The 277,671-nt window shown below is 35.2% G+C and overlaps 6 protein-coding genes across 13 annotated transcripts; 4 read left to right on the top strand and 2 right to left on the bottom strand.

Annotated features, from left to right (window-relative positions):
• Positions 1-16,531: 16,531 nt before the first annotated feature.
• On the bottom strand, positions 16,532-17,962 carry LOC136025982 (small ribosomal subunit protein mS27-like). The gene has a single exon (XM_065702115.1). It carries the CDS (start codon positions 17,919-17,921, stop codon positions 16,584-16,586), a length of 1,338 nt encoding a protein of 445 aa, XP_065558187.1. The 5' UTR covers positions 17,922-17,962; the 3' UTR covers positions 16,532-16,583.
• A 6,239-nt stretch (positions 17,963-24,201) lies between these two features.
• On the top strand, positions 24,202-48,508 carry LOC136025984 (E3 ubiquitin-protein ligase RNF185-like). Of its 4 annotated transcripts, none has more exons than XM_065702119.1 (6): positions 24,202-24,343; positions 32,378-32,523; positions 34,207-34,332; positions 37,370-37,427; positions 43,215-43,320; positions 48,257-48,508. In XM_065702119.1, the coding sequence occupies exons 2-6, from the start codon at positions 32,384-32,386 to the stop codon at positions 48,340-48,342; spliced, it is 516 nt and encodes a 171-aa protein (XP_065558191.1). In that variant the 5' UTR covers positions 24,202-24,343; positions 32,378-32,383; the 3' UTR covers positions 48,343-48,508. The 4 variants fall into 4 exon arrangements, with proteins under 4 accessions (XP_065558191.1, XP_065558188.1, XP_065558190.1 ...); XM_065702116.1 differs by having other exon boundaries at positions 24,307-24,360; XM_065702118.1 differs by having other exon boundaries at positions 24,337-24,389.
• A 14,425-nt stretch (positions 48,509-62,933) lies between these two features.
• LOC136025985 (septin-1-like) lies at positions 62,934-119,911 on the bottom strand. Its single transcript, XM_065702121.1, has 8 exons — positions 119,790-119,911; positions 95,428-95,533; positions 81,743-81,829; positions 77,519-77,777; positions 72,122-72,326; positions 68,840-69,000; positions 66,254-66,367; positions 62,934-63,915 (listed from the first exon to the last, which is right to left on the bottom strand). The coding sequence occupies exons 1-8, from the start codon at positions 119,817-119,819 to the stop codon at positions 63,786-63,788; spliced, it is 1,092 nt and encodes a 363-aa protein (XP_065558193.1). The 5' UTR covers positions 119,820-119,911; the 3' UTR covers positions 62,934-63,785.
• A 3,354-nt stretch (positions 119,912-123,265) lies between these two features.
• On the top strand, positions 123,266-170,710 carry LOC136025986 (mediator of RNA polymerase II transcription subunit 14-like). 2 transcript variants are annotated; one of them, XM_065702123.1, is made up of 11 exons: positions 123,266-123,314; positions 133,820-134,145; positions 139,058-139,277; positions 141,577-142,786; positions 145,720-145,955; positions 147,566-147,788; positions 151,785-152,386; positions 153,145-153,265; positions 158,020-158,313; positions 167,288-167,522; positions 169,422-170,710. In XM_065702123.1, the coding sequence occupies exons 2-11, from the start codon at positions 133,826-133,828 to the stop codon at positions 170,323-170,325; spliced, it is 4,365 nt and encodes a 1,454-aa protein (XP_065558195.1). In that variant the 5' UTR covers positions 123,266-123,314; positions 133,820-133,825; the 3' UTR covers positions 170,326-170,710. The 2 variants fall into 2 exon arrangements, with proteins under 2 accessions (XP_065558195.1, XP_065558194.1); XM_065702122.1 differs by having other exon boundaries at positions 123,292-123,384.
• Positions 170,711-177,927: 7,217 nt separating this feature from the next.
• On the top strand, positions 177,928-230,295 carry LOC136025987 (lissencephaly-1 homolog). Of its 2 annotated transcripts, XM_065702125.1 has the most exons (10): positions 177,928-178,032; positions 189,679-189,751; positions 198,732-198,885; positions 201,916-202,062; positions 209,569-209,725; positions 211,778-211,952; positions 215,750-215,885; positions 219,784-219,960; positions 222,572-222,767; positions 228,920-230,295. In XM_065702125.1, exons 2-10 carry the CDS (start codon positions 189,720-189,722, stop codon positions 228,991-228,993), a joined length of 1,248 nt encoding a protein of 415 aa, XP_065558197.1. In that variant the 5' UTR covers positions 177,928-178,032; positions 189,679-189,719; the 3' UTR covers positions 228,994-230,295. The 2 variants fall into 2 exon arrangements, with proteins under 2 accessions (XP_065558197.1, XP_065558196.1); XM_065702124.1 differs by lacking the exons at positions 177,928-178,032; positions 189,679-189,751 and adding an exon at positions 194,237-194,370 and having other exon boundaries at positions 228,920-229,119.
• Positions 230,296-247,886: 17,591 nt separating this feature from the next.
• LOC136025988 (sex-lethal homolog) lies at positions 247,887-273,965 on the top strand. Of its 3 annotated transcripts, none has more exons than XM_065702126.1 (6): positions 247,887-247,989; positions 254,395-254,588; positions 264,949-265,124; positions 268,327-268,440; positions 270,731-270,930; positions 273,609-273,965. In XM_065702126.1, the coding sequence occupies exons 2-6, from the start codon at positions 254,412-254,414 to the stop codon at positions 273,869-273,871; spliced, it is 930 nt and encodes a 309-aa protein (XP_065558198.1). In that variant the 5' UTR covers positions 247,887-247,989; positions 254,395-254,411; the 3' UTR covers positions 273,872-273,965. The 3 variants fall into 3 exon arrangements, with proteins under 3 accessions (XP_065558198.1, XP_065558200.1, XP_065558199.1); XM_065702128.1 differs by lacking the exon at positions 273,609-273,965 and adding an exon at positions 272,676-272,860; XM_065702127.1 differs by having other exon boundaries at positions 247,927-247,989; positions 254,367-254,588.
• Positions 273,966-277,671: the final 3,706 nt, after the last annotated feature.

The raw sequence follows: 277,671 nt of genomic DNA on the forward strand, positions 1-277,671 counted from the left end.
TCCCCACACAAAGTCACAATATCATGCCGATGCATGCCGATTTCTGTGAAGGGAAATTTCTCTCTTCTGATGGCTGTTCAAAAACTGTTGTCTTTTGATAGGTAGAAAACAAAAATAACTGAACCTATAGACTTTGTATGCATTCCTTTCATCTCAAATACTTGATACTCTTCAAAACACTCATTATTATTGAAACAGATATCTTACAAAATCCTAAAATATCAAATAACTTCAAAAATTCAATAGATTATCTCAGCTAGAAACAATTTTAGATTTTACAATTTTACAGCTTTTTTCAAATCTTCATACAATGAACTCTGCCAGTGGTACATCAGAAATGATACAACATTATTTAGTTCTACAGTTGCTTATTGATGAAATAATGGATACTGATGTAGGATCAGATAAAAATGAAGAAAAATGGTGGTAAGTTGTAATATAATATTCAATTTAATCTTGCAAGTTATTATTTTTCTAGACACAATCTTGTATATTCAGGTATGGACAAGTTCCAAAGCTGCCAATAGCACAATTAAATAGAATTCCAAAAGCTGCTGACACTTTAGCAGCAACTGCCAAATAGCATTACTACTTAGCTACCCCATTTTCTCTATTGTGGGGTATATGTATAAATGAATGTTGGAGTGGAGACAAGTATTATGTTGACTAATAATTTGTAATTTTTTTTATTACATAGAAACAGTTTTTTAGGACCAAGAAAAAAGGATTCTGATTTTATTTAAAAATACATTATTTTGTTTTGCTACAAAGTCATTTATTGTTGTAACCTGCGATTATGATGTTATTCATCATCTTGTATACAAAGATGTCATCTTGTATACAATAATTGTGAGTCTTTATTTTGATGTGCATATTTGAAGAAAAAGTTTACCATATGTATAGACCAACTAACCCAATAGGAACATTTTGACTAAATACCTGACAGCCTGTACAACCAACAAGTCTCTTTTTGCTTCCTGGCTTTTGGCTATGGTCTGTTTTATGCTTTCTAATTAGCTAATTTTGTTTTGCTGGTTAAATAGCAGAAATATTCTTTATTTGACTATGTTTTTGAGTTTAGGCTATTTTATGGTTTTCATTTAGTTATTTTCTTTTTTCCCAAGAAAGAATGTTGGTTAAATAGCAGAAATAATCATATAGGCTACATCACCTATCACTGTCTTTGTACAATAAACTTCTAATTTCTTGGAATTAATTTTTTCAGGTTTAGCATTAATAAATTTACTCATAGATAACATTGGCCTCCAAAATTACAGTTTTGAAAATTCCGTAAAGTATTTTGCCAAGTTTCATGCTATTTGATATGTTAATTCCAAAAATGGTTCCCACCATTCCCATAATGTCAGGATTTTCTTGAAAAATGCATATTATTTTAAACAAAACCAAATTTGGAAAAGAATGATGTTGCCCAATTTCTTGTGTACTATCTGGTAACATTAGTTTCACCCAAAGCCAATAATTTTTTATTTCTTTATATTACATAGAAACAGTTTTTTAGGACTTAAAAGTTTCTGATTTTATTTAAATGGCCCTTGTGTTTCAAGAGTTAAAGAATTAAAACAAAAGGTCTAACTGTAGCATAAAGAGCAGAGTATTGTGGAGGGGAAATCAAGAAACAAATTTCTGATGGAATGTAAACATTAACTTGCTTTTCTGAATTTACAACAAATTAGTGCAAACATAAATGCTTAGTTTGGTGGTGTCCATTGTAATTCTGAGTAACTTGCAATGTCAAGGATAATAACATCTTTGTTTTATTATACTTGACATCTAAAGTTTGTGTTTCCAAGATTTGTCAGGGGCTAGTAGCTACAGTAAATTCTTAAATGATTCATAAATGAGGGTAGCTTCCCCCTCCTTAATAACTCATTTTTCACCCTGATGTTTTTAATATCTTGTAAAAGTTTCTTAGGGGCCATTTTCACAAGAATTCAAGTTCAACTAAAATCCTTGTGAAACCAACAAAAGATGGATAAAATTCATCTTTTGTTCAACTTAGAGATGGGCTTCATAATCCAGTTAAAAATGTGGCAAAAAACATAATCCATCTCAGTGATACCTTAACTCATATAGCAAATTTCAAGCAGAACTAGCTTAGCCTACCAGCAGTTGTCTTTCATTTTTGAAAAGGCCAGGTCACCCAAGCAAAGGGTGTATTGTCATTACAAATGATTTTGCTGAAATGAGGTGGTGGAAAACTATTAGGAAATGTAAGGAATCTAGTTTACTGTTTAGAGATTAGGATATCACAAAATTAAGCATTCAATATGCTTGTTTGTAAATCTTAAGTAAATACAAACCCTGTTGGAATTTTGTTGATATCCATCTCACAATTAGTGTGTCTAAAGAAAGTTTCCAAAGAGCATTCAGTTTTCAGCATGCATTTTATCTTTATTGATGGTTAAAGAAAGCAATAGATATACCTGCTGTAGTTGATTAGTAATAAATAACTTGCTGCCTTTCTGCATAAGAATGTGCATTTTTATGTATAATGTATAGCTTTTAAAGTCATTAATTCCTGAGAAGCCCCTTCTCCAGTTATGCCAGCTTTATGGGTAGTAAAGCCTTTTTAAAATAATCTGAAATAATTCTTTGGGGGTCCTTACCAGTGACTTTCCTTTCTACTGCAATTAGCAATGGGTGAAATATATTGCAGTCACTAAAAATTTACAATCTTACCTATTTTACCACTATTAAGTTGCAAAAAGGGTGAACTAAATATTTACCATTGAATTTGCCACAAAAGAAATTTCTAGCTTCAAGAAGTTCAATCATGCCTTTAGAACAAGGGATCCTAAGTTAGGTCAAAGTCTTGAAAATGTGCTTCTAGTATAAGTAATTTGTAAATAAAAATTTGTATCTTACTAAAAATGAGACAAAAAAAAATCCTGCAGAAAAGAAACAAGACAGATTAATAAAGCAAGAAATACCATGGATGCCCATGAAATGTAAGATAGAAATGAACAAAACTTCAATTATGCATCTGTTTTCTTTAAACAGACAGGAGGAATAAACCTCCAAGCTTTGACAAATTCAATCTCACTTTTGGAACCAGGTATAAGATTAATTTCCAGGGAATGAAAACAGTAAATCCCTGGCTTTTCTATTGACACAGGCAGTGAAGGGAATAAAAACACATTTATTGTTCTGCCTATTTGTTCAACTTCTCTGTCTGTTCTACAAATTCTGTATTATATTTATTTGAAAAAAAAGGCAAAATGTCATAGATTAGATTTATTTGCAAAAAAGCCTGCAGGCCATACCAAACACATGCAACTTTATACAAGCACCTAATTCCAAACAACTTAAAAAGCAAACAAACTTGCAAACAGCTTAAACAAGCAAACACACTTTCAAACACTTTATGAATTCAGAAACACCCATAAATAAACTCTTACCAAGCTAACTCCTCAAACATGATTCCCAATGCTTAATCCCTAAACAAAGATTAAATAAAAGAAAACTAGCTTTTTAAACTGAAAGTAAGGAGCAATATTAAAACTTAAAATGAACAGAAATTACTCCATATATGAAATGGGTTGTCCCCTCTGCAATCCCTCACTCTTTATGCTAAAGTTTTTAATTGTTTTAAAAAGTAGAATTGTGGCAAAGAATCAAACTTTAGCATAAAGAGCAAAGAATTGCAGAGGGGACAACCCATTTCATATACAGAGTGATTTCTGTTTGTTTTAAGTTTTAATATTGCTCCTTGTTTTCAGTTTAAAAAACTAGTTTTTTTTATTTAATTTCTGAACATTTTTGAATTAATGCATTTTTGATTTTGGCTCTCCGCACATAAATTATTAAAATGAAATTTGCATATTAATTTTTTTTTGGCTAAATGGCTTTCTCTTAGTTTTGATCAGACGATTTTGAGAAATAAGGGGTGGGGAAGGAGGCCTAGTTGCCCTCCAATTTTTCGGCTACTTAAAAAGGCAACTAGAACTTTTAATTTTTAACAAACATTTTTATTGGTAAAAAATATACATAACTTAAGAATTAACTTACATAACAAAATTTTATACTCTTATATTTTTTTATTATGTATATGAGGGGGTTTGTCCCCTTGTTAATACCTCACCTTTTATACTAAATCTTAAGTTTTGTCCCAATTCTTTAAGAATGACCCCTGAATCAGAAAGGCTGTGGAATAAATAGTTGAAATTACCACCACTACTACTATATCATCTACAAATAATATACATGATACCCTAAACCAATCCAAAGATACAAATGGGGCTCCATTTTTTTTTCATAAAACTGTCTAAATCATTAACAAACAAGGAGAAAAGCTTTGGGGATAAAGTACATCCTTGTTTCACACCCAAATGAGACATAACTAGTCTAGAAAATTTCCCCATCACCTTTACAACAAACTTCACCCTCCTATACATAGCTGCTATTATTGCTACAAAACAAGACAGCAAGCCAATTTCTAACAGGCTTTCAATTAACAACCTCCTATTTACTGAATCAAAAGCACTTCTCAGGTCTAAAAAGATACAAATAGCCAACCATTTTTCCATCTCAATATTTCCAAAGTAAAAATATGGTCAATAGTGCTGAACCTCTCTTTAACCATTTTACTTTAACTCTCATTAACCACCTCAATATATAAATATTAATTTAAATGTAATTGCATCATAGTTTGTTTCACAAAAGAACCTAACTTTACTTATTGAGTGTGTTCTGAATAACACACAAGTACCTAACAACCATATTGATGCATAGCTTAGATTTCTTGTTATGCATTGATGTATAGAATTCTTCTCAATTCCTATTTTGATAGCAATACATGAGGGTTTGAGTTTCACATTATTTTGCATAATTGCATAGCCTACTAGTTTTGACCCTATTTTCTAATGTAGCAAGAAGTTAGGCCTACTTAAAAAAGAGAAAAATTGTATGCTGACCAATGGTCAGCATTGCACAGCCAGTGATATCCTGATTCAATGTCTGTAGCAGGGAGTGTTAAAAAACATTGATTCTTCATTTGAGTGCAAAAAACATTTGATTCTTCTTAAGTTTTTCCTCTAAATTTCTCCAGGTAGGCTAATCATTATAGCTAGGTGTACTGTGGCTAAACTTACAGAGTCACACCATTGACCCTTATCCCAACCAAAATAACAGCAACACCAGGACTTAAACTCCTAAGCTTAGGTTTTTAAGCCTGGAGTAGCCTACAAGAAACTTTGCTAGGAGGGCTCAAATGTATCTATAAATTAATATTAAAAAGTTGTTACAGGCTACCAATAAACTGCAAAGTTTTTTGAAGCACTTCAATGAATTACAGGATTCAATCTAGCCAAGGCTAGCTTAAGTAATTATCATTGAATGTTTTAAATCAGCTTCCAGAGTAACTCAGTGTTTTTTTCTGTCAAGTGGGATTGAACTAAGCTTTCTTTGAACTATATACATTTTTTCTGGACAATTAGACCTATTACTCACTCTAGGCTATGCCATCTCTACAAAACAAGTTACCACTGACTTTGTATAGGCTAGCAACTGTCCAAGGATTACAGGAATTTAATTAGAAGCTTCCTAAAGCAGGATCTGAAGACTTCATCCCCAACAAACTATTCAACCAAGCTTCTCTAGATATGCCCAGCAGATCACATTAATGCTTGAACTTTACCAATGAATTTTTTATTAAAAATCATTTTAAGGTAAAAATAAGATTGTTTACCATCACTGGTTCTTTGAACAATTGCAGTTCCATTGTCTTCCCTGCATAAAGGCTCATAGTCTTCAAATTTTTGTGTGTTAGCCATCATAAAAGTTTTATATTATTGTAGTGATGATAATGATGTTAAGTTACTTAACTAAAGATGCTCGTTAACTATCTTTAGCAAAAGTTACTGAAAAAGTTACTTTGAAGTAACTTTTCTGTCGTTCCAGCTGCTAAATAGCCTCAGCTGGAACGGAAAAAGTTACTTTTAGTAACTTTTCCGTAACTTTTAGTTACTTTTTGTCTCAGCTGGAACACGCTCTCTGTCTGTTTGTCTGTGTGTATGTCTGTCTATGTGCCTCTGTTACTGTTTCTTTGTGTCTGTAAGCCCATAAGTATGTATGCCTGTGAGAAAAATGAATTGCATGTATTAGATTTGAACCAAATATAAAAACTATTTAAGATATTATGTGAGTCGAAAGAATCAAGTGTAAACACACTTCTTTTTGAAGGCGAAATGGGTAAAACCCTTTGGAAATACTGACAAATTAATGTTTTTGATATCAAAACCGTGCTAGCCTTGTCCAAAAGACCTAAGTCAAATTTTTCTGTTCAAAATCCGCCGATCATCATACACCCAAATAGCTAGTAAAAATTCCTCACTTAGGTTTTTCGTTCTCCCGTAAAATTTATGCATTTTAACATATAGCGTTTTCAATACCTTTACCAACATACACATTGGTCCCAGTTGTACAAAATTATTGAACTTAAAATAAACCTCTTTTCGGTATTTTCATTTAGCATAATCGAAAAAGAACAAATTACCCCCCACCCTCGCCCTTGATTTTGAACCATACATATTGTTGCTCCCCCCCCCCTTTCACATTTGTGTATTAATGGTCCTATGAAAAAAATTAAGATAATGAAGAATATGTCAAAGAAGATACATTTACTTATTCTTATACGCTTGCCTTCGTAAGAAAAGGTTGCGGCCGTATATAGATTAATATAAGAATGAATTTATAATTTCTAAAAAAGGCTCACACATTTCAGTGCTTCTTCTCAACTGTCTTATCAACTATTTTTGTTAGCATAAGGCTTCGAAGGAGAATTTTCCAGCTTTGGCATCTTATAGCTTGTTATCTAACTCCTAATTTTAAACCTACTGACTAGTGGATAAATCATTTTTACCAAGAACCAAGTAAAAAGTTCTCTGCTTTTGTTTATTCGACTCTTTGTCAGTTTTTTTCCGATTCGGCGATTCAGTTTTTACATTTGTGGTCCCACAGATGATGCAACTAGTTCTCCTATGTTTCCCAGAATTTCCCTTTTGCGCCCTTGGCCTTACTTTCAACATAATATCATAAGGTCTAGTCTGATCACTGTCAGAAAAAAGCAATTCCATAAAGCTTCTCCTTTCATCTAAGGCTAATACTACCCCCCTCTTAAACCGATTTACCCACATTGACGGTGACTGTTATCCCAAAACTAGTGAATTTTGTCTTTCAGTCCCCCACATTTTCATTACTATAATCTGGCCTGTGCTGTCAATCTTATTAGACTAACTCTCTCCAATTGCAATCCACAAGAGTAAAATGTAAAAAGGTGGTTTCACGCGGAATCGGCACCTCTTCACCACAAATTGCTACGGGACCTAAAACCAACTCTGAATCACCGAAGGGAACTAAGCCGTCTGCGGTAAGTGTAGACATTTCTAACTATGAATCCGAAACAATCCGTCTAAGTTAGAAAAATAAGACCATGGAAGCAAGTTTATCAGTTTGTCAAGCAGAAAATCTAGAAATCTGGACAAGGCACTCAACGTTTCTGTCAGAAAAGGAAGAAAAGAACAATCAAACTAAAGTGTTGACTGGTTAATTGGAGGTTAAAGACTTTCTTATAGCTCAGCTGAAACAAGAACTCTCGATGGCTATCGAAACCCGCCCTTGTGACCCATCGCAAACCCCCCGTGACCAAGCTACCTTGTCAACGCAAACAGAAAAAGATGCCACTGTTGCTAATTGAAATGCAACCCCTGATAATGAAGAGCAAAACGTAATATCTAGCCCAAGCATAGCCCACGACTGTGCGATCTTTTCAGACGAAATGAATCCTGGTGATACGTCATCAGCTAGTGCAATGCACTCCCTCAGACGCTCGTAGAGAAAAGTGACGTAAGAACGTACGCCGGTAAAACGGACAGTACCACTCGTAAATACAACACGCTTTGCCGGTTCTTTGAACAAGGGTTTTGCAGACGGAAAAAAAGCGACGGTTTTTGCATATATGCTTGAATTTCAGATCAAAATGTTGCAACAAAAATGATTGCAGTTTTGACCATGTAGATTTGTGTAGCGTTTTAACTTTTACCGACAGAGAATGCGTTTTCACTCATGTCACTCCTGACTTTTGGAACACAAGTGGGCGTGTGTCAACAAGCAAGCCATTATTGCTCCCTAATGGACACGCTTACCGGCATCAGTAACAACCTTAATAATAACAGGCAAAAAATAATTTCGAATCTCTGCCAAGCTTTCAATCACTAGAATTCGATCCCAAGAGCCCCTCTCCCTAAATAACCTACTTTAGTATCCCCTTTCATTTCCCCTCCCCCTCCCGTACGCACTTTACCCCCACCTTTTCCCACAATGCCCTGGCATAACCGTTTTCGAAATTTTCAGATGTAAGAAGAAAGATCCACGCGTATTAGCTCCATGCAGAGTTTCTAAAACTTCAAATTGTGACACAAACGCTAATATATTTTCTGCTCCTTTGTCACCGTTTCCGTCTCGTAACCGTTTTGAAGCCCTTCATGATGAATCTGCGGAAATATGGAAAGTCTCAACGGTGATAAAATGGGTGAACTTGAGGGTTATGTTCAAGCAGCCGGAGATGGTATTATTAGAGTTACAGAAGTACATAATCATAGTCCTGAATATCTTATAATACAAGGTTGCAAACAGTTTATTAAACTAAGACATCAGAATTATTCGTTAGGTAAGAAAGGTGGCGGCGTAGCGTGTTTCATACGTGAGCAGTTGGCACCGTGGCCTCTACAGATTCTCCATGTTGATGAAGATGAAATGATTTGGATTATGATTCGACCAAAAAAACTTCCGAGATCTGTAACTGGTATTGTTATTGGAGTGTTTTATTGCTCATCCAGTATGACATCTTTTCGAAAAAAGGTCTTTGCTGAAAAGTTAGATTTGTGATGTTGATTTTATTACTTCTAAGTACCCGAATGTTGGAATTTGCGTTACTGACGATAAGAACGATCTAAGAATTGAAAGCTTCCTCAGAAGTCAAGGACTCAAGCAGATAGTAAAGTTTCCGATTACTAAAGGTAATACTAAACTCGACGTAATTTATACAAATTTGTCAGAATATTATAATGAACCTCCAGACCTACCTCCCCTTAGTGGTAGCTACCACTAAATGATAATGTGGGCTCTTCTACCTTCTTATAAAGTAAAATATGTAGTTGAGAAAGTTTCCTATCTACCTCTTTCGGACAGGGATCTATTAGAGTTTGGGAAACTGGATTACATCCGAGTCTTGGGATAAGGTTGGAATTTTAGAGTCCTCCAACGAAAAAGCTAAATTTCTGCAAGACGAATTAAGAAACAAATATGAAGAATGCTTCCCTGAGAAAACTTCCAAGCGGTGCAATACAGATAGTTCTTACATAACCCAAACAATTAAAGATTTGATTCAGTATAAAATTCATCTAAGAAAAGAAGGGAAAATAGGAAATGCTAATATGCTCCGCAAAAAAGTACGTAAAATGACAAGAAAAGCTGCAGCTGAGTATTACCAAAAAAATTGATAGCCTTTTTGAATCAAAGCCTAGCATGTGGTACAAGGAACGATCTTGTGGGAAATCTCCTAGTGTTGTTGACTTTTGTTCAGATTCTAACGATGAAACAGTTAATAACCAGTTAAATGGTCATTTGGCCAGAATAATCCAGTCTTTGCCGCCTCTTGATGTAAAATAAAACGAACCAAGAATATCAGAAAATTCCACATGACGACATACTTTACCTACTATTTCTGAGGATCAAGTTTTTAGCAAAATAAAGATGCTCAAACGAACTAGTATAAATCCCATAGATATTCCAGGTGAACTTATAAAAGTATTTCCTGATAAATTGACTAAGGCACTAACACAAATTTTAAATGCTTTTCAACTTCTTCATTTTACCCACAGATATGGAAAACAGGATATGTATCAAACAGGGTATTGTAAATTTTAATTTTTAAGCTTTTAATTGATTTTAGAGTGAACACTGCTATTGTGAAAATCATTCAGATTTTTTAATAAATAGGTTCCAAATTTTAAGATATAAGAAGTCTTTCTCTGAACCTGAGCCAGTTTTTTGCGGTGTACCTCAAGGTACCATCCTGGGTCCCATTCTTTTTCTTGTTATGATTAGTGATATTGCTAATGATTGTGAAGACCGTTGGAAATATATTGATAACCTTATCCTTGGAGAAAGTTGTGAAGCAAACTAATGTAGCAAAGCACAAATTTTAATAGATAACGCGAAAACTGAAGCTTCCGTTTCAAATATGACAGTAAATGACAGTAAATCTTCTAATTTAACTATTTCATTTTTAAATTCTTCCGAACCAAATTCCCTACCAACTATCTCTGATTCTCTTAAAGTCAGTAAGATTAAACTCTTGGGAGTTATTATTACCAGTGATTTAAAATGGGAAGCAAACACAACTAGTCTAGTAAAAAGGGGTAATAATGGGCTGCAGATGCTCAAGCTTACTTCGAAACATAGCGCCCCTCTAGCTCACCTCCACCGAAAATTTACATCTTTTATTCAACCAATTCTGGAATATGCAGCTCCTGTATGGCATTTTGGACTGACGAATGAGCAAAGCGCCAGGCTTGAAAGAATTCAGGAAAGAGCTCTAATGATGGTTTCGAAGCAGGCAGAAATGTCGTATAAAGAGCTGCTGACAAAGTTTAAAATGCAAGCTCTGGAAAAAAGAAGAGAGAAACTCTGCATGGATTTCGAACAAAAATCTCTGATCCAACCAATCCACAAAACCCTTTTCCCCCTCAATCCACAATAAACCAACTCCCACGCAGAGTTACAGTGCCTGTTGAGAAACTTCAGCCGGTACGGTGTGCCCAGAAGCGGTTAGTGAAGAGTTTTATACCCAGTTTTGTAAAAATGTATCACGAAAATCAAGAGGATTAATTAGTGTTTTGTTTTCTTTGTTTCTTTTTTTTTGCGTCGCTTATTAATGTGACTATACCAAAGAAATTTGGCAGTGCCATGAAAATTTGGTGAAAATAAAAGTTTATCTATCTATCTATCTATTTAAAAATATGCAAAAGTGTCTTTTTTTTTATCTCTGCTTAATATCCCTTACATTCTTCAAGAGGCAGCAATTCATCAGAATATAAGGGCGTGTACATACTTTAGGTGTATATAAGGCAAAATATACTTTTATTAGTCCTAAGGGGATAGTTTTGTTGTAATTCAGGGGCTGCAGACATAAATTTAATTAGTGTGTACCAATAACCATGTTGGCTGAGTACAGTGAATACCGTGTGTTAAAATTAATTAATTTTATGCGAATAAGAAGAAGTTGAATAATAGCTTCAGTCTTGTACTCAAATAAAAAAAATAGTTTCTTCAACTGAAAGTAAAAAGCAACATTAAAAGTGAAAACGAACAGATGTTATTGCATGTACGGTGGGGGGGGGGGGGGGGTAATCCACTTCTTCAAGACCTCACTCGTTGTGGTGAAGTTTTTCAGTACTTTTAAAAAAGTTTATTATTGTTGTAATGAAACGACCCTTGAGTTTAAGGAGTCGTTTTTTAAAGAATTGGGACAAAATTTAAAACTTTGACCTAAAGAGCGAGGTGTTGAGATGGGGGCATCCCCCTCCTCAACATCCATTCAACATTCCCAACCCCCTCTTCAGCATCGAATCTCGGCTGTTTGTTGGAATGAGTTAAATAAATTTTTTAAATGAGGCTAGTTGTCGACGGGCATTAAAAGTATATTATTTACGAATGTTCATTTTATTTATTTGTTTTCAAGTTTTCACATTATTTTATTGTCAACTAATTGTTGGTAAAGATAGTTTTTGTACTGTTGCTATTTCTACAATATATACTAAGAAATTATAATCACTTGTATAGCATGTTTTCACCCGTCAAGGGACGTTTCTTAGCAGGGCTTTTTTCGTGGGGAGTCTCAATATTAACAACAGAAATCTTATTTCATAATTTAGATAAATTTAGGACTTCTCTTCTGCATACGTGCATGTGTCTGTAATACAGCATTTTCAAAGCCATAAACAAAAATGTTTACTCGGGCCTTGTCTTTCTTGCTAGTTGATGCCCTTCTTAGGGGTCTGTCGTATGCCCCCCCCCCCAAAAAAAACCTCCTGTTGTATCAAAAAAGTTACTCCCTACAGCAAAATATTCTCCTTACAGAACCCTAACCCTAAAAAATTCACCCCGAAAATTCCCCCGAGGAAAATTATCTCCAAATTTAAAAATGAGCAGCCAAAGGGAAATTAAGACAAATCAAACAAATTAAGGAAGAAAGATACCAGCAATTGTACCTATATTCCAATGTAGAATATAAACGTAGAACATAGGGTGCAAAATAACAGTTTGTTGTAACGAGCTCAAGGAGCAACTCGTGCCAATAGTTACACAACTAAAGCTCATTAAAAGCTCATTAACAACTAAAAGCTCATTAAGTTTAAAATTACACAGCAAACGCCACAAGCCTAAAAAATACTTGATTTTTCACGAAATGAGGCAAACACCTCCAAAATAGCAAGTAATCATAATGATAATGAAAACATCCGATTCAACCAGCTACTACTCACGGCAAAATGTTCTCCCCAGATATCCCTCCCCCTAAAAAACTCATTCCGACAATTTCCCCATGAAAATTAACTCCGAATTAAAAAATGAGCAGCCAAAGGGAAATTAATGCAAATCAAACGAATTATGGAAAGAAGATATCAGAAATTGTGTCTATATTCCAATATAGAATGTAAATGTAAAATATAGGGTGCAAAATAACAGTTTGTGGTAACGAGCTAAAGCATCAACTCGTGCCAACAGTCACCAAAACTAAAAATATATATAACAAATAATATATGGTTTGTTTTTATAACTCATATACAGTTGCCACTGATTTCCTTTTCAAATATGAAATCTTACCCTGCAATCATAATTCAACCCCAAAAGAGGAAAATAGAACTGAAATAAAATAAATTTAAAAATAAATGCTATCAGATCTTCTTTCTAATTTTAATAGTCAAAAGGAAAAACTGGCAGTTAAGAAATAGGTAGTCAATTTCCGCGGGGGAAATCTCTCATGGGAGGATGGAAAATTCCATGAGAGAGTATTCTCTAGAGGGAGTATTTTATAGGGGGAGGGGTAATGCATCTAGCATCTCTTTTTAGAATAGTTACTGTAAACAGAAAGAACAATATCCTTTGTAGAGATCAGTGCCATACATTTATTCAACTTAATTCGTTTTGAATACATTTTCTCAAGATTCTTATGCACTCTAAACTTCAAACTAAATTTTTAGTCAACTATAGCTCAAAGTATGCTTCGATTATTCATTAGCTCCGCTTTAACATAAGGAACACCTGAAAAGCCAAGACATGAAGCTTATCAGATATACATGTCAGAATTTCATAATCCTTTGACTTTGAGAGCTTTTGCTGATATAATCAAGTCTGAAAATTAATATTTTTTATTCCAATTCTGTAACCTCTTAAAGAATTGTTGCCAAGCGCCAATCCCACTAGTATTCAGACAGATCTTGAAAAAATGCTATAAGTGCTTTTCGAGTTGAGTTTCCAAATTCTACGTTATCGATATGTTTATTTTACTTTTAGGAGTCTATCATAAGAAAATTTCAATCACTAAGCCACAAGCAAGAGTTCAAAAATGACCCCAATTTTAACTTCCTGGTCACATGTATCTCAGCCTTAGCTTTTGTTCCATTAAAAAATATTAAAAGTTTGATGAACTCTGTGGCCATTTCCCCAAAGGTGATAATTACGATTCTCTCTTTAGTTAGTTCAAAGATACCTACGTGCATGCCTTTCAGTCACCCAACCGGGGGGGAGTGGGGGTTAGGGGTTACATCACCATGATTTTTACCAGTCTTTTGGAACCACACTGAAAGTGCATTGAATTGAAAACTACAAATGACATGAAGGATTTCCACAATGTCCTCAGTGGTATGTTCACCTGTGCTCATCCAAGTCTTTATAAGCTCTTTGATGGGCCAAAGCGTGACATCCTGTGCAATGCCTGGTGGCTTCACAGACTGCTCAACAGAAGGGTCAGAAAACTCAAAAATAAAAACAAATACTTGCTTAACGACTTTCAAGCCACATTCAAACATACCCTCAGGAAGAAAACAAAATACCAGAAAGCAATTGCTCACATACAAGGTTATAAAGATGCTTTGAATGTAAAAATACCCACAAAGACGTGTTTTTTTAACCTTTTGCAGATTTACCCCCACAAAGAATATTGTACTTTGGGAATACATTACCCTTTTCTTCATGTTTTGTGTGTCCCCTAATGCTTGTGGTTAGATTAGAGCTTGAATAAATTTAGAGGATAAAAACACTTACATTTACTAAGAATTTTATGAAAAAATAGCAGAAAAATAAATACAAATTGCTCAAACATGTTTTACTCTTTGGATTCGAGTTTTTCTCTCTTTGAGTTGCGTTCTGCTCTTCAGAAAAATAAAAAATTGCAGTGTTTCATATCTTTCTCCTTTAAAATAAAATATATATTATAATATCCTCATGAGACAAAAAATTTAAACAGATATGAGCTATTTGATGGTGAGCTATTTGATTGTGGTTGAGCTGATGGTGGTTGAGCTATGGGGTGGTTGAGTTGATGGTGGATGAGTTGTTTGGGAGTTCAATTTTAGGTGGTTGAGTTAAGAGGTAGTTTGAGTTCAGGGTGGTTGAATTCTTTGGTGGTCCAGTTATCTGGGAACCATGAATGATAGTCTGGATTGGGAAACTGATATTTCAGTTTGGTCAAGGATGTCCAAAGGGTAGAGTAGTAGGGCCTTGGCCTTTATAAGGCTGAAAAAATTGTTCTTCAGGTGGCAAGAGACTGTGGAAATTCACCTACATCCCCCACCCTACCTTGGGCATCCCTGCCCCCTCACCCATAAAGGACAATATATTCAACACGAAAAAAGCTTCATAAAATTTTTATAAATATATTTTCTTGACAAAAACAGCTGTTCTAAAACACATCATATTACTCATACTTATCAGATCAATATCAAATAAAAAATCAAAAAGGTATTGTTGTCTTAAACTCTAGTTTTTGGCCAAAATTAAGCTAACAGCAGAAATTTCATTAATTGCATTTTATGAATCATTGATCTATCTTAAATAATTCATTTAAAACAAAGAAAAAACAGTTGAAATTTCATGAACACACTAGAACTTTAAAAGTGAACCTGTCATACATCTTTACATCCATTCATTCCATGGAAATGTCTGTAAAAACCAAAACAAAATTTTATGGAAGAAACATTGCTTTCTACTAAGCTAATGCTAGCACATATACTATGATAGAAGTGGAAGAATATAAGAGTAAAATACTTATTTTAGTTTTCCCATCAGCTCCCATATTTCTCTTATGAATCTTTTGTGCATCAATCTTTCTGTGGAGATTCAATTGCCTTAATAATTGTTAGTGGGGAAAAAATGAGTAAGGGCGTGACAGGCCTCTCTACCATATGGTAACTTCTGGATTATATTTCACAATCATTTTAAAACTTATTCTACTATTACTTGTTCAGTGACCATTTTGAGTTTTAGCAGGAACTATTCCTGGGATTGAAATTGTTAAAAGTTGTATTTAAAACAGCCAACCTGCTATTTTCTATGAATGGCATCAATAGTAGTTTCTATAGATAGTATGTATTGAATCAAATGTTTGAATTTAAAAAATCAAGCAGCATCTGCCAGCCTGCTTGTAAAATGGATTGTGAACTAAGAAAAAAAATCTTTCATTCTTCAAATTCAGAGTATACAACAGTATTACTGCCACCTGAGACCAGCCTGAGACTTCAGAGTATACAACAGTATTACTAATAGCTTAAATAATTATAGCCACCTGAGACCAACATTGTGTGAAGCTGTTTCAGTTTTTTGATTCTGTTTACCTTTCTGAGGTAGAAGGCCTCAGAAGTATTTTTTAGACCATGGTCTCAAAAGCTTCAAATATGTAGCTTCCAATAATATAGAAATTATGGATAATGTTTTTTTTTAATTAGAATGATTCTGAAGACAAATATGCTATTAAATATTGTGTTCTCATAATAAGGAAAATGTAATATTTGCTTGCAATAGAAAAAAAAATCCTATTATTCATTTTTAGAAAGTAGCCTATTTGGTATTTATAAGATAAATTGGAAGTTGCATTGCCTATCATTATTCACCTTGAAAAACTACTTCATTCCAAAGTTTACATATAACAAAAATACAAGCAAATATGGCTTAGCTATTAAAAGTGATAAATTAAAATAATTAATTTGTTTTAACTTTAGAGTTTTTAAATTAAACAACAGACAGGTTGTAACACAAGTTATTTCTTTTCATTAAAAGGCAGTATAAACATAAACAGAGACTTATTAAATGCTTGCAATATCAATATGGACTAAAACAAAACATCCCAATTTCTTAAGGTGATGAAAAGCCTTGCAAATTGAAAAATGTTTTGTTTTTTCCAAAGACAGCTACTCAAATCTAGCTGATACAATTTGCAAAGATAAGACAGAAGAAATACATTACAAATACAGTTTATTACCATTTTCTATCAGAGTTACAAATAATGGTTATCTATTAGTTGGCATTTCAGGAGGTAAATAACTATCATCCTTCTTTTCCATCTGTTTTTTCTCATATTTTGGAATTTTATCCATAAGTTCTTTCAATAGTTGTTCATTCTTTTCAGCTTGTAATAGCCACTTTTCTTCTTTTTCAAAAAAGAATAGATGATTTTCTTTTTCTTGCAGTTGTTTCTTCTTTTCCTCTATTTCTTTTAGCTTTTTAAGTTTCTCTAATGATTTCACTTGTTCTTTAACTAATGTTTCTCTTTCAGATTGCCATTCCTTATATAGCTTGGTCTGGGTGTCAATGTATTTTTTCTCAAAGTTCTTAACAGCATTTTCAATGTCTTCTTTCATTTTTTGCTCTATGCTATTTTCTAGCAATTTTCCACTATGCTTAACCTTGCTTAGACAATCTAAAATGTTGTCTTTATTTTCACTGTTTGAAGAGCTAACCATCTCAAATACTTTTTCAAATATTTCATCATAGATGGGAGTCTTGGTATCTAAAATCACTTTAAGAACTTCCTTTAGATTGTTGAATTTTTCATACAATGTCCATCCTAATAATTGTAAAGATAATTCATAGCTACCAGATCCATCCAAGTTAGCATAGGCAAATGTCTTACCAATCAAGTGTTGTGGGTTCTCAAGATCAAAATGGTCATCAAAATATGGTTCACGGATATAATCCACCCTTACTTTAACTTCCTCTTCTGGTTCTTCAATGACTGGTTTTGGGAAAGGATTCCATGGTTCTGTAGAAGGATTAAAAAGATATAAAAAACAGGAATACATAGCCAAAGATTTTGATAAATCAGAGCCAAAGTCTTCCTGAAGCATTAGCTGGATTGCACACTTTGCAGCATCTTGGTAGTTGTTTCCTTTCAGAAACATGTCCATTAATAGGCATGATGTATATGAATCAAGAAATATGCCATAATTTAGTCTATCATTTAACATTTTCATTAAAAGATCTGATTTGTTGAGTTTTACTAGGGCTCTTATAACTGCATGCTGTGATGAAGGAAGTACAAATGCAGTGCTAGGTGACCTCCTAAATCTATTTATAATTTCTTCAAAGTCAATGAGATGGTTTTCATCTGTCATTTTGTTGACATATATATCAAAGTCAACTGGTGTGACCTTAGCAGATGCACTAAAAGCTTTTAATAGCTCATTATTCAATTCATCAAAATTAACCTGGGACAAAAGTGCAGAAGATAATCTTTCATTCCACTGTTCTTCGCAATGGTAAGCTTGGCTTAAAAAGTTTCTAAAGAATCTTGGAGAGCAAGCTGAGTATATTTTACGTAAATGATTCATGAGTAAAATTACTGGCATTGATGTTGATTTGAAAATCTTGCGTATGTATGCTAGTTACAGAGTTGTCGCAGAAACAAATAGTGAGCGTTTGGCTCAGTTCTTTTTTTCTATCCTTTCTGCGGTGTTTTTTTAACAAAAGGAATAGTGGCCCGACTTGCCCGGACAATCCGACTTGTCTGGACATCTACCCTCATCGCTCTAATAATAAGGATTAAGTTTGATCCTTCCTAAAAGTAATCTAATTAAAGTTTGAGACTACTATTTTTTCGATCCTTGCTTTAATATGATTTATTGTCTCCGATCCTCTGCTTAACTGTTCATTTAGATGGGCAAAGAAGCATAGGATAAAAAGCGCTGATAAATAAAGTAATAATGCATTTATGATAATTGCTATTGGTAAAATAGCAGTTTGACAGATTTTTAATACATAAACTGTTACACATCAAATTTCATCCTCATATGACTGATCATAAAATCGAGCAGGATGACCGTTTCTTTAAGCATTGACCTCAATCAATGTTACCAATTTTGCTTATCCTCATAAGTATGGAGATATGATCGGAAAGAATATTTTTTTCCTTTCTATTAGCTTTTTTATTATTATCCTGAAGGATACAAAAAAAAATAGTTTTTTTTAGAGCAAATAGGATTTTCTGCGGCTACATAGAAGGTCATGGATCATTACGTTAAAAAGAATATATTACCTTTCTCCTCCTTTGGAAGGCCAGAAATTGTTTAATGAGGGAAATCCAACACCTTTTATCCCAAAAGAAGATGCATTCTAACTAGACCGGTCGTCCTACTGAAAATATTTCAGTATGCAGACACGCGGTAAATTCAAATTGAAAAATCAGAAGTTTTCCATGCTCTATTTGTCCTGTAGTGGCGCAGTAGGTTTGACCTTAGCTTGGTAATACGGGACCCAGAGATCGAATCATGCTGCAGCAATGCACTGCAGGGCCGACGCAGGGACCTTAGTAGTCAAGAAGCGTGGTTAATCTGATACATGCTCTATTTATTTTTCTTTTAAACCTGTTAGTTTTTGTAGACGTCCATAGCACATATACCACATGGTCTATCTTTGATTAAATTCATATTATCTTAACAGCTAGTCTTTGGACTAAGCCGGAAAACGGATTCTTTGAATGCGGAAATTGGACAGAAAAATTCTTTGCCTTAAAGTAGTGTTAATTGAATCAATTAGGACTGACAGGATTTTTCATCTTTCTAAATTCTTCCGTAACATCAGCTGGAAGGGGCTGAGAATAAATTTCTGCTTTCAACAAGTGCTGGCTTCGAGAAACTTATTTCCCTTCGACTTCTAGTGCCTAATTTTTAAGGTTAATTTTAACTGCATTGTCTGCCAAAAAAGAGTTCTTAAAAAAAACGAAGACCCATATTAAGACACAAAATGAGTAGAATTATCTTCTTGCAATAAATCAAACCTAAAAGGAACACTAATTACTGTCAATGCATAATTAAAACCCAAACAAAAAGAAATTAAAAGCAACCTAAAGACGAAAATACATCTGAAGATTAAAATTGAGTCTTGAAACTAACAATCAAATCATAATTATAGCAAAGACCAATCAGCAAAATAAAAGTAGGGTTGTTGCCACCATAAATTGTTGAGAGCTAAAGGGTTGCACTTCACTAATAACGATTTGTGTTTGTCACAAAATCAGCAAAAAACATAAAAAAATAACACTACAAGGCAGATCAGGGCTTGGAAATAATGTTAATGCCTTTCAAGCCGTCTAAAGAGTCTGAATAAAATTTAATACTAACAACTCACCGCAGCACCAAGCCACCTGAGGCTAATACATCTACGCACGCTCCTCCTCCATTCCAATCTTTTCAAAGGCTTCCTCTTCATACCCTCCCAGGAAGTTCCCATTTCCTTTAAATCTTTCTTTGCGACATCTTCCCACCCCAGACGAGGACGGTCTGCTTTCCATTTAGCCCTAGACGGTGTGCCAAATAGGACAAGTTTCGGCAATAAGTCATCCTTCGTCTGCAGAACGTGCCCTAGCCATCTCAACATTTCTTTCATTTTAGCCCTAGAAAGCGGGATTGAACCACATTTTTCTTTTACAGTCTACTGTTTGAAATACAGTCAGTTATCCGGATACCCAGAACAATCTGTAAGCATTTTCTCTGGAAAACATCTAGTAATTCTTCATTTGCTTTTCAAGTTGCCCACGCTTCTGAGCCTTATTTGACCACTTTTTATCACATTCCTTTCCAAACTTTTTTTAACTGTGAAAAAACACAATGAGCTTTGGCAATTTTACTTTTAACATCTCTAATGCTCCCACCGTCTTTACTAATAATACTACCAAGGTAAGCGAATATGCCCACCTGATCAATCTTTTTGTTACCCAATGTCACCTTTATATCTTCACTTAATTTTCAAACCTAATCTAGCACCCCGAACTCACAAAATCTCCAAAAGTTGATTCATTTTGCTCACACTTTCATCTCGGATGCTTAAATCCGATTTCGGGGTCTTGATTTTCTATCAAATCCAAGTGATTGGAAGAATGTTTTAAATTCTAGTAAAATTATTATTGATGGTCCTGGTAATTATATTTCTAAGTCAGGTTAGGAATCGCATTATGCTGCTATTTTTTCCCGGATTAATTATGCAGTTCATTCACGTTTTTCCGCTGTTTTCAAACGTATGCTACCGTCTGCTCTATCTCAGCAGGATATATTACCCATATCCGCTGATTCAATTTGCCTGGCTAATAAAAGGCTTAAGTCTAAGTCAGTTGACACCGATGGAATATCAGTGAATCATTTAAAACCTGATTGCCCCCCTTTAATATCGCATTTACAACTACTTTTTCAATTGTGTTTGTGTTGTTCTGTCGTGCCGGACAGTTTCTTGTGTGGCCCAGTTACTTTTATTTTGAAAAGGGGGAAAGATCCATTTTCATGTTCATCTTATCGTCCTATCACTGTTTCTTGTACCTTAAGCAAAGTCCTTGAGTATTTACTTCTCCCTTCTATAACAGATAATATAAATTTTGGAGTTAACCAGTTTGGTTTTCAGCGTGGTCTGGGATGTCAGCATGGCCATAAAGCTCTTTCTACTCTGCTTTCCAATACTTCCGGGAAGGGCTATGATCATTATTTTTGTTCTTTAGATCTATCAAAGGCTTTTGATTCTGTAGTTCACTCCCAAGCCCTGTTTATTTTTGCTTAAATGTGGAGTGAATGTTTCTATTGTTTCTTTATTCAAATTTTGGTATGGTCATGCTTTCCTTCATGTTAAATCTTCTCCTTCTGATCCTTCTACGATAAAGATCTCCGTAAGGCAAGGTGTAAGACAAGGTGGAGTTTTATCTCAATCAATTTTCAAAATTTGTATTGCTGATATTTTAAATAATCTTCCAACAACTTACCTTGAAGGTAGTTGAAATGTCTCATATCTTGCTTATGCAGACGATATTCTTCTCATTAGTAGAACTAAATCTGGGCTTTCGGCTTCTGTTCGTTCTATCTCAACTGCTTTCTCGAATGTAGGTCTAACCCTTAACCCTGATAAATGTGAATTCCTTCATTTTGGTCCTTCTCCTAGCCAAATTTCTAGACTTAATTGTTCTGAATTTAGCATTCCGTGCGTGACTTCTTTAAGGTGGTTGGGCATTACCCTTACTAACAATTTAGTCTCTTTTCGTAATAAAATTGTTTCTGATGTTAAGGTTAAACTTCAAGTGGGTTATTCTAAAATTGTTGCAAACAGGGGGAAATACAACCGCAAAGCCCTTTCACAAATTTATTCTTGCTTTTGTGATCACTCGGTTTTATATCTTTCTGGATTGTATCCTGTTTTAAAAAGGAAAGATTTAAAGGCTCTCAAGTCATCTTATTTTCTTTTCCTCCTTTTTTTTGTATCTTCCTCCCTGGTACAAGAACAGTGATATGGTAACAAATTTCGGGGCTCCAGATTTATTAAATAAACTTAAAGTGCTACACCAGAAACTATCCGACTCGATACATTTTACTATTAACCCTTTTCATGATCTTCTATATTGTTTTCTACAGTAGTTTAATGTGTTATCAGAAGTTTTTTTGTTTTCTTTTGTTTTTTTTCTGTGTGTTTGTTTTTATACTCCGCTGTTTCAAGTGGGTCACAAATAAATTATTATTATTATTATTATATAGTGATTTTCTTTCAAAATTAGTGATTTTTTCCTAGATCTAGTAATTTTTCTAAAGCACGTAGATTCATCATTCTGTCGAATAATTCATATAAGAAGCTAAATTAAAAAACGAAATAGTGATTCACTATAGTCCTTAATATGTTTCAGATTAGCATTTATGTAAATATACTGCCTTTGAAACTTCCGATTTAACGCCATATGTCCATACCAGATATAGACCTCAGAGCGTTATCATCAAGATAATATATGAACCTAGTTAATCACAAAATTGCAAAATTGTTCTATACTTACCATTTCACAAAATTTGCTAAGGTTGAATTTTTTTCTTCATATATATGGTTTTTTTCTCTATAATCTATCGGTTCTAAATTAGATTTTCTTTTTTTAAAACCTTTGAAAGTGGAATGAATGGTGAATATGAACGCACCTTGTATATTTGCTAATAGTTCAGAAATGGAGTCATTGAAAAACAAGACGGTAGGTATAGGTTAAATATAATTTTCTAAAGGAAAAAGCTATCATTGAAAGAGAAAATAGGAGCTATTGCTTTTTATAATAGGATTTGTAACATATCTAGATAAATTAAATCGATTGTAGATGATTATTCAAAGTTGGTTGGGAGTAAGGGAGGGGGTATCTACTCTGGGAACTGTCTAATGATTTCAATTTTTATTTCTAATATTTAGTCGAAACTCCAATTATTCTCCAAATTCTCTTATTTGTAGTTGAAACACATAATAAGCACAGTTAACGTCCTATTCTTTAAGCTTATGGATTTATGTTCTAATATATCAAACAGTTTGTGGCAACGAACTGTAAAAACAAAGCGAAAATAGTAACAGAAACTCTACAAATGGAATTTTGATATCAATCGATATATCATCGGCTTATTATGTTGGTTTCAAATATGTATGATTTATTAAGCTCAGTTTTACCCACTAAAGGGTAAGAAACTAAGAAAATTCGGATTAAAGAGCAAAGAAACACCCGCTAAAATTCAAAGAGTCTTAATTAAAATCAAACTTTTAGTTTCGGTGTTTCAGAGAACCCTACTGTAGAAGTTTCAATCCTTTAGATGCAAAAGTGGTGAATTCTGAATTGTTTGCCAGAAGAAAAATAACGAATGCGTGTTAATTTGTTGTTCTTTTTTTATTCGAAGGACAGCGTATCAAACCAACGGTCCTAAAACATCGGGAGAGGACTCATTTGAATGGAAATAAAAATTTCTGATGTCCGTTTCATTTGAACAAAAAGTTCAGACAACTACTATCTCCGCTTCCACGTCTCTTTTTCCTCAAAAATTATTCGATCAAAAGTTCGAGATAGCAATTTTGTTTAACACAGTTGAAAAGTTCCAAAACTATACCTTTAAATTTAGCATGACCCACGAGGGTCTTGAAGATAGATCATGGGATGAAAGTATGCTAAGGATAATCTGCTAAGCATAGATAATGCACGATCTTTGAAAACCACTTTCAAAACCCAAATAACGGGTGACAGAAGGCATTAAACTTGGATAACTTGCGCTATAGATTTGTACATTAGGGGAGTGGGATTAAGGTTACGTTTTCCTGGGTTACTTAGCCTCCAAACTTCCTTAATGTGCACACATATAGCTCAAATTATATTACCATAATTTAATATAATTATATTATCAAATATAAATTGAAGTATTATGTTTTCACCATATTTTGGCATATCATTAGGATTAATATATGTTTACTTCTTGGGTGTGTTCAGTATAACTAACAAGTATTTCTTTTTTGTCAAGGAAGCATAATTTTTTCCATGAAAATATAAAAAGACCCTTTTTAAAATTGTTGCTGATGTTCCAGTAATTATACCAGATCAACTGAAAAAAAAAATAAAAAGAAAAAGCATATGTTTCGATCAGATCACCGATAACCAATATCAGTGATCAGGGCACAAACCAGTGGTACCAATTCCAGAAAATAAAGGGAGGAAGTAAGGATTTTGCAAAATTCTCTGCATAAAGACGCAAAAAAAGCATTTTTCATTGAGAAAAGTCAATCTAAAGGTAATTTTTGCATCTTGGGGGGTAATTATTCCCCTTCCTGTAAGTGCAACTTTATAGATCATGGTGCAGAAAAAAAAACAGTTATCAATCACAATGACAAAGAGTATTATAATTCTAGTGATTCCTTTTCAATAATCTAGTGATTTATGTGCTAATTTAATATTTTTTTAAGAATCTTGCGATTTTTCATTTGTTGATAACCCTGGGCATGCTTAATCGAAGAAGAAAAGGTAAGAAATTTGGAAGGGTAAAAATTTCACTGATTCACAAGCTAATGTGATTGCCATTCCGCTGTGCTTTAGCCACTGCCCCTTAATGTGCAAATATATAGCCCAAATTATACATTTCCTATGTATTGGTTGCTCTTGTTTCAACCTATGGGCCTTTAAATTGAATCAACTCTGACAAAATCAAGAATTAGAAAAGCACATAAGAAAGATATGATCTGGCTATATGCTATATTTGTGGGGTTAATGGTAAAGTATAGTGGAATTAAAGTCAAAAATTTCACTACAATTTTCCTGCATAGGCCTAGGCTATTATGAATTCACAACATTTGTTTATAGAGCATTCCTACCAGATATAAATTATAGCTGGCCTAGGCTATGTTCTTTTCTAGCCAGAAATTGAGTTTCCTGAATCTTTTGTAAGTATAAATGAAAAGAAATGTGTTTTTGGTCAAAAAATTAATATGCCACAGTAATGCACCCAATTATATGGGCTTGTTTTGACTCTAAAATATGTTAGACTAAATTATGTGCATTTTTTATTAAGTCTGTATATGATTTAGATACTTTGAACTAACTTTCAGATCTAATATCTAGTGTTAGTCTAAGTTTAGGCTCAAGCTTTAAGTGTGTACCTGAGTTTGAGCCCCACTGTTGACATTTAAAATTGATAATAGCCTACTGTACATGGCAAAAACTCAAACTAATCACATAGTTTTTAAGAAAATTTATACAAATATAATGGTGAAACAATTCACTTGCTAGCTGATATAATTGACTTTTTATAGTGATTTAGCCTAATATGACTACTAGGTATCTTATCCTTGGATATACATAGAACTACTAAAAAATAATGAAACTATTACTTTTATTAGACTAGGCAACATGTTTCTTTTATTCTGATTGTCATGTTTCCTTTCATAATAATATTTTATGAAGACATTTTTGTTTAAGTCATGTTATTAGGTACTTGTTGTTTATGCAGAATACACTTGATAGGGGAAGTTAGGTAATCCTAATGAAATAACCAAAACATAAAGATAATATGATACTTTAGAAACAAAATGATAGAAAATATGACAAATAATTATGGAAAGTAGACCATCCAGAATGCATTGTGTTAAATACCTAACCTAAACTAGCCCCTAACCACCTCTATATATTAAATATCTAATAATATCCATACATCATAGGTTTCTTGCTCAAAATAAGCAAATCATAACTGATCCAGGAAGAGAAACCAGTTTCTGTTATATTTTACACAGCATAGTTCTTGTTGTTCAACAGACAAGTACCCATTTTAATCTTATTGAAAATACAGTAAGTATATATAATTTTGACCAAAGATTTGTCCATTAAGGGTGTGGGTATTTTTCTAGGAAGTAATTAGCAGTCTATAATAGGAAAGAGCATAAAAAGACACACTAAATTATTAAGCAAGATGATGTACCCTTCTTTCAAATCTTATTACCCTTTATGCTGATGACTCAAAACTAGTTGGAAAAGCAGCTACTCCCTCTGACCAGCAATCAATTCAAACAGATCTTGACAGTCTAGGAAGATGGGCTAACATATGTGGCTTCTGACTTTCAATGTTGACAAATGCCATGTAATCCATTTTGGCAAACACAACAAGCATCATAAGTATTTCCTTCAAGACAACTTCCTTTCTGCTGTTTCCAATGAAAGAGATCTTGGGGTTATTGTGGATCACCAATTAAAGTTTAGCAGCCATGCTAAGTCTGTTTCATCTTCTGCAAATAAAACCCTTGGTATCATAAAAAGAACCATCTCCAGCCAACACCCTAGAGTTCTTATGAAGTTATATAAGGCACTTATACATCCATGCCTAGAGGTTGGAATGTCATTGGCAGCCCCTTTCTTCAAAAAAGATAAGAAGTTGCTTGAGGATGTCCAGCGTCATGCCACTAAGATGGTTGGCAACATGAATAAATTTCCATATGAAGAAAGGCTACATCATTTGAAGCTGCCAAGGCTGACATGCCGACGGAAAAGGGGTGACATTATTTTAACCAAAAAAAATCCTCTTTAAAGATACCCTTCCCGGTCTCTTTGCACAGCCCTTGTATTATGGTACTAGAGGACATTCATTGAAGCTCTCCATGCAGTGTTCCATGAGTAGACATAGAAGCCACTTCTTCACCCATAGAATCATCAGTATGTGGAACCAGCTATCTGAAGAAACAGTTTCTGCTACTTCAACTGACATGTTCAAGTCCCACCTTGATAGGGAATGGCTCTGCCAGGAGTTCCTTTACAATTGGGAAGCTGCAGAGTCCTCCACAAGAGTCTTATCTAACAGCCACAATCTACACCAAATGAATCCTTTTTTTTCATGGAGCATCACAAGGATAGGTAATCCTTATATTGCTCCAATCTGTGATTTAAGGTAATGTAATCACTTACTTATTCCTGGTCATGTCCAGCCTATAAAGTTAACCCACCCTCTCCTCTCTTTAGTGAGCAGGTTATCATAGCAAAGCCAGCTTCTGTTATGTATAACTCCCTGAAATCTTTCAGGGAAGATCCCAAGTTGGAGTTTGCCACCACTAGTCAGTTGACCCAAACACTTTCCCAACTGAGAACTGGCATAAGTGTTACATTTCTGCTCAGATTAGTGATATTGCCAATAGGGTGTAACACATTAAAAATTCACTACAATCATTGTGCTCTGTTTCAACTGTACTGGACCTAGTGGTTTCCACAGTGTCTTCTCAATTGTCTCAACTCACTGTAGCCCAATTAACTAGAAAACTGATGAAAAAAACTCATACACTGCTGTTTATGAGATAGTACATTCAGAATGCCAGCATTTCAAAAGTCATTTGAATATTGATGCATTTAGAATCCCAACTCAGACTAATGATGCAGTTTTCTTGTATAATTATCTGTTACATACTTATCTTAAATCCTTAAATACCTTACCTTAAATCACATGTGCTAGCAAGATAAGGTGGTAGATCCTCCTGTAGGTTCTTGCTGGTGGTGAGTGGTGAGTTGATGAGATGGTTCCAACCATAGTCACAAGCATGTCATGCTCAGCTGCAGTGGCTTTACCCACTATTTTTATACCCTTCTCAGCAAAAATCTTTGGAGGAACATGAACAGTGGTGAATTAGGTTTCACCAGAATTGAATATGTTGCTTGCTGTAAATACAGTTTTCTTCAAAACTGACTGTAAGTTCAAACCTGTACATTGTGCTTGCTAATGCTTGTGACACACCCCAAACTTGTTGCCTCTGGCTTTCTCACTGAAAGCTCTGGGTTTCAAGCCTGAAATCCAGCTAACCATTCTATACTGGCTTCTTTCAACCAGCTGTATTGGACAGTCTTGTTGTTTGCAATGGCATAGTTGTAAGCAAGGGTTCTAGTGTCTTGACTGGTCAAACCACACATTCTGCTTGCTTGCAGCAGGTATTCAGAGAGTGATGCTTCTTCTTCAAGCGTAAAAATAGTCACAACTAGAACTTTTGGGCACCACTTTAATTCACTTTTTTTTGTCATCACTGAGTTTTGAATACTTTTGGTAGTGTCTGTGAAAACTGAACATGACACTCCATGTTTCTTCAACACTGCCCTAATTGGTAAGCCAGCCTCTAGGTCTACAATAGCTGCTTCAATCATGAAATGCTGGTCAACTTTCTTTTCAGAAAACGATTTAGAAGATTCCTCCCACTTAGCTCTTGGAAATTGTGGCATTTTCTTCTATTCTGACACCAAATCTGAAAAAAAGATACATAAGTTATTTTTATTATTATGGTACAAGTAAAAACAGATAAGAAAAGATACAATGTATGGACTGAACTGTAAGAATGCATATGGTGTATCCTGGGACATGTCCCACTACATACCACTTGTCCTAGTATATACCCATATGACCTCTACTTGTAAATTATGTCCATTTTCTTTTACTCTTGCATATTTTTCCACAAGATAGCCACATGACATGGCCTGATGTTTTAGTTTTTGTTTGCTATCTTACACACATACAATCTCTGGAAGCCATTACAAAATAATGCACAAAAAAACTATTGCCCAAATATTTTTTTGGGTGGAATAGCCAAAACTTCGAATTCTATTTTCTTGGAAACAAAAATAGCAACTTACCAAAACTTTAGAACTATCATGTCCACCATTGAATGAACTATACTAGGTGGCTTTATTATATTTTTTAAAGAATGCTAGGTGGCAGAAAGTACCATGTCCCACCTTATACCCTGTCCCTGCATATACCACTTACCCCTATTTGTGATCTTAATGTGTTCAGTTATTTGATGACTCTGGTAATTGCATTTTTTTTCTTCCTCAATGCATGTCCTGAGTGGAGTTCCTCAAGGAAGTGTTTTGGGTCCTACACTATTTAATATCTTCATCAATGAGGCTCCTTGCATTATCAACAGTAACTTACTCTTTATGCAGACAACCTAGACCTTCTTAGACCAGCTTTGTCCCATGAAGATAATCCCCTGCTACAAAATAATCTTCAACTGCTGGGTCAATTAGCTGAGGCCTGGCTTCTTGAATTCAAGATTGCTAAGTGTCCTATCATTCACTTTGGCAAGCTGAATCATTGCTGCTCTAATTTTTTTCTTACAGTACCCACTCTCTTCTGTAAATAATGAGCAGGATCTTGGTGTCACTATTGACAACAAACCAAATGTTTATTGAAATATTCATTGAACTAAATGTTAGCACTCATGCTAACAGGTTGCTGCTGGGGCTAGTTCAGCCTTGGTACTGATTAAATGTACTATTTCCACTCATTCCCCTAATTTCACCAGTCTTATATATTAGGGACTTGTGTGTCCTAAGTTTGAAGATGGAATTTCTCTTGCCTCCCCATATTAAAAAAACAAACAAACATAAAAGTTCTTGAAGAGACATGCCACTAAAGTGATATCTGGCATGCAAGGGCTTTTCTACCTGGTAAGTCTATCAAAGCTGAATATCTCTACACTTGTTTACAGGGGAAACAGAGGGGATGCCATTTTAGCCTACAAGTTATTTAGAGCTAATACCCTCCCAGCATTATTCCCTAATGTTGGTACCAACTCAAGAAATAGAGATCATCACCTGAAACTTATCAAGAAGTCTACAATATCTATAGTTCGCACTCGATTCTCTTCTACACGAATTGTCAACAGTTGGAACAAACTATATAATGAAACAGTTACTGTTGAATCTGTAGTTGTTTTCATACAGAGGCTAGATGCTGAGTGGTCCTCCAGAGAGTGTAAAGTGAATTGGGGTACTACTGAACTTGGAACAGCATCTGGTCACTAGTGAACTTTACATACAACCAAAAGTCATCATTCTAGAGCACTGCAAGGAGAAATCCTTAGATTGCCCCTAGCTGCAATTTTAGGTAAGGTAATCAAGCGGTCTGCTCATAGTAATTTTAAATAGGTAATATAAAACATTTTAAATTCTTGAAGTGTCTTTTGGCCATTTTTGTAAATTTTCTTTATGCTCAATTAATCTGCTAGTTAAAAGATGAACATTCAACCCAGTGCATCTATCAATAGTGATTGCAAATGGGTACCCTTGCAATACTACCCCAGGTCTCCCTCCCCTCTCTTGGGGCTGAATATAGCTGCAGGCTGTTCTTGAGACTGTACTGCTCTTCTATGTGTCCATTATATTTGTGCATATTTCCGTTGGTTGGTAATGCCAAATAAAGCAATTCTAAAAACAAAAGACAAATCAGTAGTAACAAAAAGGACAAAAAGCAATATTCCATTACAAATTCTGATTAAAAGAAACAATTATCCTCCAAATTCTTCTTTCCTTGTTCAAAGAGTAATAGGTTGAATTCCATTAATTAGCCTAAATTCACTGTTTGTTTTGCTAGTGCTTAAAAGACTCATCCCTTTGAGAAACAAGAAATATTATTTATTTTACAGAAAAGAAACAACATGGCTCTAAGAAATGATTGGCTTTGAAAGTGGAAAACTGTGGTTTTGTATTGTAAGGAGGAAGCTTGAGGGATTTTTTGGATTAAGTCACATGGATTTCTTGGAAGGGCATTGTCCCCCTTAGAATTGTTTATGCCTAGTAAGCTGGAAATAGTTTACTATTTCTTGTATTAACCCCCCCCCCTCCCTTTTTGGTCATAGAATATGTATGTTTTCTCTTTCCTGGTTCTCCAACCAGCCACATCACTGCTCTTCAAATCAAAAATTACACAGTTTGTGCAGTAACTTTAATGCTAAATACATGCAGGCAACCTAGTATACTTTTTTTGTAGTCTATATTTTGTTGTTTTAGAAATAAATGAGTTACCCTGCCCCTCCTGTCAGAGATTTGTCAAGAATTGTTCCAGACAGTGAAAAGACTTAGAGATAAACTTGTCACTGTAAAGTTTGATCAGATTTTGATGACATTCCAAATTTGAATGACATTAAAATAAGTTTGTCCTTAAAACAATTTTCTGTTGTATTTATAAGTAAAGCACATGGTGTGAATCTCCTTAAATCTGGCAAAGATGAACACCAATTACTTGTCAAAGAGAGGTATACCAAATTCTGTGCAATTTTGAAATTTATTCTATTAACAGAATATACCTTATATTATATTATATTATATCTTATATTTTATATATTTAGATAAGGAAATGTCTACAGCAACACAAAACAAAGCTCAACTAAAGCATTAAATTCTGATAGGAGTGAAACATCTTATGATTCAGCTTTAAGCAATAAGATTTTGTTAAAATCCCATTTATTCCTTACTCTTTGAAGAAATAATTCGAATTAGCAGTGACCTGGAAATTAAACAGGCAATTTATCCAGTGCATATGTTTCTCATATTTTTCCAGGTACCAATTTAGAGCTGGGTTGACTCTGGCTGAGCTTATAGAGTTATGCCACTGACCCCCATCCAAACCAAATAATCAACAACACCAGGACTTGGGGTCCTGTCCTCACAGGCAAAGGATTCCAAGTCTAGCATGCTAATTACTTGGATACATCCTTGAACTAAACTATAGCCTATGGCATAGATTACTAACTTTTTTTGTCAATCTTAATTGAATCTTAATGTGGTCATACAGCTAAGGTTCTGTCCAAAATGTCATGTCTTTTTTGTTTATAGTACATCATAATTCTGTTAAAAAGTGTTCGATTGAGTTAGATTCTTATTGATTTTTTTTGTTATTAGACATTTAGCCAAAATACTTGATTAGTTTGTATTTTAAGTGGTTTTTAGAAAACTCCTCAATTATTTTTTATATTTTAGCTCACTTAAGTAAGTTCTGAAGCCACAATCTTTTAACTGGCCCATTTTCTTGTGGGCCAGTACAACCAACCTAAAGTCATTTTGGGTGATAGGGTCCCATTGGCCTAGGCTGCTGGATGTTAGTTTCAAGTTGCTGAAAAAAGTTTATGGGTCCCATTTTTGGGCAAACTATTTTTTTTCAATTTCGTCATGCATTTTCCCCATAGGATATAATAACCACATAAGAAAATATATCTCACCTTTGAATGTTAACCTTTAACCTTTTTTTCTGGCTCCCCAACATCAACCCATCTTGCAACAAAAAATATAAGATTTCCTCGCCTCAAGGAACAACCCCTAAAAGGTTAAAGCTGGATTGGCCACCAGAATCAAACATGCTGGTCTTTTTATAATTTTTTTTTCACAGTGTGCAATTTGGATAATTTAGGACCCTTGCCTAATGCTGCATAGGTCTTTTTATCCTCAGAGGTATATTTATTGAACCGTCTTGCTATCCTAAGGTCTATGGCTGTGCTTTGGAGTCTAAAACTTCAAACCTTTATCAAAGAGGAAGCTCATAGGAACAATTCAGAGGAAGTACATATGAGGAATTCCTCTATGACTTATGAAAAGTTCCTATTATTAGATTTGAAAATTTGGCCATAGAAATGCTCCTTGTACTAACCTTGCCTCATTCAGGAAGGGAACACCCGGAACCCAATCCCTCCCTAAATAGATTCTGTGCATCCATCATTTGTATTAAACATAACCATGATTATTGCTAAATTTGTTTCCTTTCAGGTCGTCATGTCAACTAGTAATGATGATGGACAATCAGCAAATGAGCCAGGAAAAAGTGAAGAAGGTGACACAAATGTTTTTGAGTGCAACATATGCCTTGAGTTGCCAAAAGATCCTGTTGTTAGCAAGTGTGGTCATCTCTTCTGGTTAGTGCTATATCCATATATATTTATCCAGAAAGAGCATTGGCCCTTTGTACAGAATTTTTGAAATAACATTTTACTGTTGAGACTAATTTAGATAATAGCTACCATTTGTGAATCAGCTAGAAATGGCGAATTTTTTTTCACTTGCCAGTTTTTTAAAAATGTGTTTTTTAAATTTTTGGTTACTAGGGGCCATGGTTTGTCCTTTGCTAGGCTGCAGCTATTTCTGCAACCATAATGTGTTTATGCGAGCATGTTCATACACACCTTCTCAACCTGGCATGATGTTTCTTAGTTTTGGTATTGGTATAAAATCAAACAAAAGCCATCGTATATGTACCTGCAAGAGTGACCAGTGGATAAAGACCCATTAAAGGAATCTCCTTCACCCTTTGACTTTACTTGAGCAAAATCTTTAAATGGAAACTTATTGAGTTTATGTCCACAAATATTTGGTTGTATTTATTAACTTTTTTTGATGTTTGCTATTTCTTCAGGAATGGCAGTGGAATAAGATTTTAAAAGTCCAGTTTTCAGACTCGTTTGAAGTAGAGGTAAATTTAATAAACATGGATGGTTTTTAAAATGATCAGCCATACAATCACATAGGTCAAACAGTATAGACATACACAATCAACCATAAAGAATAATCCATGGACAGGCAGTCATGTCTTCATTAAGTATAAGTCGTCATTTACCAAACAATAAAAACAGTAAAGACAAATAATTCAGAGACAACAACCCAACACAAGGGCTCATCAGGAGAATACACTTGCCTATAGGGTTTCGGCACTTTAAATTCTCTACCCAGTCATGTCGTGGCAGTCATGTCGCCAGGCAGTCATGTCGTCAATAAGTATAAGTCGTCATTTACCAAACAATAAAAACAGTAAAGACAAATAATTCAGAGGCAACAACCCAACACAAGGGCTCATCAGGAGAATACACTGGCAAAATAGCCACATGGCACGGATGAAATCTGTTGTAAGCTTGTTTTGGTGTTACTTGGTTGTTCTACATTTGTTAGTTGTTTTTTTTTTGTTTTGTTTTTTCATAGGCATCTATTTCGGGGGTGATACCTGACACTGGGATAGCATAGGTATTCTGTGGTAGGTACAACACTTGACTGGGTAGAGAATTTAAAGTGCCAAAACCCTATAGGCAAGTGTATTCTCCTGATGAGCCCTTGTGTTGGGTTGTTACATCTGAATTATTTGTCTTTACTGTTTCTATTGTTTGGTAAATGACGACTTATACTTATTGACGACATGACTGCTTGTCCATGGATTATTCTTTATGGTTGATTGTGTATCGCTATGCTGTTTGACCTATGTGATTGTATGGATGAGTAGGGTTAAGGCCTCATTCAAGTGCTGGTTTATATTAATAACTAATTTAGGAAAACAGTCTTCTTTTTCTCTTTCTGTTTTTTTTTTTTTTTTTTTTAATTAATGTGTTTGTGATGTTGCATTGGTGAATTCTCTTTTCGTATATATATATATATATATATATATATATATATATATATATATATATATATATATATATATATATATATAGCTTTATAAATGAGCAATAAGTGCATATGTATTTATGTATTATATATTATTATGTAATATGTATTATTATATATTATGTATACTTTTAATTCGATCAATGTAATGTAGTTGTATTTTTCAATAGCTGGCCATGTCTTCACCGTTGGTTAGAAACAAATCGAAACCGCCAAACTTGTCCTGTTTGCCAATCCGGCATTAGTGAAGAGCATGTTGTTCCTATTTACGGAAGGCATTCAGATCCTCATTCACAGTATGTATGTTTTCTTGGTTATTCAAGGTTTTACTTGAATTTATTACTTCTTTATTTTCTTGGCTGAAGCAGTTATACTACGATGATTAGACTATGATGTACTACCTAGGGGTCCCATATAATCAATAAAGTATCAATCAGTAAAGTATCAATAAAGCTAATCAATCAATCATTTTATTCGTATTAAAGCACAATTACAATTGTGAAACGGGTTATTCGACCCAAGAAGCTTAGCTTATTGTAGGCCACACAGTACAATAATAACAAGAGCCAAGAGCTCATATGGCATGAGCTCTAGCAAAATTCTGAGAATCAATAGATTGATTTAAAAGTAAAATCAGAGGCTTAATGCCGGTCGGGATTTGAAATCAGAACTCTGAGACATGATGTCCTTCTAAATATCAAAATTCATTTAGATCCGATCACCCACTCGTAAGTTAAAAATACCCCATTTTTTCTAATTTTTCCTCTCCCTGCAGCCCCCCCCCCCAGATGGTCGAATCGGAGAAAATAACTTTATCAATTCAATTTTCTCAGGTCTCTGAAACACCTACCAATTTTCATCATCCTAGCACGTCCAGAAGCACTGAGTTCGGCAAAGCACGGGACCCCCCCCCCTAAGTCCCTAAAAAAAGGGGATTCAGTATGGTTACGTCAGTCATTTATCTACGATGTTTGCTTATTCTACCCGTCAAGTTTCATCCTGATCTCTCCACTCCAAGCGTTTTCCAAGATTACCCGTAAATATCAAATTTCATTAAGATCCGGTAACCCGTTCTCAAGTTAAAAATACCTCAGTTTTGTCAAATTTTTTCGAATTAATACCCCCCCCCCCCAAAAAAAAAAAAACTCTGAAAGAACTGTGAACAATAAGCTAAATCATATAATACATACTAAATAAAGATAAAGGGGAATATACACTATAATACAAAAAAAGAAGAAGAAAGCAAGGCAAAAACTTTAACCTAAGATTTTACCATATTGTAGGCTTTACAGTACAATAAAAAAAAAAACTCTGAAAGAACCGTGAACAATAAGCTAAATCATGTAATACAAACAAAATAAAGATAAACGAGAATATACACTAGAATACAAAAAAAAAGAAGAAGAAAGCAAGGCAAGACTTTAACTCAAGATTCTTAGCTTATTGTAGGCCATACAGTACAATAAAAAAAAAAAACTCTGAAAGAACCGTGAACAATATGATAACTCAGATAATATATTCAAAATAAAGATAAAGGGGAATATACCCTAGAATACAAAAAAAAGAGGAAAGCAAGGCAAAAACTCTAATCCAAGATGCATAGCTTATTGTAGGCCACACAGTGCGATAAAAAATACTTTGAAAGAACCGTGAACAATCAGCTAAATCATATAATGTATACAAAATAAAGGCAAAGGAGAATGTACACTAGAATACAAAAAAAAGAAGAAGAAAGCAAGGCAAAAACTTCAACCCAAGAATCTTAGCTTATTGTAGGCCACACAGCACAATAAAAAAAAAAACCTGAAAGAACTGTGAACAATAAGCTAAGTCATGTAATACAAACAATTAAAGATAAAGGAGAATGTACACTGTACTGAAAAAGTAAGTGCATTTTTATATCATTTAACTCCAAAAGATCATCCTGTGTCTTTCTCTTACATGCAATCTTGAACAGAAACGCTTTCGTATGTATACCATTGATCGGATCTCTCGGAAATATATATTGTTTTCTAAGAACAAATTTAATGATTAAAACGAGTAGAAATCAGGTTTACATAAGACTTTGGGCATATTACTAGAGGAAATTACTATGAATAAAGAAATGAAACCAAGAAAATAAAATAAACAAGAAAGTGGAACTTAAAAGATCCCAAATTATCAAAAGCAAGAGAAATGTTGCCGCCCAAAAACGGTTGTTAAGCCCCAATTCCTCACCCTTGCAGGTATTCTATTTGTCAGCATGTGGGAAATTAATTAACTTTTGCCAGACTAATGTACAATGAATATATATATTTATAATTTGTTCCTTCAGGTCTGTTCCTTTCAGATGTGTAGGAAATCATTTGCTATGTTGCACTTTCAGTTTAAACAATTTGTTCAATTTTTAGCAAGTAGCCAGAATGTTTTCGAGGGGACAAATACTGCAGTCAAATCTGTTTTCTTACTTGTATTTGAATAAACTCTTCAGTATTTACATTTATCATGTGTTTTATTTCGGTGTTTCAGCTTTAATTAGTTAATGAGTGGGTCGTTCTATATAAAAAAAAACCCTCCCTGACCACGACCTTAGGCCTGTAATGAGGTTATCAACGATTTTTAGCCGGGTACCAAAAAGCCAAAGACAAGGTCAGGCCTATTTCAACTGGAATGGTTTTGTATTTAACAGCTGCTTCAGTCTGCACCATTAGGGAATTTCCAAAGAAAAAGGGGTTGGAATAGGGGAGTGTGGGTAGCCTCTCTTAAAGGACTTTTTATGCTCTATAATTTTTTCCGGTATACTACTAGATAACATGCTATTTTGTAATTTAATTTAAAGCTGTTTTGATTAAATAAAGGTTGAAAATGCACAATTTCGCTACTTTAACATTTAATTTCTCTATATGGTTTGATTGTTATTACCTTGTGCTACATAGTGAATTCCTATGAGTAGAAGTGAGTACGCAACTTAGGAATAAAAACCGAAATAAGGCTCACCAGAAAAATTAATTTCTTGGTCATGGTTCTCTTCCCTCCACCAAGCCAAATTTCTGGGTGCATTCATACTGGTAACTATATCAAAGTACAATAACAAGAAGACCTTTTCAATCTGTCTTCTAATTACACTTTATGTAATGTGACTTGTGTAAATACTTTGCATATTAAATGCAGCATGTATTATGCAAAATATGTTAATTTATACTTATTGATTACGATATAAGTTCGTTTACCTTTATAAGGGAGGAAGAAACAGAAAAAATTCGTTGTTTTCTTTTTTTAAACAACAGATTATCTCCAATTGTTCTTTATAGTGATTTTTTATATATGTATCTTATACAGTTATTTTTTTTGTAGTGCCAAGAATGTGCCTCCGCGCCCCCGAGCCCAGAGATATGAACCGGAGACAAGGAACGTAAGTTTTTCTATAATTATGTTTTTTCATTATTATTATTGCTATAGAAAAAGGATTAAAATGAAACTTGGTCATAAAATTCACAAAAAATCATTAGTTAGTAGCGCCAAAAGATTATAAAACATGCATAAAATGAATAAAAAAACGAATGTGCATGTGACACAGATCCGAAGGCTTTGACTCAAACATAAGAAGGAATTATCGATTAAAACGGTCGAGATTGCAAGAGATAAGACAACCTTTGGGGATGGATTGTTAGTTGCTTCTGGTGCAGTTTTCCAGTTTACCTCAATATCTTGAGGTAAACTGGTGTATAAATAAAAAAAGAAGAATAACTGTCCTCTAGCGTCAAGAAAGACGAACTGCCACCTAGCCATCTAGTCTTTAACATTGCTTTAGCATAAAAGCTAAAGAAAATTTAGACATTAAATCTCAAAAGAAGAAAACTACCATATAGTATCTGTAGAGAAGAACTGCTATCTGACCATATAGTCTTTACCATTACTGTTGGCATAAAACTAAAACAATTTTTTTTTAATTTTAGATAATTAAATTAATTAGATTAATTAATTAGATGATTAATTTGATTTTAGATTTTTAATTCTAAAAAAGAAAAGGCTGCAATCTAGTATCTAGAAAGAACTGCCAAGCCATCTGGTCTTCATAATTAATTTGGTGAAGAAGAAATGCTATCTAGTATTGCTCTTTACTATTAATTTGGCATACAAGCAAACTAGGTTTGATTGCAGAGAAAAGGGAAACGAGCAAAGTGAAAGTACTCGTAATCATGGTTTACTAACATTTATTTTTAGTCATTCAAAAAGTTTTGCGAATATTTGAACCCAAATTTTTAACCGACTCGATGTTTGATTTCAACGTAGCCTTGTGCCATCTCTAGTTGTATCGAGTTGTGGTAGCTCAAACAAATAGTAAGGAATTCTCTTTGCTAAGTAACATTCAGTTTCGATTATCTTTTTCTCATAAAAGCTATTTGTTTATATAAATTCGTTCCCTTTATATTTAAAGTCACTCGAAAGCAATGGACTGGATTGTACCAAAATCGGACGTAAAATTATGCCCTGTTTGTGTCTTTTCATACACGATTCAGTTTGGTTTAATATTGTTTATTTTTTGTTGTGTGTGTTCCAAACTTCCTTTTCTCGCTCTATTCGTACTATACTATTCGAACTTGCCCTGTTCGTTTAGTAAAATGTGATTATTATTATTATACTAAAGTTGATCTAATCTTCGTAAATAAGGTCGAGCTTTTGTTACGATGGTTTCACTCCACCCTCCCCCTCCCCCAGTTATGTTCTATTCTCTGGGGAAAGGCTATACAAGTCTGTAACACTGACCATTAGAAGGGTTATAACCAGGGTTGCTCTATTTATAAGAAAAAATATAAAATTATATAAAAAACTAATTTTTGTTTTTATGTATATTTTTATATATATAAAGATATATATAAAAACAAAATAATTTTGTTTTATAACTTCTTAGTTTTTAGAAACGTTACTGCTGGGAAGTGTCATTTTTTTGCTTGGCAACGATTTCAAATGCGCGTTCTTTTTTCTTTTGAACCCAAAAAGTAAATGTAAACATTAGAATTTTTCTCTAAAAGCCAAACTAAATGTAAAAAAAAATTATTCTTCGGGTGTTGTTGAAATCATATTAGCAAATTATTTCTTAAACACGCTGCCTTGCCGTTTCCAAGTAAAATTAAAATTTGTAAGCATATAAGTAACCTTTAGAAGGGTTTCAGGCTCTTTTTAAAACTACAAATTTCTTTTCATAGTAACATTTTACTGTTAAGACTAATGAAAATAATAACTAGAATTCCTGAAAACAAATGCCAATGTTTTCTCACCAGCCAGTTTTTTTTTGTTTTAGAAACATATTTTTAAACTTTTAGTTACTATGGGCTGTTTTGAGCCTTTTTAGTCCCTTTTTTCCCCAAAAAACGAATATTGAATTATGAAAGACAATAAAAAAGGCATCAAGGGGTGTATTCACTTTCAAAATAGTTAAATTATGTTGAAAACTACAAATTTACTAATAGATTCAGCCGTGATTCATTGCTCAATAAGTTAAGACTATAGTGCTCGTTATCGCCTACTCTGAAAAATGATAATTTCAACCTGCAGTCAGAGGTGAAGTATTTTAAGGAATAAACCCTGTGTATGTCTGATAGGCTTATGGCTACAGAGCATCAGCCTAAGGAGAATAATGTGGTTGCATGGAATGCAGTCTGTGAGGATGAAGATCAAGCCTAACATGTTTACCGAGATATGTGCGGATGGACTGCAGTCATACCTCATTTTTCAGTTGTTACAATAAAAAAGCATAAGAAATATTTTAAGGTTAATCTAAAAAACCATGGAAACAAGGTTGAAACACTTAAAAATGGGAAGAAGCTTAAAGAAAGAAAGATAGCAAACCAGGTAAACATTTATGTGAGTGATTAAACCCCATTTTCTGTGAGAGAGGCAAGAAAAAAAAATTATGTGAAAAAAAGAATTGTGTCTTAAAGTGATGGGTATCAAACACAATTCCGCCATATCTTCAGTTTGAACATCCGGGTAGTATGAAAGTGAAGTTTACGTGTGACTAAGAAATGAGTGTTTTATTGAATGTGTTTAGTTTACTTGAATATTAATTATCTTGTCTTTTTCCCTTAGTTTAATCAAATAGATAGGCTACAGAAAAGTTGATAAAGATGAATTTGAAATGTGTGGGTTAATGTTTCTTTTATTTGTGATTAAACAATTTTAAATTTTTGTTGACGAGAAAATTCTTTGAGTGGGGTGTAGCTTTCATTAATGTATTTTTTTTTTAATTGTATGTCCGCTTTGACGGATATATATATATATATATATATATATATATATATATATATATATATATATATATATATATTTGTATTTATATAGGTCTAGATCTATTTTTGGTCTAGGTCTTATATAGGTCTAGATTTTTTTCGTCGCCGCCACCCTATACCATCACCTGCATTAACTTATATTGATAATGGCTAGAGACATTGTTTTACCTCGGGGGAACTGTAATGTCATGCAACTTGAAATTCGAAGGGTTGATTTTTAGAGCCGGTTTAATGAAATGATAAATGGAAATTTAGATTTAATAGTACTGAGATTTCCACTAATGAACCACCAATGTATATTTTTAAGGAGGATACATTACCCTTGTATTGTGATAAGGGCCGCTTTAGTCTTAACATTTTTCATTTGAATTGTCAGGGACTGAATTATTTGCATATTTTTTATTGAAACTAAGTAATACTAATGTATTTCCAGTGATCGCTTTAACTGAAACATGGCTAAAAGATAATAATTGCAATTATTAGATATCTCTGGTTACACTTTATGTGTAAGAAAACGAGAGTATCATCAACTCGGACGCCTAGCAGCCTGTATTCAGGCTGAGTATAAGGCTTCAATAGGAGAAGATCTTACAGGATACAGCGAGAAAGTCGGCGATTGTTTTGTTCTGCATGTTACTAGAGAGAATTTGAACTTGTTTGCTGTTGTAGTATATAGACCTGCACAGAGCCTGCTCCATGACTTTATGGACCTATTTGAAAAACAATTGATGAAACCCCCGATTAACTCTATGCCATGTTTTATTATGGGGGATTTCAATATTGACGTTACAGATCAGTCATCTGCTAGAACAGAATTTATTAATAGAAGTCTATCTAATGGGTTTCATCCTTGTATAAATATCCCTACAAGAACTATGGGAGCATCAGCTAAGCTTCTGTGCCATTCATTTCAATGGCAATAGATTGATTTCAATGTGTCCTCGAGTCTTCCCAGGGTCCTTATCAACGATGTATCCGACCAATTTGGAGCATCAGCTAGTTTAGAACTTCAACGAAGGAGGTTAAAGGCAAAATATCAAGGATTCCAGTGATCAACCAAACTGCGATGGTAAAACTTAAAAATGATATAGAAAAGGTAGATTGGTTTGAGGTTCTAGGTGAAGTTCAGGACGCAAATTCGAGGTTTGTTTTATTTATAAAAAGTTGTAGTTTGAAAAGTCATGTAGTCACATTGAAACCATTCAGTAGAAAACATTCAAGTAAATACCTTGGATAAGCCCTGTGATTTTGAAGCAAATAGATGTAAGAGATAAATTGTTTACCGCTGAAATAATTAACCCGACTCGAGAAAATAAGCAATTATATAAAATTAACCGAAATAGGTTGAATGCAATTTTAAGAGTTGAAAAAAACAAATATTTTGAGAAAAAGTATAAGGAGGTCGAAATATGCCCTAAGAAACCTGGGGACTAATAAAAGAAGTGATTGGATTACAAATGAATAGTTTACCTGATGAATTAATTAATGGAATAGGAGAGACTTCGAAGTTTGAAAATGATGCATGTAATGAATTTCAGAATTACTTTTCGAATATTGGTCTCAATCTAGATATGTCAGTTGTACCTGATAGTGGTGGTCCGACGTTCGAGTCCTTACCGAGGGACCAGATCGATGTATTTCTTCATCTTAGACTTGTGACAGTTGATGAAATTAAACAAATTATTTATGGGTTGCGTAGTAATTCATCTGGTAGCGATCACATTCCTTTAAAAACACTTCAATATATTTAATATGGATTAATTAATGAATGTTTTCGTGAAGTAGAATTCACAGATTGTTTAAGGTTGCCCGTGTAACCCCAATTCGTATGTATAGTATTAAAAATGACCCAGGAAACTCTAGACCGATATCTGCTATACTTATGATTTCCTGCGTTTTAGAGAAGTGTTTTAGTATTAGAATGACGAGTTTTTTGGATCATAAGCTACTAGTACAGACACAATTTGAGTTCCGTAGAAAACGGAAAACGGAACAGGCGATGATTTATTTGACAACTATGATAAAGATTTTAAAGTAGGTGCTGTATTTTTGGATCTAATGAAAGCTTTTGACACTGTAGATTAACTTCTACCTAAGAATTGTGATGTGTATGGTTTGAGGGTAAAATCTTTAAATTTTCTAAGAAGTGTTTTAAGTAATCGTTATCAGTATGGCTAACTAAATGATTCTTCTCCAGGGAAAAGCGTAGTGACTATGGTGTTCCTCAAGGATCAGTTCTTGGTCCTGTATTATTCCTGATATTTTTAATGATCTACCAAATTGTCTAAAAAAAATTTTGCTACAGAATAAATGAACTAGGGGTAGACCTGTCTAATGAAATAGTTTCACTTTTTGCTGATGACACAACAGTAGCACAACTATGACAGCGGAACTACTGTAGATTTTCATAAAGCAATCAATTAATAGAACTAAAATCAGAACCAAAAACAAATTTTTGTGGTCGACAATTTATAAGAACGGTGAACATCAGTCCTTAAAATACAATAGACACCAAATAATGCAACTTCCATGCGTCTATTTTGTTGTTGGAATTCTCTACTTTGATTGGGAAGTTGATCAGCGCAGACCATGAGAACTCTGATTAGTTCGGGTTTTACAGTGTCAAATAATGTCATTTAGAGTGTAAAGATAAAAAGTCCTCCACAAAAGCCGACACAAAATATAGAAATAATTTCATTATTGAAACAATTTTTGGTTGATCTGTGAAAAATTCTCCGTTGAAAATATATCTTGGAAACCACACGATTTTTAAGAGGGGGACAAGCCCCTTACCAGTTCGCTTCCTATTTTAAAACATGCCAAAATATTAAGATGTATAAACACTCCTTAAAAGTATTGATTCTTGGGTTCTTTGCATCTCTGCTAATTTGTTTCAGTTTTCTTTTTAGACTGGCTTTCCAAATATGGTAGATGGATCTTTTAGCGTTTCATTTGGTCTTGGAACATTCCCTTTTGGATTTTTGACAGCCGCCTCGTACGGCGCAAACCGTCAAGGTATGTGCGCACTTTAAGCGAAAACTTGATAGTTCCGTTGCTTAAAAAAGGAAAATAATAAGAAGGGAAAATAAAGGGAAAAAATAACTTGTATTTTTACATAAATAATTGTAGCCTAGCAGCCGATTATTCCTTAAAAGTCCCCTACATGTCTTACCACTGGAACCAAATTAGTTTTACCATCAAATGCACCAGAAAAAAATAATAGGTACACAAACAAGCGAAATCCGTTAACTCCTCATTGCCGAAGATGATTGTGAGCTAACAGCCAACTGTTGCTTAAAACTCCCCTATAAGTCTCACAATTGGCTACGGCCTTTTTTTGGTTTCAGTGTCTACCTTACTACTGAAGTTGTCAACCCCTTTAAATTTCAAATTGGTATATTTCATGAAGAAATTTGTCTACCAAAAAAACGGATGACATATACTTTAATCAGCTCATCAAGAACTATCGACTGCCGTCGAAAAAAAAATTCTGTCTTAGTTCAAAAGTTGACTTTTTGCCGTAGGCCAAGTTTCTAACGTCATTACTTAGAAAGGAGCAAAGAATGAACTCTAATAGCTTTAGCAATTAAAGATATTTTAAAGTTTAAGAGGCACATCTGATACCATTTTCTCTACCGTAATCCCAATTGCGAAAAACCGAATGATAAACTCAGTTGAAATCACGAATAGAAATGGGTAGAAACAATATATGGCAGAACTGTCAGACCCGTGGGAATTTGCCACTTTTTGTTTCTGTAAATTTTTCTATTTGTCACTCAAAGAAGATATATTGGCTGTGGGGCTGGCTGTGTAAACTGGGACCTGCCTGCTTGCCTGCTAGAACGGAGCTTTCCACTCGAAAGCACAAATATGGTTTCAAGAAAGGACAGCTTGACTGCATAACTTCAGATAGTTGTCTCTGACATAGGCTATGAAACTCTATTTCACTTCACACACTATAGGCTCTGGCTTAAGGACAGGCAAAAACCATCCTTTTCGGCCCCAGGAAAGAGTTCTACGAAGCTTTCCAAAATGCAAAGTCATATTCATCAATACGTCCTAAGGTCCACGCTTTCCGTAACAACTGCAGGGGTTAGACCCTTGCCACTTTCTAGAAATAAGCTGAAATCGGGTACTAGAAAAAAAAACACGACAAAACCAAATTTTTGCTCTCGTAACACAATAAAGTAGATTTTCCTTAAAATCGTTTTCTGTCAAAATATGTTGGATCTTAAGCACATTGATTTGCTATGCATAAAAAAGCCTATTATGGCCTATTATTGCCAATTTTCCTACTTTGTATTGCTGCTTTGTATTGTTTGATATCAATAAATGTGTCGAAAGTAACACTTGTGTCAGAACAGTGACACCGAATAAATGCAGACATTTAACTCTAAAGTTACTAGTTCATTTTCAGTGCCAGAAGTAGGAATAATAGAACTAACGTAGAATAAGAAAAACTGGTTAGCCAACAAACGAAGTTTACTAGTTTATTATCAATCAGTTCCTAGTAACTAACATGGGCTCGGGCCTAGTGCAGTGAGGCTCAGGCTAATATTAATTGAAATTCTAAAAAAAGAGGTTTTCTTTGGTTCTCAAGATGGGGAGAGGGGGTTTATAAACCCCCTTCTTAAGATAATCAGCCATGAGAAATTAAAAGGCTATCTCAGAATTTACACTCTGGCTTTTTGCCCTATTTTGATTAAGGTTGACGTTTTCAGCACAAAATGTAACAGCACGAGACTTTTGAAGTAAAAAGGACACTAAATATTTTCATTCAATTGAGCCCTCTTCCGATATTCTACCACCATTATTTCAATCTCTTTCTCTTGACACATATTAGTGCGGATGCTTGAAAGAAAGCAGCACAACTGTTCACTTAGTGGGAATGTATTACCTTATTGTACAGTCGCTTGACCGAGGAAATGCGCTTTTTGATCTTGGATTACCGAAAAGCCTTTGACCTTATTTGCCATTTCATAGCTGTGACAAATTTACGTGCAGGTGTACGAAATATGTTCTCCTTTTAGTGATCAATTTTTTGTAAGACCGTTTCCAGTGTGTCTACAGCCTTTTCTCTGGAGACACCAACTCCGACGTAGAAGACTTGTCAGTTCTTCTGAAATATCTCTTTGAAAACTCTGAGGCAGTTCCCCAATTCAGCGATTCAATAACGATCAGCTTCAAAATCCAATGTACTATCAACAGTCTTCAAATCAACGAAGGAAAATTTCTTGGCTTTAATCTTCTTAAGAGGGACTTTGTCAATCCTCCTCCACCGTATCCTAGTGTATCTTTGGCTGTAATTCTCGGTGTCACGTTTGTGTTGGGTGCCGTTTTGTACTCATGTTGATACAATTACTAAAAAAGACAAATGGTGCGATGTGTACCCTTATCTTACAACGTCGTTTCGGTTTTTCTGTGTTCCAACTTAAGACAACTTATCTTACATACATTCGACCATTTTTGAGTATGCTTTCCCTGTATGGGGCCCTCAATTTGGCAACTAAAGTTACCTAAGCGATCAGCTTGAATCACTACAAAAAAAGCCTTTAAAGCTATTCTTTCAGACGCATATGTAAGTTACGAATCGGCATTATTTGTTCTACAGATACCGTCCCTTCACGAACGTCGTTTGGGTTTGATCTGCAAATTTGGCTAATTTCTTCTTAGCGGTGAAAACAGGGATATTCTAGCACCATTTATGAGAATCGCATTCAGCGATTCAATAACGATCAGCTTCAAAATCCAATGTACTATCAACAGTCTTCAAATCAACGAAGGAAAATTTCTTGGCTTTAATCTTCTTAAGAGGGACTTTGTCAATCCTCCTCCACCGTATCCTAGTGTATCTTTGGCTGTAATTCTCGGTGTCACGTTTGTTTTGGGTGCCGTTTTGTACTCATGTTGATACAATTACTAAAAAAGACAAATGGTGCGATGTGTACCCTTATCTTACAACGTCGTTTCGGTTTTTCTGTGTTCCAACTTAAGACAACTTATCTTACATACATTCGACCATTTTTGAGTATGCTTTCCCTGTATGGGGCCCTCAAGTTGGCAACTAAAGTTACCTAAGCGATCAGCTTGAATCACTACAAAAAAAGCCTTTAAAGCTATTCTTTCAGACGCATATGTAAGTTACGAATCGGCATTATTTGTTCTACAGATACCGTCCCTTCACGAACGTCGTTTGGGTTTGATCTGCAAATTTGGCTAATTTCTTCTTAGCAGTGAAAAAAGAGAGATTCTAGCACCATTTATGAGGAATAAAATAAGCATAAGGTTAGGTAATAAAGTGAGACCAATATTACCTACTTTAAGAACACATCGTTTCACCAATTCGTTCGTTCCTTTTTACATGTCAGCGTTTAATAAGTTATAGTCTCGTTGATCTATTGACGTTGTAAGGAATAGCGCCATCTAGTTGGAATTCTAATCTGAATTACGATTTCTTGTATAAATAAAACTATTTATAATACGGTTACCCTTGGAAAAAGAAAAGAAAAAGGGAGCGCATCCAAGCGAAAAGTGATTTTCGTGATTTTTGAAGATGGTTTGGAAGCCTTCTGTTCAAGGTTTTCAAATACGGTTATTTCATCAGTTTTAGATCCTTTTGGAGGGGTTTTTTGCTCTTTCGTAGTTATCAATAATTTGTTTTCATAATCAAGTTATATTCTGTTAAAACTGAATATAGCTCTTAATTCTGTATTAGTGTTCATTAGAAATGTTTCTCACTAGACGTCTTAAACGTGTTTCTAAGCTCTCAGTTGCTATGGATCGTGGTTCGCTCTTTACTAAGTTGCAGCTTATAACAGTATAACAGCGCATGCAAGAGAAAAATTGCCAAGTCCAAAGATATCCGTAGGCGTTAAGACAGAGAAGAAGAAACATTACCGAAAAAAGATGTCACAAAATAGACTCATACAATTGGTTGTTTCGGTAACTCTCAACCCTGAAAACAATCCTGTGACGCTATACAGCCGGTATGTGAAGCCATCTGACCAGCGAATATTTCTCATTATCCAGTCAGTTGGTTTCCGATCCTCAAATAGATTATATGCTACGTTTGTTCCTTTTTTTTATGTGTGTCGTCTGATATGCTCTAATGCTGGTTTACAGGGCTTTTACAGAAATCTTATTTAGATATATAAAAGCTTTTTATCAGATTCTACCAGTGCTGTAATTTTGTTTAAACCGAGTAAGCTGCGTAAAGGCCGTTTGTTCTTTTCGCAGTTTAACGTCAAATTCTGCAAGAATCTGGAGTTATCATAGTAGGTTACGTCACAGCTAAACCGAGGTGGAACAACTACGGTGGTTTTTAAGTTTAACTTAACAAATTTTGACTCAGCACATCAGACTAGGAACAAAATCAAATATAAACCCTTTTGGTACTAAACAGTTGGAAGCTAGCTTCTAGTTTCTTTGTTATGTAATGCCACGATCTGTTACCATGTTCAGCAGTTATGGCAAGCTGTAACATATTAAAGTAATTTGGAACGAAAATAGCGAGTAAAACGTAGTTAACTGTTTGCAAATTTTAAATGGCAGAATGATAATAGTCACTGCTGATAGATGTCTTGGTCTATATGATTTGCCACTACAGATTCACATCATGATAAATTTCCAGGCTTCGTTTGGGCTGGAGCATTTCTATCTGTTTTATGATATCGAACATAGCTTCAAAGGAGTGACAGCCGATAAGTAACTTTTGTTTTGTAAGTTTATAATACCCGTTTCTCTGTTTGCTACTTAAAAACTGAAAGGAAACTGGATACTTTTCATCCAGCAACACTACAATTATCTCTTTTCTCATATTTTTCTGTGAAAAGGGCCCTCTGGGATAAGAGTGAAATATTCTGTATTTTTTTGTTTTTTTTACTTTTCAATTATAAATTTTACCGCAAGTACCCAAAAAAGAATGTGACCATTTACAGATTTTTTCTTTCAGGTCCCCCTCCCGATGAAGATAGATTCATGTCAAATGTATTCTTCTATGTGACCGTTTTGTTTTTGCTGTGGATCATATTTTCTTAAAGCTATAAGACGATTGTGATAACCTTTTTAATTCAACGTTGTTTCAAAATTGTACAAATCCTGGTTAAATCGTTCAGCAAATTGTAACACTTCCCGGAGCTTCAAAAGAGTAACTTGTTAGTGGCGCCTCAATATTATTAAATATAAATGTTTCTGGCACAGAGAACCTTTTCTGCCCACTTCTATGTTTAAATCAAAGTAGGTAGCTGTTCACGGGATCCGTGTTTTTTTTTTTTTTTTTTTTTTTTTTTTTTTTTTTTTTTTTTTTTTGCTTGACGCATAAAGGGACAAATTTACGGTCATTCGATGATTAGTTTTATATTTGTTTTTTAATTTTCTTTATGCTGATAAATTTCATTATTTTGCGCTTCAAGGAATGAAAGGGCGTATCTCACTATTCCATAATTAAACAACTGAGCAAAAATCCAATTTACAAGGTTTTCGAAATTTCTTTTTTCTGTGTAAACTTGAATTCAAAAATCTGTAAAAATGTCTTATATTGCTAATAATATTGGTTTAATCTGGTATCTATTGCATAAAATTAGGTTTGATGGTCTTTAAATTGGAGGCACTGAAAGATTTATATTCCTTCATGAATGATTTCTCTTCAAAAAAGTAAGTGAATCTGCAAGTGCGAATTTGGCTCAATGACGAAGACCCTCTTTTGACCTCGCTAGCAACACAATAATTGATTTTCAGAAAAGTTTTGAGATACGCCTCTACAGGAATGATCAGTGCATACTTACCATCTTGACGTTTTTTTGTTATCTATCTTGTTTTTAACAGACTGTGATATACGCCTCTTTGCTTTGGGCTTGAAGTGTCCTATAGACTTTACGGATGTAAAAAGAGGTGTTGGTGAAACACCTGCCGTAAATTTTGTCTATTAAGATTGCTGGTATTTAATTCTCTTAAGGCTAATATATGGAGTTGCTGAATATATTCCACTTCAGAGCCACCATAGACATTGCTCCGTGTTGTTCTCTTTTTCATCACCACCTCTATTACTGATATCACGTTTATTATTCCTTCATGCCAACTAAAGGTAAATTTACTTGTAAAACAAAAAAGCTGATTTTTTTTTACAATGAGTAATAAATTTATTATTTTCAACCGTATCTTATTCTGAAAATTTTGCGATTGATCGCGATGGTAGACTTTACCGAGAGGAATCCTAACTATTCTACTAGTTGCGCTGATTTCGGCTCATCAGAAAACGTCGATCTTTATTTAAATGACTCTGAATTTTATACACATAATTATATGTGTAATTTTTTTACAAATATTTTGCAATTGCTTATTTTGTTTGCGAATGAGGAGGGATTAGTTAAAAGAATTAGCTAGCAGCGCTAATCTTGGGCCCATTTTCGCAAAATTGAGAGTTGAACCATGTTTGCCTGTCATCCCCGTGAAAGCAACCATTTTTCAACAAAAAGGTGGATTTCTCCATTCAGTTTACTCTGGTCTCAAGCCAGAGTTGAACCGGAGGTCTTGGTAAAGTTCTGCAAAAGGTGGATAAGAGGGTGAGGGAAGCAAAAACATACAACTGTTGAAAACTGGCGCAGAAACGTAGGTTCATGTTGATGGACGGCTTCCATCCAATTCGCATTCTCGTGAAAATGGACCCTTGTCTTGGCGCAGCTGTAGAAAGGAGAAATCGCTTCGCAAGTGGTGTAAACCTTTCTACTTCATGTCAGGGCGCAGAAACGTAGGTTCATGTTGGTGGACGGCTTCCATCCAATTCGCATTCTCGTGAAAATGGACCCTTGTCTTGGCGCAGCTGTAGAAAGGAGAAATCGCTTCGCAAGTGGTGTAAACCTTTCTACTTCATGTCAGATTAAAAACTAGCGCAAAAACGCAGGTTCATGTTGGCGGACGGCTTCCATCCAATTCGCATTCTCGTGAAAATGGACCCTTGTCTTGGCGCAGTCGTAGAAAGGAGAAATCGCTTCGCAAGTGGTGTAAACCTTTCTACTTCATGTCAGATTAAAAACTAGCGCAAAAACGCACGTTCAAAAACTAGCGCAAAAACGCAGGTTCATGTTGGCGGACGGCTTCCATCCAATTCGGATTCTCGTGAAAATGGACCCTTCTCTTGGCGCAGTCGTAGAAAGGAGAAATCGCTTCGCAAGTGGTGTAAACCTTTCTACTTCATGTCAGATTAAAAACTAGCGCAAAAACGCAGGTTCATGTTGGCGGACGGCTTCCATCCAATTCGCATTCTCGTGAAAATGGACCCTTGTCTTGGCGCAGTCGTAGAAAGGAGAAATCGCTTCGCAAGTGGTGTAAACCTATCTACTTCATGTCAGATTAAAAACTAGCGCAAAAACGCAGGTTCATGTTGGCGGACGGCTTCCATCCAATTCGCATTCTCGTGAAAATGGACCCTTGTCTTGGCGCAGTCGTAGAAAGGAGAAATCGCTCCGCAAGTGGTGTAAACCTTTCTAGTTCATGTCAGATTAAGAACTAGCGCAAAAACGCAGGTTCATGTTGGCGGACGGCTTCCATCCAATTCGCATTCTCGTGAAAATGGACCCTTGTCTTGGCGCAGTCGTAGAAAGGAGAAATTGCTTCGCAAGTGGTGTAAACCTTTCTACTTCATGTCAGATTAAAAACTAGCGCAAAAACGCAGGTTCATGTTGGCGGACGGCTTCCATCCAATTCACATTGTCGTGAAAATGGACCCTTGTCTTGGCGCAGTCGTAGAAAGGAGAAATCGCTTCGCAAGTGGTGTAAACCTATCTACTTCATGTCAGATTAAAAATTAGCGCAAAAACGCAGGTTCATGTTGGCGGACGGCTTCCATCCAATTCGCATTCTCGTGAAAATGGACCCTTGTCTTGGCGCAGTCGTAGAAAGGAGAAATCGCTTCGCAAGTGGTGTAAACCTTTCTACTTCATGTCAGATTAAAAACTAGCGCAAAAACGCAGGTTCAAGTTGGCGGACGGCTTCCATCCAATTCGCATTCTCGTGAAAATGGACCCTTGTCTTGGCGCAGTCGTAGAAAGTAGAAATCGCTTTGCAAGTGGTGTAAACCTTTCTACTTCATGTCAGATTAAAAACTAGCGCAAAATCGCAGGTTCAAGTTGGCGGACGGCTTCCATCCAATTCGCATTCTCGTGAAAATGGACCCTTGTCTTGGCGCAGTCGTAGAAAGGGAGAAATCGCTTCGCAAGTGGTGTAAACCTTTCTACTTCATGTCAGATTAAAAACTAGCGCAAAAACGCAGGTTCATGTTGGCGGACGGCTTCCAACCAATTCGCATTCTCGTGAAAATGGACCCTTGTCTTGGCGCAGTCGTAGAAAGGAGAAATCGCTTCGCAAGTGGTGTAAACCTTTCTACTTCATGTCAGATTAAAAACTAGCGCAAAAATGCAGGTTCATGTGGGTGAGCGACTTTCATCCAATTCACATTCTTGTGAAAATGGGCTCTTGTTTTTGCTCAGTTGTAGAAAAGGGAAATCGCTTCGCAACTAGTGTGAACCTATCTACTTCATGTCAAACTAAAAGCTTTGGTCGAGGATAAAAGATGAAGAGCTTAGATAACACCAATGACTTTGATTGTATTTCTTACAATTGGAGTACAACGATGATTTATGTGTAGTTTGAATTATTTTTTCTCGTGAGAATTTTTTATTTACTATTTCATGGCTTCCAGAGCTCATAGTCATACCCTCATTTTAACTCTTTTTAACCATTGCATAAGTCTATTCAATAGCTTTAGGTAATCCGAGTTAATTCGAGGTAACATCTTAATGAATTCTCTCAAATCAAGGTTATTAAAATTATTCGATGAAATGCAGAATCAAAATTACAGCATACACTGGCACCAAAATTGAATTTAATCGGAAAGAATTGTATGGTGCCTCTTAATTGAGTCTTGATCTTTTCCCCAAATAAATGAATCCCTTTACTAATTTGTCATTTTTAATGGACTACCGTTTTACACCCCTTTAGAACATTCCATTGAAAAGAACTCACAATTTTTTCATGCGTCCAGAGTTAGCAAAGAAGACTGGGAGCCGAAGAAAACGTGACCATCCTCAGTCTAATGTGGCTAAAATATCTAGTACTAGAAGTGGATTAGTATACTCAGTTTTAACTAAAATGATGCAAATTACTATATCTAAGCTGAGAATTGCTAAGTGACTCTGGTAATCTTTTGAATTTTCTGCTGTCTTTGGTCCAGAGAAGGAATCAAACTCGCTTAATACCAGGTCCGTGCATTTTGGTTGTTTTTATTGCCCTTAGTACTTTGCAAAATAAGCCAATATGGATCTGTTATTCACATTTTCTTGGTAGTCATCTGAAGACCGAAGACAATAATAATCCTACATGAGTTGTCAAATAGCACACCCCAGTTTGAACAACGAATTTCTAAAGAGAACAACATGTTATTCCTCAACGGAGCTAATAGGTAACCGGAAATATGTGAATAAATCAACAGATTACAATATAATTATTCGTTATTGGGGAGGGGATCCATCCGTGAAAGGTTATGGTGAATGGTTGTTAGGTCAGACACTAAGTTTCTCGGACATGCTGCGGGGTTAAGAAACCTGCCTATTGTGCTGGAGGTTATGGATGAATTCCCACTGACGGCGGATTTTTCAAGGATTGGTTTCAATTTTGGGAAAATAGGGGGCAAGGATTTTCTTCAACTTATTTTTTGGTAAAGATGTATTGTTTAGAGATCTATGAGAGGCAGATGTTCCCTCCTCCCAATTGGCACCCTCTGGATTTATCATTATAAATTAATTCAAAGAGTTGGTGTACCGCAGAACTTTCAAGTGAATCGACCCAAAACGTAAACCATTTTAAAAAAAATTAGATTAGATGTGAAAAATCTGGTTAGATTTAAAACAAGAAAATTGATTTGCATTGGTTCTCTAATAGGAAGGTTTTTTTAGCATAATTTTAACCGTGAATGTCACTGCAATATTTTCTCGCCTCCTAACCTGATATACAATAAGAGATTTTTTATTTACTTTGCCTTTTCTTCCTTATTCTGTGTATTGTTGCGTTGAAATAAAAACAGTATGTATCTTGCATTTTTTAAGTGATTTTAAACACGAGAGCATTTATATATCACAATTCACTTTCCGAAAACTAAAAAACAATACTTATATTCCACCAAGCTTGAAGACTCATTGCCCTGTATACAGAAAAAATTTCTTCAAAGAGATAAGTCCTTAGATTCAGGAGATATTCTGAAGAAGTCTTCAGACTTGAATTGGACTTTATTGTAAAGATGTGTATAGCAGTGTTAACGTTATGACTATCTAACTTCCAGAGGCGTAGCTACAGTATTTTTGTTGGGGGGGCGGGAGGCGATTGGGGTGATATTGAAGTAGGTGCTATTCAAGCGGTAGTAAAAAAAAGTAACTATTTAACAAATACGCTACTTGGTTAATGTAAAAACATTACGCTGTGCATTATAAACACACATTAAACAATCATTAATATAAGTGCTGGTGCTTGGCATATGGTAACATCGTCAGCAATGAGCTGCTGCAGACGACAGTAGTACATCGTAAACAAGCTTTCGGGTGGGCAAAGATGATTGTCGTGTAAACTCGGCTTTTTTCAATCAGATTCACCACTAATGCTGCAGTACATATCTTTCCTCCACTTCCCCTAACACTCAGCACAGAATGCTCAATCCCATAATTCAACCAAGCTCTATTCTAATAGCCCCGGGTATCGCGTTATTCATTTGCTTCTAATTTGGAATCGATTTTTACTCGGTCTAGCAAAGCATCTACCTCTGTTTAGCTTTATATTTGTGCGCACTCGCATCTTCATAACTGAAATAGTCTGCATTTTCATTATGCCATTTTAGCGCTATCTATTTTAATATTGGCGAGTCCACAACCTAATGAAGAAAAATGCAGATGGCTCTACAACCCAATGGTGGGAATAGAGCGAAAAGAAGGAAACGCGGATGCCGAGCAGGGAGAAATGAAAGAAGAAGGCGTGTGGGATGTGCTATTCTGACAAGGGTTAAAAACTGTGACAACCTCCAATCGTTAATGTTGGTCTCTTGTCGAACACTGGTAAACGTTTCGCTAACAAAGACAGTCGAAATTCCGAGGCTAAAGCATTTTGACGAAATCCCCCTGTGCATCAGCCAAGAAATTCCACCCATCCTGAGTCCAATAAAACCCCATTGGACCATGCCGAACTTCCTTCTGGTAAATTGCCGATCTCTCTGTAACAAGCTGAAAGATTTTGAAGTTTTACTCAGAGGTAAAAACGCAGCTGTTGCTGCTGTGACGGAAATCTGGAACCTTGATGATGCCTCACGACAAATTACAGGATATAATTCGTTCCTCAGCACGCGCAGTAGTAGAGGTGACATCTGATTCGTTTGAGTTGTTGCTATCTATGTGTGGAGGATATTTTATGCAAACTCCATTCTGAATATACAAACGCGAATCATGAGGTTATCTGGGTAATCTGTAAATATACTCATGTCTATCTCGCCGCTTTTCGTGTCTGATTTTCGCGCCCGTTTACTACCCAGAGAGCGCTAAAAACTGGCACGATCTTGTTTTTTACCTCTGAACTACAGCCGACTGAATCTGAAGCAGATATAGCTGTCCTGATTTTATAATCGCTGGGGATTTCAACCAGACTAAAAAAAGTTAGCTTACGGCCAGCCTCTCTCTGAAGCAGATTGTCAATATCTCCACCCACTCATCCGGCAGTACACTCGAGCTTGTCCTAACGAACACCGAAGACTCCTACCTCCCCCCTACTTCCCTAGGACCAATTGGGTTTTCTGATCACCATGTTTTGATATTCAAACCAAAACTTCGGTGAAGAAACCTATGTTTTCACAAGTGACAACAAGGCCCGTAACAGAGTCGGCTATACGTGAATATGGCCGGTGGTTTGCTACATACAATTTCCCTGAAGTGTTCATGGACGGTACCCTTGAGCAGAGAGTAAGTGCTTTCAATGAGGTACGTTCCTCCAAGTATTGTGAAATATTCACAACAAAAACAGTGACCCTGAGTGAATCAACAAACCATGGATCACCCCCGCAATAAAAGCCAAAATCCGCGAGCGAGCCAAAATCCGCGGGCGCTTACTTGGGTCCCGTGCCGTTAACGCCCTCCTAACCTCTATATGTACCACATTTCCTCTTGTGAATACCCAGGAAACAGGATCCCTGCTCGAAGATTGCCCCACAGATGTTTGATTGAATTAAGTGAGTTCGTTTTTTACAATTAACTAAGAAAAATGAAGACGGGAATCTCACCTTTTCCTGGCAAGATCCCTCCCAAACTTATTCATGAATATACTTTGTTCCTTGCTCTCCCACTCACCATTTTGATTAACCAATGCCTTGCATCTGTTGTTTTCCTCACCGGGGAAGAAAGTACACATACAGATTATTCCAAAAATACTCCCCCCCAAAGCTGTGATTACATGAGACCCATTTCCTTAACCCCATGCTTTGCAAAAATAAAAGACTTTCATACTCCACCACCTGTTGTCTCAAATTCGTGAATCCATAGACAAACATCAATGCGGAGGACTACCAAAAAGCTGAACATTCATATACCGACCGTATACTGAAGCAAGGTCGATCGCATTCTAAAGCGGCTTGAGACCCAGGGTCATTTTGTTGATCTAGCTACGATCAGTTTTCACAAAGCGTTTGACTTTCTATCTCACCTCATTGTATCCCTGAACTTAAAGCGAATGGGAGCAACGCGTCAAACTCTGTCAATTGTACTGGGTTTTCTGTCTGGACGCCAACAGAAACTATTTGCCCTCCATGAAGAAGACATTGACTCCGAATGGAGTGACATAACCTGCACAGGCCCCAAACTCGCAGGCATAACATTTCTTGCTGTGATCAACTACATATTTAGCGTGCGTAAAGACAGGTATTAGTTTGTGGATGACTTATCTCTCGTGCTTACTTATCTACTTGAGGGTAATGCTCCTATAGACCAGTTTGCTAGTGACATTTTTGACCAACTAAATTCCCAATGTAACAAGTCCAATCTTATCATTAACGTTACCAAGTCAAAATTCTTCGACTTTGTCCCCTAAAAAGAAAACTTGAAATCTCATTTTCTGTCGTGTAAGAAGTGAAGATACTCAGTTTTACTTTCTCCAGAGACTGTTCTTTCGCCGCGCTTGTTGACATTCTAATTAGAAAAGGTAATGTTTCACTTCAAACACTGTCCAAAATGCTTCGCTTTGGTTGTGATGTCAAGTCTCCTCCGTGCATATCTTTGTTATGTTATGTGTTACCAGTCTTGGAGTATACCTTGCCTGTATTGGGCCCTTCATTACTACACACTGCTCACCTGATGTACGACCTAGAGTTAGTGCAAAAAAGGGCAGTTAGGATTATCCTGGGTTCTAGAGATATTCCTTACCAAAAAGCACTCATTACATCAAATATTCAGTGCCTTGAACAAAGATTGTATGATCTCATCATGAGGTTTGGAAATGCACTGCTTTTAGACCCAGCCCATCGAGACATCTTTAGACCCAGCCCATCGAGACATCTTACCCGTAGACGGGCCCACCTGACCGCAGAACCAGACAGAAGTCCAAACTGATTCCTATACGTGCACGGACAAACCGATATTGTAATTCATTTGTGCCTTTTTTTACGTCTATATTTAACAGTACATAACTTTTATTTTTTATGTTTTTGCAACAGCAAATTAGCCAAGAGCTGCGAAAGTTATTTAATAAGCCGTTCTCTCTCTCTCGACTCTGTTAGATTTAATTTGTTGTACTAAACTTTTGTATATAGGATCTATTGAAACATTATTTATGATCTTTTATTAAATTGATTTTTTGGTGGGTTCGCCTATTTCTATAATAAATAGAATTGATGTCGGCAAGCCACATACAACCGAAAAAAAAAATCATAGCCAGGACAATAGCACTGTTTAAGCAAAGATGTAAATACAGGATAGGTCAAAGTATTGCCACAGATTGTGTGACATTATATTGTGACATATTCCCATATTTATATAGTGACCGTATCTCAAATTTGCAATTATTCGGAAAATAAAATAAATTATTAACTCGTCCGTTGGGCACTATTGACAAAGAATATCCTGAAAATCTGGAATTTCTTGCCATCATTGCGGCTTAAACCTTAAATAAATAAAAAATTACCAGGGATACTAACTGGAAGGGATAATTGAGTCCTAGAACTTAGAAATTACCTTTCCCTTTGTATCTTTGTTAAAAAAAAAGAATTCTATAAAAAAATTTCTTGCATAAATCAGGGTGTGGGGGTATACATTTCCGGAGTGGGGTTACACTGACTAATGTTTTTATGTATATAGATCCCTTTACAAGCAACGCTCGGTCTCCTAGTGCGGCACGATAAAATTGACAACAATAGAAAAAAAGAATGGGTTGATACCCCTTATTCGTCCAAAAAAATCTCTAAATTGTGAGAAAAGTATACATACTTTGTTTAAATTCACTTTATTCTATTGTCAGCAGGCATTTCTTATAGCATGCTGATGCAGAGATAAATGTCCCAAAAGTAGTGCCGGCGTTGTGTAAAATGCGACTAATTTTAGTCTTAATTGTTAGCGCATTTATGTCAATTTTCCTTTTGGAGCTGATTAAAAAAATATTTAGAAAAGCGAAAATAGCAAGAAGTCAGTATGGTATTGTCCGTAGAGGCGGTTCTACATGTATGGGTTAGTATGTGAATCCGAAACATAAGGAATAGGAGGTTATCAGCGCTTATCAGGCATTTTGATGACAAATAAGAGAACTGGAGTCCCTCTGACCAAGCTACATCCGATTTGACCTATCTAGTTAGCGTACGAATATCAGTGTAAAAAGTGATAAGTCTTATTTTCTTTTACAATGATTTCTTTTTCATTAAGGGAATTATATTCACTGTGTATATTTTCTTATTCTTCAATGATCCCATTTCTGTCGTAAGTGCAGGTTTTGAAAGTTTTCCACTTTTCATTTCCACTTTTGAAAGTTAACAAGCGAATCTAATCTTGGACTGATAGATTTTAGGAAGCAAAAGCACATTAAATATCAGGTGAAAAAATTGACCTGAGCGAATGTGGCGAAACAGGAAGCATAGAACATTTTTTCAATTTTGCCATTTACTAAAATCCCATTTTTACTTGATGATATGATTTAAAAGGCAGTATATTTGGAAAAATGTTAATGTGAAACATACTATGAAGTGTAATGGACCCCTATTTTTCTCGTTTTCCTTATGTTAAAAACGAGCATGGATTAATTAAAAAATTATCTGCTCAAAGTAAATAGCAAATTTGACACTTAAAACGAGCTTTTAAAATTTTAAAGCTACTTAATAGATTATAGTTCTTTTCAATTTACGGGGGGACTGCCCCCTCCCTCAACAACACCAAGGCTAACTTCCAACTCTGGTCTGGAGCTTGTTGGTGGTTTCTCCCAAGCATAAAAATAATGGGACAAAGTTTTTCTTTCTATAGTCGGCCACGTAACAGTCGCTACTTCTAATAAAGTTGTCGCACAGTCAAGTTGTCTGAGGCGTCAGATATTCCGGTGAGCACTCATCTGGAATCTTACTCTCTTGTTTTCGCCACTTTTGAAAATCTCTAACAATCTCATTGATGAAAAAATTGGACGCATAGGCGAGTCACCAACGTTGTTCCTGAAAATTGCTGGTGTCCTTGTATGTCCTAGAACTGCTTACAGGGGATATTGTATGCAAAAATATGCTTGGAAATACAGACTGTGAAATATAGACCTTTTCCTTTCCTGGATCTCCTCCATACATGTACCAACGATGGCCTCCGAGGCAGCACAACCCCCTGAATCTCACTATTTTTTGGATATTTAAATGTCCAAAAATTTAAGCAGCTTTGTTGCAGCAATGACTTTGACCATGAGCTGTAAAAACCTTCAAGCTTGAGTTATGAAATTGCTCCTGTAAACAAAAACGAGAGAGCTCATGGAAGCTTGCTATAAGGAATATTAGAACAAAAACCGGGATAGCAGCACCGGTTCGTAAATTCTCCCTAGCCTTTCTAAATATGCGACCGACAATGACAAATTTTGCATGTACCTATCTTTGTCATTTACAACGGTATTGTGAAACAGAATGTACAAGAAACAAAATCCAATTTTTAAGAATTTTAATTTGTGGTGACTCAATTGGGTTGACATCATACAAAGTAAGGTGCACGACTTAGCATGTAACTTCGGTTGATTACCATTCTACCATCCTAACAGAGCTTGTTAGCTACAATTCAATTAATAATTGAGATTCTACGAGCTTGTAAGAAGTTCTAACTAATAATTATACTCTGATATAATTCGAAACGTTGTTGAAGAAAATTCTGGCAGGATTTTTAGAGCGAAAATCAGAAACTTCAAGGAATAAAAAATTTTGCTTTTGGAACAAGGTTTTGAATAAAACAAAAAAGAAGTTGATGTATAAAGGTGAGAGTAAAGAAACGCACAAGACTTCTTAGTCCAAACTGGCGTTGCTAATATCGGTGTCTTAGCCCCTCAACCAGGAAGTGCAATGAAGGAGGGGGGGGTGTCAGCCATCCTGCGCTTTCGAACACCCTTTCTGATAACGATATGTTATTCCCTGGATTACCCATGTCACAATAGCTGTTCTGCATACCACCTCATGGTGGTCTGTATACCTCACTACAAACAAGAATTAAAAGCAGCAAATTTCATCGTTCAAGGAGATACTTAACAACTTTTGTGTTTTATAGTTGTATGTTGCATTTTGATATTCATTTTGAAATACTGGTTTGAATCCCTATCCAATGTTTACATTAAAAATTTTTTTTACTTTAGATTCCCCATCCTATTTATACATTTTCTCGAATTTAGTAACAAATGAACTGGCGAAAACAGGGCATAACCAGACATTGTAAGAACCCTAAGGCTTATAATGGAGCTCCATAGCTAGAGGACTCATATTTCAGTGTAAACTGTTAATTATTATAGGAAAACAAGGACCTTACTATTTTAAAATATAATTTTGCTAATTTGACACTGTCTCTATAAAAATACCAAATTTAACGTCCAAGGAAACCAAAATAAAAACAATTGCGCCATCTGTAGTGAATTTAGGCATATTACCGCCTGTAATCCATTTGTTTCCTAAAATTTTTCTTTCGGTTGTTCGGTAGCACTATATTTTGTCAGTGTTCCCACGTTGACCCGTGAAACTAAATAAGCAAAATTGATTAACAAATTATGTCGACGTTTTTCATCCATAACATTTCATCAGGGACGGGTCTCCATCATTTCTATGGGGGGGGGGGCAAGAGCGGTTCATAACAGGATAGTCAAGGGGCATGGGATATATAATAAATTTTTCTATATTACTGAAGGGGCAACAGACCCCCCTCCCAAACGACGCCCTTGCATTTCATACATTAAGAATCTTTTGATTCCTAGAGAATTTCTACATCTTCTTCAACTGTTTGTCGCCAAACGTTTTAAGTTAATTTTTGGCTGATTTACCATTCTCGTTCTTTTTTATCGTTCCCGTTTTTTTAATTAGTTTCCACTACTGCCAAAACTCTACAACTCCATTCGGATGTCTTTTTCATTAATAGTTTGATTCCAAGCGTCCCCGTTTTGTAAGGCGTGTATAATTGCGATGGTTTCTTCAGAACCAACTCAAACAATCAAGATTTCGTTTCACTGGCCCCGGTACTTAATACAATGCTTTCAGGTACGACATAGACTTTTTTATATCAAAACTTAATTCCAATGTTTCGAACCTGCTCAATTAACTTAATCAAAGAAAGAATCTGGCTGGCACAATAGAAGTGTTCTTCAAGTTTGAGTATTATTTCGTTGTTATTCCAGAAAACTCAGTTTCGACAATAATAGTATATCAATACCTCGGTTATCCAAATAAACCACCATTTTCACAGCTCTAAAAAATAGTAGACCAAATTTATAGACAAAGAAGAAATATATTAATCCTTATTAGACAGTATACATAAAAAAGCATCTAAAGGCGACACAAATAAAAAAAAAACAACTGGGCGTATGTGAAACTGCATCGAGAGGAAGAGGGTTTCAAACTAGCCGAAATATCAACTAAAACAAGTAGACGTTCAACTGAGGTTAAACAAATGTAAAAAATAAGGCAATAGGACAAACCACGGATAATTCATTTTAAAAAGAACACCGACTCTTAGTAATTTCCAGTAAAAAAAAAAAAAAAAAAAAAAAAAAAAAAAAAAAAAAAAAAAAAAAAAAAAAAAAAAAAAAAAAAAAAAAAAAAACACACACAAAAGGAATATTTCCTTCCAACTACTATTTTAATTACAATTATAAGAACACAAGCAGACGATAGCGATCCAAGATGAGTAGACACCAGTTAGAAGATAGGGTGTTAACAATATTACGATACGAATCACAAGTGCTCTCTCAACTTTTTCGTGTCCAACTGACGCCCCTGCTGCAGAGGGTCAAATAAGCAACGATTTCTCAGGAATCGATTCCCTCTTTCCCTACAGAAAGAGGATATAAGCGCTTGTCGGTTGAGATCACCGAAAATCCTTTGGTGTCAGAAAAAAAAAAGTTTCAAGATGTACACTCCCATAGCTAAATGCCTAAAACTGAACCCCTTATTTTGAGTAAAATTCAGTAAAAACTGAGAACAGCAACCAAAAACAAAGCCAATTAAATTGGATTTCCAGTTATATACAGACAATATATGTTCATTTGCATTTCTTTCACTCTGTTAATTTCTTTTGTAGGTTGCAAACAGGAGGGGCTCCGATTAAATTATGAATGCTGCTTGCCTGGAGCTTTTCATTTTGCGTAAGTCTAGGCACTGTTATCCAAATGGTCTGGATTTACAATGACCCAACCATTATCACAACAACTCTTTGGAACCGCCTTTAATTCGATCAGATTTAACATCTGCTCTGTTCTATCACCTAGTGGAAATTGACTCTTCTTAGGTACCCCCAATGAACCTATCTCATAACGAGCCTTGGTGCCTTCTGTGGTTGCATTTTGTATGACATACGGTTAAAAACTCAGATGTAATCCCTAGTAGAAGAGGATCTTTTGTATTCAAGCAGAATTCTCTTCTTGAACACTGTATCCATTAGACTAGTCTGTAGTGCAACTGAAACCCTTTTCTTGGCTTTTTTCATTCTCCCATTACCATTAGCTAGGATCAAAAGATATTTTTTATATACATTTATTTAGGCAAAAAAGTAATGTCTCTTGCTAGCGGCTGGAGACAGGAAACTGGTATTAGTATCTGATTGGTAACAGGAAACTGGTATTTGTACCTAATTGGTAACAGGAAAATGGTATTGGTATCTAGCTGTGAACGTATGCAACAAAACAAAACTGCATTCCCGCCTGTGGTATTGTAATACGATCTACGCGTCGGAGCGCGGGCTTGGAGGAGGCGCCAAGTTCAGGGCTCTGTACCAAAAGCTTCTCATGGGCAAGATAGGAGTTTTCATAACTGTATTGGTAACTAGGCTGTGTTAAAGATGGACTATTCAACTGACTAATTAACGTTGTCTATTTTATTGTAGCTAATACTCTTAACTTCGGATCCAACTGATACTGAGTTTTTGTGTGATAAATGTCTTTATTCAAGTTGTAAAAGAAGAAAAACATGTCTCAACAAAAACACTAAGACTAGAACCTTAATACAAAAAAAAACAAAAAAAAAAACAACTAAATATCTATCTAGAGAAAGGAGCTTGTAGGGTTAAAACCCACTAAGAAACAACCCGAATTTAACATAAGAACCTCTATTAAGACAGAAAAGAGAGAGATGCAATAGAAAGGTGTAAAAAAGTAATAGTTTATTTATATACATTTGAAAATATTTCTTAACATAAATAATTAGTTTAAATAAAGTCGAACAAGATTGAGTCTTATTACAGCTAGTTAAATGAACTCCACATTTGTATCAAAACACTTTAATAGAGACTTCAAAAACAGTGTAAGGAATTGTGTTTCTAAAGAAGCAACATACATCGTCATCTATTCGTGATAATTTGGGGGGGGGGGGGTAAATGTATTTTTAAATATCTGGAAGGAGGGTGAGCAAATCTGTTTTTTTTTTAACGAAACTAAAAAACAGAATTTTTTCAATGAAAATAAAAAAAAAATATTTTGCACAATCTAGGGGGTGGGGCAAAAAATATAATTGGGGAGACACAAGCCTCCTCCCCCATAATTGACGCCTCATGTAACATTTCATAATGTACATATTAGACATGTATAGTCATTGATAAAAACCTATTTGTGAATCCATGGGCAAAACTAGGTATAAGAAAGAATGGCAATGAACAAACAAGTTGGCATTAAGCAACGATTAAGAAAGCAATACATAAAAAAGAAATGTTCCCAGTCTTCAGAGCTTGTGTGGACAAGAGAATATATATTATTTTGCTGAAAATAGAATTGTAAAATTATGGTTGTTGCTTAAGCTGAGCATGCATTTGTGCCAACATTTTCTGCATTCTCTGGAGTTCAGCTTCCTTTTCTTGGAGAATTTTATCTTTTTCAGACTTGTCGTCTGTACTCTGTACGTGGGATGCACTGGAAATAAAAATTCACAATGAGCGAAAAACTATGATTCGAAATAAATAAAGCAAAAACTAAATAGTATAATTTTTTCTTAGTGTTAGTTCAAAGACCCTGAGAGGCAAAACTCAGTAGCTCGACATAACTCGGTAGATAATTTTTATTAGAACGGTTTACGCGGCTTGATCATGAAATCCGGACGGATATAAACTGTGTAACTACAACTTAGACTTCCGGCATTGTTGAAGAAAAGGTTTATAAGACACTAAATCTATTACAATGGTTCCCCGAGGGAAAGTATTTCTGAAAATCCGTTTTTTATTTCTTAAAAGTTAGTTCAAGAGACACAATTATAGAATACCAATGCATAAGGTTGACTAGCGGCATATCAGACCCTAATATTTTAATGGTCAGGTGCCACGAAAGATGTCATAAAAAATATGATAGGGTGAGACTTCAAAATACTTATATCTTTGGAGATTTCTCAGCAGGTGACCCGGAGCAGATGCTTTGGACAAGGTGGAATCTAAAAGTATACTTAAAAAAAGTCTACTTCAGGCCATTTGAGGCAATCAGTTTGTAGCATTAGCATAAATATTAGGTCACTACATAAGGATGTAACCCCCTCCCTTTCATAACTGCCACTGTTTCTTGTGAACTTCATCTTTATTCTCAATGGTCTCCTGCCACTCCCCCCAACATTTCGCAACCAAAGGGTAATAATCCACTGGTTCAAATAACTGACAGAAAATTCCTTTTTAGAATTAAAAAGTCTAAATTTTAACATTCATGAAATACGCTTAGATGAGTACAAAAATACAGAAAAATAAAATAAAAATGGAAACAATAAACAAGAAAAAATTCACAAAAAACAAATAACATCTCAGCTACTTAACCAACACAATTAAGCTATACAGTTAAGTGGAAAGTGGACAATATTTTCTCGACGCTTACGGAACCTGTCCACAAGCTGTTTTTTTTTTTTTTTTTGAAGAAATATCAAAAACACCATATCTACTCGAAATGTACGGTTGCGAGTCGAAAGCGGCAACTGAAGAAGATAGTTGCAAAAATAAAAAAAAGAATAGAGATCTAATTTTGTTCGGCTCAGATATTTTTGAAAAAAAAAAAAAACTCCACAAAGGGACCAAGAAGAAGGCATGCGGGGCGAAAAAAAGCGTTGTAAAGCCAACCCAGGGATATTTTGTGAAACTGGCCCTGAATTCGAGCTTGATATATATATATATATATATATATATATATATATATATATATATATATATATATATATATATATATATATATATATATATATATATATATTATAGCAAACAGCGCCTTTCTTAATTCATGTTCATAGGATAGGGGATGGAGGGGGGGTCTTGTATTAGTCTATATGCTAAAAAAGTGTCCCTTTTCTATTTAGTTTTTTTTTTTACTTCGTTTTATTTGTCACATGGCTAATTTCATCTTATATCATTTATCCGTAAATATTAAGGCGTAATCCACCATTTACGCAAGCTGTTTTGAATAATTATTTTAGATTTAGGATTCAAGTTCCTTATTTCATCGAGAACTACTAAACTAAGTCCTTATTGCCTATATTTTCACTCAGACAAGGAAGAAATATAGCTAATCTCAAAAATCATATACTCTGACCCGACATCAGCCGTAAAACTAGCGTCAACAAACAAGTAAACGACTTCAGTTTCTCAGGGTCACTTCGGACCAATCTACGGAGGGCCTTCTTCCCCTATTGGTATGTACGTTATGTATTATGCAGATTTCCAAGCAGCATCAAATACCACAACGACTCTAGCTTGATAAAATTCACAACCCTATTGACTCTTATTGCAAACTCCAATTAAACTTCCTGGGTTTTGTTAGCGTATCCCATGTATCATTTTTTTTCCTCAAATACTACAACGACTCAGCCTGATAAAATTCACAACCCTATTGACTCTTATTGCAAACCCCAATTAAACTTCCTGGGTTTTGTTAACGTATCCCATGTATCATTCAATTCGAATTGGCCACCACATTCAATTCGAATTGGCTACTTGCTCATGTTAGTTGTTATCCATGTGTTTTTGCCCCGTTTGACCTATGCTTTATATGCCGAGAAATCAAGTTTGGGCTACTTTTTCACTGTGAAGTGAAATAATGAAAAACTGCATGAAACAAAAACGAAAAAGGGAAGTAAATTTAAGACAGAATTTGGGCTTTTTAATCAGATATAATTATTTGCACACTTTGAAAAAGGTAACCACAACCAGTTAATTCTTTTTTGAATTTTTTTCTGTTCTTCATTATATTGAGTTACTTAGAAAAGTAGAAGAAAAAAAAAACTTACACAGCGTTATTCCTTGAGTTGGCAGCAGAGACAGTCCCTTTTGCGAGCCTTTCAGATCTATAGTTTTCATAATGTACATCTCCTGTTACTTCCTGTAAATCCTGCATATGAGTACTGAAAAAAAAAGCTGGGGATAGAACTAATGAGCAAGGAGAAAAACAAATGTATAAACAACTAAAAACACATATGTTGCTCCTTGTTCCTGTTATTACATATAAATCATGTCTTCAAAAAAAGCATTAGAATATGATTGTTATCCGGATATACATAGATGTTCAGATTTTTTTTCTGTTTGTTTATTTTTTTTAAGGATAGTGAAATGCCAGAGAGCCATTTGAGGCCTAGACCTTCGAAAATAGCCCACAAATTTTGAAGATTTTCTTTAAACAGATTCTTGCAACAAGAGCGAAACTTCTAAACCTAAACTAAAGTTCAAATAAAAACAATCTATGACATTTTTTAAGGATAGTGAAATGCCAAAGAGCCATTTGAGGCCTAAACGTTCGAAAATAGCCCCAAAATTTTGAAGTTGCACAAATTTCCGCTGTAAGAGCGAAACTTTTTTCGTTTTTTCTTAAATTTTAGAAACATTCCAAACCTAAACTAAAGTTCAAATAAAAACAATCTATGATAGTTTTTAAGGATAGTAAAATGCCAAAGAGCCATTTGAGGCCTAAACGTTCGAAAATAGCCCCAAAATTTTGAAGTTGCACAAATTTCCGCTGTAAGAGCGAAACTTTTTTCGTTTTTTCTTAAATTTTAGAAACATTCCAAACCAAAACTGAAGTTCAAATCAAAACAATCTATGAATATTGAACATACGGGCGTAAAAAAAACTCAATTTTATTAAGACTGTGTTAGTCACCACCTCCGATATACTAATTCATTTCAAAGAGGGTTCGGTTCACGTGAAATTTAACCTACATTGATTATCTACTTCGATAAGTTTCGAAACTCCGTACGTCATAGTTAATCGCCCGAATTTCTCGTGCGATTACTAAAATAAGATATTTTTACGGCCTTCAAGATTAAATGCATCTGAGGTGTCCTTTTCTATTTTTAGAGTCAATGGTATACATGGATATAGTTCAGGACTATTTCTATTAATACACAGCAGGGATCTAAGTTTTTGGCTAACGTTATTTTTTTTTATAATAAGACACCCACTTCTAGGAACAGAATTACAATAGACCAAGTTGGCCGTCGGAATAGGGCCAATTAAAATGAAATCACTGTTGAAACACCAATATATAATCATAATATATAGCCACAATTGAAAAGGCAGATGAATTATTAACACTAATCTCTTTTCGCTCTTCTTTCTTTTATTTAACTAATCTAACAAAATACTAACCCAATATGTATCGTTTTTTTTTTCTGAATAGCTTGGTAACTCTCTTCATCAACAGATCAATTGGTTCAATTTTGAGCATTTGCAATTTGGAACTTAGTATACAACTCAAGGATATACTCAATTAATTGAATAATTGTATGACGGCTTGTATTTTAGTTTTTCATTTCATTTTATATTTTTATGGTTTAAAGATGCAGTAGAACTAACTTTAATACAAAAACTTTCAGTCGCAAACTATTTGTAGAAGCAAGAAAAGAAGATGCAGGCTAACACAAGCCATAGACATAGGGTAACACGTTTTGACGAAACTGAAAACATTTAAACAAATCAGAAAAAGATGACACACAAGTAGAGATGTTAACAATTGGTCCAACATTCTTATTTTAGTAAGAGCTATATTATCAGACTAGCAAAAAATAAAATAAAAGTATCACATTAATCCCACGGACATGCAGCAGATCCGACATTTGAAACTAATTTAATTTAGAAAATTATATAATTAAATAATATAATTATAATATTATATTATATTTTAATATTATATATTAATTTATATATTATAATAAAATTATATAATTTAATTTAGGTTTTCGGTGCATATAAGTGGTAGAATTTTACTGATTCAAATGGTAGGAGTATATTTTCACCTTGACGAATCAAAAAAATTAATGAACACTACAGCATGGACTCTATAGAACCTTTACATTTTTATCTTGGTCTACTCCGGTCTGAAAAATTACCTAGGACTTAAGCAAATATAAGGGCAGAAAATAATTTTTCATCGTGAGGAATCAAGAAAATTAATAAACATTACAGCCTGAGCTCTACAGATGTCTTTACATCTATATCTTAGTTTACTCCCGTCTGAAAAACTACCAACAAATTACCTAGGGTTTTACCGATTAAATAGTAAAACGTATTTTAATCGTGACGTATCAAGAAAATTAACAAATGGTAAAATTGCGACTTTCAACAAGTCCTTACGTTTGTAGTTTAGTTTACTTCTATTCGAAAAACTACGTAAATACCGGTATTTTCTCTATTATATTCTTTTTATACATGTCACAACGCTTTATCAGTCCATAATAGGGTTTTCGGGCCACATGTTGAGTGTTAAGTGGCCCACATGCCACGCGAAGGCCGTATTTTTGCAAGTTAGTCTACCGAAATGTCAAATCCAGTTTGCACAAGCTATTCGATCCATTCAAGTTGATAATCACTTCTCAACTTACATGAGCATCGTTCTAAGTTTAACGAAGTCACAGTGATCTGGATTTTCCACTTCTACAACTCCCCATGGGTACTGACGACCTCGAACTTTTCTTCCACGAACTTCTATTAAAGTATTTGCTCCACAAACAGCAAATGGAATGGTTTGCTTTAGCTGTTTTACCTAAAAAAAAATGGTACAAGAAAATTTCAATAACTTTACTAGTAAGGTAACTGAACTAAGCTAAAACAGAGAGATGACTATCGATAGTCATCGAGATAGCATCCTTGGGTCGAGGAGTCAGAGCAGGAGTCGAGGAGCAATTTCAGTATTAAAGCTGATGAATCAAGGACTTTTTTAAGTAGTTACCCCGCGTTCAATATAGCTTAATTATACTAATTGAATAAGCATAAGTATTATGCTCAATTAATACCAAATCAATTATTAAAGTCTAATGAATACCGTTTGGACAGCGAAAATTTTGGGAAGTAATTTAGAAATTAGAAGAAATGGTCAAAATCTAGCGGTCTAACTTTCTCTCTCTATAAGCCTATGATGTTCCTATTACATCGAAGGTATATCGAAAACGACAAAATTGAACGCAATTCAATCATTACAATTGCCCACCGAACGCCAAAAATGATTACAAAAAAAAAAAATGAATGGAACGTGACGTTACTCTCCGACAACCGAATAATGGATCATTATTATTTCCGAAAAACTGCGTTTTGGCATCTCTGGTCTTTGGTCTGGTTCTGGCAAACTCGAGTATTGGCCGAATAAAAGAACAATAAAGTTGAAGAAGGTCCTTAGGGGGTAAGAATATTTTATCAAAAGTTTTAGAAGGGAAACCGAAGGGGAAGCTTGTTGGAAGATGTTTTGAACATGGGCATCCTACTTCAAGACAGCAGTAATTGTCACCCCAAGTAGTTTAACGCATGTGACAGAAATTTTGGGAGAAATGGGGTTTGTGAAAGTGGGGAGGATTTTAAAAATTAACTGTCATAACTGACGATTAATAGGGTTCACTTTCATCTTCGACAAAGAAGATATTTCGTCGGCAAACCTCAAGTGCAGACAGGTCGTCCACATACTTCCGTCACTTTGCGTGGTCAGTCATGAGGCTTTTGACCATTATAAGGAATAAAATAGGACCCATCCCATTTTATCCCAAAACTGGCACATATTATGTGCCTTTTTCGAAGATTTTCATTAAAACTGATAAAGTAAAAAACCACTTCACTTTCTTTCGTTCCACCAAAACTTTGCTTCACATAACACCATGAACACTCAAATAAGAATTGATTAGTAAATATGCAACAAATAACCCGGAAATTAAATATTCAAAACTTTCTAAAAAAAAAAATTAAACTGCAGTTTATCAATGGGTTCAGAATTCTTATTTGATTTATTTCTATTTTTTTATTATCTTCTATTAGGGTAATATTTATTGATGTTTTCGGGGGGGGGGGGAGAGGGGGTAGGAGTATTGAATGAAAATCATCCGTCTGAAGTAGTTGAAAAAATTAATAAAATAGTGTCAGATATTTATGATAGCACGTATCCAATTGAAAGAATAGACCGAGAAAGTCATGGTGTGAGGAGTTGCTTAATTTGTTCGCAATGAGAAATCAGGCATGTGAAGGATCCAAAGAATAATAAACTCCATAAGGCGTATAAAGAAATTAGGAACAGGGCATATGCCATAAAAAGCCAAAAAAGAAAGCATATTTACAATGTGTTTGAAGAAAAACGTTGGTTTTGCCTTTCTTCCTTCCTGTCCTTGAGTGCTTAGTGAATATTTCTATGAAAAAAAAGAATTTCCAAATGCACATAATATAGCTAAAGTTCTACTCTTGCATAAAGGCGGGGTCAAAACTGACATTTCAAATTCGAGATCAATATCAATCCTGCCGATGTATTCAAGGATTTACGAAAACAATTTTCACCACCAGCTTTATGAATATTTGACAACAATATGGGTTTTACCCAGGGTTGCCACCCTAATAAACTTTCTCGGCCATTTTTTTATAAACGGTAGAATTCCTCAGTGATCAGTTCTAGGTCCTCGGATGTGCTTGATATTCAGACACAATAAGATCCTACATTCCCGGAGCTTCAATTACTTCATTTGCAGACAACACAGTTCTTGTTCCTATTTAAGACTAATAAACACTGGATGGGCAACACGGATTTTGTTTGGGGTGGCCTACTCAGAATCAGTGCATCAAAAACCAATTGTATAATGTTTAAGAGGATACACCTGCAATTCCAAGATTTAAAATTAAAGAACCCTTGGAAATAGTTAAGATTAAAACTGATAACTTTGACCGTAGATCTGAAAATATTCTACCTATTCATAACCTTTTCTTTTTTTAATGTAAAAAACAATCCACATTTTTTTTTCATTTCACGTAGTCTTGTTTTTTTAGTCTCATTGTGTAGTTACTTTAAATTACAAGTCGTTGTTTTGTTTCATTTTTTGGAGTATTTCTGTAAATTTCTTAGCTTACTTCATATGCTCCAAAATTTTGAGTAAATAAATGAATAAATTGGTCTAAAAAAGGAGATTTTAATTACTTTTTTTCATTAACAAACAATCGTTACACATACATAGGACCGTTACACAGGCTGATATATTTATTTACAACATACTGAAAAATATGTACAGTGAAGTAGAAAAGACACACACAAATAACAAGACACCTGAAGAAAACACTAAATTTTGGATAAAATGACCTAAAGATTGTTCGTTTCCTTTTTGCCAAGTTCAGCTGACTTTGAGACGCTATAGTTGGAAGTCCAAACATGTCATGGGACGCCTTATAAGTCAACATATTTTCTTACAAACTACTTATCCCTTTACTATAATTAGAATATATTTTATAAATATATTTGAAATAGTTGGAACACTATGGTCCTAAATCCCTCTTCTCCAGCCCATAAATCCTGGTGAACCTAAGACTACCCATTCAGAACTAATTGTATAATAATAAACATGAACTTTAAAGGTCGAAACATTTATTTTCCTTCTCTATTTAGTTTCAATTCATATTACCGTAGGCCTACTGGAACAAAGAAAACCTTATCCACTATACGACCTTACCTTATTAGTTATTTGGATAATCAAAATAAAATAAATGAAATACAATTAAAGAAAATCAGATCTAATATCCACTAGTCTCTATGCCCCTCCCCACCAAAGATTTTTTTTTACCTAACCCATCCCCCAAACCTACAAAACATTGCCCCCCCTCCAAAAGATATTTTAGATTTCTTTTCAATAATCTAAAACCAAACTTACTTGTTCTTTATAATCTTCATCTTCATCACTATCACAATCAGGCAATTGATAGATTTTAATACCATTCTCTTCAATTTCATCTAAAACCCTTTTCTTCAATCGAGACAGTTCTTTCTTCATTAATATATCAGCTTTAGCAATAACAGGAACTATATTTACTTTATTGTGAAGCATCTTCATAAACTGAATATCTAAAGGCTTTAACCTACAAAGAAGAGATATACCTAGAAAAAGTGAAGCAATTCCCAAACTCGTATTTGAGTTGGCCTAATCAATCAGGCCGCTTTAGATACTACAGGATGGAACTACTTAATTCATTTCGAAAATATTGAATAAACATTAGCTCCATTTATAAATTTACATGTAGATATTTAACATTTTGTAAAGCGGCGTTAAGATACATGTCTAGTTATACCTATATGTCTAGACACGTATATGTCCAAACATTAATGTTTACACAGTTATCGTTCACATGTAAAACTTAGTGATGGGACGCAACAAGTTCGAGCCCAGTTCTAACTCCTTGTCTAGGATTTCAAATTCAACCAATCATAAAATCTCTTTTGCACTACATTTATCATTTGTGCTTAAGATTGGAACTTATATTTATGTCTGAGTGAACTTCCACATTTAAGCAAGAGCGCAGCTGGACAAACCTGTCTAGGCATGGAAGTCTTATTGGACTAGCATGTGAGCGCTACAATAGCACACTAAGATATAATTACTTTTCTCTTTCCTTACTTTTCTTTACAGCGTAAAGTGATAAAAAAGAACATACACACTTTGTAAACCCAAATTTCCATAGAATGCCGATTAGGTTTACCAATTTGCACATTTATTTCTGATTATAAAATCTGACTATTTGGTTGAATCTCTTGTCCCATAGACAGGAAAACTTCGAGGACTCATCTGTAGTGGAGCTATTTTTTTCACAATCTTTAGAAAATACACAGAACTAATATGTTTTCTTATATTACTTCCCCAGAATAGTGTTCCCCAGGGAAAGCAAACTTTACCATATTTTCTGAGTCCACCGAGCGGATAGGACTTTCAGGCCGTCTCGGAACTTCGTCGAAATACCAGAGTCGTCTTTGTTTGATCATGGTTGCACAGGACCACATTTCCAGATCTAATGTTAAGGCTCATCCCTACACCCCAACGCTACCCATTCCTGAGTGTCTTCAAAAGCACTTAGTGCTTGGGTGTAACTTGCTTTCACAGCACAAATCTCGCAACCTTTTAATAGTACTGTAGAGCAAGCAACTTATACATCCTTATTTTCGTCTTAAGTAGGACTTTCCTTTGTCTCCAGAGGCAATGTTAGCTGAGTGAAAAATTTGATGCCAGACGGCATCCATACATGGGTTTAAGACGAGCATCCACTATAAGGGCAAACAAGCCAAATCGAGTTGTTTGAATTCCCTCGCTAATTCTACGGGACAGCCGTCAAGCTTGATGGGGGGGGTTCCTTGGAAGTATGGGTCATCACTACCTCAGTTGGATGAGCTAATCTTCAGGCCCATCTTGACGTCAGATAGTGTGTTCTACATGCACCTCTGAGCATATTTCAGAAAGAGACTGACGCCGTCGGCATAATCTAAGTCAGTGATCTCAGCTTTCAATTTTTTCAGAAAAGTGACTGACAAGGTCTTCAATACATCGTTTGTTAGGAATACCTTAGTATGGGCTTGACTCTTGTTTATGTTGACTTGCACGTTGGCATTCCTTGTAGATACACTCAACCATGCAGGTATCTATTACCTGACCACATCCTCTGGGGTTTAGTCTTTCAGGGGCTGGGGTAGGCATTCCTGGCTGTTAACACATGACTACCGCGTTGATGTACTATAGTTACGATTAGCACGAACTAGGGACGGAAGAAAATTTAGAAATTATCTGGGAAATAGCACAACTACCGCGTTCTATAGTGCTAATTACAATTAAATTCGATTTTTTTGCGTTCAATAAGGACCTGTAGCAATAAGATCGGTGTCCCAGGCGGCTTATTGTAATCATTGTTCTCCAACGGCGGTTCAAAGATTAATGAGCGCAAATCCATCCTTTAACAGATTAATTAATAAACAAATAATTCATCTGGAAGTAGGGAGCAACATTAAAATTTAGAACGAACAGAAATTATTAAGTATATAAGGGGGAGTGCCCTACCCTCAATCACACGCACTTTACGCTAAAGTCTTAAAATTCATTAAAAATATTTTTCATTCAAATTCAGCAGCCCTTGTGTTTGAGCAGTCTTTTTTAAAGAAATGTGACAAAAAGTCAAACTTTAGCGTAAAGAGCGAGGTATTGAAGGAGGGAGCATTCCCCAATTATACGGAATAAATTCTGTTCACTTTATGTTTCTATGTTGCTCCTTACTTTTAGTTGAAAAAACTTGCCAGGAAATCTCCTCCTTTCTCTTCTGCGTATAAGTTCTCCCGGCAACTTTCCTCTCCACAGAAAATTCCCCCCGTAGACATCCCCCTAAAAAACACATGAATTTCCCAATAACAAATACTATTTGTGAACAATGGGCAAACTGCGTAACTTAAAGCCGTTTCCCCAGGAAGTATGAGAGAGCATGTCATCCCCAAAGGTGTATTTATTGAACTTTTAAACTATTTTGAAATAATTGGCTATTTCAAGATTTTTATCGGATGTCTTTGAGGAAAAAGGGAAGTCGCCATTTCATCTTTGGTAACTAAAATAAAGCACTAAAATTTTTGATTTCAGTTATAATGAGCCCTCTCCTGATATTCTAGGAACATTGGTTTCATATCATCACCTTTGGCAAGAAAAACGAAAAATAAGGAAGTATCTGTTATTATGGCACTTGGTATTTACCAGGTGACATATAGCGATCACAAATTCTGTCGGTCTGTCTGTCCCGATTTTGGTAGTTTAGACACTTCCAGATAAGCTAGGAAGACGAAATTTGGAAGGCGTATCAGGGACCAGACCATATAAAATTGGAAATAGTCGTTTTCCCGATTCGACCATCTGGAGGGAGTGGAGGGACGGTTAATTCGAAAAAATTAAAAAAATGAGATATATTTAACTTACGAACGGGTGATCGGATCTTAATGAAATTTGATATTTAGAATGATATCGTGTCTCAGAGCTCTTATTTTAAACCCCAACCGGATCCGGTAATATTAGGGGAGTTGGAGGGGGAAACCTAAAATCTTGGAAAACGCTTAGAGAGGAGGGATCAGGATGAAACGTGGTGGGAAAAATAAGCACAAGTCCTAGATACATGAGTGACATAACTGGAACGGATCCACTCTCTTTGGGGGAGTTGGCGGCGGGGCGGGGGTAATTCTGAAAAATTAGAAAAATGGGGTATTTTTAACTTACGGAGGAGTGGTCGGATCGAAATGAAATTTCATATTTAGAAGGACCTCGTAACTCAGATGTCTTATTTTAAATCTCAACCAGACCCAGTGTCAACCAGAAATCTTGAAAAACGCTTACAGTGGAGAGATCAGGATGAAGCATGGTGGGAAGAATAAGCACAAGTCCAAGATACGTGACTGACATAACCGGACTAGATCCACTCTCTTTGGAGGACTTGGGGGAGTAATTCGGAAAAATTAGAAAAAATGGTATTTGCAACTTACAAACGAGTGATCAGATCTTAATGAAATTTTATATTTAGAAGGATCTTGTGCTTCAGAGCTCTTATTTTAAATCCCAGCCAGACCCGGTGACATTGGGGGGAGTTGGAAGTGGAAACCGGAAATCTTGAAAAACATGAAAATTGAGGTATCTTTATTTTACGAATAAGTGATCGGATCTTAATGAAACTTCATATATAGAAATATCTTATGTCTCAGATGTTCCATTTTCAATTCGAATCGGATCCGAGGACATAGGGGGTTGGGGGGGGGGAACAGAAATCTTGGAAAACGCTTAGGGTGGAGAGATCGGGATGAAACTGGGTGGGAAGAATAAGCACAAGTCCTAGATACGTGATTAACATAACCGGACTGAATCCAATCTCTTTGGGGGAGTTGGGCAGGGGAGGGGGGTTTTAACTCGAACAAAGAAAAATTGAGGTATTTTAACTTAAGAACAGGTGACCGGATATGAATGAAATTATATATTTCGAAGGAACTCGTGTCTCAGAGATCATATTTTAAATCCCGACTAGATCTGGTGACATTGGGAGGAGTTGGAGGGGGAAACCAGAAATCTTGAAAACGCTTACAGTGGAAAGATCAGGATGAAACTTGGTGGGTAGAATAAACAAATGTCATAGAAATGTGATTGACGTAACCGGACTGAATCCGCTCTCTTTGGGGGAGTTAGGGGGGTCTAGTGCTTTGGCGAGTTCGGTGCTTCTGAACGTGCTAGGACGATGAAAATTGATAGGCGTGTCAGGGACCTGCACAAATCGACTTGATAAATTGGTTTTCCTCGATTTGACCATCTGGGGGGAGGGGTTGAAGGGAGAGGAAAAAATGAGGTATTTTTAACTTACGAGTGGGTAATCGGATCTTAATGAATTTTGATATTTAGAAAGACCTCGTGTCTCAGAGCTCTTATTTTAAATCCCGACCGGCATTAAGCCTCTGATCTTCCTTTTAAATCAATTTATTGATACTTAATAATTTTGCTAGAGCTCATGCCATTTGAGCTCTTGGCTCTTCCGTCCTCGTCACAAGTGCCATAGCTTTTGTTTTTCTGAGCTTTCATGAGCTCTTAGCTTTTGTTTTTCTTTTGGCAAAAAAACCCGGAATTCTACAGTTTTTCGATAGAAGCTCAAAACCTCTACAGAAAGTCTCTGATGTGCTGGATCTGATGGTGTGATTTTCATTAAGGCCGCTTGACTCTTTGAGGGCTTTTCCTCTTTTTCGAAAGTCAGGCAAATGTTCTCAGGCTCATTGCTTTTGATAGGTAACATTAAACTTAATGAACTTTATATATTTGGAATCAGTACAAAAAGCGCCAATTATTTCTTATGTATATATTGTAATCAAAATTCTATTTTTTTAGAGTTTTGGTTACCATTGGGTCGAGAACGAACTGATTGAAACAAAATTCTTGGTGAAACTATCTACCAGAAACAAGGTCAATAGAGCACAACAATTGTGTTTATTCAATAGGCTATTGCAAGTAGTTGCAATTATCACTATTGAACGCAAGTCAACAAAACGTACTACAATCTATTAGCCAAAAAACTAAGTTATGACGCGGACTTCCCCTTGACAACAGCAGAACTGTACTTGAATCGCTTTCCTGAACGATCCACTCTTTACATACACCTTATTTTGCGTTTCAGCTAAATGCTCTTCATTCTGATAAGAATCTTGAAGGATTAGTTTTGGAAATATGTCATTAATCATGGGATGGCAATTAAGGTAATTATAAGCTGCTACAATTAATTCAACTCACCCATGTCCGAATGGAGACACAAAATAGAAACAACAATGCACCCGACTATCCAGGATATTTCTACGATTAAGACCACTTTCATCTCTGAGAAACCGCTCAAACTGTTCATCAATGTACTGAATAATAGATTTGAAACAGTCAGTGTTGTCTATTGCATCACCAAAACCAGGAGTGTCAACAACTGTCAGTCTGAGTTTCACACCTCTTTCTTCGATTTCGACAGTAGATGGCTCTATACGCACTGTTTGTTTTATCCTCTCTATGAATAATAATACAAAAATCAATAATAATAAAAGCACTAGTTAACTAAACTTGATTTTTTTTAAAAATTTTGAAGACAGTTTTGAAAGGAAAGTTGACAGTCCCATTAATACCTTCTTTTCTTCTATTGTCAACTTTGAAGTTATCATTTCCAAATGGATTTGAAATCTATTTATTTACATCGTCAGGTTTTGGAAAATACTTCTATAGTTCTGATTTGGGACTTTCCAAAGTTCTAACAGTTTGCTGATTTATTTCTAAGGAAAATCGTAGTTTCTTCTCCTATAGAAAATTATACAAATTTTCTAATACTTCAGGCTGATCCTTTTCAATATCTAATAAGTAGACTAGAGCATTGAGTCATTTGTCTTCATCCACTTTGGATGGCAACTGAAAAGAATAATCTTCAAAAACTTTGAATTCGTATTTAAGTTCAAACAGCTGGGTAAGGACTTCACCCCGAGATAGCCACCTCACTTCTGTTCGAAGAAACAAGGTAGAAGGAGAAATTTTCATTTTTTGCACAAAACAAGTTTTTCAAAGAAAACTTAAGAACTTCATTAAACCAAAAATGAGCGGAAGTCAAATAATCTTCCAAGCGTAAAACTAGCACAAATCATTATCAATAGATAAACGAAACTCAAAATGAACAGAAATTACAATAAATAGCCGAGTCAAACTCAAAACGATCAAGAATTAACATGGGTAGGACTGATAACCCCCATGCCTTCTCAAGACCACAACATAATTTGCACTTTACCGAAAACATGATACGATTTAAATGTTATCTTGACTTGACTTTTGATTTTTTTTTTTTTTTATCATTTTTCTTACTTTCATAAATAAAAAAATTATTAAAATTTTAATGAATAAGTATCAGCATATCTCAAATAAACTCGCAATCCACGGTCACTTTTTTTTTTTTTTTTTTTTTTTTTTTTTTTTTTTTTTTTTTCACTAAAGCGCAAATTATGTCATGGTCTTTAGGAGGCATGGGGTTATCAGTCCTACTTATGTAAATTTTCACTCGTTTTGAGTTTTATTTATTTATTGATAATGATTTGTGGTACTTCTACGCTTCGAAGATTATTTGACGTTATTTCTGCTCATTCTTGGCTAAATGGAGCTCTTAACTTTTCTTTGAAAAACTTGTTTTTGTAAAAAGTTATATAAATTAATTTCTGTTCGTTTTGTTATTGACATAGTCTTTTTCATAAAAAAAATAACATTTTACATCTTTTCAGTTTTTTCTATAAGAATCCATAATATGGGTTGCTATTTGTAAGTTGGAGAAACTTTTCAAAATTTTTATCCTGACATAAACAGTATTTTTAATTTAATTTTATAGCTTCTGAAGTTGACCTGAAAGATAAAACTTAATATTAGTCCCTAAAAGATACTATCTATGCTCTTTGACAACCTGGATACAGTTATACTCTTTTATTTATTTAAATTGTAAGAGCAGAAGGACTAATAGTAGTGTCCCCAAAAGTTTCAACTGAATACCCACAGTCGTTCTCTATATATTGCTGAGGTTTCTTATCGGTAATCATAAACAGAATACCTTTTGATTTATTTTTAAGCAACACTTAGCTTTACGCTAAGTTATTTTAAAGCAACGCTTTAAAATAGTAATTGCAACGCTTTATTTAAAACGCTTTATTAAATAACGCTTATTTTAAAGCAACGCTTTAAATAGTTATTTAGTTATTACGCTAATTTATTTTAATGCAACACTTAGCAATAGGCCAACTGCACAATTACTGGGATTGACACTGCCTAATATCTGAAGACATAGTTGCTGGACCGTTCTACTATGCTGAGCAAAACGACTGTCTCAAAATTTTGCTTGGATGCGTTGGAAAATGAAGGGGTTTGAGAGAAGGGCTGAGAGAAGGGCTACTTGCCCCAGTGAAGAGAAGGCCAGAGAAGAGGCCAGCTTGCCCTCCAATCTCTCTTTACTCTTAATAAAGGCACCAAAGCTTTCAATTTTGAAAAACCTGCATAAATACAGTTTTTTCGTTTTATTGAAACTAGTAAACGTTCCCTATAAGTTTCATCTTAATACCCTTAACGTCATTAGTTATAGTAACTGTTGTGGTGTTATTAAAAGTATACATATACTGCCTTCTGGCTAGTCAAAAGTCCCCCAAAACTTACCCTTAAAGGTCTAAATTAATAATATAGGTTACTCTACAGATATTGCTTTGCTACCTTTTTGAAATTACAGATGCACATAGTTGTTTTGATTTAATTCAACATCCGCCTAAATATGCCTTAAAATATTCACCATAATACCCTTAGCTTGTGCAGTAGCAATAGTTGTAGCAGCATTAGTAGCAGTATACACATGGTATCTTTGGTTTCTTCAACATCCCCTTCAACACACGCTGAAACTTTCAACTTAGTACATACCATTAATCATTCTGAAAGATTTCTTATACGTCCGTTTGACAACCTGTGTGGGCATAGTGTGTTTCGAATCAATTCTATACAGTTTCTATATATCCCAAATTTTTTACCTTAGAATCCTTAGTTTTAATAGCAGTAGTAGCAGTAAAATTAATTGTAGTAGCCTGAACTTTAGTGGCAGTAGTAGTAATAGAAGTAGTAATAATAGTAGCAGTAGTAAGAGTAGAAGTAGTAGCATTAGGATGTAAATATTTTCCACCCAAATTGTGTCCACCCAAAAGGCATTGTTATATGATTTTTGGACTATTGGTGATAAAATGGCTATCTCAAAATTTCAACTGAATGCGTTTTGGGAAAAGAGGATGTCATGGAAGGGGGCTATTTGCTTTCCATCATATTTGACTCTTAAAAAGGATCTAGAACCATACATTTCAAATCAAATGAGCCTCTTCTAAAGTTCACACAACCCCCCTTCCATAAAAACATTTTATGCCCCTTGGGCATAACTTAAAAAGCAACTTAAATCCAAACAGCAGAATTTGAGTGACGCAATGTGAAAACAACTGAAGTGTTGATTTAGCACAAAAGCAGAAAAGTCCAGGATACGGATCAACCTTTTGCACGTTTTTAAAACTAGAATCGCGCAAGGACTGTCTATCTAAATGTTCAGTGAACCAAAGTGGTCCATTAGCCCCTCTGACAACCCGCTTCTGCTGCGGAGGGAGAAGGAGATTGATCAATCAATAGCCAAATTAGTGACAAAAAGGTGCCTTTTTAAATGTTAAAACTAAATCGATAGTCAAAAGTGTACTTACAGCAAGAAATTGTTTTGTCTTTCTGCACCCCTAGTTAGCATATTGACTTTTTAGTTGCTGATGCAGTTAGTGCTATTACAATCAGGAAACACATGTTAAAAACAGCTATTGCTTTCAGTAAAGCACAAATGAGACACGCGCTTTTTAGAAGGTTTGAAGGGGGAGATAGCCTCTCTTTTATAGTTCATAGCTCTTAGTTGCAAGCTTGATTAGCCTTGCGATAATATTGCGTTGTGGTTGTTGTGATTTTATGACTGGTCAAAATACAAACCAGTCTTGGTAAAGCATAAATACTACTCTAGAGGACAGGGTTTTAGAGGACAGTAGCAGCGTGGAAATTTCTATTCGCTTTAAGCTTCACTTTATTCAGGTCACTTATTAATATTATTACTTTTCGTAAATTTTATTTTATATTAATCCTCAGCAAAAGAGAAGGTACGCTCAGAAATGTTATCGGGCAGGTGCTTTATATAATCTCCTAAAGGACTACATCAAGCCCTACTATGGGACCTACCCAACAGAAGCTCTACATGCAGGTCACCAAACCCATGTCAAGCTGCTCAAAGAGTGGCAGCAGAGTGGCAACAGTAGGACTTCTAATGTGGCAAAAAAAACGTGATTGCAAGGTGGGGAATGTGTGTTAAGTATATAATTGTGGATATTTCAACTAATCAATCTGTTAGGGAAAATTTCAACAGTACAAGAAAAGCTATGTCCTATGGGCTTAAAGATTTACCGGAAGCTGAAGGTATTACACGCTCAGGATGCAAATCCGTCAGAAACAAACTGTTGACTAGAGTAGACTTTCCAAGACCAGTTTCACCTGAAAAATAAGACCAATATTAATTTTCCAGTAAAGAACCGACCCGTAAAAAAAAATTATAAGGATAGAATTAATTTTTAGTACAGCCGGAGAATTCTGAAAAATAATATACTATGCCTGCAAACTTGTATGGTATCCTACATCGGGTACATGCAGCTATTCTACTATGCAAATTGTTTGTTTGTCTCATTTTACTATAGGTTCCTTTAAGATTATAACAATATAGTTGTTTGTTTGTCTTATTTTACTATAGGTTCCATTAAGATTATAAAAGCGTTTAGCCATATCAGAGTTTATTTCTAGTTATAAGAACACTAATCATGGAGATGACTCTTAAGTCTAAACAATTAAAACAAAATTTGCTAATTAGTTTGGAAGATAAAGGCCTAAAGCTTATCGAAGGTCTGGCAGCTATCTATAGTTGAAAACAGTCCCACAAACAACAAGGTTAAAAGTAGACGATAATACTGAAGGAAAACAAGAAGCGCAAGAGGGTCGAAGCCCTGAGAATGGGGGAAGGCTAATGCGAGAATATATGTAAAACAAGAAAGAACGATCTTGATATTTTCTCTTTAGAATGGATGAGAAAATAAAAAAGATGCCATTAGTGAATTCAATTCACTATTTCCCTTTGCAGAGGCACATTTCATAGGAGGAATGGGACTCCAGCCTTGACTGGGACAAAAATTTTCTTTTTTCCAATCTATTATTTCTCAAAATCTGGGGGCGGAGTCAGGGGGATGCCTCTAGCCCCCCCCCCCAGATCTTGAAAAATATCTTTTTCTTGGTAATTTCACTGAAAAATGCCTTTTTTTGGTATTTTAATTGAAACAACTGAAAAAAAACCAAAGCTGCGCCCTCTAGATATTGAAAAATACATTTTGCTCGCCCCTTTCCCCAACCTTCGCGAATTGACGCCACTGCAGCAGTCAGAGATTCAGAATTGTTTGTGAAGAGCATACAATACCCCTTTGCTATACGTGATCGTACACCACTGATAATGTTATATACGTTCAAGCTCATATACAAACGAACTTCCAGATCTATTTGAAACGGATTCAAGGAAAAGGGCTTAAAACAGATAGAATGAAGTATTATTTTATTTCTATAATAGCTCAAAACTTTGAATTTCTTTGACTATGTTTAAGATGCATTTTTCATAAGGCTTTGCAATTTAAAGGGCATATATCGGCATTTTCAAGACTTTTGACTATGGCCCTGTAAGAGTTCTTTTTTAATTTTCATGCCCAATCTCATGAAAAAAGACTGCTCCCAATCGAAGCCACTGCACCTTTGTTTAGCATTTCCACGACAAGATTATGTAATATATTATAGGACATATTTTTGAAATGAAACATTTTTTAGTAGACAAACTATTTTTTCGCATTCATAATAGCAAGAATTAACAAAATTGTCTGCCAGCACACAAGGAACACATACCAGAAGAAATTTGAGCAAGAGAGCAATATAGAAATTGTTTCTTTTTCTTAATAGTTTTTTTCCTTTTCGTTAGCCAGCTCCCAAGGAACACATACCGGAAGAAATTTGAGCAAGAGAGCAATATAGAAATTGTTTCTTTTTCTTAATTGTTTTTTTCCCTTTTCGTAAGCCAGCTCCCAAGGAACACATACCGGAAGAAATTTGAGCAAGAGAGCAATATAGAAATTGTTTCTTTTTCTTAATTGTTTTTTTCCTTTTCGTTAGCATAGACTCCTTCATTCTAACACGCAAATGATTATATTTTTTATACTTGAATAAATTTCAATATTGTCCAGTTATTTTGCCATTTTACTTGCATGCTCCATTTAAGATTCCGGTGTTATCATGAAATGAAAACAGTGTAATATTAGCTCTCAGGAGTGGAGTCGGTTTCAACCCAATCTTTCAGAGCAGGTGTGACTGTGAAAAGTTCAAATGACGTGTTTAGAAGGATTTTCTTTTAAGTCCTAGCTCATGGTGATTCTATTTCTTCGTTTGAAAAGTTTATCGCCTCTCCAAAGCTGAAAGTCACCACAATAAGACCCCAAACACACGGAATATATTTTATCGTAGCATTTTGTCTTTTACGATATAAATACCCTTAGGAAAAAACACATCACAAAATTAGAAGTAAGAAAATTTGACAAAAAAGGATAAAAATTGACAATTGATGTAAAATAAACTGAAGAACATTTTGAACTGATGTCAAAACTGATTTGTGTAGAATGGTGTGAAGAAACCACTAATTAGAACCTATTTAGAACCCCTGTTTCTAAAAAGAAACCTCCTGATTAAGTATTTGGCCGTCACCAGTTAAAAATAAAGAAGATAATACATACATACATACGATAATAATACATATATATATATATATATATATATATATATATATATATATATATATATATATATATATATATATAATATAGATTATATATAATATATATAATATAATATGTATATATAATATAGATTAAGTATTTGGCCGTCACCAGTTAAAAATAAAGAAGATAATACATACATACATATATATATATATATATATATATATATATATATATATATATATATATATATATATATATATATATATATATATATATATAATATAGATCATATATAATATATATAATATAATATGTATATATAATATAGATTAAGTATTTGGCCGTCACCAGTTGAAAATAAAGAAGATAATACATACATACATACATACATATATATATATATATATATATATATATATATATATATATATCATGAAAAGAGAAATCACCAATGCTACAGCACAAACACAAAAAAAAAAAAAAAAAAAAAAAAAAAAAAAAAAAAAAAAAAAAAAAAAAAAAAAAAAAAAAAAAAAAAAAAGAGACAGAAGGAGAAAAGGAAGACTGTTTTCCTAAATTAGTGACTAATATAGACCAGCACTTGAATGAGGCCTTAACCCTACTCATCCATACAATCACATAGGTCAAACAGTATAGCCACACACAATCAACCATAAAGAATAATCCATGGACAGGCAGTCATGTCGTCAATAAGTATAAGTCGTCATTTACCGAACAATAGAAAAAATAATAATATAGACAAATAATTCAGAGGCAACACCCAACATAAGGGCTCATCAGGAGAATACACTGGCCTATATAGGGTTTCGCCACTCTAAATTCTCTACCCAGCACAGTGTTGTGGCTACCACAGAATATCCATGGCATCCCCGCGTCAGGTATCACCCCCAAAATACATGCCTATGAAAAAAAAAAATGAAAAAACAGCAAATGTAAAACAACCAAGTAAAACCAAAACAAGCTTATCTTGTTAATATATCCCTCCCTTTAGCAACAATAGGTAAACTAAATATTATAAATTTTACCAAATCACAAATATTAACACATTGCAAAAAACCTGAATGAACTAAACAATTATAGAATTCATCTTTACCATGTGGCTAATTTTTTAAAAGAATCCGCTCAATTAGAAACACAATTCAAAATAAATGGCGCTGTGACAACATTTCTCGAACCTCCGAAATTAGTTAAAAATTTCTTTAAGTATTTCTAGATAATTCTTTTGATATTTATTTAAAAGTTCGTTATAATGAAAACTAAATTTTTTAAATTGCCAAGTTAATTTATTTGCAGAAAAACCTCTTGATATCAATTTTTGGCTTAAGATTTTACATCTATTTTTAAAATCAATATAATTACTACAAATCCTTGCATAACGAAGTAACTGTGAGAAAAACGCTGAATATGTGATATTTGAGTGTATATTACTTTCAGGGAATGGGAAACTAATCACTTCAAAATCAAAATCATCCGTTTTATTATACATTTTAAAACTTAATTTATTATTATCACAAATATTAATATTTAAATCTAAGAAATGATCTTCATGACCAGCGCCATGACTAGGCTCAAGAATAAGCTCTGATGGATATATATTTTTAGAAATATCAATGAAATCCTTACAATTTAAGACCAAAATATCATCTAAATATCTTTTATTATTTGACAAAGCATGTTTTAAATTATTTGGATTATTCTTATCCATCATATATTTATATTCTAGTTGACTTAAAAACAAGTCAGCTATAAATGGGCTGGCATTCCCCCCCATGGGAATTCCCATAATTTGCTTGTACAAATCACCCCCAAATCTTATATAAGTATTGTATAAAACAAATTCCAATAACTCAAAAATCATATCCAAGCTGTAACATCTCAAGTTAACTGTAGTATTAAAGCAGTTTGTCCATATGGCTTTTTTATTATAACTGTCTATTTTTAAGAACCTTTTACTAGATAAGAGGAAAGATTTCTTTATAACAGTTTTTAAATTATCAAACACTAAATTAAGTGATAAATTAGTATACATTGTCGCAAAATCGAAAGACTCAATTCTTTTAGCTGAAACCATTGTTAAAGAATCTATCACCTGCAGTGAATTATTAACACTCCAATATGGATTAAAATTCGAAAATTTTTTAATACCAGAACAATAGGTTATATATATATATATATATATATATATATATATATATATATATATATATATATATATATATATATATATATATATATATATATATATATATATAATATATATTATATAATATGTATATATAATACAGATTAAGTATTTGGCCGTCACCAGTTAAAAATAAAGAAGATAATAAATACATATATATATATATATATATATATATATATATATATATATATATATATATATATATATATATATATATATATATATATATATATATATATATATATATATATATATATATATATATATATATATATATATATATATATATATATATATATATATATATATATATATATATATATATATATATATATATATATATATATATATATAAAAATAAGTTGTCTGTCTGTGTGTGTGTCGAGTGACGTCATGTTTGTGCGTCGACTGACGTCATGTTTTCGACTGACGATATTACAGACCGGGACATCGGGACACAAACGACGATCGGGACACCGGGACATAGGGAATATAAATGGCGACCGGGACACTCAAAGAGAAAGTGACCGGGACACAAGGAATGTTCGATTAGCAATCACCATCAACAAAGCACCGGGACACAAATGACGACCGGGACACAGGGAGTATAAATGACGACCAGGACATAAGTAAAAAAAAACTAAAAAAAACTAAAAAAAGGTAAAAACTACAAAAAATAAAAAGAAAAAAACTAAAAACTAATAAAAAAACTAAAAAAGCTAAAACACTAAAAAAACTAAAAAAGAAAAAAAAGAAAAAAAGGAAAAAAACTGAAAAATAAAGGAGAAAACCAAAACTAAAAAAAATAAAAATAAGAAAAACTAGAAAGGTAAAAACTACAAAAAAACTAAAAAGAAAAAAGAAAAAAAAACTAAAAAAATAAAAAAAAAACTAAAAAAAGTAAAAACCAAAAAAACTAAAAAGAAAAAAAGGGGAAAAACACAAAAATTTATTTCATCATATACCAATTCAAAAACGAATGTATATACAGACCGGGACACCGGGGCACAAATGACGACCGGGACACCGGGGCACAAATGACGACCGGGACACAGGGAATATAAATGACGACCGGGACACAACTACAAAGGGGACGCCGGGGGGCACAGGGGGATATATAAATGACGACGGGGACACAGGGAATGGTCGATTAGCAATCACCATCAACAAAGCTCAAAGGCAATCATTAGAATCATGAGGTGTAACTAAAAAAAAAACTAAAAAATGTAAAAAACTAAAAACTAAAAAAGAGACCAATTCAAAAACGAATGTATATACAGACCGGGACACCGGGACACAAATGACGACTGGGACACCGGGACACAAGGAATATAAATGACGACCGGGACACTCAAAGAGAAATTACAGACTGGGACAACGGAACACAAATGACGACCAGGACACAGGGAATATAAATGACGACCGGGATACAGGGACACAATTACAACGGGGACGCCGTGGGGCACAGGGGGATATATAAATGACGACGGCGACACAGGGAATGGTCGATTAGCAATCACCATCAACAAAGTTTAAGGGCAATCATTAGAATCATGAGGTATAGATCTGAATACGGATTGTTTTCCCATGGACAATTCTATGTTGCATGTTCAAGAGTCGGTAAACCTGACAATCTATTTATATACACAGACAATGGGACAGCGAAGAATGTTGTATATTCGCATGTTTTACATAGTTAAAAACATATATATATATATATATATATATATATATATATATATATATATATATTAGGTTGGAGCTTATTTTAACAAATTTGAAAATATTATTTTCTTACCCCCCTAAGTTGTTCCATATCACATGAAAACATTGTAGAAAAAGTTTGAGCCATTTATAATAATGTTTAGGGGTAGCTCAAGTACCTCAAAGATTAAGAAAAAAGAAAAAAAAGAAGGATTTCGATTAAAAATTTTAAAATTAAAAATTTTGGAAATATTATTTTCTTACCCCCCTAAGTTGTTCCATATCACCTGAAAACATTGTAGAAAAAGTTTGAGCCATTTATAATAATGTTTAGGGGTAGCTCAAGTACCTCAAAGATTAAGAAAAAAAGTAAAAAAGAAGGAAAAAGTAAAAAAGAAGGATTTCGAGCAACTTGTATTTTGCTTAAAAACACATAAACAAAATTGTTTAGTTCCTATTTATGGTTGACCGGGTAGAGTTGCACAACTTGCAGCAGAACCAGACATAATTTAGCCGGCAATGCAAAATTTCCATCCTTCAGAGATGAACGTGTTCAGACTTGTTTGCTTTTGACCGGTTGCGCTTACTAGAGTCTCGGACACCAAGACTCAGTCTGGTGTAGTTTTTTGCTCGAGGCAATATTGTATCAGTTCTGTTTTGTTATCAGTGTTGTTTTTTTTACAATAATAAGCTAATTGTGTATTAACTTGTCTCAAGACAGTAGATTTCTATAACGTTAATGACTACTGAGCGTTGATTGACGAATTTGAATGTAACTGAGCCTATTCTTTTGTTGGAGAAGCAATGAGTTGAACAATTTTTGCTCTTTTTTCTAAAAAAAATTCACCCTACCTAAGTTCATGATTAGAAATTCTGTTTTCTGTTTATTTCAGACCCAATTGAGACTGAAAATGTTAGCAAATGCAACTAGATCTCGAACGGAGTAATATCTCATTGGTAGCTCTGTGTCTGAATTAAGAGGTAGCAAGCTGCCTTCATTGCGAATGGCTCTTGGGTTCTTCCTTCATCTCCACCTTGAACTGAATGAGACCATTAGGCACTCGTCGGCTGCTGCTGTAACCGAACTAGCAAAGTTTTGGCGGAAAGCTCGAATTCCAATGAGAGATCATCAAAACTGTCAAACCAAGTTTGAGCAGGCATTTGAAGAATGGCGTCTTCTCAAGAAGAACAAAGCACGAAAGTCATCAACTCAACAGGCGAGAGAGGCGGAATTCGTATCTAGGCTCGAGGATCTTTTTGACATCGCTCACGCCGATGCCCTGAACACGATGTCAATACAAAAAGACAAAGATTTCTTGTTAGCCCAGCGAGAAAAAGGGAGACGGGGGTCAATGGTTGGCGTAGATGAAACACTAGCTTGCAAGGAGAAAAGGGTGTAAAAGGGTTGTCTTGCAAAAAGACAAAGATTTCTTGTTAGCCCAGCGAGAAAAAGGGAGACGGGGGTCAATGGTTGGCGTAGATGAAACACTAGCTTGCAAGGAGAAAAGGGTGTCTGAGAGAGAGCAGCAAACACTTAAAAGACGACAGCAAACAGAGAACATACAACAGATAGAGGCTTCCACAGCCGAACTTACCACATCTGGTTCAGAGATCAGCGCAGCAGAAGACGTTGACAGTGAGGGGGCTGTTGGAGGAAGCAGAACTCAAAAAAGAAAGAGGGGCCGAAAAGCTGTAGTTACACCTGAACTAGCAGTAGCTCTTGATCGTACTAAAGTATCAGACCGCAAGGCTGTTTTTGTCATAGCAGAAACTGCCAAAAGCTTAGGAATGACTATTGACCAACTAGCTCTAAATAGAGATTCAGTTCGCCGACTCAGAGCAAAACATCGAATTCACAGTTCTGCAAGCATCAGAGCCAAGTTTCAGAGTGATGTTCCCCTCGTTGTCCACTGGGACGGCAAACTGATCCCCGACCTCATTGGAAAAGAGAAGGTTGATCGTCTGCCTGTTTTGGTTTCCGGAAACGAAGTTTTACAGCTACTCACAGTAGCCAAGCTTCCATCTGAAACAGGCGAGGCTCAGGCTTCTGCTGTCTTCGGAGCTATTGAAGACTGGGGCATACCCGGCAACATCCGAGCCATGTGTTTCGATACTACAAGCTCAAACACTGGCAGGATCTCTGGTGCTTGTGTTCTGTTGGAGCAGAAGCTAGGTAAGGAACTCTTGTCACTGGCTTGTAGACATCATATTATGGAGCTCGTCATTGGTGCTGCGTTTCGAGTGTGCATGGGATCGACATCTTCTCCTGAGGTTCCACTCTTCAAACGCTTCCAGGACTATTGGAGATTCATAGATACAGATAAATATGAAACAGGAATTGCAGCTGATGATGTGGCGCGTCTAGTGGATGACATCAAACAAAGTACCATCGATTTTGCTAACAAGCACCTTGAACAGAGCCAGCCGAGGGATGATTACAAGGAATTCCTGGAACTTGTGCTCATCTTTCTTGGTGCTACTCCTGCGAGAGGAGTACGATTCATGTCACCCGGAGCGATGCACCATGCCAGATGGATGAGCAAAGTGATATACAGTTTAAAGATCTGGATGTTCAAGGCTCAGTTTAGACTGACTCTCACAGAAGAAAGAGGTTTGCATGACGTGTGTGTGTTTGCACTACGTGTGTACTTGAAAGCCTGGATCTCTGCACCTTTAGCCTCAGGTGCTCCGTACAGTGACCTACTACTGCTAAAGTCGCTGCTCGAGTACTCGTCCATCCATTTGGCAATCTCAAAGGCCACATCAAACAAGTTTTCCGGCAACTTGTGGTATTTGTCACCCGAACTCGTTGGCTTGGCTTTCTTCGACAGTCGCGTCAGTTCGTCGACGAAGAGACTGATGGTGAGTGCCATGCAGAGTGAAGACGACCAGGAACAGGAACATACCAAGCGTATCACCATTGATCTTGATTCAGCCAAGAATAAAAACCTGGAACATTTTGTTACAGCAAAGTCAGCAAAACTTTTTCAAATGATGGATCTTCCGGATGGATTTCTCACAGTTGATCCAGACTTGTGGGAAGATAGACACGACTACAAGCTAGCGTCAGAAACTGTGAGGTCACTCAAAGTCGTCAATGACCACGCTGAGCGAGGAGTGGCACTCATTCAAGAGTACAGCGGTTTTATAACCCAAGATGAGTCGCAGCTGCAATTTCTACTGCAAGTTGTCAATGAACACCGCAGAGTTTATCCCGACAGCAGGAAGCAGACTCTGTCAGGTCAACCATAAATAGGAACTAAACAATTTTGTTTATATTTTTTTAAAGCAAAATACAAGTTGATCGAAATCCTTCTTTTTTTTTCTTTTTTCTTAATCTTTGAGGTACTTGAGCTACCCCTAAACATTATTATAAATGGCTCAAACTTTTTCTACAATGTTTTCATGTGATATGGAACAACTTAGGGGGGTAAGAAAATAATATTTCCAAAATTTTTAATTGAAATCCTTCTTTTTTTCTTTTTTCTTAATCTTTGAGGTACTTGAGCTACCCCTAAACATTATTATAAATGGCTCAAACTTTTTCTACAATGTTTTCATGTGATATGGAACAACTTAGGGGGGTAAGAAAATAATATTTCCAAAATTTTTAAAATAAGCTCCACCCTAATATATATATATATATATATATATATATATATATATATATATATATATATATATATATATATATATATATATATATATATATATACCTATATTCACAGGTGGGACACAGGGACACAACTACAATGGCGCGTAACGACTTACGTGCGCGGAGGGGCTTGGGGGGGGGGGCGCAAAGCGCCCCAACAGCTAGTATATATATATATACATATATATATATATATATATATATATATATATATATATATATATATATATATATATATATATATATATATATTTCGCTCACTTAAAATCTTTGGTTTATTGAAAATATTGGGAACTGCTTCCCATCGGTTTATTTTTTCTTTTTTTTTTTTTTTTTTTTTTTAGAAAGACTTGAACCTTCTTTGGGATGTTTGTACTCAAAAAAGAAGTTTGTTTACAAACAAAACATTGAAAAACCTATTTAATTCCATCCCTGAAAGTTAAACAATCCACTTCTTAATTATTTTGAAATATATTTACAAAATTGTTAATACTGTTTTACCTACGGATTGTTTTGGGTACCTGACCGGAAAATGTGGGTCAATCCCGCTTTCCTGAGCTGCAACGAGAGAAAGGATGAGATGGCTAGGACACGCTCTGTGGATGATGGATTGCAGAAGATCATCCTTGTCAGGCAACCGCCACGGGTCGAACAAAAACCAGGCAGCCCCCCGATAGGGCTGGAGAATATTGTCAGGGAAGATATAAGGAAAACAAGGACTTATTGATAGGGTGTAAAGAGGGAGGCTTTGAATAGACTGTGATGGAGGAGGAGCGCGCGTAGCTGTGTTCGCTTCAGGCGGCTTAGTGCTACGGTGAGTTGTTAGTAGTAGTAGTTATCATTTTTTAAGTTTCGGTTACTATAAGCACGTGTTGCTCCTTATTACAATTTGCTAGCACAAGCTATTTGAAGACAAAAAGGTCTTAAGCTAGAAAGAGGGGAAAATAATCAGTGCAAAAAATACAAGCAATAGGTACTTTGCTTCATATGAGAAAATTTGATGTTTCCCTCTCGGTCCTTTAAATTTCTATCTTATAGCAATATTTCCATTTTAAAGATAATAGCATTGAGACAATAGGGAATGGATGCTGAAAAGGTTTTCAAGAAACTACTTTCCTAGAAATTTGTGTTAGTAGTTGAAAATAAAATAAGTCCAGTGTAAAAACCAGGCAAGTTTTACCCAGGATTATGTATAGTCTAACCAAGGATCTCCTTATCATAACTTCTATCCACCAAACACCCTCACTGCTCAGTAAGGGAAAGTCCTTTTGTTTGAGAAACTTGTTCAACGGTGTCCTCCCAAAGAGATCCCAAAACTTAACAAGAGCTAAGAGCTCACATGGCACTTGTGACGAGGCCGAACGAGTCAAGAGCCAAGAGCTCATGTGATATGTGCTCTATCAAAATTCTAAGAATCAATAGATTGATTCAAAAGGAAAATCGGAGGCTTAATGCCGGTCGGGATTTAAAAGGAAAATCTGAGGCTTAAATCCGGTCGGGATTCAAAATAAGAGCTCTGAGTCAGTAAGTCCTTCTAAATATCAAAATTCATTAAGATCCAATCACCCACTCGTAAGTTATAAATACCCCATTTTTCTACTTTTTCCTCTCCCTCCAGCCACCCAGATGGTTTAATCGGGGAAAACGACTTTATCAAGTCAATTTGTGCAGCTCCCGGACACGCCTACCAATATTCATCGTCCTAGCACGTCCAGGAGCACCAAACTCGCCAAAGCACTGAACCCACCCCCTATCTCCCCCAAAGAAAGTAGATCCAGTGCGGTTACGTCAATTACGTATCTTCGACAAATGCTTATTCTACCCACCAAGTTTCATCCCGATTTCTCTACTCTAAGCGTTTTCCAATATTTCCGGTTTCCCCCCTCCAACTCCCCCCAATGTCAACAGATCTGGTTGGGATTTGAAATAAGAGCTCTGGGAAATGAGTTCCTTCTAAATATGAAATTTCATTAAGATCTGGTCACCCGTTCTTCAGTTAAAAATTCCTCAATTTTTTATTTTTCCAAATCAACACCCCCCCAGCTCCTCCAAAGTGACCAGATCCGTTCCAATTATGTCAATCACATATCTATAACATGTGCTTAAACTTCCCATCAAGTTTCATCCCGATCTCTCCACTCTAAGCGTTTTCCAAGATTTCTGTTTCCCCCCTCCAACCCCCTATGTTCCCATATCCGATTCGAATGGAAAATGGAGCATCTGAGACTTAATATTCTATATATCAAGTTTCATTAAGATCCGATCGCCTATTTGTAAAATAAAGATGCCTCAATTTTCACGTTTCCAAGATTTCTGGGGTCTCCCTCCAACTCCCCCCAATGTCACTGGATCTGGTCGGGATTTGAAATAAGAGCTCTGAAACATGATATCCTTCCAAACATTGAATTTTGAATTTCATTAAGATCCCATCACCCGTTCGTAAGTTAAAAATACTTCATTTTTTCCAAATTAACCGCCCCCCCCCTCCTCCCAGATAGTCAAATCGGAAAACGACTATTTCCAATTTAATCCGGTCCGGTCCCTGATATGCCTGCCAAATTCCATCGTCCTAGCTTACCTGGAAGTACCTATAGTAGCAAAACTGGGGCCGACAGACCGACAGAATTTGCGATCGCTATATGTCACTTGGTTAATGCCAGGTGCCATAAAAACAATAAATCACCAAGACATTCCAAATTTCGGTAGTATTGGGTGTTCTATGCAAGTGAGCCTCAAACAGGGCAATAAATGAATACTGTATTTGACTTTAGAATGCTCACAATGCAGTTCTAGCCTCATATTTGCAATTAGTGACTTCCAAAACCTAGTAGTATCAACTTTGGGGAAAATAAAAACTTTCATGAAATATATGCCTATTGCAATGTTCTGGCTCTGGACCTATATACTATCATGTTGCCTCGTAATCAGCAAGCACAGAAAGTCTTGAGTATATTTTGGGTTGGAAATCCAAAGTCATTTACTGATAAATTTAGACTTCGTGTGTTTTTATTATAGATTTTCTATTTTATTTTTCAATTTAGCACTCACAAATCCCCCAAAACAAAACTATGGACTATAATGCAAACTGGCAATTTCTCATGTTTTAACCGGTGGGTTGGCCTATGTGTGCAAGTGGTAAGAAAAAGAGGACAAGAAGGGGATATTTCCTCACCCAAAACAGGTAAAAAGAGAACATATTAGAAAGTTATTCAATAAAAGCGACTTTTTCATACTACTCATGATGAATCCTCTGATATCCCTCCCCATCCAACTACAGAAGATTTACACAGCAATTCCTGCATTTAGGCAAAACAGATGAAATTCTTCTTCAATGCTCCATCTAAAACCCCTGTCCCCAAAAGAAGAAAAAAAAAAAACTAAGAAATCCTAATGTTTGGGCCTGTGTATTCACATAGGCAAAACAAATGAAATTCTTCTTCAATGCTCCACCTAAAGCCCCTGTCCCCAAAAGAAGAAACAAACCTAAGAAATCCTAATGTTTGGGCCTGGGTACACTTTTCTGTAAAAAAAAAAAAAAAAAAAAAAAAAAAAAAAAAAAAAAAAAAAAAAAAAAAAAAAAAAAAAAAAAAAAAAACTCCGAATTATTCTGAATCTGAGGATATATGTGCAAAACTGGTCATTTACTATATCAGTTATTTTTTTATAGACAAGTTAACTAATCTGACGAAATATATTAAATATTGCAAAGATAAAAGATAAAACTTACCAACGACCATCAATGTGAACTCAAAACCTTTTTTGACAGACTTTCGATGTACTTGATTGGGAAGATTCGCAAACCCCACATAGCCAGGTATTTCAGGGTTTGAAGACTAGGAAAAATATAAATTTCTTCATAATATAAGTCTTTATAAATAGTCAAACAAGTTTTTAAATTACAGTTGAACAACTTCTCATACAGTTCCAAATTTGCTCTTGTAGAATCACAACATTTAGCCACTCAAAATTATTTCTAGATAGCCTACACAAGGTCCGAATTCTTACTGGCCTACGAGATGGACAATATCCTTTTCAGAAGAAAACATATGAATATCTGGCAAAAAGAAATTTATATCCATATTCTGAAGAGAAACAATTGTTGATGTGTATTGATGAGCAAGGGAACTCAGTTCAGAGAGGCAAAAAAAGGAAAGTTTTATAAATAAAATAAATGTCATAAAATTATTGTTACATTTACTATAGCAAGCTTTTTTAAGAATCTCATAAGCTGAGCAATGCAGCTATTTAAAATTGTGAATTTAAACACTAGCATAATGGACTAAATAAAAAAGAAAAAGTCTGTTTTGGTTGGTAAATTCTGCGGAATCTAAAACTAATAAGAACATGTATTTGAGTCTTTGTCCAATTGGTAGTCATCAACTAGAAAATTAGCTAGAAAATATGTACTTTTGATTTCTGGATTGTTTTCATATTTTCTCAAGGATTACTATTTTGATAAGGATTTTGTGTATTAGGTATTGGCTAATATTTAAAATTTTTAATATTTAAATATTTTAATATTTAATAATTTTAATATTTATATTTTTTATAATAATTTATATTTTATAATATAATTTTATATAATATTTATAATAATTTAATATTTATAATTTAATGTTAATAATTTTAATGTTAAATTTAATATTTAATATATTTTAATATTTAAAATATTTAAAAATTCAGCTTGTATCACATGAAAAACCTGCAGAGTGTGTGGTAAAATTCCAAAAAGGTGATAAAAGTTAGCAGCTGAGTACATTTGCAAATTTTCACAAATGGCAAGATTCAAGGATTAACCTGTTATCAAATAAAGAACACGCAAGTTAAGGGACAGAATTTGAACAATAAGGAAATAAATAACCTGGTTCTCATTAAGCTATGCAACATTTTGCTTGTACTCCATTTTCACTATATTTTTTTGTGAGTTGCTAAAAGGCAACAAGTTCCTTTTTCCTAATAAGATGATATGAAATAGCTATTTATGGTGGTTGATTGCCTGTATATCTGGTTTTTATGGCACTTGGTATTAACCAAGTGACATATAGCAGTCGCCAATTCTGTCGGTCTGTCTGTCGGTCTGTCTGTCGGTCTGTCGGTCCCGGTTTTGCTACTTTAGGCACTTCCAGGTAAGCTAGGACGATGAAATTTGGCAAGCGTATCAGGGACCGGACCAGATTAAATTAGAAATAGTCGTTTTCCCGATTTGACCATCTGGGGGGGAGTGGGGGCCCGGTTAATTCGCAAAAAATAGAAAAAATGAAGTATTTTTAACTTATCAGCGGGTATTTGGATCTTAATGAAATTTGATGTTTGGAATGATATTGTGTCTTAGAGCTCTTATTTTTAATCCCGACCGGATCTGATGACATTGGGGGGAGTTGGAGGGGGAAAACCTAAAGTCCCGGTTTTGCTACTTTAGGCACTTCCAGGTAAGCTAGGACGATGAAATTTGGCAAGCGTATCAGGGACCGGACCAGATTAAATTAGAAATAGTCGTTTTCCCGATTTGACCATCTGGGGGGGGGGGAGAAGGGGCCGGTTAATTCGGAAAAATAGAAAAAATGAAGTATTTTTAACTTATGAGCGGGTGATTGGATCTTAATGAAATTTGATGTTTGGAATGATATTGTGTCTCAGAGCTCTTATTTTAAATCCCGACTGGGTCTGATGACATTGGGGGGAGTTGGAGGGGGGAAACCTAAAATCTTGGAAAACACTTAGAGTAGAGGGATCGGGATGAAACTTGATGGGAAAAATAAGCGCAAGTCCCAGATACATGATTGACATAATCGGAACTTATTTGCTCTCTTTGGGGTAGTTGGGAGGGGGGGAGTAAGTCTTAAAAATTAGAAAAATGAGGTATTTTCAACTTACGAACGGGTGATCGGATCTCAATGAAATTTGATGTTTAGAAGGATATCGTGTCTTAGAGCTCTTATTTTAAATCCCGACCGGATCTGGTGATGGGGGCGGGGAGTTGGGAGGGGGAAACCTAAAACTTGGAAAACACTTAGAGTGGAGGGATCGGGATGAAACATGGTGGGAAAAATAAACACAAGTCCTAGATAGATGATTGACATAAACGGAACGGATCCGCTCTCTTTTGGGTAGTTGGGGGGGGGGGGTTAATTCTGAAAAATTAGAAAAAATGAGGTATTTTTAACTTACGAATGGGTGATTGGATCTCCATGAAATTTGATTTTTAGAAGGATATCGTGGCTCAAAGCTCTTATTTTAAATCCTGACCGGATCTGGTGACATTGGGGGAAGTTTGGGGTGGGGAGATCTAAAATGATGGGAAACCCTTAGATTGGAAGGATTGGGATGAAACTTGGTTGGAAAAATAAGCAAAAGTCTTGCATACGTAATTTACATAATTGGAACGGATCCACTCAATTGCGGGGGGGGGGGGGGTAATTCTGAAAAATAAGAAAAATAACGTATTTTTAACTTACGAAGGAGTGATCGGATCTTCATGAAACTTCATATTTAGAAGGACCTCGTAACTCTGATATCTTATTTTAAATCTCAACCGGATCAAACGTAATTGGGGGGGGGGCAGTTGGGGGGACCGGAAATCTTAGAAAATACTTAAAGCGGTGAGATCAGGATGAAACTGGATGGGAAGAATAGAAACCTGTCTAAGATACGTGACTGACATAACTGGACCGGATCTGCTCTCTTTGGTGGAATTGGGAGGGGGGAGGTAATTTTGAAAATTGAGGTATTTGTAACTTACGAAAGGGTGACCAGATCTTAATGAAATTTGATATTTAGAAGGATCTTGTGCTATAAAGTTTAACTTTAGGTTCTGACCTTCTCACAAGTGCCAAATGAGCTCTTGGCTCTTGGCTCTTCCGACCTCGTCCAAATGAGCTCTTGGCTCTTCCGACCTCGTCACAAGTGCCATATGAGCTCTTAGCTCTTGTTGTTTTGATCTGGCTACATGCATAAATCAATAAACATAAATAATACTCACAAAACATCTACAAAAGTCGTCAACTCATAAACATGAGTCCACTGTTTGTTAGGGCAAGTCCACCTTTTTTTGTAGGCGGGGGGAGAAACAGCAAAATAAGTAAAAATTTTAACAAAATAGAGTCAAATAAGATAAAAACATTGCCCTGCATTGGGCAAACTGTCCTCTCTTGAATGCAACCACATTCCTTAAACGGTCACAATAACCACAGGCAGCTGCTAAAAATGATTTTAGTGCAGCATTTGTAAAAGATTGGAACCAAATTTTGAACAATTGGAATGTTTACCATAATATAGTCTAAAGTGGTTGTTAAATTATTTTTTAAATATACTACTACTTACTACTATAACTACTACCAACAATTCACTGTAACATCAAGCCATCTAAGGCCAACACAGCTACGCATACCCCTCCATCCTTTATTAATTTAAAGCCTCTCCATTTACACTCTACAAAGAAGTCTCATCCTCCTACTCCTCCAAAGTTTATCCTTTCGCGCTTTCTATAGAAGCTTATATGTTAATGGTGGGCTGAAAGTAAAACTTACAGCCTTTCCCCCAGGGATGGGGGGAATTCATACCCGAAATCGTAGCTGATTGATATTTGGATAATCTTGAACAAAATAGCTAACTCAAAATTTTGATCGGAAGCATTTATACAAAAATGGCGTGGGGGGGTGCTTATCATTCGAAAATTCTTGAATTTTAAGAACGGAGCTAGAACTTTGATTTAAATCGAATGAGCCTTTTCCAAAGTCTATACGATTACCCTTTTCAAAAAACATTATACATGAACAATAGACAGCTTGCATAATTTACAGCTCTTGCCTTGGGAGAAGTAGGAGGTTTTGTCAACACCTGAGGCATATCAAAATTTTGGTTGGCTTTATTAGAGGAAAAGTGGGCATGAAAGGGGAGGAGGGGGCTTAGTGCCCTCCAACGGCATTTGACTCTTAAAAAAGGCACTAGAAATTATTATTTTCAATTTAATGAGGTCCTCCGAAGTTTATAACACCACTGCTTGCCTATGAAACACCTCTGCAGGGTGGGGGGAGGAATAATGAAAGAAACTGAAGCTACATAAGATTTATTAATTCATTTATATTTGCACCTGTTATCTTTATGTTTGTAGGATATTTAATTATAATTTCTGTTAGTTCCTCTGTTCGACTTCTGTTTACAATGATTATTCTTTAACAGTAATTTCTGGTCTTTTTGAGTTTTAACTATAGTAGGAAGTAATTTCTGTTGGTCCTGAGTTCAATGTGGCTTTTTACTTTTCTTAGAAAACTTTTTTCATACAAGATTTTTTTTAATTAATAATAATTAATTGAAGCCTTATGGCCTTTGCTATAGGCAAAGTGAATACATACCTCAGATAAATGATACTTGATTTATTCACACAATATTTAATGGAACGAAAGAATAGCTTCGAAAAAGAATGCTTAGACTATTTCAATTGCTGACTTTAGAGACAACAGGTCCGATTTTAATTTGACCATTATCAAAGTTTTTGTACCGCAACAATTTAGTCAAACAGTTTGTGGTAACGAACTGTAGTAAGGAGCGACCCGGCTCAATAGCAGACAAATCTCTAAAAACGGAATTTTTATACTAAAAGATACATTAAAAGAATCGTTCTTTTATGCTGATTTTAAATATATAAGTTTAGTCAAATTTAGTTTTACTCATCAAAAGTTACGAGTCTGAGCAAATTTGCCTTATTTTAGACAACAGGGGGAAACACCCCCTAAAAGTCATAGAATCTTAACGAAAATCACACCATCGCATTCAACGTATCAGAGAACCTTGTTGTAAAAGTTTCAAGCTCATATCTACAAAAATGTGGAACTTCTTATTTTTGGCCAGAAGACCGATCACGGGTGCGTGTTTATTTGTTGTTTTTCCCAGGAGTCACCGTATCGACCAAGTGATCCTAGAATGTCGCGAGAGGGCTCATTCTGACGGAAATGAAAAGTTATAGTGCCCTTTTTAAGTGATAAAAAATTGGAGGGCACCTAGGTCCCCTCCCACGCTCATTTTTTCCCAAAGTCAACGGATCAAAATTTTGAGATAGCCATTTTGTTCAGCATAGTCGAAAAACATAATAATAACTATGTCTTTGGGGATGACTTACTCCCCCACAGTCCCCGGGGGAGGGGGCTGCAAGTTAAAAACTTTGACCAGTGTTTCCATACAGTAATGGTTACTGGGAAATGTACAGACGTTTTTAGGGGGATTTTTTCGTTTGGGGGGTTGAGGGGAGGGATATATGTGGGAGGATCTTTCCTTGGTGGAATATGTCATGGAGGAAGAGAAACTCAATGAAGGGGATCAGGATTTTCTAGGATTATTATGAAAAAAAATGAAAAAATAAACATGAAAAAGTTTTTTCAACTGAAAGTAAGGAGCAGCAATAAAACTTAAAACGAACAGAGAATATTACACATATGAGGGGATCTTCTCCTCCTAAATACCTCGCTCTTTATGCTAAAGTATTTTTAGTTATTTCAACTATGTATTCTACGGCCTTTCTGATTCAGGGGTCATTTTTAAAGAATTGGGACAAAATTTAAGCTTTAGTGTAAAGATCGAGGTATTAGCGAGGGGCAAACCCCCTCATATACATAATAAAAAATATACGAATATAGAAGTTCGTTACGTAAGTTAATTCTTAAGTTACGTATATTTTTTACTAATCAAAACGTTCGTTAAAAATTAAAAGTTGTAGTTGTCTTTTTAAGTAACTGAAAAGTTGGAGGCCAACAAGGCCTCCTCCCCCACCCCTTTTTGACCAAGACCAAGAATAACAGAAAGCCGTTTATCAAAAAAAGGAATTAATATGCAAATTTCACTTTAATAATTTATGTGCGGAGAGCCAAAACCAAACCTGCATTAATTGAAAAACATTCAGAAATAAAATTTAAAAAAACTAGTTTTTTAAACTGAAAGTAAGGAACTACATTGAAGCTTAAAACGAACAGAAATTACTTCGTGTATGAAAGGGGCTGTTCTCTTCTCAACGCCCCGCTTTTTACGCTAAAGGTTTTTACTGTTTAAAAGTCTTTTACTGTTTAAAATTTTAATTTTCTGGTATCTACCATTAAACGTTCAGCTCGAAAGATCCAATATAAAAAACTGTATATTACTCCCGACGATCTTCTTCAATTTGAGAGTAAAATAGCAAGAGACATGGATTGAGCCTTTCTGAAATCTGTATCAGTAGATACAAGTGCCGTGACAGTCCCGATGATTCAGTCAATACATAATCAAGCCAGTTTGTGGGGATCATAAGACGAAGGTTCAGTAGTCAATATCAGGTAAAGTTTCGTCAACAGCTGTACCTGTCACGGCTCTGTAGATTGTCAGTAGGGAGTCTTTAGTTCCAAGAAAAACTGATACACTCAAGTCATGGAAGTCTTGTAACATGGGTCTAAGAAATGACTACATGAAGGTGTCATGAAATTAATATCTATGCCTGCCACCTTTCTGAGAGTGGGTTCCAAGCCTGATTAGTAAATCAGATAGTTTGTGGTAACAAACTGTAACTAAGGAGCAACACGACCAAATAGCAACAGAAACTCTAAACAAGGGCTAAGAGCTCATATGGCACTTGTGACGAGGTCGGAAGAGCGAAGAGCCGAGAGCTCATATGGCATGAGCTCTAGTAAAATTCTAAGAATAAATAGATTGATTTAAAAGCAAAATCAGAGGCTTAATGTTGGTCAGGATTTAGAATAAGAGATCAGAGATAAAAGATCCTTCTATATATATCAAAATTCATTAAGATCCGATCACCCACTTGTAAGTTAAAAACACCTCATTTTTCTAATTTTTCCTCTCCCTTCAGCCCCCCCCCCAGATGGTCGAATCGGGAAAAAAGACTTTATCAAGTTAATTTGTGCAAGTCCCTGACATGCCTATCAATTTCCATCGTCCTATCACGTCCAGAAGCACCGAAATCGCCAAAGCATTGGACACCTCCCTCTAACTCCTCCAAAGAGAGGATACAGTCCAGTTACGTCAATCACGTATCTAAGAGATTTGATTATTCTACCCACAAAGTTTCATCCCGATCTCTCCACTTTAAGCGTTTTCCAAGATTTTCGGTTTCCTCTCCCAACTCCCCCAGTGTCACCAGATCTGGTCGGGATTTGAAATAAGAGCTCTGAGACATGAGTTCCTTCTAAATATCATATTTCATTAAGAACCGGTTACCTGTTCTTTTCCGAGTTTAACACCCCCGTCCCAACTCCCCCAAAGAGAGCGGTTTAGTCCGGTTATGTTAATCACGAATCTAAGACTTGTGCTTATTCTTCCCACCAATTTTCATCCCGTGCTCTCCACTCTAAGGGTTTTCCAAGATTTCCCGTTTCCTCCTCCAGCTCCCCAATATCACCGGATGCTATCAGGATTTATAAAAAGAGCTCTGAGATACGAGGTCCTTCTAAATATAAAATTTCATTAAGATTCGATCACCCATTTGTAAGTTAAAAATACCTCATTTTTTCAATTTTTCCTCTCCCTCCAGCCCCCTCCCCAGATGGTCGAATCGGGGAGATGACTGTTATCAAGTCAATTTGTGCAGGTCCTGATACGCTACCAATTTTCATCGCCCTAGCACGTCCAGAAGCACCGAACTCACCAAAGCACTGGATATCCCCTCAACTCCCCCAAATAGGGCAGATCCTTCTCAATTACGTCAATCTCGTGTCTAAAACTTGTGCTTATTCTTCCCATCAAGTTTCATCCCGATCTCTCCACTCTAAGTGTTTTCCAAGATTTCCGGTTTCCAAGATTTCTGTTTCCCCCCTCCAACCCCCTATATCACAGGATCTCATTCGAATTGAAAATGGAGCATTTGAGACATAATGTCTTTCTATATATCAAGTTTCATTAAGATCCGATCACCCATTAGTAGGATAAAGATACCTCAATTTTCACGTTTTCCAAGATTTCCGGTTTCCCCCTCCAACTCCCCCAATGTCACCGGATCTGATTAAAGTTTGAAATGAGAGCTTTGAAGCACAAGATTCTTCTAAATATCAAATTTCATTAAGATCTTATAACCCGTTCGTAAGTTAAAAGTACATCAATTTTTCTAATTTTTCCGAATTACAACCCCCCCCCCCCAACTCCCCCGAAGAGAGCATATCCGGTCCGGTTATGTCAGTCATTCCACTCTAAGCGTTTTCCAAGATTTCTGTCCCCTTTAACTCCTCCCAATGACACTGGATCCAGTCGGGATTTAAAATAAGACATCTGATTTATGAGGTCCTTCTAAATATGAAATTTCATTAAGATCCGATCACTCCTTCGTAAGCTAAAAACACCTCATCTTTTCAAATTTTCCAGAATTAACCCCCCTCCCACTCCCCCAAAGAGAGCGGATCCGTTCTGGTTATGTCAATCACGTATCTAGTACTTGTGTTTATTTTTCCCACCAGGTTTCATCCCGATCCCTCCACTCTAAGCGTTTTCTCAGATTTTAGGTTTCCCCCTCTGACTTCCCGTATCACCGGATACGAAAGAGCTGTGAGACAGGATATCCTTCTAAATATCAAATTTCATTCAGATCCGATCATTTCCAAATTAACCGCCCCCCCCCCTAGATGGCCGAATCGGGGAAACGACTATATTTAATTTAATCTCTGGTCTCTGATACGCCTGCCAAATTTCATCATCCTGGCTTATCTGGAAGTGCCTAAACTAGCAAAACCGGGACCAATAGACCAACAGAATTTGCGCTCGCTATGTCACGACCCTGAAAGTCCCTGGAGAAAGGAGTTGTAAGTTATGAAATTTGTCTAGTGTTTAGCCTATATATATATATATATATATATATATATATATATATATATATATATATATATATATATATAATTATATATATATATATATATATATATATATATATATATATATATATATATATATATATATATATATATATATATATATATATACAATCTGATACCACGAAGTAAACAGACATTTTTGGGAAAGAGTGAATTTTATGCGGAACGGGGAGATTTTCCAAGAGAAGAATTTTCAGTGTTGAGGGAAGTTTCTGGGGAAAGTCTTTCAAAGGAAAACTATACACGGGGAAAATAAAATTTACCAGAATTCTTATACTAATTATTTTTATTTGATTTACTTTCTCTTTGGCAATTGAATTTTACACGTGGAGATATTCTAGGAAAACTGGAGTTGAGATTGTCTGGGGGATTTTCCTATGGGGGAGGGAGATTTTTCCGTGGGAGGATTTTCTGCGGGAGAAATTCTCCACGGGAGAATCTTACGTGGGAGAAACTTTCCATTGAGGCATTGGGAGGGGAGAATTTCCAGGAAAGATTTTCCACAGAAGGAAGATTTTCTGCAAGATTTGAAAAACAATTAGAAATTAAAGAAAAAAAAGTCCTTTTTCAAACAAAAGCAGGCTTAAAAATAATTTTCAATGCGGAATTGTCCACAAGAAGTTTTTTTGGGGGGGATTTTCAGCAGGGATGGAATTGTCTGGGGATGGGATATATTACGCGGAAGGAACTTTCCGAGGAGGATTTCTTTGGGGGATCTCCCATGGAGCGAAAAGGCGGATTTTCTGGCATTATTTTTAAAAACAATCATAAAAACATCATAAAAAACAATAATAATAATTTTTTTCAATAAAATTGAACAAAGAAAAGTATAGGAGGGCAAATGCCCCTACCCAAAACCTCACCCATTTTTATCCCAATTTAAGAACAATTCCTGTAACTCAAGAGCTCATTGGCGGATCTAGGGGGTCGGAGAGAACCCCCCCCCCCAACGCATATTTTTCTGGTGCCCTCTTATCTTGTTCTTTCTTTTTTTACTCTTTTTTGAATTAATTTGTCAATTTGGTCGTTTATTGGAACCTTTGTCACATTGCCCCCTCCCAAGATTTTATTCATTGGCGCTCTTGCCCCATTGGGTCTCCCTCACGATTTTGCTAAAAAAAAGAAACACTATTTAACATTACAGGAAAACTTGGAAAACTGCAAGTTCTATCACTATATTAGCTCTATGACTATCTACCCTGGTTCTACTGCCCTAGCAATGATGCATGGACGGATAATAGATTAGACATATCTATTAACAAATGAACTAACCTCCTCTTTATACGAACCTAATAAGGGGGGAGTTAATGCCAGATTTGCTTCTCACGCAATTGGACTATCTGTCTTGGCTTTTTTCTACAATTAGCCATGACTTGATGCCCACAACTATTCCATTTCAATTCAAAATTTCTTACAGTGTAAAAAGAAACACTATTTAAACCAAACTATACGTGAAACCATTAGGGTCTCATAGGGTGCATTGTTAGGGACAAGGACAATTATCAGTCAATGCTCTAGCTTTGCCTGTAGTAAAAACAATAAGCTTTTATGTACATTAATTTATTGTTTTTTTTTGTCAAAGTTACTTGGTATGGAAGGGGTATTGTAAGAACTTTGGAGGGAGATCATTCAGTAAATCAAAAGAATTATGTCTTTATGCTATTCCAAATGCGTAAAATCATAAACTTTAATTTCACCCATCAAAATCTAAAAGTCTGAGGAAATGTGCTGGATTGTCAAAAAAAGTGGGAACCACCCCCAAAATGCAAAATGATCTTAATAAAGATTATGTTATTAGATTCTGCCCATCAAAGAACACTATTGTAGAGGTTTCAAGCTCCTTTCTACATAAATGTGGAATTTTGTACTTTTCCCCAGAATAATAATCATGGATGCACATTTATTTATTCATGGACCATGGATTCCATTTTTCTTTTTTTTTTCTTTTTTTTTTACAGGGGTACTGTATCAAGCCAATAGTGTAAGAGAACTGTAAAACCTCATTCAATTGGAATTTCAAGTGGTATTTATAAGTAACCAAAAAATTGTGCCACAGCAAAGGATATCCTCCCCCCTTACAGAACAGAAATACAATTTTTACCAAAAGGTGGCGAATTTTATTGACTGAAAATTCTAAAACAGTCAATCAATTTAGAATTATTGAAATACTATATGCAAGTTGATTCAGGTTATGTGTTATAAAATTCTGTATATTGAGGCATAATTTCCTAGCAGCTTTTATGCAGACAAGTTGACGAGTTGTTGCGTAGGGGCAAAAAAGGTGCCTCATCCCTCGAAAAGCACATTTTCAGCTCAAATTTCCAAATTCAAACTTTCTGCCAGCATCCAGGCAAACATAGAAGATGGTTTGGGAAAAATGGAAGTAAAACATTAATATCTAACCTCTCTTCATTTAGATTAAGCATAAATATAGATGCTGTAGGATGATAGCTCCTTTTTTATGGCAGAAAACCTTTTTTTCTTTTAAAGATGAAATACTAAAGCCCAAGCCTCACATCTTGGTTTGGCCTGGGTATTTTGTATATGAGGAGGACTGCCCTCTCCTAAATCCCCCGATCTTTAAGCTAAGGTTTTATTTGTTGTCTCACCTTCATAATGACAGTTCATGCACAAGAGCCGTTGAACTGTAATAATAAATATTTTTAAAGCACCAGAATAATTTAGCATAAAGAATGGGGAAATGAAAAGAGGGTAGTCCCCTTATGTAACAAAACATTTCTATTTGTTATGAACTTTGATGTTGGTTTTGGTTATTTAATGTTTAACCAAAATGCTGAATCAAAAGACATAATACACATCAAGGCTGTTAAAAACGCATATCTGTAATGCCTCACGAATGGCTTACATTACAAAAATGGAACTTTCAGAATACAGTGAATGCAATGTTGAATGAAGTCAAAAACTTTTTAAGTCAAGACACTTTGTGCACCTATGTTGTCAAAAGGGCACACTTACAAAATCTTACAAACATCCTAGGGTATTAAGTTAATACTGTCAGCAATACTGAGGGGGATATTGAATTAAATCAAAGGACACTACATGTGGCCATGTTGTCAAAAGCAGATATCTTCAATATCTCTTGACTAATTAAGGGTATTAAGTTGGAAGTATAGGGGAATGTTTAACTTAACCAAAAGACACTATGTTTTAAATCCAGGTAGTCAAAGGGCATATCTTGAATATCTTGGGAACAGCTGCAAGCATTAACTTCAAACTTTCAGGGAGTGTTGAGGTTACCAAAATGTCAAATCTACAATATCTTAGGAGCACCTAAAGTTATTTAGTTCAAAATTATTATTTAGTTCAAAATTTAGTTCAGTATTATTCAAAAATTACTGAAAAAATTTGGGAGAAGGGGGAGGGGGTGAACTTAATCAAGAGGCACTTTGTAGATCCAGGTCTTCAAAGGGGAGTATCTGCAATCATCAGGAACAACTAAGGGTACTAATTAAAACTTTCAGCAAGGCATATAATTAAATAAAAGGCACTGTATGCATCCATGTTATCAGTACAGCATATCTGCAATATCTTAGGAACCAATCAAGGGCAATATTTTCATCCGCGTCATCAAAATAAGGGTATCAGATTGAAGCTTTTTTGGAAATGTGGAGGGGTGTCGCAAATTAGCTCAAAAGACATCATGGGTATCCAGGCTACCACAACAGCATATCTGCAATATCTCTGGAACTTCTTAGAGTATTGAGATGAAACTCTCAGAAACTGTTCAGGGGGATGTTGGGTTTAATCAAAAGGCAGTATCAGCAATATAACTGGAAGAACCAGGGGTTAGATGAAACCTTCAGGGAAATCGAACAGGATGTTGAACTAAATCAAAACACACTAAATACATGCTGGTTGTCAAAAGGGTGTGTCTTTAATAATTTTTAGTACTTTTGAAAAAACTTCTTATTCTAACTAAAAACAGCCCTTGTGTTCAGGTTGTTCTTACAGAACTGGGAAAAAGTCAAACTTTAGTGTAAAGAGCAAGGTATTGAGAAATGGCAACCCTACTCATATAAGGAATTTCAAGTTTTAATGTTGCTCCTCAGTTATAATTGAAAAAAACTTGTTTATCAATTTTATTTCTGATAGGTTTTTAAATAATGCTGGGAAATCTGGCTCTCTCCATAGAAAGTTCATCCTATGTAAAATGCACGCCTCTCCCTAAAAAACCTCCTAAACAATTCTATTATTGCTTAAAATTATACCCATAAACATTTCTTGCAGATGATTCTGCCTGAAAAATTCTTCTTGGATCAATTTCATTTGAAAGAGAATTTAATTTCTTATTGTTCTTCAAATCATGCCAGAAATCTCCCGCTCAGTGGGAAACTTTTCCTGGACCCCTTCCATGGAAAGTTTTTCCCACATAAAATTACCCCATGGTGAACTTCTCCAGTAGAAAATTCCCCCATGGTGAACTTGTCTGGTAAAAATTCCGCCATCAAGAATTTACCTTAAATTACACTTGCTAGCAAGTGTAATTTACCCTTGTAATTTACCTAACATGACCCTTGCTAGCAAGGGTCATGTTACTCCCTAAAGCGTAGTTATTACACCTTTCAACTATGCTGAAAAATGACAATCTCAAAATTTTGATCAGATGCCTTTGGGGGAAAAAGGGGCTATCTGTCCACTAGTCTTTTCAGTCACTGAAACAGGACACTAAAACTTCTAATTTCTATTCAAATTAGTTGTCTTATGGTATTCTAGAATCAATGGTTCAATACAAAATGTTTGATTAAACAGCAGCCCCAAAAAAGCAGCAGGAAGAAATTCAGTGGATACACAGAACTTGGCCTTTATTATCCATGGGGGGGGGGGTAAGGTGAAGCAAGGTGCACTTACGAATCATACAGGCTAGGTAAGTAAGTATTACCTTAAATTTCAGCTAGGAGCAATCTAAGGATTTCTCCTTGTAGAGCTCCAGAATGATGACTTTAATTTTATGCAAAGTTAACTAGTGATCAGGTGCTCACCCATACTCAGTGGCATCCCAATTACGTTTACCCTCTCTGGAGGACCACTCAGCATCTAGACTTTGTTCAAAAACATCAATGGGTTCAGCAGTAACTGTTTCATTAGATAGTTTGCTCCAACTGCTGACAATATGTGCAAAAAAGAATTGAGTGGAGACTCTAGATATTTTAGACTGCTTGACAAGTTTCAGGTGATGACCAATTGTTCTTGAATTGGTACCAACAACAGAGAATGTTTGTGGAAGGTTGGTAATATCAATAGTTTAGGGCCTTTTTTTATCTTTCATAGTAGTTGCACTAGGTGAATGAAACCAAGGAGTGCATCCAGAGCATTGTTAACCCCTTGGGAAGTTGAAGCACTTACTTCCACTCCTTCTTCCTCCCAAGGGCACTGACCTTTGATGACCTTTTATAGGCTAATGTTTGTGTTAAAAAAGTGAATCCTTGTAAAACAGACCTTCTGCTCAAATGAAGCACAAGATACGCTTTGAGCCTTATAGCTTTACTCAACCCAATTTATAAGACTTTAATGGATCATAGAAATGTATGTGCTAGGCCAAGTCTTAAATAAATTTTTAGGTGAAACATTTTTAGTCAGAATTTGGCAAAGGTGTATATTAACAGAATATTTAGAGAGCCAAGAAACAAACTTACCTCTATACTCAGAATTTCATTGTGAATCCAAACATGACATTCATTTCACTTCTATATAAAGCTACAACAACTCCAATATTCAAGAAAGGATCTAGAACCCAGCGTGAGAACTATCAACCCGTTAGCTTGACCTTGGTTGTGGCCAAACAATCAAAGAGACAGTCAATGATGCAATCATAGTACATATGACTAAGAATGGCCTTCTTTCAGGTTGTCAGCATGGTTTCAGGGAAGGCTTGTCTTTCAAAACACATCTAATACTAGCTTAGGAATCTATGACTATCTTCTGGAGCAGGGTTTTCTAGTCAACGTGTTCCTACTGGATTAAGCTAAGGCCTTTGATAAACTGTTTCACTGCTACCTGATGATCAAGCTGTCAGTATATCTTAGACAATAATGTTGCCCAGTGGATCCACAGTTTCCTATCTGATAGGATTCAGATTGTAGATAGATAGAGAGAGAGAGAGAGAGAGAGAGAGAGAGAGAGAGAACAGTTGATTACACAACTTTCATAGCTCTTGGCTAATTTACAACTGCAAAAACATTACATGTTAACATAGATGTAAAAATGGCACAAAATTACATGTTAAACATAGACATAAAAAATGGCACAAATGAACAACAATATTGGTATGTTTGTGCAAGTATAGGTACCAGTTTGAGTTTTTGTCTGGTTTTTATGGCACTTGGTATCTACCAAGTGACATATAGGAATTGCAAATTCTGTTGGTTTGTCTGTCTATCCTTGTTTTGCTAGTTTAGGCACTTCCAGGTAAGCTAGGATGATGAAATTTGCCAGGCATATCAGGAACCAGACCAGATTATATTAGAAATTGTCGTTTCACCAATTCAATCATCTGAGGGTGGGGGAGGGGGTAAATCAGAAAATTAGAAAAAATGAGGTGTTTTTAACTTACAAACAGGTGATTGGATCTTAATGAAATTTTATGTTTTAGAAGGATATCGTATCTCAGAGCTCTGATTTTAAATAAGAACCGGATCTGGTGACATCAGGGGAGTTGGGGGGGACCCAAAATCTTGGAAAATGCTTAGAGTGGAGGGATTGGGATGAAACTTGGTGGAAAAAATAAGGACAAGTCCTAGATACATGTTGATGTAACCAGAATGGATCCAATCTCTTTGGGGGAGTTGGGGGGAAGGTTAATTCTGAAAAATTAGAAAAAATGAGGTATTTTTAACTTATGAAGGAGTTATCAGTTCTTAATGAAATTTGATGTTTGGAAGGATATTGTGTCTCAGAGCTCTTATTTTAAGTCCCAACCAGATCCTCTGACATTGGAGGGGGGGACCTAAAATCTTGGAAAACACTTAGAGAGGAGGGATCGGGATGAAACTTAGTGGGAAAAATAAGCACAAGTCCTAGATACATGGATCTGCTCTCTTTGGGTGAGTTGGGGGGGGGAGGGTTAATTCTGAAAAATTAGAAAAAATTAAGTATGTTTGACTTATGAAGGAGTGATCAGATCTTAATGAAATTTCATATTTAGAAAGACCTTGTAACTCAGATATTCTATTTTAAATCTCAACTGGATCCAGTGTCATTAGGGGGAGGGGGGAACTGGAAATCTTGGAAAATGCTTAAAGCAGAGAGATCAGGATGAAACTTGATGGGAAGAATAAGCACAAGTCCAAGATACATGACAGACATAACCAGACCAGATCTGCTCTCTGTGCTGGAGTTGGGGGGGGGGGGGGGGTAATTCAGAAACTAGAGGTATTCGTAACTTGCAAACAGGTGATCAGATCTTAATGAAATTTGGTATTTAGAAGGATCTTTTTGATCCTTCTCAAATTTCTCAAGTTCAAACTCTCATTTTGAATCCCGACCAGATCTGGTGACATTGAGGGGAGTTGGGGGTGGGGGGGGGGGAGAACCATAATTCTTGGAAAACATGAAAATCAAGGTATCTTACAAACCGGTTATTGGATCTTAATGAAACTTGATATATGGAAGAATCTTGTGTCTCAGATGCTCCATTTTCAATTCAAATTGGATCCAGGGACATAGAGGGTTGGAAGGGGGAAACAGAAATCTTGGAAAATGCTTAGAGTAGAGAGATCAGTATGAAATTTGATGGGAAGAATAAGTACAAGTTGAAGATACATGATTGACATAGTTTGAACAGATCCATTCTCTTTGGGGGAGCTGGGGGTTGCTAATTTGGAAAAATTTTAAAAATTGGGATATTTTTAACCTAAGAACAGGTGACCTTTGATGAGATCTTAATGAAATTTGATATTTAGAAGGAACTCATGTCTTAGAGCTCTTATTTCAAATCCCGAACAAATCTGTTGACATTGGGGGAGTTGGAGGGTGAAACTGGGAATCTTGGGAAAGGCTTAGAGTGGAGAGACTGGGATGAAACTTGGTAGGTAGAATAAGCAAATGTCCTGGATTCATGATTGACATAATCAGACCGGATCTGCTATCTTTGGGGAGTTAGGGGGTGGGGTTCAGTGCTTTGGTAAGTTTGGTGCTTCTGGACATGCTAGGACAATGAAAAATGGTAGGCGTGTCAGGGAGCTGCACAAATTGACCTGATAAAGTTATTTTCCCCTATTCGACCATCTGGAGGGGGGGCTGAAGGGAGAGGGAAAATTAGAAAAAATTAAGGTATTTTTAAATTACAAGTGGTTGATTGGATCTAAATGAATTTTGATATTTAGAAGGATCTCATGACTCAAAGCTCTTATTTTAAATCCTGACTGGTATTAAGCCTCTGATTTTCCTTTTAAATCAATCTGTTTATTCTTAGAATTTTGTTAGAGCTCATACCATATGAGCTCTTGGCTCTTCCAACCCTGTCACAAGTGCCATATGAGCTCTTGTTCTGTTAGGCAGGGCATCTGTGGAGAGAATATCATGGTGGGATGGGTTTAACAGCAATCCTAACTGTCCTTTTCTGCTCTGACCCTAGATTATGCATTAGGTGAGCAGCATGTAGCATAGAAGAGCCCCGCACAAAACATACATACTCCAAGACAAGCCCAACTCTGTTTAATCTCTACATAAATGATGCTCCTAAGGTGGTCAAGAATAGCTTAAAACTATATGTTGACATTTCCAAATTTGTTGGTAATGCAGACTCAACAAAAAATTACTCTTCTCAGCAAGAAGATCTCAACAACCTCTGTCTGTGGGCAACAACCAGGATGCCTGCTTCTCAGAGTCCTGCATCATCATGTCACACTTTAAGTGTGACATGGAGATACTTGAGAAGGTCTAGCATAGAGCAACTAAGCTCCCTTTTGCCAAGCAACAAGGCTCCTACAAGCAACAACTAGAAAAGCTTGACCTGCCTACCCTAACATACTATAGAAAATGAGGAGATGTCATCCTTGCATTTAAGATGATGACCAACTATTAAGCCTATTTTGGATCACAGTGAATACACCAGAACATAAGCAAATCCTACAAAACTGCATCAAAATTTAGCAGAAAACATGAGAAGTTCAACTTCTTCACCAATTACATTGTTCCATAGTGGAATTCAATCAGTGAATCTACCAAGTAAGCTAGATCAATTGACCGCTTCACGATTGATGTTGACTGTGATTAGACTGGCAAGTCATTGAAGATGCAGTGGGATGAACCAGTATCATCCAGCAGGGTCTATTAGGTGCCACCCACCCCTTTAGTCCTTAAACATGCCTGGCTGGCAATACATCTAGTGACAACAAACAATGAAACCATACTGTCCATTGTATATGTAAATAGTGAGGATCTATTCATGAACTCTGACATGAGTATTGAGACAGCATTACCTGGAGACATCCAAAGGTTCTTTATCCTTAGTCACTAAAATATACAATTTAAGGTAACATCCATTGCAAACTTAATTTTAAGCCCTTTAGAGACCCTCAAAGATTATACATTTTCTCTTATTTTAGATACAGCTCATATATCTGTTTTAACATAAATCTTGTCAAAATGAAGAATCAATAGCCTAAAGGCATGAGAAATATATAATACAGGGTCTATATTTGGGTAAAGTTTAGAAAAGTTAGGTTAAAATTGATTTTGTGACAGAAGGAAATGTCATATTTGGATTCAGGATGAAAATCTCGTTCTAGACGTAAGTTCTAGACGTAAGTTTGCTAACACAGATAGCCTATATAAGCCTTATCTAAAATAAGAGAAAAGGGTATCATCTTTAAGGGTCTGTAAATGGCTTAAAATTAAGGTGAAATTCTAGTTCAGCTATTTTTTTTATATCTAGAAAAAAATTAGTTTAGGAAAATAAAACCATTAGTAATTAATCCAGGGTCAAAAACACACTCTGGGGAGGTATTGCCAAGCTTCTCATTTCTAAGTTTTAGAACTTTGCCTACTTGACTGGTCTATACCTATTGAAATGTTGACAAAACACCATTTTACCTTAATTTTTAGTTATCAGTTTCTTTTTCTTGAATTTTAGGTATGAAAACACAGTTCCTTTTAATTCAGTAGGATTTTAAGCCATATCAATCAGTATCTTTTTTAGTAAAATTCTAGTTTAGTGACTTCTTGCTATCTCAGAAAGGAGCTAGGTTAGGAGAATGAAACTTTCAGGGATGGGTCTACAGGCTGAAGCATATCCCAGGAAGATATTTTAAAGTACCCACCTCTACTCGTTCTCTCTCTAGAGGGCCCTGAAATTTGCCGACATGACAGGTGTATACCTATTGAAGTCAACATTTTAATTTAATTTTCAGTTACCATTTGCCTTTTCTCTGCCTTTAGTTCTGAAAAATGCAATTCCTGCTATTTGAGTAGAATTCTGAGCCATATAAATGTTTTTTTTATAAATTTCGGAAATGTATTTGCTTATCTTTAAAACCTTTTAAATTGGGAATGAGCAGAGTTGTGAAGCTGAAAACAGTTTTGTTCTACTTCATTCAAGCAGAAGATCTATTTTGCAACGTTTCACTTTTATAACACACATATTTTTAAAGTTCATCAAAGGTCAGGGCCCTCTAGAGAGAGAGGAGGTAGATTCTTCAAAATAACTTCCCAGGACATACTATAGCCTAAAGACCCATCCCTGAAAGATTCATTTTCTTAACCTAACCCCTTTCCAAGATAGCAAGAAGTCACTAAATTAGAATTTTACCTTTTTTTCTAAATTTAGGAAATGTATTTACAGATCTTCAAAATTTTATAAATTGGGATTTAGCAAAGTTGTGAAGCTGAAAATAGAACCTGTACTCCATTGAAGCAGAAAATCTGTTTTGCAAGGTTTTACTTTCATAGCACAAAGATTCTTAATGGTCACCACCCTCTAGAGCAGTGGTTCTCAACCTTTTTTTCCCCATGGACCCCCTTTCCCTTCTTTTTATCTTGGTGGACCCCTTCATAGCTATTGGACATAAGAACAATTTTTTATTCTTCACTAATATAAATTTTAAGGTTTTAATTATCAAACAAATATCATACAATTAAGCTTCATCTTTAAAAGAAAACTAATTTAATACAAATAAAATATTCTAATATAATAATAATAATTATTATTATTATTACTACTATTGTGGTAATAACTACAATATTACAAGTTTCTTCAATTGACAAGCAACTAAAGCTCTTGGAGAGTAGAGCTCCTCATGCTGTTTAATTCACTCCAACATTATTTATGTAAACTGGATAAAACAAGAGCTAAGAGCTCATATGGCACTTGTTACAAGGCAAGAAGAGCTAAGAGCCAAGAGATCATATCGTATGAGCTCTAACAAAATTCTATGAATCCATAGATTGATTAAAAAAGGAAAATTAGAGGCTTAATGCCAGTCAGGATTTAAAATTAGTCATGAGTCATGATTAGTCATAAAATTGAGTCATGATGTCCTTCTATATATCAAAATTCATTAAGACTTGATCACCCACTTCTAAGTTATAAATACCTAGTTTTTCCTCTCCCTTTAGCCCCCCAAATGGTCAAATCTTGGAAAACAACTTTATCAAGTCAATTTGTGCAGCTCCCTGACAGGCCTACCAATTTTCATTGTCCTAGCACGTCAAGAAGAACCAAACTTGCCAAATCACTGAACCCCTCCCCCCAACTCCCCCAAAGAGAGCAAATCCAGTACAGTTCCGTCAGTCACCTATCAAGGACATTTGCTTATTCTATCCACCAAGCTTCATCCCAATTCCTCCACTCCAAGTGTTTTCCGAGATTTCCCCCTCCAACTCCCCACAATGTCAAAAGATCTGGTTGGGATTTGAAATAAGAGCTCTGGGACATGAATTCCTTCTAAATATCAAATTTTATTAAGATCCAATCACCTATTTGTATGATAAAAATACCCCAATTTTCACAATTTCCAAATATTCTGTTTTCCCCCTCCAACTCCCCCCCAATGTCACAGGATCTGGTTAGAATTTAAAATTAGAGCTTTAAAGCACAAGATCCTTCTAAATATCAAATTTCATTAAGATCTGGTCACCGTTTTGTAAGTTACAAATACCTCAATTTTCAAAATTACCCCCCCCCAACTCCACCAAAGAGATCAGATCTGGTCTGGTTATGTCAGTCAGGTATCTTAGACAGATTCTTATTCTTCCCATCCAGTTTCATCCTGATCTCACTGCTTTAAGTATTTTCTAAGATTTCTGGTCCCCCAACTGCCCCCCCCCAATTATGCTTGATCCAGTTGAGATTTAAAATAAAAGATCTGAGTTATGAGGTCCTTCTAAATATGAAGTTTCATGAAGATCTGATCACTCATTTGTAAGTTAAAAATCCATCATTTTTTCTAATTTTTCAGAATTACCCCCCCCCCCATAGAGTGGATCCGTTCCAATTATGTAAATCATGTATCTAAGACTTCTGCTTATTTTTCCCACCAAGTTTCATCCCAATCCCTCCAATCTAAGCGTTTTCCATGATTTTAGGCTCCCCCCCCAATGTCACCAGATCTGGTCAGGATTTAAAATAAGAGCTTTGAGACACAATATCCTTCTAAATATCAAATTTCATTGAGATCCAATCACACATTTGTAAGTTAAAAATACCTCATTTTTTCTGATTTTTTAGAATTAAACCCCCCCCCCCCAAATACCCCAAAGAGAGCAGATCCGTTCCGGTTATGTCAATAATGTATCTAGGATTTGTGCTTATTTTTCCCACCAAGTTTCATCCCAATCCCTCCACTCTAAGTGTTTTCCAAGTTTTAGGTTTCCCCCTCCCAACTCTCCTCAATGTCACCAGATCCGGTAGGGATTTAAAATAAGAGCTCTGAGACACAATATCCTTCTAAATATCAAATTTCATTGAGATCTGATCACCCATTTGTAAGTTAAAAATACCTCATTTTTTCTAATTTTTCAGAATTAACCCCCCCCCAACTACCCCAAAGATAGAGGATCCGTTCTGGTTATGTCAATCATGTATCTAGGACTTGTGCTTATTTTTCCCACCAAGTTTCATCCCAATCCCTCCACTCTAAGTGTTTTCCAAGTTTTAGGTTTCCCCCTCCCAACTCCCCCCAATGCCACCAGATCCAGTCAGGATTTAAAATAAGAGCTCTGAGACACAATATCCTTCCAAATATCAAATTTCATTGAGATCCAATCACCCATTTGTAAGTTAAAAATACCTCATTTTTCAGAATTAACCTGCCCCCCCCCCCCAACTACCCCAAAGAGAGCGGATCCATTATGGTTATGTCAATCATGTATCTAGGACTTGTGCTTATTTTTCCCACCAAGTTTCATCCCAATCTCTCCACTCTAAGTGTTTTCCAAGATTTTAGGTTCCCCCTCCCAACTCCCCCCAATGTTACCAGATCTGGTTGGGATTTAAAATAAAAAGCCCTGAGACATGACATCCTTCCAAACATCACATTTTGTTAAGATATGATCAACTGTTCATAAGTTAAAAATACTTCTATTTTTCTATTTTTTCCAAATTAATGGCCCCCCACTCCCCTCAGATGGTCAAATTGGGAAAACGACTATTTCTAATTCAATATGGTCTGGTCCCTGATACACCTGCCAAATTTCATTGTCCTAGCTTACCTGGAAGTGCCTAAAGTAGCAAAACTGGGACTGACAGACCAACAGACCAACAGAATCTGTAATTGCTATATGTCACTTGGTTAATACCAAGTGCCAAAAGCAATTGAAATTAAGTGTGTGATAAAAAAAAAAAGAAAAGGCATGTTTATTCAATGAGATCCCGTTGATGCTTCTCGACTAGTTTCTTTATATTTAGTCCTATCAATGTTAATGATAGTCAAAGATCTCCCCTTTTCACAATGTCAAGTCTATTATAAGCTTTTGATAAAATTTGAGGAACACAACTAAATCCCACTTCAACAAGATAAGATGTAGGAAAAGCAATAACATAAAGCTGCACTTTATCCCAGAGCAAAGGGTACTTTGTAGCAACATCATTTGTTTTCCATATATTGTACTTTCCATCTTTGAATTTTGAATTCATTATTTCATTACTTAGTAATTTGATGATGGGCTCTTGCAAAGATAATTCTATTTTGGCAACATTAACTTTGAAAGGAATTGAAACCCAAATCAGTATATCCATTCCAACTAGGTCACTAAACTGATTCAAAATAATGTAAATTATAGCAGAAATTGAATTCTTAAAAATAAAGTGTTCTGAGTTGGTTTTCTTCATGGACCCCCAAAATATCATTGTGGATCCCCAATTTCTTGTGTTTTGCCTGTGGACCCCTGGAAATATTACATGGACCTCTAGGGTCCATGTAGACCCTAGTTGAGAACCACTGCTCTAGAGGAAGAAGAGGCTGAGGTAGGTAGCCTGCTTCAAAACACCTAGAACATACTTTAGTCTGAAAACCCATCTCTGATTTTTTTTTTTTTTTTTTTTAGCCTAATCCCTTTCCAACATGGTAAGTGTAGCTAAACTTTAATTCTACCAAATTTAAATTTGTAATGGAAATGAATGTCATATTTAGGATGAAATTCTGATTATGAAGGAAAGTTTGTTTCTTAACTATCTGAATATACAGCTAACATATACCTTTCCCTAGAATTTAGATAAGTAGGCTAGCCTATGTCATTTAGATAGCCCAGGTTACCTGTCATGTAACCTAGTCAGACAATCTTCTAAGAGACATCCACTATATGGCTAATATGGGTGTAAAATCATTTGGTGATGCAAATGAATGTTATAGGCTATTAAGATTGAGGATGCAATTTTGAGTATATATTTGCATATTAGGGGGTGGGATATTTATTCTGTATGTATCCTAGGTTCTAAGAAATTCATGAATTTGTATTTAGCCTACCTGAGTCAACTCTTCCCAGATAACTTGAAGCCCCTGGACTGGAAATTGCCAATTGTTTTAGTCGATTGGTCAGTTTCTAGAATTTCATATTTGCTTATGTGGCATGGAATAATTAAATAGTAGAGATTTAATATTTTGTGTCCTTCAAAAATGGAGTCTTGATGCATTAATACAAAGGCATTCTAAATGTATGCCTAGGGATAAAGTAAAAATCTTGTTATTATGTTAGCACTAGGCCTAATTCAAAAGAGGGGATAGCCAAGCTTAAACTGAAGGATTTTGAAAATACACACTAAATCGTGAAGGGTTGAAATTAAAAGCATTCAACCTACATTAGAATGTTTATTATTGTCACCAGACATTCCCAGTTTTAATACCAAAGCACTTTGAGTTTTCAAAAAGTTATTGACATTGATGATGATGACGATGCTGCTCTCGGCACACAGCCCAAGGTCCCGTTTGCAGGGACTGATTTTGAAGTGTGTTTTAAGCTGGTTCAGCAATCAATAAGTTTGGAGCGTGTCTGACCTCTGACAAGGGTGCTTCAATATCAAGCCCATTTTTCAGAACAACCCACAAAAAACCATGGTGTTCAACCATTGATTTATAATTTTAAGAATTAATTTTAAACATCTTTAAAAACTAAGGAGTAGCTCGACCAAATAGCAACAGAAACTCTAAAAAACGGAATTTTTATAATAATTGGTACATCAAATGAATTGGCGTTTTATGCCCACTCCGGATATAAAAATTAATCGAATTTCATGTACCCATCAAAACTTACGAGCCTGAGAAAATTCCAATGATTTTCTAAAAAGGGTGGGAGTACCCTTCAGGAGACATTCCATCTTAATAAAAATCACAGTTTCGGCATATCAGGAGACCATGCTAAAGGTGTTTTTAGCTTTCGTCTTAAAATATGTGAAATTTTGTAAGTTTTGCAAGGAGAGAGGTCATGGATGTATGTTTGTTCTGTTTTATTACTACTTTTTGTTGCCAGATGATCGCATTGGACTAATGGTCATATAAAATCGGGAGAAGGCTCACTCGAAAGGGAATTACAGCTCTTGTTTCCAATTCGTGATCAAACTGATTGGAGGCCAACTAAACTCCCCTTCCCTCCCATGCTCCTTTGTAACGAAAGTGATCCAATAAGAATTTTGAATTATCCATTTTGATCAGCATAGTTGAAAGGTCGAGAATAAAGCCTCTGACGATGATAAAATCGTGAAAATTTGTTGAGAAAAGGGTTCTAAGTTATGAAATTTCTCTTGTTTTAACACACAACTTTTGTTATAAGGATTTATTAAATAAAAAAACAAGTTTTCTATAGCTGAAAGTAAGGAGCGACCTTAAAACTTAAAACGAACAGAAATTACTTCGTATACGAAAGGGGCTGCTTCCTCCTCAACGCCCCACTCTTTACACTGAAGTTTGATTCTTTCTCTCAACTCTACTTCTGAAAATAGTAAAAAAAACTTTAGCGTAAAGAGCGGGGCGTTGATGAGAAAGAAGCCCCTTTCATATACGGAGTAATTTCTGTTCGTTTTAAGTTTTAATGTCGCTCTTTACTTTCAGTTAAACAAACTTATTTTTTATTTCATTTCTGAACGTTTTTGAATGAATACATGTTTTGATTTTGGCTCTCCGCAGAGGAATAATTACAACGAAATGTGCATACTTTTTGTGGCTAAATGGCTTTCTCATAGTTTTGATCGAATGATTTTGAGAAAAAAGCAGCGGGGGAGGAAGCCTAGCTGCCCTCCAATTTTTTGGTTACTTAAAAAAGCAACTAGAACTTTTAATTTTTTACGAATGTTTTTATTAGTAAAAAATATACGTAACTTATAAATTAGCTTACGTAACGAACTTCTGTATTCTCATGTTTATATTACATATATGAGGGGATTCACCCCCTTGTCCGTACATCGCTCTTTACACTAAAGCTTAAATTTTGTCCCAATTCATTAACAATGACCCCTGAATCACAAAAGCCGTAGAATAAATAGTTGAAATTACTAAAAATACTTTAGCGTAAAGAGTGAGGTATTAGGAGGAGGTGAGCCCCTCATATGCTTAATAATTTTTGTTCGTTTTAAGTTTTAATGCTGCTCCTTACTTTCAGTTGAAAAAAAACTTTTTCATATCTATTTTTTCCTTTCTTTTTTATTTATAATGCTAGAAAATCCTGCGCTCCCTTCATGGAAATTTTCTTCCCCCATGACAAATTCCTCGATGGAAAGTTCCTCCAACATATCCCCCTCTTCTCAACCCCTCCCCCAACCGAAAAATCCACCTGAAAACGTCTGTACACTTCCCAATAACCATTACTATATGTAAGCACTGGTCAAATTTTGTAACTTGTAGCCCCTCCCACGGGGACTGTAAGAGTAAGTCATCCCCAAAGACATAGTTATAAGGTTTTTCGACGACGCTGAATAAAATGGCTATATCAGAATTTTGATCCGTTGACTTTGGGAAAATAATTAGCGTGGGAGGGGGCCTAGGTGCCCTCCAATTTTTTTGGTTACTTAAAAAGGGCACTAGAACTTTTCATTTCCGTTAGAATAAGCCCTCTCGCAAGATTCCAGGACCACTGGGTCGATAAGATCACCCCTGGAAAGAAACAAACAAACAAACAAATAAACATGCATCCGTGATCTGCCTTCTGGCAAAAAATACAAATTTCCATATGTTTATAGATAGGAGCTTGAAACTTCTACAATAGGGTTCACTGGTACGCTGAATCTGATGGTGTGATTTTCGTTACGATTCTGTGACTTTTAGGGGGTGTTTCCCCCTATTTTCAAAAAAAAATCTCAGGCTCGTAACTTTTGATGGGTAAGACTAAACTTGATGAAACTTATATATATTCAAAATCAGTATTAAAATGCGATTCTTTTGATGTATCTATTGGTCTCAACATTCCGTTTTTTAGAGTTTTGGTTACTATTAAGCCGGGTCGCTTCTTACTACAGTTCGTCACCACGAACTGTTTGAAAACAGATATATTTTGGGGAGAGTGAGTTTCACCTTGGGGGTTTTTTCCAAGGGGATAATTTTCCACGGGGCAGGAAGTTTCCAAGGAAAACTTTCAAAGAGAAACTTTACATGGGGGAATTCACCAAAATTCTTGTACAAAATTCTTATTATTTGATTTACTTTCTCTTTACAAATTTAATTTTAAATGTGGAGATATACCAAGAAAATTGTCCAAGGAAAATTGTGAAAGGAGTTGGGATTGTCTGACGGTTTTTTCTGTGGGGGGGAATTTTCCATGGAAAAAATTCTCCAAGGGAAGAACTTTACAAAGAAAAGCTTTCCATTGACATAAAATGATATTTATTCCCTAAAGTTAATAATTATTTTATTTAATAAAGTATAAAAGTAAAAATACTAAATATGTATTTTGTTTCAGTAAAGCGCAAATTATGTTCTCGTCTTGAGAAGGCATGGGGGTGATAAAGACTACTTATGTTAATTTTTTCTCGTTTTATGTTTGACTTTGCTATTTATTTTAATTTCTGTTCATTTTGAGTTTAACCTATTTATTGATAGGGATGGAGGATAGACTGTCTATCAACATGGAAAAGAGACATTTTTTCCCATCCTGAAAAGGCTTGTGCCAGCTTTGCCTCTCACTCAGATTACCTGTCTTGTTTTTTCTCCTATTAGCCATGACTTGATGGCAACTTGGTTTTTATTCAAAAATCAACGCATTTGATTTGATTGTTAAGTTAGGTTGGGATTAGAATCAAATGGAATATGAGGACGCAGTCGATTTGACTCCAAAAATGTCTTGGTGCAAGTGCAGCTCAAACTCAAAGACTAAATTTAGAAGAAGAAGCAGATTCCATGTTATTTTCTAGTTTATTATTAACTATTATTAGTTTATTATAAACAGCTAAAAGAGCTTAACAGATATTGGTAGGATCAGGCTACTCTAAAAAATTTTCATTAGGCTAGCTTCTTTTTGCTAGCCTAACTCTTTTTATTTGCTTAAAAGGGCCCATAGCCTATCATACAAATAAAAGTAGTTCCTATACTACAGGGTATTCCTAAGCTTTTAAGAGTGGATTAAGGACCAAAAATATATCCTAAGAAGGTATTATCAAGTTAAAGTTTGTAGCCTTTCCTTGTTTTCGGGACTTCGGAAATTAGCCTAGGCCTACATTCATGACATGTTTATACCTATCTGAGTTCTGAAAAAAATGTTTAAGGTAAATTTCTAATTACTTTGGTAAATTTATGACAGTTCATATAGGCCTAACTGACTTACCAATAAGGTGAACATACCACTCAATGCCTTTTTTTGTGTTCTTTAAAAATATATTAATTCCTTCTACCACAAATTCAAATTTAAGCACTTTTTAACCCAACTTAAACTAACCTCATTAGGCTATAAATAATTTTAGCACTAAGAAAAAGTAGTATTATTTTTTTGAAAGTGACTTGGAAAAGATGGCACTGAGAAAATATAGTGCTATTTTGTTGAAAACAAGCAATAACGGTAAAATTCTAGTTAATTGACTTCTTGCTATACTGGAAAGGTTTTGGGTTAGAAAATGAAACTTTCAGGGATGGGTCAATAGGCTAAAATATGTCCTGGAAAGGTATTTTGAAGTACCTACCTTGGTAAAATTCTAGTTAAATGACCTGCTATTTCAGAAAGGGTCTAGGTTAGGAAAATGAAACTTTCAGGGATGAATCTACAGACTAAAGTATGTCCTGGGAAGGTATATTGAAGCAACTACCTCCACTCCTTCTCCCTCTAGAGGGCCCTGACCTTTGATGACCTTTAAAAATATGTGTGTTATAAAAGTGAAACCTTGCAAAATAGATCTTCTGCTTAATTGAAGTACAACAAAATTGTTTTCAGCTTCATAACTTCACTCAATTCCATTTTTTAAGGTTTTAAAGATATGCAAATACATTTCCTAAATTTAAAAAAAAACATTGATATGGCTCAAAATTCTACTCAAATAACAGCAATTTCATTTTCAGAACTAAAGGCAGAGAAAAAGCAACTAGTAACTGAAAACTAAGGTAAAATGTTGTTTTGTCAAAATTTCAATAGGTATAGACCTGTCATGTGGGCAAATTTCATGGCCCTCTAGAGGGAGAAGGAGTGGATGTGGGTACTTTAAAATACCTTCCCGGGACATATTTTAGCCTGTAGAGCCATCCCTGATAGTTTCATTTTCCTAACCTAAACCCTTTCTGAGATAGCAAGAAGTCAATTAACTAAAATTTTACCCATACCTCCACTCCTTCTCCCTCTAGAGGGCCCTGACCTTTGATGACCTTTAAAAATATGTGTGTTATAAAAGTGAAACCTTGCAAAATAGATCTTCTGCTTAATTGAAGTACAACAAAATTGTTTTCAGCTTCATAACTTTGCTCAATCCCATTTTATAAGGTTTTAAATATATGCAAGTACATTTTCTAAATTTTGAAAAAAACATTGATATGGCTCAAAATTCCACTCAAATAACAGCAATTTCATTTTCAGAACTAAAGGCAGAGAAAAAGCAACTAGTAACTGAAAATTAAGGTAAAATGTTGTTTTGTCAAAATTTCAATAGTTATAGACCTGTCATGTTGACAAATTTCAGGGCCCTCTAGAGGGAGAAGGAGTGAAGGTGGGTACTTCAAAATACCTTCCCAGGACATACTTTAGCCTGTAGACCCATCCCTGAAGGTTTCATTTTCCAAACCTAAACCCTTTAGGTTACTCACTAGCAAGAAACAAGGTCACTCAGCTTCTTAGGGTTAATGATGAAGAGCTTGAGTTGCATATTATTCACTCAAGCACCACATCACCTAAAATATTTTGGAAATATGTAAATAGGAATAAGCCTAACCTTGCACCCTCTACATCTACGTTCACACATCAGGATACACACCAAAAGATTGATAGTGATGCTGAGAAGGCTCTTATTTTTAACCAAATTTGTTCTTCAGTTTTTGTTAAAACACAGCCAATTCATTCAAATGAAGCTAATTTTGTATCTCAAGTAGAGTTGATTGCATTGTTGAACATTCTTGTTCCATTTGATGATTCAGATTTCTCATTGACTGAAGTTTATACTATTCTTATAAAACTGGATATGTCTAAAGTGCTGGATATAGACTGTTTCCCGAACATAATGATAAAACAAATCGCTCATGAAATTGCAGAACCACTTACCTATATATTTAACTTATCTTTGGTGCATAGACTTTGTCCATGAGGGTGGAAGAAGGCCTTGGTAAAGCCACTTCACAAAAGTGGCTCTTAGTTGGATTTTAAAAACTATTGGCTGATTTCAATTACATCTATTTTTTTCCAAGTGATGGAAAAGTTGATTGTTTCACATGTTCAAAAGTATTTTGACAGAAATCATCTTTGGAATCCTGCTCAGCATGCTTTTTGAAAAAATAGGTCTTGTTATACTCAGCTTCTTGAGGTTATTTTGGACTTTCAACATTTTGCCAATTTAGCTATACCCTTCGACTGCATTTACATTGGACTTTTCAAAGGCATTTGACAAAGTCTCAATACCCACCCTTCTTAAAAAATGTGCAGCTTATAAATTGGGTAAAAAACAATTGCATTTATTGCTGATTATCTAAATGGACGAACTCAGCAGGTTGTTGTTGGTGAAGCTATGTCATCCTCAATTGATGTGTTAAGTGGAGTCCCCCAGGGTAGCTGCCTAGGTCCAATTTTATTTTGTTTATTTATTAATGATCTGCCTTCCTCTGTTCAGCATTCTACTGTCAAGATGTTTGCAGATGATGTAAAACTTTATCTACCAGTACAAGACCAAAACGATGTGCAACTTTTACAGGAGGATCTTGACTCTCTAACTTATTGGTGTGAATCTAATTCCATGTTCATAAACCCTTCTAAGTGTGTTCTACACTATGTTCGTAACTCCCACCTGTGCATACTTATCAGCTGTCTGGCATACAAATCCCTTCTAACAAAATAGTGTGTGTCCTTGGCGTTTACTTTGATACCCAATTGAAATTTGATAAGTATGTTTCGGAAACTTTAGCAGGTTTAACCTTCATAATTTCTTACTACTATACAAATCAATGGTCTACCCTCTTCTTGAGTATAATACTTCTGTTTGGTTTCCATTAAGTTTAACAGATGAGCAGAGGATAGAAAAGGTTCAGGGAAGGGCCACTAGATTGGTCCCATACCTTCAGCACCTTTCCTATCCTCAGAGACTTTCTAGGCTTCAACTCCCGTCATTAAAGTTTTGTAGACGTTGCAATGACCTTGTAAATGTGTTTTGTATAATTAAAGGAGTGGATGATGCTGATCCAAATTTATTTTTTAAATTTAGCCATTATCACTCTACTTGTCAGCATGATTATAAATTATATCCTGCAAAACCACTGAAAAAAATTGGTCAATTATCTTTTGTTAGTAGAGTTGCTGGACCATGAAATGGTTTGCCTTTGGAGGTTGTTGAGGCAGAGAGTGTTCAAATTTTTAAGAGTGCATTAGTAAATACGCCTTTCTATTTAGATGCTTTTTGCTGTTTAGTTTGTTGATATTATATATATATATATATATATATATATATATATATATATATATATATATATATATATATATATATATATATATATATATATATATATATATATATATATATATATATATATATATATATATATATATACATATATATATATATATATATATATATATATATATATATATATATATATATATATATATATATATATAGCCCAAGTTACATTTATTTTAATGTATTTTGCCATGTGCCAGTCTTGCTCCATCCCATGTAACTTTAAATTGAATCAACACTGAAAAATCAAAAAAGAGAAAAATACTCAGGAAATTATGTCTGGAATTATGTACTTAGGTCTGGAAATTATGTCTTTGAGGATGGCAACCTCCCAGAGCCCTTTAGACAAGGGTTGTAAGTTATGCCCTGGGGGTGTATAAGGTATATATAAAAAGGGCGATTGTATAAACTTCAGAGGATGCCAATTGGATTAGTTATCAGAACTTCTAGTGCACTTTTTAAGATTCAAAGTGATCAGAGGTTGGATACCCCCCCCCCCAACACCCTGTATTTTCATAAAATGAATCTGATAGCAATTTAGAGATGGTTGTCAAAGATTTGTTGTCAAGGAAACTTCGAAAACAGCTTTTGCAATCGGAAATTGAAAGAGCCAGTGCCCTTTTTCATAGTCTAAAGTAATTGGACATCCCTGCAGGAGGGGCTGCAAGTTACAAACTTTGACCTGTGTTTACATATATTAATGGTTACTGGGAAGTGTACAGACGTTTTCAGGGGGATTTTTTTGGTTTAGGGGGGAGAGTTGAGGGGAGGGGGAGTTACGTGGGAGGATATTTCCATGGAGAAACTTCTCATGGGGGAAGAGAATTTCAATGAAGGGGGCACAGGATTTTCTAGCATTATTTGAAAAAAAAAATGTAAGAATAAATATGAAAAGTTTTTTCTACTGAAAGTAAGGAACAGCATTAAAACATAAAACGAACAAAAATTATTACGCATATAAGGGGTTTACCTCCTTGTTATACCTCACTCTTTATGCTAAAATATTTTTATTAATTTCAACTATTTATTCTATGGCCTTTGTGATTCAGAGGTCATTCTTAAGGAATTGGGACAAAATCTAAGCTTTAGTGTACAGAGCAAGGTATTGACAAGGGTTGAACCCCCTCATATACACAATGAAAAAAAACAAATATAGAAGTTCGTTGTGTAAGTTAATTCGTAAGTTGCGTATATTTTTTACCAATGAAAACATTTGTAAAAAATTAAAAGTTCTAGTTGCTTTTTTAAGTAATCAAAAACTTGGAGGGCAACTAGGCCTCCTCCATTGCTCGTTTTTTCTCAAAATATTCTGATTAATTGCAATTAATTAATATGCAAATTTCGTTTTAATTATTTATGTGCAGAGAGCCAAGATCAAAACATGCATTAATTCAAAAACGTCCAGAAATTAAATAAAAAAAACAAGTTTTTTTAAATGAAAGTAAGGAGCAACATTAAAACTTAAAACGAACAGAAATTACTCCATATATGAAAGGGGATTTTCCTCCTCAATGCCCCACTCTTTATGCTAAAGTTTCTTACTGTTCTAAAAATAGAGTTAAGAGAAAGAGTCAAACTTTAGCGTAGACGCCCCGCTCTTTACGCTAAAGTTTGACTCTTTCTCTTAACTCTATTTTTAAAATAGTAAGAAACTTTAGCACAAAGAGTGGGGCATTGAGGAGGGAAAGCCCCTTTCATATACAGAGTAATTTCTATTCATTTTATGTTTTAAAGTTGCTCCTTACTTTCATTTTAAAAAACTTGTGTTTTTATTTTTTATTTAATCCCTTGAAAATCTTATATGCCCTCAGGGCATAATAATTCTTACCCCTGGTCGTGGGTGGGGATGTAAACCCTGAAGGCATTGTCATATCATCCTTAGACTATTTTGAGCAAAAATGGCTTTCTCAAAATTTTTATTGGATGCCTTTGGAGAAAAGAGTGAGTGAGGGGGGATGGTTAGTTGCCCTCCAGTCCCTTTGGCTCCTAAAAAGGGCATTAGAACTTACTATTATTAATCAGATGAGTCTCCCTCCGAAGTCTATACAACAAAACTTCCATATGAAGTGCATCTGGGGGAGAAAAAAACATGAAATCCTTATGGCCTTTACCATAAGGAATGTTATAGCGTTGCCTCTGTAAAAACAATATTATATAGATAATTAATAAAAAGAATGACCTAATACAGAGCCTTGGGGGACACAAATAGTTTAACTTTTACTTAAATAGAAGCCATCTGGGAGAACATACTGTCCTCTCTTCTGCAGGTTACCTTGAAAAAAAGCCAAAGTAGTTGCTATTAATCCATAAAATTCATTGTAATAGTATTTGATGGTCTGCAGTGTCAAATGAATTAATGAAGCTAGAAACAGAATATCCTCTCTAAGACTTTTGTCAAGAGTTCCATTAATTACTGAAGTCATGCATGATAAGGCCGTCTCTGTAGTTCTGCCCTTCCTGAAACCAAATTGATTTGGATATAATAACAGTTAAGTAGTTCTAAATGATCACATGTTCTAGCATCAACACAGTTTTCTTGAGCACTAGATATAACAGTTCAAACCAAGATAGGGTGATGATTTCATTGTTATTATTGTTGTTAAAAATAGGAGCTATCCTAGAAGCTTTCAAACATTTAGGATATCTTCCCTGTTTCAGATATACATTAATAATAGAAGTAAGAGTGTTTGCAACGCTGTTGCGAGTCAACTGTAGATTTGTATCGTGGAATAGTCTGATGTTCTTACTTAGAAAAGAGATAATTTAGTAAATTATTTAGCAAAGGAGCAATACATGGTTTCACGTGTTTTAATGTTGAACCTCGGATTAAAACAGAATAATTGCTTTGTTCTGTTGTCTTTTGCATTAGAGAATTCAATAGGGATTTCAGAAAACAAAACGTTGTGATTTTAAAAAATCATAATAATTACCAAAATATCGACAACACTGTTTGTGAGTCATTTGTACATTCGTATCTTCAGTAATATAATGTTCTTATTTAGAAAAGAGATAATTTAGCAAATTATTTAGCAAAGGAGCAATACATGGCTCCACGTGTTGATCCTTGGATTAAAACAGAATAATTGCTTTGAGAATTGCTCTTTTGCGTTAGAGAACACAATAGGGATTTCAGAAAACAAAACGGTATGATATAGAAAATCATAATAATTACCAAATTGTTGACATCAGGCATTGTCGACAATGCAAAATATTTCTGATAAAAATATCAGAAATATAAGGAAATGAATCACTACTGGCCAGTGTAAACACCCTCTTTTACTTTGTCATGAGTGATGGGTTTCATATACAACTTTCTAAAAAAGGCTTCAAAGGAGGATAAACTTCAGAGGATACAGTATATGAATATAATTCTGCACTAAAATAACGAAATGTTCAAAAAGAGTATCACATTCCTTTTCCGGTTTAATAGATGACAAATCATTCTGCAGTGGTGCTTTATTGGGAAATCAGAATCTTCTGTTAATATTACACCTCAATTATGTATTCCATGTTTTTTAGGGTTGCCACTAGCCTGGCCATATTTTGAAAATCTTTTTTTTTTGACATTCCTTAATTTTGTATTAAGGGTGCTGCTGTATTTTTATAATCAAATTAAATCATTTTGATTTTATTGCTAAGAATCAATATAAAGTTGATCTCTTTTATTAATTCAGCATGGCAAACGTTCCTTTTTCCTTTATTGTGTGCAAGCCAGCATACATGTCTTATTATCAAAATCATTATGATGTAAAATCATTTAAAATTCATTTTTTATCACCCCTTTCATCCACCGATCTATTCCAATCAGCGTTCACAATTCCCTGATTAAAATTTTCAAGGTTATTTTTGTCACACACAGGCACTGGACTCTTTGGAATACTTGAAACTGGCTTTAGGAGAACAGAAACGTCAAGTGTTATTGAAATCCATATACATCTATAGTGATAAATCTTAGATTTGAAAAGTTCAAATTAAAAAAAAATATACAGTCAATAATATTAAATTAATAATAATATTATTGATATTATTAAATTAATTAAATATAATTAAATAAATTAATTATATTATTAAATTGGTATTAATAATATTAAATTAATTATAAGATGTGCAAAGCTTCAGAAAACCTGTATAAATCCTCATATCAAACCCATCAAGTTAATAATAAAATCCCTGGGGATCATAAACGCTTGCGAACCAGTTGGTGCTTGAAGTATTCAAGCAGAGGCACAAAAAATACATTGCTTAAATTCTTTTAAATTTTTTTTTTAAGAAGAACTTTTTTCTGTTTTGGTATGGAGAATGTGTTATTTTGCACTTCTGCTTGGGGTAATGCTACAGGAACTATACCTGTGGTTTTTTCAGTGACCTGGTATTCTACTGAAGTAGCTGTAAAAGCTATGTGTAATATAGTAACAGTCTTTGATAACCAGGATTTAAAGTCTATGCCATACAACCAAGCAAAGTGAGTAAACCACTTTTTCTCTGGAACAAGGGGACAAATACAAAAATCCAAATATACGAGTGACCATACCAACTATTTTTGTTTCTGTCGTTCTAACTAAACCTTGTAAAAACAGTTTTCAAAATATACCACTTCTTTCTTTCCAATGATGTAACAATAAAGGTAAAGTTAACTGAAAGAGAAAATAATTGAAAAGAAGTAAGATTTGAAAATCCACTGCAATTTGAATAAATGTTGAGTTGATAAAAAAAAAGAATTTGAAAGGAAGCAATTTGTCAAAAATCAGATGGTTGAAGTATGTAACCTAATTGATACTAGGTACCCTTCTGAACTTAGTTGATTGAATGAATACAGATAAATGAACTTAACCACTCAATTCAAACTGTAATTCTTACCCATAAAAGTTCATATAACTTAATATAGTACTTTTGGTTATTTATAAACTTGTTGCATTGATAAGGTATTACAGGATTTTAGAACTTTCGGTTATCAACTTGTTGCATGGATAAGGCAATATAAGGATATCCACCTTCACACTAGCTGCCCTCCCTCCAGAAATCGTGGTGGAGCCCCTTTGTTGAAGACATGAAGATTGAGATCTTCTCTTTTGTACTGAGCTTGGTTTTCTTGAAATTTTATTAAACTTTTTCATTGATTTTAGTAAACTTTGGCAATTTGATTTAGAGCAGAGTTAAAAGTACACAATCTAGTTTTTAAGAGTATTCAAGACCTAGATGTTCTTAAGTGTATTTTACTGTAGACTGTCAAGTCTCCAAAACAAAATTACTTCTGTTTAATGGAAAAAACGGATGTCTTTTTGTTACTTTTTAAGGATATCTTATATGAAGGCCCAATGCAAGTGTTACTCCATACCTCTATTACAAGTATTAAGACTGTTGACTGTGTCTCATACTTAGGTTTTGTTATTAGCACCTCCATTTGTCCTGCATGCAGTCTTGTATCACTTGCCAAATATCTGCCTCCTATACTTTCAATGCTATCAAGAAATTTCTTTTCAACTGTTTATCTTAGCAGTCTTTACAATGCTGTCGGGATGCATCATTATCTCTATTATGTCTCTCTGGAAAGTTTTTATTAAAACAGATAAACTTAAAATTTATTTCCCTTTCTTCTGTTTTGCCAAGTATCTGGTCCACATACCGCCATGAATATTAAATCACGGCTTAAAACTTACTGAAAATGTAAAAAGAAGATTGCAGGTCATCCGTGGTTTAGAATTCTCATTTGATTTATTTTTACTTTGTAGATTTTTTTTTCTCTTTCATGCCTTTCATTAGGCTTCGATTTATTAATGTTGTCATAATTATTTTAAGTATATTTGTTTGTTTTCTGTTTTTAATGCTCTGTCCTTTACTTTTTTTTTGTAAACAGTTTTTCAAATCAAATTAAATGCTATTGCTGTCCACAGGAGAGGTGGATCAAACCAGGCACCTGATCCCTCCCTCCTTCCACCACAATCTGAGTTAAAAGTCCAAAAATAAGAAAAGCAATTTTGTTAACTAAATTGAAAATCTGGGAGTTTTTTGGCAAAGGAAAAACTTTTCCCATACCTTAGACATTTCTCTAAAAAAAATCAACATAATTAAAATATATCATGATTGAAAATGTTCCAGATAGTTTTTGACAAGCTATTAGTCAACGCCTTTATTGGTGAAATAAATAAATCTAGACCAGCTTATGTGATGTATAATTTCATGATCTTCAATTACACTTCTCTCTAGTTGGATTTTTGTGTAAGTTTTAATTTTATCTATTCATTGCTCTCAGACTACAAATTGTTTTGTATTCAGTCTCATAGTATTGTAGTTTGTAGTAGCAAAATATTATCATGTGTGGTTCAAAAAACATGTAGAATATTTTTCTGGTTCTAATATATCAACTATTTAATTCATCAAAGTCAATTGGAAATTTATTCTATTAGTCGTGAATTCATTGATTCTCCATAGAGGCTGAAATGCATCAACATAAGATGATAGTTTTGTAGTTTGCTATTTAAAGTCAATATATTTTCTTAGTTGTTATGAGAAACATTAAGGACATCTTTTCTTGACTCTGATTTATCAACTATATAATACATTAAAGTTAAAGTGAGATTGTACTTTATTTGTCATAAGTTCGTGAACAATTTTTCCTTTCAGACTGAGCCATCACCTTCTTCAGGGAAAACACACAGGTCTTAAACATGTTCTTGTCTTCAAAGAAAAACATTTTGTCTAACTTAGATTAATTTTATTGTTAAGAAACATATCCTGAGCTTCCTTTTTTATTAATAAATTTTTCCTTTCAGACTGAAATGGCTCCATCACCAGATGATGGTGTTCCTGGGCCATCAAACTCTTTTAATGGAAATACACAGGTCTTACCATATTCTGGTCTTCAAGGAACAATATCACTTGCAACTCTAATTGATTTCATTGTTCAGAAAACATATCATGAGCTAACAGTACTGGCTGAGCTATTGCCAAGGAAGATGGACTTGGAAAAGAAAAAAGAAATAGCTGAATTTGCTTCAAGAACTCGTCAACTTTTTGTCCGACTGTTGGCACTGGTTAGATGGGCATCTAGTGCATCTAAAGTGGAAAAATGCTCAGGCATCATGAATTTCCTTGATAGGTTTGACTTTTTCTTTTCATATATTTTATTATATTTTGGCGAACCCTTGCTGCTTTAGAACTTATTTGTTGCACCTTAAAGTGATACTTCGCTATTACGAAAACAATTATTATTATTAAAAAAAACTTATTAAATTAATTTTTTTATTTATTAAAAAAAATTATTAAAAGAAAATTAAAAAAAAAACTTAACTTAAACACATCCCCCCCTAATGCCACAGCATGATATGAAGGGGAGACAATGAAACAAATCCACAAAAAAATTGCATTAACCCCAGAGGGGATGTAAAAAAAACAACATAACTACAACATCATGTATAAAAAGAATGTGTCCTTGGTATTTTCTGAAAAGCAGATACTAAACCGAATAATTATTGTGCTTATTTAACTCTATAACCTGACTAGATTTAATGATTTGGAAATTTTGCAGAATTTGAGCCTTAAGTAGATCCTTAGGCTATATCGTTTAACTTTTTAGTCTTAAAATTTCCTATCTTTCAAGCAGTTAAGGGACTTGCCTAAAGTTATGAGGCTAGAGGGTTTAATTGGGTATACCCTAATACTTCCTTTCTTCAACCCAATTTTTTTTTTAAGAAAATAAAAAGCAAGTTTTCCCAACAATCTTAATTATTTGGATGAGTAGAATACTTATGATGCGGAAAGTTAAATAAAGAATATGCATAAAAAAAAGTGGACAACTGTTAAACTTTTCTGACAATTACTAAAAAATCATTATCCAGAATGCACAAGGTGTTCTTTTTTTCTTCAGGTATCAACTTGAAATTTAGTCATGCATTTTCATTTAACTTTTTGGTTGTGATTAGGAAAATATTGTAAAACTTAGTAAAATAGTGAAAGGACAAGCCGCTTTTCTTATGACTGTTTAAGCCTCTAGAAGGAATTCTTTCGTTCAAAAAAAGGAAAAAAAAAGATAAAGTGCATTATAGTCTTTATGCTCTAGAAACATAATTGTAAGTTAAAATTTTCGCCTAGAGGTGCGGGGGGGTATTTTTTTCGGTTCCAAAATATTATGTGATATTTAATTTCTGTATTATTTAAAATAATTGAAAAAAAACGAAGAGCTAAGAGCTCATAAGGCACTTGTGACAAGGTCGGAAGAGCCAAGAGCTTGTATGGTATGAGCTCTAGCAAAATTCTAAGAATCAATAGATTGCTTTAAAAGGAAAATCAGAGGCTTAATGCCCGTTAGGATTTAAAATAAGAGCTGTGAGTCACGAGGTCCTTCTAAATATCAAAATTAATTAAGATCCGATCACCCTCTCGCAAGTTAAAAATACCTCAATTTTTCTAATTTTTCCTCTCCCTTCAGCCCCCCAGATGGTCGAATCGGGGAAGACGACTATATAAAGTCAATTTGTGCAGCTCCCTGACACGCCTACCAATTTTCATCGTCCTAGCACGTCCAGAAGTACTAAGCTCGCCAAAGCACTGAACCCCACCTCCTAACTCCCCCAAAGAGAGCGGATCCAGTCTGGTTGCGTCAATCACGAATCTATGACATTTATAAGCGAGATTTTTCCAAGATTTCTGCTTTCCCCCCAGTGTCAACAGATCTGGTAGGGATTTAAAATAAGAGCTCTGAGACATGAGTTCCTTCTAAATATCAAATTTTATTAAGATCCAGTCACCCGTTCTTAAGTTAAAAATACCTCAATTTTTCTACTTTTTCCAAATATAATGGAATTTTAAACAATTCCATTATAAATTCTATTCAAAATAAAAAGTTGAAGGGCCACTAGCTCCTCTCTTAATAAATATATATGTTTCTAAAATTTTGACTTCTTAGGCTCTTTTCTATATTCTCTGACTTTCAAGTAAACGTCCAAGATAAGTGACTGACATAACCGGACCGGATCCGCTCTCTTTGTTGGAGTTGGGGAGGGGGGGGGGGAGAGTAATTCGGAGAAATTAGAAAAAATGAGGTATTTGTACCTTACGAACGAGTGATCAGATCTTAATGAAATTTGATATTTAGAAGGATCTTGTGCTTTGGAACTCTCATTTTAAATCCCGACCAGATCCAGTGACATCGGGGGGAGTTGGAGGGGGAAACTAGAAATCTTGGAAAACACTTAGAGTGGAGAGATCGGGGTGACACCTGATGAGAAGAATAAACACAAGTTATAGATACGTGATTGACATAATTGGAACGGATGAGTTTTCCTTGGGGGATCTGGGGGTTGTTAATTTGGAAAAAGTAGAAAAATTGAGGTATTTTTAACTTAAGAACGGGTGACTGGATCTTAATAAAATTTGATATTTAGAAGGAACTCATGTCTCAGAGCTCTTATTTTAAATCCCTACCAGGTCTGTTTATTAAATTTGGTAAACAATGGAATTGTTTACCTACGACTTTGAGAAACATGGATAGTTTTTTTGAATTTTTGCGGGAATTAAAGCTATTTTGCCTTAATATTTATGGTTTTGATAGTTGAGTGGACCTCAAGTGGAGCCAAGATGTTGGTTTTGATTTTGGCGATACTGGTAAAGTGGTTTTGGTTTCTTTTTGTTTTGTCTCTTTTGAAGTGTAAATCCGTTTCGATTGACATGCAGGGTAATTGATTTTTTCTTCTTCTTTCTTTCTTTTTTCTTTTCCTTTTCTTTTCTTTTTATTTTTTCTTCTTTTTCGTATTGTTTTATTTGTATGTGTATTGAGGTTGTAAGCCCAAACAAGCTTTGCTTCGGGCCATTTGCTTGTTTTGTTTTGTTATTTATATTAATAAACCCATCTTTCTCTCTCTCTCTTCTAAATATCAAATTTCATTAAGATCTGATCACTCGTTCGTAAGTTACAAATACCTCATTTTTTCTAATTTCTCCGAATTACTCTCCCCCCCCTCCCCAACTCCACTAAAGAGAGCGGATCCGGTCCGGTTATGTCAGTCACTTATCTTGGACGTTTACTTGAAAGTCAGAGAATATAGAAAAGAGCCTAAGAAGTCAAAATTTTAGAAACATATATATTTATTAAGAGAGGAGCTAGTGGCCCTTCAACTTTTTATTTGAATGAATTTATTACTGAACTGCCGCAAAATAAAAAGTAAACTTTCAAATGACGCGCTACGCATGGTTTTCCTTTTTGGGAAAGCGGGGGGGGGGGGGGTAGAAAAGGGGGAAATCCTGGTATATGACAAACTTTGCATTAATACTAGGTTTTTCAATTTTGGTGACAAGTGTGACTTTCAGAATTATGGAATGTTCCATAGAACATAACCAAGGACTCTGGAGATTTCTAAGGAAAATGGAGATTTGAGTTCTAAAAAAAGAATTTATACATTTGTTTTTACAATGAATTTGGATCTGTTTATTTGAAATTAATCTATACCAAAGGATTAAATTTATGTTTGTTGTTAAGCTATTAAATAATAAAAATTTTCGATATTAGACGGAAAGGGGTTCACAAAACCCCTCTCATAACCGTATTTGCAGTGGTCCTGGGTTGGTTTGTGGGCTTAGGAGTAAGAAAAATAAGTGGATGTCTAAAAACTAAATGTTTGGATTAAAACTAGTTCTGTCATTAGAATATGAAAGTGAGCAAATGGTTTGGATGCCTGTAGTTCAACACATTACTCAGAAATTAACATTATTTGATGCTTACCTACACACATGATTGCATATTATATTTTATAACGATAAGTGTCAATACATAATGATTAGAGTAAAAATTATTATGATGTTGGGAGTGAGGGATTAGGAGGGAAAATGTGGGTAAATAATACTAGGAATGTGGAATGGGTTTATGTGCATAATAGGAGACAAAGTTAGCTTTTAGTGTCAAAACATTATTCTCTTCCTTCTTTGTTCTCGTGAAATAAATAGAAAAGCTACTCTTTTTACTCTTTTGCTTTTTTTGTATTTATTTTGTAAGTATTTTTGATCCCGGTTTAAATCCCTCAACTTTGACTTCTTAATTTTTACCACAATAACACTTGACCTTTGAAGCGGTTTTGTACTCTTTTTTTTCCTTTTTTTTTCGGTGTTACAACAAGTGCCCACATTGTTTTATTTCATGGTACAAAATAACTCTTTTCTATGCGTGTCAGTAAAACATCTTGCGTTTATTGAGTCTAGTCGTTTTGTCTATTGAGGTTTGATTTTCACAAACTTCTGTCTATACAGTATTCCATGGCTATAACCTTCCATTGGTACAATTTTTTCTTAAACCGTAAGTATATTTTCCCCTTGATTGAGTAATCTATGGTGAAATAAAATCTTCTCGATGGGTTATTTTATTATCTGTATGGACAAGATAATCACGTACGAAACTGACGGAACTTTTTAGCCTACATTTACACTTGAGAAAAATAATACGTCGTCTGATGACATATGAGTATAATGGCGAAAACGACAACTCTTACTGTGCTGGGTATTATAAACAATTATTCTTTGGTGGATGAAAAAAAAAATTAGGACTCTGTAATAATAAAAACGGTTGCCCTTTATCGAGTTTAAAAAAATTGATACTTTTTGATGTTAAGAAATTATCAATGACACAAAGTCACTTATCCCTATTATTAATGACAGTACCAAAAAAACTGTTGGGAACTTAATCCTCAGCTGACATGTAGAATGCACTGTTCTTAATCTTAAAAAAACAACAAGAAATGTATATCCAATTGAATTTTAGTTGTAGCATGTTAAAACTATAAGAACTATTGGTTTTGGATAGGCCCTTTGTTAATTTAAGATTATTTCGTAATTTAAAAGTTTGAAAATTATTCAATATTAAAAACAGGACCCTGATTTTTTTTTTTTTTTGCAGGGTAAAGGCTCCCCAAAAATATAAAAATTTCTAGGAAAACTGTTCGAAACACTAGCGAAAAGCTATGAATTATAAATTCAAAAACAGGATGTCACTTTGTTTCTGACCTTTAAATTGTGTTTCATTTCAGGCAGTCAATGATTTTTGTAGAAACAGCTGATGCCCTATTCAGAATGGCGAGAGAAACACTAGTCAACGCAAGGCTACCGAATTTTCACATACCTGCTGCAGTTGAGATATTGACAACTGGGACCTATGGGAAGCTCCCTGCGTGCATCAAGGATAGGATTGTTCCTCCTGAGCCAATTACCCCTTCGGAGTTGAAAAGCACTCTTAAGAGACTAAATCAGGTAAGATTCAGTGGCGAATGAGTTCATAAATGTGGGTTTGGGCATGTATTTCAGTGGCATAGATGAATTTTTTGTGTTTATACAAATCAGTATGTGTATGTGCGTATTTGCTTGGACAACAAAAATAACAGAGTAGAAACTTGAGAAAAAAGGACTTGTTTGCCAAGATTTTTGCTTGAAAAACAGTGTTTTACTAAGGTCTAAATTTTCAGATTTTAGACTGATTCTTCTAAAGATTTTCCAGGGTGGAAAGGGAATGCTCGCATTATTTTCTGGATAGATGTTGATATATAATGAATGCTCAAAACCAAATTGAAGACCCTAGTCCTTTGAGTGTGTTTTCTTAATTTTAACAGTATTATGCTATTTTTTACTAAATAGCCTAGAAGTAGCGTCATACCCCTAGTATTTGGACAGTGCCTCACCTTGAATGAATATTTCAATTAAAATATTTTATGCTAATTTAAATATAATTTGACGCTACTTCTAAGGTATTTTTTTTATGTTGTTATTGTTTATAGTATTTTTATGCTGTGACTGAATATTTTAATTAAAATGTTTGACGCTAGTGTGAATGTGATTTGACGCTACTTCTGGGCTGTTTTTTACTTAATAGCCTAGAAGTAGCGTCAAGCAGCCCTCAAGGGTGCTTCAAAGGGGTAGGTGTGCTTGCTTACCAGTTTAAACAAGCATAACCGGAATATGTTGGGAGGGGCTCACCCTACGATTATCCCAAATAGCATCAGTACTCAACCCTCCCCCCCCCTCCCGCGCCAATCTGCACTCCCTCCTTCCAAAAAAATAGTAGTATGTGAATGCATTTAAAGGTAGGTTGCAATATTAAAAAAAAAAAAACGCATAAAAAGTTTCGAACCATTTTATCTGGTGTTTGAGCAGTATTTTGGGACAGTTTGTTATTTTCCTAGAAGGATCATCAAAAAGTATTTGGGAAGACAATGAAATGTGTGGATGGCCAATGTTGCATCCATCATACCATAAACTGAAGAAACCAAAAACAGATTTTCATTTAATTTTTAGTTCACTTGTATGTAAATAATTTCTGAGACCACACTGGCTAATCATGACAAAACACAAAATCGCGAAGAAAAGGAGAACGAGGACAATAAACAGCCAGTGCAAAAATTGAAAGTTATGTAAATATTTCTGTCAAGACCTCCGCTTGACCGTCCTCAATGCAGAATAAATTGATAAAAATATAAATGACCGTCCTCAGTGCAGAATAAATTGATATAAATATATAAAAAACCTTAAAACAAAACACAAAAGTAAAAAATATGATGACCCTTTCTCAGAAACAGTGAAAGAGTAACTGAATAAAAAACACAAGTCTAAATGAGATTTCACAATTTATCTTACTTACAGCATTCTTAATGGCTAATCGCTTTTCAGGTAGATTATTATCAGGTATTTTGCTTGATTGTATAACAAAAATTTGTGGATTTATGTGAAAACGATCAGAATTAATAATTTTGTTATAAATGGGACTTAAAGAAGTTTCTCCCGTGTCTTTACTGAGAGCTACCTTTTGGTGTATATGCTTTTTTTAATCTCAACTGCTTCCCTGAAAACTTGCATGAGACCTTTAACGGGGGCAATACCCCCCCCCCTTGTATCCCTGGCCATGGAGAATTTCGAGGGGGAATAAGTGTATTGTAATTCCATTTTGAATTGTATTTTGTATTCTATTGAATAATAATAAACGTCTTCTTCTTCTTCTTCAATAATGGAGGTACTGTCAAATAAAATGAAATGGTGCGGACTATGGTACAAATGTTGAGCCAAGGCAGAATCAAAAATCTCAGGCCTTTGGTGTAGCCTCATGGCCTTGTCTATTGAAGACCTATGATCTAATAACCTCTCCCCTAGTTGTTATTGGGTTCTTCCAATATAAAAACGGCCACAAGAACAGGGAATTCTATAAGCGATTTTGTTTTTAGTTCACTTGGATCCTATATTTACTCAAAAGATTTAAGACAAAGTACAACCTGGTCGACTGGGTCATTTAAAAGTGTGCTAGTAAATGTAGTCCTGTTGAAATACAGTGGATTCGTGCTCTGCTTGGAAATACGGGGCCCAGGTTTCGATCCCCGCCCCAGCAAAATCAAGCGACAATCTTGCTATTTGTCCCTATAAAAACACCCAGCAACTGAAATGTCGATTTGAAGTCCTATGCGCTAGCAATGGCTCTGGAGGATCTTTATCCTTTTAGCAAAGATAATTTTCAGAAAGCAAAGTAGGTTGCTAATCTCATTTTTTTACCTGATTTGTTTCTTTGCAGGTAATTGAACATAGACTCATGTCAGCAACTATACCAGACCGCATGCGCCAGCTCAATATTGAAAATGGCCGTGTCACCTTCACTGTGGATAGTGAATTTCAAGTATCCTTAACATTGATGGGTGATAGCCCTCAAATACCGTGGAGATTGCTTGAAGTATCTATACTTGTCGAAGATCGAGAAAACGGACGTGGAAAAAATCTTGTAAATAAAGGTCAAACTTTATATATACATCAAATGGTCCAAAGTAGACTTTATGATAACAATGAGCCTTTAGTGGAATTGTACACTTGTTTGCATGCGTTTTGTTTAAGTCTGCAGCTGGACGTTCTATTCTACCAAGTACTGCACCTTTGTGAGTCTCGTTTAGGTAAACTTGTTCGTTCAGCACCCAATGCAGATTATGTACGAGGAAGACATCTAGGAATCCACTATTGGCTGGACATGAAAGATAGCAGTGGAAAGGACATACCGCACATTCTTATGCTACAAATAGACCCAAAAGATTCGCAAATGCCTTTATTGATAACTCATAAGCCGCCAATGACATCACAAGCATTTCCTTTATTAGACAGGGTTGCCAAACCGTCTGATTTATCTATTGAGAGGTTGTTAATGCACACTATTCAAACCAGAGCAAAATCCCGACTTCTAGACTTGAAAAAAATCTTAGAAGAGCGTTTAGGGAAGGAAATAGAATGCGCTGTGCATGGAACACCACCTGTCTTGAATGTACCACTGTTGTCACCATGTATGGTTTCAGAACAGTTAATGATTACTATAGATACATACTCTGGCCAAGCTCAAGCATTCATCCCCCAGCAAGAGGTACCAAAGAATATAACATCCGATTTTATTCAGAATCTTCTTACTGGTGATTGGGGAAAAGTAGAAAATGCATTGGCTGAACTTCGTTTTTGTGTTATTCAGAGACGATGTGAGAAAACTTTGCAACATTTGCCAGTTTCATTGCATTATAAACTTCCCCTTATTTTTAGTCTTGAACATAGGAGGTATAAACTTGGGAAACATAAGATATTGATTAAGTTGCATAAGCATCCAAACAGCGTTATAGTTCTGGATTTCAAGGAAGTGAAAGAAGCCAGAGTAAACTACTCTGTCTACATGCTCAGTGTAAAAAGTGCCTCTATTGACAGTACTTCTGTTGAAGCCTCACCCAGTTCTACCCAGATGTACTTGAAGGTCACAGGTCCGTATTTTTTTTTTTGTTTGTCCCAACTAAATTGTAAAAAGGTCTTTTATTGGGTATATTTCATTATTATTAATTACTTACCTAGGTTTACTAATTAAAATGATAACTCGGGGAGTTTCCCGAGATTTCAATTAATATTTGTAAACACAACATAGATTCTCATTTTACATAAAGTATAAATAGGAGGGAAAATGGGAGTTGTTTTGATCCTTCCTTCATTTTGGTTTTGTTTTCTCTTGTCTCTATCTAATACTTTATTCTTTTAAACAATTAAGAATGCCAAATAAAACAAAGTAAAAGAAAAAACACGAAAAGTTTTTTATATCCCTAATGTTACTTAATGTTTGTAACTTTAATGTTACTTAATAATTCTTGAAAATACACAACCCATTCTTGAGTTAAGAATTCATTTTTCGCTTTAATCACCGAGCATTTTAGTACATGTTTACAGGTGAAAAAAACAACCTTTTTCAAAAAAGAAATTTTTCAAACAAAAGGAAAGAGCTGGATTAGACCAAAGACGAGCAGAAATGAAGCAAAATAATAATTAAAATTAAAAACGAACAGAAATTGCTATAAATGAAAAAAATAAACCTAAAACGAACGGAAATTACAGTGAATAATCTAGATAAACTTAAAACGAACGGAAATTACCACATACAGGAAAAGGGTTAACTGTAATAAGCCTTCTAAGGACCAGAGCGTAACTTTTGCTTTACTGAAAACGTTTTTTTTTGTTCAGTGTCTTTTTATCTGTCATCAGATCAACAAAAAAGAAAAAAAAATCACTATAACAACCAAGGTTTCTGAAGCATGGGTGCTGCTGAAACGCAGATGAAGATTTGCTAGATATTCTCTTTCTCTCTCTAACTCAACATTTATTTATCTATTTCCCAGTTTCAAGAGCATGGGGGATTAGTACTCATTTTTGTCATATTGGGATGAAATTATTTATTTTTATCGTTATTTGTATGGTGATAGTTTATTTTAATCTGCTTGTTGTTATTTTACACTTTATGTAAAATTTTTATGGTGTTATTTTTTATTATTTTTTAATGTATTTTTATCATTTGTTTATAATCATATTTTTTGTTATTTATTTACTTATTAATTTTTACTGGTATTATTCGTATGATGGTATATTACTATTTATAAATTTTGAGTATGTTAAGCATGGATTCAAATAGACCAATTTACCGATTTGATCAATTTACCCTCTGTTATAAACTTAGAGAACCAAAATTTAACTTCAGTAAAACTAACATTTTCGTCACTAATTCAGGGAAAAACCTTCTTAGAAATATTTACAAGTTTGGAAATTAACTAATTTATTATTCTTATGTTATATTACTCTAGTAAGCTAGTTTTTTAGCACTCAATTTTGGTAAATAAATTTAGTCATTTTTTAGTGTATGTACTTTTCACTTGTTTAGAATGGTGTTTACGGTTTTGTTGCTGCTATAGAAGATATTCCTACTGTTATAGACTATTTTCCCTGGCCTCTTCTATGAGTGTATTAGAATGGTGTGTATGGTTTTATTGCTACTATAGAAGATATTCCTACTGTTATAGACTATTTTCCCTGGCCTCTTCTATGAGTGTATTAGAATGGTGTGATGGTGTATTAGAATTTTGTTTATGGTTTTATTGCTGCTATAGAAGATATTCCTACTGTTATAGACTATTTTCCCTGGCCTCTTCTATGAGTCTATTAGAATGGTGTGTATGGTGTAATGGTGTATTAGAATGGTGTTTATGGCTTTATTGCTGCTATAGAAGATATTCCTACTGTTATAGACTATTTTCCCTGGCCTCTTCTATGAGTGTATTAGAATGGTGTGTATGGTGTGATGGTGTATTAGAATGGTGTTTATGGTTTTATTGCTGCTATAGAAGATATTCCTACTGTTATAGACTATTTTCCCTGGCCTCTTCTATGAGTGTATTAGAATGGTGTGTATGGTGTAATGGTGTATTAGAAATGTGTTTATGGTTTTATTGCGGCTATAGAAGATATTCCTACTTACGAGTAGGAAGGCCCTTTCTACTAGTGTATTTTCTCAATGTTAGTATTTTGTCAATGTTAGTATTTTGTCAATGTTAGCAATTGTTGAGAAGGGAAGAGGGAACGAATAATGGTTTTACAAAGCTGACGATGGAAGAGAGTTACTACTTGATGCATCATTTCTAATCGTGTCAGAAAGGATTTTTCGCTATTCTCGCTCTTACACAGGAAAATCTATACTGTAGTATTGCATGGACTTTTTATATTCATTTTGTGTATTACGCTTGAGATAAATAAAAATAAAAATAAAAAATCCACAATGCTGTCTATTGTATTTACTCTGAATTTTTAACTTCAGATTTGCTTACTTTAGAATTTTTTTAATTTATGATTCAGAGACCAATTAGGATTTTGCGTATCACATCTAACTCGTTAATGTGGCACAACAACTGTCTTGCTTCTTCTATACATTTAAGTGATTGATAAAGATCACAGTCCTTTTTGCAATTTGCTGGTACACTGCAATGGAGCAGATGATATAGAACACGCACGTCAGTCAGTAATTTTGTTAGTGTGAAAATACAGTTATAAATAGGAAAATCAGCTCTTTTCCAGTTACTTTTCGAAACCATTAGGAAGACCGGAGCAATTCACTAATGTTTCTAGGGTTTGAATTAAATGTAAGAGTTAATGAAGTTAGGAGAACGTCTAAGTCATACCCCTCCCCGTGTACAGACTAATGATGTAGTTTCTGTAGGATATACACTAATGATTTAGCCATATTAGCTGAGTAAATAATGTGATCAACATCGTTCTCAATTGTATTTGGAATATTTTTTAAATTGTTATGGGCTAGATGTGAATGAATGTGCATTTTTATTTTAATTAGACATGAGTTTATTTAAGATTCGTTTTTATTTGATAGGTATGGCGGCATTGGATCCATTTATAATGACTCATAATACAGGAGCTGATATAGTGAACGAGATGGGCAAACGACCTGCGGACATTTTGATGCAAAATGAGAAGAAAAAATCAAAGGCTCCTTCCTATATAATGGAAAATCTGGCGCATTTTGTGGCCCTCTGTGAAGAGAGAGTCCCGTTTGTTAGTCTTTGTTCTGAACTCTCGAAGAAAAATATGTCCCATCAAGGAGTGATGGTAATAACTTTGTCGAATTCCTTACATTCATGCATTGTAAAAAAGATAATCTTTAGTCTGAAAAAGATTTGTGAAACTGTGCGTTTAGTTTTAAAACCTGTCCTTTTTTTCATATTTTTTTTTTCCCTGTTCAGACCTTTCATTTCACCATTTCAACCATAGTCCTATACTGAAATGCATCCACTGTTAAATTTCAAGATCAACCTAATGTTGTAAGAAAATTAATCAAAAAATTAAGTCATGAGAGGAGTTTATTATTTTTTGTTTTTTTTTTACCTTAAAAACACTTATGATTGTTAATTTTTCCAGGATAAAATAAAATTTTGATTTTGCGTCCGTAAAGGGTCCGTACGTAAGTTATTCCGATTACCATGATTAGCGAAGAAAATAATTTAAATAATTCCTAAGTTTAAAGATATGTTTGCCACACATTTAAGACCTAGATTTATCTGCCGAATATAAATAAACAATTCTTAAAATAGGAGCTTAATAAGTCCATGTTTAATTCACATAATAAGCTGGGTAAACCCAAGGCAGTTTTAGGTTTTTTTTTTTTTTTTTTTTTTTTTTTTTTTTTTTTTTTTTTTTTTTTTTTTTTTTTTTTTAAATAAAGTAGTAAATAGTTTCACAAAGGCCTACGTCTTATGGCAAATGGGAGGGGGCTGCAACTACATGGAAATTTTTCAGGATGTGAGTCTGGGGGAGGCACGGTTCTTTTTTCCGGCACAAATTTTCCCTAGTAGAAAGGGCAAGTGTGTTTATCACTAGTCTTAAAGGAGGAAGCTGTATTATCTCCCCTCTCTGCTGATGTGAAGTTCTGAGTTAGCATATAATTGCAATAACCCTGATAAATACAGCTGTGGGCTTAAGAATTAGAATTTGGGTACGAAGATGGATTTTTTTACGCTGGAAAACTGGAAAACTGAAAAAAAGAACTGAAAAAGCAAACCTGGAATTTTTGCAACCCCTTGTTCAATAATTTGAAGGGATTTTTGTTAAAATTCTGGGATTTCGGACTTAAAGTCTCATTATAGTTTATTACCAGTGTTAGCATAAAAAGCTAGACTAGTAAACTCTATAGCACTCTAAAGAGTTTCAGTTTCCTGATTTTTGCAAGAACAAAAAATTCAAACAGAAAGTCAAAGGTTAAAACTTCTAGTTATATTTCGAGTTCCACTTCAAAAGGCTTTATCAGAATTACATAATTATTTAGCTTAAGGGAAAAGAGAATTCATTTGTTTTCCCGTGTAAAAGACGATTGTCAAGATCCGATAAGAAGCATATAAATGTTTAGTTGTTGACAATTAAATGGGGTTTAAAATTTAGTCGAAAAGAACCCCTGTGTTGATGCCCCTTTCTTCTGTGGTTCGAGATAGAGAGTTGCCGTAAACATTTCTTGTTATATACTTAACTGAGGTTACCCTTATATAATTGCCCAACAGTTGAACCGGGTAGGCCAGGGACGCCATAATTAGTTCGTGTAAGTATAAAAACAACAAAATAAAGTTACTTAGTCCAATATCTAAAAAAAAAAATCTTAAATATGTAAATTAATGATTAATAAAGACAAATTATAATTGAAAACCAATTCCAATGGGTTATATTTTCAGGTAGAACCACCAGGTTTCAACTTTGCCCTTCGTTTGTTGTATCTTCCAGATCTTCATGTTGTACCTAAGATTGTAATGAAGGACCTTAGAGAAAGGCTTCTGTCAGCCACTATGAGGTTAGCAAAGGGTGCTAAAAATTGGATGCTAGAGCTGGTTTTCAAAGGAAGACCTGTCATAACTCAAAGCTCCCACGAACAAGGACTTAGATCAGCTGTTCTGCTAAGTAATTCTGATTTGTTCTTGTCTTTTTCTGAAAGGTGGACTAGTGACCCCTGCACTATGCTTTTAAATTTTCAAACCAAGAACATGCCTGTTCGGTTTGAATTTGTCATATTTTAATGCTGTTAACACGTTTGCACACGTGAGCACATGCTTTACACCTGGTACTTACTGCTAATATCTATTGTTGGTCAAATTTCGGTTAAATTTTTGGCCAAAATTCGGTTAAATTCAAGATACTAAACCCAAGTTTATTTTATTTAATGCCTTTTTAAAGCAAATTGCTTACCAGGTCTGGAATAATCCAAGATTTTATTAGGTTGCGAAATAATATTATGTAAAAGAGAAAAATCCGAATTAATAAGTTCATTATAAATGGGGCTCAAATTGCCATTCATTGTCATGTTTTTTATTCAGTTACCTTTTCACCGTGATGGCGGTTAAAGGTGGAAATTCTAGCATCAAAAGTCATACAAGACCCAAGAAACATGCACAAAAAGTTGCACAAAGTAGTAACATTTTGTCCTCAGCCAGCAAAACTGATTTTGGATGACAACTTATAGAATTATCAGCTCAAATTCTAGCAAAATTAGCTGATTCAACCACGTAGTTGGACCTGTTTGGAGCCAAACAAACCCAACATTGAACCTTATTTTTGCTCTGAGGTGCAAATTAGGGTAATAATCTGTTAGCAACACTACTGCCTTATTTTAAAGTTTTAAATCACTCAACTATCTTCAGTAATTGTCCTAACTCATTAAGTTTGGATGTATCATTTTATGAATCCACTCTTGACAAATAATTTATCTTTTATTCCAGTATTTATACGGCTTTCACTTTCTACTAGTTTACATGTTCTCTGGTTATCTGTTCTAGAAAGTCTAGTATGGCCTTTTACAATTTTCACTGTAGACAAAGTAAAACTATATGACCTTAATTAAGATAATAATCAGTACTTTGGGATAGCAGTACTTCAGTTGGTATAAGTTTACAATGGCCTCTTACAATTTTCACAGTAGGAATAGTAAAAACTGCATGACCTTAATTAAGATAATAATCAGTACGTTGAGATAGCAGTACTTCAGTTGGTATAAGTCTACTATGGCCTCTTACAATTTTCACTGTAGGAAAAGTAAAACTGCGTGACCTTAATTAAGATAATAATCTGTACGTTGAGATAGCAGTACTTCAGTTGGTATAAGTCTACTATGGCCTCTTACAATTTTCACTGTAGGAAAAGTAAAACTGCGTGACCTTAATTAAGATAATAATCAGTACGTTGAGATAGCAGTACTTCAGTTGGTATAAGTCTACTATGGCCTCTTACAATTTTCACTGTAGGAAAAGTAAAACTGCATGACCTTAATTAAGATAATAATCAGTACGTTGAGATAGCAGTACTTCAGTTGGTATAAGTCTACTATGGCCTGTTACAATTTTCACAGTAGGAATAGTAAAAACTGCATGACCTTAATTAAGATAATAATCAGTACGTTGAGATAGCAGTACTTCATTTGGTATAAGTCTACTATGGCCTCTTACAATTCTCACTCTAGGAAAAGTAAAACTGCATGACCTTAATTAAGATAATAATCAGTACGTTGAGATAGCTGTACTTTAGTTGGTAAAGTCTACTATGGCCTTTTACAATTTTCACTGTAGAAAAAGTAAAACTGCATGACCTTAATTAAGATAATAATCAGTAAGTTGAGATAGCAGTACTTCAGTTGGTATAAGTCTACTATGGCCTCTTACAATTTTCATTGTAGGAAAAGTAAAACTGTATGACCTTAATTAAGATAATAATCAGTACGTTGAGATAGCAGTACTTCAGTTGGTATAAGTCTACTATGGCCTCTTACAATTTTCACTGTAGGAAAAGTAAAACTGCATGACCTTAATTAAGATAATAATCAGTACGTTGAGATAGCTGTACTTTAGTTGGTATAAGTCTACTATGGCCTTTTACAATTTTCACTGTAGAAAAAGTAAAACTGCATGACCTTAATTAAGATAATAATCAGTACGTTAAGATAGCAGTACTTCAGTTGGTATGAGTCTACTATGGCCTCTTACAATTTTCACTGTAGGAAAAGTAAAACTGCATGACCTTAATTAAGATAATAATCAGTAAGTTGAGATAGCAGTACTTCAGTTGGTATAAGCCTACTATGGCCTCTTACAATTTTCACTGTAGGAAAAGTAAAACTGTATGACCTTAATTAAGATAATAATCAGTACGTTGAGATAGCAGTACTTCAGTTGGTATAAGTCTACTATGGCCTCTTACAATTTTCACTGTAGGAAAAGTAAAACTGCATGACCTTAATTAAGATAATAATCAGTACGTTGAGATAGCAGTACTTTAGTTGGTATAAGTTTACTATGGCCTCTTACAATTTTCACTGTAGGAAAAGTAAAACTGCATGACCTTAATTAAGATAATAATCAGTACGTTGAGATAGCAGTACTTCAGTTGGTATAAGTTTACTATGGCCTCTTACAATTTTCACTGTAGGAAAAGTAAAACTGCATGACCTTAATTAAGATAATAATCAGCACTTTGAGATAGCAGTACTTCAGTTGGTATAAGTCTGCTATGGCCTCTTACAATTTCACTGTAGGAATAGTAAAAACTGAATGACCTCAATCAAGATAATAATCAGCACTTTGAGATAGCAGTACTTCAGTTGGTATAAGTCTACTATGGCCTCTTACAATTTCACTGTAGGAATAGTAAAAACTGAATGACCTCAATTAAAATAATAATCAGCACTTTGAGATAGCAGTACTTCAGTTGGTATAAGTCTACTATGGCCTCTTACAATTTTCACTGTAGGAAAAGTAAAAACTGCATTACCTTAATTAAGATAAAAATCAGCACTTTGAGATGGCAGTACTTCAGTTAGTATAAGTTTAGAATTAAGGCTGTTGAGAAGGAATCATGTTAAGAAAACGATTCTTACTTCATATTATGCAGGGTAATTGTAGTTTACACGTTTTGACTACAGCTCCGCTATACTTTTGCAAAGATTTACTTCTGCATTAAATTTGCAAAGTAAGTGATTACTATCTTTAAACCGATCATATTAAGACAGTATACTGGGAAAGATCTTGCTTTCATTTCAATGTGTTTGTTTTTACTGTTTGTTTTTTAATAATTTTAGTGGTTGTTTTTTATGTTTTTTTTATTTTTACTGTATGAAATACGGTCAGTCAGCCGATCCTTGCAGTAAATTTCTTATGCTACATTCACAATAAAAATTTTACTAATATCGAGATTCAGTTAGTGCTAATCTAAGCCAGACAGGATTTTTAGGAAGTTTTGAGCCAGTCAGAAAATTCTGTGAAAAATCTGAATGGCTCAAATTAACCCTAGCTGAATCTTGGCATCAGAATTCCTGTTCCAACGGCTTCTGTAACCATTCTCGTCTCGGATCTTTTCAATTATAAAAAATGTTTAGTCATGAAAAGATAACATGAAAAGATAACTGTGTCTTAACTGACAATCAAGCATGCCTCAAGGCTCTTCATAAAATAGAGAATTGGAATACTAAGAAGCCCCGAATAGCTTGACATCCAAGGGAAACCAAATTACCCTGGTATGGATCCCAGGCCAGTCTGGAACAAAGATGGCAGCTAATGGCAGATGAAGCAGCTAAGGCTGGGGCATCACTGAAGGAAGCCTTGTTTACTGTCTCTCCTGGTTACTTTCCTTTTTCCTTAATAAATTTTTTCTCTTCGAACGGAAACTTCCCTAAAAGATTTGTTTTTATTAAAATTAAGCCGTGGCTATTTTAAGGTCAGATATTATATATTACATGTTATAGATTTTCTTCCCGCTATCTCTAAAGTTTTTTTTGGATGTTTTTGCGCGTACAAATTTGTTCATTATATGTTTGTATTTAGATCTTGTTATTTACTCATCTAGTCATGAATTTAACATCTCTTGCGTCTTTTTGTGTGTGCTGAACTTTAGCGCAATTTTCGTCTTTTTCAGGCTACGAGGCAGCAGATGAAGCATCAAAAGTTGTTGAATCTTTGATAACAGATTGGAATCATATAATCAGGATGTATCGCCTTGCGTTTGACTTAGGAAAATTTCTTGAATCCAATCCTCATTCAAACGAAGTAAAAGTCAAGTCGTTTAATTATCGACGCCTGATTATTTTATACGGTCCAAATATGTGCTGCAGCGCTACTTTAACGTGGCGACAGGCAACTCGATCTTACATGATTAATTTTGCAAGCAGTACGAAAAAGCTGTCAAATCCGCATCATATAATTCGAGACTGTGTTGAAGCCGATTTTGCTCGGAACTCGGACATCGCTGCATTTATTCGTCTCCTCTTAGAATCATATGATCCTTTAAGATCAATTTCCAAATTACACGCTATTCCACACCTCAGCAGAGTGGGGTCAACCGTACCTTTTACTTTGATGGTACAGAGCTCAAATCATTTTAGATTGGCTTTTAATGCTACTTATTGTTTGGATATTCGTCTACTGCCTGGGCGATTGGTTAGTATTAAAGATGGGGCCCATAGTTGTTTCGATAGAAGCAAAGCTGTTGAAGAATTCAGCCCGACTCAGTGCTTAAAGGTAAGTCTCTCTCTCTTTCTCTCTCTCTCTCTCTCTCTCTCTCTCTCTCTCTCTCTCTCTCTCTCTCTCTCTCTCTCTCTCTCTCTCTCTCTCTCTCTCTCTCTCTCTCTCTCTCTCTCTCTCTCTCTCTCTCTCTCTCTCTCTCTATCTCTCTCTCTCTCTCTTCTCTCTCTCTCTCTCTCTCTCTCTCTCCCCCTTTGTTTTGTTTCTTTTTCGCTCGTTTTTCCTCTTACCTGTTTCGGTCTAGCTCTTTAGGTGTATTAAGTTTGGCCTTGGTATATCTTGATAAATTGTTATCTCTAGCATTGGATCAGATTTGGATCTTTAATATGCAAAAGTATACATAGATCTTACCCTTATGAAAGGGAGATTTCATCATCTTTTCTGGGTGGATGGTCATTTTAGGCCACTGTTTGATTTGTTTCAGGTGTCGAAGTAGATTTGTATTCTTATTAATTTTTTGCTGTATCACGCATTACCCACAATAACAAAGTTACCGATTCTAGTTGAACTGGTTCACCGAAAAGTGACTTTAGTCACCTAGTATTTCTTACGCGAAATTGCTAGTTTAATGTGCTTAAATATCTTTGGAATGTTATGTAATAGAACAGCTTAGAAAAATTATTATATCGTTAGAGAAGTAATAGGTGCATAATTTCTAGATAGGACTACATTTTTTTGTGTTTATAGAATAAATGGAAATGCTATTGGTTTTGATTGTCTCAACATGTGCTGAAAGCATTTTTCTTCATTTTCAGTCCTTCCTTTTAAAATACGCTGACGAGCAATGCACCTTTTATGATAGAAGGTCACAGAGTGAAGATGACAATCCGCCAAGTCCATTGATCGAAACTGATGCTGTCAACTCTACCATCCGAGGTAATTTTTTTTTTTTGTAGTGGCTGTTCATCTGTTCCTTAGTCTAGTACCGTAATTTTCTGTTGTTTTACCCATTTATGTTTTCTGCACTTCTTGGAGAAAAGCAGAAATATGTCCTTAAGATCATCCAAGGTATTTTTTTTTTTTTTTTTTTTTTGTAGTGGCTGTGCATTTGCTCCTTGGTCTAGTACCGTAATTCTCTGTTGTTTTACCTATTTATGTTTTCTGCACTTCTTGGAGAAAAGCAGAAAAATGTCCTTAAGACCATCCGAGGGTTTTTTTTTTTTTTTTTTTTTTTTTTTTTTTTTTTTTTTTTTTTTTTTTTTTTTTTTTTTTTTTTGTAGTGGCTGTTCATTTGCTCCTTAGTCTAGTACCGTAATTCTCTGTTGTTTTACCCATTTGTGTTTTCTGCACTTCTTGGAGAAAGCAGAAAAATGTCCTTAAGATCATCCAAGGTATTTTTTTTTTTTTTTTTTTTTTTGTAGTGGCTGTTCATTTGCTCCTTGGTCTAGTACCGTAATTCTCTGTTGTTTTGCCTATTTATGTTTTCTGCACTTCTTGGAGAAAAGCATAAAATCTCCTTACTTAACCCACGGCTCACATTGAAAAATAAATATTTACTTGATAGGAGATATAGCACACCAGGCATGATTGGAATAAAATGTGTCAGCTCTAATCAAATACTAGCTGAAAATGGTATTTATAATATGCCAAAATGAAGCTACATTATTTACCTATATGCCGTATTTTTTACTGATTTTTACTTCATTAATTGTTCAAAAAGGATTGTTGCAAAGGATTTAAAATTTTTGCTCTATTTTAAATCGCTAAAAAGTGGTCTGAAGACCTTTATCCATGTACGAAATTTATATGAGCAAAAATCAAGATTATATTTGATCAAGTGAAAAAACATTTAAATGTTTAAGTTGTATTTCTAATAAAAGATAATGCTCTGTTTAGATTTCTGGAGGCTATTTAAATGCAATTTAAACGTTTAAATGTTATCTAAATATCTAAATAGAAAATCAAATATGTTATTACATTATCTGGAGGTGGCGAAGCCGGAACAGCGGATTTCTTTAAAGAAAGACTTTAATTTTTAAGGCTGAATCACTAATTTAAATTTTAATTTAAATTAATTTTAATTTAAAGGCTGAATCACTGGGAATGCCATCAAACCTAAAAGTTGAATTTTGCTTCTTTTTTAGTGTGAAGGTTTTTAGTTTGGTCATTCGGTTGAAAGGTGAGGCTTTTTGAGTCTTGTTGAAGCAAATGCTCTATTTCATTGGCAAGGACTGCTTTGCCAATAGACTGTTTTCCTGCTATATTTAGTTGATTGGTCAAAAAATATTATTAAGGCATGTAATAAGAATCAAGTTAATAGTAGTTAGAGGTCAAGTTAGAACCAACGGTGAAACTATAGATATTTGAAGCCAAAGCTATAGGATGACAATATGTATTGCTAGAATTGCATCGGTGATTTTTCTGTGTGGAGACCAGAGGAACTACCTTTAAGGTATCAGGAAATATCCCACGACTAACAATAACAAGAGATAATGCAGCGTCATCTTTTTAACAATGATAAGTTTCTTATTTTGGCAACAGATGGTCTTTGGGATCAACTGAGACCTTCACAGGCCGTAAAGCTAGTTGGGGAGCACATGCTGGGCATGAAGCACCTGGACCTCTTGTTTTACCTCCTACTGACGTTTCAGTAGGTGCAGTGCATGATCTCTTGCTTAAGCGAAGAGAAAACTTGTCTAAACGCCTAGAAGATGTGACGTTTCCACTCATTTATTACGTCATGCTTTAGCAGGCACTGCCATAGGTCTTGACCACGATAGGTTGGCACAGCTTCTAACTATGCCTGAAGACATTGTTCGACACTTAAGGGATGACATATCAATCATAGTTGTATATTTTGACTCAGAGTATCTCCTGAAGTACCCTTTTCATGCTGAGATTACAGCAGAATTAGCTTAAACCTTCCATTCTTCTACTACAAAATGGATTGCAAGTGATAACCTACAATTTATATGTGATAGCTATACCTTTGTCAACTTAAAAAGCGTAGAAGTATTGTATGCAAACGATGTTGCGTTCTTGCGCACTCCTTATTTCTCACCTGAGTGATGTTTTGATATGAAATATAATGGTGGTACTATAATGAACGTATAAGTAAGCTAAATTAAAAAAAAAATGCTCAATATTAAGTTTTTTCAACACTCTGTCAAACAAAGTCAAAACAAACCTTAAAAAAATACAAGCACACGAAAGAGAAAAACAACCTCAATAAAGTTGTGTCAGTGGTTTTAAGATGAACAGTCAGAACTTCCAGCCAAATTTGGCGTTAAAGTCACGAACTGCTAGTAGAATATATGAGGTCAAGGACTCAGTACAATTTGTTCGGCCAAGTCCAGGTTCTGCGAAAGGCTAAACAAATTTAGTGTTCAACAAAATTGAAAATACATTCAAAATGATCAATCCAGGGTATACAACTTTTCGAGTGTGATCTGAAGGATGTGAACAATTTTAATTTTATTTTCAACTCCTCACCCTAATTAGCACGCTTAGTTTCTTTTTTTTTCATATTTTCTAAATTTGCATAATTCACCCATAAAATATTATATGATAATGAAAAACAATTCTCTTATATTGAAATATGATTTAGAAGGCTTAGAACCTATACCGTAACTAAATACTATATAGCCATGGTTCCCTAACAGAACACTAAATGGTAGTGAACAGGCACATTTTTTAAGATTTACACATTTTTGTTCATTAAAACAAGCTTTTCGTGTTAAAAACGGTATGCATGGAAATCAGGATGCACTGCGCACGAGTTCCGCATTGACAGCACTGGACTAAATTTGCATAATCTGAGAGACTTTCTGAAGGGCCCCTCTCGGACATGTATATTTTCAGTGCTAACCGAATGATTCTTTGATCACGTTTGTTTCTTGTAGAACTTTTGCTATGTTAAATGATATTGTCAAAGGTGATTTATACGCACATTGAAGGCAGTTGTTGACAGTGTTACCAGATGTCTGGTTCAAGGATGGAAACTTCATAAATGTAAAATGTTCTTGGCGATTTTCCACTTCATAAATAGATTGGTACCTTTTCTTTGTTATTCTGAACCTTCTAAAGATAAGTTTTTTCCACATTTATATTATTAGCTAGTTTTCAAGCTGTAGCAATGAAGAAGTCAGATTTTCAAAACTCCCATGAATTGTTAGTCGATCTAGGAGCTAAAGGGTTCATTTAGCCTTAAAATTTTGCTGGCACTAAGTCTCTCGAAGATTTCACTGCTTTGAAAAAGAAAGATATAACGGAGTAATTTTCATTTCATGAAAAGTGATTTATATTTGTTTTTCAAAAATGATATAAAATATCCTAGATAAGGCAATCTTAGTTTCAATGGGCTATAGAGACTTCAGAAACTCAGGTGAATTATGTTGTTTTTTTCCTCGCCAGTTCTGAGAGGTGTTCAAAGATTCTGCAACCCCACATAAGTTTTTTTTTTTGTGGTGGGTGTGAATCACTAATCGAGGATCTTTGGTAAATGTCCTGTGGTTTAAATTGTAAGTTTTAAATTCTAATCTTAAATGATAATATTACACTATTTTACAATATCTTATCTACATCCTATCTTATCTATATCACTATCTTACGCTATTTTGTGTCACTAATGTCACTAGTCATAATGTCAAAAGACACGTGAGCAATAACCAGGGCTATCAATTCTAGGGAAATTAGGGAAATTAATAACAACTTCAATGCCATTCCATGATGGTTAAGAAATTCAGGCGTTAATTCATTTTCTCCGTCCTATGTATCTTTGCAGACGCTAAAATAATACTTCTTTACTTTAGGGAGAAAAATCTGCGATTTTAGTTAGATTTTGTAATTCTGGCATAGATTCAATTTCTGCTTCCTGCTTATCCTTCACAGACTCACGCAAGCTAAATTAGTATGTTCCTTCTTTCCATTGCAATTTTGCTTTGCATAGTAACCGCAGATTTCCTTGTCAAACGTTTCCTTTGTGCAATTAAATGTGATTTTTGCTGATCCGTATTCTGTGCCTTTTTCTTTAGCTGTTCAGTGTCACTTGTCATCTTGTTTAAATTTTCATGCGTCGTAAATACTAAAACCGATATAAAACCAATCCTCGGGAAAGAATGATGAATAAATTATCATGTTGAAACAAATTTAAATGTCATCACTCATAAAAAAAAAATTTCTGCCAAATTAAGGATGTAAACGAATTGCCTCAGACTCATGACCCGTCTAGATATATGACCCATCTAGAATTATGTTTTCATTGAATGTTGTTACTAATAAATAGTAAAACATCTGTCATTGCCGTTATTTCATGATTTTATTTAGCTATTTTAAAATATGTTGGTCCTTCTTCAGAACTGGTTTTAATGTTATGGATAACACAGTTAAAACACTGAAAAAAATAATATATCTTTAGAATGGATATAATATATGCTATATATGATAGCGACACCATAAAGGGTCATGATTAGCCATCAAATGAAGTTAAACAAATGTTTCCATGTCATTTACCTTGATAATAATGGTGAAGTGAAAGGCAGATGAACCATTGTACATCATTAGTTGTTGATTGATTGGTTGAGAAAAAAAAGATTTGAATATCATCAGTATCTTAGATATTTTTTCTAATACAACCAGATATATGGGATGAATTCAAATTGCTATTCAATAATTTACCACAATTCTTTTAGGCTCGCCTTCACAAAGAAGTTCTTTTCTGCAAAATCCAGCTAGTCCTCACTCTCAAGGCCACTATTATGGCCCAAGTTCTGTGGGCAATGCGTTTCCATTAGCATCTCCACCATCTATCAGCCACCCTGCGCCGTCGCCAGCAGAAGGAATTGTACCAAGTCCTGCCTTCATGTCACAGCCATCTCCGGGGCATTTTGGTCAATCACCAGCAGTATCTTTTATGGGACAAGACCATTTTAGCCCTTTCTCTGTGCCTTCACCTGTTGCCGCTAGTCCGTTCTCGCAATCGCCAGGTAAGGATTTTAGCCTCTGTTATTCCAAATCTTTATTTCTCATACTTCATTTTTTGATTAATGATTAATTTGAAAAACCTCTTCCACAAAATATATTTGTTAAAGAAAAGTAAAGAGCTTCATTCAACCAAAGATGAGCAAAAATACAGTCAAATATTCTTTCAGGCTTAAAACTAGCATAAACCATCATCATTAAATAAATGAAACCCAAACCAACAGAAATGAGCAAAAACTAAGAAGAATAGGGCTGACGCCCCCGTGCCTCCTAAAGAAAAAATTCTTAGTAATTTTGGATTATTTTTGAAATATTTTGTTTTCAGCAGTTTTTAACTTTAGAAGGCAAGCTGAGTGTCAGCTCTACTCCTCTTAGTTTCTGATCATTTTGAGATTGACCTGGTTTTTTTATCGTAATTTCTGTTCTTTTTACTGTTGCTACTACTAACGACCTACTTCAGTATCAAGTCACCTGAGACCGACACAGCTACGCACGCTCCTCCATTCCAATCTTTTCAAAGCCATCCTATTAACGCCCTCCCAAGAAGTTCCAATTTCTGATAATCTTCTCTTACGACATCCTCTCGCCCCGTGTACGGACGACCTGCTTTCAGTTTGACCCTTGACGGTTCACCGACAAGGATAATCTTTGGAAATCTGTCATCTTTCTTCCGCTCAACGTATTCCTGCTATCTTAACCTTTCTCTCATGATATCCTTAAAAAGCAGCATTAACCATATTTTTCATTGAGCATATATCTCTTTGAGATAAGGTCAGTCACTTGGGTAGCCAAAACATTTCGTAGGCAATTTCTCTGGAAAACATCCAGCGAATCCCTTTTCGTATTCCGGAGTACCTAGGCTTCAGAACCATACTTGAGTATTGTTATCACTGTAACTTCCAATACTCTAATCCTGGTTTTCCAAACTGTTTCTACTGTAGAAAAATAAACGCTCGGAGCCTTGGCTATTCAATTTTTAACATCTTCAATTCACCCACCGCCTTTACTAATACTATCTAGGTAAGTAAAGCTATCCACTTGATCGATCTTCTTGTTACCCAACATCACCTTTTCACCTTCACTTATTCCTAGTCTTAATTCAGAAATAGTTCGTCGTAGTCCAGAATTTATGTCTGTGAGGAAAACAACCCTCCCCCCTCCTACAGCTCTCAAGGCAAGGGCTGTAAATTATGCCCTTGGGGAATAAAAGGCTCTTATCGAAAGGGTGGTTGTATATACTTTGGATGGGACTCATTGGATTGGTAATCAGAAGTTCTAGTGCCCTTTTTAAGAGTCAAAGTGATCAGAGTGCAGCTACCTCCCCGCACACACACACAAACACGTCTTGTTTTCACGAGACGTATCCAATAATTATTTTGAGACACTCTTTTTATTAAAAATAGTCCAAAGATCATATAGCAAGTCTTCTGAGGTTGATGCAAACCACCAGAGCCTGAGGGTGAAGTTCGTAAGTTATGCCCCTGTAGCATTAAAAGTTCTTATGGAAGGGATGGTTTATGAACTTTAGAGGTGGCTCACTTGGTAACAATTGTAAGTTCTAGTTCCCTTTTAAGAGTCATCAGTATTGAAGGTCAACTACCCCCTCCCCTCCCAACTACCCCTTTTTTCACCAGACGCACCTGATTGAAATTGTGCGATGGTATTTTGTTTAAAATAGTCCAAAGAACATTTAACAATGCCTCCAGGTTTAATACAACCCTCCATAGCCCTGGGGCAAGGGGTTTAAGTTATGACCTGGGGGTATATAAGGTTTTTATGGAATGGGTGATCGTATTAAATTCAGATTGGTCTCATTAAATTTTAAATCGGAAGTTAAAGTGCTCCTTTTAATAGTCGGAGTGATTAGAGATAAACCAACACACACAAACACCCCACGCCCATTATTTCCCAAAACAAACATCCAAACAAAGTTTTGAGACATCAATTTTTGTTGAGAGGTTCAGTAATTATGCGTTTGGGGATGCCGACACCCCGCCCCCTCCCAGAGGCCTCACGAGCTATACAATTTGTTCGCTGTTTACATTTAGTATATGGTGTTGAGGAAAGGTATGCATGTTTGACTTCAACTTTCCCAAAATACGAAGGGCATTAAGATGAATCTTTCAGGGAATTTTGAGGGGAGTGTTGAATTAAGTCACAACAGGTTATGTATATGGGTTGTCAAAAGGGTGTAACTCAGGAATGACTAAGTGTATTAATTTGGAATTTTCAGGAAATGATAAAGGAGATGGTCAATTGACCAAAACGGCAACATTTGAACGCTATTACTACTACAACTACTGCTGCTTCTACCGCTACCAAGTACTATTACTACTACCACTACTATCATTAAAACTACTACTTCTGTAGCGAGTACTATTAACGATGAAGATATTAAAGAAAAAAAAACATCTGAGGAAACCTTGAGGGGAAAGTTGAACTAAATCAAAACATACTGTATATGTACAGATTGCTGATACGGGCGTATCAGCAATACTTTTGGAACGGCTTATCATATCAAGAAGAAAGTTCAGGGGCATCATGGATGGGATGTTCAGCTGACCAAAAGGAAAAATGCACCTGTTATCACTGCTATTAATACTGCTGCTACTACTTATGGTTATACACTATTACTGGTACTACTGTTCCTACTACTACCACTGCTACTATGATTCTAGTACAATTAAGGCTCCACATATGAAGGTGGAAATTTGACAGAACATTGAGGGGGAATTTGAACTAAATCAAAACACACTGTGCGCATGCAGATTGTCAAGAGGGCGTATCTTAGAATTGATTTGGGTATTAAGTTGAAGCTGTCGGAGAATACTTAAAGGGGAAGATCAATTGACAAAAAGCTAATATATGCATGTCACTACTAACACTAATACTACTGGTACTTTTACTTATGCTACTACTGCTGCTAAACTATTCCAACTATTACTTCAATTGCAACAAATTGTAAGGCGGCAGAAGCGCATATCAACGCTTCATATCAACCGTTGCTCCAACTACTACTTCTATCGTAACTATTTGTCAGTTTAAGAGCGTTAAGATAAATATTTCAAGAAATATATGAATATACAGGTTATCTAAAGAGTAAACCGTAATTCATAATAATGACTAATTTTATTACGTTGAGTAGTTATACTACTGCTGTGACTACTATTACAACTGTTCCTAAGGGTATGAAGGTGAACTTTTTAGAGAATATTTCTGAAAATTTCTGTTGTATGGATGACAACCTACCATCCGTATACAGGTTGTCGAAAGGTCATATCAGCAATATCTTAGGAACAGTTTCATATGTGAAATTAAAACTTGCAACGCTTGTTGTGGGGGATGTTGAACTAACCAAAAGACAATATTTGCATGATAATACTATTCCCTTTACTCCTAAAACAACTACTACTGCTACTATTATTATTACTGCTACTACTACTACTACTGCTACTAAAGCTAAAACTGCCACTATTAACTCTACCCCTACTGCCACTACTATAGCTACCGGTGCTACTACTACTACGAATAAACCTAAGAGTAGTAAGGCAAACATTTTGGGTTATATTGTAACTGTATTGAAATAAATTAAAAATACTATGCCCACATGGGTTGTCAAGAGGACTTATCAGCAATGCTTCAGGACCGTTTTGATGGTATTAAGTTAAAATTCAATTAAGTTGATGGGGATGTTGAAAAAAGGTTCTATGTGCATACTGCTACTAATGCTACTGCTGCTTCTACAACTATTGCTACTACACAAGTCGTATTAAGGTGAATTTTTCAAGGAATATTTAGGCGGATGCTGAACTAAATCAAAACGGACTATGATCATGTAGATTGTCAATAGGATGCGAAAGGAATATCACAATAACGGCTCGCATTATTAAGTCATACCTTTCAGGGTAAGTTTTGACGTATTTTGAACTAGCCAGAAGAAACAATTTGTATATTTTTGATACTACTTCTACGGTTACTGTAACTAATGACACTAAGGGCATTAAGTTGAAACGAAAAAGGGGGAGTTTCAATCAAACGAAAAAGGGGGAGTTTAGAAAAAACTATACGCATGCAAGTATTAGAAGGCATATAAGCAATATCATAGGCAGCGCTGCTCTATCATAGCTAGTAATATCATTGATATTTTAAAGGAGCTTATTTGATTGGAAATTCAAAGTTCCAGTACCTTTTTTAAGAGTCAAAAGTGATTGGAGGGAAATCAGCCCCCCTCTTTAGCTCATAATTGTCCAAACACTTCTGATCAAAATTTAAGATAGCCGTTTTGTTCAATTTTTTTCGCAAATGATATCAAGTTTTATTTTTTGGATCAACCAGAAGACATATAAAACTATATTAAACGCTACTATTTGTGTCCAGTGTCCAGATTTTGGAAAGGGTGCATTTGGTTAAAAATTGTTGAAAAATTTTCTCCTGCACACAAATCGTAGGTCAAACTATAAGTTCTTAAGGAAAAACCAGAAAGATTTAAACTATTATTTTCTTTTTCCATGAAAAGTCTATGTCACTATCAAACGAACAGAAATTAATTTAAAATAAAACTTGCTCCACAAAAAAAAATTTCAAAGAAAAGTAAAGAACTCCATTACACCAAAAATGAGCAAAATCAAAACCATATAATTTACCAAGCGTAAAACCACCACAAATCAGCGTCGAAAAATAAATAAAACCCAAAACGAGCAGAAAATACAATAAATAACTGAGTCAAAACGAACAGAATTTTACATGAGTCGCACTAAAAACCCCTATGCCTTCTCAAGGAAAGAAAATATTTTTTTATTTACTGGAAAAAAAATATAAATTTTAGATGTTTTCACCTTTGTAACTTTAATAAATCAAATATGGCCTTGGGAAGGCATGGGGGTTTTTAGCCCTACTCATTGTAATATCTGCTCGTATTGAGTCTGCCTGGTTGTTTATTGTAACTTCCGTTCGTTTTGGGTTTTCTTTCTTTATCGATGCTGATTTGTTGCAGATTATTTTACCCTTGGTAGATTATTTGACTTTTGCTCATTTTTGGTTTAATTGATATGGATTGATAGATATGGGGAAAAATATTCAAATATATGGTTGAAAATCTGCATTATCTTGGGGTTTTAATATAATAGCCATAACTGTTATTGGGATATTGCTTATGCGCCCTTTTGAAAACCTGGATACACGTAATATATTTTGATTTAATTTTACATCTCAACTTTTCCTGAAAATAAAACTTTCCTGAAAATACCCTATTCAGTTCCTAGGACCTAAGATCTATACTATTTTGATAATCTGGATGCACTTCAACCCTTACGATCTAGTTCAATAGTAGTAATTGAAGTAGTAATAACTTTAGCTCTAGAAGTTCCAACTTAATACCTTCAGCCTTTCTTGAGATATTGCTGATACGTTCTTATTGACAACCGACATACGCATAGTGGCTTTTAAACTAGTTTAAAATAACATAAACAATCCCGTCTATGCCATTTTGCCAACCTGGATACACTTAAATTATTTTGATTTTGTTCAATAGTAGCAGTAATAGTATCAGAAGTAGTAGCAAAAGTGTTTGTAATATTAGTAGCCTGGGAAGTTTTAGCTTAATATACTAAGGCGTGCTTTTTGCTGACATATTGTTGATATATCCCTTTAATAATCGAAATATACATAGTGTGTTTTAATTCAGTTCACCATACCCTCAACTTGCCCTGAGATCTTCACCTTAGTACTTTAATTATTTCCTTAGATGTTGCTGATGTGCCATTTTAACTACCTGCATGCTCGTAATGTGTTTTGATTTAGTTTAGTATCATCCTTACCTTTCCCTGAAAGTTTTGCCTAATACCCTTAATATTAGCAATAGTAGTAACCGTAGTAGCAGTAGTAATGGTTGGAGCATATGCAGTAGTAGCAATGATATCACTAGTAGTATTATTTGTAGTAGCAATAAAAGTATTCACATTGTGCCTTCTTGGTGTGGTTCACTACCCCCTCTGGTGGGCTAATAGTTTCAACTTAATACTGCAAGCCGTTTCTGTGATATTGCTGATGTGCCATTTTGATAACCTGCATGCTCGTAGTGTGTTTTGATTTGGTAGAAAATCTTTCTCAAGAATCACTCAAAGTTTTACCTTCATTAACCTTAATAATAGCAGTACTACAAGCAGTAGTAATAGTTGTAGTACTGCCGGTAGTCGGATTAGTAAGGCACACATGGTACATTCTTATTAGTTCAACCCTTAAATATTCCTTTAAAGTTTCACCCTAATACCCCTAACCTCAGTAGAAGTAGTATTTAGGAATAATGGTAGCATGCACATAATGTTTTTTTGGCTAGTTCAACATACCCTTTAACTACCCTGAAAGTTTCATCCTAATGCTTTTAGCCATTCCTATGGTATTGCTTATATGCTCTTTTAACAACCTGCACACACATGTGGTGTTTTGATTTAGTTGAAACTCCTCCTAAGCATTCCCTGAAAGTTTCAGCTTAAGACCATTAACCTAAATATGAGTAGAAATCGTAGTGATACACTTAGTGGAACTCTTAGTGCCTTTTGGTTAGCTCAAACCCTCCTCAACATACCCTGAAAGTTTCACTTAAATGTTTAGCCGTTCCTGAGATAATGGTGATACAGCCATTTGACAGTTTACATGCGTTTAGAGTGCTTGGATTTAGTTTAAACATGCCCTCTCGGAGGGGTCCATATTATTGGAAGTCAGAATTTCAGTTACCCTTTTTAAGAGTCAAAAGTGATCCTAGGGCAAGAAGCCCCCCTTCATCCACGCCCTCTTTTCTCTAGCATATTTTTCTTTTTAACAAATTTCCCTCCTGAGATATCCACTCTGTTCAAAATAGCCTAAAGTTCAGACAAGAATAACTCCGGGGCCGACACCCCTCCCCCAGAATCCGGTGGCAAGTGTTGCAAGTATTGTTCCGGGTATATAAAGTTGCTATAGAACGAGTGGCCGTATAATCTTTGGAGGAGGCTCAAGCCCCTGATCGGTGGGCAACAAGTCTCCCTCCTCCACCCACCTCTTCTTTTTTCTTTAACAAATGTTTGTCTCTAGCTGGTTTACCTCTTGAGATAGCCATTCTGTTCAAAATATCCAGAAGATCAGATAACAAAAACTCCAGGGCCAATCTATCCCTGAGAGCCGGGGGCAAGTGTTTTCATATAATGTTTCTATGGAACAAATGGCTGTATAAACTTTGAAGAAGGCTCATTTGATTGGAAATTGAAAGTTGTGGCTCCCTTTTTAAGTGTAAAAAGTGATCAGAGGGTAACTTGCGCCCCGCCCCCTTACGCTCTCTTCCCCAAATACATCTAATCGAAATTCTGAGATAGCCATTTTGTTCAAAATAGCCCACAGATCATATAACAAAGCCTCAGGGTTTGATACAATTCTTCAAAGCCTAGGGGTAAGGAAAGTAAGCTATGCCCTGGGGGTGTATAAGGTTTTTTATGGAACGGGTGGTTGTAAAAGCTTTGGAGGAGGCTTATTTTATTGGAAATTGAAAGTTCTAGTTCCCTTTTTATGAGTCAGAAGTGATTGGAGGGCTAGTAGCTCACCTCCACGCACTCTTTTCCCCAAATGCATCCAATCAAAGTTCTGAGATAGCTGTTTTGTTCAAAATAGTACAAAGATCATATAAAAATGCTTCAGGATGTGACACAACCCCACAGATCCTGGGGGCCACTGTTATGAGCTATGCCCCGAGGGCAAATAAGGTTTTTCTGGAAGGGCTGGTTGTATAAAGTTTGGAGGAGGTTCTTTTGATTTGAAATTCAAAATTTTAGTTCTCTTTTTAAAATTCAAAACTGAAGGAGGATAAATAGACCTTCCAAAAGTAAGTACTGTCCAATGAGGTTCAGTACTAAAATCAATGATCTGGTAACAGGTATATTGTCATTAGGGTTGTCATTCTTTTGGATTTTTCCTAAGATGTTAGAATTTCAGAACTGGGTTTGGGGATCAATTAGTTCGTGGTAACGAACTGTTAGTAAGGAGCGACTTGGCCCAATAGTTGCTGAAACTAAAAAAAAAAACAGATTTTGATAACAACAGATACATCAAAAGAATTGGCTTTTTATTCTTGTTATATAAAATTCAATTATCCAAATATATAAATTCATTATGGTTAATGTTACTCACCTTTTAGAACGACCCTTAAAACACAAGAACCATTAAATTAGAATAAGTCGCTTATTAAAGTACTAAAATCTTTGGCGTGAAGAGCAAGGTATTGAGGAAAGGGCAGTCCCCCTCATATACGGAATACTTTCTGTTTGTTTACGTTTTAATGTTTCTCCTTGCTTTCAGTTGATTTTTTTATGTAGTCTTGGAAAAAGCATGTAAAACTTCCAAAAACAGCTTTCTAAAGTGATCTGTAAGGGAGGATCAGCTTGAGGGCGTGGATTGTTGTAATAACACTCCCAGGAAATACCAATCAGACACCATGATACTACTTTCATCTACTATATATACAAAATTCAAAAAAATATTGTCTTTTTTCATCTTTATAGTTGAGATGTCGTCTAATTCTTCGTGTTAGTTCTTCTTTCTTTTTCTTTTTTTTTATGTTGGTTCAATGTTTCTGGTAGTAAACCTCAAAGTGAAATTTTTGTTGAGCCTTCGTGTTAGTAATTTGCGCTAGCTTTGATCATATCTTTAGAAAGGAAGAAACAGAAAAAAAATTAAAAGGCTTGTCAATAAATTTTTATATAATTAATTGAAAAAAATTACGCAAGATTTATTATCTTATCAGACACTTCGTAGCCTAGCACCACTAAAACGGCTATAATGCTTGCGTTCTCTGAATAGCTTTTGTCTTGGGAGAATTATTATACGAAATTAAGCAGCTGAAATATTCCTTTTCAGGTATACTATCTTTTGCTGATAAATATGTTCGGGTATAAATCTTTTGGTCGGCAAAGATCGTGTTCGTTTTGTTACATTAAAAAATAAATTCTCTTTCAGGACTTCCCAGACCATCGCCAGCAGCTCGTCTTGGGCACTCACCAGCTGGAGCACAACCTTCACCATCAGACATTAGAAGCCGGGTATTGCCTTTGAGGCTGTGGGCCGGAGCTAATCCAACTCACTTAAGTCATGCATCTTTCGACGCCCTCTGTACTCCCATCGACCCTGATGGCAATGGAATGAACTCCCCCATTGAAAGATTTCTCTCGCTTACTCATCTAAGAAAGCATTGGTAGGTCTCATTCTCTCTCTCTCTCTCTCTCTCTCTCTCTCTCTCTCTCTCTCTCTCTCTCTCTCTCTCTCTCTCTCTCTCTCTCTCTCTCTCTCTCTCTCTCACTCTCTCTCTCTCACTCTCTCTCTCTCTCTCTCCCTCTCCCTCTCTCCCTCCCTCTCTATCCCCTCTCTCTCCCTCTCCCTCTCTCCCCTCTCCCTCTCTCTCTCCTCCCTCTCTCTCCTCCCTCTCTCTCTCCTCCCTCTCTCTCTCCTCCCTCTCTCTCTCCTCCCTCTCTCTCTCCTCCCTCTCTCTCTCCTCCCTCTCCCTCTCCTCCCTCTCTCTCTCCTCCCTCTCTCTCTCCTCCCTCTCTCCTCCCTCTCTCTCTCCTCCCTCTCTCTCTCCTCCCTCTCTCTCTCCTCCCTCTCTCTCTCCCTCTCTCTCTCCTCCCTCTCTCTCTCCTCTCTCTCTCTCTCTCCTCCCTCTCTCTCCTCCCTCTCTCTCTCCTCCCTCTCTCTCCTCCCTCTCTCTCTCCTCCCTCTCTCTCCTCCCTCTCTCTCCTCCCTCTCTCTCTCTCCTCCCTCTCTCTCTCCTCCCTCTCTCTCCTCCCTCTCTCCTCCCTCTCTCTCTCTCATCCCTCTCTCTCTCCTCCCTCTCTCTCTCCTCCCTCTCTCTCTCCTCCCTCTCTCTCTCCTCCCTCTCTCCTCCCTCTCTCTCCTCCCTCTCTCTCTCTCCTCCCTCTCTCTCTCCTCCCTCTCTCTCTCCTCCCTCTCTCTCCTCCCTCTCTCTCCTCCCTCTCTCTCTCCTCCCTCTCTCTCCTCCCTCTCTCTCTCCTCCCTCTCTCTCTCCTCCCTCTCTCTCTCTCTCTCTCTCTCTCTCTCTCTCTCTATCTCTCTTTCTTTCTTTCTTTCTTTCTTTCTTTCTCTCTCATATTTTGCGTATGGTGGTTACGCCATACCTTATTGAAATTAAGTTCAGTCCAGGGCTTTTTAATGTTCATAATTGTAGGCTCAAAACCGAAGATTTTAGATCTATGCCTCCCTCCACCACACCTCTACCCTCAACTCCGCATGCATAGTCATGTTGTATGGCTATTGATTCAGGGTTATTTTTGAATTATTTAGAGGATGTCTTAAAACATAAAGTATAGCATAGATGAAATAAAATGCCTCCCATATTTTAGCTGTTTTAAAGTTCTTTTTTTATTGGCTAATATCATGAATATCTCCCTAGTTTTTCACGTGATCATCGCAAAAAATGAAAAAAAAATCTTTCTAATTTATTTGTTTTAATTAATGTCTTTTGATTAATTTCAACACCTCAATATTCCTTGAAAGTTTCAACTGAATGCCATTAACCGTCCCTCAAGTATTGCAAATACGCCTTTTTGACAGCTGGAATTTTTAATCGAGTTCAAGATCTTCCTCAACATCCTTTACAAGTTTCAAATGAATATTCTTCATTGTTCATGAGCTATTGTACACATGATTTTTGACAACTTCAATGTACTTAGTTACTTTTGAATTTGTTCAACAACAGAAGTTTTAGTAACTGGTATCGTTTGTCATCGTTTAAATAATTGGACTATGAAGTATGAGAAACAGTCTCTTTTGATCAGAAAACAGAGTTGATACCCTCGTGGCTAAACCTAAATTTTAATTACTGCAAGTAAAGCATATTACACCGCTAAGTTTAAGCCATTCAAAAAATTAATCTTCAGAGCATCAGATTGACAGATTAATCAAAAGCATCAAAACATAATCGTAAAGAGAAATCTGCCATAAAAAAAATGCCGTACCTGTGAAGAGCTAAAAAAAACTGTTCTTCTATTAACCCATAATAATTAGAGGTTTGCACAAAGTCCATCGTGTGACGATGCACTTGAAATTTGTGTACATTTTTTTTTCTTTTTTTTTACAGGCATAAGGTCCTTCAGACTGAAGAATCACTTCGTATCATCCCTTGTAACGAGCCTGGTGTCATCGGTTTTCAATCGCAACTGCTAAAGGGTCATCTAATCTTGGATCCGCTAAAGTACCCTACGCTTCGCATGAAGTTTCAAGCCCTACGAGATTACCAAGACCAGTTCATGCTGGAAGAATTGGAAATTCTAGATGAATTTTTCAATAGTCGTTTAGTTACAAATCCTATACGACCTTCATCCCTTCTAGCATTTGGAAAACTACTTCTAGTGCCAATAAAACCACTTAGGGATATAATACAAATTATGAAGTTAGAGGTTAGGCCAGGGACGTTAGATCCAGCCCAGTATAGGTTCAGTGTTAGTATGTGTATGACAATTCCTCCGGGATCACAGCCTATAATCCCTCCTGGCCATCCAGCAATTATTGTTGCTAAGATGAAGCTTCTTTTTTTTATAATGTTAAAGGAGATCCAGCCAACACGAGAGGAAGGGACTCCTCAGACTGTCTTGCTTCCAATTGTCCATGACTGGTCGACAAATCTTACACAAGTTGCAGAAAAGCGAGATCTGAATGTTGTACCAGCTCAGCCGCTGTTGACAATGGCTATACAACAGCTCAAAAGATTTGCAGAATGTGGATTTAGTCAGTCAGGTCTTACAGGAAACGACTGTTCGATTTTCCCAGCTGTTAGAGATCTTTTAATGAATCTTGGTATAGAGATGCAGCCTCAGATGAATCAAATGAGTATAAGTCATTCAATGATGATGCAAGGGAACTTGGGTAATCAGCAAATCATGGGAAATCAGAACATGATGCAAAATCAAGTAGGCATTCAAAATATGTATGGCCAAAATCAACAGCAATCTGGTATTAATCAACAACCTCCCAATTTTATGTAAGAAAAAAGGGCTGCTGTTTCAAAAAAGAAAACATGTGCGAAAATATTTTTGTGCAAAAAAGCAATATTGAAAGCTCCACTTTTCAGTCATTTCTATGATTTTACTGAAATGGGGCTACATAAGGTTTTCTGTAAGGAGTGAAAACTTTGAAGAATCCTGTGAGCCAAACAAAACATGAAAATGGGTTTAACTAACCCACTGACTGTGCTAACTTCAAGGAGATGTATTATAAATTTCAGTGTCACAGAACTTCACAAATTTCTTCTCAATTATTGTGTTTTTTCTGTCTTGTTCTTTTTTTACAGTTGTTTTTGGACTGAGTTTGTTAATGATTTTAGTATCCTTAATTTTTATAGAAAATTGAAAATTATATTACTTATGGAAATGTCTTTTTCAAAATTTATCTATAGGAAAACTCTTTTTAAATGTGAATCAGGCAGTGACACAATCAAAGGTAAGTTTAGACTCTTGAAATCTGAGAAATTCACAAGAATATCTTCTTATCGATTGTAACTCCCACTCCCTTAGAGACTTTTTATTGTGCTTTTGAGCATCCCTCAGCCGATATATTCGGCTCTTCGTAATTTCCTAGGAGTAAACATGATTGCAACGATATCTTCAACCCAATGGAAAACAAACAACACCCATTGTCACTAAAATTTGTAAAACGCATTAAAAAAAAAGTCTAGTGAGGAAAAACTTCCATTTCTACCTGATTCTAGAATGGTAACTATTATTCCAACTAGTCTTAGTACTAAAATGTTATTTTGAACACCAGTTTATGGGAAATTCGAAAAATAGCCTGAAACCTCTCAAGCATTGCGTTGAATCAAAGCGGAAAATACACCATTGGAACCATCGTTGCCGAAAGCCCTACACAGGAATTAAAATGATAATTACCATTCCTGAATCACCTAGAATCAAAATTTTTTCTCACTGCACAGTTTTTTTTTAAAAAAAAGAGCATTTTGAATTCTGGCTACTATGGGCTAGGTTGCAGCTATTGCTGAAACCATATTATTATACATATTTTTCTTCCTTAAGGCTTCGTATGCATTCTTGAGAATACAGTTGACCAGGGGAACTTGATAGCTGTCTTCAAATTTGACACTGGGAGAGTTATTTGTCTTTTCAGCAGCTATTAAATAATCAAATTTAGATTTGTACCTTAATTAGCGAACTAGCAGATGCTTCTCAAACTTATGCGAGTAGTATAAGGCATAAGCAATACCAGCTGGATAGTCCCCCTGGTAGCTTTCTCGAGCTTTCTAGGCTACCATAACACATTATAATATCGATCTTTCAATGACTTAACGACATTGAATTAGATGTTGGATTTTTTTGGGAAATCTATAATGAATCCTGTTTAAAGTCTTCAACAAATTAGTATTTTGTGATATATTAAACCTCTTTGGGCAAAAGATGATGATTTAGTGGATCTAATCGGCAGAAAACGCTTCTTCGCTGTGGCACGCTGTGTTCGCTTAAAAAGGCCATAAACGACTGGTGGCTTATAAAAAGAACCTTAGTAGTTGCTGCATCAGTCATGTCGTTATTAGATGCTAATGTCGCCCCTTTTTAAGGGGGCTTAGTACATAGAGACCATTACAACTACCGCTGCAACCATGATTTCTTAGGAAAGCAAGTATTTTATGACATTATTTCTATATTTTCTTTGAAAATCCAGTTTTCGTGAAGACCTGGAATAACTTATTCTCTCGAATAATTTGTCTTATCCCATAATAAAAATTTGTAGGAAATAGGTTTACGTCATATATTACGCACAGGAAAAGGCACGCAAACAGCTCTCTGTTATATTCCAGTGCGCTACTCGCAGTGAAGAAGGAGATAAAACAGGACACATTCAATGCTAACCATATAAAAAAGTGATTTGGCTTTTTGTTGTAGTGTGGTAGATGAGATGTTTTTTTTCATATGGTTGTTGTCACTTAGATATAAGTTACTGAAGATTTTGAATATGATTTTGAAAAAGGGAAGTACAGTTACTGTACAAGGATAGGATCTTCACTAGAGCTCCTTTATCTGCTGAATCAAACGCCTGTTCATAATCTATAATATTGAGGACAAATGCGGTCTGATGGCTCAGGCACTTTTCAATTATTAATGATCAAAAAAATAACAAAAAGCAGTTGTAACTGTTTTTATAGAAATGACTAATGTGTAAATACTTCCCAAACGAGGGAGACAAAGAAATTAATTAATACCTATTATTTTATAGGCAGTGGAATAGCGCTGTCTAAGTAAAGGGCGAAGTGGGGTCTATGAATTATTTGTACATTTTTTTCATCAAGGCACATCTTCGGAAGGGAGCACATTCGATTGAAAATTTACAGTTCTAGCGTTCTTTTCAAGAGTCGAAAGTGATTGAAGGGTAACCCCCCCCCTCTTGCCCCTTTTTCCCCAACGAGATCCAATCGAATTTTTGAGATAGCCATTTCCTCCAGTATATTCAAAAGATCTAATAGATGTGCCTAAGGAAGTGTCACCCCCCCCCTCAGCTCGTGGCTCGAAGGCTGTAAGTCATCGAATTCACCCAGTATTTAAAAATTGTAATTGTTAGAGACTACGCTCTAGCTTGCCTATTGTAAAGAGTCATGAGTCTTTAATGTATTTTTTCCCCAGAGACACTTTAGATGGAAGGGACGGTCGTATAAGCTTTGGAGGAAGCTCATTCGTTCGGGATTCAAAATTCTAGTCTTCTTTTTAAGAGTCATAGTAATTGGGGGGGGGGAAACTAGCCCCCTTTCCACGTTTGTTTCCTCAAATGCATCTGATCAAAATTTGTGGTACCCATTATGTTCAAGTTAGTCCAAAGTAGGGCCTGACCGTAATGGAGTTTTGGGGTCCAATACCGATATTGCTACATTGGTAGCGTACCGATGCGATACCGATTTGCTGATAAATTCCGCTCTGGAAAAAAAAAATTAACTAAAGTTTAAACCCCCCTCCCCCACTCTCTGCCCATGTTCATACTCACATGTTTTCCCTGGTCTATTACACACCAAAGAAAAGCTTCAATAATTCACTGTGGATTACAAAGATTAATCCATTTACAAGAGTTGTTTGATTGTTTTTTACTTGTTCTGATCCTGAGTCTCAAAAGGGTGAAGGGCATTAAGATGAAACTTTTAGAAAATGTTTAGGGGGCTGTCAAACAAAATCAAAATTCACTGTGTACTGGTTAGTTCTCAAATGGGCGCAACAGTAATATCTAAGGAAACGCTAAGGATTCAAGTTGAAACTGTTAAGGGGTATTGAGGGGATGTTGAATAGGCATCGGAGGGTAACTAGCCCCCCTCCTCTTATCCTATTAGTTGCTCCCCTAAATACTGCTAGAGATTTTGAAAAGCCATTTCATCCAAAATAATCAGAAGGTCTAGCAATTATGCCTCCAGGGATACCATGTTTCCCACTGCCCTAAGAGCAAGGAATGTAAATTATGCATTTTTTCTGTTTTCTACATGCCAGATTTGTCATAGGGAAAGGGGAAATACTTGATCATGGGTGTCTGTCTGAAAAGACTAAGGGTGTTGAGGTGAAATTTCAGGGAATATTGAGGTGTATGTGGAATTAAATCAAAAGACACTGCGTTTATCCAAGTTTTCAAAAAGGCGTATGTGCAATACTTTAAGAGCGGGTAAGGACATTAACTTTCAGGGTCACTTCTACTGCAACTGCTGCTATGACGGTGACTGTGACTACTCGCGACTGACTGTGACAGCAACCCCTTTTACTTGCAAGAGTTTAAGGCATTTCTGAGGGGATATAAAACAAAATCAAAACACATTATATGCAAAATCAAAGCATGAAATTTCTGACTTTGTTCGGAGATTTTGAGGGGGGTATTGCACAAAATCAAAATACACTCTTTGTATATGGTTGTCACCAGGGCCTATCAGCAATATCTCAGGGACGACTTAAGGCATTAAACTGAAATTTTCAGGCCATGTTCAGAGGGGTGTTCGATAGTGACTGGAGGGCATCAAGCCCCTCCCCAACTCACTATGTTTAAATGCCCCCTCCCCAACTCCGAAACATACCCAATCAAAATGAAAAAAAAAACATATGTTCAAATAGTCAAAAGGCCTAATGACTGTGTCTCCGGGAATACCAAAGCCCAATAGCCTTCGAATTTAGGGTTGTAAATTATGCTGTTATCCTTTATACAGTATTTATCATTGAAAAACGGGGAATGTTAGTTCGTCGGTGTGTCCGACTAATTTAAAGGTTTGAATGTGGAAATTTAGGGAATGTTAAGGGGGATGCTGAACCAAATCAAAAGACACTATGAGTATCCAGGCTGGCAAAAACGATATCTGTAATATCTTAGGGACGAATAAGGGTATTAACTGGAAAATTTTATAGCCATTGCTACTACCGCCACATCTAATACTTCTGCGGCTACAAACGTAACTGGTTGCGAATGCGACTATGACTACTTCCGACTGTGACTATGACCACTTAAGACTACGACTACATCTATTTGTGCCTAGTTTGAAGATGCTGAGGGGGTGTTCAACAAAATCAAAACACATAATTTGCCTACTAAATTAAAAAAAAAACGCTTTATCAGTATTTCAAAACAACTGAGCCTGTTGCAGCGCAATAGATTGATACTCTGCTTGGCAATACGGAGCACCAGGGTTTGATCCTCGCTTCAGCAAGGTTAGACGAATACTCACTCCTTTATGTTATCAGGAGCAACTGAAGGCAAATTTTAGGCTCCTTGGCCTTTTTAGGCTCCTAAATACCGATCAAGATTTGAAAGAGCGTCTTTGTTCAAAATTGCTAAAAGGTCTAATAACTATGCATCTGGGGATGTCATGCCTCTCACAGCCCCTGGTGAAATGATCGTAAATTACACAGTGTGCCGATTGTTTACAAATAGGATTCATCATTGGGGGGGGGGTGTTTGCTCCTGGTTGCGCCAGAAAAGGCTAAGGGTATTTGGGTAAAACTTTAGGGAATGGTGAAAGGGGTATGGTAAACTGAATCAAAACACACTTTTTTTATCCAGGCTATCCAAAATTATCTAAACATTCAAGATCACTGTCGCTACTACTAAGGTAACTGAAACTGCGACCATTTGCGACTGTGACAATGACTACTTAAGACAACTTGCAAATTTGAATACTTGTGACTCCGGTCACGTCTGCGTGAGACCGGTACTATGACTGATTGTGGCTGCAATTATCAACCCCAGTCTCACAAAGCAGCTTTCGCTGCATTTATTAGTGATTCTGTTGTATCTTGATTCAAAACTTGTTGTGTTGCAATGCAACGATCTCAAGCTGGACACCTTTTAAAATTGCACTGAAAACGCTAGTGGAAAACAGAAATGAAAAAATTGCACTTTTCTGAGGTAGTTGAGTTTTGCAAGTCTCAGAGAGTTAATTTTTAACTGGTAGCCAAAGTACGTAATATAAGCTAAATTAATAGTATATTATCAAAGAAGGTTCTGTTTTTTCGCTCAAAATATCTTAAAACCAGAAAGAGTATGTACTTTAGCTCCCTTGTCCTATGAACTGATTTTTCATTTATCAGATTATGGTTCTTATGTGGGATTCTAACTCTAGAAGTCAGAGAACCCCAAGTTGTACTTGTAGATGTCAAATGCTTGAAAATTCAGAACAACTAATATAAGTATTTTTTTTTTGCAAATCCTATTTATTTCCTTAAAAAAGAAATCCAGAAATCAAATTCTTGTTTTACGGCTAATAAAATATGTTGAATTGAATTTATTTATGGCGCGTCTTAAACAAGTAACGAACTGAGTATAAGAGAAGAAAAAAACGAAAAGAGTAAGACGCAAAATGAAAAATTATGTTGAACAAAATGGCTATCTCAAATATATCAAATAAAATGGCTATATCAACTGATCACTGATCAGGTGACTTTGGGGAAACAAAGTCGTGGGAGGGGGTCTAGCTACCCTTCGATACTTTTGGTCACTTAAAAAGGGCACTTGAACTTTTAACTTCCGATAAAATGATCCCTCTCCCGATTTTCTTAGATCACTGGCTCCATGCGATCACCCCTGGGAAAAATAAACAAATAAACACCATCAGTGATTTTTCTTTTGTCGAAAAAATGCGAATTTCTACATTTTATATATAGGAGCTTGAAACCTCTACAGCAGGGTTCCCGGATATGCTAAATCTGATGGTGTAATTTTTATTAACATCATCTGATGGTTGGGGGGTATTTTCTCCATTTTCTTGAAAATTGGGAAAAAAATTTCTGGCTCGTAACTGTTATTAAATGGTTTACATTAAACTTGACGAATTTTGTGTATTTTGAATAGCCGTCAAAATTTGATTCTTTTAATGTATCTATTGTTATCAAAATTATGTTTCTTAGATTTTTGGCCATTGAACCACGAACTGGTAACATGTATGTAATAAATAATTGCCATTACTTTTACCAGGAAATAAATTTTCAACTTTCACTCTGAGCAAAATTTTTAATATTTAGTCATGAAAATATGGCTGGGGGAGAACTAATAAACATTTACCCTCCCCCCCCCCTAAAAAAAAAATAGATCTGACAATTAGGTCAACTACCGCAATTCAGTTTCTAAACGGACCCATGATGCAGACGGTGTTTCGACTTCATGATGCAAACGCGGTCCAGTTTTCTACAAAGAGATAGCAGACAGATTGTTTTCTAGTTGTCGGGAACAATTATATCTTATTTTTAAACACTTTTATAAGGGTGCTTTCGATTTTTTCATCCTAAAAAAATCACAGAGGCCAAGCTCTTGCTAAACAATAGAATAGCAGGTTAGATACAAGCTTTAGCAATAACTCTTTGAATTTCTCAACAAGAATGAAAATATTCCTTTATTATATTTTATAAGAAATTTCATCTTTGCTACTTATCAATTCTACTATACTTTCTTGACACATGGGAAATTCTTTGGGTCTGTAAACTTGCCTCTTTAGCTTACTTGGCCAAATCCTGAATTGCTTTGACAATTCACTTAACCTTGTCCGAAACTTTTTGGTGAATATGGGGCAGTTTATATTACTGAGCTACGAATAAAGTGAGCATATCACATGATACCTTTTATTATATTCTTTCTGATATATAATAATCGCTTTACTCGGGAATTCAATTTTAAGACCATTACGGATCCTCAAAAAATGATATCTTTTTCTCTTATTTTTGGCTATATAAAAGGGTTAAAACAACAGATCTTGCTTCCATGATATGCAGAATAATTGTAGTTAACTCATTTCAACTGCAGCTTCACTATTCTTTACCACCATCCCCCTCATGTTCATATTTATAGTCCAAATTATATATTTCTAATGTTTCCGGTTTTTCAATTCCGTCGCAGTCGGTTCAATTTACGGGTAAACCGGTTTAAACAAGAGCAATGCTAGCAGCGGTATACAAATTATAGAATTAATATGAGGTATTATCTCGAGTACTATGGGATAAATAGTGTCAATAACATAATTTAGGAATATCTCTTCTGAAAGTATACATGATAGATACTTAGCATGGTTTATCCTTTTCCTTCATAAAAACAAACCTTTTAATTTGTTTATAGATGGTGTGGCTTCCACTCTAATCCACGAAAACGGATGTTTTGATTACTAGAATTCAAACTAGAAAAATATCCTCTTATAAATCTGATACAGAGCTGTTGTCACAGCTCTTAACTTTGTGAAAGTAAAGGTATATTGACATGAGGCCTATTTTAGACAAAAGAGTGCTATTGATAAAGTCGCTGACATGGACATAATCCATTATCTAAGGCTAGTAGCAATAATTATGGTGCTCTGGCAGCCTAGGCCCATGCTTAGCTCACATTAGCAAATCCAATGTTGTTGAAATTCCAAGTAAACATACACAAAATTGCACTACTGATATAGGGACAAGGTCAAGATATGGTAATTTTTCTATTCATTGACATTTAAGATAGGCCTTGCTAAGAAATAGACCTAGGCTAGGCCACTTTTAGACTCAGAATTCTTGGTAAACTTTTATGTTAACAGAATGTTCAGATATCCAAGCAATAAACTGTAAAATTCTAGTTTTGCTATCTTGGAAAGGGGTTAGGTTAGAAAACAAAGGTTTCAGGTATGATCTACAGACTAAATTATGTCCCAGGAAGGTACTTTGAAGTACCTGCCTGAACTCAAACCTTCTTAAGAGGACAATGAACTTTAAAAATATTTATGTTATGAAAGTGAAACCTTGCAAAACAGATCTTCTGCTTAAATGAACTAGGCTACAAGAAAACTGTTTTCAGCTTTACAGCTTTGCTCAATCTGAATTTATCATGTTTCAATTGTCTACAAATATATTTATTAAATTTAGAAAGAACCCATTAATATGGCTTAATATTCTGTTCAAATAACAAGAATTGCATTTTCAGAACATAGGCCTAAACCAGAGAAAAAAAAACTAATAGACTAACTGAAAATTAAGGTGAAATCTTCTTTTGTCAAAATTTCAATAGGTCAAGTAGGCAAATTTTTAAGACTTAGAAATCAGAATAGGGTTAACATGGAAGCTTGGCAATACCTTCCTAGAGTATATTTTGGCCAAGGATTCATCCCTGAAAGTCTCATTTTCTAACCTAATCTCTTTCAAAGATATCAAGAAGTGACTATACTAGAATCAAATTATTTCTTACCTTACCTAAATACATAGCCCATATTGTACTTCCCATGCATTTATTGATTCTCAATTTGTCACTATTGATTTAAAAAATGGGTATATCAGTTTCACCAACATTGGTGCTTACCCAGGTATATGCTAACCAGATGCTAACTGCATATGACCTATTGGTCAAATGTATTGAACCCTAAACAACAACAACTACAACAACCTAGGTATATAAGCCATATCTAAAATAAAAGCAAAAGGTATCATCTTCAAGGGTCTTTAAATACATTAAAATCAAGTTTGCAGAGGGAACAAAGGTCACATTTAAATTCAGGATGAAATTCCCTAGAGGTAAGGTTTGTTGTTGTTTAGTTAACATTTGAGCAAATCAACCATCCATATACATACAATCCTCTATTAAATCTCGGGGTCAAAGTTGAGCCACATAGCTATGAATATCACACAGATATTTATTTTGCAGAGGCCACATCAATACTTAAAATATTGTGGGATTGTTCTAAGATGTTGTACAGAGTGTTCTTGCTTATCACTGACATTATTCTGCATATCATATCATGCTATGGTCACATAACATCAGTAAAAATCTACAAGATAAAATTTAAAAACAACCTATATATATATATATATATATATATATATATATATATATATATATATATATATATATATATATATATATATATATATGTATGTATGTATGTATATATATATATATATACAGGGTGACCCAAAAAGACACAGGGTGACCCTTCAGTGAGCATGGGATGGTAGTGGACTTATTTCTAAAGCCACAGGGGGAACTTATTCAGGCAGGAAAGAGAGTGCAAGGAAAGAAGAAAACATTGCTGTAGTGAGAGATTACACTGTCCAATTAAATGTGAGAACATGCCACAGTGAATCCCATGTCATTCCAAGTTCTTGGCTGTGTCTACATACTGATTTTCTAGGGCTGCGTCCTACTGAGTCCCTTACTGTAGCAATTTTTCTTCTGTCCTTGCATTCCTTGTATGTCCTTGCACTCCTTTGTCATTCCGAGTTCTTGGCTGCATCTATGCACTGATTTCCTAGGGTTGCATCCTACTGAGTCCCTCACTGCAGCAATATTTTTCTCTTTTTCTAGCCTGAATAAGTTCCCCCTGTGGCTTTAGAACATAAGTCCACAACTATTTTGGAAAAATTCATCCAAAATAGGTTGCAAAATAAGCTGCAACAATTGAAAAGTTTTTGAACCTGAATTTGTACACTCTGGTATGATTTTGTCACAAAATAGGTCTCCAGGGAGAATATCTTCTGGTGATAGGTCCAAGACATGTTTGGGGCAACTATAGCTGCAAACAACATATATATATATATATATATATATATATATATATATATATATATATATATATATATATATATATATATATATATATATATATATATATATATATATATATATATATATATATATATATATATATATATATATATATATATATATATATATATATGTAAAATCAAATAAATCATACATAGATACAATAAAGACACAAAAATTATAGAACATTTTGCATCATACAATTGATCATATACTTAGTCAGTAAGGATATACGGTAGCCTTTCTATGGGCCCCCTTAGGGACTTTGCATGACTTAGGATTGCTCTCATTGTAAATGCACCAAGATACTTTCAAATTAGACTTCTAAATACATTTCTTTGTACATCATATTTCCTACACTTCTTTAGGACATATTGAAAATCACCATACTCATTACAAATATCACTCTGCTTTATTTATGCAAAACTGAAATGTTTTTGGCATGACCTGTCCTCAGCCTGAAAATAGTAGCAACAATAGATCTAATATCATGCACCAGTCCATCAGGTGGTGGCTCATAATCATGAAAATCTAAAATTGGGTTTGCACAATTTTCAATGCACTCATTACTCTCCCTGTCACATAATACATTATGATTATATGTTATATATTCACTTTAAATTCACACTAATTGGAGCCACATCACTTTGAATATCATACAGATATATATTTGGTGCAGGCCACATTAATACTTAAACTTATAACATCAACAATGTGGGGTTGTACAGATTGTTCTTGCTTAAATCACTGACATTATTGCACATATAACATCATGCTATGGTCCCAAAACATGTCTAGGAATACATAAAATTTTAAAAACAGCTTAAAAAAAGAAGAAAAATATAAATAAAATAAATCATACATAAGTATAATAAGGACACAAAAATTATAGAATATTATAGATTAGGCCTACAATTTCTTATAGGATGCTTAGTCAGTAAGGATATAGCCTTTCTATGGGCCCACTTAGGGGACTTTGTATGACCTAGGAATTCTCTGATTGCAAGTACACCAAAATACTTTCAAATTAAACTTCTAAATACATTTCATTGTGCATTGTATTTCCTACACTTCATTAGGATATGTCTAACATCATCATACTCATTACAAATATCACAGTAAGGAGAGCTAATCCTGCCTCATTTATGCAAAACTGAATGGGTTTTTGCATGACCTGTCCTCAGTCTGAGAATAGTAGCAGCAACAGATCTAGTATCATGTACCAGTCCATCAGGTGGTGGCCTATAATCTTGAAGCTCTAAAATTGGGTCTGCACTATTTATAATGTACTCATTAGTCTCCCTATCACATAATACATCATGAATACATGTTATATATTTGCTTTGTGTGGGTTTTACAATTATACTCTTGCTATTTCCCTTAGCCATATTATCAGCAGATTCATTTCCAGCAATTGCAATATGTGCTGGGACCCATACAAGAAGTGTATCATTCCCCATGCACTAATGACCTAACAATTTGATGAATACTATAAACTATCTCATGACTGGGGTCATGTTCATTCATCAGGTACTTAAGGGCTGATGCAGAGTTAGAACAAATTATCCAACTCTGTTCTTGTTCATATGACCTGATAAAATATAATGCCTAATATAGTGTTATCATCTCAATTGAAAAAATAGATAGGCCACTTGGTAACTTGAAACTACATGAAACTGACATTCTTGGGATCACTACTGCACAACCATACCCTTATCTGACTTAGATCCATCAGTAAAATTTTTTATATTGTCTCTTAAATGGTCAGTCTGTCTAAACCAGTCATGCTTTAAAGTCAAATTATCATTATTACCATGGTCAGGCATAGGGAAATATACATTATTCTTTAATGCACATGGATTTTGAAACACACTATCCTCAAAGACAATCTCATTAATTGGTGGTATATTTGGGCACTCACTAGAGAGTAATTTAAAACTCTATAAAAAGCAGCAATATTCCTGTTTTTATGGCACTTGGTATTAACCAAGTGACATATAGCAATCACAAATTCTGTCAGTTTGTCTGTCAGTCCTGGTTTTGCTACTTTAGGCACTTCCAGGTAAGCTAGAGCAATGAAATTTGGCTGGCGTATCAGGGACTGGACCAGATTAAATTAGAAATAGTCGTTTTCCTAATTTGACCATCTGGGGGAGAGTGGGGGCCCTGTTAATTTGGAAAAATAGAAAAAATGAAGTATTTTTAACTTACAAACGGTTGATCAGATCTTAATGAAATTTGATGTTTGGAAGGATATCGTGTCTCAGAGCTGTTATTTTAAATCCCCACCGGATCTGGTGACATTGGGGGGTGGGGGGGGGGTGTTAGAGGATAACCTAAAATATTGGAAAACACTTAGAGTGGATGACTTGGGATGAAATTTGGTGAGAAAAATTAAGCCCAAAGTCCTAATGATTGACATAACCGGAACGGATCCCTCTCTTTGGGGTAGTTGGGGGGGGGGGGGCTAATTCTGAAAAATTAGAAAAATGAGGTATTTTTAAATTACGAATGGGTGATCAGATCTCAATGAAATTAATATTTAGAAGGATATCATGTCTCAAAGCTCTTATTTTAAATCCCGACTGGATCTGGTGACATTGGGGGGAGTTTGGGGGGATTTACATAATTGGAACGGATCTGCTCTATTGGAGGGGGGGGGGGTTAGTTCTGAAAAATTAGAAAAAATGACCTATTTTTAACTTACAAAGGAGTGATTGGATCTTCATGAAATTTGGCAGGCATACCAGGGACCAGACCAGATTAAGTTAGATATAGTCGTTTTCCCAATGTGACCTTCTGGGGGAGGAGTGAGGGCCTGTTAATTCTGAAAAATTAGAAAAAAGACGTATTTTTAACTTACAAAGGAGTGATCGGATCGTCATGAAACTTCATATTTAGAAGGACCTCGAAACTCAGATCTCTTATTTTAAACCTCAACCGGATCCAGCGTCATTGGGGGGGGGGAGCAGTTGGGGGGAGACCGGAAATCTTAGAAAATACTTAAAGTGGAGAGATCAGGATGAAACGGGATGGGAAGAATAAAAACCTGTCTAAGATACGTGACTGACATAACCGGACCAGATCTGCTCTCTTTGGTGGAGTTGGGGGGGGGGGGGGGTAATTTGGAAAAATGAAGTAATTTTAACAAATGGGTGACCAGATCTTAATGAAAGTTGATATTTAGAAGGATCTTGTGTTTTAAAGCTCTAATTTTAAATTCTGACCAGATTCTGTGACATCAGGGGGAGTTGGAGGGGGAAACCAGAATTCTTGGAAAATGTGGAAATTGGGTATTTTTATCTTATGAATAGGTGATCAGATCTTAATGAAATTTGATATTTAGAAGGAATTCATGTCTCAGAGTTCTTATCTCAAATCCCGACCAGATCTTTTGACATTGGGGGGGGGAGTTGGAGGGGGAAATCTTGGAAACACTTGGAGTGGAGGGATCAGGATGAAGCTTGGTGGATAGAATAAGCAAATGGCCTTGATACGTGATTGACGTAACCGTACTGGTTTTGCTCTCTTTGGGGGAGTTGGGGGAGCCGTTCAGTTATTTGCCGAGTTTGGTCTTTCTGGACGTGCTAGGACAATGAAAATTGGTAGGCGTGTCAGGGACCTGCACAAATTGACTTGATAAAGTTGTTTTCCCAGATTCGACCATCTGGGGGGCTAAAGGGAGAGGAAAAATCGGAAAAAAGGAGGTATTTATAACTTACAAGTGGGTGATGGGATCTTAATGAATTTTGATATTTAGAAGGACATCATGACTCAGAGCTCTTATTTTAAATCCTGACCGGCATCAAGCCTCTGATTTTCCTTTTTAATCATTCTATTGATTCTTAGAATTTTGTTAGAGCTCATACCATATGAGCTCTTGGCTCTTAGCTCTTCTTGCCTTGTCACGAGTGCCATATGAGCTCCCAGCTCTTGTTAAATCTAATATCTCTATTGTATTTACTTATTATTTCTATGTTAATTTGATCCACATCTAAACTAGACTTCTTAGTGAAGTACTTCATAAGTAACTTGTCATATTGTAACTTAAGGGTACCCACCACCAATTCAATCAACATTGCAGGAATAGTGGCACTGCATAGGCAACCTAAGGATTACCTAAGAACACTATGGAAAATAATTATATATATATATATATATATATATATATATATATATATATATATATATATATATATATATATATATATATATATAATATAAATATATTTATAATTCTTCTGACTAGTACCGCCATATATAGAACTACCATAGTCAAAACCTATTAACAATGACAGCCTTTATAATTTTACTAAGGTACTTATAAAAAGCACTCCTGCTTCCTAGGTACATTACATTTTGTAAGGTCTGACCTACTTCTTATATTACTAAACAAATGCTCTACATAATAATAATAATAATAATAATAATAATTTATTTCATACCCACAAGAACACTGTACAAGTATTAAAATGTGTAGTAAAAACAATAAAATACACACAAAAATGCAAAATATACAAAAAACAATGACAATAGAATTTTTTTTTTGCATTAAATAAACACAAAAAATTAAATAAACATACACAAAAAAAAACAACTATAGAGAAATAAAAAAGACAACATTAAATACAAACAAGTAATGAAATTCACAAAATAAGGTCAACCAATGAAAGATAACTATAGAAAAGTTTTTACAAGATGATTATGTAGAAAAATCATATCAAGAGCAGTACCTGAGAGCTTTCTGTGTAGCTTTTCCAATTTTAATGCTATATCAGGTACACCATATTTACCAATTAGAATCCAGTTATGTGTCCAAGGAGGATTGAAAAGGAGAAACTTACAGTACCTGAAATAACTACTCTGGATTCTTTTTAAATCAATTTTTCTCAGGTTGGGGTAAATTCTGGCTGTATAAACGACAGATTGATTGCAATATGTAGAGTAGAGTTTTGCCAGCACTTGTCTATTGTATTTTTCTTGATTGGGAACAATTTTCCCGTATCCAAATTGTATTCTTTTAGAAATGTTGTAAACAGTGTACTGACAAAAAATGAAAAGATTATTAATAAGGCTTATGCCCAACCACCACAAAGAATCAACAGACAGAATAGAGAAAGTGTTGCAATTGAGAAGAGATGAAGAAGCTGAAGTAAAAGATAAAAACTCACACTTATCTTTACTTAACAAAAGGCCAATCCCAGGAAAAGCATTGGAAACAGAACATACCATTTTGGAGAGACCAGTCCTAGTCCACCTAATTAGGAGCAAATCATCAGCATCAAATCATCAGCATAAGCCAGATGAGAAACATCTGAAAAATCAGATAAATACATAGAGGATATTTTTGTAAGCACGCCAGAAATACAAATTTTAAAAAGTGTAGGTGACAAAATGCCACATTGTCTTACACCTCTTTTAACTTTAATAGTAGTGGTTGGAGAAGATTTCAAACTAAGGAAAGAGTTAGAATACCAATACTGCAAAAGCAGAATAACTGAAAAATTAACAAATAAAATATAAATGGAATAAAAAGCTAGAAATGGATTACACTGTCAGATGCTTTAGAAAGATCTAAAAATAAATATAAATTCCCTTACTCTTAGAATTATTATCCAGAAGAAGAGATACTAAAATACAACAAGGATGCTGCCACACCCCCCCAGGCCAAAAACCAAACTGCTTCTCTTCTTCATTAGTCCTACTAATTAGATGGGGAAGAATTATATATTCAAGTAATTTACTTATATTACTAGAAACAGCAATGGGCTGGTATGAAGAACAATCAGCAGGAGATTTAACCTCTTTTAATATTGAACTTATAGTGCCACACAGGAAACTCTCTGGAACGCTAGATGTGCATATACTCATCTGAAAAAGTAGCTGTAAATGTAAAACAAGTGCAGGGCAACTCCGCAAAAGTTGAGACATCCCATCTATATCAATAGAATCAATAATGTGTATCAATAATGGGAATTGCATGTCACTGTGAAATACAGATTGACAAGAAAAGTGCAATGAGATGAGAGTACACAGCATATACAGAATAGTTAACAACAGAAAAAAGTGAAGAATAATGCCTCTGCCAGATAGATGGCGGTATGGCATTACTGCAAGAATACTCATTTTCAAGCCTTTCAGAATTAATCACTTGCACTATTCACGTTTATTCACAGGGAAATGCATGCCACATTACCTTACTGACCTAAGATACTTTTTGTAATCCGCTTTAGTTTTTTGTTTTGAATCCACAACACAACCTGAATGTCACAACCATTCTAAACTCGAATCCAGAATTTAGCTTTGTTTTCCACAGTCTTTAAATTGGGATCTGCTAACCTGATTGATTTTCGGGTACCAATACAGATATGTTCTAACCAAACAGCTCTACATTCAGCCTATTTCAAACAAGATACTATTTCTTTATAATATGAATTTAACTCAGAAACTGTCAGATCCGACATATTTAAGCTGCAATAAATGATAAGACACATGTATAAGAGATAGAAGTGATGTAAGCATTGATATGTATAACAAGATATCTGCTTTTTTTCAATTATACTTTGAAAACCTATTTGATTTCTTTTTTAATTTCAAATTTATTGGAACATGGGGAAGCAAAAAAACCACAGATACTGTTAGGTGGTCAATATCAGGATCATGATCATGGACAGCTACAATCAAAGAATGAATAGATGAAGAGCACACAACATGGTCAATGTCAGTAGTACTTCCTGAGTGATGGATATATGTGAAGGGTAGAGATTTAGGAATGATGCCGTATAGCAGGAGACAATTGAGAACATAATCCTTTCTTACACAGTCAGTATTGATATTTGTATTAAGATCACTGTGTAATTTAGAGATTGAGACACTAAGCATTTCATTAGTTTTCTCAGAGAAGCACAAGCCTTTGCAAAAATTGTAATTGAGCAATTAGATCTGTTATCATGCACAAAATATGAGTTGATCAGAATAGTTGATCCAACACAGACTGCTAAGAAGAATTCATCATGATGATAAAGGACAGGGGTTGGGGAAATGTGCATTACGCTTAAAGATGCATGCCAGACCCCCTGATGGATGGCCACCAGTTACCCTGGCAGAGGTCAAAAATGCTATGTGGTTTGGACTTTGATGCAGAAAATTAAGGCTAGCTGAAGTAAAAAAATACTCTTGCAAACAAACTAGATTGTACTGGCTGCATAATTCATCAATGAAAAAGTCTCTGTCCTTAGTTCCATTAATATTGTTGGATATCACAGAAAACTGAAAGTCATTGATGTGGATTAGGGTCCTTTTTTAGTCTCTCTTGCATAACAGGACAAACTAAGCTGTAAAATTAGTGAGTTTTATCACAGCAGATCTAAGGAGGAGGGCAATGCATGGTTTATCTTTTTTAGAAATGTGTGCTCCAGCACAACAGGCACATTTGGGAGTATCAACCAGACAAGCATGTTGAAAGTGGTTGGGGGAGCAACATTTAAAACAGCATTAAGGCAGTTCTTTGTATTGGTAGACCTGAAAGAGTTTGTAGCCAAGCTTCACTTCTTCCTCTAAAACAATTGAGTGAGAATAAGAGTCTCCAAACTTGAGTTTTATGGACAGAGGTGAAACAGGTCTCTGTGCATTTTTTATGCCATGTTGAATAAAGAGTATATTAGTGTCCACTTCGGTGGTACACCTCATATTATTCCAAACAAGAGCTAAGAGCTCATATGGCACTTGTGAAGAGGTCGGAAGAGCCAAGAGCTCATATGGTATGAGCTCTAGCAAAATTCCAAGAATTAATAGATTGCTTTAAAAGGAAAATCAGAAGCTTAATGCTGGTCGGGATTTAAAATTAGAGCTCTGAGTCACAAGGTTCTTCTAAATATTAAAATTCATTATGATCTGATCTCCCACTCGCTAGTTAAAAATACCTCAATTTTTCTAATTTTTCCTCTCCCTTCAGCCCCCCAGATGGTCGAATCGGGGGAAAACGACTTTATCAAGTCAATATGTGCAGCTCCCTGACACGCCTACCAATTTTCATCGTCTTAGCACGTCGCCCTCAATGTCAAAAGATTTGGTCGGGATTTGAAATAAGAGCTCTGAGACATGAGTTCCTTCTAAATATCAAATTTCATTAAGATCCGGTCACCCGTCCTTAAGTTAAAAATACCTCAATTTTTCTGATTTTTCCAAATTAACAACCAGCTCCCTCAAAGAGAACGGATTTGTACCAATTATGTCAATCTTGTATCTATAACTTGTGCTTATTCTTCCCATCAAGTTTCATCCCGATCTCTCCACTCTAAGGGTTTTCCAAGATTTCCGGTTTCCAAGATTTTTGTTTCCCCCCTCCAACTCTCTATGTCCCCGGATCCAATTCGAATTGAAAATGGAGCATATGAGACATAAGATTCTTCTATATATCAAGTTTCATTAATATCCGAACACCCGTTCATAAGATACCTCGATTTTCACGTTTTCCATCCAGTTTCCCCCTCCAACTCCCTTCAATGTCACCGGATCTGGTCGAGATTTAAAATGAGAGTTGTAGAGCACAAGATCCTTCTAGATATCAAATTTCATTAAGATCTGATCACCCGTTCGTAAATTACAAATACCTCATTTTTAGAATTAATCTAAATTTTTTTTTAAATACAAATTAATCTAATTTTTTAGTATTACCTCCCCCAACTCCCCCAAAGAGGGCAGATTCGTTCCGGTTATGTCAATTCCGTATCTAGGACTTTCAATCCCGTATCTAGATCCGATCACTCATTCGTAAGTTAAAAATACCTCATTTTTCTAATTTGTTCAGAATTAACCCTCCCACCCAACTCCCCCAAAGAGACCGGATCCGTTCCGGTTATGTAAATCCCGTATCTAGAACTTATGCTTGTTTTTCCTACCAAGTTTCATCCCGTTCCCTCCACTCTAAGCGTTTTCCAAGATTTCACATTCCTTTTTGTTGGCTATAGTGACCAGATTCAGTGTGCTTTTTGTGCAGGTGTGGTTGGAAACTGGGAGGAGGGGGATATGCCTATAGATGAGCATATAAAACAATTTGAAATACATCCTTTTGTTCAAGGAGTTGATGTGAGAAACATTCCAGTGAAACCCGTATTTATCACTATGCTTCCAAGGTATTTAAGATCTAAAACCTGCTCAATGTCCTTGGTTATTGCATGCTTGTTGTATATGTATTTTTAACCCCCCCCCCCCCTTTCGTAAAACTCATCCTAATCCCCTCCACTGGTCACACTTTAATAGTCACACTTATATGCAACTATGTTTGCAACTATTAAGTTTATCTTGAATCTACACCGTATCCTTTTCAGGTAAAGGCAGCTCGTGAACATTGTTGATCTGGAGCAAGGTCATGGTCTTATCGCAGCGGCAACGAGATGAATTGTAAGTTTTTCTTTTATCTAAAAATTTCATTTTTAACTAATTGAGTATCGGGTATCTGTTATCTATTAATATGGACAATTTTGTGTTGCCAGTTGCACCCAATGATCAAGTGAGAATATTTGTTTGATGCATGGTTTTTAGGTTTACTGTGCCAAATCGTCGCCCATCTTATATACTATCATATCTGCAAAAATCTGATTTTGCGTATTTTTATGGCACTTGGTATTTACCAAGTGACATATAGCGATCGTAATTTCTGTCTGTCTGTCGGTCTGTCAGTCTATCTGTCGATCCCGGTTTTGCTAGTTCGGGTACTTTCAGAGAAGCTAGGGAGATGAAAGTTTGCAAGCGTATCAGGGACCAGACCAGATTAAATTAGAAATAGTTGTTTCCCCGATTCGACCATATTGGGGGGAGTGGAGGGGCGGTTATTTCGGATAAATTAGAAAAAATGAGGTATTTTTAACTTACGAATGGGTGATCAGATCTTAATGAAATTTGATATTTAGAAGGATCTCGTGTCTCAGAACTCTTATTCTAAGTCCCGACTGAATCTGGTGAGATTGGGGGGAGTTGGAGGGGGAAACCAGAAATCTTGGAAAATGCTCAGAGTGGAGAGATCAGGATGAAACTTGGTGGGAGGAATAAGCACAAGTCCAAGATAACTGACTGACATAACCGGACCAGATCCACTCTCTTTGGTGGAGGTGGAGGGGGGAGTAATTCGGAAAAATTAGAAAAAAATGAAGTATTTGGAATTTACAAACGGGTGATCAGATCTTAATGAAAACATTGTTGACATTGAAGGGGGGTGGAGGGGGTAACCGGAAATCTTTGAAAACGCTTAGAGTGGAGAGATCAGGATGAAACTTGGTGGGAGGAATAAGCCTCAGTCCTAGATATGCTATTGACATAATCAGAACAGGTCTCTTTGGCGGTGTTTGGGGGGGGGGGGTAATTCGGAAAAATTAGAAAAAAGAAGTATTTTTAACTTACAAACGGGTGATTGGATCTTAATGAAATTTGATATTTAGAAAGACCTCGTAACTCAGAGCTATTATTTTAAGTCCCGTTGGGAGGGGAGTTAGAGGGGAAACCGGAAGTCTTGGGAAACCTTGGAGTGGAGAGATCAGGATGAAACTTGGTGGGAGGAATAAGCGCAAGTCCTAGATACGCGATTGGCAGTACCAGACCGGATCTGCTCTCTTTGGGGGAGTTGGGGGAGGAAACCGGAAATCTTGGAAAACGTTTAGAGTGGAGAGATTGGGATGAAACTTGGTGGGAAGAATAAGCCCAAGTTCTAAATACGTGATTGACATAACCATTAAATTAGAAAAAAGAGGTATTTTTAACTTACAAACAGGTGATCGGATCTTAATGAAATTTGATATTTAGAAAGACCTCGTAACTCAGAGCTATTTTTTTAAATCCCGACGGGATCCGATGACATTGGGGGGAATTAGAGGGAAAACTGGAAATCTTGGAAAACGCTTAGAGTGGAGAGATCAGAATGAAACTTGGTGGGAGGAAGAAGCACAAGTCCTAGATATGTGCTTGACATAACCGGATCGGATTTGGTCTCTTTGGGGGAGTTGGAGGAGGGAACCGGAAATCTTGGAAAACGTTTAGAGTAGAAAGATTGGGATGAAACTTGGTGGGAAGAATAAGCACAAGTTCTAGATACGTGATTGACATAACCAGACCGGATTTGCTTTCTATGGGGGAGTTGGAGGGGGGGGGGTAATTCGGAAAAATTAGAGAAATGAGGTATTGTTTACTTACGAACGGGTGATCAGATCTTTATAAAATTTAATATTTAGAAGATCTCGTGCCTCAAAGCCTTTGTTTTAAATCCTGATCGAATCTGGTGACATTGGGGGAAGTTGGAGGGGGAGACTGGAAATCTTGGAAAACGCTTAAAGTGGAGAGATCGTGATGAAACTTGGTTGAAAGAATAAGCACAAGCCCTAGATACGTGATTGACATAACCGGGCCCGATCCGCTTTTCTTAGGGGAGTTGGGGGTGGGGTTAATTCGGTTAATTCGGAAAATTTGAAAAAATTAGGTATTTTTAACTTACGAACTGGTGATCAGATCTTAATAAAATTTGATTTTTAGAAGAATCTGTCTCTGAGCTCTTATTTTAATTCCCGACCAGATCCGGTGGTATTGGGGGAGTTGGAGGGGGAAACTGGAAATCTTGGAAAACGCTTAGGGTGGAGAGATCGAGATGAACTTGGTGGGAAGAATAAGCACAAGTCCCAGATACGTAATTGACGTAACTGGATTGGATCCGTTCTCTTCGGGGTAGTCAGGGGGATTTCCAGTGCTTTGGCGAGTTTGGTGCTTCTGGACGTGCTAGGACGGTGAAAATTGGTAGGCGTGTCAGGGACCTGCACAAATTGACTTGATAACAGTCCGATTCCACCATCTGGGGGGGGGGACTGGAGGGATGAGAAATTTTGAAAATGGAGGTAGGTCTATCTTACGAATTTTTGATCGGATCTTGATTAAACTTGATATATAGAAAGATCTCATGTCTCAGATGTTCTACTTTCAATTCGGATCGAATCCGTGGATATAAGGGAGAGGAGAGGAGAAATGTAAATCTGGGAAATCGGGAATCTTGGATAACTCTTAGAGTGAAGTGATCGGGATGAAACTTCATGGGAATATTAAGCACAAGTTCTGGATACGTGATTGACATTACCGGACCGGATTCGCTCTCTTTTGGGAAGCTGGGGGGATTTTTAGTACTTTGGCGAGTTCGAGAATAAGTACAAGTTATAGGTACGTGATTGACATAAACGGACTGGATCCGATCTCTTTGGGTGAGTTGGAGGGATTTCTAGTGCTTTGGCGAGTTCAGTGCGTCTTGAGGTGCTAGGACGATGAAATCTGTAACTCTACTACCGATTCTAATTTTAGGTTCCGACCTTGTCACAAATGCTGTATGAGCTATTGGCTCATGTTTACTTTGAATACATCAAAAACACAGTTTAAAGTCATTTAGTCATCGGAAATTATCTAGATGGCTATTGACTGGATTTTTGGCTCATTCAAATTATAGAAATTTCAAAATGCGATATTTAGCGAATATGATTGTGTGATAGATGGGCAATAAAAAGGCTGAAATAAATAGCCCTGTGCCCCAAACGGATCTTTACTACAAACCATCCTCTTGTTCAATCGAATTTATTTCAAACAATTGCAATGGGCGATAGCACCATTGAAGGCCAATGAAAAGTTTTCTCTTTGCAAAGAGAGCGGTTTGCATGCAAAGAAAGTAAAGGATTATCCGCAATTGACAAAGGGAAATGACAGGTTCAACAATCTCATGATCATGGCCGTTGAAAAAGAAGAGACACTGAATAGATTAGTCGACAATTTATCCAAACAGCGAAATCGCTGCTACTATCGCTGTTTTTTAAGCATGTTGTCTCTCTCTTATCCTGTCGTTCGTATCTTCATTAAAAAATGGGAAAAATCCTTCCCCCCCCCTCTACGTTTTCGTGAATTGGCGCCACTAAAATGCCACCAACTTCGTATCTTTTGTTTGGTGTTCCTCTAGGCATATTTTATACTAATAAAAAAAATTGACTGAATACAACACCTTTTTTACAATGTGTTATGTCACTGTACTACTATCGTGTATCTTTTTTGTTCTTTAAATGCATTTGATTGTTTTTTTTTTCAAAAGTGAGGCTCTAAAGTGTAGTCAGCAGAAGAGTGCACGTCCTGTCCATGACAAAACAAAATATTGTCATGCCCCACCGGTGGTGCATGCGCACCGCGTTGGGAATCACGTGGCTAAACAAAAAGATTTTGACAACCCTGATTATGCGCTTAATGCGTTACTATTTTGAATGTATCAGTATGTTATCCTTGGATTTATAATTGATAAACTTACCATAAGAAGTAGATTCTATTGGTGTAGGCGCTGTTATCAAAATGTTAAATGCTATCAAAACAAAACGGTTAAATATCTGGCGTCAACAGCTGTTCTTTTTTGTGTTTTTACCTGTTATTTTTCAAAAAATAAAACACAGCTTTGTGAGCCAATGAAAATTGTTTTTTCAAAAAATCCTTGCCCCCCCCCCTACGTTTTCGTGAATTGGCGCCACTAAAATGCCACTAACTTCGTATCTTTTTTTTGGTGTTCCTCTTGGCATATTTTATACTAATAAAAAAATTGACTGAATACAACATCTTTTTTACAATGTGTTATGTCACTGTGCTACTATCGTGTATCTTTTTTGCTCTTTAAATGCATTTGAATGTTGTTTTTTTTTCAAAAGTGAGAAAAAAAACAACACACAGACAAACAGACAACACACGACAAACACAGCTTTGTGAGCCAATGATTTTTTTTGTATTTATTTGTCCGTATTTTTTTGTAATTTTAATACCCTGCGCAAGATTACAGAGGGAAGGGGGATTTTTCTGATTCTGCGTCTTATAACTAAGATCAATATATGTTCCGGAGCAAGTTCATAACGTCCCGAACTCTTGAAGAAATATTTTGATTTTTTTCTCTTGTAAAGTGTTATCACGATTATGAGGCTTCCTAATCATCCAATAGGAAATTTTCGTCTGAGTAATAAGCAACAAGATGAACTGTGAGTCGTTTCAAGTACATATTTGGAAAGTCTACTATTCCTGTACAAGATTACTTTGTATTATGTTAATTTGAAAATTCCTTACATTATGTTATAAATGTTCTTATAAAATCTATTTTCTCACAAGGAAAAAATTATGCTGTCACTTGAAATAATTTTTAAAAAAATTTTCTACTTTGGGCACGTCAGCAGTTTTCTGAATGACTTACCGTATTAAGGTGAAACTTCCAGGAAATTATGAGGAGAATATTCAACTGACCAAAAGACAACATGTACAGGTTACTACTGATGTTTACGAAGAGCAACAAACAGCTTGGATGATATCCAGTATCATAATTCTATTTTGCTTGGGTCGAACCTGGTAGTGTCGATCTTATGTGCTATTTAAAAAAAAGCTTTAAAAATACCACAACTGGTAATATATCTTTAATGTAACGATTATTATATAATAACAAAAATAATAATTATAATAACAATTATTTATTTATACCTGAGTATATAAAAAGAGAATTGGTGTAAAAAAAGAAAAGAAAAATATAGAGAATAAATAAATGGAGTTAAATGTCCATGACGGGAACACTACAAACTGAGGGTTCGGTGCATTCCCCCTGGAAATTTAACCTCGGTAAGCTCCCTTCCGCGGAAAATCCCACTTGGAAAAACCTCCCCGCATGTAAAATTCAGCAGCCAATGGGAAATTAAAACAAATAAAAAACATGACATAAAGAAGCGACTTTGAATATTCTGTCTAAATTCCAAAATATATGTAGAGTATATTGTGTAGAATTAAGCAGTTCGTAGTAACGATCTGTAAGTACGGACTGACTCGGGCCAATAGTTATCAAAACCCTAAAAGAAAGAATTTTAATAACAATTAGTACATCTAAAGAATTCAGTTTTGACGCTGATCATAAATATATAAAGCTCATTAAGTTCAATGTGGCAATTAACGTTACGAGCCGAAGAAAATTTGGCTGATTTTGACTAATTAGGAAAACACTCCCAAACAATTAGAAATCCTTGACGTTGAGGTTTCAAGCTCCTATAAAGAAAATATGAAGGATTTGGTTGTTATTTTTTTCCCTGGAAAAAGATAACAGATGCGTGCTTTTTCAGGGGTGATCATATCAAACCAATGATTCTAGAAGATGGCCCTAGAGAGAGCTTATTCCAGCGAAAATTAAAAGTTTTAGCGCCCTTTTAAACAACCAAAAATTCTATTCAACGGGACTTTGGTGCTTTCTACCATTTTGTGGCACCAAAGTATGAAGTTTTTGCAAAATGAACGAAATTCTAGAGGTTCTGCAAGTTCAGGGTTCAATAATGGTTTTAAGAAGGTCAAGAAGGCCGTCACTGAGGACAGAAATAAGAAAAGGCGAAAAGGTAATTTGGGTAACGAGAAGATCGATAAAGTAGATAGCTTCACATACCTAGGTAGTATTATTAGTAGACGGTGGGTACAATGAAGATGTAAAAAGTAGAATAGCCAAGGCCCAGGGTGATTTTCACAGTTGAAAAAAGTTTGGAAGAATAGGAAGGTAAGTCTACCAACCAAGATTAGAATATTGGAAGCTACAGTGATGACATTGGTCAAGTATGATTCTGAAGCGTGGGCGTTCCGAAAAACGGAAGAGGAGTTGCTAGATGTTTTCCAGAGAAATTGCCTACGGATTGTTTTAAGTATCCGATTGACTGACTATCTCAAACAATAATTTCTGCGAAAAATATGGTTGAATCACGATTTCTTCGGCAATAATGAGGGAAATAATTAAATGGCCAGGACACGTCCTGCGGATGAAGGATGGCAGATTGCTAAAGATTTTCCTTGTCGGCCAACCGTCTTGCGCCAAATGAAAAACAGGTCGTCCCAGAGTGGGATGGGAAGATATCACAAGGAACGATTTAAGGGAAATGGGAACTTCTTGGGAGGATGTAAAGAGGAAGGCTTTGGATAGATTGGGATGGAAGAGGAGCGTGCGTAGATATGCGTAGATAAGTAGTTTCTTTAACGAAGTTAATTCATGTGATTTTTCATGAACATATGTAGTGATGTATTTTATTGCACAACAACCATCACGAAGGAGTGGTAGGCTGTTGTTTTGATAGGAGGATGGGGAGGTGTTATGTGCCTAAAAGAATGGATTTCAATGCCCAAATTATCTCAACTCCATGAACCTTCATATGAATATAGAAAGGGGTATAGGGTGGCTGGGTAGGAATCAATCTTTCATCTCCCTACGTTTAGACTAACCCTGAATAAGAGTGCTGTGGGACAATAGCCCCCTTCTTATTGCAGAAAAATGTTCCGTGCAGTTCTTTTGAAGCTGTTTTTAGTCAAAATGATTTGCTTCATATTTCAGAAAATCAGAGGGCAATGCTCTATCAATGTCTATAGTAAAGAGCCATTAGACTTCAATATATTATCATTATGATTTCCCAGAGCTACTTCATATTGGTCCCAAGAACTCCGAAGGGGACTCTTTTAGTCGGAAATAGAAAGTTTTAGTTTCCTTTTTGAGAGTCAAAAGTGTTCGGGAGGCAACCAGCCCTCATCCCATGCCCCTTTTTTCCCAAGCTTATCCAATCAAAATTTGAGATAACTATTTTGTTCAAAATAGTCCAAATGTCAGATAATTATGCCTTTGAAATTGACACAATCTCCTAATGCCCCTGGTGCAAGGGCTGTATGCTATGCAAGTTGCCAATTGTTTACACACAAGACTTTTTATTGGAAAAGGGGGCATGTTTTATCCTAAGTCTACATAAGGGCTTATGCTATTAAAGTAAATTTAAAGGAAATATTGAAAGGGATGCCGAAAACAATCAAACACATTATATGCACGCTGGTTGTCAAAAGAGCTTATCAGCAATATCTAAGGAACGGCTGAATGTATTAAGTTGAACCTTTCAGGGCATGTCAAGGAGTAGTAGAAGGGCTAACAAAGTACATTTTCTCCCTTGCAACGTTAATAAATACAAGAGTGCTGAAGCTTTTAGGAATTAATATCAGCATAATGTTAAAATGTCAATCTGCATTTCATTCGATCTTTTCAGTAATCTTGGTTATTATGATGATTTTCTTTCTCTTTTTTTTTTGATATCAAAACTCACAGCTCAGCACCGCTAGAAGAAGACCGCTTGATCAAAGAATTTAAATAGATAAGAGATTTTAGCCATTATTGAGTTTTTTTTTGTGTGTGTGTGGGAATTCGAGTGGTTTGCTCGTGGGTGAAAAGGTGGGGACTTGTAAGGATGATTTTGTTGGTAGGGGCCATGGTTGTATAGAGAAGTGGAGGGAGAGCCATAGTGCGTAATTAGTTTTGAGGTGATAAGGGACTCAGCATGCATTTTTGCATAGAGGCGAGAGATTATGTATGTTATGACTGTTGTAATTTTGTTTTAATAAAGCCGAGTGAACTGAACTGACGAATAATACCCCTCTCCTCCACCTGGAATTCTATAGTTAAAATATTGATAAGAACTTAATCATTAAACCACTGTTCATCGAAAAGTTTGACCAAACATTCATTTTTTAATCCCAAGTTTTAAATTTCACATTTTAATTGACTTAGTGTTTTCGCTGCCCTTTTTAGCTGGTAAGGATCAGTTTCATTTCCTTTTCCTTTTTTCAAACCAACAAGTAAATGCGTTTTAAATTTTCATTCCTATTTCCTCTTTGTGCATAACAGTAATCTACCAAACGCTATATGTCTAAAAAATAACTAAGTCAAACCATATTGGCTTGTCATAACGATGAAAGCATAAAATGAAAAGGTGAAAAAATACGTGAAAATTTACGCAAAATAATTTTGCAGCCACGGGAATGAATATGAGCCCTAATAGTCTAAATAAAAAAAAAAACAGCATATATGTCTAAAAAATAACTAAGTCAAACCATATTGGCTTGTCATAACGATGAAAGCATAAAATGAAAAGGTGAAAAAATACGTGAAAATTTACGCAAAATAATTTTGCAGCCACGGGAATGAATATGAGCCCTAATAGTCTAAATAAAAAAAACAGCAAAAAAAAAAAAAAAACAAATATAAAAACCTGGAACACCTTCGCAAATATTTGTGCTCAGATTCATGATGCCTAGAAGAGGGTTCGTACCAAGGTTATCTCTGTGCTCGCTCCTCTTCCCCTCCCCCACAAAAAAGTACACATTGTCCAACAAACACTAGAGTTAAGAACAAAATTACCACAAATGTAAAGCTCCGGAAGTTGCATTTTCAGAAGCAGCTGGAAAACAAATTAGCAGAAGTAATTATAGGAGAAGAAACATTTGGGGGATGGAGCCCTAGTGTCTGAAAATTGTGTTTTTATATGATGTTTATGTGTAAATATTGTGTTTTTTTCAGAAATCGTGCAATAGCTGAATATTTATATAGCAGTGGTTATGCTGAAAGTTATGAAGTTTTTAAGCGCGAAGCAGACATGCCAGGGGACGAAGAGAAAAAATTCGCTGGACTACTTGAAAAAAAATGGACCTCTGTTATCAGATTACAGAAAAAGGTGAGATATCTATTAATCCGGTTCATACAAAGGATCTTCTGGATAGCACTCCAGTAATCACGAAATTTTTACGATTTTGTTCTAATTTCTAAGATAATTCTAAATGTTTTTTACGCAGTTTTTTTTTTACAAATTTATATCCCCCCCGCCCTCAAATGAAGTTAATGCTTGTATTTTCTCCCTAGTTTGGTGTAAAATGTGTTTATCTTATGGTTCATTTGTAACTTTAAATACTAATTGAATTGCGTATGGCATCATAACTTATTAAAGCCCAAAAATCGTGTCTTATTAAATCAAAAGACACTAATTAGAACTAATAAATTAGAATCGAATATTTTAATTTGCAGCCGGAGACGTGAAGACTGGAGAAATATTATTTATATTAACTAATAACAAGCTTTGACAATAAAAAACGAACAGTTATTAATCAAAAACAGAATTTCAAAAAGAAATTTGTCAAAGAATATTAAAGAGCCATTTGACTCTAAAGACCAGTAGAAACAAACTTGCATAATAGTTCCAATTCAAATCGACCAGAAATTACAATTAAAGAAAAAATGAAACCTAAAACGAACATAAATTAAAATAAACGATCATGGCATACATAAAGGTAGGTAGGTTTTATTTTTATCCACAATATTAACATAAATAAAAATGACACCATTAATAAATTATTGCAGCAAAAGAAAGTCTTCAGGACTTGTGCTGCAAATTCATGTTATGATTTATGTCTTATAAATAAATATGTAAACACAACAGCTCATGTTATCCACCTAGCCTATCTTATATACAAAAAACAACAACACATACACATGAACACAATGCAACAAAATAGTCCTATTAAACATTATTTACCGGTTTTAGCCCCCACCGATACACCAACCCTTACTATTTACTATTAACTGTTTTATTTACGAAACTCATACAATAAAAATGAATCACAACCACCGCCCAGGGAAGGCACAATGCGCCTGATAACAGATGGCTACAACCCTTTCACTCGTAATCAATTACTCAATCAATTAAAAACAAAAAATGCTCTCTCTCATCATATCTTTTTCAAAAAAAATAAGAAAAAATTTAAATAAAATAATACCCCCCCCCCCCCTCCGTAAAAAAAGAAATTGATAAGAATCCGAACTTGATGTCTTTACAAGTTGGTGATAAGATATTGGAAATTAACGGAATACCAGTTCAAAATATACCGTTGGACAAAAATGGAGGATATTATCCAAAGCTCTAATGCACCACTAGAAAAACTCTAAAATCAGTAGGAAACTTGTGTCCTCTTGTCGATTTATCCTTTTCATATCAAAAGATATATAGTCATTCTTCGTTTTACTTAATGGTTCGAAATTATGATTCTTCAGAACGAGCTATCTCATACTGCACACATCGTTCAGATTCCATCCTGTCATAATACATAAGAGAAGCAATAAAAAAAGCAAAAAACTAAAAGAATATTCATTGCTGGTTCATAATTGAATTAACAAGAAATTTGGTAAAAAAAAATAGTCTATTATTTTTTTGGGGTTGCTTATTTGATTGAGAATATAGAATATACAGTTGTATTGGTAGTAAATTTAATTAGTAAAATTTGGTAGAAATTTTCTCCAAATAAATTTATTGCGTTTCTTCTACCTACTGTAAGACCAATTATATCTAAAAAAAAAGTTTCATAATTTGTCACTATTAAATCTTCATCTCTTAAGCTAAGCCAGTAACACGCTTTGACGCTAAAGGCTCAAAGATTTGAAAACATGGTTGTTGTCAGAATGACTAGTGAAAGGTTCAAATGCACTTTTGATAAAGGATTTGTTGTTTAAGCTTTTAAGACTTCATTCACCCTTACATACACCTTTAGTGAGTTTTTTTTGCTCTTGTTGCTGAAACTGCTTTAAACCATTCTAATCTTCCGCGGGGCTTCAGACTGTCCTGTTTGTTGTTAGAAAAGCCACATGCAAAAGACACTTTGTGTAATTTTTGGTCCACTCCCACGTCCTTATTGTTTCGCGTAAAAGTTTTCGGCTCTCTCTTTTTTTTAATGGAAAGTAAAAATGAATCTTTTAGCAGAAATATTTCGTATTTTCCTTATTTAAGTCGTGTTTGTATGTGTGGGGACAGGGGGTTGAATAGAAAAATCTCGGATTTCCCACCTTTATTGGTTGGCTGAATATTTGCAGTTTTTTAGTCTTGACTCCAAATATAAATTCTCTTATGTAGTGATCAAGTATTGATTTTGATTACATATTAGTTTTAGAGAATTTTTAGATAATCAGTTTTTCAGGGACCAATTGTATTTTGCCCTTGCCTCTGTAGTTTTTGAGAAAAAAACAGTAGAAACCCTGAAAAAGTTTAAGAATTACAGTATGTAGCTGAATAATATTTTCAATTTTATGTAAAGTATGGTAAATAAAATTATATATTATAGTCTTTGATCTAGAGGTGCTCAAATATTTTTTTTCTTTTTCCCGATCTTGTTGAGGTGTTGTACCTTTTGTGCCTTAAATACACATTTACAAATGCGAACGGTAAATAAAAAACCACTAGGGACATACTTTCTAACTTTCTAACTAATTTTGTTTCAAATAGTTGAAAGAGCAGCTCTATAAATGACTGGTCGGAAGTGACCACTGGCGTGATCTTAGGGCCGGTTGAAACCTATTATACTCATCTATTACAAAAATCTCATGATTCTTATGATTTAATCGTAAATTTTATATACCCTAAGCGTGATGAACACGATGTCAGGTGTGTACGTAGGAACTGGTCCGGTCAGAGGGGGGGAGGCTTAAAAGCTGGCAAATAGGAGAATTGTATGAATAAAACACGCATGCAATAAAACATGCAGACTTCGAGAGAACGAGCCCGAGTCCCCCCCTCCCCTGCGAGGGTCTCTCCCCTCTTCTGACCCAGACGAAATGTTCTTATGGATGTACCGACTTACATCCCCCCCCACACTACTACCCAGCTATTTAAACAAGTAGCCCGAATCAATTATCTTGTATTTTAATACGATCTTTTCTTTAGGTGATGGAGCTTGAAGCAAAGTTGGCAGAAGCTGAAAAGGAGTTCATTAGTGGCGCTCCAACTAGAGAGAAAAGAAGTCCTTCTGAGTGGATTCCAAGGCCTCCTGAAAGGTATAGCCTATCTGGCCATAGAGCTCCTGTAACAAAGGTTGGTTGATGTTTTTATAGAAATAAATTAAAACCAATTGCTTGGTGAAAGAATTATATTAGGGCTAAACAGAGTATTCCCTTTTTGTATAGAATCTTTTTTGTGCTAATAATACACGGGAAACCCATCGCTCTTCACTTAGTCGGCGTTACTGCATTCACTATTGATATTTATTTTTCTCTGTTCTTCTGTCGCAAGTAGGTTTGCTTTGGCAGTTTTCTGTGGTGACCAAGTTAGACACCCCCTTGATTCGAAACATAAATAATTTCTTTGGCCATACTACTCTTCAATGTCGAGAACAAAACGAAAAATTTGGACAAACGTCTATAATTTTCATTAAGATAATGGAAAAATATCAAAGAAAAAAAATTCCACTAATAATAATAAAAATCCGAACAGATTCGTTTCACGTCAGGAAGTCTTCATCAGCCAGAAAAAAAAAACAATCAACTTAAAATAAGCAAACAGGTAAAAAAAGGGGAAGAAAAATACAAATGATATACAAAAACAAAAGAAAACTTGCATCTTATTAACATTCAGTAGGATAATTCAACTTCGTTTAAAAATGTACCAGGGAGCGAGACAACAAACCAGGACAAAGTCGGTTGCCTGTCTGATAATAGAACCTAATGGTAGCTTTTTTTGCCTTGTGCATCGTGTATTAGCTTGCTTACTTAGACTTAGTTCCTCCTGCGGAAGGGAACAGCAGCAATAGCTATAGTTCGCCACGACTGCCTGTTTTGAGATTTTGATAAGAACTACCCTGTCGAAGTCCTCGCTACCATGGCTCCCTCCCTGTCAACTTGCCGAGGGTTATTTTGGATCTTCCAGATTTATGAAGCCCTTAGGGAATCCGATACCATACGTCATAAGGTAGCATTTCATCCCTTAGCCATATATTCTTTCAAAACATCCATCGCTGCTTTCGAATGTCATCGATAATGGGATTACGATTGCAAAAATAAACAACAAAATTATTTACGATTATGATTACCATGTGGTAAGGTTCGCAAAGGTTACTCATAGGAAAATGTCATCGATAATGGGGTATTAATTTGTCATACGATAAATTTGGAACAGATTACTAGTGGACAGATTATTGTTTGGACGGTAGATTATTAGCTTTTGGCTAATGTACTTCTGCCTTTTATTCTCGAAGTTGGGTTATTCTCAGATAGTCTGTACGTCAGGAAAATGGAATATCATCAAGGCCGTATCCAGGTAGGGGGGTGGGGGTTGAGCCTCCCTGAAATGTTTGCCTGACTCGGAAAACAGAACAAAAATTAATATGAACAAATTTCTGATGCCTTTATAATGTTTTATTTTGCAAGCCCCCCTCCCTCACCCCCGAAAAAATCCTTTTGTGACCCCCTTAAAAATCCTGGACATGGTAGTGAATGTCATTGACTTCTATGCTGATTCTAAATCCAGTCATACAGACACCGATGGGAACGCCCTAGCCACCCAAAATTGGCAGTTTATCCTAAAAACACAATTAGGTGTCCACGAAATAATTTTGAAAGACGTAAAATGAAATTGCGTGATCTTACACCTTCAAGTTACCAGAATGTAGGCTGTTTACAATTCCACATGGAAATTTGAGTATGCTTCAGTTGAAGTTGTACGGCGCTTGTTCGAAACGGGCTAAAAATAACAAGGACTGACGGTTCAGAGCGCTATTTGAGATAAAAAGATTTCTTGGGTCTGGATGTGACATTGAATCAAACATAGATCCGTTATTGCACACCCGAATTGAAGAGATCGTCAACTGGGAAAAGTTGTCTAAAGTGACTAAATGCTTAAAATTCAGCTGACAAGGGACATGCGTGGAGGGAAGTGGGATGTGGGACGCGCGTGGTTTTGTTCATTGACTGTCTCGAAAAAGGATAAAACTATCATCAGTGAATATTATTGGATAGATTGAGTTTAGAAATGAAGAAAAAACGCCCTCACATGCAAACGAGCAGGAATTACTTCGAATATAGAAATAAAACCTTGAGCAAACAGAAATTACAATGAATAATTAAGCCAAAATTAAAACTACGGGCTTTTGATTTATTTTCCCTGACTAACGTGACGTTTTGCTTGAGACTTTGGTCTTTTTTGTCAACAAGTGTGTTGCAAAAGCAGCACTTTGATTCGTGTGGTTGCTATTTACTAAATGCTGTATCTGCCAGTGCCTTTGAACTTTTTAAATAATTTGTCCAAAGAAAAATCCCTTCTTCAAGACAAGCATGATACCAATTTCTTTCCAAGTTCAGAACAACTTGGTCCCAAAACTTGCTTCTCTTGTCCACACACGCACATCAGCAACATGTATTTAGTAGGAGAATTTAGTCCCTCTGTAATTCTTTCTTACTAGTTACTTTCGATAATAGGGATGAAATCCGATGTTTCTTGAATGCGTAAAGAAAAAACTCGGACATCGACTAAGCAAACTGACTCCAAGAACTGAAATTCTGCTCCAGGATTTTTGTGGATATGCCGAGTAACATGAGTCCATTTTTAAAATAAGAAGTTGGACATGGACTATACAAACTGATTCCAAGAGTTAAACTTTCATTTTAGAACGTTGTGGATATGCCGAAAACGTCGTGCTACGAATACTTTTCGACTGCACAAGAAAGTAATTGGGTGAATGAATCACTGTTTTTATTACCATCAAACTGATTTTACTTTTTCATGTTTTAAGTTGATTTTTATGTATAAACGGAGATATTAAGAAAAGATAAGCATCTCATCGATTGAAACTGGGCAGGAAATAATTTGAATAATGAGATCAACAAATTAATAACTTTTTTAAGCACGACACTTTTCTGCTATATTTGCATCTGTTGGTGCACGGCAGATTTGCTGTTAAATATTCCCAATTTTGAACGCAACCTTTTTTACAATTGCCCTTGATCAGATCCATGCAGGCAGAAGACACCAATGGTAAATCACTTCAATGTGGATACCATTTGCCACCTTTGTCTCATTTCCACCTCCATTCTGAAGGATCAAGTTTAAGTGGCTCACGTCCAAGCAACTAATTCCAAATTTTGGCTAATTCCAACTAATTCCAAATTTGGCGAAAAAAGTGTTATAGATATGCTTCTCTGAGTGCTTCTCTGAGGAATTTGGTCCACTAATCGGTCTTGGCTAAACAGGTTTTTGCAAGCCTCATTGACAACAGCATTGCAACTCGTGCGGTCATATAGAAGGATTACAAACCCTTCGAGCTCAACAACAGTGTCCTTGTCAATGTCTTTGTCTCATTCGGTTGCATTAGTCATCGATGACGATATCTCAGGATAGATATACCATAAATTCCAGGCTGTTACACGGCCAGCGTTCCTAAATGAAGAAGTGGTGTTGCAGCCGAGGAAGGCATGAAACATTGGAGGTGCTTTAAATTTGGAAGTCCCAAGCTTCGCAGAGATGCTGTGTATTGGGATAAACTTGTGGTTCGCACCGTCTCCAATGGACATCCACAATCCCTCGACATTCAAATCGTGAAAAAATCGAACCAGCAAAACGAGGACATCTGTGTCTACCGATTGAACCATCAGAAGCTTGTACTCATTATCACTGACTACCTTCACATGTAGGACAATGTGTGTATCCGCCTCTTCGTATGTACAGGGACTTACATTTTAAGTACCGATCATTCGCTAAGAATACAACACAAGTTCTTTCCTCGTAGCAAATGGATCCCGATCTTTGGTTGGCCCAAAGATCGAGCAAAATCTTTTCCAATAAAGTTTCAGACAGGAATTCAAACAGCTCTTGCTTGTTCTCATCAAACGCTCTAAGCCCAAGATATAAAAAGATCGTAGACATATTGACTCAATAACTTCCCAGGTTATATTTTTGGCCCTCAATTCATTTCTGGATGTGTCATTCACCTAACTCAACTTCTTTCCAAGATAGCAAGATGTCCCTAAACTGCAATTTTACCCCATATTTTCATAGTGCCCCCTTTTTTGTCATTTTGATAGTATGAGCCCCATCCAAAACAAATTATTGGGCCCTGGATGTTAATATATGTAATTCAGAAAAAAATGGCTATCACAACCCGAGATGGGCCATTCGCATTTTAAAATGGCACTTAGGTCCAAAATCTTCGCCGAATTTTATCAATTGGAGAGTAGACTTGAAAAGGCTTGTTTTGGTCGTTGTTTCTCGATCACCTTACTGCATACTCAATTTTCTATTTCCAAGAAGAGTGATTGTGTCAAACAGCTTTTGACTTCTTTTACTAAATTTGAATTCTATGTCTCCACTTTTTAATTTAATTTACGATTTGATTTACTTCGTCTTCAATGGTTTTTGAAGATGCTGGAAAGACCACTGGAGGGCTGGGGGAAGATACAGGCAGAGATCATAGAGACAGCAGAGATAAGTTTTTATTTTGGTAGCTCTTTTTTTATCATCATTTCGTAAAAGAGTGCAAAAAAGAGTGATTTTAATTAGAAATTGGGAAAAAGAGGGCATTTCCTGTCCGTGGAGGGAAAAAGTGCAATGAGTTAAAAAAAAGGTGTAAAAACTACGAAAGTGTACAAGTTTGGCAACCCTGCCCGGCACGCCTAACAAAACTGAAACTAAACATTGATAATTTTTGTAAGTACATCAAGTTCATCCCTCCTGTTAAAATTATGGCTATCTTGTTATTGTCATTGTAGAAGTTACTTCACGTTATTTATCTTTAATTTTAATGATATTTCAACTGCTACAACATTACAGTGTTATTTGAAACAATAATAATTAATAGTGTAACTATTTGGTATTTGAATAAATACAATACGAGGAAATATACTATATCTATGTTTACCACTTTGAATAAGTGAGAATTGATTGGTTTCCTGTGCTATGAGTAGATATCAAATAGCAAAGTTGGATGGAATCCTTTTTTTTTTTTTGCTGGCCAACTTTACTTTTTTGACATCAACTCACAGCACAATCAATTAATTTATGAACCGACCAATTCTCGTTTTCTTTTTCGAAAAACAGAAGTTAATTTATGGCTATTAAAAAAAAAGTTAATTTATGGTTGGAACTCAGCCGGCATAAAAATTTCTATAGTTAGATCTAATTTTCACATTTTTGTCGAGTTTTGGGAACGTGGTAGAAACTTAGAAACTTAAGGGATCCACTGGAACCAGCAAAGTTTTGTGGTCTACGAGAAAAAAATGATTGGAAACCTCTGCTTTAGAAGCATTTCTCTTCCATGCTCTCCCCAGAGGCTAAGAAAAATCGATGTATACCACCCACGTACACTGTCTCCTAGTATAGAGATAGAATTGCTTGTCACTAGATACCTGTCTGTTAAAGAAACGTGAGTAAAACATTGGAACACTAGGCCCACAATTAGTTCGATCATCAACTCAGTTATTACTTATCGTTTTCTAAATTAATTTGAAAAAAGATGTTTTCCAGAAAAATTTGTTCAGTGAAAAGTAATGAGGGATATTAAAACATAAATCAGACAGAAATTAAGTCATATATTAAGTCAAACTTTAGACACAAAGAAACTACTATGTATGAATCAGTGAAACCTAAAATGAGCATAAACTAGAATAAATAAAGAAGTTGAACTTGAGACGAGATGAAATTATCGCAAATAAGGGCCCAACCTAAACAATCTAAAGGCTAGAGTTTTTAGTTGATGCATGATATTTGAAGCAATCTGTTCAGCTTGTCGAATCGATATAGTTTATGAGCGAATAAATCAAGGATCCGCCAGTTGATTTTCAATATATTGGAAAAAATCAGATGGCTTAGTAAAGAGCGATATGCCTCCCATTCATTTTTTTCCAACCCATTCGAACCTTGAAATTTCTGGTGCACTTTCAACAGAGTTGTTAGCTGATGCGTGATATTTGAAGCAATCTGTTCAGCTTGTCGAATCGATATAGTTAATTGGCGAATAAGTAAATGGTTCACCGGTTGATTTTCAATATATTTGAAAAATCAGGTGGCTTAGTAAAGAGCGATATGTCTCCCGTTTATTTTGTTTTCCGACCCCTTCAGAAATTGAAATTTCTTGTGCACTTTTAAAAGAGTTGCTAGTTGATGCGTGGTATTTCAGTAATCTGTTCAGTCTGTCGAAGCGATATATTTAATTGGCGAATAAGTGAATGATCTCCCAGTTGATTTTCAATATGTTTGAAAAATCAGATGGCTTAGTAAAGAGTGATGTGGCTCCTATTTATTTTGTTCTGGCCCCTTTAGACATTGAAATTTCTAGTGCAGTTTTGAAGACCGATTAAACTGAAGAGTATAAAGGTCTCATAATCGTGTCCTTTATCGCCTCCTGGTGCATAGTACGCCTGCTTTCCTCAATGGCATCGTCTCAAAATTTTGAGATAATCATTTTGCTTGCAATAACCAAAACCCAATAAATATGCCTCTGGAGGTGACGTCCCACGCAATGCCAGAGACAAGAACCCTAAATTATACAAATTGACTGTTGTTTACAAATAGATTTTTGGAGAAGAGGTGGGCATGTTTAGTCTTTGCTGTTTTATCGGCTTGATACCGTAAGAGATCGTTCTCTTGAACAAGAGAACCTCAAATGTTTACGGGAAGAGGGTGGGTCTTAGAAGGGCCTTTTTTTACTGGTATCATTAATTTCCTTGACTCATGGACTGTAATCCAAAAACAAACTTGGTTGATGGCACGCCCCCCCCCCCCCAATAAAAAGGGGACATTTATTTTACCTGTTTAAAAATTATGCATGTAAGACCTTAGGGGGAGAAGTTTTTTTCTTTGATTGTCTTGAAACTATCTGGGTGTGTAAGCAGAGTCAAATAGAGGAGAGAACTAATTTTTTGTAGGAATTCATGCATATTCAGCGGTAAAGCGGATATGTAAGCTCTAGTGGTGAAATTCACCACAGCGTTTGCAGTATTTCCTCTGAAAATGAGAAGTTAAATATTTAGCTTTCAACAATATTAGGTCAATTAGGCTCTGTGGAAATTTTATCTCTTATCAGGGTAAAAATTGTTGTTTCTTGGCAAAGAAACGGCATGTGGGGCTATCAGCAATAATTTATGGAAAGTACGATTATGTAAACATTAGCTTTAAGATAAATCATTATTTATGTCTCCATGATCGCATTTATGAGAAAACCCCGCGGGGAAATAAGATAAGCGCGATTTATGCTAAAATTTGACATTTTTTGGTTTTCAAGATGGGGTAATGCAAACCTCTGATCAAGGGTTTTTGGCCGTGACGATTCTAATGATGCTCCTTTTATCTTGAATTATCGCATTTTTTTTTAAGTTTTAGGCCCCTTTTGAAAATTCTCAAAATTTTGTTTCGTAATTGCTAAATTAAATCCGAATTGAATTCTATTTGACAGTTATTTTCACTTGACAGTTTTTTAAGCCTCTGTTAGGCTTTGTTTAAGCCTCTTGATCTTGCAACCTTCATATTTTGTATTTACCACCCTCTCTCTTCCTGTTTTTTTAATTTGCTTTTTTTCAGCCTTTTTTAATAAAAATCTTATTAATTTTTTTTAAGGTGGCTTTTCACCCAGTGTTTAGCGTGGCTGTGTCTGCTAGCGAAGATGCAACAATAAAAATTTGGGACTATGAATCTGGTGAATTTGAAAGGACTCTAAAAGGTCATACAGACAGCGTACAGGATGTTGCATTTGACCAACCAGGGAAACTGCTTGGTAATTTATTTTAATATTACATAGATCTCGGTTTCTATTTTGTGCCTGCAACCATTTCCTCTTCCTATCAATTTTTTCTCATACCAAATAATCATACCAAAATAATCAGATATATTTTTTCTATTATTTGTTGGTCGTAAGACAAAGAACCACATTTGCTAAAAGGAAAATATTTTCTTACTTAAAAAAAACAAAAACGAAAAACTAGCATACATTAGGGAGACTGACAGAAAATTACTTTCAGAAAATCAAATCGATTATGTTTGATTCCCAGAAACTTCAGCCTTTAATTAAAATTAATGAAAAAATGAGAGCTATTTCTGACTCTAAAAGGTCATATAGACAGCGTACATGACGTTGCATTTGACCAACCAGGGAAACTGCTTGGTAATTTATTTTGATATTACATTAATCTCGGTTTCTATTTAGTCCCTGCAACCATTTCCTCTTCCTATCAATTTTTCACCGGTACTCTGGTGAGAAATTAATAACTTAGTGCTAATAGGGTGATGCTCTTTAGTTCACCAGGAATGATGTTATTGTTTCGTTTTTTCTTCCGGCACTTCTATTACTCTTCTTTCGCATTATCCATTTTCTATCAACGTTCTTTTGAGCAAATTTACAATATGAACCATTGTAACCTTTTAACCTTTTATTAACCTCTTATTATCCTTTTAACCATCTTAATGTGCAAAATTCTATATCTAGCCAAATTTTGTATAGATATTTTTGGATATGCTTATTTTTAGCGTTTTGTTTTCATAAACCAAACCCCACTTTGTCGTTTTTTGGCCATCCTTCCCTTTCACCCTCTTGTCTTATTTTAATACCCTCTTGTCTCTTGTCTTATTTGTCTTGTTTTATTCTTCACATGGTTCTTTAGTTCCTTTTTTGGGGCTTTTCTTTCTTGAATCTTGCTTGCTTGCTTGTTCTTTAAACTTGCTTTGCTTGTGTGATATTACAGTATAATTTTCTTTTGCCCATCATCTGATGACCAAAATTTGACATGAACAAAAATCAACTTATTGCAAAATTTTATATCGGTATTTATTACGTGAATGTATATGTATTTTTTTTTTCTTATAACAGAACTTTAGTATTGTATTCCCTCGTTAAATTAAATTCACATGCTTCAATAATTCATGAAAATGCTCAAAAGTTGTCGTTATTTGAAAAGAGTTTAAACGCCTAAAATATTTTGGCTATACCATTTATCCAAATGCCTTTTTATCATGAAGTAGCATTCCCTATTTATGAAATTTTTTTTGCCTAATTCTCATTGTACCAAAACTATTCTGCACGGGCTTGACTTCTAAACACTTTCATTGTCAGAGAGGATGGCTTAGATACTTGTGATAATTGCCACTTATTGATTTGTAATATGCATTTGAGACTAAAAAAAAAGAAAATGTTTCTATATTTATCACAAAGACTGACTTGCTATCAATCGTTCAATGAATAGTCGAGACCGTTCATCTTCAGGTGGTTAGGGGTTACATACTTTTACTAGTTGGTCGTCCTTTTAATCTGTTTCTTGTATATTTAAGGGTAAAAATACTGGGGTCTTGTCTGCGGTAATGCAAAGATTATGATCCTTGAGCAGCGCCAACAAAACCACAACCCCAACAATTATTATTAAAAACTAGCAAAAGAGCTTTCGTTTTGCTTCTTTGTCAAGCAAAACCTCTCCTTCGAGGGCTTTTTGTCAATTCCGTCTGCTTGGTTTGCTCACTGTGATTATGAACTTGTGCCTTTAGTTTCCTTACTTTCTGTTGCCCTCTTTCGCTCGCTTTGCTTGTTAACGGTGACAGCTTGGGCCTGTGGTCTTTGCATGATGTAACTATGACTCTATTTCAAGTCGAGCTATTATGGATTTGCGTAATTTTTATATTTCTAGCTTTATTAGCTATGCAGATTTTTAGTGTACACATTTAGAGAAATAAAGTCAGAATACCTTTCTTAATTATAGCTGTTTTAAAATGTGGCGGTGCGTCCGGCTCCCCATACTGTGGTCCTTGTTTGACAAGCTAATTCTTCTTTTTTTTTATGTAGCTTCGTGTAGCGCGGACCTATCCATCAAGCTTTGGGATTTCACAACCTACGATTGTATAAAGACATTGCATGGTCACGATCATAATGTAAGCAGTATTACCTTTGTCCCGACTGGAGATTTCCTTCTCTCTGCCTCGAGGGATAAAACTATCAAATTCTGGGAAGTAGCTACTGGGTAAGTTTTTTTTTAAGTTGGGTAGGGATCTCCTTGAATTGCCTGAGCTTTAAATATTGATTTTACCATAAGGTCGGGTAGTACTTGATGAAAACATGGTATGAAGCAAACACCTGACTAAGAAAACATTTAATCGTGATGGCTGTAACGTTGTAAACTTTTTGTTATCTTTACTGTTGTATAGGGAGAATTATACTCACCAAAGAGTATGGGTAACTGATAAGAGTAGAAACTAGAGCTAGTGTCAGCAAAAAACATCAACGCCATCTAGAGTTTGGCGAAACTGTAATCGTTTTTCTATCAGGATCTAAAACCAGATACTCATTACTGCACTAATTTGACCAATTACACGAACTAAATTAATTAGTCTTATTATTACACTGAAAAAATGCAAAGAAATACCAAACGCTAGATGGTGTTGATTGATTTTTTGTGGACACTAGTGCCAGTTCCCACTCTTATAAGTTACCCATGCTCTTTGGTTTTCACTGCTATTTTTAAGTTTTTAGATTTGACGATTTTGAAAATATTGTTTTGATAAGAAATTAGGTTACCAGTATTTGTCCATGGTTCGTCACGTTTAGCTCTCGAGCAATCACACTGAAGTTTGCGCGGTGATTTGCAATGAAGTGTAACATTGAAATATGTCTCATATAGCTTTATTTCTCTTTTTTTGTCTTCAAGGTCTATTAAAAAGGACGCTTAAAAAACGTAAATCTTTGTATTATTTTTGACACTGGGTAAAATCTAGGTCTTAATTTGAATAAAAATGAAATCGCTCAAATAATAAAATTTGACAATTGAACTTTTTCTATAACTAGTGTATCGAAAAATATAACTTTTTTAAAATGTTCTTAGTCTTTATTTTTCAATAAATGTTTGTTATAAATGTCACATACTGTTAAACTTTATTTCTAACTTAGTTGTTTGTAGTGGCGTCATTTCATTCTGAGCTAAGGTGGGAGGCTGAGTAACCTCTGTTATCCCCCTAAAGTGGCCGACTCACAGATTTGTTTAAGAGCAATATTTCTTTCAGTTCTCTGTCGGAATTGACACATCAAACTGTTCGAAATAACCAACTGAAAGGAAAGACTTGTACTAATAGTAACCGTAACTCTAGAAAAGTAGTTTGAAGAAATGCAGCAATGCCTAAGTAAAGAGTGGTGTGGGCACAATGTCTTGTTGGGTTTTTTTTTACCAAGGGACATTGTATAGAAGAAGTTCTCGTAAAAACTTTGGAAGGAGTTGATTCGGTTGGAAACTGAAAGCTTTGTTGCCCTTTTTAAGAGCAAAAAGTGATTGGATGGCAATCAGACCCCCTCCCACGCTCAATAATTCTTCAAGCACATCCAATTAAAGTTTCTGGGGATGTCAACGCCAAAAAGGCCTCAGGGCAAAGGGCTGTAAGTTTTACAATTCTTCCATTGTTTTCATATAGTATTTGTTATTGAGAGAAGTGAGCATGTTTGACCTTTAGTGTCCAAAAAGACGAAGGGTGTTCAAGTGAGCCTTTCAGAGTATTTTGAGGGGAGTGTTGAACTAAATCAAAACACTTTATGTGCATACGGGTTGTCAAAAGGGCGTAACCCAGGAATGACTGAGTGTATTAATTTGGAACTTTGAGGAAATGATGAAGTGGATGATCATTCAACCAAAAGTTAATATTTACTCCATAATATTACTACTTCTTATGCTGCTACAACTACTGCTTCTATAGCGAGTACTACCAAGGCTGAGGATATTGAAGTGATAATTTAAGGAAATTTTGAGGGAAAAGTTGTACTAAATCAAAACATACTATGTGTATATACATCGGCAAAAGGACGTATCAGTAATTTCTTTGGAACGGCTTACCGTATCAAGCTGAAACTTCCAAGGCATCACGAGAAAGTTGTAACTTCCATGGGATGCTAAAAGGGGAATATCAATTGTCCAAAAGGCAATTTTTGCATGCTACTATTCTGCTAATGTCATTACAACTACTACTTCTATTGCAAATTTTAGTAATGCTGAGAATATCACGATGAAAATTTCAGGAAGTGTTTAGGGGGAAGTTGAACTTAAATTAAAACGTACTATGAACATACAAGTTATCAAAAGGGCATATCGACAATATCATAGCAACGACTAATTGTATTAAGCTTAAGCATCCAGGGCTTGATTAGGGGGATGTTAAACTGACCAAAAAGCAGTGTGTTCATGCAACTGCTGCTGCTAGTGTTTAATACCACTACTAATCCTAAAACTACTACTACTAGTACTCTTGCTACCACTACTGTGATTCTCCCATTTTCTAGCTTTAGTAAGTCCAAATTTATTAATACTTTAAGGAATAAATATCTGTACATGTATACAAGGCTATATTCAGGGGATGGGTTTGGGGGTTCGAAAACTTTAGCATAAAGAACGGGGCCGCTGGGTTGAGAAGGGACCAGTCCTCACCCCTCCCTCATATACAGAGCAACTTCTGTTCTTTTAAAGTTCGAATGTCGCTCTTTACCTTTATCTGAAAGAGTTGTTTATTTAATAAAAGTAAAAAGTAATTTAGAAGTACGTGTTGAATGCGTGTAAAACGAAGGTTGGAAAGTATTTACAACTTTATTGTAACACTAAAAATTGACCAGGTTTCATTTTGTCAAAAATACTAACCATGGCATCGAGATTCAACGGTTTCACAAGGGTCTTCACCAAGGATAAACATCAGATTACTTAGCGTTTCTTTACCCATTGATCTCAGCTAGGTTTAATCAGGCTTGGTGTGAAAAAGAATCTCTTATTACTAGCCGTTCTGATGGACAGAGAAATGGTGATTGTATAATTTTCGAAACTTCGAAATACAGGTTGAAAGTTCTTTTTTTTTTTAGAAAAAAAAACTATAGGCCGTTTTTCTTGGTTTTTCTGTGAAAAAGACTCATCCCAGCCAGTTTACGTTTAATAATCATGGCCAGTGGCTCTATCTCGGATCGTTTCGTGGACAAGTATTTTTTCCGCTAAATAAGAATTCCGAAGTCTGATGTGATAAGTGAAATTATAGGGTGTAAATTCCCTTTAATTTTCCTTTAATTAAATTCCCTTTAATTTAGAGGGTGTAAAATTCCCTTTAGGGTGTAAATTCCCTTTAGAATTAGAAAGATTTGCGCATTTGGAGAAGAAAAAACTATAGAATGCTTTTTATTGTTTTTTTTTATGTAGAAAGCAATTTGTACTTTACTGATTTTTGCTCAGTCTGACTTTACAATTTTTGTAGCCTTTGCTGCTATTTTCTTTCGTTTTGTGCACCGTATGGGTTGAAACTTGTTGAAAAATCCAATTAATCGGCAGCATCAAAACTCAGTAAATCGAGTAAATATGTTATAAAATAAACGTTTTGATGCAGGTTGAATGATTTACCAGCTTGTGTTTTCCGTTTCCTTGCGCAGACAGGAATTTATACGGACCAGAAGTTTACTAGAAAGTGACTCATAAATCTGACGACTGAAAGGTTTATGACAGATTGTTGTGAAGTGCATCTCAATTAAGAACGGATATGTTTTAATTAAGAGTATTTTTGTACCCGGAATCTGTTTTTTCTTGATTCAAATCCAAATAATAGCGATGGCGAATACTAATTTGGAGCCCCTCTGAAAATTGGAGAATATATGGGCAATTGCCCTAGCCCCACCCACCTAAGTTACGTCGGCAGTTGGCTAATAGTTGTTTGCTATGGAGTTCGTTTCATTGTTTAGCCGTAGTTGTAATTATACATTTGATAATATGTTTGATAACTATTTAATTTCCCTAATGATATTTTCTTTCAGTTTCTGTGTAAAAACACTCTCGGGACACCGTGAGTGGGTTCGAAGTGTCCGGGTGTTTTTTGATGGATCCCTCATAGCTTCATGTTCCAATGATCAAACTGTCAGAATTTGGGTGATGTCTACCAAAGAATGCAAAGTAAGTCATTTCCTTAACTGTTTAAGCAAAGTGGTTTTAAAATTATTGGTTTTAAGCCCGAACAAAGGTCGTGTGTTCAAGATTGTAGATAAATACCTGTTTATTTGTAAAACCCTTAAATGCTATTATTTTGCCTTTGAATGAATTCACCTACTGTACACTGCAAAGTTTATCCCGAATAGCTCTATCCTGTCGTTGTATTTCAGACATATGACTGAGTATTTTTATCCTCTTTTTCCAAGGGTGAAAAAGACTCGTATCGCACTACAAGAATTAACAGAACGGGGAACCGCCCCATTGGGGATGGTCTTGATAAACCTTCTCAGCATCGTTAAGTGTTGGACACGCTAGTTATGTTATTTCCCTTCGACTAAATGCCTTTACGTCTCTTCTGGGGAAACACTCCTTTGAAGAATTTTCTATTAACTATCCTACAAAGTCGATATAACGAGAGTAATCGCCGTAACTAAAAATCCTATTTCTACCGTGCACCAGGAGACTTGTATACGGAAATATTTATCAAATCTCCTCTTCAAATAAGTCTATAGAAACATAAAACACCCCTACCACCACCCCATATGTGATATCTCCGTATAATAAAATGATCTGACTCCTTTGATGCAATGTTGCAAAGCAAGAACTAGATGCAATACGGAGCTTCTGGATGCAGTACTGTTTCTAAGGTCCTAGAGGATAGATATGAGAAATCATGGGCTATGCAAAATTAAAGCGTGTTTGTGTTTGCAGTAAGGAACTAAAATGACGATAAAAGGGCATAGATTGACCGTTAAAATAGACCATTTCCAGAGATGTTTTTGCCTCACCCTCTCTTCTCAGTGGTACTAACATCTTTGTATTCCAAATTACCAATTGTGTATATGCACCACTTACCCTTACAAACAAACAAATCTAACAACTTGCACCGTATCCCTTAATCCTTAAGTTTCAGCTGTTGAAGTTGAACAAGTATAATTTTACGACGTTCTGTAAAAAAAAACCTTATTCCTTTTCTCCCTAATCTTTTTACATCGGGTCTTCTATCATAGGACGCCTCTTCCACGTTGCCTCCAAAATTATGAAAATTCAAGAAAAATACTTTCTTTCCTCCAAAACCTCTCTGTCTTTCAGGGACATAATTTGATATGGGTCATAGGGAGGAACAACTGCTACACCAAAACCTGGGTTTGCCCCCCCCCCCCCAAACCCCATTTTGCCGCCCCATCAGCTGAAATTTAGTTTCTTCAAAAATCTTGTCAAAACTAAGATAACCCTGCATAATTCAATTATCCACAGAAATGTGTCAGTTATATAAATTATATCTTTATCCATATGGTGCTATACGGCTCATTTTTCAGTTTTCATTCTCATTTTAACTTGAATTGGGAAAATTGGCTCCAGCTTTGTCCCCCCCCCCCTTGGATTTTGACGAAATTGTGCCACTGCTGTTTTTACTAGCTAATACCTGAAATCCACCCAAATTGAAAAACCCTGTCTTTCAATCGTCTTACACAGTAACAAGTTCAACGGTTAGACAATGTTTTTCATTCTAGAACTGACCGTAAAGTACCAACGACATTAAAATGAAAACATTTTGTGCCACTGGGCCCATCTAAGGTCTGTTCATACCTGAAAACCGATATTCTCTAAGCTTTTCCTTTTGTTTGTTTCGTTTTGTTTTGTTTGTTTTCGGTTGTATCACATTTTCGTTAGTGTTGCTATGAATAGCCATGAAAATAGCGTGGAAAGCTAATTGGTTAATTTCGGCAACGTTTTTTTTGCGTTAAAATTCAAACATCAACAATGTGTTGATCCCCAAAAACAGCTATACTTTCAAAGTAAAGCTACGCCCTCTTTAACTATTTAGGGCCATGTGTTCTTCGCTTATATTTTCTGATTCTTCATCTATGATTCTTCTATTCTAAATTGGTGCCAACTGCTGTTGGAGGTATTTTTCATTTGAAATTGAATTCCTCCCTGTTTTCCTGACTTTTCAAAAGTATATACGGCTATGTAAATTTCCACTTCAGAAATTTAAACTCGAGAATTCAAATCCTCTATCCTTGTTACTTTAAGGGTATTGACCCTTAAAGTTTGATGTTAAAAAAAAAACCTAGCATATGGTCAAGATTGTGTTAAACCAATGGAGAGGTAAAGAAAATAATTTCTGTTTCAAAGAAGGATAATTGTGTTTGTTTAAACTGAGGATAAACTTGGGGAATTCGGTTCACTTTCCCTATGAAAGGAAGTCAGATATTTTAGACGTCTGCAGTCGTTACCTCTATCTTTGCTACTGTGTAAATTAAGTCCTGGTTAGAGAATGAACTGACATTCTTGGTTATTTTTGCTCCTAGGTTAGGTTAGGTAATATCCAATATTTTAGACGTCTACAGTCGTTACCACTATCTTTGCTACTGTGTAAATTAGGTCCTGGTTAGAAAATGAACTGACAATTATTTTATCTATGTTGGCTGACTTTCAGTTATGTTGCGAGTGTTGGAACTTGACTCAATTTAGTACCGATGCAAAGTTTAGCTTCGTTTAGAAGTTGAAAAAATAATAGTCCACATGATTGGTGTAGTTAATATTATGTTCGTGATTGCTATTAAAGGAGCTTGGATATCTTTAGAACCCTTTAGTAATTAGTAATACCTTCCTTACCGCATGAATTATACCCTAAGTCAATAATGTACTGACAAATATTTCATCTATGTTGGTTGACTTTCAGCTATGATGGAGTCTTGGGGCTTGACCCAATGTGGTACTGGAGACGCAATTCTAGGATTCTATTACTATAGATATCTGTCCAATAAGAGAGAAAAAAATTCTTTTGTTCTAATTAAAAATTTTAAAAATTATAATCCACATGGTGAACTATCATTTTAACATATTATAAATTAACATTTTGTTTGAGATGGTTGTGAAATGAACTCGGATATCTTTAGACCCCTTTAGTAATACCTTCCTTACCGCATGAATTAGACCCTAGGTTAATAATGTACTGAAATTATTTCATCTATGTTGACTAACTTTCAGCTATGTTGGATTGTTGGGGCTCCACCCAATTTAGTACTGAAGACACGAATTCTAGGATTTTGCAAATATAGTTACCTGTTTCATAAAAAAAAAATGCAATGTTTAGCTTTAATAAAAAAAAATAAAAATAATGATAGTCTACATGGTTGATGTAGCTAACATTTGGTTCATGATTGCTGTGGAAGGAACTTGGATATCTTTAGACCCTTTAATAATTAATAATGTCTTCGCTATCGTGTAAACTAGACCCTAAGTTTAGAATTTACTGACAAATATTTCTTCTGTGTTGGGTAACTTCCAGCTATGTTGGAGTCTTGGGGCTTGGCCCAATTTAGTACTGAAGACACAAATTCTAGGGTTTTATTACTTTAGATATCTATTCAGTAAAAGATGCAAAATTTAGCTTGGATTAAAAATGGAAAAAAATAGGCCACATTGTTGGTTTCGCTGACATTTTGTCCTTGATTGCTATGAAAGGAACTCTGAAAGGGTATTTGTATATCCCTCCAGTAACTACTAATATCTTCGCTATCGCATGAATTAGACCCTAGTTCAAGAATGTACTGATAAATACTTCAGCTATGTTGGAGCGTCGGGGCTTCACCCGCTTTGGCACTGAAACCACAAATTCTTTTTGGGATTTTATTGCAATAGACTTCTGGTCAATAAGATATGCAAAAGCGTAGCTTCGATTAAAAATAAGAAAAAAATAGTCTACGTGATTAGTTTTAGCTAACATTCTTTGAGTTAAAGGATTATATTAGTGAAATAAATACTGTGTTTGTACGATAGGAAAATAACAGTCTTTTAATGCTTTAGTCACAGTTTCTGATTATTGTAAATTTATGCTACATTACTTTTGTAGATGGAGCTACGAGACCATGAACATGTTGTTGAATGCATTGCTTGGGCCCCGGAAGCCTCTGTTGGAGCGATCAGCGAGGGGGCCTCCACCGCTGGCGGAAGTGTCCAAATTGACAATAGGCGTGGCAATTATGCCGGGCCGTTTATTGCATCTGGATCAAGAGATAAAACTATTAAGGTAAAATATTTTCTTTGGTTTCTATTTTTGACTGCTCTAGTAGTTGTGCCTTCTAGAATATGAAATATGCTCCCGCCAATTTCTGATACAAAAGTCCCAAACAAAAGCCTTACATTAATGCATAGATCCTCCCTTACCGTGGTGTCAAGCTTGACTTGACATAAGCAGCTAGTCCACCATGTCTAGAGCCACAACTATTTTTTCAAAATAAAAAAAAATATACGGTGGAATACCTAAAAGTGCTTCAATATTATTAGCCAAATTTCCGTCAAACATTTGACAAATAATCATATGCACTGTTTAAATCGACTATAAATGAAAAAAAAAAAAATGGTTGGTTTTTGCTGATTCAGACTCCATCGATATACATTTATTTGGAAGCCATGGATAAATCATAGCCAAAACCATACTTCCAAGACTCATTAGCAAAATCTGTCGCTTGAGCCACGTCCACAAACAAGCCTTTATGCAAAACACGATTCATTTTATCATAGAACTTAGTTTAGTTATTCTCAAGCATTGTAATTTTCTTCAAAATTCCATTTAGAAGTTATGTTACGATACCTTCACTTTCCAAACCGTACTTGTATACATCATAGAAAAACAATATTATTCACAAAACAACACTTGTTTTTAAGCTGCGAAAGCTTTTGACATCAAAAATGACGCTTAGCAGAGAATCATCTACTATGTAAATATTCTGATTTCCCAAGATCAGTTTCTCACTAAGATTTTTGCCTTTTTTTAAACTGCAATTTTCGTGTCTATTGCATACAGAAGGCACCTATTTTAATTTTTTTTTTCATGTTTTATATCCACTATTGTGTGTTTACATTTTACTCTTGACCAAATAGACCACATGAAATTTTATCATAAAAATATTTTTTGTATTTTTTAGTTTCTTGCCTGCACGTTCCATACTAGAATGTTTTTCTGCCTTTTCACTTTCCAGCTCCATCATAGTTAATTTTAAGCTACATATTTGGGAACTCAAAACTGAGTTCTCATCAGTTAGCCAAGAAAAAGGACTCATTAAGTCTTTACTTTCAACTTGCTTAATTTACTCTTCTTCAATTTTAGACTCTGAAGTCCGTTCTCTCTATCTCGTTTATTCGTTCAAGCAACTTTTCTTGTTTTTCAAGTCGACTTTCTTCGTTATTCAAGCAAAGGAGTGGTAAGTCTCCTACACAAGGGTTTCGGACAAGGTGATTTTAGCTGTATACTTTTTATTTCGATCTGACTCCATTTTTAGGACTTATGGGCTACTGTATTTCTTAGTATTGAACTTGATCGTCTCTTTCTAGGTTGCAAGTTATCGCTGCAACCCGGATCTGTTCAAGTCCTCTCACGTTGTTGTTGAAAAATTTTGGGTATTGGTCACCTTGTTTAAAGCAAGGTAGCACAAGGCTTTCCATCTGTGTTACTGAAGACGCAAAGGCAGCCTGAGAACCCTTCAAAAAAGCCCCGCTCCTTTCTCTGCCCGCTTTCTAGCATAAAGATAAGCTTGTGGCATCTGGTTCGGATCAGAAACCCCATGTAGATGTTACATCTGTATTATTGGAAGCTTAAAAGGGTTCGTTTCCCTTCCAGCACCCTCTCCTTTGTGTCCCTCTCACTGCCAACTTTTGTGAAAAAAGTTGTGTGTGTTGCACCTTTTTGACCCTAAGTCTTGCAAAGATTTTCAGTTGCTATAGTCGGAGAAGAAAAATGTCTCATTATGGCAGTCCTCTATGTTTCCGTTGAAAGCTTTTACCTTGTTTGAACAGGAATGCCGTAAGGGTTTTATATTTGTATTGTTGCAGTCGTAAAGTGAGACCATGGCTTCTCGAACACCCACCTTTTTGCCAACATTTGAGCAAAATTTGGCTTTTTGCATCTTCTCTGAAGCAGAATCATGGAGGGATTTTTGATCTATAGATTAATGACACCCTCTACCCCCCACCCACTGTATATTTTTTATTGCAAAGGTAGTTCTCTTGAGCATCGCCTCATTCCCTCCCCTATCCACAACTTTTGAGACAGTTCAGAGCAGATTCCAAAAGCAGAAATCACCCTTGATTTCCTAAAAGAAACTAAGAAAAACGTGAAGTAACTGTTTTTTTTTTTTGCATTTTAAACTAATAGTAAAGTATTAAATTGGTTGAAAGAAGACAAATAAAAATAAAAATATCTGTACCGGTGATGGGATTGCCAACTTCTTCTTTGTGTCCATCGTTTAAAGTTTCTGAGGTGTGTGAAATCATAATTTATGTCGTAATTGGTTATAAGGGCTTGGAATGGACTCAAATTTAAAGAACTACAAACTATTATTAAAAAGCATGAGTGCTAATTTTGGCTGAAGTTTTATGATATAAAGTCGGATTCATACCTAAAAAAAATGAATGGACTCACAGTCGTACCTTTAGCAACTAAAGGGGCTGAGTTCGGATTCAAAAATATAAAATTCCTGCAGTCAGAGCCGTTCTCTTAAATTTATCCATCTACACCTATTTCATGCTCTTAAGTAATCTTTTGTGCAATATTAAAATAATTATGGTGCTTTTGCCTTTCTAAAATTTAGAATTCTAGATGAAAAACCGCCTGCATTGCTAATGTGAAATTTATATTCTAGATATGGGACGCATCAACTGGTCTGTGTCTTTTCACGCTAGTGGGGCACGATAACTGGGTTCGGTCCCTTCAATTTCATCATGGTGGAAAATACCTTCTTAGCGCTAGTGATGATAAAACCGTTCGTGTATGGGATTTGAAGTCTAGACGATGTTTGAAAACACTTGAGGCTCATCAACATTTCTGCACGTCCATTGGTATGAAACAAACTGAAAAACATTTTTTTTTTCTTACTTAGTTGCAACGATTCGATCAAATATAACTTTAAATAATTAAACCCCTCTAATGATTTGTAAGGGGTTTGCTTACTTAATTTCTTTCTTCTGCTTTTTCCCTTCTTTTTTGGGAAAAGTTTTAAAGCATTATCCCAGAGATTCTGATGATTGATAGTATATTTATAAATGATATAAAACTTGGTTCCTCTCTTTTTTCTTATATATATTATTATTCTTATGAATATGAGAATCCATCGATGATATGTCGATGGTGGTTCTAAAATTCCCCCCCCCCCTTCTGGTTATTACTCCCTGGAAAATCCCCCCCTAGGAAAATACCCTGGCGCAGAATACCTCCAAGGGAATACCCCTTCCACCCGGCCCATGGGAAATAAGGCTTTCCAAATTTGATAATTTTATTTGAGTTTTTTTTATTATTTTCCCTAGGGGGAAGAAATTGTGGTGCTTGTGTATTATAAACGACTCGCTTTAGTTTACGCTATGTAAAACTCGAGAACAAACCAGTTTCTTCGTTAGATTCTTTGAGCTTAGCGTGAGACAAGACAAAAGCAACGGACAGAATAGGTGGGAAATATATAATTTTGGCTATATGAAAGGAGTTGCCTCCTCCCCAAGACCTAGCTCTTTACGCTAAACTTTTTTTATAATTGTAAAACAACGCTTATTATTCTAATTAAACGACCATTTTGTTTCAGGGATCGTTGTCAAAGAATTAGGACTGAAGTCCAAGACTTTAGCATAAAGAGCAAGGTCTTGTGAAAGGGGCAACTCCTTTCATATACGTAATACTTCCTGTTCGTTTTAAGTTTTGATGTTACTACTTACTTTCAATGGAAAAAACTTAGTTTTTTTTCATTAGTTTCTGATCGTTGTCAAATAATGCTGGGAAATCCGGCTCTCTCTCCATAAATATCCAGTACTTATGTATTATACGCCACACTCATGTTTACGATGTGTAAAACTCGAGAACAAACCGGTTTCTTTTTTAGTTTCTTCGTTACAATAAAAACAAATTTGGGCTATTCATTTGCACATTAGGGGGGGGGGGTAAAGTATAGCGGTTATGCATGCAAAATGTGTTAGCTACAATTATTCTGTGTATTATGAAGTAAGAATTGTTTCCTGACTTCAAATAGTCCAAATGCTTTACCCCCCTTCACTTGTATGCAAATATATAGCCCAAATTGTATATTTCCTACCTATTCTGTCACTTGTCTGTGTCTTGTCTCATGCTAAGCTGAAAGAAACTAACGATGAAACCGGTTTGTTTTCAAGTTTTACACAGCGTAAACTGGAGTGAGTGGCGTACAATGCATAAGCACAAATATTCCTTCCCCCTACGAAAAAAAAAAACAAAACTTAAATATAATTTTCAAGTTTGGAAAGCCTTATTTTACCACGGGAGGGTATTTTCCGAGGTTTTTTCGGGGGGGGGGGGGGGGGTAAACGCCGGCTACTGTCGCTGGTCTTATTAAATAGATGACTTTCAGTTGAATGGGTGCTCATCTCATATGGTAGACTTCTATTAGAAAATAAAAAAGGTTAATGGTTGTTTGTAAGCATAAAAGTTTTCTCAAACAAGAACAGGGTACTTTAGTCAAAAAGCTAGTACTGACGAAGTGTAAGTAAGGAGTGATTCGGCTCAATAGTAACCAAAATTCTAAGACAAAGAGTCTTGATAACAATAGATACATAAAAAGAATCGAATTTCGATGCTTACCCATTAAAAGTTACGAGCTTAAGTAAATTTGCCCTATTTTTGAAAAAGAGAGGAAATATGAAAATCACTCCATCAGATTCAGCATACCAGAGAACCCTATTTTAAAAGATTCAAGATCTTATGTACAAAATTGTGGATTTTTTTTTTTTTTTTTTGCCAGAAGAAAGATCAAGGATGCGTTTTTTTTCCAGGGGTGATCATATCGAAACAGTGATCGTAGAAGATTTGGAGAGGGCTCGTTTGATCGTAACTCAAAAGTATCAGTGCCTTTAAGTGACCAAAAATATTGCAGGGTATCTAGCCCCTTTCCCATGCTTTTTTCTAAAATTGTCTGAAATTTTTATATAGCTCTTTTTTCAGGATAGTCAAAAAATATAATAATTATGTGTTTGAAGATGACTTGACCCTCACTGTCCCCAGGAGAAGGATTGTAAGCTTTAAACTTTGCCCATTATTTACATTTAGTATTGATTATTGGGAAGTATACAGGCGTTTTCAGGGGGGATTTTCTGATGGAGGTAAGAAGGTTGCGTGGGAGGAATTTTTCGTGGGGAAAGGGAATTTTCCATGAAAGACAAGCCAGATTTCCCGGCATTATTAAAAAAATTATCAGAAATTTGAAATCAGTTGAAAAAGTTTTCAACTGAAAGTAAGGAGCAATATTAAAACTGAAAACAAACAGATATTATTACGTATACGAGGGAGTCGCCCTTTTCTCAATACCTTGCTCTCTACGTTAATTTCCTTTTCAGAACTTCTAGAAGAGCTTATTATAGTTAAACGGCCTATGTGATTTTGGAGTCATTCTTAAATAATTGGAACTAAAGGTCAAATTTTAGCGTAAAGAGTGAGGTATTGAGGGGAGGGGAGAACCCCCCCCCCCCATATGGGTACTAATTTCTGTTCGTTATAAGTTTCAATGCTGTTCCTTACTTTCAGTTGGAAAAACTTGTTTTTTCTCATTTAATCCAGAAAAAGAACAATCCGGCCATCCTAGCTATTGTAGCATACAGATGTTAATTTAACTGTTCGACCCATCAATTTACAGGAAATGTCAAGGAAAATTCTTTATGTGATAGACAAGTATATATATTAGCAAACTAACGTGAATATTTGAGGACGCAGACGTATTAATAGATTGTTGCATATGTTGAACGTTGATTTAATAAATGAATTTTGGCAATCTTGGTAGTTTGAGCCATATTCGGTTTGAATTATCTTACAATTCTTGACAGATGCAAGAAATTGTCTTTAACAAAAAAAAAGGAAAATTTAGTGGGAAAGGGTCTTGAAACTGCTTGAATAATTTACATTTATTGTTTAAATCCTGTTTCTATGTGGTATTGCCAGTTGAAGTTGGATTATTCCTTATCACTGCTATCATTTTTTTATGCTCAGGTAGGAATACAAACTTTGATAGCCGCTGTTTCGTCTAGTATAATGACTTTGGCTTCGACTAGATAGCTATCGGAATTATTTTTTAGTGCTTACAAAATATTTTCTTGTTTTGAATGACTCAATTAAAAATTTTAGCAGCACAATATTTCTGAGCATACACGAACTCTGATACAAATCGCAATTTGTTTTGAAAACCGCGTATGAAACGTTTCCTATATTAGTTCATAGACACTTAAAACAAACTGTTACATGATAACCGTAATTAGTTTTCTATGAAAGCATGTGGAAACAAGGAACTCGGCTTCATAAAGCATTTAGTATTAAAACAAAGTCCTATTCATAGAGACCTTTAATGTGATAATATTTATGGCACAAGTCGCTGAAAGTTAGGATCTGACTTATCACTAGTCGATTGCTTACCTAGTTTTTCACCCTAAAGTTGTGTCTGTTGATCTTGCTTTTAAAAGAAGCAGCCGGGTTGTCAGTATTAACCTCCCCTAGGAGACCATTCCAAATGGAGGTGCAACCTCTTACAAAGCTGCTCTTCAAGTATTTAGTTCCAGGTTTCTCCATGCAGGTAATCTGACAGAGCCATTTTTCTGCATTTTCACCGTATTGGCTTGGCTTCTATGGCTTTTTTGCTTCTGTGTCACTTAATTATTTCATTCAAGATAGGTAAAACCTTCGATAGGGAAAATAATATACCTTGACTTTGAAAACTTGTGCATTATCGAATGTACTAGCTAGAGCTATCACGTCTCCATCACCACCTTCGGTGCTAGACAGTAATCGTTCCTTTAAATTCAGAACTGTCTGTGTTTGCCACACACTCAATCTATGAAAATTACTCTTAAAGAAATCCCAGTTGTTTTTTAGCTGACTATGCGAAATCAAAATATACAATAAATCATTCATCTTCTTTATTGAACAAATGGAAAGTTGTAGTTTGCGTATTTAATATATAAAGCATATAATTTCACCTATGGTGTTTTTTTTTTTATTATTATTTTTATTCTTATTATTTTTGGTAAAGTCGCCAGCTACTCGCCAAAGAGAGGTTTATCAAATGCTATGTGGCTTGTTTTTGACGAATACTATGCAGGTTGAACCCTCCAGAATTTAGAGAAACGCCTACAGCAGTATAAAGATAATATCATCAAAGCTTTAAATTCTAATGCATCGTTTGATTCTGCTTGAAGTAGCCATGTTTTTAAAAAACCCAGCCTCAAAATATTTTTTGAAGAATCCCCCCGTATTAGCAATGACCTAGGCATAAAATAGGTTGTTCGAGAAGCAATTGAAATCAGACTTCAGATAAATACTGATATTTCCCTAAATAGGGATTTCGGGGAATACTCACTAATGTTCCATACGTAAATTTAATTAAAAACGATTTTCACAAAATATATTAAAAAACAGGTAGACATTAACACACAACCAGTTACAAAAAGACCTTTGAGGTTAGCTGCCAAAAAGGCAAGATTAGCAGTGAAAGCAAGTTTTTAATTTTTTTTTCCCCTTCAGTGAGTTGCCTTGTTTCACCTCACTTTATTTATCAGTCCTGGTTGCACTTCGCTGAAATACGGATTCTGGGACTGTTTTATAATTTTCGTTTAATTTTAATGGTTTTATTTTATTGTAATTCTCTTTTCTTTTGTATATTTATGTTTTGCTGGCTGAGAACGGTCCTTGGACGTAGGGTCGAATAATTCATTTAAATATAGAATTCCACTGTCTTGCGAAAATAATATTCTCTATTGTTCATCTTGTTGTTGATGTTTAATTAGATTCAACTTCTTCCTATTCACCGTCAATAGACGTCTTCATACATAAGGCTGATTCCTTGAAATCTGTGTTTGTTGAGAATGCCTCACTCTAATACGATTGAAGAAGTGGAATAAAAATGAAAAGAATTATTTATAATCCAAAATTATTTCAGACGGTAGACTATTTAGTAGGGAAGGGTCATTAATGGGTCAGTTTTGAAGCAATATGGTATTGAGATGCCAGGTTAAGTTTGCTAAAAGGCTTAAGTGCACATTTAGATCTGAGGTGGTTGCGATAGTTCAAATTTATAAGGATTGAAAAAGGGCTGAGAAGTTGGATCAGTTACAGATCAGGGTAGTTTATGAAACTTCATGAGCTAACAAATGGAGCAATAGCTTAGTGATGAAGGGAGACTTGTGACTATTTTCTTTGAAAGGGTTAAGTCCGCAAATATGGTAAGATATTGGGAGAAATTGTCAATTTATCACGAACAAGGCTGATAAAATCAACGTGGTTAGAGCCAGCTAGAAATTCGACTGTATTTTTAGGCTAGCAGAATTAGGAGAGATTTTTAGAAATGATTGGATATTCAAAAGTTATATAAAAAAAATTAAAATATTTTGAGGAACAAAGAAATTCAGACATTTTAAGACAAAAAAGGACGTAGCAAGTCCTTTGAAAATTTATTATAGAGTCAAGATGATTCTAGGAGAATCTAATACTTTTAAGGTTGGTTACAAAAGGGATTTTCTTAAAGTGGGCTAGTGAATTATGGGCCAGTAGTGTGTCTCTTGGTGATAAAAGAAAGTATATTGGCATTGTTAAGGTCTAAAAATTACGGTTCATATTCATATCCAAAGTGTGGATGTATTAATAAGTGATTAAAAGATTAAAGAGGTTATATTTTTTGGCGTGTGTGAAACGGGGCTAGAGTGGCCTTTGTGTGTGATTGGGAGTGAATACTGTGGCACTATTAAGTCGATTGGAAGATTCCACGGCGTAAGGTTTTTTATTCTCAGTTTAATTTCCTTTTTTCCATGTAGTTTGTTTGTTTGTGTAGTCAACTGTCTTCGGTTTATGGCATTTTTCTATTAAATGTAGTACCATATTTGGTTGTTATACCTGTCATCTTTCAATAACTGTTCCCTGTTCAAGGTTCATTTTAGTTGCTCTTTGTGTAATGCCGCCTAAGGTAGATCTTACTTTGGTTTCTTTCTGTTTCTTTCAGATTTTCATCGCTCAGCACCTTACGTGATCTCTGGAAGTGTAGATCAAACCGTGAAAGTTTGGGAGTGCCGTTAAGATCGTCTTAGTGATGTAATACCCAACCCTGCTATAAATCTTGTAACCATAATTCCCTCCATTGTTCTGGTGCTCTGGTTTTAATGAGGGATCTCGCAATTGGCATTGAGGCAGTTCATTATGTTTTTTTTTATTATTATTAATCAATGCACTGCTTAAAATGCCTAAGCACAGTTACGATGCTCTTTCTTTAATGTATATAGTGTAAATGAGTAATGTTGCCTATTTTGTTTTATGCTTAACTGCCGATTAATTTATTGCTAAAGCGGTATACTAATGGCCTGGAGCTGGTTACTTTAATTCAGTCTTCTACAACCCCGAACTTTTTAGGGTTCCTCTGAATTTCTTCAAAAGAGAATTAAACTCTCTAAAATCTCCTCAAACATTAAATTTCGTAAGTACAGATGCAGGGAGATTTCGGAGAACTCGATTTTTTTTTTTATTCTGGTGTAGTGGAAACACTACTGTATTTATATACTACGATTTGACAAGGTTCTTCTTTTTCCTTCTTATTAATTGATTAATTAGATTTTGCAGCGTCAAATAAGTCACTGGAGGCGTATACCGTTTACTAGTCCTTTACTAGTGTCCATTTCGGGACTTATTCTATATGTTTAACTTTTGATGGAAAAAATATCTTTACAAAACTACTACCTTCGTACTAAAAAACTGACTGCTGTAGTTAATGATATTACTTCAATTACTCCTTTTCTTCTGTTTGTTTTTCTTTTTTTTTATTATTTGATTTTGTTTGCCAAAGCCGAAAGGGAAAGTTTGCTTAGATATATGTTTTACATTGTGTTTGCTGTATTTGCAAATAATAACCTTCCCTTTCTATATTTAGTGCTTTTTAAAAGAAGATTTAAAATAAAACATAGAAAGCGCACTACGAGCACTTAAAATATTTCTTCTTTGAGGGTAGTTCAAAGACACTTCTCCTTAAAATGTACCTTTTAGGCTTAAGATCCTTCCTACCCCAGGAACATTTACCCCCTTCCACCAAAAATGAAAACCGTGCCTTTTTATAAAAATATATCTATGTGAAAAGGCTATTAAGTGTAGGCGGTATAATTTATTTATTAAAATGCAATAAAAGGTAATATTTCATTGCAGTTCCTTTTGTTCAATCAGTCTCCTGTCCTTCATTTGCCCATCGTAGCAAAATTTTAAGCTTAATTAATATGCACTTAAATTTTGAATAAAATCAAAATTCAAGTGCAAATGTAAATAAACAGGGTTTGGCCAATGTTTTAATAGAAAATGTTTTAGTGTTATAGGGTAATAATAAAATTCTTTTAAGTCGCTGTTTGTTATTTCACTGTGCAGGTTTGTTAGATGAAGTGTCCTTTTCTCGTGCTCGGGAAGGAATTTCTTTTTATCGGGTTTTTGTTTATGACACAGTTATTTTATTTCGCGAATTTTGTATAAATAGGAAATAATCAATGTAAGTAGTATAGCTTTTGATCGGTGAAAGTGCTTATTTACATTTTCTCGATATTCTGATGATTCGAACCCAGCTTTTTTTTTCTAAAGGTGTGGCTGAAACTTGAATGATTAAAATTGAGAATTTCCTACTACTTGTACAGTTTTCCAAAATTTCCAATTCTACTAATGCACTTTTTCAGCTGGAAAATTTCGAATACTACTACTGTAATACATTTGAAGGACATTTTGATTTAAAAAATAATGAACCATGCGCAATACAATCAAAAGATTTGAAGATACATTACCAAGATAACAAATTAAAGTGATAATGCAAAAGGTGCCTGTTTTCAAAAATTGTATATTGTACTGATTCTTTAAGTGCGTGTTACAGTTTTGCATATTACAGTATTAGAGCCAGATGGGCTATAATTTACTAAAATGGCACCAAAACTGAATCATAAAAAAATCATTCGTAACAAAACAACTCTGCCCCATTATATACGCATATATGTATCATTTTGTAATCATTTTCTCTTATCCTGGAAATCCTCCATTTTCCGAAAAACTGTGTGAAGGATGCACAAGTACGCACCTTCTCACTGGGGGGATCCCACATCCCCAATGTTCAGTTGGCAGTTATCATTCAAAATATTTTATTTTTCCTCGAAAATATCGTTTTTTATCCGGAAAATGTACTCCCTCAGATTCGCCATCTTACATTTGCACATAGGACAACTTCAGAACCTCACTACTCCCCCCTTTTGTACAAATTGTAGCCACTCCGTGACTTTAGCCTCCCCAATCGCTTCCATCAAATAAATGAATGGTTTAAAGGAGTATAGACTATATTATAACGATCCTCGGAGCTGTGAGGTCTTGGATGGTTTTATATTGGAAACTTGCTTGAGTTAGACGTCTTATTATTATACTTTTATTTTTCTAATAAACCCAAAAATTTAGGATTAATTATCTTTAGGCAGATAGGATAATTCTTTATTCATTTTTCTATTTTGGTCTTGATTTTTATCCCTTTTGGTGATAATCTCTGATAACCTTTTAGTGATAACTTCAACATAAGAATCAGAAAATACTAATTTATTTTAATTGTTTTTTACACTTTATTGTGTAGAATCATGGAATCATTTATGGAACCGTAAAATCTAATTCCATTAAAGAATTCAGTTTGTTGAGTAATTTTTACCCAAGTTAAGGGACGTGCCTCAGTTTTCTTTCTAATTTAAAACGAGTGAAAATAACGCCTTTGTCTAGCTGGAACTGTTTTCGATTGAAGTTCAAATGCACGCTGTGTAATGTAGCTGAATAGTTGTTCTTCTTTTGCTATTTAATTTATAAAATTATGGTTGGTGGTTTTTCATATTTCAATACTGAAAAATCATATTGTTTCAATCTTTGCCCCCTCCCTTCATACCTCCCACGAAGTAAATATTTCCTTCGTAAATGAACCAGTGTCTAAAGATTCACTGTAGTAAACTTTCTAATGCGAATTTCTAGTGTTGGATACTTCTGTTTATTTTATCCAAGACTATCTTTTTTTAATTTTTAATCTAAAAGCCTATATATATATATATATATATATATATATATATATATATATATATATATATATATATATATATATATATATATATATATATATATATATATATGTATATATATATATATATATTATATATATATATATATATATATATATATATATATATATATATATATATTATATATATAATATATATATAATATATATATATATATATATATATATATATATATATATATATATATATATATATATATATATATTCCCTTTTCCATGAAGTTTGGCGCACAAGCCTTGCTCGATGTGCAATCAGTCTTGTGATAGAAAATAAGTGAAATGTGCTCGGGTGATATTTATGAGCTAGTATAAGTAAATATTTGCTGAGATATTTCAAAGGACGTATAAATAAAGATACAATCTGTCCCCTGGATCCACCTTAGATGGATTCATTCCTGTAAACTGCAATTTTAGGAGATTTTCTTTTGATTGCTTTGAAATTATAACGTGTGTACAGCTGTATCACGTTTTGTCAGTGTTGCAACGTTGAACTGTGAAAAACAGTAAGTAAAACATATTAAATTTGACACCGTTTCCTGTCCGTGAAAAATCAAACATTGCTTGGTTTGCTTTTAAATAGAAAATTTTCTATGTCTTCATATCAATTATGTTATATTCCTCTGCATGTTGCCTAATATTTAAGCAGCCATGTTGAGAGATATTTGAGCTACTATGAGCTTCCCGCGTGGGTTTCTAATCTCTATTGTAGATAGATGAAAATGAAGTTGAAGTCAGAAAAAGAAATTCTTAATGATTTCAAACGTATAAATTGGATTGTAGTATAATCGGATTTGTAAAATAGGTTGGATTTGTTGTAATCTTCGGTTTTCTTCTGGTGTTTAGTTATGAAGGAAATTGAATTAATTTAGCGCTAAATTTTTATTCTCAGCTTGTGGAGGGGAAGGAAAATAATAATTCCAGGAAATTTATACTTTGGTATCTTTATTGCATTTTATAATAAATCCTAATCTATTCCTTGCTATGGAAATAGAAAGTATTCTTGCTGTGAAACTAGAAATCATAGTATTTTAATGTGAAAATAGAAAAGACTATGAAGATAGAAATATTGTTATTCGTTTGTGTATTATTCAAACAGGTTATTTTTGAAGGTTAGTAGGCAACAAGATTTCGGATTTTTTTTTTTTTTTAAAGCGTTGGTGTGCTGAATAGAATATCGATTTCTGTTTTGATAAATAAGTTTCGGAGAAATACTTATAAATGTTCAACAACTTTCAGATGAATTCTTTATTAAACCTTCATTATAGGACTGTCCATGTAAAAAAAAAAAAAAAAAAAAATTATTTACTAGCGTACATTGTAAGATATTCTGAAGCTTTATTTAATTTACGCTTTAAAAGGTCAAAAAGGGGTTTAAATTTAGTTGTATCTATTTCCTGTGGAAAACTGTGGCAAAACTGCAAAATTTTGAGAAGGTTTAAATGTGTTTTCGTAGATTTTTCTCAGACCATAAATGGTCGGAAAATCCATTGGATAATAAGAAAATAAATAAATCTACAATTTGGTAGATTTTTTTTCCCGGCTAATAAAAACGTTCACATTTTTCTTTTTCTCTTTTATAAAACTTTGAAGATTACTGACTATTTCTGAGATTGCAATGAGTTAACGAAATTGCAAAATAAGTACTTAGTATGTATTGTCTATTTATGTTTTAAGTACTAATTCTGGGCTACCTAAAAAGTTTAGAAGTGCGATGATAGGAAATCTTGACAAATCCTAACAGATGTCGGAGAATTAATTTGAGAGTCGTTCATTCGTACATTAGTCCCTTACTCAGGATTCTCATAAAACCTTCATTCGAATTTTGTGTATTGGACAAACTTTGTGAACTAGGTCCAAATGTGTGGATCTCTGTAACTTTGTCTTATGGTAGCATGGGGGATTGATGCTCTGCTTGGGATAAATGGGGCCATGGGTTTGATTCCAGCTGCCACCAGGCTGAGTGCCAGGCCTGCTACCTGTCCCTGTAAAAGAGACCAGCAACTAAAAAGTTAATTCGACCTCCATAAGCCATCAATGACTCTGAAGATCTTTATCCTTATCCTATTACTTTGTGTGTTCCCAAAGACCAATGTGTTGTTAAACAACCAGGTAATAGGAAATCCAAGTTTCTTAGTCTCACTCTTAAAACTAATGCTTTACAATTTATAAATTTATAAATGTCAGGGGATTTTAAAATAAGGAGGAATTTATAACCCGTTATGGTTTTTTTTCTCCAACTTTTTATTTCTGGCTATACTGTTGCAGAACAGATCTAGGAAAAGTTCATGAAAATTTTAGAGGCTAACAGATAACATAGGTATCTTAAGAATCATGCGTAGCCTTAATGATTTTTAATGAAATTCAGTAGATTTGAAAATCTTCAGTTTCTGTTTGGCCATCCGAAAGAAAAAAAATTGAAAAGATTATCTTTTGTTTAGGCATTTGCAGGGGCAGACAAGTAATTCAATCTAGGAAGGGGGCGGATTTTGTACATACTAAAAATGTATTTTAAGTGGCTGTGTAAATGGAAAACTAATGTTTTTTGTAATTTTTGTCTTGGGGTGCAGTTGCTTAGGAATTTTTCTCAAAGTTTTCTGACCTAGAACACGTGTTAATAACTAGAATAAACAAAACATGGCCTTGAAAGTTTTTCACCCAAAACTGAATCGTCTTCAGTTCAGCATAAACAGCATTTTCTATTCGTTCCATTTTATTCTATTCATTTCGTTTTATGTGTCTATTTATCCACGAAATATCCCATTTCATATTCGGTAACCAGATTGATTTCACACGCCATAAGCGTGTGACTTTTGAGGCATTCGTCATCTGTTGTTAACAAAAGGTCGTCTCAACCTATTTGACCCTCGCTAAATTTTCACTTCTTTTGCTGAGTTAGTGTTTTTTTTTTTAGCCAGTATGGACGCTGCCCTCCCAAGTGGCAAGACATATTTCAATTTACATATGGTTTCGGATGCGCTCTTGAATATTTGATTGTCCTATGGCTCTTCTGCAACTCCTAAAGTCATTGCAGAATAAGGCTATTTTGTTTTCAAATTTTTCTTGGCTTACATTAACCACCGAGAAGAAATCGTATAAGCTCTCACAGCTAGATACGTCGGCTTCAGTGGTTATAGGCAATATTTTTCCTGTTTTCTTTCTCTACCATTCATAGTTCACTTATCGACGCCGAGAAGGAGGTGCGGTAATTTCGCAATCCCTGAAGTGAGCTGGTACTATCCTTTGTATGTGGCACTTTTGGTGCTCTTCTATTGCACTCTTTCTCTTCATTATGTACTACGCTTGCAACAATTATTATTTGGCTCCATTGACCTTTCCACCCGAACTTTATCTAGGCTTTCTTCTTGAAGGGCAATGACGACCGTTAATTAGGTGAAAAACTAGATCCACCCATTCAAGAATAAATATTGAATTGAACTTGAAGATAGTTTGAAAGTCACATGAATTCTCGAGATTATTGCAATCATCCAGTGAACGTTTAAGTATGATGCAGTGTCGGTTTCTACGAATCATTCTGATATGCTTAGTCCTGGGGTTTTCTAGCCAGTTGTGATTCTGTATCTTTACAGTAGTTTACAACCTTTCGGTAGGTCTACTGTAGATTCTCTGATCCAGCTTCTAGTTGATTCTCTGAGAAATGGTCTGGCAGATTTAATGAGCGAAATTTTGGTAGATTTCTTGAATAAAATTTGGGTAGGGCCAAAAAAAGAGCAAAATTTTGATAGATTCGATAAGCGAAGTTTGATAAGAATCCATGAACAAAATTCTACCTGATTTACTTACCCGTATCCCAGTGTGCCGCATAGGCCAAGGTCTGGCGTATTCCATCTTTTCAGTTCCAGTGAATTTCATTAGCAAAGTTTTAGTAGATCCCTTTAAACATGTTTCGAATAGCTGCTTTTCCCCTCAGGATAGCTCTATTCTGTCGTCCCCATCCTCTTTTTTCTGGTTATACTTTGTGTAGATAAAGGTTTGAATTTTTACTGGAACCGTTGAACAGAATTTCACTACTTTTTTCAGTGTTGAATATACTAACGTTCAAATCCCTGCCTAGTTTTTATCGTATCCGAATTTAGCATAAATTTGCACAAAGCTGAAATTGAATGTATTCCTGATTTAAGTTTTATTTATTTTGAAACTTTGATGCCAGGAAAATGTGAATCTTGAAATTCTGACAAGTTTTCAAAGAAAACTATGTTGGAAGTCAATGCTGGTCATACGATAACGGTTCACTTTTCGAATTGGTACATTTCTGTTCGCTGAATTTCTGAGAATATTATTAAACATGAAAAGTGTTAGGAAGATTAGTGTCACAGAAAAAATTTTATACTTAAGCTATCAAATGAAACAGAAGAGTCCAAGAGAGCAGTTTTGGAGCAGAAAAACTGTTTTCTTTTTTTTTGGTTAAAAAACGCATGACTTGCTAAGAAATACTGAAATGTAAACAAATTAAGTTCAAAACTATCTCATCTTAGCATGTCATCTGATATTCCCTAGCTACTGCTTAGTACTTTGAGGTCCTTTTTAGCGGAATAATACTTGGCTGCTTACTCAGTATGCTCTTATCTAATAATTGGCCTGTCAAAAAGCAGTTTTGCAACCAACATAGCTTTTTTTTAGGTTCAAATGCACGTTTTGATGGAAAACTATTTGCATTATGCTGTTTTCTATTAATAGATCCGTCTTCCTAAGCTGCTCTTACGCCATTTGCTTTTGTTTTCATCACGCTTTTTATAAGCTAATATGACCAAGTCCGTTTGTAGTCAGTTGATTTCACCCTTAAAGTGTTTTTCTGATTCCTATTTCTATACAATTATACGGGCATCTCCTTAAATAAAAATTAATCCCAAAAAATTACAAACTTTTCAACATTGAACCTAAAATGCAGTTTTGGCAGCCAGTCTTCCAATCTATATTAAAACGTACTTAAAGGCTGTTTTGTTGTCAAGATTATAATTGAGTCCTAGAAAGTATTCCTCTTATTCCTTACGTATGTAATTGATGCATCAACGCCAGTGACGATTTTATTTTATAATTTTGTCTTTGTTTGTTTGATGGACTTGGTCAAGTTGGCCCATGGAGAGTTCAAATAGCAAGACAAACTGAAATTAATTCAGCGTTATAAATTGCTTTTCATTAGAACACTAAAACCTGGGGTTTTGTATTTAACAAATTTTATAGAAGTGTGTACAGTCCTGTCTTTAGTGGTGTGGTGGCTTATCTTATTGTGGCGTAAACAAGACGAAGATCGCTCATAATAATTAAGTTTTTTTCTTATTCGTCTTAGTACCAGCTTATGAGTGCGAAATGGCCATTAGTTTGGAATGAGAGGAAGGCTAGGGTTGCTTCTAATTGCCTTATATCTACTGATAAAGAGACGAATAAAGGAAATATTGGCACGTTCTCTCCTAATTGTTTTATACACTAAAAACAAACCCAGATCTGCTATCCGAAGTTTGTGTATAGTCTTCACAGGGTCCAGAATCCTTACAACTCTTATTACACCAATGAAGGCATAGCTTAAGCCTAATTCAGATGCATCTAAAATACCTAATTAATCCCCAGACTAAAGGTGGTCGAAAAGGAATACGTTATCCTAGTTGTTTTATCTTGACGTGTTTAGCATTTTTATGTGTTGTAATTTTGCTTGGAAATTATAAAACTGTCTAAAATGAATGTATTTTTTCTTCTGTAAGCCTGTTCGGATGTGTTAGTTCAGATATCGTCGTGTGTCTGCTTTCTCCTCAGATTGAAGTTTACATCTCTATCTCTTTGGCTAGGCAGTATAGATTGGCAGATATAATCAATTTATCGTATCTAATTTGCGTCTAACTTGGAGGCTTTTGAATTTTCAGGAATGGGCTGTCTTTCCCTCTAAATGGGAATGGTTGTAAAATTAAAAAATTTTGATCAGAAAATTGTTTTTATGCGCCTTAAGCCCCATGGAAACCTTCTTTGTTGGTTCTCGCTAAAATCAGATCTTTGGTACCCGTGCTGGTGCTCTTTGGGGGTTCAAAATTGGGGTAGCTGTTTGCTAATGACGGGATTCAAAGACATCTAAAGAAGGGTAATGGCTTGCTGCATTATGCAATATCTAATAAGTAAAACAGGACATGGTATTCTCTCCCTAATTATAAGGAGCTCCCTGGAACCTGGGATAGGGTCTTTGGGAAACTTTTTCTCGGCTATGACAACCACGGGTTTTTTATTTAAGACTTTAAATTTTTGTTCTTAGATAAAGGGAGTGTATGTCTCCATGAGCCTTCAGGTAAAGCTTAGAAGGAATATGGCAAGGGGGCTGGAAATTTGTCTTTCACATCCCTTACTTTATATTAAGCCTGAATAAGGGTACTACAGGGTGATATCTCCTTTCATGTTGCAGAAAAATATTTTTTGAGCTCCATTTAACTAAATTGTATGTTTTATATTTAATAAAATTATATCCCATGATGTGTGTGCACATCAACTATTATGAGGTGTTGTAGATCATTTTGTAAACGAAGAAATCGGTTTGTTCTCGAGTTTTTCACACTGCCTAAACTTGAGTGAGTGGTGCATAATATACAAGTACCAGAATTTCTTCCCTCTATGGAAAAAAAAACTCAAACAAAATTCTCAAATTTGGAAAGCCTTATTTCCCAGGGGGGGGGGGTAAACGCCAGTAACCGAAAAATAGAGTATAAAATATTGCTTCCCCTCAAAATGTAGCCGAAAAAATGGCCGGATAAGTGCCAAAAAACTTTTCCCTGTCCACTTCAAATTGAAGGGGCTACAATGGACTAAAAACATGGGCCTTATAATTGTTTATATGAGGGGCTACACCACAGCCCCAGTGTTAACCTTTATCTTACACTGCTATATAACTCTAACCCCAGAAACACAAAAAAAAATGTAAAAATAAATACTTTAGGATATTCTACACAACTAATTCTGCCTATACTTTAGTAAGTACAGTACTTTAGTATACTTTAGTAAAATATTCCAGAATTCTTTCTTTTATTCATTATTCTTATTTGACATACTTTTTCTGAGATTGCTCAATCTTACCTTGCAGGGGTAATTTTCTATTGGGCGAGGGGGAGTAATATTGCCTAGCACCAATACTGGCTTTTTCTTTCCTAGCATATGTTTCCACCGATGATCTTTTACATGGCTGTAGTATCATTTTCCTCCAGGACTATGAGGGGTAAAACGGCCTCGTCCTTTCTACCACAATGATGGTTATGGATCCCGTGTGGCAAGCTGTGGGTGGTGCTTCTGTCCCTAGTCCCTGGGGGATATTCAAGTTTGTGAGCCTTATCACGGCACAGGTGTGGCAACGGGTTTTCTTTTCCGAACCAAGTCTAAGTCCAGCATATTATGCACGGGTGCCGGCAAGCTGAGGATCTGCTTGGTTAAATAAACTCCTTAGAAACGCTATGAATAAGACAAATAATAAGATGACAACAATGAACATAGGATTGCTGACAGACCCAGCGGTGAATAGTTTGACGTCTACTTCGAAAAATGGGCAAGTCGGAAGTTTGTGTGATCGACTACAAATTGTATATAATAAAAACATTTTTATAATAAAATTATAAAAAATATCTTGGGGTGGGATGTTAGAATATATGCTCAATAAAGTGTCTGATGACCCATACTATCTAAGCTAGGGAAATTTTGTTATGTCATCTAGACACTATCTGTTTATCTGAGACTAGGTTGAATGGAATAGTCGAAAGACAACAGATAAATCCACCATCATCAATGGAAATCGTTTACCTTTATAACTCTGAGGGTAGTGGTAGATCAAAATTCGCTGGATTGGCTTTGTGTTTACTCGAAAAGCCTCAAATGCACTCTTTAAATGAGAACCCTTAATGCCGAGACGTGTAACACTGCGTTCCTGGGGAAAATCCAGCGAAATAGCGGTCATCGAAAGCATAATTCAATATTTATGGCACTTGGTATTTAACAAGTGACATTTGGCGATCACAAATTCTGTCGGTCTGTCTGTCTGTCCTGGTTTTGCTAGTTTTGGCACTTCCAGATAAGCCTGGACGATAAAATTTGGCAGGCTTATCGGGAACAAAACCGGATTAAATTAGAAATAGTCGTTTCCCCGAATTGACCATCTGGAGGAGGGGGGAGTGGGGGACGGGTAATTTGGAAAAATTAGAAAAAACGAGGTATTTTTAATTTACGAACGTGGGATCAGATCTTAATAAAATTTGACATATAATTTGGAAAAATTAGAAAAAACGAGGTATTTTTAATTTACGAACGTGTGATCAGATCTTAATAAAATTTGACATTTACAAGGATATCATGTCTCAGAGCTCTTATTTTAAATCCCGAACAGATCCGGTTACATTGGGGGGGGAGTTGGAGGGGGAAACCTGAAATCTTGAAAAACGCTTAGATTGAAGGGCTGGGGATGAAACTTGGTGGGGAAAACAAGAACAAGTCCTAGATACGTGATTGACGTAACCGGAACAGATCTGCTTTCTTCGGGGGAGTTGGAGGGGGGGAATTTGAAAAAAAAATTAGGAAAAATGAGGTGGATTGGATCTTAATGAAATTTGATATTTAGAAGGACCTCGTTACTCAGACCTCTTATTTTAAATCCCGACCGGATCCAGTGTCATTGGGGGGAGGACTGTAAATCTTGGAAAACGCTTAGAGTGCAGATATCAGGATGAAAATTGGGGGAAGAATAAGCACAAGTCCTAAATACGTAATTGACATAACCGGATCCACGCTCTTTGGGGGGGGGGGACCTAATTCGGTAATTTGGAAAAACTAGAAAAAAACGAGGTATTTTTAACTGACGAATGGATGACTGGATCATAATGAAATTTGATTATTGGAAGGATCTTGTGTCTCAGAGATGTTATTTTAAGTCCTGACCGGATCTGCTGAAATTGGGGGAGTTGGAGGAAGAAACCAGAAATCTTGGAAAATGAAGAATAAGCACAAGTCCTAGATACGTGATTGATTTAACCAGACCAGATTTGTTCTCTTTGGGGGAGTTATTGGAAAAAGTAATTTCCAAGTAATTTGGAAAAAAATAGGTATTTTTAGCTTACGAACGGGTAGTCAGATCTTAATGAATTTTGATATCTAGAAGGGTATCCTGCTTCAGCGTTTTTGTTTAAAATCCCGACCATATCTGGTGACATTGAGGGGAGTTGGAGGGGGAAACCAGAAATCGTGGCAAAGGTGAAAATTGAGGTATCTTTATCTTAAGAATGGGTGATTTGATCTTAATGAAACTTGATATATAGAAACATCTTATGTCTCAGACGCTCCATTTTCAATTCGAATTGGACCCGGGGACATAGCAGGTGGAGGGGGGAAGAATTCTTGGAAACCGGAAATCTTGGAAAACGCTTAGAATGGAGAGATCGGGATGGAACTTGATGGGATGAATAAGCACAAGTTCTAGATACGTTATTGACATAAATGGGCCGGATCCGCTCTCTTTGGGGGAGTCTGGGGGGATTTCCAGTGCTTGGGCGAGTTTATTGCTTCTAGACGTGCCAGGACGATGAAAATCGGCAGGCGTGTCAGGGACCTGTACACATTGACTTGATAAAGTCGTTTTCCCCGATTCGACCATCTGGGGGGGGTGAAGGGAGAGGAAAACTTAGATTTTCTTTAGCCTACGAAAGGGTGATCGGATCTTTATGAACTTTGATTTTTAGAAGGACCTCGAGTCTCAGAGCTCTTTTTTTAAATCCTGACCTGTATTAAGCCTCTGATTTTCCTTTTAAATCAATCTATTGATTCTTAGAATTTGTCTATAGCTCATGCCATATGAGCTCTTGGCTCTTCCAACCTTTTCACAAGTGCCATATGAGCTCTTAGCTCTTGTTAGAAATAAATATCTATCTTGCAGAAGCAAAAAATTTAATGAGGGGTTAAATTCGTTGATCACAGTCGGTTGTAGCTTCACTGCTCATATCAGATCATATCAGAAAGAAGTTATCTCCGGAGCACCGGTTAAGAAGTTATCCACGTAGGTTCGGAACTGGATGCTCAAGAGGCCCCTCCATGTTGCACTTCGGCAATGGTCAGGCTCAAATAGTGACTTTGATCATTGAAGTATAAAAAACGAAACTAAATATAAAATTGAAAGCTTGACCTTGAACAGGTCTACCCGCATATTCGACGTAGATAAACTTGAATACCACACTGTTCTAAAACAATTTAGTCTCCAGCATTCAAATCGGTTCACACCTCTCTCATCAGAAGACCTGCCTTTTGAAGAGACAAGCATAGATGTTACTTGGTCATCTCAGACCTCAGGCATCCTAGGCATTGCAGATTTATTACGCGATTTTTTTTTTATATATTGAACTTTACAAACTGCTCTCCCGAATTCAGAAAAAATGACCAGGGTACTGAAGAACCGACTTTGGCTTCACCATTCTTTACTGAAATGAGATTCCCACGAATCATGCTAATTGAAATTGCGTGTGTGTTTTAGGTTCAAACAAGATGTAGTGTGCTTATTTTTCAACTAATAAGTTCACCGGGAAAGAGCTGGGATAGCCGAGGCAGTCGATTTGGGACTTCAATTATGCCAATTAGAAACACTCGCATTATTTTTGCTAAAACACGGTACCACACGCCTATATTTCTACTTAAAAGCTGGTGATGGGAGGGTAGGGAAGTTGGAGAAGCAATGGTTTGATTTTTATCCTCCCAATCGAAAATCCTTGTAGAATTGCAGTTCAATTAAGGTGTATCAGGCCTAACTTCACGCTATAAAGCTCATGGTATGGAGGAGGTGTTATTGGAGGGGGCAGTGACCCACGTTTGTTCTTTCAGCCCACAGATTGAAAGTTCTTACATCTTTCTAACTCTAAAGTATTTTTCTAAATTATTTTCTCCTTGGCCAGTGGTGTATGACTGTAATGTTTAAGCTGATCAGAGACATGTAATTTATGGGACAGTATTGGGTGTCACCAATCTTTTAGTCTGTCGGCCTGGGCTGATAAAAACATTTCTTGTGGAGAAAATCCCCACTGATTCGGGATTATCTGAAAATAAATGTTTTCTAGCCATTTTGAAAATATTAAGCTTGTATTAATGTTTCTTCAGCGCATTGAGATATCCTTATCACACAAACTGACCGATATATGTTTTAAATCATCCAGTGGACAAATTTTTTATTTTTTTCCCCAGTGTTTGGGTGAATTAGCATTTTTTGCTTTATTAATATTTTTTTTTATACTGAGCTTTGAGGCCGCTTTAGTCAAGGGAAGAAATCTCAAAAGTTTCAAGCCAATGAGATTTTTGTTGCTGTTGTTTTCCAGGCCCTTTTCTGCGGGGTAGGTGACTACAACCAAAATCTGTGCCTTTTCCACTATGAATCCTATAGGCGATAAATGGGCGTAAATTTAGAGCATTTGTCCTCTGAGCTGCATGGATCATGTTATCCCTGGTAGTATATTTGCTGTGCCTTTCAACAATTTTGAGAAAGTCAGCTATCTGGAACTTTTGACCTGATTTCATAGTGGGTTACGAGAGCCCCTGGACAAAAAAGGCTCAAATGGAGGCCAAGTTGCCCTTCAAAACCTTTTGGTCCCAAGAAAGCATTAGAACTTTTAAATTGAAATAACCCCCTTTAAAGTTTCTTTGTCAAAGAAATCAAAGCTAATGTGTTGGCTCTTAATTTATGTGATACAAGAGAAGTTAACGATAAAAACAATACAAAATCATATCTCTTTTTTGGGATATTCAATTCGTACAAGCCGAGTTAAACCTACATTATTATTTTCTTGTTGCAAATACTGGCGGAATTAGTAACTTATTCAATATATGCAGTGCTAGACAAGAGCTTAAGTACATCTTTTCAAGAGTATTGTAAACACGCACTTGCATAATTTTTCGTATGTTCATCATTATTTATGGGCCCAGCTTATTTTTATATCAAACTACATAAAGTACATGGAAAAACGTGAACAAACTTCAAGATTTTGTGCTGAGGGATAATTGGAAGATATTTTTTTTTATTCAGAGCTGCTATTTAAAGGATACAAAAACTTCATCCATCTGTCATCATCATAAAAGAGGAGTAAATATCTTTTATGTGAAAAGAATTTCTTGAAAAGAATTTGAATTATCACTTTCAGTTGGTGCTGGAACTAGGCTATACTAGTTGGTGCTGCAACTAGGCTATACTAGTTGTTGCTGCAACTAGTTGGTGCTGCAACTAGGCTATACTAGTTGGTGCTGCAACTAGTTGGTGCTGCGGCTAGGCTATACTAGTTGGTGCTGCAACTAGGCTATACAATTAGGCTATACTTTACCCTCCCCCCTTAATGTACAAATATGTAGCCAAAATTAGATATTCCTATGTATTCTAATATATCCCTTAGTAAAATTCTAGTTTAGTGATTTCTTGGTACACAATTTTTAAGGGTGCTGAAAGTCTATGATAGCAATGACTGCCTAAGATCTAAAAAGACAGGCAAACAAACTCTCAAGCGTCAAAGCCATTAGGCATATAGATTAATGCAAACAAAACTAAAAAAATTAGCTACATCATGCCAGAACACACCTTCTCCCCACTTTTTCTATAATAATCGAAGGTGAGCTAGTGGAAACAGTTTATTTAACTACCTTGACAGCCCAAATGGCTGATAGTTCAAATCACAGTAAATATTGAACACCACTTTCTCTTGCTCGCCTTTTGAACTATCTGAAAGTTCGATTTCTCAACAGGATGGTCAAACTTATGACTCTGTATGGGTTTAAATCATCTATAGTAAAAGTTGAAAGCAGTCTTATCCTTTTGACTTTCGAATGAGGATTCTTACGCCGGATGGCCATCTTCACAAACGAGGAGGTGAAAAGAAGACTAAAGGCACCAAAACAATTCTAAATAAAGTCAGAAGACAGCAACCACGCTGGTTTGGATAGCTTCGAAAATTGAGCACTGACGCGTTAACCTTTGAAAGGAGTGCAGCCCATGAAGTCCCATGAGTGTATATAGGACTTAAAAAGGTAATTGAGCTACTTTAAAAAAAAAAGTTTTCCAAAGAAGCGAAAGACTTTTCAAAAAAAAGGTTTTCCAAAGAAGTGAAAGACTTTTCAAAAAAAAGTTCTCCAAAGAAGGAAAAGAAAAGATGTTGAAACCTTAAAAAACCTAATATAGATTTGAAATTTCAATCGGATCCGAAATCTGATCAAACGATTAAAAACACTAAAAGGAACATAAATGATTACGGTAAATGACGGGCAGAAAAGATGAAACAGAAACCCTAAAACAGACAGAAACGCTAATCCTTTTTTGCCTTGACAGCTTTTACGGCAACAAATCAATTAAATAACAATGATAAGTAATATTAAAAATAAGACCTAATGAAGATAATGCCCGGGCTACTGCTCACTCAAAGCCTCATAAAGTTTAGTGTCATTTGCATGTTACTGAAACAATCCGTATTTCAAAAATTAATTTTTTATTTGTCGACGAGAAAAAAGAAGAAAATCACGAGCCTTCAAGACTGGAGGAGTAAAGTAATATTTCGGAGAATAACTGAATTTGTGAGTTTCAATTTGATTATATATTATCAAAGACATTTTTTTGTTGGAAGTTTCTATTTTGATTCTGTTTTGTTCGGAAGCAAAGATACCTGATGCATAAATACAACTTTTAAAACAAACCAAATAATTTGAAATAACCTGTGCAGGAAATTTTGAGTCATTGAATGACTCGTCAGCTGATTATTTATACATTGAAAAGAAATGTATCCAAGCGTTATTTGGCATTGATAAACATTTACGGTATATCTCGCTAAAATGGTTCATTGATTAGAACTTCATGACTTGGGTACATTTATTGACTTTTAGAAATTCGTATTATTAACCATAACGATCAACAAAACCTTCATCTATAGTCCCAATTTAGATCTCATACCCTCCACCTCCTATTTTGTTATTTCTGTTCATTTCAAGTTTGACTTGATTTATCGATTGTAATTTCTGTTCGTTTTATGCTTCGGTTATTCATACAGAGTAACATCTGTTAATTTTAAGTCTCTCGTAATTACTCATTTTAATTTATGTTTGTTTTGTTTCGTTTCTTTTCTGTTTGTTTCTAGTCTGCTTGACTTATCATCTAACTTTTTTCTATTTGCTATAGGATTAGAATTGATCATTGCTTATCTTGGAGAGCTTCCTTTTTGAAAAGGTTCATTCAGTTTTTTTTTCTTTTGTTACGAATAAAAATTAAAGAAACAACACTTGAGTACAGACAATTATAAAAAAAAATTAGAGAGAAAACAGCAAACAAATGGCTACACAAAAATATAACAGAAAATCATATGAACCGATTTCAGGAAAAAAAAAATTTGAAGAGAATCAAACTTTGAAATCAAATTCCATTTTTTTCTTAATACAGAGCTTCATAGAAACCATTTATTTAAGATTTTTCACCGCTTAAGTCTAAGCTTATCTGCTAAATTCCTATTCTGTTTTGAACCTCTTGACCGAACTAGAACTTGCAGCATCCGATCACACATATAATACATTTTTTCCAAAGCAAATACGTACTGTCAGTAGGGAAAAGATAATTGGAGATTTAGACCATGGTACATACTCCAAATACCCATTCGATTATATCTTCCTTTATTGAACTAAAATTTGTAGATAATATCCTTAGTGTTTAACCAGTCTACTTGTGAGGATTGAACATACAGAAGAAAGCGAGGATGGGAATGTAATTCTCACCGTACTCGCTGAGGAAGAGAACCGTAAAGTGACTTAATTTAAACTAATCTGTAATAAAGTGCAAGAGCATATGGTGAGCCCTTAATTGAGCTAGAACAATTACAGACACCGAGTTGCGTAGAGGTGGAGTCGCACTTTGTGCTCATTTCTGTGGCGGATTAACGTCCAAAGATTCAGCATAAAATTATGATGCAGGGATTGGGTAATATCTACTGCATTTTTTAAGATCTTCTCCTTGCTTCAGGTTCTGTGCCATTTAAAATCAGGTTGTGTGAATTAAACTACAGACACCAGAACAGCAGTTTTAGGTTAGTAATTGAACTTGAACAATCAAATGAGACAGGATTGGAAAAAATACCATAATTTTGAGATTATTGAATTGTTTTTCCTTCTTCGTGTAATGAAAACAGTAAAACATTAAGTTATCGTATATGTTTTTTTTAAAAAGTTATCTTATATCTACAAGAATTTCTCCCTAAAGATTCGAATTAGCAGTATTGAAAATAGAACTACAATGGTTTGAGAAATGAAATAATCCAAACAAGTGTCTAGATGTTTTATTTTCAATTCCATCTCCTCTATATAGTTTCTACAGCTTTGTCTACCTTATACATGACACAAAATGGTCTTATAATCAAGTTTTGATTCACTTTTAATCTTCATAATAGGACCCGAGGAAGGATAATAACAACTGATGCAAAAGTGCAGCAAAAACTTCCTTTTAGATTTAGCAGGTTCTACCTCTGGACGATTATTCTATAAAAACTTTCTGGTACTGTCGGGTAAACCACAAGGCAGGAGGTCTTTAGATTTAGTAAACTTGAGATTCAAAAACGCCAAGCTTTCACACCTCAGATGAACCGTTTTAAAAAATGCCACACAGCTTTATTTTAACTTGTACCACATAAAGTTATTGGAGACATGGTTAAAACATTTTTGCCTTACTGACAAAGATACAAACAATATTGAGATCTTTTTGGAAATGCAGTTTACATAACTAAAGTCAGAACACATATAGTCAGCTTCCATACTTCAGTGTCCGAACTTGCTCGTAAATAATTTTTTGGATTCTGGATTTGACGTTGAACGTGTATCACCATCTATTTTCTGTGGCATTCTTTCAGAAACCTACTTCATTATTAACTTATGCCCGTTACGGTTTTGATGAAGAAAAGATACTTATTGGGTCACTAGCTCGATTGCTTGAACTACTTTAGGTTTGTATTTTACTTTATACCAGATGAGCAATTTACAAAAGCTCGCAGTTTTTCAGGTAACGTTGTAGGTATCAGTGTACATTTGAGACTGTACACTGGAAACAGTCTAGGCCTATACTTTTGGAAAAAACTTTAAAAGACCATAAAATAGCTTAGTTGACTTGTAGCATATTCCTAAAACACTTCGCCTTCCCTTAACCCCCCTCCGTATATGCAAGTATATAGCCTAAATTATTCATTTCCTATACATATTCTGTTTTTGATTTTTTTTTAACTTTGATTCAATTTGTGGGTTAGCAAAATGCTCAGGAAATATATAATTTGGGCTTTGTGTTAGCATATTAAGGGAGAGAAGGTCACCCCAATCCAATGTACCAGAATCTGATTTATAGATAGGCTTTATCCTTAATAGAGAATACAATCTCAGTGCTTTAATGTTTTCTTTTAATTTTTACATAGTCTAGGCTATTCCTTGGGCTGTGTATGGAATCATCAGGAGGGTGCATTTGCAATTCATTTGCTTATTTTATTTGGTAAAGGTCTATTTTAGGGTTATTGAGAAGGAATCAAGATAGAAAAACAATTCTTACAGAATAGCCTAACTGTAGGCTAGGCAACACATTTTGCATGCAGGTCTGCTATACTTTAACCTCCCCCCCTTAATGTACAGATATGTAGGCTAAATTAGATATTCCTATGTATTCTAATACATCCCTCTTGTTTCAACCTGTGTACCTCCTGTACATTGAATCAACTATGGCAAAACAAGAATGAAGGATGGCAGAATGAATCTGAACATATATAATTTAGGGCTTATATTAGCATGTTTGGGGTTTTTAGAGTAATAAAGTATAGTAGGGCTGTATGCAAAATGTGTTAACAAAAATTATTCTGTATGTTAAGAAGTAAGATTTTTTTTTACCTTAAATTACCTGTCAAGCAAGATAAGGTGGTGATTTTTGTTTAATGTTCCTGTTCATGATGTTCATGAACCCGTTTTTTTCTATGATATATGTATATGTATATGATATAATCTTTATTTGATAATAATCTTTTCAAGAACTTATATAAAAATTGAGGCATTAGAAATTGCACAATAATTTGCAAATTGGGACTTGGAACCACACTAAGGAGGATTTGCCACTCAATAGACAATGGTCAAACAAAAGACACAAGAGGTTCAACTAAACACATGGCTGTCTTCCAAAGAAAAGCATTAGAAATGCTATATCTATATCTAGAGCTTTACTTATGAAAAGGTTATAAAGAATTTTTAAAACCTACTCAGAAGAAATATCTGGGTCATTGAAGGACACTTTATCTGCTGAAATGAATTTGATAAAATGGGGTGGGCTGTACACTTGAACATCATTCAGATTTACAAAAGCTGACAAAAATGCTTAATTAAACACATTAGCCTTTTTCTGATCATTGCTTATTAATTCATCAGTAGCTGTGTCATCAAAAATGCACAAATCAGTTGAGGAATCAGCCTTGTTTCTATTAATATATTTCCAACACTTCTTTTGATACCCTCAAACATTAGTAATGATTGATAATTTGAGTGATTACTGGTTAATGGATAAAGATTGAGTGGCACAATTTCAAGCCCTTTTATATGCACACCACAAATCTTTGTTGTTTTTTTTCACATCCATCTCCTTTGTTTATTTTTATCACTAATATCAAGTACAAATTTTGGCAGCCATCTACTTTCTCTTTTACCTTCTTTATGTAATAACATAGAATGAACCTATCACATGCTTCTTTTATAACCTCTTGAATAAACTCAAAAGCAACATCTACATCTGCAATACTTGACTGAAGCTCCTTAACAATAGAAATGAAATGGATGAAGTCTTGGATTTCCTTGTAATGACCCTTATTGTAATCATGAAATTTGGAACCAGATTTCACCACTGCATTTACATTCATTGTTAGACACACAACTATATGGTTGCTTTTACCTCAAGGTAGCAGCACCTTATGGTATACCATATCATCCAGAGATTTTGTGATCACCAAGTCCAGTACATGGGGACTGGAATCACTTCTGAGTCTTGTGGGATCAACAGCTTGTTGGTACAGAAAACTGTCCTGTAAGGTTTGTACAAGTTTAAATGCAAAATTCTGGTCTTTCCCTGATATAGCTTGAGCTGACCAGTTGGATATTGGGTCCATTGAGGTCACCAAGAAAAAGAATTTTCAAGGAAACAGATGAAAGGTACAACATATAACTCAAAAGACAATCATCATTTAACATACTAAATTTGTTTCTAGATAGGCTTCATTATATGTCCACAATCATCACTTTTTGGGATATCTCCCCCTCCTCCAACTTAATTTCAACACTAATTGCTTCACTTATTTTATTAGTAAACAAAATATCAACTCCTGTACATATCAATTCTGACAAGGACAAAGCATAAATACAAAATCCTCTTTTTGAATGCTTGTGGACAATATTATAACCTCTTAGTTGACAGAAATGTGCTTTGGGGTTGAGGCAGTACTTTGGAAACACCTCAGTCATGGTAACTATATCAAGTTTATGTAAATTTACCAAAGAATACAGTCCATCTAGTTTGTTTGAAAGTATGTCTGCATTTGTATACAACATGGAAAGATAAGTCTTCTATTTCATGCTTAGAGAGGGCTGCTTGTCCCTAATGTTACTTGGAAAAACATTACCATCTAAATGTCTATTTGTACTGGTTACATTGCAGAGTACATCATTCAATGTCCAGTTGCAACCAGATGAGGTGCATAAATCCGATCATTTTTTGGAACTATAGAATTCCCACAACTAACTAAATCAGCTTTGCACTGTGCTTTTTGCATGATTAGAAGATGAGCAGCAGCAAAAGTTTAAAAAGAGTGAAAACAAATGTGAAGGACAATAAAATGTCTGAGGTAACAATAAACAAAATTAATGATCAAAGAAATATGCAGTCAAAAGATAAGTGGAAGCAAGAATTACAACAAGGCAAAGACAAAAGTAAAGAACAAAAAATAACATGGTTATGCAACATGTGACAACAAGGATCACAATGAATTGAAAATGAAAGTAAAAGGCAAAGAAATGTGTGGTTAGAAGATAAGCAACAACAATAATCAGAACATGTCAGTAATGAAAGCAAAGAACAAAGAATTTAGTGGTTAACAGATATTTGAAAGTGAGTATCAGAACATGTCAAAAATGAAAGCAAAGAACTGTGCTGTTACAAGACAAGCTAATGCATGAATCAGAGCAAGTCCAAAATGAAAGTGAAGAAGAAAGAAACATTATGCTAGAATAACAACATCATTGCAATCTTTGATGCCAACATCAAAGCCTCCAAGTCAATCTCAACCATATCAATGAGTGGGCTGAAGAGTGGCTACTGTCATTCAACATCAGCAAATTCTGTATCTTGCACTTTGGATCAAAGGATGAAAACGCAGTGTACTCAATGTGGGATCCTGACAAGTAAACTAGGATTGATCTTCAAACCCACAATGAAGAAAGGGACTTAGATGTACTCGTTGATAATCAGCTCAAGTTTCATTCCCACATAAGGAATGTGGTTTCTAAATCTAACACAGGACTTGCCCTTTAAAGAGATCTATTACAAGCAGATCACCCAAAGTCTTTTTTAAACTTTATAAGGTCATCATAAGACCAAACCTTGACTTTGGAAACTGCATAGCCACTCCCCAATATAAAGGCAACACAAGACTTCTTAAGGGCATGCAGAGGCATGCCACCAAGGTTATAAATGGATATCCAAGACCTCCCCTATGATGAAAGACTAAAAAACTCAAATTACCCACACTGGTGTACCACTGCAGATAAGGTGACATGCTGCTTACCCATAAACTTTCTAATGACACATCTAGTCTCCTCAACCTGAATATGTCCTACCAATCCCATACAAGAGGTCATTCAAAGAAACTTCCTAAATGCCACATGAACACAAGAATGCATAAAAACTTCTTCTCCAAAAGAATTGTCTATGACTGGAATTCCCTTTCCAAGTCTACAGTGTCAGCAACCTCACCTATAACTTTCAAGAAGTCACTGGATAGCAAGTGGTCATGCAGGAACTGGAAATACTGCTGGCAAGATCCAGATCAGTAACAGATGTCAGTCATCATCACTCACAGAGCAACACAGTTCCATTGACCTTATTGCTCTGAAGTGCAAATTAAGGTAACAAACTGTGGTGCAAAACTCAGTACAAACATATAAAGATGCCACAAATGACACAAATGTTAGTTCCAAGCCATTGGGGCCCTTCAAATTGTATTTATTTACTGTGATGTCCCCTACTTTCCCACAGAAAAAGTAGCCAACAAAGTTGAATTAATTGGACATTGTTGCTTGCTTGGTTGAATTGTATTGCCACCTCCCCAAATTCCAAATGAATTGTTTTGCCTTGTTATAGGATGTCACTTGCCCTCTAAAGAGCTCCACAAACAAATGCAAAACTTGAACTCATGTTTGGCTTTAGCTTCATTAAACATAAATAATGAGGGACAACCGTCAATAGTTGTAATGTTTTCAGCTTCAATAGTGCTTATCACAAAATCATTCTAGCACCATGTCCATCACAGACCCATGAATGTTATTTTAAATCATTTTCATATGGCCAAAGAACATCTTTTAAACCATAGGCTCTTGTAATCTTATGGATCTTTTGGAAGGAATATTGCAAGATACAAAAACTATGCCAAAAGTTACATGAAAATGTGAGATTTCAAGGATGATGTAAAACAAGCTGCTACTTCATTGGGGCAACAGTTTCAGATACAAGACAAATGACAGTGAAAATGAATATATAGAAACCTGCCATGTAGCTGTTCCTAGAACTGACAGCCCTATTCTTTATATTTATATATATATATATATATATATATATATATATATATATATATATTTATATATATATATATATATATATATTAAATATTTCAATGCCTTGAATTTTAAGAAAATCTGTATCTATTGTCTGATGTGTCCTTTCACTTGTATAAATCTCTGGTTTTTGGTGTGACTGTGGTTTTGTATAATTGATTTTTTTTTTTTTTTTTTTTTTTTTAGCTTCAAGGCAATAGTTTATCACTAGTTGTCTTTGCTTTCTTTGGAAGGAGTTGAGTTAGGTTAATAAAACTTTCAGGACTGCTTGCAGAAGGTCAACTTTATGCCTTAATGGTCTTTTGGAAGTATTTACTTCTTATGCTTACCCCCCAGAAGGGGATTTACTATAGATGAATTTGGACAAGTTTCTCCTATAAGAGTGATGCTTCCAGAAATGAATCTTGAGCACAAATAAGGCCCAAGGCTATTGCTTTGGGTTTCATAACTCTTCTAAATTTTGGCTTCTTAGGTTTAAACTTCTTTGAGATGTAATATATATTTGAGATATATAATAAATTGAAAATTTAATTAAAAAACCTAATACAGCTTAAAATCTTCAGTTACCTGAAATATTTTACTTAACAATATGCAAGCCTGTTATTTAAGATATTTCTGGGTGAAACCTAGATATTAAGCTTGCCCACCTGATCCTTTGATTATAATACTATTTATGTTGCCAAAGAAGAATCATGGATGATTATAAATGAAATAATTGTCTGCTATCCTATGGCCAGTGTACTTGCAAACAGGAAATTAGTAACTTGCAAATTATAACAAATAAGACAAGAAATCACAAGCTACCTGATTAGATCAAACTGAATACTAAAAATTCAGTTTCTCACTACTTTTTTGTGGGAAGTGGTGCAAAATTAGTTTTTAATTGTTTAGTGTCTAGTAATTGAGAGTCTCTAGACAGGGGAGATTAGTGCAATTCAGGAGATTGCTTATTCTCTCCCAGACAGGGGGAATCAGGGATAATTTATGCCTAGGATTGGTAATAGCAACTCCTGGGAAAAATTTGTAGATTATGGTCCAAAATTTACTATTTATCCTTGCCCCCTCAAAATGAAAACCTGGTAGCTTCTTTTAAAAATGGAATTTTGTATACTGCTGCTTGGGGGCTAACTCTGAAAATATTTTATCAAAATATCTGGATTGTAATCAATAGTGCAATAGCCCTTTACTGCCAGAACATGTTACTGAAAAAATACCAACTTATCAAATCCATGATGTTTTAATAGTTAGGTGGAATAGGTGTGCTTTGGTACACATCCAAATCAAGCACAAGTAGTAAGTAAAAAAGGTGCTTAAATCCTTTTTATGATTTTTATTTATTTCACATCTTGCATAATTTTTTTCTTCAGTTGCCTGCCTTTCCTTCTTTACACCTTTTATCAATGTTTTTTACAATGTTATTTTATGTCATTTATATTTCTAGTAATGTTTTATTTTCTTATTTTTATTGTTGCTGATGCAGGCAATTTTTTTTTAATTTGTTTCATAAGGAGCCTTGAAGTATTCCATGATGGCTACTTATGGTGATGCAAATGGACCTACTGCTCAGGAAATTGAAGACCATAATGCAAAAACTAATTTGATTATCAACTATTTACCACAAACATTTGTTGATGCTGACTTACGTAGAATGTTTTCTTCTATTGGTGAAGTTACAAATGCAAAAGTCATGAGAGACAAGAAGGTTAGATTTTTTTGTTCAATTTTTATTTAGGTTTTTTTTCACTTAGCTCCTTTTTTACATAATTTTGGTCAAGTAATGAATCACCTTTAATGTTGAATAATAGTTGGCTGTTCACAACATGAGTGGTCAATATTAAAACCTGCAGAATTATTCTGAAAACTTGTGCAAATCTGTTTGAGAATGTGAGAAATTTAAAATAGCATTAATTTGGACATTATTGACTAAAGTGCATATATTGTAACATTATCCTTGATTATCCAGATTTGAACACATCCCCATTCCTTCCCCCTCAAAGTGACTAACTACAGAAAGCTTTTTTCTATAGTTTTATGACTTTACCTTTTCTTAGTAACAGTAACATTTGGTATCATGGGGGTGCAAAAAAGCAATACATTTCTATTTTTAAAATGTTATTAATCTTAATTGTGACTAAAATTCTTCAGGGTAAAAATTTAGAAATCAAATTTTTATTTGTATCAAAATTTCAATGTAAGATCTGTAATCAGAGATTCTACAATGGGCATCATAGGGAAAGCTCTGCTTAAAATGTAATAGAAGTTGTTTTGTCTATAGTTAGATATAACAGATAAAACAAATTGTATATTTTAATTTTTCTTTTTTTTTCTTTAAGCCAGTTGCCATGGCAACATGTATTTGATACAGAATGTAGGTTGATACAGAATATAGGTAAAAAAAAATTTATGCTAGAGAATCTCAAAAACTTTCAATGCATTTTGACTTGGATAACAAGAACTACCACCTGAGTTATAGAATGTGATCAATTTATTTTTGATAGTGCTAAATATCTCAAAAGGAAGGGGACAGAAGTAAAAGAAACATCTCAGTTATTGTACAGGATTACCAATTCATCTTGATAGCACTGGACAACTAAAATATGAAGTACAAAAACACACAACAAGGCCAAATGAAGTGGCATTATTTCACCACTTCAATTTTTTCTTACTATGTTTCTTATTCTCTGTTGGTTAGTCCGTTAATGATTAAACATAAGGTATTTTAACTAAATCTGCTTAATTTCTTTCTCTTTTTCCTTCATTTTCTTTGCAAATTTGGAGGTAAGTTTTTTTATGTTATCTATTAGCCTTGTTAGGGTTTCTTTTCATTTATAACAAAAAGACATTATTGCTTTGGAATAGTAAAAATAACAAAAATACATTCTCGCTTTGAAAGGGTCAAAATAATCCAAACCATATTCAATATAAAATCCAAAGAATATGAGTCACATCTTATTTTGCATCCTCCTTTAAGTATATGGATTATATCCCTAACTATAAAAGCTTTATCTTGAAGAAGTGTAATGAAACAAAATTAAAACTTTCTATGAACCTTTTTGTTTCAACCTGTCACACTTAATGTTTTTTCACTTTATATGTCTTATTTGAGGACATTTTCTTTGTCAATAGACTCCAGCTATAGGCAAATTCTTTGTCAGAACCAAGTAATCTACCATGGAGTATGCAGTATGACTTCAGGAGAAAAATCCGGTATCAGACTGCCTCATAGTGCAATAGCTAGAATAGACAAGGTATTCTGTCTGAGCAATGTCATAGCTTCTTTCTTTTGATACCATATTGAGAAGGCTTGCTATCATTTTTAGGTAAGGGTCTTTTATGCAAACAGAGTGCTTGGGACAAGATAAATTGTTTACTGAAAATCTTTTTATATTGTTTTTTACTAGGAGCTTCCCATAATGGTGTCACATAAAAGTAATACCCAATGATTGCTGAAGTGCCTCAATAAAGTATATCTGGGTCAACTCTTTTTCTTGCTTATTAACAAGTCCGTTGCCAATCTAGTATATAATTAAATAAAAAAACAAGTTTTTTTAAATGAAAGTAAGGAGCGACATTAAAACTTCAAACGAACAGAAATTACTCCGTATATGAAAGGGGCTTTTCCTCCTCGACACCCCGCTCCTTACGCTAAAGTTTTTATTGTTTTAAAAAGTAGAGTTGCGAGAAAGAATCAAACTTTAGCGCAAGGAGCGGGGTGTCGAGGAGGAAAAGCCCCTTTCATATACGGAGTAATTTCTGTTCGTTTTAATTTTTAATGTCGCTCCTTACTTTCATTTAAAAAAACTTGTTTTTTTATTTAATTTCTGAAAGTTTTTGAATTAATGCATGTCTGATTTTGGCTCTCCGTACATAAATTATAAAAATGAAATTTGCATATTAATTCTTTTTTTGGCTAAATGGCTTTCTCTTAGTTTTGATCAGACGATTTTGAGAAATAAGGGGTGGGGAAGGAGGTCTAGTTGCCCTCCAATTTTTCGGTTACTTAAAAAGGCAACTAGATCTTTTATTTTTAACGAACGTTTTTATTAGTAATAAAAAATACGTAACTTAAGAATTAACTTACGTAACAAACTTTTATATTCTTATATTTTTGATTATATATATGAGGGGGTTGGTCCCCTCGTTAATACCTCGCTCTTCACACTAAATCTTGTTTTATCCCAATTATTTAAGAATGACCCCTGAATCAGAAAGGCCGTAGAATAAATAGTTGAAATTATTTTAAAAAATGTTAGCATAAAGAGCGAAGTATTTATCTCCTCCTAAATGCCTCGCTCTTTATGCTAGAGTATTTTTAGAACCCCTCATATGCGTAATAATCTCTGTTCGTTTTAAGTTTTAATGCTTCTCCTTACTTTCAATTGAAAAAACTTTTTCATGTTTACATTTTCATTGTTTTTTTTATAGTAATGCTAGAAAGTCCTGCGCCCTTTTCATTGAATTTCTCTTCCCCCATGAAATATTCCTCCAAGGAAAGATCCTCTCATGTAGCCTCCTCCCCTGAACCCCACACCCAAACCAAAAAAATCCCCCTGATAACGTCGGTACACTTCCCAGTAACCATTACTGTATGTAAACATTGGTCAAAGTTTGTAACTTGCAGCCCCTCCCCCAGGGACTGTGGGGGGTACTTCATCCCCAAAGACATAGTTATTATGGTTTTCGACTATGCGGAACAAAATGGCTATCTCAAAATTTTGATCCGTTGACTTTGGGGAAAAAATGAGCGTGGGAGGGGGCCTAGGTGCCCTCCAATTTTTTTGGTCACTTAAAAAGGGCACTAGAACTTTTCATTTCCGTTAGAATGAGCCCTTTTGCAACACTCTAGGACCACTTGGTCGATACGATGACCCCTGGAAAAAAAAACAACAAAAAAACAAATAAACACGCACCCGTGATTTGTCTTCTGGCAAAAAATACGAAATTCCACATTTTTGTAGATTGGACCTTGAAATTTTTTCCTTAGGGGGTTCTCTGATACGCTGAATGCGATGGTGTAATTTTCGTTAAGATCCTATGACTTTTAGGGGGTGTTACCCCCTATTTTCCAAAATAAGGCAAATTTTCTCAGGCTCGTAACTTTTGATGACAAAGACTAAATTTGATGAAACTTATATATTTAAAATCAGCATAAAAATCCGATTCTTTTGATATATCTTTTAGCATCGAAATTCCGTTTTTTAGAGTTTCGTTTACTATTGAGCCGGGTCGCTCCTTACTACAGTTCGTTACCACGAACTGTTTGATTTTCTTCTTTTTACAACATAAAAACCAATGTCAAAATTTAGAACAATGGTTGTCCCATCAAAATCTATTTCAAGCTTGAGGTTCATTTCGAGGGTGGAGGCTTGAGTGAGGGCGTTGCAAGTCGTTGCCAACCCAAAAAGGGCAAAACAATTTCTTAGGAGTTGAACAGCCCAAATTAAGAATCGCCAATTTTTCATTTTTAGAGGTGGACTTTTTTGTTAGGGCTGAGTCCTTATGTCTTCTAGGGTTGCATTCTCCTCATATGGCTATTGGTCTAACCACTTGGATAAAGCTTGTCATATGTTTCTTGAAAACCGGGTTGCATTATGCATTTCAAAAACCATGTTCCGTGTAGCTATGTTGTACCTTTGCGTCTTCTAGCTGATTCAATCACATATTTTAGGGCAAGCCATTGCCTCTAAAGCTGTTGGGATGACATTGATCCTGGAGGCACGATTTTTTCTACTTTTTGACATTTTAGAACAAAATAAGGTCTCAAAAGTTTTAGTATTTGTCATCCCTAGAGGTATATTTCTTAGAACTTCTGAGTGTTTTCAACAAAAAGGTCATCTCAAAGCTACGATCGGGTGTCTTGGAGGGGGGAGGCTACAGAGGGACTGATGTGAAAAAAGAATGTGGTAATTAGAAAACGATAAAGGAGAGGCTTGGTTACCATCAGTTACTTTGACTCTTAAAAAGGGGACTATAATATTTATTTTATAATCAAATGAGTCCCTTCCAAAGTTTCTATGACCAGTCCTTCAGTATGAAGTGGCTGGAGAAAAAATAATAAATTCAAGAATATGGCTCTTTACTACTGGCAATGATGAAAGTTTATGATGACAGAAGGTTTTCTGGTAGGAACAAGGCATCAAAATCTAAGGATTTTTGATCAATTTATGTATTGCATCACTAGGCATTTGCCAAACTTTTTTTCTACACATCTTGGAGTGACACATTTAACTATAAATATCTCCACTTAAATCTGTGTAAAACAAAGCTCCTGGTAGTACTTACCCCCCCCCTCCATGCCATACTTTTTAGGAATTTTCCTGGCAGTGTTCATGATGTCCCCAGTTCTTTCTCTGTTATGCCGGTAAGAACATCAGTGTATTCTTATGTGATGCATAGAAAATATGCTCTTGTAAATGGGGGGGGGGGGGAACTGTTACTCTTTAGCACCTATATTACAGACTTACTCCAAAAAAATTCTGGGAATAAGGAGTTTAGAGACTAATTTTTAATCCCACTCTCCCAGCTATTTCTGTATTTATCGGTAGGCTCACTATGAGTTTGAAAATTTTGGTTGCATTTTTTAGCCTTAGTGTCTTCTCCCCTTACCCACACAAGGAACCCTAGGACTCCGTTATAAAAGGTGATCCGCAATGATACACTACTCTCTATAATTTTGTCAAGCTTTGATTGGATGAAATCTGTTAAATGAACCTTGAAAATCGATATCTTGTATTAACCCTTAATTTTTTTTTACCAATAAGTGAGTCTTTCAGAAGGAGTGTACCACCGCAGGGCATAATGGCTTCTGAAATTGGGAAGCTTAATAGATTTTTGATAATCCAAACCAATTGGTTATCTTAGAATCTGCACTCGATAGCTGTTTGACCCTTTTTGGGTCAAAATTAGTTACAGCACAAGACGGCCCAAAGTACCACTTCTTGCGTGTCTCTTTGCTACTTCAAAATAGCACCGTGACTTTTTGTTTCCACTCTCGCCCTCTAGTATTTTAGGACCATGAGTTTAAATTGATAAGTCGTGGTGAAAGCAAAAGAACCAAATAAACACAAATCATTGATCTCAAACTTTAACATTTTTGTAGGTAGAAGCTTAAAACCTCTGCTATAGAGTATTCTGATATGCCAAATTTGATTGTCTAATTTTCATCGAGATCACCTCCCTTTTCGGGAGTGTTTTCCCTTTTTATAAATCAGGCAAGTGTTCTCCCGGCTTGTAAATTTTGGTTACGTAATTCTGAACTTCATCGATCTTAAATACTCAGAATCACCATAAAAAGCCAATCATATGATGTATAAGCCTATGTTACTATGAATGTCCGAAATTCCCTTTTCTCTGCTTGGATTTAATCAGCTTTGTCAGTCTTATTCAAGGTTTGATGGTAAAAGTTAGGTTAGGCTAAGTTAGATATTAAATTTTAAAAATGGGGGGGGGGGGGTCAGCGTTTACCTTCCCAAAAATCCTCCCCTCTGGAAAACACCCCACGTGGAAAATTTGTTCTTGACAAACCTTTTGGTCTTTGAACGTTTCTGGTCTTGACAAAATTTAGCATAATCACTAATATCAATTAGCTTGACGGAATGCAATAATAGTCAAAATAAAAAGGTAATTTAGTCCAACTTATGATGTCATATTTGATCCCAATGTTTGCAAATAGGTAATCTAAAGATTTTGCTATTCTAAATCATTGGTTTTTGATCAACCCTCCTTGTTTGTTTTAGACCCACTATTAAATAGTTCGTGGTAACGAACTGTAATAAGGAGCGACCTGGCTCAATAGTAACCGAAACTTTTAGAAAACGGAATTTTGGTACCAATAGTTACATCAAAAGAATTGCATTTTAATGCTGATTTTAAATATATAAGTTTCATCAAGTTTAGTCTTACCCTTCAAAAGTTACGAGCCTGAGAAAATTTGCGAAAATCACACCATTAGATTTAGCGTATCAGAGGACCCAACTGTAGAATTTTCAAGCTCCTTCCTACAAAAATGTGGAATTTTGCATTTTTTGCCAGAAGACAGATCATGGTTGCGTGTTTATTTGTCGTTGTTTTTTTCCCCCTAGAGGTGATCGTATCGACCCAGTGGTCCTAGAATGTCGCGAGAGGGCGCATTATAACGGAAATTAAGAGTTCTAGTGCCCTTTTTAAGTGACCAAAAGGATTGGAGGACACCTAGGCCCCCAGGCACAGTTTTCCCCCAAAGTCATCGGATCAAAATTCTAAGATAGCCATTCTGTTTGGCTTAGTCGAAAACCTAATAACTATGTCTTTGAGGACGACTTAATCCCCCACAGTCCCCGGGGGAGGGGCTGCAAGTTACCAACTTTGACCATTGTTTACATGTAGTAATGGTTATTATAAAGTGTACAGACATTTTCTGGGGTAGTTTTTCCCTGAGGGGAAAAGGAGGGAAGAGAATTTCCATGAAGCGGGCGGGATTTTCTATCATTATTTAAAAAAGAAACAATGAGAAACTAAATAAAGATTTTTTTTTCACCTGGAAGTAATGAGTAGCATTAAAACTTAAAACGAACATGAAATATTACGTATATAAGGGGGTTCGTCTCCTCCACAATACCTTGCTCTTTATGCTAAAGTATTTTTAGTAATTTCAACTATTTATTCCACTGTCTTTGTGATTCAGGGGTCATTCTTAAAGATTTGGGATGAAATTCAAGCTTTAATGTACAGAGTGAGGTATTGACGAGGGGGCAAACCCCCTCATATACGTAATAAGAATACACAAATATAGAAGTTCGTTACGTAAGTTAATTCGTAAGGTACGTATGTTTATTACAGACAAAAACGTTCGTACAAAAAAAATAAAAAAATCTAGTTGCAATTTAAGTAACCAAAAATTGGAGGGCAACTAGGCATCCTCGCCACCCCTTTTTTTTTATCAAAATCGTCCGATCAAGACTAAGAGAAAACTATTTAGCAAAAAAAAATAATGCACAAATTTCGTTTTAATTATTCATGTGCGGTGAGCCAAAATCAAAACATGCATTAACTCAAAAATGTTCAGGAATTAAATAAAAAAACTAAGTTTTTTAACTGCAAGTAAGGAGCGACATTAAAACATAAAACGAACAAAAATTATTCCGTATATGAAAGGGGTTCTCCCCTCCGCAACGCCTTGCTCTTTACGCTAAAGTTTTTGTTATTGTTTTAAAGAGTAGAGTTGTGACAAAGAGTCTAACTTTAGCGTAAAGAACGGGGCGTTGCGGAGGGGAGAACCCCTTTCATATACGGAATAATTTCTGTTTGTTTTAAGTTTTAATGTCACTTCTTACTTGCAGGTAAAAAAAAACAACCTATGGACCATTCCTCATTCCTATTTAATTTTTATAGGTTTTACACGTTTCCAATGTAATTTCTTAAATTACTTTCTAAATTACGCAATAGCACAAATATCGTTTTATTCTTTAGTTTTGAATCGCATTTTCGTTATCTGTTCGAAGTGATTTTTACTGTTTCTTGTTCCTTGCCTTTTCATTTAACAGTTGGGAGTCATTTGTCATCTTTAGTAGCTTAGCATGTGTCTCAAACAGAGCCGTGCTAGCCAAGTGGCTAGTTGGGCTAAATTTGAGCCTATCTGTCCGCTGGGACAGGGTTTCAAATCCGGCGTAGCTGGTTATTTGAATTGAAAGGGGGCCAGTAGCGGGACTCTGTAAGCTAGGCTTGAATCGACCCAGAATGATGGGTACCTACCCAGATAACGGGTATCAAGAGAAATCTGGGTACCTACCCAGATAACGGGTATCAAGAGAAATCTGGGGAGGTATGCAGGAAGAGCAGGACCTTCTGTAGTGTATGTCTTTTATTTTAGTTACTCAGAGTCAACTGTCGTATTTTGCAATTTTGCATGCGTCATAGATACAAAAAACGATACAACCACTCCTGGGGGGAGGGAAATTATATAATTTACACTGTGGAAATGTGCTTAAAAATATGCCGTTGTTCACATTATTTTGCTTTCTAGATTAATTCTTTTTACGAATTTTCGAAAACTTTTGACTTACTAGATGACATAGTTAGTTTTTTGTTAGTCTTTTGACTTACTAGATGACATAGTTAGTTTTTTTTTATACCAGAGATCATCAAACTTCTTATCACGAGTTACTGGTAGTTTAGGGGGATTTTCAGACGGAACTCTGACATTGACTCTTTCTCTTAACTCTACATTTTAAAACAGTAAAAAACTTTAGCGTAAAGATCGGGGCGTTGAGAAGGAAAAGCCCCTTTCATATACGGAGTAATTTCTGTTCGTTTTAAGTTTTAATGTCGCTCCTTACTTTCATTTAAAAAACTTGTTTTTTTTATTTAATTTCTGAACGTTTTTGAATCAATGCATGTTTTGATTTTGGCTCTTCGCAGAGGAATAATTAAAACAAAATTGGTATATTTTTTTTTTGGCTAAATGGCTTTCTCATAATTTTGATCGAATGGTTTTGAGAAAAAAGAGCGGGGGAGGAAGCCTAGTTACCCTCCGATTTTCGGTTAATTAAAAAGGCAACTAGAACTTTAAATTTTTTACGAATCTTTTTATAAGTAAAAGATATACGTAACTTATAAATTAGCTTACGTAAAGAACTTTTGTATTCTTATGTTTTATTACATATATGAGGGGGTTTGCCCCCTCGTCAGTACCTCGCTCTTTACACTAAAGCTTAAATTTTGTCCCAATTCATTAAGATTGACCCCTGAATCACAAAAGCCGCAGAATAAATAGTTGAAATTACAAAAAATACTTTGGCGTAAAGAGCGAGGTATTAGGAGGAGGTGAGCCCCTCATATGGGTTATAATTTCTGTTCGTTTTAAGTTTTAATGCTGCTGCTTACTTCCAGCTGAAAAAAAACTTTTTCATTGTTTTTCTTAAGTAATGCTAGTAAATCCTGCGCTCCCTTCATGGAAATTTTCTCCCCCCATGACAAATTCCTCAATGGAAAGTTCCCCCAGCATATTCCCCTCTTCTCAATCCTTGCCTCCAACCAAAAAATCCTCCTGAAAACGCCTGTACACTTCCCAATAACCATTACCATATGTAAGCACTGGTCAAAGTTTTGAACTTGTAACCCCTCCCACGGGGACTGTGGGGGAGTCAGTCGTCTCCAAAGACATAGTTATAAGGTTTTTCAACTACGCTGAATAAAATGGCTATGTCAGAATTTTGATCCGTTGATTTTGGGAAAATAATTAGCGTGGGAGGGGGCCTAGGTGCCCTCCAGTTTTTTTGGTCACTTAAAAAGGGCACTAGAACTTTTCATTTCCGTTAGAATGAGCCCTCTCGCAACATTTTAGGACAACTGGGTCGATACGATCACCCCTGGGAAAAAAAAACAAATAAACACGCATCTGTAATCTACCTTCTGGCAAAAAATATAAAATTCCACATTTTTGTAGATAGGAGCTTGAAACTTCTACAGTAGGGTTCTCTGATACGCTGAATCTGATGGTGTGATTTTCGTTAAGATTCTTTGACTTTTAGGGGGTGTTTCCCCCTATTTTCTAAAATAACGCACATTTTCTCAGGCTCGTAACTTTTGATGGGTAAAACTAAACTTGATGAAACATATATATTTAAAATCAGCATTAAAATGCGATTCTTTTGATGTAGCCATTGGTACCAAAATTCCATTTTTTAGACTTTTGGTTACTATTGAGCCGGGTCGCTCCTTACTACAGTTCGTTACCATACTGCAATAATAAATATTCTGTGACATTTGATTTTTTACAGCTGAGGATACAACATATGGTTCAATAGTTATTCGACTGGCCATGTCTGTGGCTTCTAGAACAACTTAAATACTCATGTATGCACGTAACATGAGTTAAGTGGGAGAGACCTAATTTCTGCCATTCCTCTTTCTTTCAATAGGATGTGATTATATAACCGTTTTTATTTCCTTTGTAACAAACAAATGGTACTTTTTGGTGACTCGTGCAGATAAGTCCAGGCAGTATGACTGGCAGTCTAACCTAATTTCTGCCATTCCTCTGCCAGCTGGATGTGCTCACTTAATTGATTTTGTTTCTTTTGTAGACTGGTTATAGCTATGGATTTGGATTTGTTAACTACTCTAATATTGATGATGCTAAAAGAGCGATTGAAGGATTGAACGGACTGGAAGTCCAAGGAAAGAGGATCAAAGTTTCGTATGCTCGTCCTCCTGGTGATGATAGAAAGGATACTAATCTTTATGTGACACATCTACCCAAGTGAGCAAATTTGTTTTACTCCTTTTTAATTAGTACTTCAAATGGCAAATCTGTTCTGTCCACTAATATATTTTGTAAATGTCAATAACAAGACTTTTCCATTAAAAAGAAGTTTGAAGTTGGTTTTAAGATGTATATTTTGAACAAGATATTTGTACTTAGAGGAGAGCGGTGCAAAAAATATGACTTTATTTTTAATATTCCCCCCTCCTTCTTAAGGGTTAGGCATGTATTGAATAACTACAACATTTTTGGTTTTGATTGTTTGTCACATATTCCGGGGCGTAGATATGGTATTTTTATGGGGGGGGGAGAGGGGTGCTATAGAAGTAGGTGCTATTCAAGCAGTAGTAAAGGAAGTAACTATTTAACAAACAGGCTACTTGTTGAATTTAAAAACATTAATGCATTATAAACAATAAACACATTAAACAATCGTAAATATAAGCGGTGGTGCTCAGTTTTTACTAAAATTGTCAGCAATGAGCTGTTGTAGACGACAGTAGTACATCGTAAACAAGCTTTCGGGTGGGGGAAGGTGAATGTCGTATAAACTCGGCCCTTTTTTCAATCAGATTCACCACTAATGCTGCATTCCATATCCCCCTTCATTTCCCCCAACTCCCAGCACAGGATGCTCAATTTCATAATTGAACGAATCTCTATTCTAATTGCCCCGGGTACTGTGCTATTCATTAGAAATTACTTCGTATATGAAAGGGCTGCTTCCTCATCAACACCCCGCTCTACGCTAAAGTTTGACTATTTCTCTTAATTCTACTTTTTAAAACAGTAAAAACTGTAGCGTAAAGAGCGGGGCGTTGATGAGGAAGCAGCCCTTTCATATACGAAGTAATTTCTGTTCGTTTTAAGTTTTAATGTCGCTCCTTACTTCCCGTTAAAAAACTTGTTTCTTTTATTTAATTTCTGAACTTTTTTGAATCAATGCATGTTTTGATTTTGGCTTTCCGCAGATGAATAGTTAAAACGAAATTTGTATATTTATTTTTTTGGCTAATTGGCTTTCTCGTAATTTTGATTGAGTGATTTCAAGAAAAAAAGGAGCAGGGGAGGAGGCCTAGGTGCCCTCTGATTTTTTGGTTACTTAAAAAGGCAACTAGAAGTTTTAATTTTTTAAGAATGTTTATTAGTAAAAGATATACGTAACTTACAAATTAGCTTACGTAACGAACTTCTGTATTCTCATGTTTTTATTACGTGTATGAAGGGATTCAACCCCTCGTCAGTACCTCACTCTTTACACTAAAGCTTAAATCTTGTCCCAATTTCTTAAGAATGACCCCTGAATCACAAAAGCCGTAGAATAAATGGTTGAAATTACTAAAAATGCTTTAGCGTAAAGAGCGAGGTATTAGGAGGAGGTGATCTCATCATACACGTAATAATTTCTGTTCGTTTCATTTTTTAATGCTTCTCCTTACTTTCAGTTGAAAATAACTTTTTCATATTTATTATTTCATTGTTTTTTTTGTTTTTTTTTAAATAATGCTAGAAAATCCTGCTCTCCCTTCATGAAACTTTTCTTCCCCCATAACAAATTCCTCCAAGGAAAGTTCCCCCAACACATCCCCCTCTTATCAACCCCCCCCCCCCCCGCCAAACCTAAAAATCCCCCAGAAAACGTCTGTACTCTTCCAAATAACCATTACTATATGTAAGCACCGGTCAAAGTTTGTAACTTATGGCCCCTCCCACGGGGACTGTGGGGGAGTAAATCGTCCCCGAAAACGTAGTTATATGGTTTTTTGACTACGCTGAATAAAATGGCTATCTCAAAATTTTGCTCCGGTGACTTTGGGAAAATAATTAGCATGGGAGGGGGCCTAGGTGTCCTCCAATTTTTGGTCACTTAAAAAGGGCACTAGAACTTTTCATTTCAGTTAGAATGAGCCCTCTCGCAAGATTCTTGGACCACTGGATCGATACGATCACCCCTGGGAAAAACAAACAAATAAACACGCACCCGTGATCTGCCTTCTGGCAAATAATACAAAATTCCTCATTTTTGTAGATAGGAGCTGGAAACTTCTTCATTAGGGTTCTCTGATACGCTAAATCTAATGGTGTGATTTTCGTTTAAATTCTATGACTTTTAGTGGTTGTTTCCCCCTATTTTGTAAAATAAGGCAAATTTTCTCAGGCTCGTAACTTTTGATGGGTAAGATTAAACTTGATGAAACTTAAAATCAGCATTAAAATGTGATTCTTTTGATATAGCTATTGGTATCAAAATTTTATTTTTTAGAGTTTTGGTTACTATTGAGCTGGGTCGCTCTTTACTACAGTTCGTTACCACAAACTGTTTGAAAATGAGCAGGGATTATTAAGAAAAACATTATCTGCTCAAAAGAGCAAATTTGAAACTGAAAACGAGCAACAGTTTTAAAGCTACTTAATAAATTACAGTTTTTTCCCAAATTATTGGGGGGAGCAACTGCCCCGCTCCCTCAACGATGCCACTGCACATATTAGAAGAACAAAAAGAAATATAGTTATGCTTAGGCACATTCAAATAGTGGAGCGGGTGGGCGGGGGAGACTTGTCGAAACGGTAAATCAAAGGCGTATGGTCTATTGGTGACAGGAAAAAAATATCACACTTATGGTTTAGGGTAGTGCCTCCCATGGTGATGTGTGTCCGAAACTATAAGAAGTGTATGACCAGGGCCATGAAAAAAAAGTATCGAAACAACATTTTGGAAGATGTGGAAATCATCTTGAAATTGTAAAACTTCAGTATAGTTTTGAGAAGAGTAGGGGTCTCCTTGGTGCCACCTTTGCCATAATTATTCTAAGATTTATGTGAAGAGGTTGTCAATTCAGAAATTTTTAACTTGAAATAAGAGTTAGTTTTGAAAAGCTTGTGTCAACACTTAATTTGTTCCCAGCTATTGCCAGCTATAGCCTGTCTGTATCTTCAGACAGATTCAAATTACATATAGATAAACTGTTGTTCTAAGTTACAATTTTTTCTGATTTAGAAAAATTGTGTCTTAAATATTTAATACAATCACTCTGCAGTGAATTTTGCGGTTGGCAGTTTAGTATGTTCAACTTGAACAAGCTCAAATTACGGACAGGGTACATACTTATGCGACCCCGTTATCGTGCGTAATCTTGATTTTATTCCTAAGTTAGACTGTAGTGTAAGCTGGCAATAATTGAAAGTTTTATTTTTCTAGGAATATGACGGATGCTGAATTTGCCAAGTTGTTTGAGCCATATGGCAGCATAATTCAGTCCAATTTACTCCGTGATAAGAACACTGGACTTTCAAGAGGCGTTGGATTTGTTAGGTTGGTTGGTTTCTTACTCTTCCTTTATGCAAGGGAACCTTTGTTTGATTTTGTACAATTTCTTCATTATGCTAGTTTATTTTATATAATGATCATCCTAAAAAAAAGTATTGACTACTTTTAAGTTTTTTGAATAAGAATATAAATTATAACAATTAGAACGATTTGATTATTATTCTACGAATGAATTTACTGAGAGAGCTTTTAAGCTATAAATTAATTATATTCTTATCTGTTGCTTGAAAATTTGCCGAAATGGCAGACACTGAATAATGTGGGAGATGACAATTGAGTTGTTGTGTAGCTAGTGTAAGCCAAAGTCGACCCAGCTCTAAATGGGTACATGGAGAAATCTGGGGAAGGTAAGCAGGAAGGGTGTGTGAAAGCACGGGATGGTTGGCCCCCAACCCCCCATTGCACTTCCTGGCTGAAGGGCCGTGAAAAGGAGATCAGCACCGCCGGTTTGGACCTTAAGGGTCTAGGGCAGTCTTTACTTACTTAAGTGTAAAAACCAGGTTGAAGGCGTTTTTATATAGCTTGACAGTTTGATTCGCGTGCTATTTTGAATAATTTATAGTGAAAATATACGCGAAAAATAAAACCCAGTCAAGATTGGTAATTACCTTCCTGGGTTAGAAAATTTATGATATTGTACTCTTTATTTTTGCCTTAAAAACACACTAATATTGATGAAATTTGAACGATTGAAAGGAAATTGCTCATGCCCGGCATATGAGCCGTGGAAGGTTTTTGATTCCCCCACCCCATCCTAGATTTCTTCGATTGGGACTTCCAATTACATCTTGCATTTGTCGCTTAAGTTTCTCTTTAAGTTTCTTCTCAGTCAAAGTTATGTCCCCGTAGAATATCACTTCTTACCTCAAAAAGCTTCTTGCATTCGTAGCCGATTAAGCGTGAATGCAAGGGGCTACTGTCCCCTCCCTAAGTTTGAAAAGTATTACGATTGTCCTGAATTAATCTTATTTCTCATGGGATCACCTGTTCAGGGATTAGAGATTAAGGCCTTCTGATACCATAAATGATCACCCTATCTCGTCCATTGTTATTTTTTTTTAGTTTGCGTGTTTAAACTATTTATAGTCAGTGTAAATGTACCTGTGTAGCTTTGACAAGAGATCCGAAAAACCGAGATCTCCCAAAAAAATCTTAGAAAAACTATCTAACTTCTCCTGTTTTGTTTCAGAGACAGGGAAGTTCGTATTTAATGAAACTTACATCATGAGAAAGCGTGAATTTTGTGGTTTTTATTGAGCGGTGCAGAATTGTATTTTATAGTTCTGAGAATGACACTCCCTAAAAATATTGTGGTACACCAGCTTGGAAAACATTAAAAATCAGTTGAAAAAGAAGTATTGTTTAATAATTTGACAATTATGGAAGGTTTCTGCTGTGCTAACCGCCTTGATTAGAATATTTGCCGACACAGATATGTTTTATTTATGCTGTATGTGCATTGAAGAGACCGAGTTTTTGTACAATTAGTAAGAGATTATAGATTTTCATCTCTGCGAAACTTCTACCTTTTTAAGTTTGAGTTTCCAAAACTAACACTCGTTGTTCTATACAGTATCTTTCCATTACTATACACCACCAACATTCAGCTGGAAAACAAAACGACAGTATCAAAGAGGTATGTATGGAAAGAATCGGCCTATTTTGCTGACTCAAAATGTATAAGATTCATTAAGTTTAGTTTTACCCATCGACGGCTACAAGTCTGAGAATATTTGCCTGATATTCGTAAAAATGGGAACACCTCCTAAAAGTCAAGATATATTAATGATAATCACGCCAACAGATTCAGCGTATCAGAGAACCATACCGTAGGTTTCAAGCTAACATCTTAAAAATTTCGAATTTTGCAATTTTTTTTGCCAAAAGACAGATCATGGATGTGTGTTTATTTGTTTTTTTTTTTAGGGGTGATCGTTTACCTTGTGTTTGCTTTTATTTCATAAAAAGTTATATCAGTTGCTCAGTATGTCAGACAAACCAGGGCTAGCAGCCCGTATGGGTTCTGTTGCTTTTTACTTAATTTGCTGTTTTCTTCAAATAACAAAATTATAAGTAATTCTTAGATTTTACTTTTATCATTTGGTGAAAAATAATGCATTCAATTATGGAATAATTTTATCCATAAAAAATTGGTAGTTTTTACTTTTTTTTTCCCTCTGGTTTGTTCTTGTTGAACGGTTTCACTAATTTTTTCTTCCGGAACAGTAAGTGTGATAGCAAATATTATCATTCAATACGAATGCCCTTTTTCCAGATACGATAATAAAGATGAGGCAGCCTATGCCATCCAATCTCTTGACGGTACAATGTTGCCAAATGCTTTACAGCCACTTAGTGTCAAGATTGCCGAAGAGCACGGAAAAATGAAGGCCTCCTATTTTGCCGGCATGCAAGCGGGAAAAACAATGGCAATGGGTCATGAATATGGAGGATACGGAGGATATGCCACAGGAGGTAATATGCTTCGGTATATTAATTGAAACGAATGGAAGAGTGTGTTTACCTCTTTGTTTGTGGCATTTCCTTTAGTGAACATGTACTCACTGCTCATATTTTCAGAGGTTCTTAGGAGGGAAGGGTGACGACTATCATCAAAGATGGAAACAAAATTATCAGTATACAGTATTACATTGAAGGCTTCCTCAAATAACGAATATCCAATGAATTTACTCTGAAATTTTTACTTTATAAAAAGAGGGCTACGGAAAATTTTACAATCAAAATTTTAAACATTTTCTTTTTAGAATTCAATTAGACTCAGGTTCGCATCAGAACTTGCTTGAAAAACATTCTCTGGGCTCAAATTCATCAGAAGAAAAATGAGAGCTCAAGGTTCATTGATTCAGCCAAAATTTGAACAAAGGGAAATTTCAGCATCGTATCTCTGCGTCAGGCTATGGCCATGAATGCAAGAAGAGGAAAAAACTCAATCAAATGAAAGATAAAACATAAAAATGACGAATTTTCTTCCACTATACATTATAAGTTGTTAACCTAGAATGAAGTGCCATGCACAGCAAACAATATCAATATGCCTCTCCAACTTGCCCTCGGAGATATCCATCCGAGGTCAGTCATAAAAAAATAGTAACAATAATAAGAAAGAATAAAAAAAATATAATAAACAAAAATAACAAAACGAACAATTAAAAAGACAACGAAAAAATTTCCTACAGAAGTCAAAATAATTCACATCTTTTTGGTAAAAAAAAACATGGTACTTTTTGGTAACTCATTTAGATAAGTCCAGGCAGTAAGAATGGCAGTCCGAATAGTGTGAAGTCTAACCGAATTGACAGGGTGATTAGGGTGAAATATTTCCAGGATGGCATAATCTATTCGGTCTGTTGACAGAGTGACAGTCCAAAAATTGGTGTATTATGTAGTTTTATGACTAGGGTAAGTCTCTTATCCTTTCTAAAGGCTTAAATTAATGTACCATTAAATTGGACTTTCATGCAAATAATGGGATTCTACTTATTTTTGTCCATAATTTTTGTTAAGGGTTTGCTCCCAAAAACTAGATTTATTAAGGGTTGTTGTGTGAGGAAACGCACTTATCGAGTTATTAACCATAAAATTTACATTTAGTCGGTAAAGCCTCCGTGGAATGTCTCACAATAAATAAATCGGGGGTTCAGAAAATGCATCGTTATATTTTAAAATTGATTATCCATTGAAAATAGCGGATGTTAAAGTATTAGTTAAGGGACGACCAAGTACAATATCTATAGTAGTATATCAATGAGGATACTGTATTCAACTAACTGAAAGGCTTTTTACAGATCAACCACTGCAGACAAAAAGCTAAAAATTTAATTTGTGTGGCTAAATACAAATATATTTGTCAAGTGTACATGATAATGGGTGCTTGAGATATTAGTTAGATAACCAAATTGTCTAATATATTGCTATGTATTGCTTTTTTATTGTAAATTATGCCATTTTTTATACGTACTGTGGTATAAACTGAGAGTATAAGAGGGAAAACTACACCATGTTATTGGAACCACGGAATCCCACTATGTATTGTTTTTCTGATAGGCAGTGTAATTGATAAGGAATAATTTATGTAAAATAAAGAAAGAGTTTTGGATTTCTTTGTGCTGTAGTATTAATACAGTACCAAACCTGTATTGAATTTTCATATATTAAGCGCTTCTAAGAAAAAGTTAGTAAAAGGCAAGGATTTTTTTCAGAATATGGGGGGTGGGCTGTAAATCCCCCTCCTGGTTATGGTATGGCAAATTCCAACTGGTAGAAGGTATTGGCGTTGGTCATTCTGAAGACCAAATAATATAGCAGTGGAAGAAATCGTTGGTGTATCAAATTTTGTTGCTATTCGTTTTTTACTGTGATTAAATAAAAGCATGTCTCTAGGTAATTATTATCAGTGAGGTGGATGGGTTGTTGGAAAGTTGTAATTATAGACAGCGAAAGCTAAACTAAAATTATAGATAAGAAAGCTTTTTATTATAATTATAAAGAAAGCTTGAATTAAAATTATAGACAGCGAAAGCTGTTTTAATATTGACTAGCTTGGGTGAGTAATACCTTTCCAATTCCTAGCACAGATCAATTATTGTCAAAGGTTTAATACAAAATTTTAAACTTGACAATACCAGTGTCAAGTCGTATGGATATAAAATTATAAGGTCATAGTTTCCTGGAATGTTAAAAAAAACTGTTTATTTATAGACCACTTTAGAAAATCAATGGCACTTGCAGAGTAAATTGGATGGACTCATCTCCTAATTTCCGAACCATCGTCCATGATTTCAAAATGTTCACACTAAATTAATACATTTTCTGGTAAATAAAGATTAGAAAGTTCATTTTTGTTGAAGAACGGCCACTTCGTCACGTTGAGTATTAATATGAACTAGTTATGAAGTTTCCGTGGAATCAATGATGATAGTAAAAGAAAAGATGCCCAAAAAAGGTTCATTTTTTTGTAATATATTACCAAGGAGGTAATTGAACTTGTTTATGGATGGGAAAGCCATAACTCATATTGGAATAGAATGACACCATATAAGGTGTAGTAAACTTAGAAAAACAGATAGTTTCATCATCAGTATCAACACATTATTCTTTTTTTTTTAATAAAAAAAAAATGCTTGATTTAATAGGTTACAATGGATATAACGGTGGCTATGGAAGCTATGATGTATCTGGCTACTCTTCCAATATTCACCGACAGCGTATGCCAATTTCTGGGGCACGGCCTGGTCTTATGGGTCCAAGGCCATCCAACCCGATGTCTGGAATGCCACGTCCACCCCCAATTCCTGCTGGTGGACCAATGAAATCTAGGATGCAAAATCAGAAGAGATACAACCCCATGGGAAATTGGGATGCTACTGGGGCTGAAGGGTCCTGGGGTCTGGAATAATCTTGAAGTTTCTTGTTCACCTATAAGTTAAGGAACTTTTCAATGTTTGATTCAGTTTATGTATTACGGAATAAACAAAATTGTTTTGTATAAATCAGATTTGTGTATTTCTGTCTGGGCCTAGTCAGATGAAGAAATGTTTGAACCGTGTATGCCCTACCATTGTACTTTTCATAGCTAAAGGGTCTTTCGAAGTTTAGATGTATAGCAAGATAGGTTTCGGAATTGTTAATTAAAGCGCAAGAAAACTAATTTTCAGCGTTCATCGGGAAATTACACAAGTCATGATTAAACTTGGTTCATTTTACGGACTAAAACTTAATGATATAGTAGATTTTTTTTCCGGAATAACAAGTTGTTGTTTGTTTTTTTTTTAGGGGGGGGGGGGAATAGTTCTATCTTAAGCCTCTCTTTATTTCGACATGTGTGCCCGAGTTGTTTGATCTTACAACTTTGATTCAATTCTCTTTAATATGCCTTTGCCAGCTGTAGAGCAAAATTTAACTGATATAAATTTCGGATTTATCTGGGAGACTTGAGCCAATAAAAGGTTGCTCAATTTAGTTTCTTTTTTATTATGCTCTATACAAGGTATAAAGATCTATTTTTTTTAACAGAAATCTGTAATCTTGAGTTGTTTAAAAAAAAACATCTAAACTAATTTTTCACCAGTGACATCGCTATGCCAACCAGACTGAGGCTCATAAATACTTTTGCTTGTACAAACATTTCAGAGCGGTAGAACTAAAGGTGTTGGCATGACATTGTTCAAGATTTGAACTAGAACTTACGTCAAACGTTACTATAAATTGTGGACCCCTTTCCAAAGACTCGAAACTTGCAAGTTACGGAATAAGCTGAAAATCTCTTTCTGGATTCGTAGCAAGAGTTCTAGTGGGAGGAGGGCATTTGAATAGATCTTTCTGTCATGATTTGGACAAGATTTTATTTTATTGGGCCATCTTGGGAAATTTTTGAGCAATAAGAATGAAACTTGTTGTTCGTGTAATTGAATGGAGCTTCCAGAATTGCTTCTCTATGCTCCAAGAATGAAACTTAAAAAATTGACAAAACGGTTTTCTTCTTGCAAGGCTTCAAAGATTTTGGAAAGACGGATGTGATAATGCACTTGTTAGTGGTAGGCTGCCACAGGCATTTTTGCTGAAAATGTTTATATTCAATAAAGATAAATTGTTGTGATTATGAGCTACTTTTTGTTCTGTGGCTGCTAGTAGGTATTTTACTTTAAAATATCTAATGTGGGACAATTAGAAACTAAATGACAGTATTGCTCATATAGAAATTGAAAATCTTAAAATTGTTTAAGGAATTTAATTTAAAATTATATGTTTTCATGAATATTAGTTGACCGTAACCCAAGCTGTCTATGTATTTATAAGTGCAAAACCATTTTTCCGGTGTTTCTTGAAGGTACACCACACGTCTAACTTTGAAATAAATATCTGTTTGAGTTGGGCCTAAGAGCGCTCCTTATAGACTGTATGACTCATGAAAGTAGTTAAGTCCAATAACCACATCGCGACTGTGAATCAGTTCTTGACATAACTGAAACACTGAGCTGTAGTAAATATTCTTTTTGGGGTAGTATTTGAAAAATGAAGAAAGAACATTTTGGCCAGTGGTATAATTGAGTCTGAAATGTGTGTTAAAGGTGCAGATCCTGTGAATTTGGAGGCTTTAGTACTGAGGGGAATGTAAACCATTTTCTCATTTCCTTTCTGTGACTTGCTTTGTGTTTACTTAATAAAATAGCCTATTTAATATGAAAAGATTATATAAAATGGTAACAATTGCTTTCTGAAAATCTTTTTTTAATATCTAAAAGGAATTATCTGAGCAAGGCAAATGCAAATTTCAAAAATCTTCTGGAATAAATAAATCAGCCACTATTCTAAAATGTATTTCACTCGGCTCTACTATGCTTAACATATTCAAAAAGAGTTAACCTTAAAAGCTTGCCAACAAAACATTCAAGCTGTCATTTTAATAGGCTATCCAGGCAATAAAATTAAAGATTTTAATTTTTAATAAAGCACTGTAATAACAAAAGAGTGACTTTATATGACTTCGCATTCAGAATCCAAATATAATGATTGTTAAATCTCCGTCTCATGGAACAACTTTACCAAATTGTAGAGAGGCTTCAGTATATCTTGAAAAGGAGTCGAGGGAAGTCAATGCAATCCTTAGGAATAAATCCAGAGCCTCAGTGATCTCTTGGGAAGGTTTTCAAAGCTATTTGCTGCCATTCCTTCTCCCTCCAAAGGACACTGACCTTTTACAGTCTTATTGTATAAAAGTGAAACCTTAAGAAATAGATATACTGCTGAATTGAAGCACCAAGAAAGTGTTTCGAGTCTCATACCTTTGCGAATCCTTATTTATATCCCTTTAAAGATTTGCAATTCTATTTCTTAAATTTAGGAAAGAAGCGTTGATATGGCTTAAAATCCTGCGGAAATAATAGGAATTGCGTTTTCAAAGGTAGCTCTGAAAGAAGCAGCTTATCTTTCCAATATAAAGTGTGAGTTCCAACCCCATGTGTTGGCTCTAAAATCTGCTTTGAGACAACTCTTGTTGGAACAGACGCATCAAACCCGTATTGGGATCCGCTGAGACTGAAAACAAGGCTCAGTATACATTTCTGTAGTCTCATCAAGAGGCTCGATTGTTGATGCTGAGAAAGAGAAAAAGAAATACAAGCAGAATTATGCAAAAGCATTGGTGAGAAAAAATATTTTTTTCTTTCTCAGAAACTTTAGAAAATTTATGAAAGATGCTTTACATTCATTCGAAAAAAGGTTGCTGCAACACTTCACGTTGCCCGGGCGACGTAGGTCTAGTTTTTATGTTTGTTTTGAATGTCGTAAAAAATACAAAAGAAAATATTTATAATATAATTCATTTTCATCAAGGCGCCAATGAAGCAGTAGGTTTAGAGAGAAGGAGGTAAAATTCAAAGTCCTGTTTTTAGTGATTTTTCTTTGTTTCAAACTTGATTTGCATACTCAATTTAAGTTTCACTCGTTTTAAGATTTACTAATTCATTTGTGTTAGTACCTATTGTATATTTGTTTGCTATGATTGTTTATTTAATTTCTGTCCGTTTGAGGTTTCATTTATTCTTTAATGCTTATTTTTTGTAATTTGTTCATTTATATTAGTACTTGTATGTTTTTTTTTGTTATGATTGATTATTTAATTTCTGTCTGTTTTGGGTTTCATTTATTCTTCAGTAGTAACTTCTTGTCGTGTCTAGTTTGATTTTTGACAGATATTTGTGTCTGCTGATCTTAAGTTTAATATGGTCTTTAGTTTTCTTTCAAAAACTTCTTTTTCGGAAAGTTTTTAAAATTAATATACATAAAAAGCCATATGATAAAAACAAACTAGCTGCATCCGTTTTTACTGTTAATGTTACTTTTATTACCTTAACTGCCTTGAGGACCCAATGGCCCTTAAGGTAGTTAAAGGAAAACCTCCTACATCAAGATATGGGATGGTCTTCTCAGACTCACAGTCAGCTTTACAATCGATTTCTAATACACGCAAATCAGCGCCTGACTCAGACCTCTACTAACTGTTCCCTTTGACTTGCAATAGACAATTATGTTATCATCCAGTTACAACACGTTCCAAGTCATTAGTGTATACATTATAATTAAACTGCTGATATGTTGGCAAATATTACAGTGGGTAAGTCCATTTTTCTGCCTCAGGTCCCACACTCTATGTGTCACAAGACGACGCAGAACATCTCAAAAACGGCTCCTACCTGC

This window comes from Artemia franciscana, chromosome 4, assembly GCF_032884065.1.
Source record: "Artemia franciscana chromosome 4, ASM3288406v1, whole genome shotgun sequence".
In the NCBI taxonomy this organism is placed as follows: domain Eukaryota; kingdom Metazoa; phylum Arthropoda; class Branchiopoda; order Anostraca; family Artemiidae; genus Artemia; species Artemia franciscana.

Coding starts and splice junctions, on each gene's coding strand:
- LOC136025988 (XM_065702126.1), top strand. CDS start 254,412: ATGATGGCTACTTATGGTGATGCAAATGGACCTACTGCTCAGGAAATT. Junction 254,589..264,948: donor AAGTCATGAGAGACAAGAAG/GTTAGATTTTTT, acceptor TTTCTTTTGTAG/ACTGGTTATAGCTATGGATT. Junction 270,931..273,608: donor CGGAGGATATGCCACAGGAG/GTAATATGCTTC, acceptor TTGATTTAATAG/GTTACAATGGATATAACGGT.
- LOC136025987 (XM_065702124.1), top strand. CDS start 194,309: ATGAGGCTTCCTAATCATCCAATAGGAAATTTTCGTCTGAGTAATAAG. Junction 202,063..209,568: donor ATAGAGCTCCTGTAACAAAG/GTTGGTTGATGT, acceptor ATTTTTTTTAAG/GTGGCTTTTCACCCAGTGTT. Junction 211,953..215,749: donor TTCTGGGAAGTAGCTACTGG/GTAAGTTTTTTT, acceptor ATTTTCTTTCAG/TTTCTGTGTAAAAACACTCT.
- LOC136025984 (XM_065702116.1), top strand. CDS start 24,322: ATGCTTAATCGAAGAAGAAAAGGTAAGAAATTTGGAAGG. Junction 37,428..43,214: donor ATGAACCGGAGACAAGGAAC/GTAAGTTTTTCT, acceptor TTTTCTTTTTAG/ACTGGCTTTCCAAATATGGT. Junction 43,321..48,256: donor GTACGGCGCAAACCGTCAAG/GTATGTGCGCAC, acceptor TTTTTCTTTCAG/GTCCCCCTCCCGATGAAGAT.
- LOC136025982 (XM_065702115.1), bottom strand. CDS start 17,921: ATGCCAGTAATTTTACTCATGAATCATTTACGTAAAATATACTCAGCT.
- LOC136025985 (XM_065702121.1), bottom strand. CDS start 119,819: ATGTCTGGTGACAATAATAAACATTCTAAT. Junction 95,534..119,789: donor ACAATAATAAACATTCTAAT/GTAGGTTGAATG, acceptor TATTTTTCCTAG/TCTTCAAACCCTGAAATACC. Junction 77,778..81,742: donor TGTAATACCTTCAGCTTCCG/GTAAATCTTTAA, acceptor TATTATTCATAG/AGAGGATAAAACAAACAGTG.
- LOC136025986 (XM_065702123.1), top strand. CDS start 133,826: ATGGCTCCATCACCAGATGATGGTGTTCCTGGGCCATCAAACTCTTTT. Junction 139,278..141,576: donor CTCTTAAGAGACTAAATCAG/GTAAGATTCAGT, acceptor GTTTCTTTGCAG/GTAATTGAACATAGACTCAT. Junction 147,789..151,784: donor TAGATCAGCTGTTCTGCTAA/GTAATTCTGATT, acceptor CGTCTTTTTCAG/GCTACGAGGCAGCAGATGAA.